The sequence below is a fragment of the Lagenorhynchus albirostris genome, chromosome 11 (assembly GCF_949774975.1).
Source record: "Lagenorhynchus albirostris chromosome 11, mLagAlb1.1, whole genome shotgun sequence".
Taxonomy (NCBI): Eukaryota; Metazoa; Chordata; class Mammalia; order Artiodactyla; family Delphinidae; genus Lagenorhynchus; species Lagenorhynchus albirostris.
In genome coordinates this window covers 94,940,859-95,186,489 of record NC_083105.1, presented here as the reverse complement: position 1 = coordinate 95,186,489, position 245,631 = coordinate 94,940,859, and the positions used below count along the sequence as shown (strand labels likewise).

General features: G+C 39.0%; 2 protein-coding genes across 6 annotated transcripts in view; both read right to left on the bottom strand.

Annotated features, from left to right (window-relative positions):
• Positions 1-14,715: 14,715 nt before the first annotated feature.
• Positions 14,716-193,114, bottom strand: LRP6 (LDL receptor related protein 6). Of its 5 annotated transcripts, XR_009543591.1 has the most exons (25): positions 192,606-192,919; positions 172,504-172,897; positions 122,307-122,504; positions 90,862-91,058; positions 88,987-89,118; positions 85,195-85,591; positions 83,958-84,129; positions 66,553-66,769; positions 65,171-65,460; positions 63,648-63,874; positions 61,284-61,468; positions 60,332-60,658; positions 53,281-53,483; positions 51,128-51,339; positions 50,066-50,256; positions 38,791-39,000; positions 36,499-36,624; positions 31,768-32,004; positions 30,770-30,880; positions 26,631-26,861; positions 24,849-24,985; positions 24,098-24,195; positions 19,324-20,543; positions 18,428-18,491; positions 14,716-18,258 (listed from the first exon to the last, which is right to left on the bottom strand). XR_009543591.1 is itself a non-coding variant. In XM_060166871.1 (24 exons), the coding sequence occupies exons 2-24, from the start codon at positions 192,658-192,660 to the stop codon at positions 20,246-20,248; spliced, it is 4,845 nt and encodes a 1,614-aa protein (XP_060022854.1). In that variant the 5' UTR covers positions 192,661-192,771; positions 192,983-193,114; the 3' UTR covers positions 14,716-20,245. The 5 variants fall into 5 exon arrangements, 2 of the variants coding, with proteins under 2 accessions (XP_060022854.1, XP_060022856.1); XR_009543590.1 differs by having other exon boundaries at positions 18,428-20,543; XR_009543589.1 differs by having other exon boundaries at positions 14,716-18,491.
• Positions 193,115-231,852: 38,738 nt separating this feature from the next.
• Positions 231,853-245,631, bottom strand: part of MANSC1 (MANSC domain containing 1) — a 16,824-nt gene continuing 3,045 nt past the window's right edge. The window contains exons 2-4 of the mRNA XM_060166862.1: positions 243,852-244,172; positions 240,756-240,896; positions 231,853-233,094 (exon numbers count right to left, since the gene is read on the bottom strand). Coding sequence (XP_060022845.1) covers positions 232,223-233,094; positions 240,756-240,896; positions 243,852-244,074 — 1,236 coding nt within the window. The 5' untranslated portion in view covers positions 244,075-244,172 and the 3' untranslated portion in view covers positions 231,853-232,222. The remainder of the gene's footprint in view (positions 233,095-240,755; positions 240,897-243,851; positions 244,173-245,631) is intronic.

Genomic DNA, 245,631 nt, shown 5'->3' with positions numbered 1-245,631 from the left:
ATGTCTAAATCACCCATGGGTCAAAGAAGAAATGTAAACTTAAGAAAATAAAAGCACAACATACCAGAATTTATGAGAGCCACTAATGTACTACTTAGGGGGAAATTTATAGCACTAAACACCTACATTCAAAGGAATGGTCGTTAACTGATGACTTCAGCCTGTACCTTAAATTACAAAAAGCAAATGCAGAGTAGGCATAAGTGGGGAGGGGAATCAAATAGAAAACAGAAAAATAGTGGAAAATCTATGAAACCAAAAAGTGGTTTGTTGAGCAGTACAATAAAACCTCTAATCTGACTGATCAGGAGAAGAGGCACAAATTACCAATATCAGGAACAAGAGAGGCGACATCAATATAGGTTCTACAAATATTAAAAGGAAAATAAGAATATGATACAAAACTTTATGCCAAGAATCTGACAACTTACATGAAATGGACAACTTTCTTGAAAGACAGAAACTACCGAAGTTCACTCAAGAAAAACAGAATGTAAAATTTTACATTGCCAAAATGGAAAACACGTTGGCAGTTCCTTAAAAAGCTAAACAAACATCTATGAGATGACCCAACCATTTCAGTCTTAGGAATTTACTCAAAGCAAATGAATTTGGTCCAAAACTTGTACCAAATGAAGTAACTATTTGTGAAAGCTCTAAAGAGAAAACAACCCAAATGTTCATCAACAGATGAATGGATAAACAAATTGTGGTGTATCCATACAATGGAATACTATTCAATTAAAAACATAATGAACTATTGGTATATCCTGTAACATGGATGAATCTCTAAGTGAAAGACGTTAGACCAAAGCCAGGGGGTGGGGAGCCCACCACATAGTGTATATAGGCTTATTCATAAAAAATTCTACAAAATGCAAACTAATCTATTGTGACAGAAAGCAGATCACTGGTTGCTTGGAAACAGGGAGGGATGGAAAAAGGAATTACAAAGAGACGTGAGTGTTTGGGGGTGATGGAACTATTCATTACCTTGTCACTGTATACTTTAAATACATGCAGTTTATTGTATGCCAATTATACCTCAATAAAGCTGTTATAATTTTTTTAAATGAAGGCAAAATGAAAACATTTTCAATCAAAAGTAGGATTTGTTATGAGCAGACAAACAGTATAAGATATACCAAAGGAAATTCTTCAGCTTGCAGGAAAATTACACCAAACAGAAACTCAGACATATACAAAGGAATAAAGAGCACCAGAAAACAATAAGTATGTGGGTAAGTTAAAATATTTTCTCATCTTTAAATTTTTTAAAAAGGTAACTGTTTAAAGCAAACAAACAAAGAAACAAGACAAAAAAACCTCAATGTATCATGACATAACATTCAGAAGCAAAATACGTGATAATAAAAACACAAAGGACTGGAAGGGGAGAAGGAAATAGACTGTTGTAAGGTTCTTATATGCAAAGTGGTGTATAATTTCAAGCTAGACTTAAGGTAAAGAGGCATACTGTAAATCATACAGCAATGACCATATATGAGCAAAGCTAACAAGTCGATAGTGGAAATAAAATGGAATACTAAAAGGTACTCAAGAGAAGAGAATAAAGAACAGTTGCAACAAAAAGAAAATAGGAAGATGGTAGATGAACCGAATCACAGCAATGATTACATTTATGGAAATAGCTAAACTCTCCAAATCAAAGGCAAAAATAGAATCAATAAAAATGAAGACCCAACTGTACTGTTTTATGTCTAAACATGAAAGAGAAGTTAAAAGTAAAAGAACAGAAAAATATATGCAAAACTAATACGAAAGCTGGAATGGGTATATTAATATCAGTCAATGTAGACTTCAGATCAAGGAATATAAGGACAAAGAGGGACATTATGTAATAATAAAATTATTTTTCATTTTTTAATTAAGATTAAGAAGATATAATAATCCTAAATTATACAGAACTCATAATAAAGTAAAAACTGACAAAACAATTATAGTTGTAGATTTCAACACTCTTTTCTTGGTAACTGAAATAGATAGAAAATCAGTAAAGACATAGAAGACTTGAACAACAATATAAACCAAACTGACCTAATTGACCTTTATAGAAAACTGCATCCAACAACTGAAGACTACTACTTAAGCAACCATAAAACATTCAATATTATAGATAATCTGGCCTACTGACTATGTCTCAATAAATTTAGAAGGATTAAAATCATACAGAGTATCTATGACCACTATGGAATTAAATCTAAAAAAAAAAAATCTGGAAAATCCCCAAATATTTATAAATTAAACACACTTTGATGTAATCCGTGGTTCAAAGAAGAAATCACAAGCAAAACTGGAAAATGTTTTGAAGTGAATGATAATGAATGTATCAAAATTTGTGGGGTGCAGTTAATGCATGCTTAGAGGGAAATATATAGCTTTAAATACTTGTATCAGAAAAGAAAGGTCTAAAATCAGTGATTTAGGTTTCCATCTTAAGCAGCTAGCAAGCTTCACCCAAGTAAGTAAAAGGAAGGAAATAATGAGTAAAAAAACAGTAAAATAGAAAATGGACATACAATAGAGAAAAATAAATTAGAACAAGAGCTGATTTTTTGAAATCTTCACTTTGACCAAGATAGGATACAAATATCAATGTCAAAAGTGAAAACAGACATTAAAAGGATAAGGGATGCACTTTATGCCTATAAATTGAAAACGATTAAAAAAGACAAATTCCTTTGAAAGACATAGTTTTCTCACTGAACTATTGTTTACGCTATCATTACTTTCCTGTTTGACTGCTTTTCCTTTGTTTCTGCATTCCTTCACTTCCTTAATTAGTTAACTAGTTGAGTCTGCTCTTTGGAACTCAGAGAAGCCCTTGGTGACCACAGCCTTTTTCTACAAACAAGAAAAAGGGAACACAGAGGGGTTTTTGTAAATACCTGGGAAGGCCCCGCAGGGTCCTGCTTGGTTTCAACCCTGCCTTTTCTTTGATACTCCTTAATCCTGAGGAGAACAGGGGCAGGACAAGAATGGGGATGAAGTTTTGGATAAAGAGGTTAATCATAAACTCAGCAGGGGAACTCAGTTTTAGGGGAACTTGGTTTTAATCCCCACTCTTGTTCTAACTTTCCCCAAAGCTTTGAGGGAATGGTGTGACGACTCCTCTGGCTACTTCCTGATGAAACAGGGTTTGGTCCTGCCTCAATGTGGGGAATGGACAGCAAATTGGAAATATTCCCAAGTCCCAGGTTTTGGATTTAAATCTTGCATGATTAACGTCTTAGTCCCTTGGTCCACCATTTTGGTGCAACAGACACAATTAGAAGTAGGAGGAGGAGTAACAATTCAAATTTTAATAAACCTTGGAAAATAGACTGCATTCCCTGAAGAATTCAGAATAACTCCAAAAACCAGTCAGGACCTGGCACTTCTGGGGAGACTTACAGCCAGGTAGCTAGTTGCCTAGTTTTATCTAAGTAAGTTTTAACTTCTGATTGGCATTTATACATCTACTTTTTCTGCTAAAATCCAATCTAAAGCAATTTTATTGTCCAGTACTATTCTGGCTAAAGAATCTAGTGCTTTCTGCTGGGAGGCTACAGCTTGAGCTGTCTCATTTGTTACTATTCCCAAAGTAAGAAAAATTTTATTATAAGAGGGGAACTTTTGAGACCATAAAGTTGCAAGTGGAAGCTTCCAGCAGACACTGTTTTGAGAATGGTTAGTGGCATCCCCAAGTCCGACACAGTTCAGAAAATTCAAGTTCTCATCAATACAGGAACCTGTCTGCAACCACAACCAAAAGGGCCACCCAGCTCTACCTTGGATGCCTGAACCACAACCACACCATTTTGACTTTCAAATGAATTCCCCTTCTCAATGGCCAAAGCAGATGTACAATGCATGCTTGACAGGCCATAAAACAGGCCACTCTGGTCAGCATAAAGTTCAAGTTGAATCATGCCAGAATGACTTTCCCATACCTCAATATGTGAAGATTTCTTCCATTGTTTCCCCTTTTGTTTGCAAGTCTTTTGATAGATCAAAACATTTGTCCCTCAGTGCCAGGGTGGTTGCTGCCTGCCCTGGGTTCATAATGTCCCTCAGGGCTAGGCCTCCTCTATAAATATATATACATACACACATACATACATACACACACACACACCTAGTTATTCATGTTGGGGGAAAATTAACCCCACATAGTGAAACAGCAAAACATGGAAAAACACTCTATAGGCTATACTTTTTTTCAATTATAATGAATTATAACACAAACACTGTACATGTGCTTTTAGCAGACTTGCAGTGAAACAAGTCTTGAGTAGTTATACTCTGTGACAACTTCACTAGATAATTTTTTTACCATTCTAAACACTGAGGGCAACAGTATGGTTAGAAGTAAAACAGTAACTTTCAATGTTGATAGAGAGACACACACCTGGTAAACAGTTCAATTAAATTAGTGGAATTGGTCTCACAGGCCTGGTCCAGATTGTTGGGTCAGCTGCCTACCATTGCCATTGTCTTCTTCTCATCCTGGTGTGGGTCTGGGTTTTGGGGTCAGCAGTCCTTTCTACAGACGAGTCCAATGCAGAGGCCCTTCTTAAATGGGAAAAACATGAATTCAAGAGACATTCTCTTTAGTTTTGCTGTGCATGAGCTAGTTAAGAGTAGCTGGTAATGAATGGTAGAAGGTACTTTTATCTAGGAGACAGTCCTTTAAATGATGCCTTTTTCAGTATTTATAATCTCCTTGTTGCAGGTCATGGGGCATCTGATCTTCATTCAAAGATAGAATGTTGTGATAAGCTTCAGAAACAAAGTGTCCTTTAAATAATTCAGTCAAACTTTACAATTATGTAACATAACAACAAGAAACTATCTGGGAGGTGAGTCTTAGACAGTGAATACAGACCTCAATGAACAAAACCAGAATTTAATATCTACAGAAACATAATCTTTTTCTCACTAAAAAAAAAAATGTGTCTGCAAAATAAGTCTGGTTTCTATAAACTTGGTCTGATTATTTATATAGCTATAATTGACCACACTGGTTTTTTTTAATTGGCTGTGCTGGAACTATAAAAGGTCTCTCAAGGCCAGAAAACCTGTGCCAAGGGCTTGCCAGATTCCACCTATGATATCTAGAGATTTGGGTGAATCCCTCTCTTCTTGAAGTTCCCAAAATATCTTGAGATTCCTGCATCAGTCAGGAGGTGGCCTTCCTTATTCATCTGATAAGGCTGCTTGGTAACTACAAGTTGCCAATTTCTGAAGGATTCAGGTAGAGAGAAAAGATAAAATCAGGTAGAAAAGAAAAGAAAAATGATAAATGTTTCCATCCTACTTACAAAGGTATAATTTACCAAGTTATTACAAGCCATAATTAGTTTGAGGGGAAAGGTTTCCTTATATCTGGAAAACACAGATTAAAAGCCAGTAATAGTTCAGACAAAACCCATAAAAATTATAACCACGTTCACCAGATCATTCAGTCCTATGTAACTAATCCTTGTGTTAACAGTTTTATGAAGCCATCACATTTTCCATTGGAATTCTTTAATTTCTTACCCAGTTCAGCAGTATGACCTGAACATTATCAAAAACGTGTACTTGTCAAAAAGTCCTCTCTATGAATCTTCTTGAAGATGAAGCATTTTTTTTGGTAAAAGCATCAGAGTACAAGGATAATTGTCTATAAATGACAAAAGACTTGAAAAGGCACAGTTAAACACATGATTACATTGCAATGGACAAAGAAATTCGGTTACTGCTGTGACAGACAACATTTTAAGATAACAACTAGAATTATGACTGACATTATACCAGAGCATACCAGATTTTTAAAAATTTCGTATAACTTCTAAAACCTTTATATTAAGGGCATTTACCCATACACTATAAACTAAGAAAATTTATTACCAATCACTTGACAATGTTTCCCAAGTAATTTAATATACCAAATAATCCTAATTATTTTAATATTGCTCTCTGAGATGCCTTAGGGTTTCTCTGAAGCATTCCAAAATTACCTGGAGATCAAAAGTACTTTAATTAGAATTTGATATTAGAAAAGTTTGTCAAAAATATAAAAAAGTTTTAAAACACCTGGTCAAATACGATCATAGGTCACTGTGAAACAATACTTATTTACTTAACCAAAGTGACAATAAGAGATTTTAAGAGCAAATACAGAAAGTATAAATTACTTAAAAAGTTAAGAAACTTTACAATCTATTATCAAAAGCTGATCAATATTCCAATAAAACTTTGTTCTCTTAACAGAAAGAGAAAACCCAATTCAAGTTTTACACCGCTTTACCTTCAATCTTAAACTTTACTCAGTTAAATTCATTCTCATCTTAGTCCTGACCACACAAAGAATTCCTTTTAAAGATTCTTTTTTGTTTTCATAAATCTACAACTTTCTATATCAATATCAGTTTATCCCTTATTTTCTTTCCCATTGGGAAATAATCAGCTTTAGGACAAAATTACTTTCTTTTCCCTTAAAAAAATGCATTTCCATTTCTCATACATTCTTTTACTGAAAACACACCTCCTACTTTCCTTGCATACTGAAATGTTTCCCTTATTATTTTAGTACCTTTATATACATATATATTACAAATTTTAACCATCAAAAACCTTAATCTCTAGTGAAAACCAAGAAGTAAGCAATTGTGAACATACCAGAATTTCCTGACTGGCCAACTTATGAATATATTCTATAACCTCTAGAAATATACATCTCCTCATATTATAATTTCTTTCCTCGTTGTGGTACAAGACATGTGTCTAATAAACCCAAACATCTTTAGTTTTTCTCTCACAAGAAGACAAAAGTAGGTAAACTTAGACTTGTTTAACAATTAACATTCCAGTATTTTATCTTATTTGAAATGACCTAGATATTCCATAAATTTCCATCATTTAACTTAATTTAATAGCAAACTTAAGTTAATAGCAAAACTCTATAAAGAGTTTTAAGTTACCAACACCTGGAGAGATGATTTTTAAGTAGACATTCGCAAAACATAATTATTCCCAAAGAGTTGATCCAAAAAAACTACTACCTCATTTACATTTAGTTTACTTAAAAAGTTTCATCATATCAAGTTATTTTCTTTCCTGACAAATTTTGTAACAGGAATAACAAAATCTTATTGACTCTCAGTAAACCTAGGTATAATAAAAGTATTCTACTTAATGCTGATGACTCAAAAGACTTGCCTATATTAAACCAATAAACTTTAACTTTAATACCAAAAATTAATTTAATACTAAATATTTCCCAGATCATGTGAACCTAAAATTCATCAGGTTAGTTTCTAAGTCTGAAAATTTATGTAAGTGCTTACTTTCCTTTAAGCCAATTAAATAGAGATCATTTACAAATTAATTTTGGTAATATCATCCAGAGGTAAAAACATATCATCTCTATAATGTACACAGACATCCATCCATCCATCCATATAAACACAGACCTCACTGTTTCCTCCTTGAGTTAAAAATCCCTCTTTTTCCTTTTTTTTTTCTTTAGTCTCAGGAATTGGAGACGGTCAGATAAAAGTTTGAGAGCCCAATTAGAACATTTATATCTCAAAGGCACAGGGAGAGAAATGCAAGTTCCTCCTAGAAAGACTGCTTCCTCTCACAGGATATGGAAAAAAAAAAAAAAATTAGAATGTCAAAAGAGCTCCATCCTCATCATTTTTCTCTGGAGTCTCAAGAACACCATGGCCACCGGAACCGAGGGTGGTCTAATTTTGTAGGATGCATCCTAAAGGGCTATTTTTAGGAAATGAACTTTTGTTTCTCATGTCCACCAGTCAAAACACTGCACCTTCTTTAACACAAATATACACTCACACACACCCCCTCAAAATATAAGCCAAACGAGTTCCAAAAGGCTCAAAGCCAAACCAATTCCAGAAGGCTTACTTTGATACAACCGTATAAAAAGGCTTTGCATAAGGAATTTCATACCATTTTCCTTTCCTTTTACAAAACAGTTCTACTTGAAAGATCATGTTATAAATTAGAGAGCCATTAGGGCCCATTGTTCTCCAGATCCTAAGAAGCAATGAGGCCAAGCAGTATTAAAATGAAACACTTTTTTCTTTCATGGATGCATAACTGAAGATCTCCCAGTTTTGCAAAACAGACCCTAAGGATCTACAAGGTATGACAGAGTTCTGGTCACCCATCATAAATTAGGCATGGCTGGTACTGTCAGACATCCCCAGGCTGTGTGCCAGAAGAAACAAACAATGCAGTGGGGCCCCTTAAGGTCACTTCCCTAACCTGAGAATGAGAAGCCTCCTCTTACTGTCCCAGATGGTGGTGTATGAGTCCTGGTCTGAACGGGAGATTCCCAGGTACAGCCCCAGGTGGTGCTAAATGGCCAGAGAGACTCCTCAGTCCACAAGGGAAAATCCAATTAAAGCAGTGCTCTGCTCAGACACTGGAGTCCAATGACCAAGCCCCAAACCCAAATGGAAACTTCCAGTCAAGGTAACACAATAATGAAGAATACCCTGGTATCATCACACACAAGACTCCTCTACTTACCAGGTACCTCAACCTTCAAATGCCTTGTTTCCTTTACCACAAATATCAAAAGCGCTGTGCGTCAATGACACAGAGTCAGTGGCAAGCCTCAGGGCTGTCCTTGAGACACATGTGCTTAGGCAGCTGCTGGACAGAATGAGAGCTGCCACAAGCCAGGGTTTGATGTGCCACAGGTGAGACACCCACATGGGATGATGAGTCCCTCTGTGGTCACCAAATCCAACTAGGATCTGCTGGTAAAGCCAATCTACTGACACGGGGTTGTGGTGAAGGAAAGTACAGCATTTATTTGAAGGGTATCGAGCAAGGAGAACAGGCAGTTCATGCTCAAAAGATCTAAACTCCCTGATGGCTTTCAGGGAAGGGTTACTAAAGGCAACATTTGGGATGAAAGATGCAAGGTGCATGATTTCTTCTAATTAGTTGATGGTGAGGTAAGAGTGGTGTTTCAGAAGTCTTAATCATCAACCTTCTGATTCCAGTCTTCTCAGGTGTACATACTTGTGGTCTGCATGTTGTCACCATCCTCCAGGCAGGGAAGGGTATCTTAGTTTTGCTGAACAACTCAAAGATATGTATCAGTTATGTGTATCCTTTGAGGAGGAAATAGGACTGTCTTTTATCACTGAACTGTTTAAACTATCATTACTTTTCTTGTTTGCTTTACCTTTGTTTCTGTATGCCCTCACTTCCCTAGTTAACTACTTGTGCCCACTTTTTGGAACTCAGGGAAGACCTAGGAGACTAAAGCTTTTTGCTACAAACAAGAAACAGAGAACACGGAGGGGCTTTGGTACCTGGGAGGGCCCTGCAGGGCTCTGCTCAGTTTCAATCCCGCCTTTTCTCTGACACTCCTCAATCCTGAGGAGAACAGGGGCAAGACAAGAAAGGGAATAACGTTTTAGATAGAGAGGTTAATCGAACTCGGCAGGGGAACTTGGTTTCATAATTACTGGACAAAACGCAAGCATCTCGAGGACCATACAATTAGGTAATCGTAGAGCGGAAGCTTTTGGTAGAATAATCAAATCAAAAAGCTTCCTTTGATTATCAAAAGATAATCACTTTTGTCTGCCATACAGCTTTTACGGTATGATAGGCCTCGTGTTGTCTCTCTTTTGAGAGCTATAAATTCCTTTGGAATGCAAAGCAAGACCAGAGAAGGGGCCAGGAGGAAGGAGGCATTAAACAGGGATCTACACAGAACAGGATGCTGCATAGCTGTTTGGCCTCCCTATAATACTATTCATTGCCTAGAATGCTTGATGTACAAGTAGCTCTCTGGAACAGGTGGTAGAACTGGCTGATTCAAGAGTCAAGGTTCAGAAAACCATTAGAGACGAATACCAACAAATACAGAGAATTAATGACTTCAAACATGTCTTGGCAATTAATTAAAATGGAACAGAGATTACAGTCTAAATCTCAATTCAGTGTCCTTTTCCCTGCACCCACTGCCAACCGCCTCTGATCAAAATTTTACACTAGAATTTTCATACTTCAATTGGGCACTTCCTGTCAAGGTTGGTCATTAATCAGTGATTATTTTGTGTAAAAAAATGGGATACTTCCCACAGCACCTGGTGCACAGTAAATGCCGGTTAAATGTTAACAAGTGTTATCCTTTATTTTTAGCCTCTTTATTGGGGAAGACTGGCTTTACATGGTAATTAAATCTGAATTTACAAATGCAAATCTCAGGCAGAAAATTTTCTGGGGTGGAAGATGGATTGTGTAGACTGCACGATGGTACAATAGATCCAGAGGTCTGAAACCAGTACAGGGGAGGAAAGATATCTTCTAAGTTCTCTACTGGGACCGCTGTAATAAAAGAGATTAAGAATAGAAAAGCATACAAATGTGTTTGTTTTACGTGACATGGGAGCCCTCATAAGGAAATGAAGATCCAAAAGATGGTTAAACCTGTTCTTTCACTGGGTTTGATGAAGAGTGGAAAGTCATGGAAAGATATGATAGGGCAGAGTATGAGCTAAGCGTAGTAAACTGGGAGAACTCAGCAACGCCTGTTCAGATTCCTCAGTGTGTCTTTCTTCCGGGTAAAGGGAGGGCACCTTTCACATGATGGTTTATACCTGCTTCACAGGAAGGTCAGAGACTCCTTCCTGAACATCCCATTTCTCAAATTCCTTCAGCTTAAAATATTCAACATGCCAAGGTGCCATACTTTGGGGTAGTGTGTCCTGAACACTGAGAATACTAATTCATCCTTTGATTTAAATTTACAGAAATAATGCAATCACATACAAGGCAAAGAATTAAAATTAAAAAGATTGTGGGCTTCCCTGGTGGCGCAGTTGATGAGAGTCTGCCTGCCGATGCAGGGGACACGGGTTCGTGTCCCGGTCCGGGAGGATCCCATGTGCTGCAGACCGGCTGGGCCCGTGAGCCGTGGCCGCTGGGCCGGCGCGTCTGGAGCCTGTGCTCCGCGGTGGGAGGGGCCGTAAGAGTGAGAGGCCCACGTACCGCAAAAAAAAAAAAAAAAAAGATTGCAAAACCTTAGCTGAAAACCTATCTGGGGAAAGAAGAACCCAAAACAACTCACTGTATTCCCTATTCATTTTTTAATGGAAGTATAGTTGATTTACAATATTATATTAGTTTCAGGTGTACAACATAGTGATGAAATATTTTTAAAATTATAACCCATTTAAAGTTATTATAGAATATTGGCTATATTCCCTGTGCTATACAATATATCTTTGCAGCTTATTTATTTTATACATAGTGATTTGTATCCCTTAATCCCCTCTCCCTACCTTGCCCCTCCCCCTTTCCCTCTCCCTACTGGTAACCACTAGTTTGTTCTCTATATCTGTTAAGTCTGTTTCTTTTTTTTGTTATATTCATTTGTTTCATATTTTAGATTCCCACATATAAGTTATAGGATACATTATTTGTCACTATCTAAGCATAATACCGTCCCTCCAGGTCCATCCATATTGTTGCAAATTTCACTGTTTTTTATGGCTGAGTAATATTCCCTTGTGTGTCTGTCTGTGTGTGTATACACACACTACATCTTCTTTATCCATTCACTTGTTGGAAACTTATGCTGCTTCCGTATCTTGGCTACTGTAAATAATGCTGCTATGAACACTGCGCTGTGTCTTTTTGAATTAGTCTTTTCACTGTTTTCCTTATTCTACAGCACACCTTTAAAATCAGGCAAACCAACCATAGTTCTGCCTTTCCTTTCTTTGACTCAACTGGCAACAGCACAACTTAAATGATTTTTGTTTCCCCTCCAGAGAAAGAATGCAAGGGGTCAGCAAAGAAGCCAAGGTAAGCTCATTTTTTCAAAAGCATCTACTAAGGAAAGACTTTTACATTAAAACTAGGTTTCCACTAAAAGCAGAATTACCATATGATCCAGCAATCCCACTCCTGGGCATATATCCAGACAAAACTATAATTCAAAAAGATACATGCACCTCTATGTTCATAGTAGCACTATTCACAATAGCCAAGACATGGAAACAACCTAAATGTCCATCGACAGATGAATGGATAAAGAAGATGTGGTACATATATACAGTGGAATACTACTCAGCAATAAAAAAGAACAAAATAATGCCATTTGCAGCAACATGGATGCAACTAAAGATTGTCATACTAAGTAATGTAAGTCAGAGAGAGAAAGACGAATGCCATATGATATCACTTATATATGGAATCTAAAATATGACACAAATGAACCTATCTGTGAAACAGAAACAGAATCATGGACATAGAGAACAGACTGGTGGTTACTGGGGGGAGGGGGTTGGGGGAAGGATTGAGTGGGAGGTTGGGGTGAGCAGATGTAGGCTTTTATATACAGAATGGATAAACAACAAGGTCCTGGGCTTCCCTGGTGGCACAGTGGTTAAGAATCCGCCTGCCAATGCGGGGGACATGGGTTTGATCCCTGGTCTGGGAAGATCCCATGTGCCGCGGAGCAACTAAGCCCATGCACCACAACTACTGAGCCTGCACTCTAGAGCCAGCGAGCCACAACTACTGAGCCTGTGATCCACAACTACTGAGCCTGCGCTCTAGAGCCAGTGACCCAAAACTACTGAAGTCCACGTGCCTACAGCCCATGCTCCTCAGCAACAGAAGCCACCATAATGAGAAGCCCGCGCACTGCCAACGAAGAGTAGCCCCCGCTCGCTGAAACTAGAGAAAGCCTGTGCAAAGTAACAAAGAACCAACACAGCCAAAAATAAAAAATAAATAAAATAAATGAAAACAAACAAACAGAAAAAACAACAAGGTCCTACTGTATAGCACACAGAACTATATTCAATATCCTATGATAAACCATAATGGAAAAGAATACTAAAAAAAAAGAATATAATCACTTTGCTGTACAGCAGAAATTAACACAACACTGTAAATCAACCATACTTCAATTTTAAAATATACTGATTAAAAAAAAAAAACCACTTGGTTTCCATTTAACCACCTGATGTTTGAACTCAACTACTGCCTAATAAAAAAGCAGCTTCCTCTCTTCCTATCAAACAGTAAACTCAGACTAAAGCAGGGATCCGGTAGTTTTGAGCTCTCAATGGTTTTTCCATCCACCCTTCTGAGTTCTTAGATGAGACTCTTACAATAAAAGACAGATTTATAAGGGGGGAAAAAAAAAGACCAGAAGTTTATTAACATGTATACTTTAGGTATACACAGGAGATACCCAGAGAAAAATGAGTAACTCCTTAAGGTGGTTAGAATTCAGGCTTAAATACCATTTTAACAGGGAAAGGGGAGAGAGGACGTAGGCCTCTTAAGGGATTATTAGGAAAGATGAATAGGCCTTTAAGAAATACATAGGAGATATGATAGTTTGTGACAAAGTTTGTTTGGCCAACGTGTCCACTTCTAGTCTCCTATCCCATGACGTCAAGCTTCCCTGGTTGATAAAACTCTCGGGGAAGGGATTTATGATTCATGACAATTGTGTTGCTTTCAGATGATCTGTCTTTAGGCAGATAAGGGGAATTCAGGGACAGCTTTTCTCTGCATATGCTGGTTTTTAAGTGCCTACAGATCAAAATAATCAAGATGCCAAAGCAGCATATTTTGCAGTGGTATATTCTGCTACCCTTCAATATCATCATATCATATTGGGCTCTGCACCAGGAAAAGCAAGTTCATTTTTAAAGATAATTTGGAGGAGGAGAAGGGGGTGGCTCAGAGGCCACATCAGGACTCCTTCTAGGAGTTTATAAAAACAAGAGCAGGGCTTCCTTGGTGGTGCAGTGGTTGAGAGTCCACCTGCCGATGCAGGGGACACGGGTTTGTGCCCCGGTCCGGGAAGATCCCACATGCTGCGGATTGGCTGGGCCCGTGAGCCATGGCCACTGAGCCTGCGCGTCCGGAGCCTGTGCTCCGCAACGGGAGAGGCCACAACGGTGAGAGGCCCGCGTACCGCAAAAACAACAACAACAAAAAAAGAGCAATCAGAAGCACAAATTGTGAAACCGAGCAGGACCCTGTGGGGCCCTCCTGAGCACAAAAGCCCTCCTATCTCCTGTTTCTTGTTTGTAGAAAAAGGCTTTAGTCTCCTAAGCCTTCCCAGAGTTCCTACTAATTAGGGAAGAGAGGGAATTCAGAAACAAAGGAAAAGCAGTTAAGCAAGAAAAGCAATGATAATAGTTCAGTGGTAAAACAGAATCCTAGTTCCTTCTCAAGGGATATACCTAACAACCTGATGCATACCTTTGAGCTGTTCCGTAGAAACTAAGATTCCCAGCCCCCCAACCCAAGTAGAGAATGGTGACTGCATGCTACCCACAAGCATGTAGAACCCAGACTGGCTAGAACCACAAGGTTAATGATAAAGACTCCTGAAACACCACTCTGTTACCTTACCACCAACCAATCAGAAGAAAGTCAAGCACCTTGCAGCTCTTACCCCAAATGCTGCCTTTAAAAAAACTCTCTCCTGAAAGCTATCAGGGAGTTTGGGTCTTTTGAGCACAACTGCCCATTCTTCTTGCTTGGCACCCTGCAAATAAATGCTGTACTTTCCTTCACCACAACCCGGTATCAGTAGATTGGCTTTGCTGTGCAGTGGGTAAGCAGACCCAACTTTTCCTTATTCTGTTCCCAATCACAGGTATTGTCAGCATTGCACTAAGCAACAGCCGTTCTCAAACCTCTCTTCCAAAGTTGTATTTTATTTGAAATGCAAACAATAAAGGTGGGTTTCGTTGTGTCTGAAACACGACATTCATATATCATAGCAAAGCACAATCAACTGTTTTAATTTCTTGCTGAAGAAATGACACTTGTATTTTCCACTGTTTTATTATAAAAATCAACATTTCATTTGTTACAACTCAACTTATTGTAATAATCAAAAAGGGGATTTATACAAGGTATTTTTATACAGTTTAAAATTAAAGCACTTATTTTACAAAAAGGGGGAAGTGAATAGTGGACAAGGGCTGACCAAATGTTGGTCATTAAAATATAAATACATCCTTGCAAAGCACCATCGTACCAAAGTCCATGAACAAGAAACACCAGCTGACTTTAAGACAATGACGAAGATTAAAGCTTAAGAAAAAATTTAAAAACACAGAGGATAAAACATCTGAAAGCAGCACCAGATCCTTCACTTGCAAATAAGGCTAGTTCAGCTTAAGCATCTCAGTATCCTCTTTACTCTTATTATAATAAAATGTCCTCAACGAAGCCCAGATACTCAATTTCATGTAATGTTAGGTTTAATCAGACTTTCTTTGCTTTATTTTCTTTTTAATATTCAATATTTAGGCATTGATATTTAGAGAGACATATACATAGAGATCTATCTATCTATATATATTTATCTATATCCCTGCCCTTATATTTGATTTAAAATTTTTTTTTAATAATTAAAAAAACTTCTTTCTTTTAAAAAAAGAATGGACAGTTAAGCAAAAGCACATTGTATAATTCTTTGGTGTTAACTACTGGGCAAACCCTAAGTAATGGGAAATCTAAAAGTTAGTTAGGGCTATATTCCACTTCTGAGTACAAGATATCATTTAGTTTATAATTCTACCTGTAAAGTCATGATGATTTTTTTCAGCAATAACTTAAGAATGGTTTAAGAATGCCTTATGAAAAAAAACACCAAAACCAAAAAACCAGTAAAGTTTACCTTGACTGAAGAAGGGTGAAGTCAGTAATTTCATTCTAAATCATCTAGATTAACCGAAGAATCTACCTCCCTCTCCACTCAGGTATAGGCTTAGTTTAACAAAAGGCAGAATCCAATCAAACAAATATCCTGAGTATATGGTTCACAATTTAAAAAATCTTTTAAAATTATAACAGTAAAATGCTATGCTTTAGGGTCCAAAGTCCTTTAAAAGTTTGAGAATTTGAAAAGCTAAATTTTGAGCCTATTGTGAAATGATGCAATCCCAGAAGTTAGAAACCAACCATATGCTACTAGTACTTTGTAAAATCATCTGTTATTTCTCTTGGTTCATTTTAGGTTTGGGATAAGGAAAGGGGTACCAAATAAAATTAAATTTCTTGAGTTTAAGAATTCTGAGCACATGTTTTAAACAATGCTTGATTATGAACTTCTTTAAGACTCAGTCCATGTCTACACTCAGTGTACAGTCTCATTTACTGATGCTCAAACATTTGTCAGCCATCTGATAATCACATACTCATACCCACACTCCAGACATACTATTCATGTCATTATTCAGAATGAAGTACTGCGCTTATTACAAGTTTGACGTACTTGGGGGGCGTGAAAAGGCCAAGATTTTTGTTCCTGAATCTTGTTAGATGTGTAATGGCAATAACCAACATGCTGCTTTTATGGCACGCAAATCAATGAAGTGGCAAGCTTCCCCCTGCAAGAGATAAAGCAATTTTAAAAACTGCACTTTTGGGCTTCCCTGGTGGCGCAGGAGTTGAGAGTCCGCCCGCCGAAGTCGTGCCCCGGTCCGGGAGGATCCCACATGCCGCGGAGCGGCTGGGCCCGTGAGCCATGGCCGCTGAGCCTGCGCATCTGGAGCCTGTGCTCCGCAACGGGAGAGTCCACAACAGTGAGAGGCCCGCGTACCGCAAAAACAAAAACTACACTTTTAAGAATCTAGTCGAGGCACAGGACTTGACAGAGAATCAATAGCAGCAGACCTCTCACAGAGCCAGGCTTGCTTAAGGCAAGCCTTTCTTTTGTACCAAAAGTAAAGTCTCTGTACTATGATTACTGCTATCAGGTCATATAAATATACAGTTCATTAAGGGATTAAGTCACAGTTACTAACCCTACATGAAGTATTCTTCATTAATGAGCTTTTACAGCAAAACAAAAAAATTTTCCCTCCAAACTAACTGCTACCTAATAAGGATGGTGGCGATTTTTATACCTTAACAATGTCTTAATATCAAATGAGTTGGTTGTATACAAATGATTGACTTTGGAGTATTTTTAAATGATGAAAACATATAATCCTCAATCATCTTAAAATTTTACTGCTCAAAAGCCCCCACCCCCAATTACTGGCCGATATTAGATGAAAATGTACTGTAAAGACTGCATTTCTAAATACATATCAACCCTTTAGAATAGTTGTTCTCAAACTTATTGAAGGGTCAGATAAGCTCTTGGTGGTATATCACAAAGTATTTTTATACTAAAATTAAAATAATGATAATTTTCTGTTAAACATATAATATCTCATGATATGCTAGTTAGAAGAGTTATAACAAGTGTCAGAGGCATAACACAATTTCCTGAAAGAAAAATTAATATTGAGAAAATTCTATGCCTTAACTGTTTCTTACATTGTGAATATGCCATTATCTGATATAAGCAACAAAATCCTTTGGGCCACTGTTCAGAAAACCAGGGCTCTGCAGAAGCCAAGTTCAAGATTATAAAAGCTCAGAATTATAAAAGACCACTTCAGTGAAGAATAGCTTACTACAGGGCACAGAAAGCATGCTATGCTGAAGTTCAATTCTCAGATAATTTTAATGACATCAGTAAGTGGGCGTACTTCACGTCATACAATCACAATGAATACTTTTGCATTTAAGGAATATAATGAAATTTTATTCATTGCCCCCCAGCATGGATGATTCTAGCAATACTCCAAATTCAAAACACTTTTTCCCTTTTTCCCCTGATTTGTGCTCTCATATATTTTTTATTTTCCAATTAAAGACCTTGTGTTTAATAATCAAGATAGTCTACTTTTAAGCTTAACTGTCCATATAATCTGAGGGTCAATAAATCTTTCCTGAATTTTGACAATCCTCTCGTTTGAAAGGTACTCCCCAAAATGTTAAGCATCCATCTCAAATACCAAGAAAGAGGATTCTGAGATTAAGCTGAACTGCCTTCAAATAATTTCAAACAAATTGGCACACAAATTAGTATTTTGCAAGAAGAGGCCATTGCCATCGCAGTACAAGCACTTGAACTGAGATATAACAAGGCAATATTCTTCTTAGTTCATTATAGTGCAAGTTTCCACATGGGAAGCCCACCAGATAAAGATGCACATTAAAAAATGTAAACATATAGAATTCTCAAATTCTAAGTGATACCCAGTTATTGCTAACCTTTCCATCTTCATTTGAGCATCAAGCGCCCTTGTGTGTCACAGAACGCAACTTCAATGTCCATTTTGTTAGAACTTGAGCACTCTGTTCCATCAACAGGAAGAGTTAACACTCGTCTGACTGAAATGCAAGATACTAATGGATTACCATTTATTTATACGTAAAATCAAGTGCACCTGATTCATATAAGGTACTCCCAATAATCTAAGCATTACTCTGAAACTGTGTTTTTTTCTCTTTAAAAAGATTACTTAGGTATATTTTTAAATTGCTTAAACAGTTAGTTCACCTCTATCAAAATTCTGAATCCCTTCTTCCACTGTTTTCTCTTCAGTCCTGAAATCCAGAGAGGCCTCAACAAAACAGAATTAAAAAAAAAAATCATTCAATAACAACTGACCAACATCTGTTAAGGTAAAAATACATTAGTTTAAAAACACATTCAACTTTAGCAGAGAAATTCTGGAAACATGTAAAAAGCAGGAAACCAACTTCTGGCAAGGTGGCAGAGCAGTGCTAGAATCATTCCACAGGTCAGCCCTGATAGCTGAAGATGAAGCAGCCCCAGTACCACACAGGTCAGGCAGATTACATAAGAGCCTTCCAATATTCCCCTCCACCCAAGTTCTGACAGCTGAGAAGTTAATAGTTTGCCTTCTCATGTAATCCATATTGTTAAATTTGTTAAATCGTCTTAATCCATCATGGAATAAGAGAGAAGACACATAAAAAATATATGAGGTGATTATAAGAATAATTCATGGATAATTTGAAAACAATCTAACATTCACATTAGGTAACAGAAAGATATTAAACTCATGTCACACGTTAGAAGAGGTATGTATGTAGAGATCATTCTGAGAAAAATTGGCCTAAAGAACATGAAAATGTCACCAACAGTTAATAAAGGGAAAACCCAACGATAACAAAAAAATTCTCTTTTTAAATAGATTGTCTCTAACCGGAACATATTTAAATGGTTTACTAGGAAAGATACATATAAAAATGATTTCATATTGTGATATTATATGCTGAAAGTACTGCAAGGATATATGATTAATTTACAACAAAAACTTAATGGTTAAATTTGTAACTCTTAAACATTTTCTATATGTGTTGTACAAAGACATTTTAATGAGCATTAAAACAATCTTGGAAGTAAAGAGGAGCAATAACATGTCTAACCTTTGATCATTATGCGAACACAGCAGTCCAAATGAAGAGCTAAGCTGACTGGGGTATGGAGCTAGTAGAAATATTAAAATGAAACCTTAATTAGAAAATTCCATTTTATCAATCCTCAGATAAAAAACTGTGAATAAATTATGGTATTTTGGCAAAATACCCTACAATACTGCTAGGGGAGGAAGCAAGGTGAAAAACACCCAGGGAAAAAAATTAATATATGACAGAGGGGTGAGTTTTAAGGTAGGGATAGAAGACTTGCACAACAAACGGCCCCATAGCATCTTACCAGACAGCTGATCTCTCCCACAACAGCAGCACCCCAAATGGATTTTTATAAATATCTATTTTCCTCGATAAAACTGTTGGATTCCTAGAGAAAACAAAGCCCTTTATCCAAAGTTAGTATTAATTCTTTTTTTTCCTTTCATTTCTTAAATCTGCTGGCCTTCAAATGTTAGTTAACATGAAGGCCATTTGGCTACTTCCAAGTATCTATAGTTTGCTGCTCTGAGATGGACTTTAATTTTTTTTCTTTTTTTTTTTTTTTTGGTATCAATAAAGCCCAGACATTCCTGGTCAGTGATGCCTTTATTATTCCTGTTTCCTTTGTACTCAGTCACTTCACTGGGTTTAAGGCATGCTTTGTGTATTTAGTTTGCAAAAATAAAACTTTTAGTACAAATTTATTTTTTATACAAATTTTTATGGCACAAGCAGCAAATGTGCTGTTTTAAGAAAATATATAAATATCTTTTCCTTCTGTACAAATATCTCCAGTATGCCCTAACCCATTTATAATTTTTATCTGTACATGGTCTGCCTCACCCTTCTCGAAGAGCTCCCTCCCCCCCTCCAGATCTCAACCGATTTCATGTTTACACTTTCGTGTGGGAGGCAGTCAGAGGAGGAGGGCCCCTCCTCAGGAGGAGTCTGTACAGGGAGAGGGCGGCGGTGGGTAGAGGTGATGAGAGTAGCTCCTCTCTGTGTATGGAGAAGGTGGGCAGCTTTCATAGTTCTCTTCTGCCGACAAGTACTGGCTTCGGGGCGTGGGAGGCGGAGGCACAGGCTCTGAGTCATAGTTCAAGTCACTAGTGTAGCCCTTGGCTGTGGCCACTGAGGTCATTATTCTCCGGCTGGGAGCGTAGTCACTGTCACAAACATCTGTGCTGCAGGGTGTGGTGGGCGGTGCAAAGTGCCGGTAACTGTGCGGCCTGTAGCTGGCATAGGGAGAAAATCAGGAGAGGCTGAGTCAGGCTTCTGGAGACGTGGTTTTCTCTATCAGAATACAGAGGTATTAAACGCAAACCTCACCTGCAAGACGATAAGCTACTACAATTTAAGGCTGAACCAACCAAGAGGCAGTTTTCCATGGCAGATTGGAGGAGGAAGATAGCATGTGTTTCATATTTGTAGATAAAATGTGATTAGAGGCAATTAAAAGTGGATAGAATGGGAATGCAGAGGTGAACCCATTCTAGCCTCTGGGTGTGCGCTTGTATCTTTAAGTTACCCTGTATCATAGAATAAAAAAGAACTATTCAAAGTTGTATTTAATGGTCATCTTTGGAAAATCAGTTATACATTTTGGATTTAGTCTATAGAGTGGACCTCACCAATTTCTGCCTCTCCATGACCTGTGAGAAGAATGGGTCTTTATTATCTTACATTACTCAAACACGTTAGCATTCTCTCAATACTCCTTAAACGATCTATGATTTACCTGATGAATAATTTAATGATATCTGAAGACTTCACTCTCTCTTTACAACTCAAATACTGTACAAGCCAGGCTGAATTTTGGTAGACAGCTTAAGGAGCTTATCTATCCCATTATTATTACTATCAGCAAAGGAAAATTGCTGTGGTTTGGGGGAAGGAGTGTTGATTCCCTGTATGTAGACAAGCATATTGTCATAAGAGTGGCTCTAACTGAACATCAAAATGATCAATTCTAGGTATCCATACAGGACCAGTGAATTTTCTAATACGTATTTCAGAGTCCTAATTTATTTTTTACAGCTTTTAAGCTACCTTTTCAAGTAATCTATAGCTGTTAAGTCAAGTCTGTAGCGTGGCTAACTAAAGAAAAAGGCACTGGAAAGAGAGAAATGTACTAGTGAAAATAAGAGCTGACAAATTGCTGGCTTTTCTATCATTTCTACTTCTATCTATGACTTCTTATACCATTCATAGTCTAAGTATAGTAAAGCTGATCTTATTTCATATTTATCTCAATCAAGATTTATTTATATGCTTTCCCATCAGACAAAATGACTGCAAGAGTGGGGCAAGAGCAAGTGTAAAACTGAAGGAACGACTTATAAAGTACCTAGCGATACAGAGTGCCAGGTAACACCTCAGGATAAAGGCCATGGGAGGCAAGCCCTCAGTGGTATGAAAAGAAATGGCTGCAAAAGACCACAAGTTACATGACCTGCCAGGCAGGTTCTCAAGCATTTTTACTACCAGTACTGACATGATGTCATAGTATTTTTTAGGTCTTATCTTTCTGTCCAATCAGGTGGCGAGCCTTGGAGAAATTTCTTGGCTCTACATTTAAAGGGCCCAAATTCCATTTTCATGGGAGGAAAAAAAAAAAAAGAGGAGAGAATGAAAGGAAATAGAATTAACAAAATTCTTTTAAGTTCCACAAACTTTAAGTTAGACAAAAATTTCAACAAATGATAAAAAGTTTCACTCTGAAGAAATAAATTGGGCTTGAGATGTGGGAAATGGTTAAATAAGAATTGTTTTTGATGCAATTACGTTTACTTGAACCAAACAGTGTTTTATTCAACTTAAGGAAATTAATTTTTTTAAAGTAAAATTTTAGGTCTTTCCTTTTGTTTTTTCAATTTTCAGGTTTCTGCCTTTCTATTTGGCTTTTTAGAACAAACCTGTGGTAGGGAAAGCAACATTTACAATAAAACATAAAAAAATCAGTTCAGAGCCAAGCCTATCTTATCCATAAACTGAATGAGAATTGTGAATGAGATACTATAAACAATTTCCACTTGCTTTCTACACATCTATAAAGTTATATATCAGGGCAATCTGACTGGAATGCTAGAAAACACCTGATCTCGAAGATAACAGGCACTTGAGGGATGCCAATAAACACTGGGCACTAAGTGAAGAGAGTATAAGTTTTTGACTCTCTGCTGGCCTCTCGAATAAGACGAAAGATGACACACGAGGACTTAACTTGCTCATCCCTATGCTTTACGGCCTCAAGAATCAGCACAAAGGCATAATCCTCCCATTTCTGGCTTACAAATACATTTCAGTTATTTTAGTGAGTCATGATTTATTCCATGCAACTATATGAGAAGCTTTTCATTCCAGATTGTAATAACATATGTAAGCAAGAGGTGAACTTAAGCTTCTCTCAACTCTTCTCAAATTCTGTTCCCTTAATACTCCTGCTGTTTTAGAGTTCTCGTAACGCTCCCAACCTTAGTTTTATCCCAATATTCCACTGAAGGCTATCAATCAAACCTAACCTCAGCAGTAACCTTTTTGCAATCAAGTCACTTTGGGGGGTAACTTCCTTAGAATACTGCCAAAGCCTGGGGGCTCTACCTTAATACTTGAAAAGACAGCATTTTTGACTCTCTTTAAAAAATGTATAGTGCCCTGAAGACCCGAACAGACATTCTTCCAAAGAGGAAATGCAGATGGCCAACAGGCACATGAAAAGATGCTTGACACTGCTATCATCAGCAAAATGCAAATCAAAACCACAATGAGGTATCACTTCACACCTGTCAGAAGGGCTATCATCAGAAAGAACACTAATAACAAATGTTGGCAGGATGTAGAGAAAAGGGAACCCTTGTATACTGTTAGTGGGAATGCAAATTGATGCAGCCACTGCGGAAAACAGTATGGAGGTTTCTCAAAAAACTAAAATAGAACTATCATATGACCCAGCAATTCCACTCCTGGGTATGTATCTGAAAAAATGGAAACACTAATTTGAAAAGATATGTGCACCCCAATGTTCCCAGCAGCATTATTACAATTGCCAAGATATGGAAGCAACCTAAGTGTCCATCAACACATGAATGGATAAAGATGTGGTACACACACACACACACACACACACACACACACACACACACACACACACACACACACACACACACAATGGAATACTATTCAGCCATAAAAAAGAAAGACATTTTGCCATTTGCAGTAACATGGATGGACTTGGAGGGTATTGAGTTAAGTGAAATAAGTCAGACAGAGAAAGACAAATACTGTACGATATCAATTATATGTGGAATTTAAAAAATACAACAAACTAGTGAATATAACAAAAAAGAAGGCGGCCCACAGATACAGAGAACAAACTAGTGGTTACTACTGGGGAGACAGAAGTGGGGAGGGGCAATTTAGGGGCAGGGGAATAAGAGGTATAATATTTTAGGTATAAAATAAGCTACAAGAATATATTGTACAATACAGGGAACAGCCAATATTTTATAATAACTATAAATGGAGTATAACCCCTAAAAATTGTGAATCACTATACTGTACACCTGTAACTTATATAGTATTGTACATCAACTATACTTCGATTTTAAAAACGTATAATGCCCGGAAAGAAAAGGATTTGTGGTAGGGGCAATATCAGCATGGCCAAGATAAGATGCCTGTTCTCTCTTGGTGACCATCATCTATTCATTCAGGGCTACAGCAAACTCACAACTAGAATACTTGCTTCTAATAAATACTTCGATTTATGCTGGAGGAGGATGTATATTACCTGTAGGACCTATGAGTGGAAGGACTGTTTGAAGAATAACCAAATTCCATAGTGTAATGTGATCGCTCTGTGGCCGGGGATGGCGGAGGGTTCAAAATCTAAAAGGAAAAATAATCAAATTATTGAAATAAGAATAGTCTATTCCAGACAAGAGACTATTAGCCTTTTTTCAACTTCTTTTTCTTCATCTCTGTTCATATTACTTTCCATTACACTAGCAGCACAATCCTGTTTCAAAGAACTGACCTAAAATAGTACTTCAGGACTGTGGCTCTCCACCCCCCAAGACACAATTTCATTATGGCTGAATAGCACAAGGTGATGAGAAGGAAATCTGTAATCTACAAGTCACTGGTTTAAGTGTAGCACAACTGGGTTCTGAGTTTTTGAAATTATAAATGTTTAGAGAAAAATTACTGACTTAGGAGAAATACCAGGTGCGCTTCTTCTCTTGGGAGGTCATGGAATGAAGGTCCTTAGCCTCTCAGGAGGTACTATTCAATAGTTCTACTTTTACCCAGTATATGAAATTAACGTCAGTGTTTTCAAATATGCTGGTTGCTACACAGTAAACTTAAAGATTTCTAAGTGCTCACGTAGTGGTAAATCCTTTGAGCCTTATATACCTAAATTCTATACTAAAAAACTTTTTATATTACCATCACTGAGTACCCACATTTAAATAAGTTAAAAGTCTAAGATCCTGTTTATCTTAGTATTCAAACTGAACAAAGGAAAACAGACTGCTTACTGCAGGGAAGTAAGTGCCTTTGGTGCTTGAAGAACTACTTGACGATGCTCCTGTGACATGAGCTCGGTCATAAGGGGGTCCACTGCTTCCCCCCATGATACTGAGGGAGCTTATCATTGATTTACCTCGAGACATTCCTAAAATGAAGGAGGATAATACTGAAGTTGAATAAGATCTATAAAAATGCATGAAATAATTTTATTCAGTACTAAAATTACAGATACCAATAGTCAAATAGTTTGGCTTTAAAACAATTTATGCCCTCTTTTCCCAATAACAATTGAAAACACTTAATGGAAAAGAGAAACAAATGTTCCCTAGAAGTGGACACTTCCACTGAGAGCTGGCCTAGAACAAGGCCAAGAATAGCTCCCAGCCCTTCCTCTTCCCCAGAATGGAAGCAGAGCTCTTCAAACTGAGAGGTTTTCAACCTCTTAGAGGATCTGAGAAAGAAAGAACTGTGGAGAGTGGAGGCTGCAAAGCAGGGCAGACTAAGTAACAGATCTGCTCAAAAGAAAACTAAACCCATTTTTAAGGGCATAAATTCACTGTATGGAAGATTACTGCTTTATCTACTGGATGCAAATGTTGTTGGAATCACAACTACAATGCTAAAGAAAAAATTCCATTTTTTCAAAGTGACTTCCCAAATTCCACTAACAAAGTTGGGTATGGTAACAAGGAATCATTAACAGTTTTTAAAATCACATGTTTCCTTAGAGTTAACATCCAGAATAAGTTCTTATTTTCACAGGGCTCTTGGCCTGGTATCTCTTTCTCCATATTCATCACAAGAAAGGCTTCCTTTCACTGAGGGTACCAAAGTGCATTGAAAAGAAAGCTGGGGCTTCCCTGGTGGTGCAGTGGTTGAGAATCCGCCTGCCAATGCAGAGGACACGGGTTCGAGCCCTGGTCCGGGAGGATCCCACATGCCGCGGAGCAGATAGGCCTGTGCGTCACAGCTACTGAGCCTGTGCTCTGGAGTCCGCAAGCCACAACTACTGAAGCCCGCGCGCCGAAAGCCCGTGCTCCACAGCGGGAGAGGCCACCGCAATGAGAAGTCCGTGCACAGGAACGAAGAGTGGCCCCCGCTCACCACAACTAGAGAAAGCCCACTCGCAGCAACAAAGACCCAACGAAGCCAAAAATAAATAAATAAATTTATTTAAAAAAAAGAAAAGAAAAGAAAGCTGTACGTCCCTAGAGCAATATGCTCTCTCTCAAGTACAGAACATCTGGCAACTTGGCTATGTTTGAACAAAACCTACTCCCACTGTCATCACCTAAGTTAGGAGAAAACATAAGATGATATATACCTCCCTGCTATCACTCAGGTATTTCTAAATCTCTGTTTGCTGAAAAGGCATCTTCATCCATTTTTTGGCCTCCTTTAATTCCTGGGCTCAGTAGTACTGAGGTCTCTTGGTAGTGAACCTACAGAATTGTGGTTTATGACTCTTTTCACCAAATGACCAGCTGATTCATTTTCAGTAGAGCACATCCAGAAACGCAGTATATGCAGTAAATGTATTACATATAAATGCTTGTATGTACATATATTTGCTTTACATCCTTTGGCAATTTCTACCAAACCATACCTAAGGACTTCTGTGTAAAGAGAAGGTGCTAAAAGTAAAAGAGAACATTTGTTCTTATAATTGTTTAAACCCAAAGCGGTCTACGTTGACACAGACTGTAGGCAGTATTCTGTTTCCATAATGGAAACGTGGCAATCTTGCCAGGACCCAAGACTTGATTCTCAATGGATCAGTCTCAGCTCACCTGGAAGGGATCCTGACAAAGAGCTTGGGTGTGGCACATAACCAAGGGGCACAGAAGCTGGTCCATGAACTACATAGTCATTAGTCATGGTTTCCCCATCGCCCTTCATACGTGGACACAACATCCTCTGGCAAATAAAGTATATGGTTCCAGACACAAAAATGGTAACAATTACTCCAATAACTGAACCAACTGTATTGGTGGCCTGTGGTGCTGGCTCCTCAGTTGGATCTAAAATGGGAATGCAGTACAATTATATAATGGAAAAACAACTGTAGGTTCAAAATAGTAATTAAAAAGAGGCTTGCAAGCAGAATGTGAGGCTAATGAAGACAACTCATAAACACTTTTCTCTTTTATGAATACATATACATCATGCCCCATGGATATATACATAAATGTCATTGTTAGGAATCAAAACAAATTATCCTTAAGTGAAAACAGACATAGAATACATTGGGAAGTATAATTGTAAATCAGTAACAAAAATGTTAATTATAGATTTAAACACCATTAAGAAGCTTAAAACCACATATATAGATAAAATCTATCCTAGTTCATTCTGTATATCATAAAAATCAATAAGGTTACTTTGGAATTTCAGAGAAAATTTTAGGGTCAGAAGGGATGGACCTGGAAAAGTCATCAAATGTTTTACCTGGAATGGTGAAGAAGCCAAAATCAGCTCTGAGCTTGATTTTAGGTCTGAAAAGTGACATTTAGGCCTGGTGAAGAGAAAGTAGAAGCTACAGATGAGCATTAGCTCTCAGGCCCAATATACTGCTGCCTTAAGGGGGAGTCTAGTTGCCTGAGGGCAAGGAATATAAGGTCTCTGATACGTGAGTACCCGAGGACTCAGAAAGGAAAGCCAGAGCATGAGATGCCCATGGCATCTATATGCATGGAATCCCTGATCTATCTGATCTGAGAAGCAGAGGGCATCAATATTAGAGGTAGAGGGAAATAGCAAAAGGGCTCATCAGATTCAGAGCATTACTCTTCTATTCAGAAGGAAAATCCTTCCATTCTGAAGTCAGACTATATTTCACAATTGCAGATCCTTTAAACACCTTCCTTCTGCTTCATCTTGCCTCAAAAGCACCCATCCACATAGCTAACTCACCCTATGATTAAATCCAAGAAATGAGAGAAAACAACATCACTACGTCACATAATATGTAGGGGCTGCCAGTCCCATATTATCACCTATGGACTCTGAGGCAGACTCCTTAGTCCTTGTGAGCAACAGCCCATCTTTCTCATTCTTTTTCAGTGCACTGGCATTCCTTTCTAACGCCAACCTTCAAGAAAGAACAGTTTACACTTACCATCTCCAATTCTTAGTCTCTGGGTCACATCTTAACTCACTGAAATTAGACTTCTGTCCTCACTACCACAATGAAACTCGTCTGAGAAGGTCAAAGTTCTCCTATTTGCCATAGTCAATAAACTCTTCTTCTCACTGACATTTCTACACATTTGATATTGCTGACTCCTGTTTTCTTCTCAAAAATGCCTGATCCTTCCAGGATACCGCTCTCTCAGTTTTACCATCTGATTATTTGTTCTGTTTCCTCTTGCTGGCTTCATTCTCTTCTGTCTGCCTCAAGTGCAGGTGCTTCCCCAGAGTTCTGTCTACCACCTGCTATTTTCCTCCGCTGCTTACTCTCCCTAGGAGATTTCGTCTACTGCCTCAGCTGTAATTAACGTTAATAAACTAAAAAGCCCATCTCTCTCTCTTGAGCTACAGACCCATATAGTTAACTTTCTGAATAGCTACAATAGGATACCCAACGGGCAACTTCAATGCAACATAATCCAAACTGAACTCATAGTCACCATCATTTGTCAATGTTTCCTAGACTCCAGGGTAAGGTAGATCATAAATAAATGATGGCACCTGTAGCAAATTAAAGGAATTTAAATTAAATTTAAAACAAAAATAAACTAATTAAAAATCTACATCAGCTAAACATGACATCCACAGTCAAGATACAAAATGATACTTGGGTTCTTAGTCTCTGACATATATTCTGGTTTATGACTCCAGTCACTCAATGAGGTAACCTGTGAGTCAACCTAGACTTATCAACTCTAAGTGGTTACCAAACCCTTTTTATTCTATTTCTGGAATAACTTTGAAATCTATCCTCTCCCTCTTTTCCACCACCACTGCTCCCCTTGATTTAGACCTCTACCGTCTTCTGCTGGAACTACAATAGCCTTCAAAGCATTTTAAAATTATAGGCTGCAAGTCATTAGATGGTAAAAACTTAGTGGGTTGAAAGCAGCATTTTGAAACAGAAAACTTCAGAATGCATTCCACACAATATAGGTAAATACTGTTGTATGACACTTTCATTTGTGTGTACTCACATCTTTGTATTCCTCTTGATGTGGTCAAAAAATTTTCAAATCTAAAACCAATCTAAAAAATTTCCCTGCCATAATCTTATCACCTCCAATGCATCTGCTTTACAGCTTTCACAATTATGTAGCCATGCCAGTCCTTCACTTAAGTTTTTCAATGGCGTTCCGTTATTCTGGAATACTGTCTAGACTCTTTATAGGAAAAGCAAAATCCTTTGTGATCTCAACTTTACATATGCTACCTCCAGCTGACACCCCTCAAGACAGGAGACTGTATTTTGGCAGTCCAATTTACATGTAACTTCTCAAAGGTGCTTGTTTCACTCTGGTTTTGAGCAGGACAGGACAGTCCCTCTGCCTGGAATGCAATCTCTCCACTTATCCGCATAAGTAACGCTATTCACTGACCAACACCCACCAACCTTATGCACCATTTTTCTAAGACGTTTTCCCTGAAACCCATCTTCATTCCTAAAGATCTGACTACTCTCTTCTTTGTGCTAATCCTTGTATAGATCTCTATTACAGCACATTTAATATCATTTATCACACTCCTTTATCAAGTACCTACTATGATCCAAGCTGTATGTTTTATATACATTAAATCATTTAATTTTATCACAACAGCCATGCTAAATATTATCTTCATTTTAAAGATGGAGGGCTTCCCTGGTGGCACAGTGGTTGAGAGTCCGCCTGCCGATGCAGGGGACACGGGTTCATGCCCTGGTCTGGGAGGATCCCACGTGCCGCGAAGCGGCTGGGCCCATGAGCCATGGCCGCTGAGCCTGCGCGTCCGGAGCCTGTGCTCCACAACGGGAGAGGCCACAACAGTGAGAGGCCCGTGTACCGCAAAAAATAAATAAATAAATAAAATAAAGATGGAAAAACTGAGGCCTAACAAGAGCAAATAATTGCTGGTGAGCGGTGAAGTTAGAATTCAAACCCATCTCTGCCTGGCTTTAAAATCCCTCTTCTTACTACTACCTCCAACCACAGAGGACTTTGAGAACCCTGGTACAGGTACCATGCATCCCCAGCACACAGTAGGTATTCAGCACATGTTTGCTGAATAAATGGATAGTTTCCAAAAATTTTAGTGAGTCTCCCATTTGAATTTTGTAAAAATACCAGCTTAAAGTCTTTGTTAAGATTAAAGAGCTTTAAAATGAGTTCTGTCTAAACTCCACAAACAGGGTAGGTAGACCTGGCTTGTGTTGAATTCCATTCAGAACTGTTTGTCAATTTGGGATATATTTTATGTTAGGACATTAGTCAATAGTTATGAACCCTGAAGAAACACAGGTTATTTAGCCTAAGGTCTCTAGACCTAGGGGTATAAGGTGGCTCAAGTATCCTCAGGCTGCATTTTAAGGAAGCTCTTAAAGTCACTGGTAGAAAATTACCCAGAAAAAAAATGGGAGATTTTAAACATGGACCAATGTTCAGAAACTCTTAAGTTTAGACCAGTGATTGATTTCTACATATCTAAACTGAGAATTTCCTAACTTTAGTTTTGGCAAAACAATATTCTTTTCTGATGCTTTACTAAATGTTTCTGTGAAGATTTTTGTACATAAGAAAACTACTGTCTTTAAGAAATTATTAAATATAAAATGTAAGAAATCCCTGGTACAAACAACTAACTTAATAACTTGTTTCTTAATAAGGAAATGCTGGTTGTAAGTGAACCTCACACATAAAGAAAAGGCAAAGTACTATAAAACTTCTCCCTTAAGAGTAATAAACAAGGTTTTAGTCATACTTACAACAATCCAGTTCATCTGATTTGTCGCTGCAATCTAAATTATGATCACATTTCTTGTGTTTTCCAATGCACTGACCGTTGGCGCAGCGGAATTGATCAATTAAACAAAGCACTGAGAAAAAAATGCAAATAGTTTTCTTATTTTTGCTACCATGTAAAGGTAAACTCTGGCAAAAGTCAAAAAGTGCTTTCTGGGGCTTCCCTGGTGGCGCAGTGGTTGAGAGCCCACCTGCCGATGCAGGGGACACGGGTTCGTGCCCCGGTCCGGGAAGATCCCACATGCCGCGGAGCGGCTGGGCCCGTGAGCCACGGCCGCTGGGCCTGCGCGTCCGGAGCCTGTGCTCCGCAACGGGAGAGGCCGCAACAGTGAGAGGCCGCGTACCGCAAAAAAAAAAAAAAAAAAAGTGCTTTCTGGGCGCAAATGAAAAACAAATTAGACTTTTAGAGAAAACTTACAAATTATTCTCTAGGGATTTCAACTGGTTGAAAGAAAAGAGAAGACAAAGGAATCCAGCACAAAATTTCCTATTTTGTCCTTTCTGCTAAATTTCATCTTTCACTAATAATTCTGTCAAGAATTAAAGAATTCTACATGCATTTCTGTACACTAAAAATTTACAGAGAATTTGTTTTTGTTGTGGTTGTTTTTTACTGTGTTAAAGGTTAGCAGATAAAAGAAGAAAATACGAAATTATTTTACGTTGTAATAAATAAATCCACTAACTGAGAGCTCATTGGAAATAAGGACTAGTTTTACATACTGAAGGTCTCATGTTTCGGCCTCATTTCTCAACTTGCAAAGCTTATTAACGTGTATAAACCTTATCATGTTAAGTGAATTAAAACAATTTAGAACATGCTACTATGTTTAGAAATAATAAAGTCAAATACACTTGAAAAACCCCAAATCTACCACTGAATGAGCCAAAGCAATACTCTGAATTTCAAACAACTTAATTGAAAAAGGACTCCATAACCAGGCCTAGGAATTTCGGATACCTTCACAGTTCTTCTCATCTGACTTATCCTGGCAGTTGGCATCTCCATTGCATCTCAGGGCACCATCGATACACTGCCCACTGGCACACTGGAACTGGGACTCTGAGCACACAGGACAATTGAGCTCATCACTGTGATCTTCACATTCAGTAAACCCATCGCACCGCCAAGCCACAGGGATACAGTCAATTTCTCCCGTGAAACAAGTAAACTGCTGAGGAGAACATGTCGGGGGTTCTTCAAATGAACAAGGGGGAGGGGAGTGACAAAAACATAATCACAGTCACACAGAGGTACAAACATTTACACCTGAGTGAAGCCCATTTAATAATTAGCATGTACAAAACACTTTATAATAGATAAAATTTGTAAAGTGTCTCACTGAATCAGAGAAATATAATCTTTACAGTACTTCATTTCGATTCACTAACTTGCAAAACTATAAGGCAGAAGTTTTCTCATATACTATAATTCAAGTAGGATTACTGTATTTGCAATCCGTTATAATCTCACACATAACCTGAGAATCAGCACTACAATCATCGACCTCCAAATATTTAAAAGTTACCTTAGAATTCATAACTTTTCTAGCCCTGAGGTTCTCAAATAATGGTCCACAAACCCCTGGGGGTTCCTAACCTGCGACCTCTTTCAGGGAATTGACAGAAACTATTTTATAATAATATTAACATGTCACTTGCATTGGTGCCACAAAAGGAATGGTGGGTAAAACTCTTGGCACTGTAGCAGATTCGAGGCAATGGCACCAAACTGTACTAGTAGTCACTGCATTCTACACAGTCACATACACACGGGGTGGGGGGCAATGGGGAAGCCAGCTTCATTTAAGAATGTTCTTGATGAATCAGTAAAAATATTAATTACATTAAAATCAATTCTTTGAGTACATGTCTCCTCAATACTGTCTGACAAAATAGGAAGCATGTACAAAGCTCGTGTTGCATACCTCAGCATGATGGTTTCTTAAGGGAAAGCATTCTGAGCTATAAACGCAACCTAAAATGGGACACCCTTCTGATGTGAAAGAACAACTGACAGATAAACTATCAATGTTTGCACTTGGGTATTTGGCAGGAAGTTTTAAAAAAAATGAACCAGTGAGTCAATTATTTCAAGAGCAAATCATTATAACACTGTATTTCTGTGGCAAATTATAACACTGGAACTTTCAATCAGAAATTATAATTTTGGAAGACCTATATCCAAAACTAAACTTGACAGACTCCTAGTACTTAAATATTTTTATGATGAGATTGGTGGTAATGTTATTTTTTTCGATACTGTATAATGAAACGCATCAAAATCTGAAGATCTGGGAATTTCTGAGTGCAATTCTAATATTTCCAAATGACCAAGGTGTAAGGTTACAAAACAGTGCATGGGTAAAATATCCATTCTGAGCACAAGATAAACTAACAGATTTCAACATGAGACTAGGAAAAGTGAGCTGATATGGTTTCAAATTCCACATCACAACTCAACCTATAGAAAATGACCCCTTGTCAAGATTTGGTGTAGAATTCAACATAAATATACATAATTATTTGAAAAGGCTATATTATAGTCCTCCATTTTCCTCATATCTGTATGAGGCCAAATTTCTTCATGTACTTCAACAAAACTACGTACTACAACAGACTGAATGCAGAAGTAGACATCAGAATCTAGCCCAACATTAGAGATTTACAAAAAAGTAAAAATAATGCCATATTTCTCACTAAAATTATTTTGCTTTAGAAAATAGTTAATTTTCTTAACAGTTTTAATTTGAGAACATGTAAAGGTTTATTATTGTTATTTTTTAAAGTCCTTGGTTTCAAATCCTACTACGGTAAATAGATAAATATAACCTATGCAAACAAAAGCTCTCCTCAGCAGTTCTTTAAAATGTAAAAATATGCTGACACCAGTTTGAGAACTGTCATTCAATCCGAATTTCTTTGTTTTGCAAATGAAGAAACTGAGGTTCAGAGAGGCTAAGTGATCACCAAGGTCAAACAAAGAGCTTCCTATGAACAAGAGTGATTAAAAAAAAAGAGGACTAGAAGGGCAGTCTCCTTACTTTTAGCCCATTACCTTTACTACGGTATCACAGGCCCACTGACTCCTTTTAAAAACTTGTCTGTTAGTGAATTCTCTAGAGAACAGAACTTTATTATATGACTATGGATCAGAAAACCTTTTATCCTTAAAATAGAGAATATTAGATAGAGAATAGAGATTACAAGTGAACATTTTACATGGAGAATTTGAGGGACTTTTTAGAGGAAATCTGATCCTATTATGTATAGAGCACTGTAACAGATCATATGGAGAATAAAAACAGATAAAATATGGTCCATGTCCTTAAAGAGCTTTTAATTTGGTTGGGGCTAGGAACACACTAATGAATATAAAACAAATGATTATGTAACTCTGAGCTGCATGCTGCTAACAAGTGCTACAATTCAGAAAAAGGGACAACAGTAACAGCTAGTGAAGGTTTCAAAGATCATGAGGAAGACTCATCAGCTGCACCTTGAAAACGAGAGATTGAGGATGTGCAGGCAAGAAGAAAAATACATCCCTGAAATACCACAAGAAAACCCGCAGAAGCAAAACAAAACAGAACATGCCACAGTGATGTCGAACTCCAAACAGCCACACAAAAATAAAGTGAGCAGATTGGGCAGAAATACAAATGAGATGGGTTGGTAAAATAGGCTGAAATGAAAACACATCTTGAAGGTCAAGCAGAGGAATTAAGATTCGGTATTTCATTTACCTCCATTGTAAAATCAATGTTAAGTCACAAGAAAGATCTTGTATAAAAACATTCACTGCAGTTTCACTCTTAATAACAAAAACTGAAAACAATTAAAATGTCCCTCAACACAAGAATAATAAAACTGTGGCTTACTTATACAATGAAACATACTAGCAACATACTAGCAACAAACATACTAGCAACAAAAAGATAAAAATGACTGATGCACTCCACTATAAGGATGAATCTCAAAAATATTATATTAAGCAAGAGAATGCAGACATACAGTACATACGTCATGATTCCTTATATAAAGTTCAAGAACAGGCAAAGCTAAACTATGAGGATGAGAATTTAAAAAATCGTTACTTCTGGAAGAGAACTGGCTGCTAGGACACAGGGAACTTTTCTTAATGAAAACACCGTATGTCTAGATTTGGGTGTTGGTAACACCATTGTACACATTTGTTAAAAACAATGCATTTTTAATAAAAATATGCATTTAATATATACATTAAAAACAATCACTAAATGTGAAGGAAAAAAACACTGGTCTTTTACAGGACATTTTCCAAATGAAAGGTGGTAACTTTGATTCAGTTTTACCTCCGTTATCATTACATAAAGGCGTATTTTTCTAGGATTTGCCTTATTAGAGCAATAATCTGGCACCCTGACATGGAAACAGTGGTTTTTTTTTTTTAATTGTGGTAAAATATATGTAACAAGTTTACCACTTTAGCCATTTTAAAATATACAGTTCAGTGGCATTAAATATATTCACATTGTTGTATAATGCCTGCTATTTTGGGGAGAGATACTTCAAGTACCAGAGCTTAACTTTTACTATGCACATATCTGATCTCCCCGACTAAACTGTTTGCTCTGTGTCAAAGATCTGCAAATCTTCTGCAGTCCAAACAGAGTGCCTCATAGCTGCTGCTCAATACATGTTATTTATTTTTTTTAAAAAACTTAAAGGAAAGTTAGAAGAATAAAATAGTCTTATAATACCATCTTATCAATAATTTTTATATTTTGAGTGTACCATCTTATCAATAATTTTTATATTTTGAGTGTAAGCTCTTTCAATCTTTGTTCACAGAAATACGTTTTTTACGTAATTCTCATCACAGTAGAAAACGCAATTTTAATATTTTTTTTCCACTTGCACCAAATTTTGGCTACATTTTTACGTCAGCTTATGCTCATAATGTTTAATAGCTATATAAACTCAGTTATTTTACTAACTTTCCTATAATTAGAAATTGTTTTTAAATTTCTGTCACTGCAGAGAATAGACTTTTTCCTTCAGTTGAATTAACTTAGCATTATCCCCGAGAGGAGAATTTCTGAATTAAGGGAAAAAATATTATAATGGCATTTGAAGCTACCATACTTTGCTTTAACAAAGGAATATACCAATCTGTTATGGTCCCATGAGTGACTGAACCAATTTCACTACAACATTATTACTACTCAGTGATATCTTGAAAAAAAAAAATTTTTTTTTTTTTTTTTTGGCTCCGTAAGTAAGAGAAACAACAGGGAACTGCTGATAGAACTGAACAAAAGAGTATTCTTTCCACTGGATACACTCCCAGCAATGACATATAAACTGATAGAATCTAGGATTCAGTGGATGGAGACTATAGGAGGTAGAATTAATTCACCTTGTTACCCTTTGGGGTGGGAAAAGCTACTTTTTTATTAGGAAGTAGATTCATTCACAGTTATGAGTTTCCCCTTTTGCCTTAGTCCCAGGGTTAGGTTACACCTATCACTTGTCATGATGAATTCACTCTTAGAAGAATCCAAAAGCCTAGTATAGTGCAGAAAATGAAATATAAGTGAGCAATCAAGTTAGGAGAAAGCAATTTCACTGTCAAATCAAAGAATGCTAGACTAAGTTTTGGAACATGACTGGCATTTAGACTTTCAGAAAAAAATAATAACATATTTACCTCCACATAGTAGCTCATCTTGAAGCAGAACCAAGTGCATGGGGCAGGAGCACCTTGTAGTACCATCTCCCTTTACAAGACAAATATGTGAACAGCCACCATTATCCTGAGTACAAGGGTGCTGTCCTGCAAAGAGAAGAGAGAAGAGAAGAGAAGAAGAGCACAGAAGAGGAGAGAAGAGAAAAAAGAAAGGAAAGAAAAAGAAAGAACAGAAAAAGAAAAGGAAGGGAGGGAGGAAGAAGGAAGAGCCCAGACAAAATCAATTATTTTTGAGTTACCAACAAAACCAAATGTAAAATCCCTTTGAATTTTATTTCCACACAGTATAATTTCTCACCCCATCCCTACACAATCTACAAGAAAAGGAGGACAACAATTTAAAACACAAAATACTTATATCTAACCACTGTCTTTACATACTTATACATAAAATATTTTACAGTATTTAAAGTAAGGTAATGGTACAGCTCATGTTAGTTTTTGTGAATAAGAAAAAGTGATTATTCGAACTAAAAAAAATGCTAGGGAGAACGCTGAAACTTGGATATTATTCTCTTTAAAATATAAAAACTCTTCTAAAGATTTTTAACTCCGAAATTCTACCTTTCTGAGAGGTAAGATGATTTCACTCAAAAAGTATACTCCAATGAGGAACCTGCTGAAAATTAGAGTTGTTAGAAGAAAAAACAAGTTCACATGAATCTAACCACCCAGAGACAATCAAAATTATTTGCTTGGTCAACTGCAAAAGAACTTGCAATGTTACAAATGTTTAATTTCCTCATATTTGGGTTAAATTAAATAAATACACTATCAGGCACATTTCAAAGTCTGTCTCATAAGTTGTATTTAATGAAATCATTGTTTTGACTTTTCTACTTAGCTCGTGTCAAAAGCAACTTGACAGCTGTCATCCCAGTAGCCACCCATTTATTATGACTCTTTTCTCAGTAACACATCAGTCCTGCTTCAGTGTGTGTTGATGAGATTGAGGGAGTCAACTCTGTACAAATGAGCAGATGTGTGATACTACACATATGTGTAGTATCACACAAAGCAGACATCCCAGTCCTTGTATTAGGATGTACAACCTATAGAGCACTTTCTCAACCTTTTAATTAATGACACTTTTCATAAACAGCAATCCAATTTTCTTTAATGTTATTAGAAATTTGAAAAAAAAGTTTTTCTAAATATAAAACCATATTTAAGTGTTGAATTTTAAAGATATTCCCCCTGAAATTCTGAAAACCTTCGTTGAGATTCTTCTGCAATAAAATGTTCATATCAACTGAATAAATAACTTAGCCATTACATCATCTCTACCTTATTTCTGTTAAATATTCAGCATGAATTATATGTTATAACATAGAATGACAACAATTCTAACTTTCTAAATCTCAGATACCTCCTAACTTAACTTCTAAGTTCATGAACAGTGACAACACAATGAAGACTTGAACAAGCTACGGTGCTCTCACTCCTCTTCCCTCCTTTCATACTCCAATTCATTTCTGAAGCATTGTGCCAACAAGTTAAGGAGTTTCAATACTTCTCTCAGTCCTCCATTTAACATGTGCATTCCTGATATACTGTATAAGACCTATAGTAGTGATTGCTAGGAAGGCACATTTGATGACAGACACATATTAACAAGAGTTAACAGTATTACATAAACACACGTTAACTAGGCCAAGATGACTAGTCATTTTCAAAAGTTTTCAGTAAGATAAAAAAATAATTTATGGCCACTTTTCTAAGCTAGAATTGAAAAACTTATCCAAGTGGGGAAAAAACAAGCTCTTATTAAACAGTCTTCTCTAAGTTTACACACTAATCTTTAGTTTGTTTTGCTTTTGCTTAAGAATAGGTTTATTTCCATGATAACTATAGTCATCATTATATAAATGTAACTTTTGCTTTTGTTGAAACCATGGGGATGTACATGGAACAAAAGAAATATATGCTGTATACCAATATTCTTAAAAGGGCTGAAGGAGAGACAAAAAACATGACAAGCAGAGTCCTTGCTATACCTGGGGAAATTTTTGAAAATGAGCAATACCATTCCTTTCCCCCACTCCTGTTTCATGAGGAAAAAGTATTTCATATGAAAAAGCTCCCAGGTGAATATAGGCTTTGAAAACATGAAGAGTTTTTTTTTAAAAAAAAAAAGGCAAAACTAAAAGTGTATGAAAATCTTAAAGAAATAAGACACAAAACAACATCTTAGTTTTATATCATTTCTTACAACATGAATCTTGCGATTAGCAGTACACCACCAACACTTACTATATTCCTGAAGATTCAGCTCCTTTACTGCATGAATGTCACTAAGCTGGGCAATTCGAGCCTGGACTTTGGTTCTACCCTCTCGACCTGTCATGTCAATTTTTTCAATCATCTGCTGCTGCTTATCAATCCAATACAGCCAGTTTTCAAACACAGTTAGTCCCACAGGCTGCAGAATGTTGGAGTCTTCTAATACTATCCGGTTGGCACCTTGGAAAGGAGAACATTCAACAGAAATGATGCATGTGGGTCAAGTCATACATTCAACAGCTATTTACTGAAAACCAGTTAGATTTTTAAAGTACTGAAAAGGAAAATATGATAAGCTCTCTACCAGAAAACTTAAAAATCATTCTGAGAAGAAAAGATATATACATCCCAGAAAACAGGTAACAGACTAGACATCCAAGTACAATCAAGAGCACATAAGTGTCCAGTACGTAGTAGATACTAAGTTCAGAGAAATGTAGAAAAGCACTTGAGTCGCTTTCAAAAATTTTTTAAAGCACAGTCCAGGGCTTCCCTGGTGGCGCAGTGGTTGAGAGTCCGCCTGCCGGTGCAGGGGACACGGGTTTGTGACCCGTTCCGGGAGGATCCCGCGTGCCGCAGAGCAGCTGGGCCCGTGAGCCATTGCCGCTGAGCCTGCGCGTCCGGAGCCTCTGCTCCGCCACGGGAGAGGCCACAGCGGTGAGAGGCCCGCATACCGCAAAAAAAAAAAAAAAAAAGCACAGTCTACCTTTCAAATTAAGTCTTATGAAACTCTCTAACATGTATAACACACAAAAACAGTACTTCTCTGGATGAAGCAGTGGTGGTGGGCCGAGAGCTCTGTGTTCTCGGCTTCCCCCACCTGCCGAGCACACCCAAGGCGTCTGTGAAGACCACCACCCTCACCCACCGGGCCACTCAGAACACAGGAAAAAGGACTCAAAGGTTACCTGGTTCAAGCTTCACCTCAAAATAAGATTTCTACAACACCCCAGACACAGAGCCATCCAGACTCTGAAGAGGCAGCCTATTCTACTGCTGAACTAGGAGAAAGGTCTTTCACATAGTGTGCTGAAATCTGTGCCCCCTGCCCACCCCCATGGCTTCTCCTTCATTCAAAAAGAATAAAATACATCAATTCCTTCTCTCTTCCTCCTAATCATCCTTCAAATATCTATAGAACTTTTCCCTGGTCCTTAAGTGTTTGATCAAAGAAAGACATTAGCTTAATACTTTGGAAATATCAGGGAAAGTTCCAGGAAAGAGGCAAACATAAAGCTAAGCTTTAATAAATGGAGAAAAGTGGGGAGGTATTACGGATGAGAAGGCACCGCCTAAGTGAACGTTCAGATTCATGGTGGGTTAAACACAAGTCTACTTAAGCTCCCTCCTAAACATCTACTAAAACGATGGTAAAAAATGAAGGCATAAACCCATAAGGACAAATGGGACAGAAGAGTAGAAAAGCGATATAAAATTTACAAGTTGGAGAACAGACAGACAACAGATCAAGAATTTTAGCCTCCTATGAACCTCCTTTCAATAAGCTAATAGAGGATGTGATCTATCACGTAAAAGGAATTAACGAAAGAAACGGAATCTGGGAAACAGCAGGTTCAGAACCAAGGAGACTGGCAAGTACATTCCCAGGATAACGGTGAAAAAAAGTTGCCCTAGAAAGCAAGCAAATCCAGACTGGAGCAAGATGACAAAGAAATGCAGGAGGTACGTCTTCAGTTAAAAAGAAAAAAAAGATGGAGTGCTTGATGCATCTGCACATACTGAAACAATATTTACATTAGATAAGATTCATTTCAGAGAGAAATAAAGCTACAGAAGGAAATGCAGCTCACAGTAATATTTTCATAGCCATAAATAACAAACAACTATGAACTTAAAAATTATGATATAACTAAGCTAGGAGGATGGGAGGAGAGTTCATATAGGTATGTTAGGGATATATGGTTTAAGACAGCAAAATCATTATCTTCCATTAAAAGAAGTCCAATTGTGGTATCTAAAAATTAAAAATCATGAAGCAGCAGTTTTAAACAAGTTATTTTAAACTATCAGAGATGCCTCTGAGAGTAGGAACTGAGAGGAGGAAGTAGAGCAGTAGACTTGGTTTTTGTCTACTTGGCCAATTAGAACCATTTGATTTCTATATCTACATGTATTACTTTGATGAAAATTAAAATTAAATTTAAACTGTAACACTAAGAGTGATTAAAAAAAGATTAGTTGGTGGTAGTGGAAGGATGGCCTCAACTGGACAACTGGGGAAAATAAGAGGTCAACAGTGTTGCTGGAGGATCCCAGATCTACTGATTGACTCTGATGGCAGTTATAAAACTCTGGAATCAGCAATGAAAAGACATATTTATTCAACAATCTAAGCATATACTAAACACAGTGCAGTATAAAAGCTCTGTAGGAGGCTAAAAATACTAAGTAGAAAGATATCCCATGAAAAAAGTATATGATTATCTGTGAACATATAAGGAAGGGGGGAAAAAACCTACCAACATTATACTAATCTTATTCAGAAAACGTAAAAAAAGGAAACATTTCTTTTTATGAGGCCAATGTAACCTTGATGGCAAGACGCCAACAAGTACATTATAAGAAAGGAAAATTATGGGGTAATCTTTCTAATGAACACAGATGTAAACATCTTAAACAAAACATTAGCAAATCAAATTCAGCAATATATAAAAGGGATAATGTATCATATCAAGTTTGATTTATTCTAGCAAACTAAGAACAGAAGAGAATTTCCTTAATCTGCTTTTTAAAAGTTATCTACGGAAAAACCTTGGCAAACATAAAACCTAATCAAGAAGTATTGAATGCTTCCCCCAAATCATGAAAAACAAAAACAAAATGAAACAAAAAAAATCTAAGGATTCTATTATTTTATTCAATATTGTACTGGGGGGTCCCAGTCAGTGTAATAAGGCAACAAAGAAAAAGGACTGGAAAAGAAAAAATAAAACTCTCCCCATCTGTAGACAAATGATTCTGTAACACAGAAAATTCTAATTTAGCAAGGTCCCTGGGAACAAGCACAATGTACCAGACTGGGGAAGAAGGGAAAAACTGTATTTCTATATTCCAGCCACAACCAGAAAATGAAATATTAAATATTCAGACTACTCTTTATTACCAGCATTCAAAAGCATTAAATACCAAGGAATAATTCCAATGAAACACAGGCAAGACCTCTACACAGAAAACTACAAAACACTGAGGGAAATTAAAGTTCTAAATAAATAAGGGATATACCATGTTCATGGTTTAGAATCTAGACTAATATTATAAAGATAACAATTCTCCCTAAATTGATCTATAAATTCAAAGCAAACCAGAAAGAATTCTAGTAGGTTTTTGCTTTTTGGTGGAAGAGGCTGATCCTAAAATGTATATGGAAATGCAAAGTGTCAACACTAGCCACGGTAATCTTAAGGAAATACTAAGAAGAAATACTAAAGATGTACACTGCGAGATAAATTTGTTATAAAGTTTTATTAATTAAAACAATACTATGTAAGACAAAGTGACCAAGGGACGATTAGAGTCCAGACACAAAGTTACACTAATATAATCACTTCATTTATAACGAAGGTGACAGGAGAGAACAGCAGGGAAAGATGGTCTTCTCAAAAGAAACAGTGTTGAATCAAATAGTAACGTGGAAAATAAAATATAACTTAACCCCTGTCTCACACCATACACAAAAATAAATTCCAAATGGATTAGAGATCTAAAATAAGAAAAGTTAAACAAAAACATTTTAGGAAAAAACACAAGAAAGTATCTCTGTGACTATGCAGAAGTCAAAGATTTCTTAAATATAACATAAAAGGCACTAATCATAAAGGGAAAAATTAATAAACTTTACTACAATAAAAATAACTTCTTTTTCATCTAAAGACACCACTGGGAGAGTGAAAAGGTAAATCACAAACTGAAAGATTTATGTAATACATATCTTTCTCTATAGAGAAAGTATGAAGGCATACCAAAAATTATTAAAGAAGACTTATAAATGGAAGGATACCCCACAGTCATGAATGAAAAGACTGAATTCCTTAAACATAACAATTCTCCACCAATATGTATGTAATTTGATAATGGATTAACATCCTGAATAAAGAATTTCTAGAAATCAGCAATAGGAAAATGGGCAGAAACTACGAATTGCAATTCACATATGAAATATGAATGACCAATAAATTAACCTCAAATTCAAATAGAGAAATGCATACTTTATTAACAATGAGATATACCTCTACAACTATTGGATTGGTAAAAACTCAGAAGTCTAAAAGTACCAAGTACTGGAGGAGAAGCTCATATACTTCTATATATGCTAAACTGTGGGTATTCTAAACTGATATAATCACTTTGGAGAGCAATCTGAATAGATATATTCAAGTTGAATATATACATACCACATTAGACAGCAATCCCACTACTAAGTTTAGGCCACAGAGAAATATTCAAATATGTACATAAGAATAAACACTGCGGCACTGCTTTTAATGGCAAAAAATTGGAAATAGCAGTTTAGATAGCAGAATAGAGAAACTGTAGAATGATCATACGATGAAATACTATTTAGCATTGAAAATAACTGACATAGATTTGTGGATCAACAGGGGTCATCTCAAAACCATGATATATCTGAAAAAAGCAAGTGACAAAAGAATACATGAGACTACTTATACTAATTTTAAAAAGTGAAAAGAAGTTTAAATGTGTGCGTGTACATGGTAAAAAATACACAGAGAGAGCGAGAGAGAGCGAGCAAGAGAGAGAAAGCAAAACATGCATGGCAAAGAAACACATCAAGTTACCTCTGAGGAAAGAGGGAGGAAAACAGAACAGGGGAGGGATACACAAGGGCTTCAAATTCTCCCTAATGTGTTTTTTTTATTCACGAGAGAGAAGGAAGAAGGAAGGTTCAAAAGAAAATATGGCCGAACACTAAGATTTTTTTTTTAACATCTTTATTGGAGTATAATTGCTTTACAATGGTGTCTTACTTTCTGCTTTATAACAATCAGTTATACATATACATATGTCCCCATATCTCCTCCCTATTGCGTCTCCCTCCCTCCCACCCTCCCTATCCCAGCCCTCTAGGTGGTCACAAAGCACTGAGCTGATCTCCCTGAGCTATGCAGCTGCTTCCCACTAGCTATCTATTTTACGTTTGGTAGTGCATATATGTCCATGCCATTCTCTCACTTTGTCCCAGCTTACCCTTCCCCCTCCCCATGTCCTCAAGTCCATTCTCTAGAAGGTCAGCATCTTTATTCCTGTCCTGCCCCTAGGTTCTTCTGACCATTTTTTTTTTTTAGATTCCATATATATGTGTTAGCATACGGTATTTGTTTTTCTCTTTCTGACTTACTTCACTCTGTATGACAGTCTCTAGGTCCATCCACCTCACTACAAATAACTCAGTTTTGTTTCTTTTTATGGCTGAGTAATATTCCATTGTATATATGTGCCACATCTTCTTTATCCATTCCTCTGTCGATGCACACTTAGGTTGCTTCCATGGCCTGGCTATTGTAAACAGACCTGCAATGAACGCTGCGGTACATGACTCTTTTTGAATTATGGTTTTCTCAGGGTATATGCCCAGTAGTGGGATTGCAGGGTCATATGGTAGTTCTATTTTTAGTTTCTTAAGGAACCTCCATACTGTTCTCCATAGTGGCTGTATCAATTTACATTCCCATCAACAGTGCAAGAGGGTTCCCTTTTCTCCACACCCTCTCCAGCATTTATTGTTTCTAGATTTTTTGATGATGGCCATTCTGACTGGTGTGAGATGATATCTCATTTTGATTTTCATTTCTCTAATGATTAATGATGTTGAGCATTCTTTCATGTGTTTGTTGGCCATCTGTGTATCTTCTTTGGAGAAATGTCTATTTAGGTCTTTTGCCCATTTTTGGATTGGGCTGTTTGTTCTTTTGTGATATTGAGCTGCATGAGGTGCTTGTATGTTTTGGAGATTAATCCTTTGTCAGCTGCTTGGCTTGCACATATTTTCTCCCATGCTGAGGGTTGTCTTTTTGTCTTGTTTATGGTTTCCTTTGCTGTGCAAAAGCTGTTAAGTTTCATTAGGTTCCATTTGTTTATTTTTGTTTTTATTTCCATTTCTCTACGAAGTGGGTCAAAACGGATCTTGCTGTGATTTATGTCATAGAGTGTTCTGCCTGTGTTTTCCTCTAACAGTTTGATGGTGTCTCGTATTCATATAGGTCTTTAATCCAGTTTGAGTTTATTTTTGTGTATGGTGTTAGGGAGTGTTCTAATTTCATTCTTTTACATGTAGCTGGTCCAGTTTTCCCAGCAGCACTTACTGAAGAGACTGTCTTTTTTCCACTGTATATTCTTGCCTCCTTTAGCAAACATAAGGTGACGATATGTGTGTGGGTTTATCAGTGAAACTGGCCTGTAGATTTCTTTGTGACATCTTTGTCTGGTTTTGGTATCAGGGTGATGGTGGCCTCGTAGAATGAGTTTCTGAGTGTTCCTCCCTCTGCTATATTTTAGAAGAGTTTGAGAAGGACAGGTGTTAGCTCTTCTCTAATGTTTGATAGAATTCGCCTGTGAAGCCATCTGGTCCTGGGCTTTTGTTTGTTGGAAGATTTTTTAATCACAGTTTCAATTTCAGTGCTTGTGATTGGTCTGTTCATATTTTCTATTTCTTCCAGGTGCAGGCTCAGAAGGTTGTGCATTTCTAAGAATTTATCCATTTCTTCCAGGTTGTCCATTTTATTGGCATAGAGTTGCTTTGTAGTAATCTCTCATGATCCTTTGTATTTCTGCAGTGTCAGTTGTTACTTCTCCTTTTTCATTTCTAATTCTATTGATTTGAGTCTTCTCCCATTTTTTCCTGATGAGTCTGGCTAATGGTTTATCAATTTGGTTTATCTTCTCAAAGAACCAGCTTTTAGTTTTATTGATCTTTGCTATCGTTTTCTTCATTTCTTTTCCATTTATTTCTGATCTGATCTTTATGATTTCTTTCCTTCTGCTAACTTTGGGGTTTTCTGTTCTTTCTCTAATTGCTTTAGGTGTAAGGTTAGGTTGTTTATTTGAGATGTTTCTTGTTTCTTAAGGTAGGATTGTATTGCCATAAACTTCCCTCTTAGGACTGCTTCTGCTGCATCCCATAGGTTTTGGGTCATTGTATTTTCATTGTCATTTGTTTCTAGGTATATTTTGATTTCCTCTTTGATTTCTTCAGTGATCTCTTGGTTATTAAGTAGTGTGTTGTTTAGCCTCCAGGTGTTTGTATTTTTTACAGATTTTTTCCTGTAACTGATATCTAGCCTCATAGCATTGTGGTCGGAAAAGATACTTGATACAATTTCAATTTTCTTAAATTTACCAAGGCTTGATCTGTGACCCAAGATATGATCTATCCTGGAGAATGTTCCATGAGCACTTGAGAAGAATGTGTATTCTGTTGTTTTTGTATGGAATGTCCTATAAATATCAATAAAGTCTATCTTGTTTAATGTATCATTTAAAGCTTGTGTTTCCTTATTTATTTTCATTTTGGATGATCTGTCCATTGGTGAAAGTGGGGTGTTAAAGTCCCCTACTATGATTGTGTTATTGTCGAGTTCCCCTTTTACGGCTGTTAGTATTTGTTCTTATGTATTGAGGTGCTCCTATGTTGGGTACATAAATATTTACAATTGTTGTATCTTCTTTTTGGATTGATCCCTTGATCATTATGTAGTGTCCTTCTTTGTCTCTTGTAATAGTCTTTGTTTTAAAGTCCATTTTGTCTGATATGAGAATTGCTACTCCAGCTTTCTTTTGATTTCCATTTGCATGGAATATCTTTTTCCATCCCCTCACTTTCAGTCTGTATTTGCCCCTCAGTCTCAAGTGGGTCTCTTGTAGACAGCATATATATGGGTCTTGTTTTTGTATCCATTCCGCCAGTCTGTGTCTTCTGGTTGGAGCATTTAATCCATTTACATTTAAGGTAATTATCTATATGTATGTTCCTCTTACCATTTTCTTAATTGTTTTGGGTTTATTATTGTAGGTCTTTTCCTTCTCTTGTGTTTCCTGCCTAGAGAAGTTCCTTTAGCATTTGTTGTAAAGCTCGTATGGTGGTGCTGAACTCTCTCAGCTTTTGCTTGTCTGTAAAGGTTTTAGTTTCTCCGTCAAATCTGAATGAGATCCTTGCTGGGTAGAGTAATCTTGGTTTTAGGTTTTTCCCTTTCATCACTTTAAATATGTCCTGCCACTCCCTTCTGGCTTCCAGAGTTTCTATTGAAAGATCAGCTGTTAACTTTATGGGGATTCCCTTATGTGTTATTTGTTGAAACACTAAGATTTGACAAAGATGGATGGCAGAAATTCTACACTTTCTGTATGCTGGAACCATTTCATAATTAAGGGTGGAAAAACAAACAATAAAACATGAATAGACAAAAAAAGAAGCATTTATAACGATAGTCTTTTGTTTACAAGCAGCTCATGCAGCTCAGTATCAAAACAACAAACAACCCAATCCAAAACTGGGCAGAAGACCTAAATAGACATTTCTCTAAAGAAGATATACAGATTGCCAACAAACACATGAAAGAATGCTCAACATCACTAATCATTAGGGAAATGCAAATCAAAACTACAATGAGGTATCACCTCACACCAGTCAGAATGGCCATTATCAAAAACTCTACAAACAATAAATGCTGGAGAGGGTGTGGAGAAAAGGGAACCCTCCTGCACTGCTGGTGGGAATGTAAATTGATACAGCCACTATGGAGAACAGTATGGAGGTTCCTTAAGAAACTAAAAATAGAACTACCATATGACCCAGCAATCCCACTACTGGGCATATACCCTGAAAAAACTATAAATCAAAAAGAGACATGTACCACAATGTTCACTGCAGCTCTATTTACTATAACCAGGACATGGAATCAACCTAAGTGTCCATAGACAGATGAATGGATAAAGAAGATGTGGCACATATATACAATGGAATATTACTCAGCCATAAGAAGAAACGAAATTGAGTTATTTGTAGTGAGGTGGATGGACCTAAAGTCTGTCATACAGAGTGAACTAAGTTAGAAAGAGAAAAACAAATATTGTATGGTAACACACATATATGGAATCTAAAAAAAAAAAAAAAGGTTATGAAGACCATAGGGGCAGGACAGGAATAATGACACATATGTAGAGAATGGACCTGAGGACATGGGGAGGGGGAAGGGTAAACTGGGACGAAGTGAGAGAGTGGCATGGACTAATACATACTACCAAACGTAAAATAGATAGCTAGTGGGAAGCAGCTGCATAGCACAGGGAGATCAGTTCGGTGCTTTGTGACCACCTAGAGGGGTGGGATAGGGAGGGTGGGAATGAGACACAAGAGGGAGGAGATATGGGGATATATGTATATGTATAGCTGATTCACTTTGTTATAAAGCAGAAACTAAGACACCATTGTAAAGCAATTATACTCCAATAAAGATGTTTTAAAAATAAATAATGATAGTGTTTTGGATTTTCTTTTTTTATTTGCTAAACTGTCTTTAATAAACGTGCCGCTTTTATAACAAAAAATAAACATCATAAACGAAGAGAAAAAGAGAAAAGGAAAGAAGGGGGAAAACCCACATTAAATACTAGAAAAAGTTATAACACTGATATAATAAATAACTGTCATACACACGAGAGGGGATATAAGAGATACAGGTGATCAGGTAAGGGAAAGAACATACTATGCAAGGTGGGTGCATACACACGCAAAGTGAGTGCATGACTGTTTGGAATCAAAGAAGGCATAATGGAAGGGAGGCATTTGAACCTGAAAAGACAGAATTTCTTAAAATTTTAAACAAGTTACACATATATGCAAAAATATAAAACTTAAATGATACAGAAATAAATACTCTTAACATATTAGTATGCTAACCTTACATACCTTTCTCAAGGTTTATGTGTTTGCATATTTCTCAAGGAATATACAAAAATACATACCTATATTTTTGTTAATAGTATACATATTGTCTGTGTGTGTGTGTGTGTGTGTGTGTGTGTGTGTGGTACACACATTTTTGGAGGCAATTTGCCAGTATATATAGTATATAGTTTGTGTGTGTATGTGTATTTATATGTGTGTGGGTGTAAAATATAGTTTTAAATTTGAAATAAAACTAAATCTTAATAAACATTACTATACAACTTAATTTTTAAAATCATCCTTCTATGTCAGTACACACAGATCTTCTGAATGACTGTAATAATTACTGAATGATTGTAATATTTCATACCCTTGATATACTAGAATGTATTTCTCTGTGATAGACTATTACAAATAATGCTCAGCAAACACCGTTGTACAACAGGGTCAGTGTTTCTGTAAGACAGCTATACGGAAGAGAAATTTACCAGCAAATGGCCCTCCAAAAAGGTTCTACCAATTTCCACTTCTACAAAAGTGTATGAGAGCATGCCATTTTCTACCATTCTGGCCAATGTTGGGAATAATCAACACCATATTTTATGACTCTGATAGATATAAATAGTGTATTATTTTAATTTCATTTTCCTGATCGCTAGTGAGACCACACAGAGTATTTGGACTTCAGAAATTGGGGGTAGGGGAATAAACATGATTGTAAAGAGAGGACCACAGAGAAATGAGAAAGTAAAAAGTATATTTGAAGACAAATTATTTCATTAAAACACACCAGGAATCTTAAGATCATTTGAGCTTGAGGATGAGTTTGTGAAAGGAAAATACCAACTTAAGCATGCAACCAGACTTTTTTTCTTCAGGTTCTAAGAGTACCCTGAAGGGTTTTTTTTACTATAGTTAGTGACATGATTAGAAACCATGCTTCAGAAATTAATTTAGAAACAGTGTGTAAACTTTCAGGGGGGAAAAATCAGCAGGCAGGAGACTAATCATAGGCTAGAATTCAGGCCAGAGATAAGACAAAGTAGAGCAGAAGAATTAGAAAAGGAGAAGAGATGCATTAGAAACATATTATTTACGGAGCCCAAATCAAGAAAATTCGCAAGTTATTACATAAAAATGGAGTAATCATGTTGATGGTTAAAGAAAAAGTGCTTCCCAACCAACTTGATGCTGACTATTCTTAGTAAATAAAACTGTAAAGAAATGTGTACAAAAATAATACAATAGAAGGAAAATACAAATGCTATTGGTGAATCATCTCAATAACTCAAATCAAAATAAGGAAACACATTTCTTGGGTACCTGAGAGATCACTGCTTTCAATTCGCCGGAGATCTGAATCAGCCCAAAAGAGTTTGCCCAATCTGCTATCAAGAGCTAAAGCAATTGGTTTACTTAAGCCACTGAAAAAGAGGACCTCCCGTTCTGTTCCATCTAAAGCAGCTCGTTCAATTTTGGGAGACCTTTCCTGAAGATTGGTAAAATACATATACCTGAAGAGAAAGGAGGAAACTATAAGTTTACCAAAGTAAGAAATCACACAAAATGAGAATACTGCTGTTGATTAAGACAAAAGGAAGTAAAATAATATTTTTAAATCTTATTTTAAATGTTTTAAAACATATGTTTTGAAGGTCATGGGATATATTAATTTCAATAATAGTAACAAAGGGTGCACAGAAGTTCTTAGGGAGTTAACTTTAAGGAATTAATAAAACAAAGTGTTAGATACAGGCAGCCTTATGCTTTTGGAACAATACAATATAATAAATAAAATAGCAGTAATCAGAGAGATCTGGACACAAAATTTTAACTTTCTTCTCTATTAGTCTATTTCATAACTGAAAATAAGTCATATATGAATCATTTCTTATATTTAACTTCTATAGTTCATCTCTTTCCTATAACTCCTTTGAAGTAAGCTACTTTCCCTGCTGAATTCCTTATCATTCATTCAGATTCAAGTAAGTATAATTTATTAAATGCAAAGCTCTATATTAAATGAAAGAAGGCATATTAGTTCTTATCATTAAAGAACCTAAAATCTAGTAGAAAACATAAGACTGAAAAACAAGTATAAGGTAAAGTGGAAAGGACTAAGTATAACTAGAGAGGTACAGACATAGAGCGGTGGGTATTTGAGAGAGGAGAATGTCACATCTGGCTGGGGGTGGGGCAGATCAAGGGAAACTTCACGGAGGATGTTACAGTTCAAACAGTCCTGGAGGTATGGGTAGAAATTAGAATTAAAGCAGTAGTGACTAAGGAAGGAAATTCTAGACAGTAAAATCAGAGAAAGCAAGAATATACATGGGCTGAAAAGGAAGGCTGATGAGGGTTTCAGATGCCACCTTAGTAACATACCCTTTTTCTGGGTTTACCACAATGGCTCGAGGTCTGTCTTGCTCGCCTTTTAACACCACTCCAATCGATCTCCCATCTAATCTTGTTACATTAATGACATTGGTGGCCTCGCAAGTCCAATAGATGTAGCGGCTATAAATATCAATGCTGAGGTCATAGGGCTGTATTTCTAGGTTCTGATTCGGAACTGAGCTCACAACCACTGTAAAGCCCTAAGGGAAGAAAAAGAAACACACACAGAAAATTGGATTCCAAGCCAGACAGCTCCGAGGAGACCACTCACAATACTTATACTTACGTGGTCACACACCTGAGAAGGAACTCTCAAGTCTCAAGCGACATTTCTTAGTGAACATTTCAAATGTTCCCTTTGGTTATTACAACATAGAGCAGTAGAGCGAGCTGAGGCCACACTGGTTGCTCTAAGAAGCTGATAGTGCACTGATCAGAAATGAGAGTGAGAAGGTGGCAGCTGTCCCTGTAAACCAGAGACAACTGCGGCTAGGACCACACTCCAGAAATACCTCTAAAGCAGTGGTGCTCAACCAGTGGCGATTCTGCATTTGCAAACGCCTCCACCAGGGGCACTGGCCAATGTCTGGAGACTTTTCTTTTTTTTTTTTTTTTGCGGTACGCAGGCCTCCCACTGCTGTGGCCTCTCCCGCTGCAGAGCACAGGCTCAGCGGCCATGGCTCACGGGCCCAGCCGCTCCATGCGGGATCCTCCCCGGACCGGGGCAGGAACCGCGCCCCCTGCATCGTCAGGCGGACCCTCAACCACTGCGCCACCAGGGAAGCCCTGGAGCCATTTTTGATTGTCACGCCTATGAGACTGTAACTGGCTTCTAGTGGGGAGAGGCCAGGGATGCTGCTAAATATCCTATGACGTACACGTCAGACCTCCACACAGAGAATTATCCAGCCGAAAATGTCAACAGTGCGGAAGCTGAGAAACTGCTCTAGAGACAATAGCAATTAGGGCTACAAACCACATCTATCAGTCATGTCCTTCTCTAATCCTCAAATCTACCCCCCCACAAATTTTCTTTTAAACAAAGCCAAGCAAAAAGAGAGGCTTTGTTCATCTGTTTTATCTGAATAAATTATATTTTATTTACTCGGCATCTCTGAGGTAACACTCCTTAATAAGGCTATCTCATTTATTTGCTATGTCCTCAGCTGTATAACAACAGCTATAATTTCTATCAACTAGTTATCAGCCTATTGGTCCTGGCCTACACTGTGTGAAGTGCATCTGTAGTATACCGCTACAACTATACCCCTAAATGATCCTCGGCGGCCCTAAATACACTATCTCCTTGCTCTTGTCAGACAAGACACGAAAAATAAGTAATCTAATCTCCCTAAATTTTAATGCATTAAAAATGCAACTTAACATTACTGTTAAAAGGAAAATGACGAATAATTATTTATAGTAATCCCGGTCTAATACTGCTTGGACACAGAAAGAAAGCAAAGAATTATGGACAGTGGTATGTAAATCATGACTAGAATGTAAGCACAGATAAGACATGTTGATAATATTTTCATTCCTATACCATAGTCACCAAATAATAGTTACCAAAACAAAAACAAAAAAGATTAGACTAATGATAACATATCCTAGATGTAATTTTACTGAGACTGTGTTTTATGTTTCCCATCCTCTGAACCTTTCAAATAATAGTTAACTAGTAATAGAACTATTATTTATTGAGTGCCCACTGTGTGGTAATGGGCTATGTGCTGTTACATTCCTTTCAGCTAAAAAGTTCATAAGAATCCTAGTGAGTGACAAAGCTGAGATCAGAACCAAGTGTGTATTTGATTTCAAAGTTTCCAACACTCCATGTAAATGGAATTAAAAAAAAAACTATATAAATGATACAGGTGGCACTGACAGTCATACTAATATATGAGCATAAGTTATTTTAATACAACACAATCTTCATTCTAACAGAATTATCAAACAATTGTTTACTCAAATATCATTAGGAGGGAAAAAAGCTGCTAGGTTCAGAATTTCAGTTTTACACACACACACACACACACACACACACACACAAGCGGAGTCAAGACTTCAGTAAAATAGGATGGTTGGCTGGTCCAATTACTAGGCAGAAGAACTGGATTTTGAATGCAGCCCTGAATTACCTGGCTGCCATCTTCTTGTGCTTTTCGGATCATGTTTTGTCGTGAGTCAATCCAATAGAGTTGCTTGTCCAGTGGGTCATAGTCAATGGCCCGGACATTCCGAAGGCTGTGGATAGGAAGGATGATGTCAGGGCTCTGCTGTTCATCAATCACCATGCGGTTGATGGCGCTCTTTTGACTGAAGAGCAGGAAAGTAGTTGGAGCTTAAAGAAAGAGAAAAGTAAATAGGAAACATAGTTACCCTAAGTCTTGTATCACTCAAAGATTTGATCAGCCTGTTGTCTGTATCTCATACGAAACAGACATGTATGTTGAAAAGGTAAGGTTGAGATAAAACCCTTTGGAATGCCTCCAGAAACTCTCTTAGAGGTAACACTGATCGGCACTCTGGTTACCAAACCAGTTATGAATTTACCCCATGATAACAGCCAACTAGCCACTTTTTCTCTGTCTTGTCCACAGCGGTATCATAGGACACTTGATTTTAATGAAGCATTTAACAGAGATAGACAAAATTCTCCTGTCTGCCAAGTAAATAATCCTAACTCCTCCATAACCAATTCTTGTAGGTGGAAGGAAGCCTGGGTCTCCACAGGTCAAAGAAGAAACTTCAAGATTGGTTTTAGTCTCACTTCTCACACTATTTAGTCACTTGATCTTAACTAAGGCCCTAAACCTCTCTGAGTCAAAATCTACTCAACTCTAAAATAAGGTCATAGCTATGTTGTCCTGCTCATTGAGTTGCTATAAAAATTTTACAACATATGTGTAAATACTTTAAAAACTGTAAGGCATTATGGCAATTATACCTCAACAAAAAATTGTAAGGCATTATGTAAATGTCAAGTAAAAATAACTACTGTTTATTATTATCAGTAGTAGCAGTAATAAACTTGGTATTAGTAGGATTCAAACCAACCCTCAGTGGTTGCAGATATAGGCTTAATATTTTGCATAGTGGGTTGCAAGGAGAGGGAGCCAGTAAAAAAAAAAAAAAAACACACTTAAGTTGATGTCCTAAATTTATGAAATGGGAAAATGCAACAGAGACAACATTTCCCTTTCCCAGGGACTAGGCCTCTGCATCTCTAATCTAGAAAAGGATAGCATCCGGCAGTGCTACCAAAAACTTCAAAGTCTAATAGCATTTTTAAAATCTTCATTTAAAATATATGTAAAAATTCTGTAATTACACGTTGCTTAGTCACCACCTAAATCCAGGAGAATTTTGTCCTTCTCAGGGGTATAAACATAAATGGCCAAGACAGAACTCCCTGCTTTATTTCCCCTTAAACCCATTCTTCACAGCTCCATTATTTGTGGTTCCCTGGCTGACTTTACATTTACACCCAAATGTATACTGGCTTAAATCCCAAAGAAATTCACTGGTTCTCACAAAGAAACTTGGTATTCACAACACTGAAATTCGGCTTTGAGTTCCTCACTGGCTAAAAGTCCATACCTAGCTTGGAAGATTTAGAAAGTATTCCAATGATCCCACTGGAACTCTCCATTACCTGGAGTCCATAACATATTGATTTAACAACTTTCAGTAATTTTAGTAGAACCCATGCCTTAAGCAGTAAGAATACAGGTCACAACAGAGTAGTTAACAAGTTTCCCATCTTTTTTTTTTTTAAAGAATTATTTTTTTGGCAGTACTACATTCTTGTAAATCAAGACAATAGAAAAAAAAAGTTCTGAATTCTAAATTTCCAACAAAATAAGCACCGCTTATACTAAGACATACAATGAAACTTAGAAGACAGACCCCACAGTTTTAGGTGTCAACTTCTCCTGCCTGGGAAATAATCAAATATATATTTGGCTCCAAGTATGTTTCACTGGGTACTTTTTTTTTTTGAGTCAAGTTTTAACCTTTAATAAGATTCCACAATTAGGTGTTCTAGAAATGTAGATTAAGACAAAGCCAAATATGGCTCCAAATAAATGCTTGTTTCAAAGTCTGTGGATGACATTAATAATTACAGCTGGCTAAATATTTCTAAGAGGAAGCTAATGTTTTGACCTATTTACAAAAGTGACAAAGAATATGCACGTTTGTAAACCTCAATCCATCCTAATTTATGTAACCTCTAGCCACCACTCCCTCATCTCCTGCAGAATGCTTTCAAAACTGTCCTATGAGGCTGTCTCTGTTTTGCATTCCCACAACGAAGACAGCCAGCCACACGCAGAAGCTGGAGGAGGATGTAGGAGGAAGCTCTTCAGCTCTCCTTTGAAGACACAAGTGTTCACCCAAAGCTGAAAGAAAGGCATTACTCTGGTGTAAGAACAGCATAAATGACAAGGCCAAGCCCACCATGTCTGACTGTGCCATTTGTGCATTGCGCCAAAGGCGCCAAGTAGGGACTGAAGTCCAGTCCACACTTCATTAGCCAAGTCAAGCACCTATGCAGCTGCATCTGCCCAGAGGAAACATCTTCTCCCAATTTGCACAAAGGTTCCATAGAGGCCAACCACTTCAGTACTGAACAAGGGATTACACAATTTGGCCTCCTCTCTGACTTAATTTCTATTCACTGTGTTCCAGAGACACTGGCCTCCTAGGTGTTCCTCTAATATGCCAAACATGCTTCCCCCTAGGGCCCCTGCATTTGCTATTCCCTTTTGCTTGACAGGTCTTCTCCCAGATATCCAGCATAGCTCATTTTCTCACCTCCTTCAGTTCCGGACATAGTGTCACTTTTATAGTCAGGACTTCTCTCATGACCCTATTTAACACTGTGATCCTCTTACCCACCCTTTCTTGCTCTTAATTTTCTCCATAACACTCATCTCCATCTAACTCCTGACAGAGTTTACTCATTTAGTTCATTATCTGTCCCACTGAAATGTAAGCTCCATGAGGGCAGGGATTAATGTCTATTTTATTCAGTGCTACATTCTTCACTGGCTCAAATGATGCCCAGTGTGGATTAGGTGTTCAGTAAATATTCACTGAAAGAATAAATGAGTAAACAAATGAAGAAACAAGCATGAGATGATGATAACTAAGGACAGCCCTGTAGCCATGATTTTGAAAGTAAGGAAATAAAATTATTTCAGAAAACTGGGAAAGAAAAGAAACAAGCATTTATTTAGGAACTCCAAGATGTCACACATCATACCAGATGTCATCCAATTCCCCAGATTACTCCATTTTATAGGTGAGCAAACTCAGAACGGTTAAGTAATTTCTAAAGAAAGGCTCAGAAAGGTTAAGTAATTTTCCCCAGGTCACAAAGCTGCTGCTGAATGGAAGAGCACATGTTTTTCCAAATCCTGTCCTGCTTCTTCATTCTTCTATTTAACGATGATTTCTTGAATGACTACTATTTACCGAACACTTTTTTAGGCACCTAAGATACATCAGTGGAAAAACAGGAAAAAAATGCTGCTTCATGGAGTTTATATCCCAGTAAACAGATAACAAGTAATAAGCATAATAAAGAGGCTATAGTATATAAATAACAGAGTGTATAAATTATACAGTATATCAGAGAGTGATTAAGTGTCACAGGAAAAAGAAAAATGGCAGGTAAGGGGCACTGGCAATGTTAGATAGGGTGGAAGGATGACTTGCAATTTTAAATCGGGCAGATCAGGTCTCACTGTGGAGGTCACAATTAAGCAATGACTTGGAGGTGAAGTATATCCATGCAAATATCTGCAGGAAGAACATTCCAAGTAGAGGAAATAAGCAGTATAACAGTCCTGAAGTAGGAGTAACTGGCATATTTGAAAACAGCAATGAGGCTGGTGTGGCTGCCATGGAGAGAGCAAGAGAGAGAATGGTAAAAGCTGAGGTTAGAGAAGCAAAGCGGGGGGGGGTGTGTGTGTGTGTGCGAAATGTGGGGTACAGATCATGCAGGAACTTGTAGGCCATTATAAGAACTAGGTTTTCACTCTGTGTGAAATGGGAGGTTTTGAGCAGAGTAACAACATGATCTGATTTAGCTTTTGAAACACAGGTCTAGGAGTAAATTACACAATGTTAGAAAACTTTTTGAGGGCAAGTACTTTGTGTTAAACTTCTCTTGTAATCTGCTTTGGAATCTAATACATCTGTGCACAAATATTAAATAGTACTCATTATAAAAAGAACACGCAACAGGAAGCCTCTTGAAACACTGCCAATCATCTCAGAAAGAGCCAAAGACAGACATTAGGGACACTCAGCACTGATTTCTCAAGACCTTCACTCACCAACTAGCACACACTGGTAAAATCAGCCCAAACAATAATGACCTCAAAAGGTCTTTCCCTATTCTTCTGTCTCCAACACTTATTACCCCCATTTTCTCCTTCCAAAGTTAAACTTCTTAAAAAAGATGTCTACATAACACATACACTACCAGCCCTTTTCTCCATTCACTTGTTGATCTATTCCCATCTTTCACCATTACCTCCCTGAAATTACTTTTCTCAGGGTTACTAATAACCACCTCATCCAAATATCCAATGGATACTATTTTAGGCCTCACCTTACTCAACCTGTCAACAGCATTAACACAGTTCTATTTTCAAACAATCTTCTCTCTTGTCTTCTGTGTCACTATCTTCTCCTGGTTCTCCTCTGGCCCTTCTCGCTGCTGCTTTTCTGCGTCCACTGCGAGCTTTCTCTCCTCAACCAGAGTTCCTGAGGTTACCAGACCCCTTCTTTTCGCCACACTAGAGTTTGCAAACTATGGCCCACAAGGTAAATCTGGCCTGCTGCCTGTTTTTATAATAAAGTTTATCAGAATTGAGCCACATTTTAAAAATGTAACATCTATGGCTGCTATCACACTGAAATGTTCAGAGCTGAATAGATGTGAGAGAGACTATAGGATTCACAAGCCTAAATATTTACTCTCTGGCTTCTTAAAGAAAAAGTTTGCTGACCCCAGGTCTATACCTTCTCCCTAAGTACCTATTTTAAATACATGCTGGCATTTCTAAAATTAATACCTCTAACATCTCCCTGAGCTATGGATTCTTCTATACAATTTCTTTCTTTCTTTCTTTTCCTTCCTTCCTTCCTTTCTTTTCTTTCCTTTCTTTCTTCCTTCTTCCCTCCCTCCCTCCCTCCTTCCTTCCTTCCTTTCTTTCTTTCTATCTTCCTATCTATCGATCTAACTATGGCTGCATTGGGTCTCTGTTGATCGACTGATCTATCTATCTATGGCTGCGTTGGGTCTCTGTTGATCGATCTATCTATCTATCTATCTATCTATCTATCTATCTATCTATCTAAGGCTGCGTTGGGTCTCCGTTGCTGCACACAGGCTTTCTCTAGTTGCAGTGAGTGAGGGCTACTGTTCATTGCGGTGCGCAGGCTTCTCACTGCGGTGGCCTATCTTGTTGCAGAGCACGGGCTTTAGGCACGCGGGCTCTAGAGCGCAGGCTCAGGAGTTGTGGCTCGCGGGCTCTAGAGCGCAGGCTCAGGAGTTGTGGCTCACGGGCTCTAGAGCGCAGGCTCAGGAGTTGTGGCTCACGGGCTTAGTTGCTCCGCGGCATGTGGGATCTTCCCGGACCAGGGCTCGAACCCATGTCCCCTGCATTGGCAGGCGGATTCTTAACCACTGCACCACCAGGGAAGTCCCTACAATTACCTATTTAATAGTTCTATTTCCCATAGGAAAATCAATACAAACCTAAAATTATTTTTTAATTCTTTTTGAAAACGAATCCTCCCCATTTACTATCTACTTAACTGCTCACACCAAAAATCTACGAGTCATCCTTGCTTCCTCCCTCTTATTCTTCCTCATATACAACTCATTAACAAGTTCTGTTCATTCTAGTTTCAAAATATACCTTGAACCCATCAACGTCTCTCCATCACGACGGCCACCAGCCCCGTCTAAGTCGACCTGCATTATAACAAGAGTCTGACTGCCCTGCAACCACTTGATTTTCCTCCTCAAATCCATTCTCCACAGCAATCGAATCATGTTATTATATCTTATTCAATTTTCATAGCAACCCTACAAGTTAATTACTATTATTATTCCCATTGTACAAATGAGAAAAAATAAGGCTTAAAAAATGTATGTGACTTGCTTTGGTAAAACACAAAACTTACATGTGACAGAGATGCCAAATCATTAAACTATAAACTGATGTTCTTTCCTTTTCAGAACTGAAGTCTTGTGTCAGAACAGACTAGATCCTTTCCTATGTGACCTCTTATACTTTCAGGCACAGAATAAGGTAATTTCAATAGTTCACTATATCCAATATCCTACAGCAATTTTGTTACCTTCTAACTTAGTGAACTACCCTACTTCTCTCCCACGAATCTACTTTTTCTGATCTATTTATCATATCTACCAATTTGTTCTTGTCTATCCACCAAGACATGGGCATTCACGCACACCTAAATCGTAAATCAGGACTCCCCAAGCCAACCATCTTTTGTGGCACACTGTGTTTTGGTGTTCTCAGCACTGTATGTGTGTGTGTGTCTGTGTGCATGTGAATCTGAGAAGAGCTGGTAACATCAGCTAGAAGTGGCGACCACTCACTATGTTCAGAGCATGTGCTCTTTAGTTTTCCTTCCCCATCTATTTACTGTTTCATACTGAGCTAAATTTACTCATAGCATTTTCTGCCTGGCCTCTTACACACTTAAATTCTTCATCTTTAGCCTATTCTATGAACTTCAAAGGACAAGGAGATCGTATTTTGTAGATTCTCTTTGTTGTACTGTTTGTACTGTTCTTCCCTTCCTTTATCATGAATAAATATGTATAGCACACATATGTGCTGTCTGCTGTCTCTCAAAGAAGCTATGCACATTTTTCAATACATATTTAATCCCCAAGGATAAAAGACTTACTTTTTCTATAGTATCAATTCTTCCATAACATCAACTAGTTAGCACCAAACAAAAGTAACAAAAACTTGCATTTTTCCACATTTAGTCCTTCCCTTTTATTAAACAAATGATCAACTCTGGACCTCTACAACTTTTTATTCTAGAAAGAACATGAACTACAGTGTTTTCAAAATCCTGCTTTCTCCTCTAATTCTAGATTGCTTTGCGGGGGGGAATGCAGCTTACCACTACAAGTCCTGTTGTCAGCATTAAGAGAGTAGTGGGCAGGGCATCCACAAACAAAACCTCCAACTGGCACTGCCAAGCAGAGGTGGGAGCAGTGCCCATTGCTGGAAGCACACTCATTCCACCCTGCCTGCCGAGAGGAGTGAAACACGAGGATGTCCATCACATAATCCAAATGGCCCTGGATGATGGTGCGGTTTTGGCCACTGGTTTTGTTGGCACGCTCGATGCTGCGTCGGCTCCAGTCCGTCCAGTAGATGTAATCTTGGTACTGAGTTAAGCCAAACGGATGAGGCAAGTCATCTGCTATAACCTCACGGTTGAGTCCTGTTTTCAGAAAGGCAGTAGAAAGGGGAGAAGCAGAGAGATGAAATATGTGAGAATGTAAGTCTTGTTGGCAAAAATAAAATAAAATGTTAACATATAAAACATTACTTTTGTAAGCAATTTAAAACAGAAGAATTCCTTTAAAAGCAATTCTTAAACCAGACTGGTCCTCTGAAATCAACCCACCTGCAGTCTGACCCCATGCCTCAAACTAATATTCTTGCTACAAATCACTGAGTTTTTTTAAACTCCTGTAAATGGTCTATTTTGATTGTGGTCTTATATTCCCTCCATAAAGGTCTATAGTTCAACTATTTTTCCTTCCAAAAAAGGATGAAAATGCACATATTGTATTTTACCAGTACAAAAGGTCACTTCAGGAATACCCAGGGTGTTATAAATTCCATTATAAGCCCAACAGTAATGAAATTTCCACATATTAAAGAGATATGAATCCAAGTACCTAGCCCACTGTTAATAAATAGGATACAGTGTGAGACAGAGGAAAAACCTAGACATTCATATGAAGTTTTATTAATAGTATCTAACCTATGGTAAACAGCAGCCACTGACTTTTGCACAGAAAGGATTATATACTGTCTGAACAAAAAGGAGTACAGCTTACCAAGCATATTTGAAGATTCTATTAAGTTGGTGTCCAGGTCTGTCCAATAAAGCCTCCTTTTAGCATAATCAATAGTTAGGCCATTTGCTCGCCCCACATTTGGAACTAACGTAGTACGTTCACTTCCATCCATGGCAGCTCTGTCTATCTTAGGCTTTCCACCCCATTCAGTCCAATACATAAATCTAAATTCAAAACAGTGGATACTTAACATTTCATTTTTGACTACTTGGGAGAAAGGATCATATTCATGCACAGTAACTAAATGAATTTAAAGAAAATATACATTAAGTCAAGGAAATTGGTAAAGCAAAATCATAGCTATAATTTTTTTCAAGAATACTGGCAGCCTCAGCTAAATATTTTTTCTCATATCCTAAAAAGGAAGTGAGTCAGCTTTCCTTAGTCTTTCCAATGAATTTGTTCCATCCAAAACCTAGGAACTGGAAACAAACCAATGATTTCCTTATTGCAGCACTGCATTTATAAAACTAATATTCAAGAAGTTAGCAAAGAATTAAAGCTCTGGTCTCAGAACCTGATTCACTTCAGAACAAAATATATGTATTTCTGAATACAAGTAATTCGAATTTTTAAACTTCTTTTCAATTTGTGTCATCAACTCTCCCCCAAACTAAGTTGCAGCAGTACATCAAGGGTAAAAATTAATAGCCTTTAACTGAAATTTAAAAGCAAAGTTTGAAAACGTATTTGGTCACATGGTCCAAGGTAACATACTGCGACGTGTAAGAGCAACGAACCACCCCTTAATGTGTCAGCTGGTCAGTGAACACTATTACTACAACCCCTGTGAAATTTTAGAACACTCTTTTGCTTTTGTTGTACTCTTTTGAGTTCTTCACCTTAACCTTAGAGCAGCTCAACAGTATAGGTTTTTTACACATGAGGAGGCCAAGGCACTAAAAGTGTGACTGATTTGTCTGATGTCTTCAAGCCAGTCATATGGCAGCGCTGGAACTAGAAGCTAATCCTTAGCCAAATGCCCTTTCAGCTGAACTAGTAGTGCTAGTTTCAAGACACTCTGAATACTGGGAGTAGGAATGTTCTCCACGTGCCAGGTCTCATCAAATACCCATGGCAGACATTCACTCATCAGTCTGTTAGCTGATGGTTGATTTGGTAGCAATGTATGAACATGGTTTTCTGAAAACTGAAGTTGTCTCGGTCTTTGTTTGCATTTGTACTTGTCAGCTGACAGGTACGTGCACACCCCAAGAGCCCAAGAGAAAACAACTGTGGGAGAAATTTCACAGTTGCCAGCAGCCACATAAACTAGAGTACTTCGTCCCAACTACTAAATATCTGTCTGGTAACTAATGTTTAGAATAAAAATCACCATAACCCAATCACAACATGTCAGCACAGAGGGGGTGCTTTCAGTATGACCTTCTTAACTACATGGCTAACAAGCTAACCATGGAACTGACTGATTCAGGGAAACTATTTTTCATTACGGCTATAGTAAATATGTTTGTATGTTCACACTGTTAACTTCTGCTTTTTAAAATGGAGTTATTCTTCACATTTCAGATTTCTTAGATGCTGGCTTTTTAAAATTTGCTAAATCATGTAAGAAGGATCATCTACCGTTGAAAAACATGTCACGTTGTAAAAAAAATAGTTTATCAGAAAGTTCACTGTTTAATATCAAAGTTTCCCCAAGTTTATAATAATAATCAAACTAATTGTCCATTTTTGAATTAACAAACATTCTAGAATGGAGCTTGTAAAATGCAGTTATTTCCTAGCACACATTATTTCAGTGGGTTTACTTTCATAGGTTTGGAATCTGGTGTAACTTGGGAGAGAGTGCAAGCAAATACAGACTTGATGACACCTTTAAAAAGGCTGTCTACTTAGTATATAAGTATGATCATTAATATTTAATTATTAATCCATTTCACTTTTTTTTTTTTTTTTTTTTTTTGTGGTACGCGGGCCTCTCACTGTTGTGGCCTCTCCCGTTGCGGAGCACAGGCTCCAGACGCACAGCCTCAGCAGCCATGGCTCACAGGCCCAGCCGCTCCACGGCATGTGGGATCTTCCCGGACCGGGGCACGAACCCGCGCCCCCTGCATCGGCAGGCGGACTCCCAACCACTGTGCCACCAGGGAAGCTCTCACTAATCTTTTTCACCCAATGTTAATGATGACAAAAGTCAAATTTAGCTAATAATTATTAATTCTAAATCAGTGAAATCTCAACTAATGGTTTTAAGATAAAGCCTGTCTATGGTTGACTTGTCAAGTTCCTAATAAGCATTATTTAAGACATCAAGAATATAATCCATAACTTGGCCATGAACAATGCAGTTGCAAAGAATGCATACAAAAAGCTGTTTACCCTTCAGCGGGGTCCAGTGCAAGAGCTCTGGGACTATCTAGGTCTTTCCACACCAAAACTTGTCGGTGCTGCCCGTCCAACTTTGATACCTCAATTCGATTTGTTCCTGTGTCTGCCCAGTACAAGTTCTTCCCAAGCCAGTCTACTGCCATGCCTTCTGGATAATCTAAGCCAAATTCTACCACATGTTCCAGTGCACTGCCATTCATAAAGGCTCTGCTGATGGTCTGCAAAAATAAGATTAACAAAAAAGTCACAGGGCTTAAGTACAAAACACCATCCAGAAGGAATGTATGGTTTGTTTTTCGATGGGTGGGAGGATCCAGAAGAGCCAGAGGCATAGTTTCTCAATACAATTCACATATTTTATGAGCAAAGAAAAAAAATGATGTCAACCTCTAATAAATGCAACTGTGACCTCAAGTTTTATTGCCAATTCAGGGAGAAAGTTTTGAAATTTTTAAGGACCAGAAATTTATTCTAGTAGAACAGTGGAATGACTATTCTTGTAAAATTTATTAGTAATCAAGTGAAAGAGACGTGACCAGAATGTTGTAGACTTTTAACTGGTAGTCAGTTTCCTGAGGGTATTTGAGAGTAGGCCATGTCACCGTGTCAACCGAAGATCTCAACAACCTTATATTGATACCATATAGAAGTGCATGTGACTATTATCATACCATTACCACTGTAGCTTTGAATCCCCTAAAAATTAAAACCGTCATAATTCAAGCTATTAATAATAGCTGCTACTTCATGGCAAGTACTATCCTAAGTACTTTGTGTACATATATTTTCTGAAGTAATCCTTACAACAGCCCTGCAAGATAGACATTATCGCTATTTTCAAGATGAGGAAACTTACAAGTCCACACAATAAAAGCCAAGATAAAGCATTTATTCACTCATTTAACAGATTTTACTGAACACCATTAGAATCCAACTCTGGCTCTAACATTCCATGATTTTTGCACATGAGACAAAATTTTACACAAGTTATCTAAAACAAGTCCAAAACAATCTGGAAGAAGGAAAGCTTATTCTCCAGATTTTCCGGTTAAGAGCTCCTCCTTATGGACTCAATGTGCTTTTCAATATTTATTCTAGGGGGGAAGAAAAAGGTATGCTATAACTCATAATTGCCATTTTCTACCTCAGTCAGGTGCCCCCAAATTTTTTTTAATACATTTAGAGTCAAGTCTCTATAAGCCATTTATATGAAGCATACAATTGCTTACTCTCTAACTGAAGAAAACGTCACTCATTAAATTCAAACAGAACAAAGCAGAGGAAGATTACGTCTTGCAGATTTAGAACACTCAAGCAGAGTATCTTGCACTAAAACATACTTCATAAAAAATACTGAATGGGCCTTTCCCTCGACTTCCTTTAGAAAGTTAAGTGTTTTTGTAGAACTCTGCCTATTAAGTAATGAGGAAAGTTGATAATAGCACGAAGAGTCAGAAATCCTAGACGCTCTCCCTTTTAGCCCCCAGTTTTAATATTCCAGTTCTTTTGCTAACCTTGAGTGATATGTCAGTCCAGTAAATTCGGTTGTCTGTCACATCAAAATCCAAAGCAGAAGCTTCTTTGACACCAGTGAGCGGGATGGCCACGTTATTATTGTTAGTTTCCAAAGAAATTCTCCTGATATCTGCTCTCCGTGAAAACAAAAGGAAAGCCTCTGGGACAATGCAGGTCTTCATGTCACTGATGAGTTCAAAGCCAATGGGGCAGGCACAGCGAAGGCCCTGAGGTCTATAGAGGCAGAGATGGCTACATCCCCCATTCTCCTCAGCGCAGGGGTTGGAACCTAAAATTATAAAAGGGCACAGAAGGACACACGCATTGACACAATCAACACATTTTCAATTTAAAATGACTAAGCATTTGTTTCACAAAGACCAAGGATGATATTTGCTCCCAAATCTAGAGTTTCAGTTGTAATCTCATAGACATGCACTGTGAGGGTTAATAGGGAATAAAAGGCCAGGCACAGTTGTGCAGGCCCATAGTCCCAGCTACTCGGAAGCAGGATGGCTTGAGCCCAGGAGTTTTGATCGGTAATGCTCTATGCTGATTGGGTATCCGATTAAGTTGGCATCAGTATGGTGACCTCCCAGGAGTGGGGACTACCAGGTTGCCTAAGGAGTGCTGAACTGGCCCAGGTTGAAAACGGAGCAGGTCAAAACTCTTGTGCTGATCAACTGGGAATAGAGGTATGACAAAAATACTTTCCTTTGTACCCACAGTAAACTTTAACTAAACTGCATTATTCATACAGTAGAAATTCTTTTCATGAAGGGGTGTGTGTGTTAAGTTTAGCCCTTCGATTCAAACTATGTAGGCAGAGTACTAAGCCAACATTTAAAAGGTTATTCCTGCCAATCAATCTGATAACTTAAAGTTCTCATTTGTTTCCGGATAAACAACTTTAAAGAAAGTTCTTGATTCCAAAATTATTCATGGACCATCTACACGGTGCCCAGCATTATTCATCCCCAAATATCACTGAACTTGGTGATATGATGAAAATATGTTTGGAGGTTTCAGGAACCAAAAGAAGAAAGTGATTTGGAGTATTTTCCCTGGGACATTTATTTAATTTCTCTGGTTCTTACATTTAGGGTTTGACAGTAGGGAGGTGGAAGGAAATGGAATGATAGTCCCTGAGAAAGAAGGTAATTGTCTACAAGCTGTTCACTGTCTTCCTTAGCCACTAGACACCATGGGATATGATGTAAAAGGTATCAGACTTTGAGAAAAACGTACTTGTACCACAAAGAATTTATGTATATCCCCTCAAAACATCAACAATTTACACTGCTGACTTTACAAGCTGCTGACTGTCTCTATCTTTTCTCATTCCTCGTTCAATCTCTAAGAGAACTGTGGAATTACTTACCAACGATTCGATGAACATTTGTGGCCTTCAGGCCCATGAGGTCAGGGAGCTGGTCTATGATGATTTCCCGCTCTGCACTTCGTTTGTGTACTCTTTCGATGCTACGCCTCTGCCAGTCGGTCCAGTAAACATAGTCACCCAACAAAGTAAACCCAAATATGTGGGGAATTTTGTCTTCCACCAGCACTCGTCTCCCAGTCCCATCGGTATTCATAACCTTCAAGTTTAAGTTTAAAGAGAAGGAAGAGGAAAAGATGTGTACTTATTCTTCAAACGTATGTAAAAATGACAAAACCAACTATGCCTACATCAAAATCCAAGCGTCATCTTAGTTACTCCTGTTACAATGCTTTCACAAAGTGACAACATGTTGGTTTAATGAGAAGGATTTCGAAGACTCAATGTGGGCTCGTATTTTACCTCTATTTCCCCAGTCTTTTATTACCCTTCCTTCTAAAAATCCCGGCAACATTAGATTTAGTAGGCACCTCCTCTACTAAATGACTGTGTAAAAATTAAAAGTACAATATTATCGCCTTAAGTTTGCTTGTACATCTGTTTTCAAATTATAGTGTACCTTTGCACATATTATTTTATTACGTATTGTGTTTTATAACATATTTTATTTTATCATGAGCGTTTTGCCTGTTTGACATCTAAGGAAACTAAGATTCAAATAAGGTTGCACAGCTTGTATACAGAGTTGATGTCTTTTTTAGAACTCCTTCTATTTAGTGTATTTTTTATTTCATTGTTTTTGTTTTAAAAAAAAAAAACACTCTAGATACTCTCTCTGCAACTAAGTTTCAAGTAGCTAGGACGTATCAGCTCTTTCCAACTACCCTACAGCACAGCGGTCCCCAACCTTTCTGGCACCAGGGACCAGTTTCGTGGAAGACAATTTTTCCACGGACTGGGTGGAGGAGGATGGTTTCAGCATGATTCAAGCACAGTACATTTATTGTGCTCTTTATTTCTATTACTATTATATTGTAATATAATATGAAATATATAATGAAATAATTATACAGCTCACCATAATGCAGAATCAGTGGGAGCCCTGAGCTTGTTTTCACTTGCCACTCACTGACAGGGTTTTGATATGAGTCTGCAAGCAACTGATTTATTATGGCCTCTGTGCAGTCAAACCTCCCTGCTAATGATAATCTGTATTTGCGACCTAGAGCCCTCACATGTGCAGTTCACAGTAGGGTTCGCGCTCCTATGAGAATCTAATGCCGCCGCTGATCTGACAGGAGGCGGAGCTCAGGCAGTAATGCGACCAATGGGGAGCAGCTGTAAATACAGATGGAGCTTCGCTCGGCTCACCTCCTACTGTGCAACCCGGTTCCTAACAGACCACGGACCACTCTTGGTCCGTGGCCCGGGGTTGGGGACCCCTGCTATAGCAACATTATTAAATTCATTCTGACATTTTCATTGTAAACATCAGCAATTTCCCTAGGCGTCTTATCTGTCTCTGACGTTGCAGAAACATGTACTAATCTTCTGTTCTAAAAGACAGAGGAAGTATTCTAAAGCATCAACTTCCAAGTCCTCATCTGAGAACATTTCTATCATTTAAAGTGGCCTGTGTACCAGGCAAATCAGCCTTCAGAAATGTTATTGTTACTAATAACATGTACATGCAAACACCCACCTAAAAAGAAGTATCAGGCATAATCTTATACAAGTATTAATTTTTTATTCATAAATTATATTCCATGTAAGTCAATACTGTGATGCCTAGATGGAATGACAAGCAAATATCTTTATCTCTCCTCTCTAAAAATTTTAAAACACTTGCTGACCTTCCCCAAACATCCAAACCTTGGAAACAAAATACTTAAAAATTGAGCAAAATTGTGCCATATTCTTGTATCTTCACTTGCAAATATCAATAAATATTTGATTTATATCTGATGGAAGAGAGATTATATTAGTTGGATGTTTATCTGTTCATATTAGATACAAGAGGACTTCTATTAAGCCAACTGAATAAATCTATATTTAAATATAATGTTTTTTAAAAGTCAAAAACATAGTTAAAAAGAATTAAATACTACTCCAACTCCTAACATTACACACTTTTTAAAGTTAATAATTTCTGCTTGAGACATGAGTTTAGATTTTTTACATTCACATTTTCTTGCAACAGACCATTCCTGGATATATTTTATGATGTCTACGGTTGATCTTAAAATTACTTTGGTGTTTAACAGTAAAATGACTAAGCAGAGAAAAAGAGTTGATAATCTGTTTTCATATATAACTAGAATATAATCTCTAGAATAGGAGGAACCTAATTCATCTATTTATGTCTTTCACAGCTACTATTAAAGAGCCTGGCAGAGAACTCAATAAATATTTGTTAAATAATTCTTAAAAGGAGGGACTTCCCTGGTGGCGCAGTGGCTAAGAATCCGCCTGCCAATGCAGGGGACATGGGTTCGAGCCCCGGTCCGGGAAGATCCCACATGCCGCGGAGCAACTAAGCCTGTGCGCCACAACTACTGAACCTGCGCTCTAGAGACCGCAAGCCACAACTACTGAGCCCGTGTGCCTAGAGCCCGTGCTCTGCAAGAAGAGAAGCCACCGCAATGAGAAGCTCATGCACCGCAACGCAGCGTAGCCCCCGCTCGCCACAACTAGAGAAAGCCCGCGCGCAGCAACGAAGACCCAATGCAGCCAAAAATAAATAAATAAATAAATTTATTTAAAAAAAAAAAAACTTTAAAAGGAGACAGGTTTCCTAAGACCTACGACAGTCAAGAAACCTTAGTAAAAATGGAAATTAAAATTTATATAACAGTTCTTATCCTCAGATCCTAGCTTAGCCATGTGAATGAATGAAAGGTATTCTTGCCCAAATTTTAAATCCATGTGAAAATGCATACTACTGCCTACTTTTAGAGAATGGATACTTTCCTGATCCCTCCTAAAAGCAGAGCTCCAAGAAAGAATTTCTGGCCCCATTTTATTACTGCCTGGAAAATCTGATCAGGGTGAAAATTTTTCCTTTATTAGACATAATTTAGAATAGTCATTATTTTTAGGTGGGAGAAGCTTATTTTAAAACTCTGTCCTTTTGCCTCCACCCTAATATGGAGATTCTCTCTTGACTCTGGTATCTTCCTCTACCCTCCCTGCAAGAATTTCCTCCCAATACTATGTCCTTCCTTCCCAGGATCTCCAATTTCTGCCTCTCCATAAGGTCCTTCTTTTCTGCCTTTAACACAGTCTCCACCATTTTAGAGAGACACTGTTTAAAAGCTGAATGATTCTGTTTTTGCTGCCATGTTCTCTGAATGATCTGTAGCTGCTGCCTCCACCTCTTACCATTCATTCCCTCACCTCCCTACAACTGGCTGACAATCCGAGACTCGGCTCAAATGACTACTGAAAACGATCAGTGACTACTTTTCTATTCTTCTCTGCTCTTCTGCACAATCTGCTTTCTATCTCTTCATCTCCCTGGTTCCTCTTTCCTTTTTCAAACCTGGCTGGATATGTTCCAAGATTTCCTGAGTTGTTCTGTCTATAAAACACCTTTCAACAGGCCCATCAAGTCTTAAGGCTTTAATATGACCTTATGCAGAAAAATTACAAATATGTAAAGTTCTAGTCTAAAGCCTCATCAGTTTCTACTGCAATATTTCCCACTGCATCTACCAGTAAATGTACTGCTACCTCATCTAAAATGTCATATACTTAACGGGAAACCTATCTTCTCCATTAGGGGGAGGAGTTCATCATCCTATCAGAGAGCATCTAACACAGAGTGCTAAACATTCTGTATTACAGACCTCTAAAATAATACTTTCTTACAAGTGTATGGTATAGTAAAACGTGTCTGCTTTTACCTTATTCCTTGTTTCAGTATTATCTTAAATCAATTATTATCTTACGTTTAATAAATACTAATTTTGCTGATTACTATGCTCCAATATTGGCCTTCCTATTAAAATTTATTTGCTGATCTAAAAGCATACACTAGTTACCTAATACTGAACTTTTTAAAAATAAAATCTAAATTTCTACTTCAAAAATATTACAGGATCAACCAACTCTCCTCTTTCAGTTGTGTCCTGCAACATTCTTGTTTGTTCATTTTGAGAAATTAACAACTTAAACGAAGACAGCTGATTAGCTATGAATTTAGATAAGGGCAAAGAATGAAACTGAAAACCACAGTGAGAAAAATAACAAAAAGATAATTCCAAAAGAGTCTTCTGGTTTACACAACTCAGCATTTTCTTATTTAGCATTTATCCTTCATTCTTCTGCTCTCTAAAAATCTCTTATGATTAGCAAACAATACTCTGGCAGAATCAGACAGATTTGGATTTTAAATATAAGATCTATCACTCACTAGATACACTTAAGGAAATTTCTCACATGTAAAATAGGGAGAGAGCACTTACATTACTGAATTATTTAAGAAAGAAAAGAATGTTTACTTATATAGCACAGTACCAGATTAATAGATGCTCAGTAAATGCTGGTTCTTGCCCTTTATTGTTTTAGTAAAATGCTTTAGTCCCTAAAAGTAAACAGCTATACTTAAATGGCTATATTTAATTAATTTAGTAAAATATAGTGCTTCAAAATAAAAATTAATACATAAATATAAAAGGATATGTGGAAGTAAAAGACCAAACAACCACACAGTTTTAAGCTGAATAAAAACAGCACAGACTTTTCTGTATCCTGGCAACTAGTGGAAAACTGCAGGGCTGCAGCCTTATTCCCATTTCCAACCCCCATTTTTATTGTTTGCTTATGCTACTTAGATGCACAGTAACTAAAACAGTAAACAAAATGGAGCAGTTTGACAATCTGATTGGAATATACTTTCTGCTGCTCTACCAGATCCTCAACTCCACTCCCCACCCCAAATCAAACAACATTAATAAACATATCTACTAAATGCAAATCACATGAAAAGCATGATGAATGCTAATAGAAGTTTACAACAGGGCCTCTTCTAGCTAAGGGATTACAATCTGCTTGAGGAAGTAAACTATATTTACATTAAAACCATAAACATACACCCTTCTCTGGCGTACAGCTAATCAGGAAAAACTTTAGGAAGGAGCAGGAGTTCAAATCCACCTTCAAGAATTAGGACAAAGAAAAAGAGAAAATGATTTTTCAAAATAAAAGAAGTAACACACGTTAAGACACAGTCATGGATGTCTTGCTTGACTGACTTTGAAAGAGACGCTTTGAGGTAGAAAGAATACAAAAGGGACTCAGAGAGACAGCACCCTATAGGAGGTATGAAATTCCAGGTAAGAAAAACTATAGAAAACAAGAAACTTCTGAAAGCACTTTAAGGAGAGTGACATAACAAAGCTGTATTTCAGGAAGACCTCATTTACCTCTATTACTGCATCCAGATTGTGCTTAAGATAAATATCTTAAATATAGAATTACGGTTAATAAAATATTTTCAATTTCTATGGGATGATAATAGAGATCCAAAAATCCCCTTTCTGAAAGTCTTTGGGGCTAGCTCTATTTTAGAATTTGGACTTCTCTGAAATACCGAAAGGCTAACACAATGCACATGGCGTATCACCTCTACCTGGGTCCAGGGCAGCACTTCATTGCCAAGCATGATAATATTTTTCCAGCAAGACATATACATAGTCCCACAAAGGGGGATAAATAGGGACTACAATTAGTCTTACACTGCTTCAAGTCAGACTCCTTTTTTTTTCTTTAAGTGTTTTTGATGTGGACCATTTCTAAAGTCTTTATTGAATTTGTTACAATACTGCTTCCATTTTGTGTTTTGGTTTTCTTGGGCTCCCCCACCAGGGATGGAACCCGCACCCACTGCCTGCATTGCCAGGGAAGTCCCTCAAGCCAGACTCTCTACCAACTGAATTAATAAAAATAACTTTTGGTTTCAAGAGCTTTTTGGATTTCAGAATTGCACATAAAGGACTGTAGGTTAGGAATGCTTTGGTGATCTTCACTGTGGTCCCCTGACAAAACTGGGGCTTGGATCAGTGTTAATGCTGCTCTGAGTGCAAGCAAGGGTCTCAGGAAGAAGAAAAACAAGCAAAGGACATGTTAAAAAGATAAGGTAATTTTTAGCAACATCTGGCAAATCAACAACAAATGATAATGAAGGTCTTAAGAAGATCTTTAGAATAGCACAGAGTCCAAGAACTCAAATATAGTTCCCTAAAAGCCACAGCTAAGGATTTTGTAGCTTTGCACACTAGAGTATTAGTCCCTTCCAGCTAGCTATTCCTTGTTCTCTCACTTTAAAGGCAAAAACTAAGTGTTTTTTTTTTTGGGGGGGGGTAGTAAATAAAGTGCACACTAAAGCTAGATATATCACATCTATTTCAAATTAAACAATGTAATTAAGATATGCTAAGATACTTTAAATGTAAGTTTGTAACCACACTGCTTCCCTTTCCCTATCTTCCCATTCTTGACTGTTGTAGTAGCTTTTTACAACAGGGTTGGGTCTAGAACAGTGCTGTCCAAAAGAAATACAAGTTACAAATGTGAGTCATGTGTGTAATTTAAAATTTTCTAGGAGCCAGATTTTTTTAAAGCTTTTTAAAAAACAGGTAAAGGTAATTTTAATAATATATTTAATCTATTCATATATATCCAAAATATTTTATTTCAACATGTAACCACTCTTTAAAAATTTATTAGCGAGATTTTATGTTTTTTCTTACTAGGTCTTCTTAGCATGCATTTCACACTTCAAGCATCTCAGTTCCGAGTAGCCACATTACAGGTGCTCCATAGCCATATGTGGTTACTGGCTACCCTAGTGGACTGCGCAGTATTAGAATTTCATGGTGGTGACTATACAGCCCACAACAAAATTAATTTACTCCTGTTTTAGATTAGACCCCTGTCCCCCCTCAAACCTGCCACCTTCAGGGTTGCCCTAGACTCATCAGGCTCCGTAAAGCCACAAACAAACGCCTTCCATTTCGTCTTTCCTCCCTCCCCAGCTATGCTATACTTAATTCTAATATGGGTTAAAATTACTTCAAAAATGATTTCTCATGAAAAGAATAAAACTCTACTTTTTTCATCTTTTATCACATTTGTAAGTTTACATTTCAAAGTACTAGCTGAGATTTGCAAGAGTAAGGACAAAGGCCTGATTCTTTCATTTCTTTTAGGTTATATCAAAATAAAAGTATTAAAATCACATTTATATTAATAAGAGAATCCCTATCTGCCATCTCCTTGGCTCTCCCCTTAAGAGCATTCTAGATTGACAGATAATGGTTGAAGCCAGGTAGTTCCTGAGTATCTTTACTCTGCTTTACTACATGTCTGAAAATTTCCATAATTAAAAAAAAAAATGAAGAGAGGAAAGATAAGGGAAAAAGTCCAAGGGCACCCGAAGAATAGTAATAGTTGTTAGTAATAAATACTGTTATCATTTTTGTTGTTCACATGATGTAGGAGGCAATTTGTGAGAATCCTCTGAAGAAATTAAGGGATCAAAAACTTAAACAAAATCTGATTGTGAGACTTTACTTCTAAAGAACTACATATTTCCCTTTATACCGAGTCTGATTACTTTCTGAAATGTGTTTCCTTCCATTACTTTTGCAGAGTTGACACTTCTTAGAAAATTGGCTTCTGCCCTAAGTGCTTCTCTTTTATCAGCCACACAATCTCTCTCTACTACTGGGCAGAAGCAACATAGAGAAACAAGAACATGTTGCTTTGTCTCAAAGAAAATTACTGTTACATTTCTCATATCCAAGGAGTAACAGTTTTGGACAGGTTACTAGGTTTGTAAATACAGTTTTAAGCCCCTTTATGTTTAAAATAACCAACCAAATCCTGGTAAAAGCTTGCTTGTACATTCTGAACCCAGAACAAATGCACCATTTTAGGCCAATCCAGAAGATAACCCTTATGCTTTAAAAGCTGAGCCAACACTAATTAAATCTTCTTGAGGGTGTGTTTCACCATATTACCTCAGAGTGGTTTAATTAAACTGAAATTAGGCTTCTGTCACTTCTAAAATCTACCTCCAAATCTGAACCAGAGTCTCCAGTGGTTTCAGCTGCTTCAACCACATTGTGGTATGGATTTAACATTCTGAGGCATTTCCAAATATTGCAAACCACACTGAGCATACGGGCTACAACAGGAAACAGATGTGGGTTAACCAGAACATTATCTTCACAGAGAGGAGGTAATAGCAAACCTTCTGCAGACATCACATCCGGTTTTTTTGAGTAGTTTCATCAGCCCATTAAATGCCAAGACAGGATTACCCATGAAATCCTGGAATGCAGCCAGTCTACTACCAAAGTTGCTGCTATGCAAATTCACTTGACTGGACATGTTCAAGAAATAGATGACAACAGGACAACCAGGCACCCCTCATAAAATGAACTGGGAATGCTATCAAGTTCCAAAAAAGAAATGCAAATGAACCATTCCTCTTATACTGTTCCAGCCAATATCCAAAACAAGTAGTAAATTAAGTTTTTATATATATATATATATATGAGAGACAAATAGGTATTGCTGGGGGCTGATTCATATAATTCATAGGCTATAAAGTATAATTTCATAGAAATGGCATTTTTGAAAACTATATCGATGGAAATAACATTTCAGTCATGCAGAATCTCACTGGGGTGAGAAGGAAAGAGAAATGCTTTGCATCCAGTAGGGGAAGCAAAGGGACGCCATGCACCTGTTTAAGAGAGCAGTAACGGCAAATTCAGTGCTGCATTTAAAGCCTTTAACCTACTTCAAGACATATTATGTCTGAGTAAATACAAGTGATTTTTAATATGGAAAGAAAAAGTATCAAACTTGCACTAGGTAGTTTCATAATATTTTTTCAAGGAGTCGTGCTTAGAATATTAAACATTTGCAGTTACTATGCTCTTTTACAGATAGAGCTACGAATTGCTATTGTGACCAAAGCATTCTAAAACATGAATTACTCAAAACTATAAAATTGAGAACAGATTTTCAGCTGAAGGTATCACTATGATGAAAACCAACACCACCTTAGTCAATACTCAAATGCTTCATGAGATACTTGTGAGAACCCCACTGTCCTGGAGCCTTTAATAAACCCTAAGGGAAACACATTACCATATTAACAAGGGAAAAATGCTACCTTTCCTCTCATTCTTTTCAAGCACAACTAACATATATTTGGAGTCTTAGTAGGAAAAAAAAAAAATCAACTCTAACATCTTAGTATTAAGACAAATTACTCAAGTACCAATGAGCATGCCTTATGCCCAGATACTGGTTTTTAAATACTATTCTTCATTAAAAAGAACCATGGCTCCTTGGCATGGGAAATAAGAGAAAGCTGGAATATGCTGTTGTTCCAAAAAGTATTTTAAAAATGACAGGGGCTCCTTACAAAATTAAAATTAAATTACCATTTGATTCAGCAATCCTACTTCTGGTACACACCCAAAAGAACTGAAAACAGGATCCCAAAGAGAGATCTGCACACTCATGTTCACTGCAGCAGTGTTCACAATAGCCAAGAGGCAGAACCAACTTAAATGTCCCTCAGCAGATGAATCGATAGAGAAAATACGGTATATACTACAATGGAATATTATTCAGCCTTAAAAAAGACGGGAATCCTGTCACAGACCACAACTCGGATGAACCCTGAGGACATATGCTAAATGAAATAAAGCCAGTCACAAGAACATAATACTGCATGGTTCCACTTATAAGAGGTATCTAAAGTAATCAAACTCTTAGAAACAGAAAGTGAAATGGCAGTTGCCAGGGGCTGGTGGGGAAGCAGTTGTTCAAAAGGAATGGAGATTCAATTTTGCAAGATGAAAAAGTTCTACAGATCTTGCAGAATAATGTGCATATAATTAGCACCACTGTACACTTAAAAATGGTTAAGATGGTAGGTTTTATGTTATGTGTTTTTCACCACAATTAAAAAAAAAAAGATGGAGGCATGTCAAAAGGACACAGAATCACCTTGAAGGTGATCCTAATGCCAATTGTGGAACAATTTTTGCAACGATATAATGATGATAATGAAATATACCCTGTAGAATAAACTGAACATCCACTGGCTCATATATACACAGATATATGTGCATACATATATATATGAATAATTGAATAAATAGGAAAGGGGACACCTCTTCCTTATGGGAGAATTCCAATTAATATAACAGGAATAATGGAAATGGTATCAGTGTTAATTTCCTGGTGTTGATCACTATTCTATGAGTACGTAAAATGAACCTGGGTGAAAGTTTTATTACTCTTGCAAATTTTTTGTTGAAGTCTGAAATTATCTCAAAATGAACAGTCTAAAAAAGAGGCAGCAGAACTCAACACAATAAGTACTGTATTAGGAATCAGGAAACTTGAATTCCATTGTTTTCTTCATAAACAGCAAGTTCCATGACCTTTGACAAATTAAAGAAGCTAACTAATCAAAAAGCAACAAACACTGCTGAATTCTGGGAAGAGAAACCTGGGATAGAAAGAACAAATGTTTGTGTAAGTATATGACACTATCTAGAAATCATCTGATAATGTCTAAACCGTCTGAACATGGCTTTTTTCCCAAAGACAACAACACTTTGAAAACCCATGAAACTCTGTTTGCTTACTATCTATAGACGAATGAAATCTATTGTGGCAGAGAAGGGTTTGGGATTTTTTCCCCATATTTTAAGAATAACACTGTAACTAAAACACAACAGTAGTGTTATAAATCTCAACCAGACATAAAGACCAAGTCATAAATCAATCTAAAATCAAAAATGAATGAACATTTAACGTTTTAAATGTCTAAAGCTAAGTGAAAGCAGCCATACTTACAAGGCAACATACCGTATGATTCCATTTATGCAAATCTAGGTGCAGAGGTTGCCGGAGAGTGGGTGTGGTGAGTTGAAAATAAAGGGGCAGCACAAGGCAGTTTTTGTGATTGATGGAAATGTTCTGTATCTTAATTGTGGTGGTGGCTACATGACTCTATGCACTTATTAAAACTTATGGAACTAAAAAAATCAATCAACAACAAAAACAAAAAACGGAACAGGGTCTATTTATTAATAGCATAAAGCCTCTAATTTCAGTCCTACTTACAAGCTCTACAAGCCTGGCAGATCTCAGAAGCTCAAAATTATAAATGAAATAACAAAATACTAATCTTGAAAATCTCAGCACTATAAAAGGGATTCTAACTCCTTCCCTCAGATTATTATTTCAGATCAAATCTACCAAAAAAACAAATCATAGTACAATGAAGAGTTTAGGAAATCTATTAAGAGTTCAACAAAAAAATTACAGGGCCTGCATTATAACATTCTCAACATTTTAAAATTGTAAGCTACACTTAAAGTGGAAAAAAAATTGAAGGAGAATCCTTTGCTCGTTATGGATAACTTCAGCAATGACTATTACACAGAATCCTTAAATAGCTGGTGATAAATTAAGTTGAAACAAGAAGTTAAAATACTTGTTATTGTTAACATTGCTCTATGTTTTGCAAATTCCCTCCCAAGAAGTCCAAAAACTGTGGTCCTTGCCATTATATTACTTTTTACCCTTTCCAAACCTTCTAAAAACAGTAAAAATAAAATCTCTATGACCCCTTTAAAAGTATAATAGTTTCCCAGCTACAGGGAAATAACCTCCTGAAAAATAATGTTTTACATGAACTCCATTAACATTTACATGTTTGGCAAGCTTCAAACAACAGTTTTAAACATTTATTTAAACCCACCATGCATATTAATAATGGAGTAGCCTGCATACAGGTCAACGCAAAATCTAAATGAATAGCTTACTGGAAGTCACTAAAACTGAGTTACTATAAGATACTGAACCCCCAACAGGCAAGTTTTCTTTAGGTGATAGGAATTAAAGGCACAGTAAATAAGGAAAAATTTAAAGAAAAAAAGAAAACAGTCATGTCATCTTCAATATAGATTCCCTTTTAGCAACTCTCCCAAGCAAAGTGTTTAATTTGTTCTTAACCTATGACATGCAGTTAATATAAAAAACATCAGAAAATGTTATAACTGGAAAGAACCTAAAGATCACCTGGTTCAAATGACCTCATTGGCCAAAATACAAAGACCGGAGATTATGTGAATTATCTAAAGTCACCAAGTTAAATGGCAAAATCAAACAAGAACTAGATCAGGGTCCAATATTATAAAATGTTTCAACAAAACATCTAGAGATTACCTCGATAAAAACTAAACATCAGGGCTTCCCTGGTGGCGCAGTGGTTGACAGTCCGCCTGCCGATGCAGGGGACACGGGTTCGTGCCCCGGTCCGGGAAGATCCCACATGCCGCGGAGCGGCTGGGCCCGTGAGCCACGGCCGCTAAGCCTGCGCGTCCGGAGCCTGTGCTCCGCAACGGGAGAGGCCACAACAGTGAGAGGCCCGCGTACCGCAAAAAAGAACAAAAACAAAAACAACAACAACCAAAAAACCACACTGTTATAAACTGTAAAGAGGATGACCTCTCTTCTCAAGAAAGTAGGACACTGAAATCAGGACTCTTACTTCAGGGGTACAAACACCAAAGGAATAAAGAAGGTACTTCTAAAATGATGACTGTAACTAAAAACAGCTCCCTACATATTAAATGGTTTTATACTAAAACATGAGGCGAAAAAGTATGATAGCAGAACATTTAAAAAATAATCCAAGTGCAAGTTCAAACTTGGTCACTAAAGTGCTTTCTAGGTACCAAATGAACAGATTATCCTAATTTACATAGATAAAATTATAGTAACTCCAGCGTGAGGCAACTGCATCTTGTTTGGTGAGGCTCCAGGGTTTGTTGTGCCAGTCAGGAAAACATGATTACACCTATCATCAAGCAAGCTTCTCACTACACATGCGTGCAATAACTTTTTTAGAGCCAGACAAAGTAGAGGAGGTAATGAGATGACAGAGCATACAACTGGACGATATACTACTCTGGCTGCTACAGATGATAACAAGTTAAACAATGTTGTTAGAATTGTACATCAACAGGTAACCTTCAAATATGAGTTCAAAGATAGATATAATCATAAGATACACCCCAATCAGAAACAAGATGATAGCCCATGCTTACAACTCAGTGAATACAGTCTCCAAATCCAGGTATTCCTGTTGAGCTGAGGAATCTAACAATGGAATTTATCAAAGTCATTCTTCCATTATTATATGTCAAGAAGATGTGGGGAAAAATATATATTCATATATATACATACATATAGTGTGGTAAAGTAGTAGGAATGGGCAAAGATTCAGGTATTCAAGTTATCCTGAACATTTCTCTAAAACTAAAAGTAAAACCAATTTTAAGAAACACATAAACTGGCAAAGATTCAAAAGAAAGAACTTGTTGGTACTTGTCATACACTCAGGAGAGCTTTATCTCAACAACAGATGATTATATTATTATAATTTCTTAAGGAGGAATTAATCTTAGAAAAAACAATAAGAAAAACCATCATAAATGGGTCCTTGTGTGTTTTAACAGACTTTCACAATACACAGGCTAAAGACGCCAAAGAAATTACTTTAAAAAAAATCTGAATACTTGGGAAACAAATTTCTTTATAAGAGTACTGATTAAACAGAGTAAGTTGTCATGAGAGGAAAATACAGCCCTGCATAATAATCTCTGTCTCTGTTTCCCAACAAAATTGTGCCAGGTATAATTAGATTTGGACAAAACTACCTATGGACACTGTTCTCTAAAATAGGGAAATTTACAATAAAAGAGATATGAAATAATTCTACATGTCCTTGAAGTAAACAAGAAAAATCTCTCTCTTCACCTACAACCACTAGGTGTTGCTGCATTTGTCAGCATAAGCTCAGAAATGAAAAGGGGAAAAAAATGAATAAAAAGTATATAATGAGAAAGTAAACTGTGAGAAAATTTCAGCTATGACAATATTATTATTTTCAATAAAACCAGCGACTGAAAACGCATTAACTGAAAATGTTTTAAACTTATAAATTATCTATGATATGTCTTCACTATTGGTAAGCAGTACTGCAGGCCCTCAGTACAACCAATGTTTCTGGCAGTTAAAATGGACCGAGAAAAATGAGAGTAGTGTTAAGACACAATGTGCTTCTGCCTACTGCAGGGTCTTATAAAGTTGAAATAAAGGCTTGTTTGATGTTCCCCAACCAGAAAAAAGAAAATGATCCTTTCTGCTAATGCTTTAGTATTTATTATCAGGAAGCCCCACTTGGGTGGGGAGTAGAGGGGACCCCAGTGCAGACAAGTAAACTAGAAGCTTGTATGTAAAAGGTGATGAAATGATTTCAGCACAATGAAGAAACGTAAACAAGTACCAGGAAGTACCTATTAAATAACACCTACAGTTAAGTGGTCACTATCAGTTGAAAAGCAGGGAAATCAGACATATCCTCACAAACACATTCTTATATTAAAGCACCAGCCAATACAATGACTGTCTTTTTTTTAAAAAATGTGACATCATCAGCAATTCCCTATGTACCATCCCTCTCTGCGGAATTGGTTACAGACCTCAGGTAAACCTATTTATTCTTTCTTGCAACTCTGTACAACAGAAGCCGAGTCTGAAACCCAGAGCTCCCCATTAATTTTCTCTGGTTTCCCCAATCCTCAGACCCAGCTCCCCAATATCCAGCATCTGGTTACATCACCACTTACCCAAAAAAGTGAGTGAGAACCTGATCTAAGGAATCTCCACTGAGGGAGCAGAGAGCATAAGCGAATGAACATTTTAAGCTCTTCCCATAAGATCCACTCAAAACACAAGAGTTTACTATGCCTTACACGGCTACATAATTTATCAAATGACCTATCTTTTCTTCCCAAATGTACTGGAAACATATATCCCAAGTAAACTCTAAGTCTTCCAGAACAGAATAAGGCCACTACAACCATAATTTAATATTTTCTTATAGTCCCAGGAAAAAGTACCTTTCATTCTTGGGCACGACAAAAGCAGGGAAGCTTTCTTAAGAGAAGGGGAGTAGCAAGGAGCATGTGACCTAGACTAGGGTCAGATCAGCACCTAGGATCAGCTGATACATAACAAGAGGCTAGCAAGTAATCCTAGAAAAAGAAGCATTTTTAAAATTCTGTGTCTTCCCAAAACTTTTAGTCGACCTACTACTGAGCAAAGCAAAATGAAAAAGCTGGTGGTTACAGTTGCTCCTATAATCACTACTAGTCTCAGAGAGGGAAACTAACTAACAGTTTTTCTCCCTCAGTTATGCAATATGAAGAGCTGTGCTCTTTCCTTAGTTTGCCATATACCAGCAATTTTACATATCATTGTAAATTTGAGGGTAACAGATAACAATATCTGCTCTCTTTATTTCCCAGATGTGTCTGTAAAAAGAATTTTTTTTTTTACATTGTAATTGTAATTAAAATTACAAAAGCACTGAATGTTCAATTAGGGAAACTTCATCAGAATCTCTGGGGAAAGAATGAGGGGAGGTCATTGTGTATATAATTTGGTGGAAGGAGATATATCACTAACCTCAAATAATCTGTCAAAAGGGGGACAAACAACAAATAGCAGCTGTGTTCCAGTAAACCTGGAAGAAGAGAAACAGATCTGAAAGGTAAGTATAAGGATGCTGGTACAAGTCAAGGAGGAAGGAAATAAGAGGTGAGAAAGCAAATGACACCACTTATATACACATACACAGCTCAAAAGGCCAGAACTAATACTAATTTTAAGACCTACTGCACTTCCTGCAAACTAAGAAAATAAATCCTGTAAAATGAATATTAGATATTGTTATATAATGTGTATTCGTTTTTGTTCTTAAACACTGTCATTCAGAACCTCCATAAATTCCCATTTCTTTACCTGAATCCCTCCTGAACTATTTGTGATTTTGAATGAATTTCTATATCTAAAGTGCTAAAAGTGATCTGCAGTAGGGAAAATAAGACTTGAAAAATTCCTAGAAAGAAACAAATGTTTTATTTACAATCTAGTCAGTCAGTCATAGTAAGCTAAGAAAGATCAAATACAGAATTTTTAAAATCCCTATAGAATAATAAATCACGTGTTCTTCCGTGATGTAAATTATGCGCTCTTCCCTTATGTGCAGACATTCCTCTGGGACACATGGACTTAAACTATTTTTCTAAGAGTAGTATACCTATACACTCATGTATAGTCCACAGCTGATCAACAATACACATTTGTGAACTGGATGGGAATGCTGTGAGATTTGTACTCAAGCCTACCCAAGTGAAGCTAATAGCCTGTCTGAAAAGTGAACTCGTAACCTTTGTCTCATTAGCACTGCACTCCAGCTGCTAGATTCAAACCTAACTTGGATTTAAAGGGGGTGGGGGCAGTGAAACACTAACAACAGGGAGAAAATTTATATAGTCAAGTCTATGCATAATTTTCTATTAATGGAAACCAGCTGCAAGAGTTGAAGATGGTTTTCAGTATTTAAGCCTGGTGGAATACTAATGGCTTTTTTCTATTCCAAGATTCCATTCTTAAAGGAAGGCCCTTTAACTCATTATTCCCTCAGAGTCCCTGACATTCCTAAGAATCACCTTTCTAAAGTAACTGCTCCAGAGCCCAAATTATCTATCTATTGCGAGATGTGTGCTGTGCCTTTGAAGAGCCATTCAAAGCTATTCCTTATATGAGAAGTCATGTGTTTTCCAAAGAAATATTGTGATCAAAACTCCGCTTTAAGTATGTGATTCACAAGACCTCTAGCAATTCAAAGTTGTAAAGTTAGACTTCACAATCAATTATCAAGGATATATGCTCTTCACAAAACAATGTGATAAAATAGTCACATATTCACATATGGTGGTTGTTTCCACCGTAATTCTATTCTGATTGCCCTTAGTTCTATCATTTGGAAAATATTTCCCCCAAGCTTTGGCTAATTAATTTTTCTCCCACACAGCTCATAAATCAATTTAAAAACCATTTGCATGTAACCATCTTAATAGTTAATATATGCCACCACCTGCCCCAACACCATCACCAACAGAAAGTATATATGCATGTATGGGCTTTGTTTTCCTGACAACGACTATCAGCTCTTTCAGTCTAAAGCTTATGTAATATTTGGTTTGTGCAAACTGCCCCTAGGAAATTCAGGCAGTGGCTTTACCCATAATGAGAAAAATCATTCACATAAGCTTTTAAGACTAGAGATACATGAATACCCATTTCTCATGCCAGTGTAACTCAGAAATTTTATGGTTAGATGGAAGAAAATACACAATCCCCAGAATCCTAAAGGTTGAATAAAATACCTCTGGCACCCCAGTGAAGATGCAAGAATATCTGCATCAAATTACCATTAATTCAAAAACGATTACAAAACTGGTTTCAAAATGAAAAAGCAAGAAACAAACCTCAATTTTGTCTGTTTTGGCATCTCCCCAGTATATTTTGCCTTCATCATAATCCAAGGCTAAACCATTTGGCCAACCAAGAGAAGTGTTAACCAACACTACTCGATCAGAACCATCCAGAGCTGCTCGCTCAATTTTCGGGATTTCTCCCCAGTCAGTCCAATACATGTACCTATAGAAGTACACAGAATATGAGCTAAAAACAGATAATAAACTGTAACTTTCAGATATCCTAAAGGTGAGATCCACCCCTCCTTTACACTGATCATCTGTTAACACCACAGAAGGAAAAAAACATAAGACAAACATACGAAGAGTAAGTTTAAGACATTTATAACAGCAGTGTGTAAGCTTGTAGAAAATTTTCAGAATGAAACAGTGTTTTCTAGAACTGATAATGCCTCCCAATAATGATACTCTATTTTCAGCTGTGTTTTTCAAAATATTTTGTGCTCCTTCCCAGGAACAGTCCTCTCTTTCTTGCTGGCTTGTCATTTCTGACACAAAAAGGTTAAACCACTAGTAATATTCAGATGGCAAACTGATTTCCCCAAATAACTAACTCCTCCTGTAGCACTACGTGATTCTTGAGGCTCCTGAGAATTTAAGGGGCTCGAAGGCATTGGTATGCACTGAGGTGTAATAATTTGTCATTATGTTCACCCTCAGGATGAATCTCATAGTAACAAACAACACTGGTGAGTATGTAGAAAGCTGTGTTTCCCTGGACCATCGTCAGGGTATTATAGCCAAAAAAAAAAAAAAAAGACTAGGCATAAAGCTACATGGCCTGACCAAGTTTTGGAAATCAAATCATTTATACGCTTGGGGACATACAAAAAGTAAGATATATTCTTTACCAAGTCGTTCTGGAAGTACTGAAAATGAGATGAAATTAAATTTTCTAGGGGGGAAGAGAAAGAGCTCTGAAAACAACTTCTTTCCACAATTTTCATGGTCATGATGCAACCTCGGCAAAATCTACAGCCAACACCCAAAGTCAGCAAGCATGGACTTAATTTAGAAAGAAAAAATATTCAAAACATTCAAGGAAATAAACTAGCAATCCTTTAACTTGAGATTTTATTCCAATCACTATATTCTAAAAATGGACAGTTGTTAAAGAGCTATTTATTGGAAACCAGCATATACTTCACATTGTTTTTCTCAATGTTTCTAGGAACCTGTAAAAAACCAGAAACACCTGGCAAAATTTTCTATCAGCAGAGCCTCTTACCCAACCATGGGATCTAAAACAATAGCCCGGGGTTCCTCTAAGTCCTCTGAAATCAAGATCTTCCTCATGGTCCCGTTGAGCCTTGTCACTTCTATCCGATCAGTGCCAGTGTCTGTCCAATAGAGATTTCGGGCAACCCAATCAACAGCAATACCATCAGGATGGGCGATCTGAGCAGTGACCACAAACTGACTGCCAGATCCGTCTATGAATGAGCGGCGTATGGCCCTCACTTCATCATCAGTCCAGTAGATATAGCCTTCCACAGGATCATAATCTATGGCAATGGCATGACGGATGTCTTCCAACTGTAGAACAATGTCTGTGAAATCTGGTGTATCCAAAGAAATTCGTCTCAAATCTGTCCTTCGGGCTAAAAGCAGTAATTCAGTGGCACCTAGAACAACAAAGTGAAAAAAATGAAGAAAAGACTTGAAACCCACAGGCAAAATTTAGTTACTCTAAATAAAGAATGCAGAACTTCTTCAGTAATTGAAAAGTAATGAGTATAAAACGATACTAAGGGGCTTCCCTGGTGGCGCAGTGGTTGAGAGTACGCCTGCCGATGCAGGGGACACGGGTTCGTGCCCCGGTCCAGGAAGATCCCATATGCCGCGGAGCGGCTGGGCCCGTGAGCCATGGCCGCTGAGCCGGCGCGTCCGGAGCCTGTGCTCCGCAACGGGAGAGGCCACAACAGTGAGAGGCCCGCGTACCGCAAAAAAAAAAAAAAAAAAAAAAAAAGGATACTAGGGGCTATTTAGGGTGGAAATGGAAAGTAATGCAGTAAAACAGGAGTGGCTTGACTATGAGGTCAAGCTCTATAATGGCTGAATTCTCCAAATCAAGTTTTGATTCTCTCTCTGGCTTCACCCATTATATAGCCCCTGGAATCAATAACATTTATTTAAAGGTATAATGAATAGCAACTAAGTAATGACTAAGAAGCTAAGTAGCTGAATATTAGAGGAAGGAAGTATAGGTCCTTTGTTCAAGAAGGATGTTTAAAAAGGTCTTTACCTTTTTAATCTAGGACAAGGATCTTTTGTGATTAACGAGAATGTTCTAAAATTGGATGTACTGTGATGGTTGTAACTGTAAATTTACTAAAAATCACCGAATTGTACATTTGAAATGGTTGAATTTTATAGGTAAACTACGACTCGGTAAAGCTGTTGTAACAAAAAGAACTACAGGGCAATGCCTGACACAATTAAGGACAAAGGAACCTATGGAGGAGGAAACAGCAGCAGAAGAGAGAGGGAATCAGATAAATACGACACACTGGGTAAGGGTTAGAGTTGTTCATCTGACGGAACTGGATTCAGGCAGTTACACAAACTCGGGCAAAACACCTAATCTCTCTAAGCCTGGTTTCTATAGGGTTGCTGTGAGACTTTAAGGAGATAAATGTAAAACTCAGAAATGTACCAAACATGTAAGTATTCAATAAATACTAGCTAATATATTATTATTATTACCATTAGAAAGTAAACTTTCAAATTTTTATTTCATTGAGTTTTAAATCAGATTTATTTATGAAATGCTTTTAACCCAAAACAGTATTCAATAAAAACACTGTTGTGAATGAGAATATTAATCTTTTTGTTTGCTTTGATTTTAAATATTCAAGTCAACCACTAGCAAAAAAACATTTAACTTTATATAAAAGCTAATAAAAGATAGTAAACAGGGCTTCCCTGGTGGCGCAGTGGTTGAGGGTCCGCCTGCCGATGCAGGGAACACGGGTTCGTGCCCCGGTTCGGGAAGATGCCACATGCCGCGGAGTGGCTGTGCCCGTGAGCCATGGCCGCTGAGCCTGCACGTCCGGAGCCTGTGCTCCGCAACGGGAGAGGCCACAACAGTGAGAGGCCCATGTACCGCAAAAAAACACAAAAAAACAAAAAACCATAGTAAGCAGGTTGACATCTCAAAGAGCGAAAAAAGATTCCCAACCGAAGAAATGAGTCCGAAAGAAAATACTGATATTAAACTTCAAGCATTAATCTGGAATCATAGTAGAAAACACTGAGAAGAGGAGTGAAGAAGCTCTCAGCATCAGCTTTTTGACTCATGGATTAATTATAAATGAACTCTGTCTTGGAGAGAATACAGCCCTAAATGCCACAGCAGGCACCAACTAGGGGTAACTTTATCCAATTCACTGCCTCTGCTAACTACCAAAAGAAGCCAGCCCTAAACTCTGCAAACAAAGAAGTCATAGAGAGTGAAGCTGTCAATTTGGCAAGGTGATCAAAACAGAAGAGTTAACTTAAGGCTACTACATGCCAAATGTATATCTGAAATTCAAAACAGGAGTTAAACTCGTGCATCTGCACTGCTATAGGGTGTAAACAGACCACTACCGCTAAAATAAATCCTCTGTTTTAAAGTCAGGCTACATTTTTAAACAAAAAGGCAACATTACAAAAACCTTTTGTTTTAAACTGAAACCAAATTATTGTCTGCCATGAAAACCGTCTGACAAGAGTCAGCCAGCTTCACCTTTGACTAGGAGGATAATTTATCAATGCCAAGTCATGACAAATATCCTGTACACCAACTCAATTCCATCTCTCTGACTCCCTGACCCCCTTGCCAGGAACTCTAACCCACTCCTAAATAAAGGCTTCTACTTCTCAGAGTTAGATAAAGAAGCCACTGCTAAATATAACAATTTTCTTACCAGGTCTTGCTGGTGGCTAGAGAACCAGATGGTGATCCATAGGGGTAAGAATGAAGAATAACATTCTCATTAAGAAGAAAAAGAGAAGAACTGGTGTTATCCCAAACCAGAAGTCCCTTGAAATGTCCTAAATCAGAATACTTCTCCAATATGCCCTCTCTCTATAGGGAATTGAGAGTAAGGAGAAGAGGCAGTGTGGTGGTTAAGTATAGAAAAAGTTGCTTTAAACAGTACAATAAGGAATTCTTTTCTTCTTCGAAGGCAATTCTCTGTTGTTAAAAGGCAATTAAAAACATCATTCAATCATTTTTTAGAAAATGTTTATCCCATGATAGTCTTTATGGTTAAAAGTTTAATAAACATCTTTTCCTTGCACTGAAGTTCTTTATTTACAAATGCTACCTACTGTTAAAAATGTATTCTTTATGAGAATACTCATTTCCACAGGAATCAATTGTGATCAATGACTATGAGATTTTTTAAATTTCATTTTATTTTTTTATTTATTTATGGCTGTGTTGGGTCTTCGTTGCTGTGCACGGGCTTTCTCTAGTTGCAGTGAGCAGGGGCTACTCTTCGTTGCAGTGCGCGGGCTTCTCATTGCAGTGGCTTCTCTTGTTTCAGAGCACGGGTTCTAGGCGCATGGGCTTCAGTAGTTGTGGCTCGTGGGCTTCCGTAGTTGTGGCTCATGGGCTCTAGAGCACAGGCTCAGTAGTGGTTGCGCACGGCCTTAGTTGCTCCGCATCATGTGGGATCTTCCCGGGCCAGGGCTCAAACCTGTGTCCCCTGCACTGGCAGGCAGATTCTTAACCACTGCACCACCAGGGAAGCCCTGACTATGAGATTTGACAGAGAAAAGAAATGGCACCTAATTTTTTTTTTCCAAAATAGCATGTTAAAAATTCAGTTAAATACTGAAGTAATTTATAATATTCGAGAGTTGCCATAAAACACAAAACACTCCTAGTATATAACCAATTGTGAAGACTGAGAGATTAAGTGACTAGTCTCCCAAAGCACTGTAGAGCTTATTACAGAGAAATAAAATAAATCATAAAGAATCCCAATTGCTATCTAAAATTCTTCCTTCTTGGAGACCAACTTCTTACCATCTTTGCAGGTTTTTCCATTCTCCAGGAGTTTAACCCCAGTTGGGCAAGCACACTGATAAAAAGGCTTGACTGGAGACATCAAACACAAGTGGGAACAACCACCATTATCAATTCCACATGGATTTGTAGCTGTCAAATATAAATCACAGTAATTAATACCAATGATTATGGATGACCTCCCCCACTCTAGATACACAAAGGTTAACAACCATAACATGAGCAACTCTGATAAACCAAATTATTACCAAATGTCATCCAGGTGCTTGACTACCAGACCATCTGCAAGGAAGGGAATTAATCAGTGAGAATTTACTTAGCATTTTGTATCCAAACAGGAATATACAAGAAATAAAGCAGGATGTCCCTGCCCTAAAGAGCTTGCAATCTGGCCAGTATGACAAAATTAATGAACAATAATACTGGAAAACAATACAAAACAATGAAACTGCTATCTTGCACATTTAGACTGTAAAGTCAGTATAGAGTCAAATGGGAAGTAAATCACTAAGGAAAGATACAGGACATGACTGAAGTCTTGAAAGGTAGGAAGAACACACAGGGGGACATTCAAGTGTGGTAAAACCACATGAATGAAGGCTTGGAGGCTGTACACTGGGTGAGATAATAAAGTGAACAGTGTAACGGAAGATTAAGGTTTGACTAATAGGAACTAAAGCTGAATGAGCACAGGGAGGGGAAAGTCTGTGGTGGAGGCACTGAGAGACAAGAAAAGCCACACTTTGGAAAGATTTACATGGAAAAGATAAACAAAATGGACTTAAAAGGGAAAACTGAGAAGCAGAGATTAATTAGAAAATGTGAAGAAACTATATATAGAAAGGGATGGATTTAAATAATACAGAAAAAAATCAACAAAAGATGGAGATCAACAAAATATGAAAGATAAAAGAAAGCAATATCACACATAACTGCAAATTCGCAAACTAGTAAAACATAAAGGATCAACAGTGTCATTAAAAAAACAAGAACAAAGAAATTCTTTCCTGAGGGCCAACACTGAAATAAAAAATTCACGCAAGTGACTAAACATTTTCTTTTCTACAAAAGAGTAACACAAACATTTTAAAACATTTTTATGGACTCATGATCACCAGATTCCAATATGACACATTCAGTATTTGACTATCTCCCCCTAAATGGAAGGAACTAATACAAAGCAATGCATAATCCAAACCCCCTGCATTTTTGGCTACGGAATACAATCTGAAATACACTCAGACACATGCCAGACATTTATTTACACACCAGTGCCAAACACTTAACATTCTCATATTCTTTAAACCTAATTCTAGTCCTCTCTTAACAAGAAATTGTTGTCAGCAGTCACAGCCCAAGTCATTATAAAGGATGGCCAGAAACAGAAGCAAAACTAAGAAAAAAAGGCGGGGGGATGTGCACAGAAAAGGTATAAGCAAGTATTTTATTTAAGTAACCTGAGGTACTTAAATTAACCAGTTAGATTAATAGAGGTTTCCATTCAAGAAAAGTGCTCATTTTTAAACATACAATGAACAAAATCACTCATTAGAGAGAAATAATATGAATAAGAAATGCATTTGTGCACAATCTTAACATATGAGCTATCTCAATTTCTTATTTTATTTCTCTCTTCTTTACCTTCATACCCCCAGACTCAAACAAAGGGCTGAGGTGGTCTGTAGTGACAGATATCAAGTTACAAATGGTTTACGCTGTTGTCTACCCTGAATTATATTTTGACATTTTCCCTGTTTTTTATTTCTTCCCACTACCTTTGGATATATCCTCCCTCCTCTTGCCCCTCACTAAAGCCAGGCATCAGAGTGCTACAAAGCTATTCCAACCTGCAATTTAAAAATCAAGATCACTTACCATTTGGCTGCCTCTGCTGGCTGAAGGCATGTATATCCATGGGAGAAAAGATGTTAGAATGGATTTCACGCAGACCCTCGCCAGTGTACTTGTTGCAAGCCAAAATGGAGTGTGTATTCCAGTCAGTCCAGTACAATGTGTCCTCAAATAACGTCAAGGCAAAAGGATGTGGAAGGGAACCTTTAACCACCGCCTGCCTATTAAACACAAAGAGAAAAACTCAAACGTTTCTAAATTTTCTTCTTTAATCAAAACGTCACCTCTCCCATTAAAATGGTCTTGCCGTCCACACTAACACATACAAATTCTGGATAACACATATGTTAAGGTCAAATACACCTATGAAAAATAAGACAAGGAGTAAATTCAAACGTATTTGAAATCATGGTGCCCGAAATCCTCAACCAAGCACGTCAGAATGGTTCCTAACTTGGCGGCAGGCTCCGGGTGCACTACAAGCTAGCAGACAAAGTGAAGGCCCAAGTATCAGCACTGCTGTCAGCTCCCATCTCCGCACTCACACCTTCCATCCTTCCACATAATTCATGCCACTGGAAAGAGAAAGGCTGGCAAAAAGAAAAATCCCAGGGTTTAGAGTTGGCCGTGGGAAGTAGTTTTAAATCAGCAATAGGTTTTTCCCTTCTTGATGTGGAAGAACAAAGAATCTGAGCCTATTTCTTCCATCACTTCTTATGGCTTTGCTAACTGAAAAGTAAAAACATACACATGAGGCTAAAAAGTCATTCTGGTAGAGCTCTCTCTCTGCAGACTCCAGTCTCGCTCCAGCAAATGATCACCTCAGTTGGCTTTCTGCTATATGGTTACTTAATCTCCACAAGCCAGGTAGCAAAAAGGAAGCCCAACCACCGCAGAATGTGTTCAAGAGACAAAGCAGATCCCCAAATTTCACAAGCAATCCTAACTATATGGAAGGAGAGGTAGAGAGCCTGATTAGTACTGAAGGCACAGAACTTTGCAGAATGTCATGGAGAGTTATGTAATTAGTAAATAATATAATTCTTGAATAATGAACAAACTGTGTTTGAGCCACAATAGCAGTCAAGAAAATAAATGCTTTGATATTTTCATAATATCAAATCTAATATTTTCATAAATCGCTCAGCTAGGAGAGAAAGAGGAAAATGTAAGCAACTAAAAAGAAATAAAGGATAACACATTGACAGAAAATCCAATTTTTAGGTCCCTGAGGTTATCTGATATCTAACACCTAACAGATCACAGGTATACTAAATTAAATTTAAGAGCAGTAAGATAATTTTCATCTAAGCAGAATTAGCATCTGTTATTGTACATGGAATGGTCTTAAGCTAAGATGTTTTAAATCTGAGCCAGATTTTTAAATAACTGTATACAAGATGAGCAGGACTAGTTTATCAAACTTTCTATTTTAAAACCTCACGCCTAGGCCAGCCTACATCACCACAACTTTCTCCTCTCTTTTTTAATTCTCGCTTCCCTAGCAGATTACTTTCCCTCTCATTTCCCAATTAGAACGGTCACAATGACTACTTCTGAAGTGGTTTCTTCCACTTTTTGAATGAACAGCTTTATTAAGTTTACTAAAATGATTATGCTATTACAGGAGTGATACCATAGTTTAAGTTCAAATTTAAATAGGCCTGCATATTTCACACTGACGTTTTCCAAAATTCATTATGATAAGACATAGAGTTCTGAGAAGCTGTCAAGAAAGTCAAGTAACATGACTGAGAAATAATAGTAAAGATGAAATTACTTAGGTTTTCATTAACCATCTTAAAGAATCACAAATTATATTACCAGATCTTTGAAAAACTCTAGGGAGAAAAAAGTCTTCTAAGTCCTTTGTATATTATTAAATAAAAAGTTAAAATTCACTCTAATGAATTTAACACAGCAGAATAAACAGATAGGAAAAACAGACCCCTCCCTAAAAGATTTACTCATTTTACATATTGACTGAAAGCATTTATATACTGAAAAGAAATGAGACAGAGCCGAGTTCAAATGTCCCCCTGTACTTACACTACTTATTTCCATAAGCTTTGTTTTCCTCATCTGTTATTGGAAGATAATAACCTAACCACACTGAGTTACTGTGAAGACTAAATGATAACATATGCAAAAGCATTTAAGCGTTATGATTGGTACTTAATAAACATTTCATAAATGACTCCTCAATTTTAGGATGTATGTTTTCAATATTTTAATATTTCTGACATAGGGATAATATTTTACAGCTGAAGTGAACATTTCATGTGCTGGTTTGTAAGTCAAAATAAAAAGCTCTTAAAATCAATAGCTTATCAGAATCAAGTAAATACTAGACTCTGGCTTATTTATATTAACAGGATCTCACACAACACAATATGACAATATGTACAAAATTAGGTGGACTTATTAGACACTCAGTGAACCCCTGATAAAATTAAATATCTTAAATGAAATATGTAATTAACAGAACTGTACAAAAAGCAGAGCTAAGAAGGCTATCACCCACTCTTGTCATATTCTTTGGTGACTTACCGATTTGTCCAGCCAATGGTGACTTGCTCTGAAACTGCAGACAAGTGAACACAGTCTTCACCTTTCTTCCCTCTGGTCCGGGATTACCCCCCCGGAAACTCGAGTTACTTCAAGGAGGAGTTGATCACGGATACTGAGAACAAATGTGGCTGGCAAGGTCAAAGCCCAGTCCTTCAGTAGTATGCCACAACCAAAACAGGACTTGAAAAATTGATCTCTTCTACAGAGACCAAAGGAGAGAAACCGAGACCCCTACTGATGCTTTGCTTTAGTGCTGGCAACCTCTGAGCATCATCTCCTCCCTCTGTCTGTCATTTCCTGAGGGCTCACTCTCACCAGTACCGCCAAGTACAGGAGTGCACTCACCACCTCTCTCAGATTCCACGCCTGGCAGGTGCCTCTTTCAAATTCTGCACCAACCAGACTTATCCTTTATAAAACACCTGTACACTTGTATTCACTTTCTGTTTCTGAACCTCTTCCCAGAAAGTCGTCCTCTGCCCCCAACTGAGAACTCCCCACCTGTGTGGGTAATAAATCTACTTAGTCACACCAAAGCACTACTGTCATGAATTCTGACATCTGAACCTAACCTTGGAAGAGAGCTTCTCCACATCACAGTGAGGTTTTAATAACACCTAAAAAGATGACAACAGTGGTAGTGGTACAGTGTTTGAAAAATCTCTACAAGTCTTCCACATGAAAACAGAACAACTAGGTAGCAAAACCAAAAAACCATTGGACAGCATTTACAACAAATCTAGATGAAACAAAGCTAGATGAGAAGGTACTACCACAAAACCCAAGACACAAAAAGGAAAACTACCAACAGCCATAAGATCTCATTGGCATCAGCACTTCTGCAGGAGGAATAGGAAGGAAAAAATAGGGCATTCAGCAGATCCAGGAACAGGAGAACACACAAAATAGACAGCAATGGAAAGACAGGGAAACCAAACTGCCGAGGACTGGTTCTGTCCACTCAGAGAATGCAAAGAGTGGATGGTTGGTACTGAAGGGACTGGTGCACTTTAACCTCCAGTGAACTCTCCAACTGACCCAACAGAGCTCCCTTACAGACAAAGGCCCATACTGACCATACATTACTGGGAGTACAATGAAAGTGAGGATTATAGTACAAGAGAGGTAATGGAAAACTAAGGTACAGAAAAAAGTGGAAGAAGGAAACAGAGCCAGGAAATCTCAGAAAGCAAGCTGCCAATTTTTTAAACACACACACGCTCGAGTAACTTCTGTGAAGTTACAAAAGTTATGATAAAAAACTCTGCCTTCTTCAACAAGTTCCAGAAAAACAATTTCAGGTGAAAATTTAAAAGTAAATTAAGATCAAGTCCATTAAAAAAGTTAATATTAAAAACAAAAAAAAGAATAAAGAAAATAACATCCCTAAAGATAATAAAATATGCGAGAAAAGTATGGCCCTAGAACAAATAGTTTACAGCCTATTGCAAAATAACCTGAAATGCTTTAAAATCATATATTAGCTGTAAAAGAATAACACAAATTACAATTTAAAACCTCAAAACTGAGGCGACAGAACTAACGAAAGAATTAGAAGTGTAAGAATAAGTCACTTAAGAAATGAATTATCAACTAGAAATAATACAAACACAGGAGTGAATAAACATAACAGATAAGGAAACAGAAACAGCCAGTGAAAAGAAGGAATTTTTTTTCTTTTTTCATGATTTTTTCCCGTTTTATTAAGAAATAATTGACATATATCACAGTACAATGTACAGAATGATGGTGTGAGTTAGACATATTGTGAAAAGATAACCACATAAATTCAGCTAACATCCATCATCTCATACAGATATAACAGAAAGAAAAGAAAAAAAAATTTCTCCATGGGATGAGAACTCTTAGGATTAACTCTCCTATAACTTTTCTATGTATCATCCAGCAGCGTTAACTACAGTCATCATGTTGTACATTACATCCCTAAGGAGGAATTTCTGAAGATCAAAAAGAAACAGAAAAATAGATTTTTTAAAAATAAAGATTTGAAGCACGAAGGACAGGGAAGAGAACAGAACTAATCTGGAGCAAAGAAATGACATCAAATAGTAACTCAAACCCTCAGGAAGAATTACAGGGTACCTGAAATGGCATATATGTAGGTTAATACAAAAGACCCTATGAATAATGTTTTCTCTTTTTCTCCTTTAACCTTTTAAAAACACCTAAGATTGTATAACATGATAATTATAACATTCCATTGGTTATAATAGAAATGTAATATAAATGACACTAATAGTACAAAGGAGGGGAGAGGGAATGGAGATACACTAAACTAAGATTTCTATAATTTACAGGAATTAACTTAGTATTTTACCATAATACAGATTTTGACAAAAGGAATATTGCAATCCCTAGAATAATCACTAAGAATATTTTATTCTCCAAAACACTGTTTAAAAACATAAAAGGAATTAAAACGATACACTAAAAAATATCTACTTAATACAAAAGAAGGCAGAAGAACCAAAGGAACAAAAAAAGACAGACATGAAAAATAAAATAAAAATGTCAGATGTAAACTCAACCATATTATTAACAACATTAAATGTAAATAGATTAAGCACCCCAATTAAAAGACAAAAGGTTGAACACCTTAAATATATAGTTTTTCTTTGTAAAAAGAAACCATATACATATGGCAAAGGTTGTTAGACCGGGTAAAACAAAACAAGACTCAACTGTAGGCTGTCTACAAGAGACACCTTTTATATCCAAAGATCCAAATTCGTTGAAACTGAAAGGTTACAGCAAACAGTAACCATAAGAGAGATGCAGTGGTTCTATCAGACAAAATATATTTTAACACAAAAAAGTATTACTGAAGATAAAGCAGCACATTTTATAATGACAAAAAGTCAAATCATGAGGAAGATGTAACAGTTATAAACATACACAAATAAAAACAGAGCCCCAAACAAATGAAGCAAAACCTGACAGAACTGAAGGAAGAAACAGACAATTCAACAATAACAGTCTGAGATCTCAAAATCCTATTCTCATTAAAAGGTAGGACAACTAAACAGGAAATCATAAAGGATATGGAAATTCGAACATTAGGACAAGTATCAATTAATTTTAAAGACTGAAGTCATACAAGGTGTATTCTCTGAGCACACTGAATATCAAGAACAGAAAAATTCGGGAAATCCACAGTGAGAATTTTCTCATAGTTAAATTTTTCTAAATCCTCCCTCAATGTCTTCTAAGTAAGCAATGGGTCAAAGAAGAAATCCCACTAAATTAAAAAAATATATTTTGAGCTAAAAGAAAATGAAAATACAACATATAAAAATGTGTGGGATGTCACCAGCCAGAGCAGTGCTTAGGGTAAATTCTATAAATTTATCCCTAAATGCCTGCATTAGAAAAGAAGATAGGGACTTCCCTGGTGGTCCAGTGGTTAAGAATCTGTCTTGCAATGCAGGGACGCCGGTTCTATCCCTGGTCAGGGAAACTAAGATCCCACATGCAGCGGGGAAACTAAGCCCGTGTACCACAACTAGAGTGAAGCCCACCGCAACGAAGTGAAGAGTCCACACACCACAATGAAAGACCTGCGTGCCGCAACTAAGACCTGACGCAGCAAATAAATAAATAAATATTAAAGAAAAACAGAAGAAAAAGACAGACTTCAAATCTATAATCTAAGCTTCAACCTTAAGAAACGGGGGGGGGGGGGATGCAAACTAAATCCAAAGCAAGAAAATTTTAAAATATTAGGGTGGAAATCAAATGAAATATAAAACAGAAAAAAACAATACAGAAAAAAATAAATAAAACCAAATGTGGGTTCTATTAAAAGATCGACAAAGTTGACAAGCCTTGCACTAGACTGAAAAAAAAAAGAAATTGGGAAATTTGTGAATAAAATTATGAATAAAAGAGGGACATCACTACTGACCTTAGAAATTAAAAGGATTATAAAGATACCATGATTATGCCAACAAAATGGAAAACTTAGATGAAATGGAAACATTCCTAGAAACAAATTACCAAAACTCACTCAAGGAGAAATTAAATGTAAAGACCTAGAACAATTAAAGAAATTGACTCAGGGCTTCCCTGGTGGCGCAGTGATTGAGAGTCCACCTGCCAATGCAGGGGACACGGGTTCGTGCCCCGGTCCGGGAAGATCCCACATGCCGCGGAGCGGCTGGGCCCGTGAGCCATGGCCACTGAGCCTGCGCGTCCGGAGCCTGTGCTCCGCAATGGGAGAGGCCACAACAGTTAGAGGCCCACATACCGCAAGAAAAAAAAAAAAAAGAAATTGACTTAATAATTTAAAATCTTTCCATAAAGAAATCCCCAGGCCCAGAGAGCTTCATTAATGACTCCTATTAAATATTTGCAGAAGAGGGCTTCCCTGGTGGCACAGTGGTTGAGAGTCCACCTGCCAATGCAGGGGACACGGGTTCGTGCCCCAGGCCGGGAAGATCCCACATGCCGCAGAGCAGCTAGGCCCGTGAGCCATGGCCTCTGAGCCTGTGCATCCAGAGCCTGTGCTCCGCAACGGGAGAGGCCACAACAGTGAGAGGCCCGCGTACCACAAAAAAAAAAAAAAAAAAAAAAAAAATTTGCAGAAGAAATAATATCAATCCATCACATACTCTTCCAGAAAACAGAGGAAGAGGGAACACTTCCCAACTCATTCTATGAGGCTCGTATTACACTGATACGAACCAGCCAGACAGCACAAGGAAAATAAACTACAGACCAATTTCTCATGAATAAACACATAAAAATCCTCAACAGAATATTAGCAAACTGAATCTAGAGACATCTAAAAAGGATTCTACGGCTTCCCTGGTGGCACAGTGGTTAAGAATCCACCTGCCAATGCAGGGGACACAGGTTCAAGCCCCAGTCCAGGAAGATCCCACATGCTGTGGAGCAACTAAGCCTGTGAGCCACAACTACTGAGCCTGCGCTCTAGAGCCCGCAAGCCACAACTACTGAGCCCACATGCCACAACTACTGAAGCCCGCAGGCCTAGAGCCCATGCTCCGCAACAAGAGAAGCCACCGCAATGAGAAGCCTGCGCACGGCAGTGAAGAGTAGCCTCCGCTCGCCACAACTGGAGAAAGCCCACGTGCAGCAACAAAGACCCAATGCAGCCAAAAATAAATTTTTTAAATATTATTTTTAAAAAAAGAAATAAATAAAAAGGATTCTAAAACATGACCAAGTGAGATTTATTCCAAGAATGCAAGATTGGTTAAACAACTGAAAACCAATTAATGAAATTCACCATGTGTATAAAAAACAAAACCCCATGATCATCTCAACAGATGCAGAAAAAGTACTGGACAAAACCCAATACGCAATCATGGTAAAAACTGAAGATACTAGGAATAGATGAGAACTTCCTAAACCTGATTAAAAGGTCTCTACAGAAAACCTATAGCTAAGATCCTGCTCAATGGCAAAAAAAGAAAAAAAAAATTTTAATGATTTCCCCCCATAGATCACAAACAAGGCAAGGATGTCTTCTATTCAGCCTAAGACCTAGTGAGTACTACCAAATAAGAATAAAAGGCATCCAGATGGGAAAGGAAGAAGTAAAACTGTCATTATTCACAGATGACACAATTCTGTATGCAGAGAATACAAAAGAATTTAAAAGAAAAAGCCTCACAGATGTAATTAATTCAACAAGATTGCAGGATACAAGATCAATATACAGAAATAAATTGATTTCTATAGACTACCAATGAAAAATACAAAAAGTGATACAGTTAACTAATATTTAACAAGGGAACCAAGAATATCCAATGGATAAAAGACAATTTCTTTAATAAATGGTGCTGAGAAAACAGAAAAATTGAAATTAAATAATTCATTCACAACACCATAAAAAACCCCAAATACTTGGAAATAAATTAATAAAAAAGTGTAAGACATCATACACAAAATGGATCATAGATCTCAATCTTAGGAATTAAAACAATAAAACTCTTAGAAGAAAACACAAGTGTCAATCTTTGTGACTTTGGGTTAGGCAAAGATTTCTTACTACATCAAAAACACCTTACAAAAGAAAAAACTAATAGTTTGAACTTTATTTCTAAATAATATATCCAATGAAGAACTTGTATCTAGAATACATAAAATTCTTACAATTCAATAATAAAATAACCCAATTTAAAAATGGGCAATTAACTTGAATAGTGTCTTAAACATCTGAGCCTCATGTGAAGGAAGACTGAGCTACACTGTATTCAAGAGGATTACAGGCAGGACAGACTGAAGTGAAGTTAATAATGTATCTGGAGTAGAGGCAAAGGAGAAGCATGAAGGGACCTAAACCATGTCGGCAAAATCTGGTATTTACTTTTTCCAAAGTAATTATTTTCTCCTGATAATATAAAGAATACATATGTTGACTATAAAAAATGTGGAAATAGAAAGTATATCTTTCTAGTCCTTTATTATGTGCATATGTACAATATGTACATGTATATACACAAATACAAGCAATTTCCAATGATCAAGGAATGGAAAACCTGGTTTCTTTTATAAATAGTTAAGGTACAGCATGAAACCAACTAAGACATAACAGGAAACCAACTAACCAATGGAATTTAGAATTAAGAATTTGGTAAAAATTCATTAGTTCTAAATAGTAGCCCCCAACAGGACGAAGGAAAACAGCTGAGCCAAACCAAGAAACAATTGAGGCGCCTGCACCAAACCAGGAATAAAGAGCATTTACCACCAATAATTACTGAGCTTCTTCACTGGGTATATATGCAGCAGGTCCCAAGGTCCTTGTTGCATCTTAATAACTGTTAATAGGCCCTGAGAAAAAATGGTTAATTTATATATTTTGAAAGACTCCAACTCATCCTCTCATCTTGTTTAAACAATATCTGACTGTTTTTGTTTTTTTTTTTTTTTTTGCGGTACGTGGGCCTCTCACTGTTGTGGCCTCTCCCGTTGCGGAGCACAGGCTCCGGGCGTGCAGGCTCAGCGGCCATGGCTCACGGGCCCAGCCGCTCCACTGCATGTGAGATCTTCCCGGACCGGGGCAGGAACCCGTGTCCCCTGCATCGGCAGGCGGACTCTCAACCACTGCACCACCAGGGAAGCCCCTGATTCTATTTTTTTTACAAAAGTGAATTTTTGTAAATGCACAGCATTTACTGCATCATAATGACCCATCTTCATTTCACAATGTAAAGATTTTCAACATATTATTAAATATTGCTTTCACGTTAATTTTAAAGGCTATATAACATTGCACTGAATGGCTGTGCTATAATTTAAAAACCCATATTGCCAACATTCAACATTATATATTAAATAAGGTGTCTTTAAACATAAACATATATTTTAGAAATTATGTAATGATCAGTTGACGAAAATTTTTTGACAACAGTCTAGCAGGAAACTAATTCTGTATTTCTCCTTAGAGCAACGGTTCAGGGCTCACTATATTTCCATGTTCACAACAACTTTATAAAATTAACTACCATGAATCATGAGACTCCACTATAATTAATACTATGGAAAATATTCACTCTCACTAGTAAAGAAAAAACGCAAATACAAATAAAATATATTTTTAAATTTCAAAAAGGATGAAATTATCTTTTCTTAGCTAAACTTAACGTAAAAAAAATGGTAGATTAGATATGCAGAAATATACTCTGTGTGACAGTGGAAATTAGTAAAATCATTCCATTATAAAAAAAAAAAAAGACGGCCTTAAAACTCTGCACCTTGACATACAAATCCTACTTCTTGTAATGAATTCTAAAGATGTAATAAAAGATGCAGATTCATTTAGGTTCCTCTTTATTCCATCAGTATTTATACAAGTAAAAAAATTACAACTTAAATATTTCACAATAAGGAAGTGTATAAAAAATATTGTTTAACATTCAGATTATTTCTTCCATTTATATTTAATAGCATAACTGTTTGACCTTACTCTTTTCTTATAACTTCCATTTTTTACTTTTCCTTATACTCCACCTCTCCATTTTTTCATGGACTTTTCCTACTACACTGGATTTATATGCTTTTTAAAATGCCTCTAGGGATCTGGAGGCTATACAAACTGTTTTATTCAATTTTATTATCTTTATGTTTTAAAATCATATGTGATCCTACTTTAGACAATAAACTTCAAGAGTAAGACAGTATCTACTGACACTCCCATGTGTAAGGTAAGAAGTTAACATGCTCTTCTTCCTCATCAAACCATCCCACTACCATCTCTCTCTCTTTTTTTTAATACATTTATTTACTTATTTTTGGCACATTCGGTCTTCGTTGCTGCGCGCAGGCTTTCTCTAGTTGCAGCGAGCAGGGCTACTCTTCATTGCAGTGCGCGGGCTTCTCACTGCAGTGGCTTCCCTTGTTGCAGAGCATGGGCTCTAGGCACACGGGCTTCAGTAGTTGTGGCTCTTGGGCTCTAGAGCGCAGGCTCAGTAGTTGTGGCGCACAGGTTTAGTTGCTCCGTGGCATGTGTGATCTTCCCAGATCAGGGTTTGAACCCATGCCCCCTGCATTGGCAGGCGGATTCTTAACCACTGCGCCACCAGGGAAGTCCCTACCATGTCTCATTTTTTAATTGATGAAACCTGGAATTTTAGATCTCTATTACATGCTTTCATTTTATCATTTTTATTTGAGAGAACAAAATATCTCACGGTTACATTAAGTTTTAAAAGTACATTAACAGTAATTACTAGATTTAACTCCATGTTTAACTGGTTTCATTCTTCACAAATATTTAATTATCCGATATCCTCACTCTTGAGCTCTACATTGTACTTCATCTCTATCAGTCTTCTGAAGTGTAGCAAGTAACTTTTTCAGAAAGAGTGATATAAATGGCATATTTTGACTCCTCGCATATCTAATAATAATGTCTTCCTGTTGCAGTAACAGAACTCCTAGATCAACCTCCATGTCTCAGATCTTTTTATTCCATTGTTTTCATCCCTGCTTCTACAATTTGTGGGAGAATTTCTCAAGGTTACCTTCCATTTCACTTATTTTTTTTCAGTCATTTATTTGGTTGATGCTGCTCAAACTTTTTTTTTTTTGGCTTAAACTTTTAAATTGAACAATCATGCTCTTTATTATCATTCTGTCTTCACCAGTCTTGAATGCATTCTTTCATACTATTTACTCTGTTTTCATACACGCTGTGTCTTCTTGAACTTCTATAATTTTTTCTCCTACATTTTACAGGAAATTACAGGAAGACATTGTTCTGATTCTTTAACATGGATCGTTCATTTGAACTGTAGTATCTTCTCATGTGCCCTGTTGTTTTTTTCTAATAGGGAGGGAGGGCTTTCAGAGGGAAGACTGTACATTATTGGAAGTTGATATTAATTCTGTTGCAGCCTGAAAATTCTTGGTCCAAGCTTTCAGATCAAGAAGGGAGAAGGCAAATAAATTTCTGATTTATCACAACTTCATTTTAATTTGGAAATCTGTGCAGAGGACAGGGCGGTGGGATCTGAAGCTAGCAATAACAGCAGCATATTCCTGTTTCTTTTGCATGTTTCTGGTAGCACCAAGAAGTCTGCTGATATCATGACCCTGCTTATTCTCTGGCACCACTGTATTCATTCAGAGCCAGCTTTAACTACACCTCTGATGTTTGCGTAAGATGCTCAATCGTGTCAAGTATGGTTGTCATAAGGTACGTGTCCTTTAGTGCCTGGTATATTTCCCAGAGGTGCTAACAGAATCCAGATGAGGCCTACCTTCCACCTTACCCTACCTCCCTCTCATCACCCTCACCTTCAGCCCTCCTTCTCTAGAGTTGTGGTTATTATTGTTTATGTGGGTAAATCTCTTCAATTTGCTTCTTTGGGAAGCAGATTCTTCACAAACTCTGTAGGTGGCCAACCATGCTGATTTGCCTGGGTCTGAGGGGGTTCCTGGAACCAGGCAAACAAGGATGGCTAATCATGCAACAGCTCAGTCAGACTGGGACATCCTTCAGTCTTGAAGAAATTCTTCAAGGTTTCTGGTATGTGGTTATTATCTTTGCCTAAGTCTCTAGCACTGATGTAAAATTCCCCTACGTTTATAGCCCATGGCTTTAATAACCATTAACTTGATAATGGCTATAAATCTAAATCTCCCTCTGAGACCGCTCTGCTGAGCTGCAGGCTCATATATCCAAAGCTCCCCAGACTTTATCACCATAGTTTTCCGTAAGCAACTCAAATGCAAACGCAAACATGTCCAAAGCTGAATTCAATCTCATTCTCTTTCTACATCAAAAAAAGAAAGAAAGGGCTTCCCTGGTGGCACAGTGGTTGAGAGTCCGCCTGCCGATGCAGGGGACACGGGTTCATACCCTGGTCCGGGAAGATCCCACATGCCGCAGAGCGGCTGGGCCCATGAGCCATGGCCGCTGAGCCTGCGTGTCTGGAGCCTGTGCTCCGCAACAGGAGAGGCCACAACAGTGAGAGGCCCGCGTACCACAAAAAAAAAAAAAAAAAAAAGAAGAAGAAGAAAGAAAGAAGTAAAGAAAGGAAAAAGAATATATCCTCCTTTCCTGAATTTTCTATCTCACCATCAAACCAGCCATTAAAAGCAGAAACCTAGGAGTCATCATAGACACCATCAGGGAGTCGCAAGTGGTTTGTTAGGATTGGGGCATAGTAGGCAAGGGAGGAAGCGGTGAGAATACTTGTCTAAAACAAGGTAAATGAATTAGATCATGTAAGTTATAGTGAAGAGTCTGTACTTTACTGGAGAACAATGACGATTAATTGGAAGACTTATGGGCGAAATAATTAGTCTTCAAACCATTTTCTACACAACTACCAAAGGTATTTCAAAGACAAATTCATCCGCGGCAATTTGCTACTTGAAAATTTCCAATGACTCTCAATAACTTCAGGCTAAAATTCAAATGCTGCATCTTAGACCCAGCGGGATCTGGCTCCTAGCCATCTCTGTACACTTGCCTCCAACCATTCTTCACATTTCCAGTTGCTGCTGAACAGGAACACTGACAAACCAAAGCTTTCTTTAATAACCTTAATAATAACTTTAATAAGCTTAACTTGAAAACCTGACTCTACTAATTAGGAATTAAAATGTTTTCACAGAAAGGGCTTTTATATTCCTCCCAGTTTTTAAAGTTTATTATTTTACTTCAGTGTCTGTCAAGGCAGTTAAAAGAGCATATTTACATCCTTGATACTTAAGTTAAAGTCAACTAACCATATATACACTAGTACACTAGTTTCTGAACCCTATTTTGTTCCACTGATACCTATCTATGCTCAGATTTAGTACCTCATTGTTTTAACTACTCTGGCTTTATGGGAAGCCTTGAAATCAAGTGCAAAGTCATCATACCCAAAGTCCACAGTTTACCCTTAAAGATCACTCTTGGTGGTGTACATTCAGATTATGTACGTATCATTATAATGTACGTATCATTATAGTTTCATACAAAGTATTTTCACCGTTTTAAATGTAAATCCTCTGTGCCTATTCATCCCTCCACTCACACTGTCTTTTCAGTCTCTTTTTAAAATGAAATATAAAAACAGTTGATTTACAGTGCTGTGTTAGTTTCAGGTGTACAGCAAAGTGATTCAGTTTTATATATATCTTAAGATTCTTTCCTATCATAGGTTATTACAAAATATTGAGTATAGTTCCCTGTGCTATACAGTAGGTCGTTGTTGGTTATCTATTTTATATACATAATATGTATGTTTTAATCCCAAACTCCTAATTTATCCTTACTCCCGCCCTTTGCCTTTAGTAACCGTAAGTTTCTTTTCTAAGTCTGGTTTTTTCTTTGTTTTTTTTTTGTTTTTTTGCGGTACGCGGGCCTCTCACCACCGTGGCCTCTCCCGTTGCGGAGCACAGGCTCTGGACGCGCAGGCTCAGTGGCCATGGCTCACGGGCCCAGCCGCTCCGCGGCATGTGGGATCCTCCCGGACCAGGGGACGAACCTGTATCCCCTGCATCTGCAGGCAGACTCTCAACCACTGCGCCACCAGGGAAGCCCTCTAAGTCTGTTTTAATCTACAGGTTCCCTCATCATTCTTTGCAGTTTTATCTGCTCAAGGACCTGGGGTGTGTGACCTGTATGTCTGCATCTGCTGACGCATACTCATGGTGCAGTTCAATATGTTTCTCTGTCCTTTATTTCTCCCACAAATTTCCTGCAAATTCCAAGTTTCATCAGATTCCTGATGAACTGACCCTTTTGGCAAAATGAAAGAGGATGCTCTTTTCTTCCTTCAGATGGCAGCGTCTGTTGTTTTCCTTGTGATGTCAGCAGCCATTGATGTTCAATGCCTAGATCTAATACTTCACTGGAAGTTATAAAATGCTGATGTTCTAATTATATTATTTCTATCATTTATTAGCTGGAATAGCTTTCTCATATCTACTACTTTGTAGCTACTGGTAGATTCATATACAAAAGGGAAGATAAATTGCTTGATTCTCTTTATTACCAACATTCAAAGTTATGAACTGGGGACTAGGAACCAAGATGGCAGAGTAGAAGGCCGTGCTCTCACTCCCTCTTGCGAGAACACCAGAATCACAACTAGTTGCTGGACAATCATCGACAGGAAGACACTAGAACTCACCAAAAAAGATACCCCACATCCAAAGACAAAGGAGAAGCCACAATGAGACGGTAGGAGGGGCACAATCATAGTAAAATCAAATCCCATAACTGCTGGGTGGATGACTCAGACTGGAGAACACTTATACCACAGAAGTCCACCCACTGGAGTGAAGGTTCTGAGCCCCACGTCAGGCTTCCCAACCTGGGGGTCCGGCAACGGGAGGAGGAATTCCTAGAGAATCAGACTTTGAAGGCTAGCGGGATTTGAAAAGGACTGGGGGAAAGAGAGACTCCACTCTTGGAGGGCACACACAAAGTAGCGTGTGCTTCGGGACCCAGAGGAAGGAGAAGTGACCCCAGGGGAGACTGAACCAGACCTACCTGCTAGTGTTGGAGGGTCTCCTGAAGAGGCGGGGGGGGGGGGTGTGTGGTGGTGGTGGTTGTGTCTCACCGTGGGGACAAGGACACTGGCAGCAGAAGTTCTGGGAAGTACTCCTTGGCCTGAGCCCTCCCAGAGGCTGCCATTAGCCCCACCAAAAGCCCAGGTAGGCTCCAGTGTTGGGTTGCCTCGGGCTAAACAACCAACAGGGAGAGAACCCTGCCCCACCCTCAGCAGTCAAGCAGATTAAACTTTTACTGAGCTCTGCCCACCAGAGCAACAGTCAGCTCACCCACCACCAGTCCCTCCCATCAGAAAACTTGCACAAGCCTCTTAGATAGCCTTATACAACAGAGGGCAGACAGCAGAAGCAGGAAGAACTACAGTCCTGCAGCTGTGGAACAAAAACCACATTCACAGAAAGATAGACAAGATGAAAAGGCAGAGGGTTATGTACCAGATGAAGGAACAAGATAAAACCCCAGAAAAACAAGAGAATGAAGTGGAGATAGGTAACTTTCCAAAAAAAGAATTCAGAATAATGATAGTAAAGATGATCCAGGACCTCGGAAAAAGAATGGAGGCAAAGATTGAGAAGATGCAAGAAATGTTTAACAAAGGCCTAGAAGAATTAAAGAACAAACAAACAGAGATGAACAATACAATAACTGAAATGAAAACTACACTAGAAGGAATCAATAGTAGAATAACTGAGGCAGAAGAACAGAAAAGTGACCTGGAAGAAACAATGGTGGAATTCACAGCTGCGGAACAGAATAAAGAAAAAAAATGAAAAGAAATGAAGACAGCCTAAGAGACCTCTGGGACAACATTAAACACAACAACATTCGTATCACAGGGGTCCCAGAAGGAGAAGAGAGAGAGGAAGGACCCGAGAAAATATTTGAAGAGATTATAGTCGAAAACTTCCCTAGGATGGGAAAGGAAATAGCCACCCAAGTCCAGGAAGGGCAGAGAGTCCCATACAGGATAAACCCAAGGAGAAAGATGCCGAGACACACAGTAATCAAACTGGCAAAAATTAAAGACAAAGAAAAATTATTGAAAGCAGCAAGGGAAAAACGACAAATGACATACAAGGGAACTGCCATAAGGTTAACAGCTCATTTCTCGCAGAAACTCTACAAGCCAGAAGGGAGTGGCATGATATACTTAAAGTGATGAAATGGAAGAACCTACAACCTAGATTACTCTACCTGGCAAGGATCTCATTCAGATTCGATGGAGAAATCAAAAGCTTTACAAACAAGCAAAAGCTAAGAAAATTCAACACAATCGAACCAGCTCTACAACAAATGCTAAAGGAACTTCTCTAAGTGGGAAACACAAGAGACGAAAAGGACCTACAAAAACAAACCCAAAACAATTAAGAAAATGGCCGCATAAACATACATGTTGATAATTACCTTAAACGTGAATGGATTAAATGCTCCAACCAAAAGACACAGGCTCGCTGAATGGATACAAAAACAAGACCCATATATATGCTGTCTACAAGAGACCCACTTCAGACCTAGGGACACACACACACTGAAAGTGAGGGGATGGAAAAAGATATTCCATGCAAATGGAAATCAAAAGAAAGCTGGAGTAGCAATGCTCATATCAGATAAAATAGACTTTAAAATAAAGAATGTTACAAGAGATAAGGAAGGACACTACATAATGATCAAGGGATCAATCCAAGAAGAAGATATAACAATTGTAAATATGTATGCACCCAACATAGGAGCACCTCAATACAGAAAGCAAGTGCTAACAGCTCTAAAAGAGGAAATCGACAGTAACACAATAATAGTGGGGGGCTTTAACACCTCACTTACACCAATGGACAGATCATCCAAAATGAAAATAAACAAACAAAAGCTTTAAATGACACAATAGACCAGGTAGATTTAACTGATATTCATAGGACATTCCATCCCAAAACAGCAGATTACACTTTCTTCTCAAGTGTGCATGGAACATTCTCCAGGATAGATCACATCTTGGGTCACAAATCAAGCCTCAGTAAATTTAAAAAAACTGAAATCATATCAAGCATCTTTTCTGACCACAACGCTATGAGATTAGAAATGAATTACAGGGAAAATAACGTAAAAAACACAAACACATGGAGGCTAAACAGTAAGTTACTAAATAACCAAGAGATCACTGAAGAAATCAAAGCAGAAATCAAAAAATACCTGGAGACAAATTACAACAAAAACACGACAATCCAAAACCTATGGGATGCAGCAAAAGCAGTTCTAAGAGGGAAGTTTATAGCTATACAAGCCTACCTCAAGAAACAAGAAAAATCTCAAACAATCTAACCTTACACCTAAAGGAACTAGAGAAAGAACAAACAAAACCCAAAGTTAGCAGAAGGAAAGAAATCATAAAGATCAGAGCAGAAATAAATGAAATAGAAACAAAGAAAACAGTAGCAAAGATCAATAAAACTAAAATCTGCTTCTTTGAGAAGATAAACAAAATTGATTAACCATTAGCCAGACTCATCAAGAAAGAAAGGGAGAGGACTCAAATCAATAAAATTAGAAATGAAAAAGGAGAAGTTACAACAGACACCACAGAAATTCAAAACATCCTAAGAGACTACTACAAGCAACTCTATGGCAATAAAACGGACAACCTGGAAGAAATGAACAAATTCTTAGAAAGGTATAACCTTCCAAGGCTGAACCAGGAAGAAATGGAAAATATGAAAAGAACAATCACAACTAATGAAATTGAAACTGTGATTAAAAATCTTCCAACAAACCAAAGTCCAGGACCAGATGGCTTCACAGGTGAATTCTATCAAACATTTAGAGAAGAGCTAACACCCATTCTTCTCAAACTCTTCCACAAAATTGCAGAGAAAGGAACACTCCTGAACTCATTCTATGAGGCCACCATCACCCTGATACCAAAACCAGACAAAGATACTACAAAAAAAGAAAATTACAGACCAATATCACTGATGAATATAGATGCAAAAGTCCTCAACAAAATACTAGCAAACAGAATCCAACAACACATTAAAAGGATCATGCACCATGATCAAGTGGGATTTATCCCAGGGATGCAAGGATTCTTCAATATACGCAAATCAATCAATGTGATACACCATATTAAATTGAAGAATAAAAACCATATGATCATCTCAATAGATGCAGAAAAAGCTTTTGACAAAATTCAACACATATTTATGTTAAAAACTCTCCAGAAAGTGGGCATAGAGGGAACCTACCTCAACATAATAAAGGCCATATACGACAAACCCACAGCAAACATCATTCTCAATGGTGAAAAACTGAAAGCATTTCCTCTAAGATCAGGAACAAGACAAGGATGCCCATTCTCACCACTATTATTCAACATAGTTTTGGAAGTCCTAGCCACGGCAATCAGAGAAGAAAAAGAAATAAAAGGAATACAAATTGGAAAAGAAGAAGTAAAACTGTCACTGTTTGCAGATGACATGATACTATACACAGAGAATCCTAAAGATGCCACCAGAAAACTACTAGAGCTAATCAATCAATTTGGTAAAGTTGAAGGATACACAATTAATGCACAGAAATCTCCTGCATTCCTATACACTAATGATGAAAAATCTGAAAGAGAAATTAAGGAAACACTCCCATTTACCACTGCAACAAAAAGAATAAAATACCTAGGAATAAACCTACCTAGGGAGACAAAAGCCCTGTATGCAGAAAACTATAAAACAGTGATGAAAGAAATTAAAGATGATACCAACAGATGGAGAGATATACCATGTTCTTGGATTGGAAGAATCAATATTGTGAAAATGACTATACTACCCAAAGCAATCTACAGATTCAATACAATCCCTATCAAATTACCAATGGCATTTTTTATGGAACTAGAAAAAAAATCTTAAAATTTGTATGGAGACACAAAAGACCCCGAATAGCCAAAGCAGTCTTGAGGGAAAAAAACAGAGCTGGAGGAAATCAGACTCCCTGACTTCAGACTATACTACAAAGCTACAGTAATCAAGACAATATGGTACTGGCACAAAAACAGAAACATAGATCAATGGAACAAGATAGAAAGCCCAGAGATAAACCCACGCACCTATGGTCAACTGATCTATGACAAAGGAGGCAAGCATATACAATGGAGAAAAGACATCCTCTTCAGTAAGTGGTGCTGGGAAAACTGGACAGCTACATGTAAAAGAATGAAATTAGGATGCTCCCTTACACCATACACAAAAATAAACTCAAAATGGATTAGAGACCTAAATGTAAGACTGGACACTATAAAACTCTTAGAGGAAAACATAGGAAGAACACTCTGACATAAATCACAGTAAGATCTTTTTTGATCCATCTCCTAGAGTAATGGAAATAAAAGCAAAAATAAACAAATGGGACCTAACTAAACTTAAAAGCTTTTGCACAGCAAAGGAAAGCATAAACAAGACGAAAAGACAACCCTCAGAATGGGAGAAAATATTTGCAAACGAATCAACAAAGAATTAATCTCCAAAATATATAAACAGCTCATGCAGCTCAATATTAAAGAAACGAACAACCCAATCCAAAAATGGGCAGAAGACCTAAGCAGACCTTTCTCCAAAGAAGACATACAGATGGCCAAGAGGCACATGAAAAGCTGCTCAACATCACTATAATTATTAGAGAAATGCAAATCAAAACTACAATGAGGTATCATCTCACACCAGTTAGAATGGGCATCATCAGAAAATCTACAAACAACAAATGCTGGAGAGGGTGTGGAGAAAAGGGAACCCTCTTGCACTGTTGGTGGAAATGTAAATTGATACAGCCACTATGGAAAACAGTATGGAGGTTCCTTAAAAAACTAAAAACAGAATTACCATATGATCCAGCAATCCCACTACTGGGCATATATCCAGAGAAAACCATAATTCAAAAAGACACATGCACCCCAATGTTCACTGCAGCACTATTTACAATAGCCAGGTCATGGAAGCAACCTAAATGCCCATCAACAGACAAATGGATAAAGAAGATATGGTACATATATACAATGGCATATTACTCATCCATAAAAAGGAACGAAATTGGGTCATTTGTTGAGACGTGGATGGATCTAGAGACTGTCATACAGACTGAAGTCAGAAAGAGAAAAACAAATATGATATATTAACGCATGTATGTGGAACCTAGAAAAATGGTACAGATGAGCCGGTCTGCAGCGCAGAAGTTGAGACACAGATGTAGAGAACAAAGGTATGGATGCCAAGGGGGGAAAGCTGCAGGGGGGTGGGGATGGTGGTGTGATGAATTGAGCGATTGGGATTGACATGTGTACACTGATGTGTATAAAATTGATGACTAATAAGAACCTGCTGTACAAAAAAATAAATTAAATTTTAAAATTAAAAAAAAACTAATACTAAACTATCTTTGGGTTATTTGTATGGAAATATGTTAATATAAATGTTTCAGACATTACATGGAATTTCTAATAATCTTATATGTTCTGGTATAATGTTATAAGTCATAATTCTAGTTATTATTTTTTGCATGTAATACTGCTCTCACTCTATTTTTAAACTTTTATTTTATTTTATTATTTATTTATTCTTTTTTGGCCGCTCTGCAAGGCATGTGGAATCTTAGTTCCCCGACCAGGGATTGAATCCATGCCCTCTGCAGTGGAAGCACAGCATCTTAACCACTGGACCGCCAGGGAAGTCCCTTCACTCTATTTCTTAGAGTGGTGCTCTACCTACATTACCTAGACCTTATATACCATACTCTCAATCTTAATCCTCGTTTAGTCTTAATACAAGTTAATTATATGTTTGATGCTCTTCACCAAGCCTTATTTTGTTATATCGCTCATCATTTTGATTATCTAAAGCTCAGCCACTAGTCCATTTTCAGAATGACTCAGGGAAACAGTATTTCTTGATTTCTTGCATGTTAATAAAATTTGTCTATGGCTTTGTATAAGGAAAATCACTTTTGCTGGGGAAAAAAATCACTGGCTCACACCTTCTTACTTTCAATATCTTAAAAATACTATTCCATTTAATCCTGACAGGGAGTGTTGCTGTGAGAAAGCCTAATGTGAATCTAATTTTCTTTTCCTTTTAAAAAGTCATTTATTTTATTCTTAAAGGAATATTTTCCTTTTTCTATAGAGTGATTTTACTTACATCTTGTATAAGCTTTAGCTTATATTACCAGGTACATATGGTTCTCTATCTGTTATTTCAAATTTTCTTTTAAAAACCTTTTCCTTAATTATAGTTCCTCATATTTGTCCTATTCCTTTACAAAAGTTATCTTCCTAAGAGTCTTTTATCTATGTGTTTTTTCTTCTTTGCCTATCTTTAATATTTGTTACTTTCTCTCAAATCCTGTTCATTTTTTACATTTCTTTTTAGTCCTTAAACTTTTCCCCCTTTTCAACTTCTGTTTAAAGATCTTTTCTGTTTACTCACTCTTGTGTCCCTTCTAGTTTAGCTAGCTTTCCTGAAATCATTTTTTTCTTTTATTTATAATTCTTTCCTCAGTTCTGGCATCTCATCTCTGAACTTTTTAATTTTAATTTATGTTGGTCTTTGACATGTGATACTGGTGTCTCAATTAGTGATAGTGCATTTTAAAATGGAGGTTTAATGTGTTCTATGATCATATCTTTCTGGGGAGATTTTTATGTAAGACATTATTCTGTTCCTCACTTTTTTTGTTGTTCAGCTTTTTCCAGGTATAATTAACAAACAAATTTGAAAGATACATAAAGTGTACATAGTAATGATATGATACACATATAAATTGTGAAAGAATACCCCTCCCCTCATCTAGTTATTTATCACATCTCACACATTTGGGGGGGGTTGTTTTACTTTTTAGGGTTTCATGTTTTGGGGGGGTTTTTTGGTTAGAACATTTAAGTTCTACTCTCTTAACAAATTTCAATTACACAGTACAGTGTTATCAACGACTGTCACAATATTATACAGCTGACCCCTGAATAACACAGGGATTAAAGTAAACCCCTGCATCTGTGTATAACTTTACAGCTGGAACTCCCATATCTGAGGTTCCACCAAGCACAAATCATATAGTACTGTAGTACATATTTATTTTTAAAAACCTGCACATAAATGGACCCACATAGTTCAAACTCATGTGGTTCAAGAGTCAACTGTAGGGCTTCCCTGGTAGCACAGTGGTTGAGAGTCCGCCTGCTGATGCAGGGGACTCGGGTTTGTGCCCCAGTCCGGGAAGATCCCACATGCCGCGGAGCGGCTGGGCCCGTGAGCCATGGCCGCTGAGCCTGCGCGTCCATAGCCTGTGCTCTGCAACGGGAGAGGCCACAGCAGTGAGCGCCTGCATACCGCAATAAAAAAATTTAAAAAAAAGAGTCAACTGTATACTAAATCCTCAGACCTTATTCATCTTATAGCTGAAAGTTTACACCCTTCCACCAACCCCTTCCTATTTCCTCCAATCTCCTGACAGCCACTTTTCTTCTCTTTGTTTCTATGAGTTTAACTTTTTTTTTTCTTTAAAGATTCCACACATATGTGATACCATGCAATATTTGTCTTCCTCTATCTGGGTCATTTCAATGAGCATTATGGCCTCAAGGTCCGTGCATGTTACCACAAACAGCAGGATGTCCTTCCTTCTCACGGTTGAACAATATTCTACTAAATGTGTATATACCACATCTTCTTTATCCATTCATCCGCTAACACTTAGATTGTTTCATGTATTGGATACTGTGAATAATGCTACTATGAACATAGAAGTGCAGATATCTCCTCAGGATCCTGTTCTCATTTCCTCTGGATAAATACCCAGAAGTGGGATTACTGGATCATATGGAATTAATATTTTTTATTTTTTGAGGAGCCTCCATACTGTTTGCTTGTGGTGTCAAACACACACAAAAAATCATAACCAAGACCAATGTCAAGGAGCTTACACTCTGTTCTTTTCTAAAAGTTTTATAGTTTCAGGTCTTATACTGGAGTCTTTAAGCCACCTTGAGTTGATTTTGTGTGTGGTATAAGATAGGGATCTAGGGCTTCCCTGGTGGCGCAGTGGTTGAGAGTCCGCCTGCCGATGCAGGGGACACGGGTTTGTGCCCCAGTCCGGGAAGATCCCACATGCCGTGGAGCGGCTAGGCCCATGAGCCACAGCCGCTGAGCCTGCGCATCCAGAGCCTGTGCTCCGCAATGGGAGAGGCCACAACAGTGAGAGGTCCGTGTAATGCAAAAAAAAAAAAAAAGATAGGGATCTAGTTTCATCCTTTTGCATGTGGATATCCAGTTTTCCCAAACCATTTATTGAAAACACTATCCTTTCCCCACCGGATATTCTGGTTCCTCTCTCATAAATTGATTGACCAATTATGCATGGGTTTGTTTCTGGGCTCTCTATTCTGTTCCACTGATCTATGTGTCTGTTTTTATGCCAATACCATACCGTTTTGATTACTACATCTTTGTAATACAGTTTGAAGTTAGAAAGTGTGATGCCTCCAGCTTTATTCTTTCTCAAGATTCCGTTGGCTATTTGTGGTCTTTTGTAATTCCACAGAAAGTTTAGAATTGTTTGTTCTACTTCTGTGAAAAATGTCACTGGAACTTGGAAAGGGATTGCACTGCATCTGTAGATGGCTTTGGGTAGTACAGACGTTTTAACAAATTAATTTTTCTAATCTGTGAGCATATCTTTCAATTTATTTGTGTCTTCTTCAATTTCTTTCATCAGTGTCATAGTTTTCAGTGTACAGGTCTTTTACCTCCTTGGTTAAACTTAATATTAGGTATTTTATTCTTTTTGATGATATAGTAAATAAGGTATTCTTAATTTTGCTGACAGTTTATTATTAGCATACAGGAACATAGCTGATTTTTGTATACTGATTTTGTATCCTGCAATGTTACTGAATTTGTTTTTAGTTCTAACAGTTTTGTGGTGGTTTCTAGAATTTTCTATATATAACATCAGATCATCTGCAAATACAGCTTTATTTCTTCCTTTTTATTGAGATGCCTTTCTTCTTTTCCTTGCCTAACTGCTCTGGCTAGGACCTCCAGTACTATGCTGAATAAAAGTGGCAAGAGTGGACATCCTTGTCTTGTTTTGACCTTAGAGGAAAAACTTTCAGCTTTCCTCTTTTGAATATGATATTAGCTGTGGGTCTGTCATATATAGCTTTCACTGTGTTGAGGTATGTTCCCTCTATACCTACTTCGTTGAGAGTTAATCATGAACGGATGCTGAATTTTGTCACATGCTTTTTCTGCACCTATTGAGATGATCACATGATCATCACATCTCTTTTATCCTTCATTTTGTTAATGTGCTGAATCACATTGACTAATTTACATATATTGAACCATCCTTGTATCCCTGGAATAAACTCCACTTGATCATGGTATATGATCCTTTTAATGTGCTGCTGAATTCAGTTTGCTGGTATTTTGTTGAGGATCTTTGCATCTATACTCATTAGGAATATTGCCTGTAATTTTCTTTTCTTGTAGGCTTCTTGTTTGGTTTTGATATCAAGGTAATGCTAGCCACTTAAAATGAGTCTGTAAGAGTTCCCTCCTCTTCTATTTTTCGGGAGACTTTGAGAAGGACTGGTACTAATTCTTTTTCAAATGTCTGGTAGAATTCACCAGTGAAGGCTTCTGGTTCTCAACTTTTATTTTTTGGCAAGTTGTTTGTTTTTTTTCTTGCGGTACGTAGGCCTCTCACTGTGTGGCCTCTCCCTTTGTGGAGCACAGGCTCCAGACGCGCAGGCTCAACGGCCATGGCTCACGGGCCCAGCTGCTCTGCAGCATGTGGGATCTTCCCGGACCGGGGCACGAACCCATGTCCCCTGCATCCGCAGGCGGACTCCCAACCACTGCGCCACCAGGGAAGCCCGATATTTACTCTTTTAGTAACTTTCAAATATGTAAAACAGTATTATTAACTATAGTCACAATGCTGTGCATTACATCCCCAGGACTTACTTATTTTATAACTGGAAGTTTGTATTTTTTGACTCCCTTCAACCATTTCACTAACCCCCATACCCCCTGTCTATGGCAACCACCAATCTGTTCTCTGTATCTATGAGCTTGGTTTTTTGTTCGTTTGTTGTTTAGATTCAACATGTAAGTGAGATCATATGGTATTTCTTTCTCTGTCTGACTTATTTCACTTAGCATGATGCCCTCAAGATACATTCATGTTGTCACAAATAGCAATACTTCATTCTTTTTTATGGCTGAATAATATTCCATTGTACATATATACTACATCTTCTTTATCCATCCAACACATCAATGGACAATGGGTTGTTTCCTTATCTTGGTGACTGTAAAAAACATTGCAATGAACATAGGGGTGTATGTATCTTTTCAAGTTAAGTGTTTTTTTCTTCATATACCCAGAAGTGGAATGGCTGGATCATATGGTAGTTCTATTTTTCTTTCTTTGAGGAACTTCTACACTGTTTTCCCCAGTGGCTGCACTAATTTACATTCCCATCAACAGTGCACAAGGGTTCCCTTTTCTCCGCATCCTCACCAACACTTGTTATTTCTTGTCTTTTTGAAAAAAGCCACTCTAACAGGTATGAGGTGATAATTTTCCAGTTTTCTTCTTGTAACTGATTTCTAGTTTCATACCACTGTGGTCAGAAAAGATACCTGTTATGATTTCAACCTTCTTAAATTTATTAAGACTTGTTTTGTGGCCTAACATATAATCTATTCTCCAGAGTGTTCCACGTGTGCTCTAGAAGAATGTGTATTCTGGTGCTGTTAGATGGAATGTTTCTAAACATCTCTTAAGTCCACCTAGTCTAATATGTACTTTAAGTCCAATATTTGCTTATTGATTTTTGCCTGGGTGATCTATCCACTACTGAAAGTGAGGTACTGAAGTCCCTACTATTGTTGTATTACTGTCTATTACTCTCTCCAGGCCTGTTAATATTTGCATCATATATGGAGGTGCTCCTATGCTGGGTGTATTAACAAAATTATATCTTCTTGGACTGACTCCATTATCATTAAATAATGACCTTTTTTGTCTCTTGTTACAGTCTGCAGCTTAGAATCTATTTTATTTCATATAAGTATAGCTTCCTTACTTTCTTTCAGTTTCCATTCATATGGAATACATTTTTCCATCCCTTTACTTTCAAAGTGTGTGTTTCCTTATGGCTGAAGTGAGTCTCTTGCAGGCAACGTACAGTGAGTCTTGTGTTTTATCCATTCAGCTACTCTACATGTTTTCATTGCAGAATATAGTCCATTTCCATATAAAGTAATTATTGATAGGTATAGGCTTCCTATTGCCATTCTGTTGCTGTCTGGCTGTTGTGTATTTCAATTGTTCCCTTCTTCTCTTCCTCTCTTTGTGATTTGATGATTTTTCTATTAATCTTTTGTATATCTATGACAGGTTTTTGTTTTCGATTCCCATTAGGCTTACATAAGATGTCGAGCCCAGCAGAGCTCAGCACAGAGGGAGCAGTCAGAATTGCTCATCTCCCAGTCTTTCCCTAAAAGAGGTCTATTTTCATACTTTAAAAGCTGCTGTCTAATGCTCAGGCTCCTAACTTGGCAGACATCCAGGGGCTAACTGCAATCCTCCTAGGAGACCAGGGAAGCCAGCAGATACCGCCTCTGCCTTCTCCCACTAGCCCACTCCAAATCTCCAGTATTTCCACACAGAATCAGCTTGTACACACATCTGGTACCCCAGATTTCATGGATGCCACTCAAAGAATGGGCCCCTGGCTTACCTGGCTTTGAAAGTCAACAGGGCTTGCCCTGACAAATCCCACAGGACTATGGCAAACAACGAAGCAGTTTTTAATGGGTACAGGAGGAATCTCTTTCACAGCTATAAGCTGGGTCCAGAGCAGAAGGAGCAGGCAAAAAAAGCCTGTCTCCGAGATTCTCCATAGAAGGGCTCAAACTACATGTATATTCCCTGCTGCCTGGGGGTCTGACTTCCAAACAGCCTTCACCTAGGTACCAACTGCAATCCTCCTCTATGGAACACTTGACAAATCCTGGCACACACTCAACTACTGGGAGCAAGAAGAACAAAGAAGCCAGCTTGGACAATCACAAACGTTTGAGAGACAACCAAGAGCTCAGGCCAAGCTGAATGCTAAGGTTCATATCCTACACAAGACTCCTCCTCTGTCAGGACTGGAAGAGGTGGCTGTTTTATCTAATGCACAGAAACCAACACAGAGAGTCAAGGAAAATGAAGAATCAAGGGAATATGTTTCAAACAAACAAACCAAAAAAACCCCTACAGAAACAGACTTCATAATGAAACAAAGATACATAATTTCCGTGATTAAGAGTTCAAAACAACCATCATAAATATGCTCACTGACGTCAGGAGAACAATGCATGAACAAAGTGAGAATTTCAACAACAACAACAAAAATTAAAAGAGAACGAAGTGCCAAACAGAAATCAGAGAGCCGAAGAATGCAGTAACTGAAATAAAGAATTCAATAGAGGGGTACAAGAGTACACTAGATCAAGCGGAAGAAAGGGTCAGCAGACTCAAAGACAGGGCAGTAGAATTCATCCAGCCAGAGAAGCAAAAAGAAAAAACAATAAAAGAAAGTGAAAATAGCTTAAGGGACTTATGGGACACCATCACGTGGACTACTATTTGCATGACAGTGGTCCCCTAAGGAGAGGATAGAGAGAAAGGGGAAGAAAGCTTATCCCAAAATAATGGCTGAAAACTTCCCCAACCTGGGGAAATAAACAGACATCCAGATCCAGGAAGCCCAGAAACTTCCAAAAAAGATGAATCCAAAAGGACCCACACCAAGACACTTTATAAATAAAATGTCAGAAGTTAAAGACAAAGAGAGAATCTTGAAAGTAGCAAGAGAAAAAAACAAGCTGTCTCACACAAGGGAACCCCCATAAGACTATCAGTAGGTTTTTCAGCAGAAACCTTGCAGGCCGGAAGGGAGTGACATGATACAGTCAAAGTGCTGAAAGAAAAAACTGCCAACCAAGAATACTGTACCCAGCAAAGCTGTCCTTCAGAATGAAAAGAGAGATAAAGAGTTTTCCATACAAGCAAAAGCTGAAGGAGTTCATCACCACTGTATCGGCCTTAAAAGAAATGTTAAAGGTACTTCTTCAAGATGAAACAAGAGTACTAATTAGTAACAGGAAAACATATGAAAGTATAAATCTCACTGGTAAAGATAAATATAGGGTTAATTCAGAATATTCTAATGCTGTAATGGTGGTGAGCAAATCACTGAAAACCGAAAGTAGTAAAAACTAACTATAATAATGTGTTAATGGATACACAAGGTATAAAGATATGCATTGTGACATCACAAACACTGAATGTGGGAGAAAAAATGTAGAGTTTAAGTACATGGTTTGTTTTTGTTTGTTTGTTTTCTGGTTTTTCTTTTTAGCCGCACCACGCAGCATGAAGGATCTTAGTTCCCCAACCAGGGATTGAACCCGAGCCCCCTGCAGTGGAAGCATGGAGTCTTAACCACTGGACGGCAAGGGAAGTCCCTAAGTACGCATTTAAAGTTTAGCTGTTATTAGCTTAAAATACTGTTATAAATATAAGATATTCTTCATAGTAACCTTAAATGGGATTTTATACCTTGATATTTTTATGTTTCTATTTATGTGAAATTAGTTTTCCTGAACTTTTAGAACATAGTGGTGTTCAGCGTAGTTTTTCTAACTTTACAGAATTCACTCTTCTGTTTTCACATGTTAAAAAATATGGTAGCTCCCTTTCTGAGATATCCCAGCTCTTCCTCTGCCCATCCTTATCTGAACCTTCTCTTTCCTTCTCCTTTCATTCCTTAATTTTCCCTACTGTGCTGAATTTTGATGCTATTCTATTCAACTTTGTCTCTACTCTGTAGTACCCTGTCCTGGTAGAGAGAACTCTAGCAGGTCTGTTTTGAGAATTCTCTGGAGCCAGACTGCTCTGTCCTCTTCTGTCTTTACCACGGACACACTGCACTTGCCTCATATTGGAGTGGGCAACCCCCCACTCTCATTTCAGCTACTGCTCTTAATATAGCCCACTACCTTGTCTAGTAAATAGCTGGGGCTATTTTGGAGGTCCCCTGCTTTTAAGTTCAGTGAAATACTTTATTCACTCCCTCAGCTTACTCTTGCACAGACAGTAATACTATGGAGGTCTTGTGGCTATTAGTGGTCTGCCCTTACCTGCTTTCATTTCTGGATGCCTGAGGTTAACTTTACGGTAAGTATTCAGATTTGCTATCTTGTTCCATTGGTTTTTTGGGGGGTATTCTGAGAGAGTCAAAAACCTACAGAGTGGCCATATTCACTTCCTAGTATCCCTCTCAAAGACAAATTTGAAGTTCAAACACAGCAATTATGTTGTTATATTCATCATATACTTATCACTTTTTTTGACACTTATTTCTAATTATTTTTTAAACCATCCTGTTGTGAGTCATTTCATTCTTTTTTGCAACAAGGCAAAAAATTCTCTCACTCCATGATTTTAAAAAGTTCACTTTAATATATTCTTTAAATCTTTCCTGGTTTTCAACACTTATAAATGATTCCTGACTCACAATTCAGATAAGTTACAAATGTGTACACTTTTAAAAATTCCTTCAACTACCTAAGGCTCCCTGCTTCTACTAAGGTTTTAGAATGAGACCACTAGAAACCTAAATAATCTTCCAAACACAAGAATATATAAAGTATTTTTAAAAATCTGAACAGGACTTCCCTGGTGGCACAGTGGTTAAGAATCCGCCTGCCAATGCTAGGGACACGGGTTTGAGCCCTGGTCCAGGAAGATCCCACATGCCATGGAGCAACTAAGCCTGTGTGCCACAACTACTGAGCCCACATGCCATGACTACTGAAGCCCACATGCCTAGACCCCATGCTCTGCAACAAGAGAAGCCACCACAATGATAAGCCTGCTCACCACAACTAGAGAAAGACCACACACAGCAACAAAGAGCCAACGCAACCTAAATAAATAAATATTTTTAAGAAATCTGAACATACACAACATTGTAAATCAACTATACTTCAATAAAAAAAATTTTTTTTAATCTGAACATGATCTGAATAGAAATTCCATGTTTATGTATTATAACTTTGTCTTCTGTGAATACTGAGGTATAGCATACATGCAGTAGGTTTTCTCCTAGTCTAGGGGTCAGCAAACTAGAGTCCAATGGCTCAAAAAAAGTTTTACTGGAACACAATCATGCCCATTCCCTTAGCTATTATATATAGCTTCTTTCACACCACAACAGCAGAGGTAAATAGCTGCAACAGAGACATGGCCCACAAAGCCTAAAATATTTACGATCTGGCCCTTCGCAGAAAAAGTTGGCCAACCCTGTCCTGGTCTACAGACTTATCAAATGAGCTTCCACAAACAGCACCTGGGAGGTGGGTAAGTCTGAACAGGATGACTCTTTGTCACATTAGGTGCCCAGCACATTACAGAATGTTTAGCATCTCTGGCCCCCCAGGAACTAAAATGCTAGTAGTACTCCCAATCCCAGTGTTAACCAAAATTCTCCACACATTTCCAAACACTCTGGAAGAGAATGGAAGCACTATCCCTGGTTGAGAACCACTGCAGAACTAAATTAGCTCAGAGTAAAGAAGGAGAAAATACAACCCATAAATTCTAAGTGCCACCAAGATAGATGAGAAATGTCATTACCTTTTTAAAAAGCAAACTAAAAATCTATTCTTCTTCCCCTTTGACAGTTAAGCCAAAAATATGCTAACTTCTTAATAAAATTAAGCTTTATAATTTGATTACTACATCAAGATATCACAGGGTTGACTTAAAGTTTAAAAATAAATTTATAAGGTAATCTTACCGATTTGTTCCATCCAGATTTGATCTGTGGATGAAATTAAGTTTTGCATCTGCCCAATAAAGCTTCCGTTCCTTATAATCCAAAGTCAGTCCATTTGGCCAGTAAATTTCAGTGTTTATTATAATGAAGCGACTTGAACCATCCATTCCAGCACGTTCTATCTTTGGTACTTCTCCCCAGTCTGTCCAGTACATGAACCTAAAAATCATGAAAAATAAACCCATGACATAAGCAGGTTAACCACCAAGTATCTTATAATTATCACTATTGGATAAAGAAAGCTCTCTCAGGAACACTAAAACTGAAACTCCTAGAAACAGTTATCGAAATTTTAAGCATCTATCTTTTTGCCACCATGATGGTAATAACTGATTCAAGACAAGCATCATCAGGACGCAAAAACCATCTGATCAGTTTCTTTGGCAAAAAGGATACCTTACACTGTCTCAATGTATCTCCCCACAAATTATCTATTAATGACAAAGGGGAAAATGGTAACTTTAGAGAAAATAAACTTGGTGGACACCACCTTATCCACATCATCTAAATTAACATCATCAACACTGGCATCATATATGTGATATGCTGGGAAGAACATTCCATCTTCTTTTATATATAAATTTATTTATTTTATTTTATTTTTGGCTGTGTTGGGTCTTCATTGCTGCACGCGGGCTCTTCTCTGGTTGTGGTGAGCAGGGGCTACTCTGTTGTGGTGCGTGGCCTTCTCATTGTGGTGGGTTCTCTTGTTGGGAGCGCAGGCTCTAGGTGCGCGGGCTTCAGTAGTTGTGGCACACGGGCTCAGTAGTTGTGGCTCGCGGGCTCTAGAGTGCAGGCTCAGTAGTTGTGGCGCACGGGCTTAGATGCTGTGCAGAATGTGGGATCTTCCCGGACCAGGGCTCGAACCCATGTCTCTCGCATTGGCAGGCGGATTCTTAACCACTGCGCCACCAGGGAAGCCCCCATACCATCTCTTTTATGTATATTCTCTTACATATTATTTCTGTCCCAAAATGCATAACCTGAATAAAATTATTAAGGAAAGAGAGAGTACCAAATTAAAAAACATTCTACAAAACAACTGCCTTTGAAAATATCAATGTCATAAAAGTCAAAGAAAGGCAGATGAACTAAGCTAGGTAGGAGGAAAATAAAGAGACACAGTAAGGGACTTCCCTGGTGGTCCAGTGGTAAAGAATTCACCTTCCATGCAGGTGACACGGGTTCGATCCCTGGTTGGGGAACTAAGATCCCACATGCCGCGGGGCAACTAAGCCCACGTGCCACAAACTACAAAGCCCACGTACCACTAGAGAAGAGAAAACCCCCAAGCCGCAACTAGAGAGAAGCTCCAACAGACCACGCAGTAACGAAAAAGATCCCGCATGCCTCCACAAAAAAATCCCGCGTGCTGCAACTAAGACCCAAAGCAGCCAAAAGAAAGAAAAATAAATAAACAAAGAGAGACACAGTAACTATATAAAGTGTATGATCCTGTACTGATCAGTTGGGGAATATGCTACAAAGACATTATTGGGAAACCTGGCAAAATCTGACAGCATGTCAAATTCTGTAATAGAAATGTACTAATGTTAATTTCCTAAATATGATCATTGTACTTTGGTTCCAATATTTCAAATAAATCATGACCAAAAACTTCCCTAATTTGATTTTTAAAATACTAGCCCATACATCCATGAGGTTTAATAAACTCCAAGTATGATAAACACAGAGATATACAACTATACACATCAGTTAAACTGCTGAAAGACAAAGGAATCGAGAGCACTAAGAAAATCAACTCATCACTTGCAAAGAAACCACAATATAACTAAGAGCTGATTTCTTATCAGAACAATGGAGGGCAAAAAGCAGTAGGATGACACACTAAAAGAAATTAAAATGTCAACCAAGAATCCTACATACAGCAAAACTATCTTTCCAAAATGAAGGTGAAATAAAGACATTCCCAGATAAACAAAGTGAGAGAATTTGTGGCATGCAGATCTGCCTTACAAGAGATACCAAAGATATTCTTCAGGCAAAAAAGAAGTGACCTAGATGTTAACTCAAATCCACATGAAGAAGCAAACAGTACTCATACAGATAATTATGTAGGTAATTATAAAAGACAATACAAATATATTTTCCCTTTTCTTCTCTTAATGGATTAAAAAGACAACTGCACAAAAAAGTAATTATAAACTTGTTTTATTGGGCTTGTAACATATAAACGTGTTATATATATATGGAAATAGTAGCATTAGGAAGGGAAAAGGGAAGCAAAATTGAGGCAAGTTACAGCCATTCTTTAGGCCTAGCCTAAATTCCTAGTTTCATCACCTCGTGTTCCCTACCTTGAATCCTACAGTTAGAGCCCCAAGTTGACAGATTGTTTCCTTCCCCTAACAGCCAACCATGAGTGACTTGGTATGGTACTCTGTTCATAAAGGCTGTAAAGCCTAGTCAAAGCTGTGGGGGGAAACTCAGTGATTTTTAGTCAATGACTTCTACTAAGAACCCAGGGGAATGAGCTAATGCAGGCCTGCCTTTGTTGACCCTACTCTAAACACAGCGACTACATGCTCTTCCCAAAAGACACCCTGAGTTTTTTGTCCCTATGTTTTCGCACATACTATTTTACTCCACCCTAATTTAAAAAGCTAATAACCATCATCAATAATTAACTCACAAAACTGCAGCTATTACACATTAACTTCTACTGAGATAGCTATAAATAATCATAAAATTAAACAAAATATATGAGGCAGCTGTTCTAGGAACTGAAAATAAGGTGGCACGAGACCACAAACCATGAGACAAAGGAAACTCACCAGGTGAGCTCCAAAAATCACCCTGACTCAACCTAGTGACAACTCCCCAACCAAAGTGTGGAAAGCTGAAACTGAAATTAGGAACAGTGGTCTCAACAAGCTTAAAGAGGCAGAGAGAATTTGGGGAAAAGAAAAGACTGGAATCTGCAGGGCCCCAAAGAGGAGAAAGTTACATTGGTGTGGGTGGGGGGGACTCATGGGGGATCCCCATGAGTCCTTGGACCAAGAACCAGGCTGTGCACACTCAGGATCCTCAAGGATTATCAGGTTGAGAACAGAACTAAAATGCCAGAAGTCAAGCAATGCGGGTGGTCTTACATGTTCTGCCAAGACAGAGTAAAGAGCATCAACACCACACTGGACATTCAGCTGAGACACCTCAAAGGGTTGAATCCAGACCACACCCTAGGGCAGTGGTTCTCAAAGTGTGATCCAAAGATCCCTGGACAGACTTCCCTGGTGGCTCAGTGGTTAAGAATCTGCCTGCCAATGCAGGGGACACGGGTTCGAGCCCTGGTCCAGGAAGATCCCACATGCCGTGGAGCAACTAAGCCCACGCACCACAACTACTGAGCCTGCATGCCACAACTACTGAAGCCCATGCGTCTAGAGCCCATGCTCCGCAACAAGAAAAGCCACTGCAATGAGAAGCCCGCACACCGCAACGAAGAGTAGCCCCCGCTCGCCACAACTAGAGAAAGCCCGCGCGCAGCAACGAAGACCCAACGCAACCATAAATAAATAAATAAAGTTATTTAAAAAAAAAAAAAAAGATCCCTGGAGATCTTCGGAATCCTTTCAGGAGGTCTACAGGGTCAAAACTGTTTTCATAATATTGCTAAGTTTTATGTATTTATTTAGCCTTGTTCACTTTCATCCTGGAGGTTTTTCATGGATACATATAAGGTGTGGTGATGACTTCACCCTGATGGCTCATGGAATGTATACCTTATATTTTCCATAAGCTTCTAAGGTAGGTTTTGGAAATAACTATATACATGTTCCGAGATTAACTCAGTTTCCAGCACTTTTGCACTCTTACTAGCTACCTTTGATTATACCTGCTATAATCTCTGTACCTCATTATCATCTAAAAACTTGTTACTTTTGAAGTCTTGAAATTTTACTGTGCCCAGAGCAAAAACACATCAAGGAGCAAATACACTGCTTTGTTTTACAATATTTCTTAACTTTAAGTTTTTATTTTAAACTGTTTTTATTTTGAAATTTACTAGTATTCTATTTTAAAATAAAAGAAAATTTACTTATATTTGTCTAGTATTTAAGAATGGACCACTGGCTTATAAAGGAGAGATGAGAAAACTCAATTCTTCAACCCACAGCTATACTGCCTACATTTAAAGATGTTAAAAAAGATGATACTGATCTATCAGAGAGAGTTCTCTGACTCTAAGAAGGGATGAAATCTACTCCAAGACCCTGAGCAAAACTGTAAATGAAAAAGTATTACAAAAGCAATCTTTCCATTGGCTTATACACGCTATCTTTTTGTGAATAGTATTATGGTTCCAGTTAAGCTGAGGCATTGAGACAATCATTCAGAGTTTAAAGAAAAATGAATTGCAGAGTTTAAATGTAAATATGACCTCATTAAAAGCCAAACAATGTTTATTACAGCTTTCCAGCTGGAGAAACTCACAAAAACAGAGACTCATAAAGCTTTCTCCAGTCAACATTACTGAATTCCTCCCAGAGGAAAAACCAATAAAAGAAATCATAGTGCCGCCAATTTCCAAAGCTACAGTAACAGAAAATTAAAATTTAGCTGCAAACATGAAGATGGAAGTTAATGTCATCTAAGAAACTGTGCTTTTGCCTTATATATGACTAAATTTAAGGATATGGCCGGACTTACTGTTTTGTTTGTTCATCACGTGTCAGTACCAACTAATCATCAAAGATCTTCTATGTGAATGTTTACAACAATAAATGTAAGTGGTGCTGAAATATTCAAAGTGTTGAATAACTTTTTTGAATTGCACAGATTACCCTGAACTACCTACCTGTGCTGATATTTGCACTGATAGTCCAAAAGCAATGGTGGGTAAGACTGCAGGGAGTGGCAACCAACTGTACTAACAGTCACTATATTTATTCTTCACCACATACAAAAGAAAAGTCAGTCTCAATGAACAATGACATTGGTAAGGCAGAAAATTATTAATTTCATTAGAGCTTGACCTCTGATTACACATTTAATATTCTGTGTGACAAAATAGGATCTACAGAGAAAGTACTTTTGCTGCATATGAATGTAGAATGGTTGTCTTGAGAAAAAGCACTTGGCCAACTGAGCTAGCTGCTTTTTTCATGGAACACCATGTTTACTTAAAAAAAAAAAAAAAGAATGACAAACTATGGTTAATAAAACTTAGGTATCAGGCAGATACTTTCTTGGAAATACGTGAAATGACCTTGTCACTTCAATTTGTTGCCAATAACAAAATCTGAGCTTTCCGTGTTCAATCTGTTGTAGTACATTATATATATCTGACAAAGGACTTATATCTGTAATGTATGAAGAACTCCTAAAACTCAATAAGACAACCCAATTAAAAACTGGGCAAAAGATCTGAACAGACACATCAACAAAAGACATACAAAGGCAAATAAGCATACAAAAAGACAGTCAACATAATTATTCATCACGGAAATGAAAATTAAAACTATAGTGAGATATCACTACAGATCTAGTAAGATGGCTAAACTTTAAAAAATGGACAGTACAAAGTACTAGCAAAGATGCAGCGCAACTGAAACTCTTGTACACTGCTAGTGTTAATGCAAAATGGCACATCTACTTTGGAGAACCGTTTGGCAGTTTCTTACGTTAAACATTCCCATAAGATCGAGTAACCCCACTCTCGGGTATTTACTCAAGAGAAATTAAATACGTATTCACACAAAAACCTGTATGAAAATGTCTATAGCAGATGTATTCATAGTCACCAAAAACTACTGAATATTCTTCAAATGGGGAATGGATAAACTATGGTACATTCGAACAACAGAATACTCTCAGGATTAATAAAAAGAACCACTGTAATAAAAATAAAAGTGCAAAAAAAAAAAAGGAAAACTATTTTAGCTGTTAGAAGTCAGAATAATGGTTACTTCTGGGGGAAGGAGTAGAGAATGAGGGGACTTCTAGAATGCTGGTATTGTACTCTTTTCTTATCTATATGCTGTTCACATCGGTGTGTTCACATTTATAAACTTAATTTGCTTTATATATATGATTTGCACATTTTCTCTATCTGTGTTATAATTTAATAAATGTTTATATTTTTAGGAAAAAAAGAACCACTGAAATACACAATAAACACATATAAACTTCACATGCTTTATGGCAAGAGAAAGAAGCTGGATTCAAACACTACACGACATGATTCCATTTATGTTACATTCTGGAAAAAACAAAACTGTACAGAGTCCGAAAACACATCAGTGGTTACCTAGAGCTGCAGGTGGAGGGAAAGGTTGATAACAAAAAGCCAAGAATATATTTTGGGGGGTCGTGGAATTGTTCTATATTTTAATTATGGTAGTGATTACCCAAATGTAAGCATTTGTCTAAATTCAGAACTGCCACCCAAAAAAGTGTAAATTTACTGTGTGCAAATTTTACTTTAACTTTTTTAATGGGTAGAAGGCATCATTTAATACTTCACAAAAGATACATAAATGGCCAATTGGCACATAAAAAGATGCTCAATCTCATCAATCATCAGGGAAATGAAAATTAAATCAGTAATAAGATATCACTTCACACCCACTAGAGTGGCTAACATTAAAAAGGCCAACAATACCACGTGTTGGTTAAGCATACAGCAACTGGAACTCTCATACACTGCTCGTATAATCACTTCGGAAAATAGTTTGGCAGCTTCTTACAAAATTAAATGTACACTTAACCCTATGAACCAGTAATTCTAGTTCTAGGTATTTACTCAAGAGAAATAAAAACATACCCACACAATGATCTATACATGTAAGTTCACAGAAGTTTTATTCATAATAACCAAAAACTGGAAATAAATCAAATGCCCGTCAATAGGATGATTAACAAACTCTGGTATATTCATAAAATGGACTACTACTCAACAATGTAAAATAACTACTCACATATTCAACAAGGATGTATTTTTTTAAATAATGGTAAACAAAATAACCCAGACTCAAAAGAGTACCTACAGAATGACTCCATTATATGAAGTTTTAGATTCAGCAAAACTAATCTATAGTGACAGACATCAGATCAGTAGTTATCGTGGTGAAAGTAGGAGCTGACTTGAAAGGGACTAAGGCAGCTTTCTGGAGTGATGTGATAAAATGGGGTTTTTCTGGAGATAATGGTTGATACACACATTTATCAAAACTCATCAAGCTATAAATGCTAAAATATACATTTTTTGCATATAAATTATATCTCAAGAAAGTTGCTTATAACACAAATAAGAATCAAGAGACTTTTTTTTTTTTTTTTTCCATTACGCGGGCCTCTCACCACTGCGGCCTCTCCCGTTGCGGAGCACAGGCTCCGGACGCACAGGCTCAGCAGCCATGGCTCACAGGACCAGCTGCTCCGCAGCATGCGGGATCCTCCCCAACCGGGGCACGAACCTGTGTCCCCTGCATCAGCAGGCGTACTCTCAACCACTGCGCCACCAGGGAAACCCCAAAGAGACTATTTTTAAAGTTAATGCAAAGGTAGCTTCTTTTCTGTAGAAGCCTTTCCTAGCTTGCCTAGACAAAGTAGAGTTACTCCCTCCTATGTGCTCCTATAGCTTGTTTCACTGTGCTCTAATACTTATCACAGTTTGTAGACAAATTATGAAGAACTCATATGGGCTGACCATAAGCAATTTGCACACTATCAAATGGATATAACAAATAAGTGCCGTTGTCCTTCCTGTATAATATAATTTACATAGGTCTCACAATTGCCACTAAGCTTGTCTAAAGAAGCACTAAACTTACAAGAACTCAGTGTCTAGTTTACGGTGTAATAAAAAGTTGTCACAAATGAATTAGTCAGCTCAACAAGAATTTTAGTAATAAATAAAATTATATGCATGCCACTGCTCAAAGCTAATAAATAACTCTTCCAGTACTCAACCCTAAGAAATATATCATGTCATGTTACTTCACGGGTCACATTCAGGTAAAGGCTTCAACTACAACAAATGAAACAGAAATCTGTCAGGTGAGAATCTGATAAAAATTTAGAATTTTTAATTGAAGCTTGCTGGTATTTTCATTTGTTCAAATATTTAAAATTTAAAGTAATAAATTTCATCTATAAATACTGAACATTTGCATTTGTTATTTAATTAAACTTTAAGCTAAAAACTCACTACATACTTAATACAGAAAGGGAAAGAGGAACAGGCAGCAGAAAAACACAAATATTTTATAAGTTACCAAGATACTATTTAATTTTTTTAATGTTCTGACCACCTATTAGGAGCTTAGCATCATGCTTGACATGGTAATACAAAAATAAGCAAGGCAAAACTACTGTCCTTAGGAAACTTGCAATCCAGGCAAGGAATGATTAACTATTATCAAGAGAGGTATGAACAGGCTGCTGTAAGAGGACTGGGAATTGATACCCAATCGAGCCAGTGAATGTAAGAGTTCTCAACAAAAGCTCACCAGAGGAAGTAATACTTTTATTTAGGCAGTTGCCAAAATGGGAAACAGTGTTCCAGGAAGAAGACACAGCTTATGCAAAGGACACAAAAAGTCATGACATATTTGAGAAATAGCAAGATCAGCAGAGCTGCAGGATACTGTGTATTGTGGAGGACACAAGGCAACAAAGGTCCCACAGATGGGATCTATTTTGCTGTGCTAAGAAGCTTGGACTGCATAGCCTATAAGGGATGAGAAGTTACTTAAGACTAGTAAGCAGAAAAGTAAAGTGCTTATTATCCTTTTACAAATTACAAAAGATTATCCTTTTACAAATCACTGTTGATAATACTGAGGGACTGACTAGAGGGGGAAGAAATTAGAGAAAGAGAAGTAAGGAACAAAACTCAGATATTCCAAATGAGAACTGATGAAGATAAAAGTTGAGGAATGGATCAACAAGGGAGAAGAAAGATAAAGGACAGACTAGGATGGCTCCCAAGATTTGGCAAATGTGAGTAAGTCCATATTGGTGTCATTCAACAAAATACGGAATAGAGACAGAGTTTAGGGGGCAACATGCTGAGTTCAGAAAAGATGAAACGAGCACACTGACATCATTGTTCTTCCTTCTATATCCAAAGAACCAGCCAAAAGAGTAACAAAAAAAAATAGTGTAAAAATTAAGGAAGAGTTGGACAGAAAATAAAATAAAAAGGATGTTACCAGTCAATGCACTTGGACCATAGTAACAAGGCAAAAGAAACTACAATTAAGAGTTGCATATAAAACCAAGCCAACCCCAAAGTGTAAGCAAGAGTCATGCCACATTCTAAGAACATGATGTGACAGATGTTAAGGTAAAATCTAACTATAAAGAGCCATGGATCCTCAAAAACATTTTCTTGCCATAAAATTTGTTTTGAGAAAGTTTCTAAAATCACTGGGACTAAAGCCAGTGAAAAAAATTCTGACTTAATGAAAGTGAAAAGAAAAGGGTCATGCAGAATTCATACACCCTTCACCTTCCTCATCCCTGAACCAGTTCTGTTTTACTTTGATTATAGTAGGTTAGGCTTTTCAGTGAAGAAAAGGTTGGAGAATTCAATAATATCTTTCCTGACAGAACTATCATAATGTCCTACGGAAAAACCGGAATGAACTTTTTGGCCAACCCAATACAAAGAGGAAAAAAAAAATGTGAAGAAATCTGCTATACTTCCCGTGTTTTCCCTCTCCTTGATTATTTGTGTTAGTATCATATTTTAACTATATGTGGTGATTACTGGAAGATAATGAAAGCATTTGTTTTGGATGATTTGTTTTTACAGAGAATATACAGTAACCAAATCAAAAGAAAAGATTCTATTATTGAGGAACAGGAAAGACCATGGGTTCTATTAAATACAACCTTGCTCTGACAATATGCATCATAATGGAATTCTGCATGTGCATGTATAAACTGATTATCCTGGAGAAAAATGATCCTTAGGCACCCAGTCTAGCTGACAAATTTAAGAGTTAGTGGACACAATACTAAGAATATATTTCATTCAGAAACAACATTGATATAACACTACTGGAAGGTATAGCTTATAAGCCTGAAATAAACAGCACGCTAAATCAATTTAATTCCCTACTCTTACCGAAGAAAATGTTAACTATAGCAATTTTGACAAATTGCTGTTATCCACATTCCTCTTTCTGAAGAAAACAAGGTGATGCATTTTGAGCTCCTTTAAGTATAATAAAAATGATATATTAACTGTCTGGAATGCCACCCTCCTCCTTCTAGACACTCATACACACCCTGATTCTTCAGGACAGTTCAAATGTCACCACACCTTGGTGAAAGGGTTTCATGACTCCCTCAAGCACACTCTCCTCTGTGCTCCTCCAGTGCTTTGTACATCTCAAACACATATGATAACCAGGACTGTTTACACGTTTCCCACGCCTCTAGATTCCAGGCCCTTGTTTTATTCATAGTTGTATCCCCTATCCTAAAACCATCTAATATAATGGCAAGCATATTTATAGTCAGTACTCCAAAGTTTAATAATGGTCTGCATTCACCTGCTCCTGGACCAGAATCTTGTATGTGGGTCTTATTACAGAGACCACATCCTTGAAAAATACAGGTAGAATTTTATTTTAATGTGTATACCCTTATTCCTATACTATGCTCCAGTTACAAGCTATTTGTTATTCCTTGAATGTGCAATGAATGGCAGGACAGAGTTTGGCATACAGTGTCCCTACTGACTAAGAACTATTACCTATTTCCATACCTTGTTCCTCTGGCCAACAACTGCTCAGCTAGAAAGCACCAACCTGAAATAGCCGCCCAAGTAAAACTGATAACTCTCTCCACTGTACAGATTCCCATAGCAATACCTATAAAGCTTTATTATACAACATTATTTCCCTAAATTTAAAACTGGCTTATACCTAATAAATATATAATTAGTCTCTCTTCTATGCACATTTTGCTATTAGGTCACCTCAGATACTAGAATATCCCATTGCTCAAACCTAAAAACTACACATAGAGCTTCACTGACTTTTTTTTTTAATGGCCTGGTGAAGAGAATAAAGGTAAAATTATTTCAGTCGTGCCCTATGAGGACTTCAATTACATGTCTGATGTATTACAGGAATCCCAAAATTAGTTTTTGAGGAGAATCTTGCCCTTGCCCTTGAGTACTCAGTTCACATCTCTAGCTCACCTCACCTGCTTCTACTGAACTGCACTGTGCCCTGACACTGCAGCACAAAGACCAAATAAACGTGTCACTGATGATACTACAAGGGTGTTGTTCTCTACTTTATACAGCAGCTTCTTTATGAGGACTAATGGGGGTAGAAACTGGTTTCACTAACAGGAGTAAAGATGATTTCTCAGCGAATGGCATTACTCTTATAATTAGTATTTTCTTCTTTAGATTGGCTTAGATAATTCCTAAGGCCCATTCCAGTTATAAAATTTATATTTCTATTAACTATCTTCTTTTATATCTATCATCACACTCCATTCATTCTTTCAACATGAGAAAGGAAAAAAAATACAGTATTCAAAGTACAGCAAAAATATGGACTAATCCTATGACCATTCACTTACAAAATGTTCTGTCATGGATAGCTGGCATTTTAGGGGGCTATCCAGCATCTAGACTACCTTACTATGGTTGAAGAATCCTCTACCTTATGAGACAGAACCACTACCTGAAACTAAAGAAACTGAAAACACCAGCTACTTTCTTTCCAAACCTTCCTTGCAATTGCGACAAGAGCATAAGATCTGGGTTTTACCAGTCAGACACACCAAGGAAAGGAGGAGGTAGAGGCAGGAGAGGAGGAAGCAACAGCTGCAGCAGCAAGGACCACAGCAATCCATTCTGGTGAGGCTGGGGGTAACAGCAAAGGCTAATTAAACCCAGTTTAAGTTCATTCATCCTTCTTTAATCCAGTTTTACAAGGGAGCACTGGCAGCAGTTTACGGACTACCTGTTGCCTCACGTCAGTGAGAGAGTACAAACAGTGGTAAGCATGCCACCTAACAGTGGTGCCTTCACCGGACCAGGTCTGTGCTATGATTTGCAGCAGAGTCCCTGGATGTAGATTCCAAGCTTGGTAATTCTACCATTTATGAAGTTCTATGAGTAAGCCAACATCCTCTTTAAAAATATTTTTTCTGTTTAAAGTAGAAGGGTTTCTATTCCTTAAAACTATGAACACTAACACACATTTTTAGATCCAAATGCCATCACTTAAAAGTTTAGACAAAGTCACTTCAACTCTTGTCCCAACAAAGCCTCATATCTTAGACCTCCCCCCACCTCCGCTATCTTAGAAATGGCATGTTTCAAAAATCTCACAACTCTTCCCTCAATCTACTGTGACTCCTCTCATTAAGGGCCAATGTCAACATTCATGAGAATGACTGGCAGAAAACTCAGGCAAATCACATCCTGAACCTTCCACCTGTACACTTACCTAAAACAGTATCTTGATGAAAACTGATATAAAGGGAACAATTTGTGACAGATGGAAAAGCCAACTTAACATCAAAATATGACACTTACGTCACCATAAACAATGAAACAATGAGGCATAAAAGAAAATTCAACTGAACTGTCTGCTTTATCTACACATTTACAACTTCAAAATCCAATAATCACCAATACATAATGACCATGAGATAACCAGTACTTGAATATTCAGAAACCAGAACTGTATGCATAATTTACAGTTATGGTATGGCCTGAATGTTCCCCTGCCCCCCAAGATCATATGTTGAAATCCTAACTCCCAAGGTGATGGTATTAGGAGGTATGGCCTCTGGGGTGATTAGGTCATGAGGTTGGAGCCCTCGTGAATGGAATTAATGCCCTTATTTAAAAGGCCCAAGAAAGCTCCCTTGCCCCCTCTACCATGTGCAGTTACAGTGAAAAAACAGCCGACTAGGAAGGAGGCCCGCCCCTGACACCAAACCTGCCAGTGCCTTGATCCTGGACATCATAACCTTCAGAACTGTGAGAAATAAATTTCTGTTGTTTATAAGCCACCAGTTATGGTATACTGTTACAGAAGCCCAAACGGACTAATACAAGTTACCTTAAGTGCAATGTTTCTTAGATTATGTACACGCTTCCCCACACAAACACACTAATAAAAACAACAACAACATTAATACCACCACCATCAACAACAGCAGCAGCATCAACAGCATGAAACACCTAAAGTATACATTTTTTTAACCCTGGCAGCATTTGAGAATGACCTGAAAAACTCATTAAAAATATCAGTAACTTGGGTTCCTCCATCAGAGATTCTGATTAAATTGGTCTGGATTGGGGCCCAGGCATCAATATTGTCTAAAAGCTCCCAAAGGAATATTAGTGCACTCAGGGTTTAGAAAGAGTAAAGAGGAGTCTGACTTTCTCAAGCACCTGTTTATCCATAGCACGCTGTTCCTGTACAGGTGTTGTTAATGTGTTTAAATCATTAACCAGCTGACCCTAAATATTAGCTAATAATTAGCCTCAGTTGGCACTCAGGCCTTAAGCTGTGGCAGACCACAAAAGGAAACAAAGTGCCAAACGAATTCCTTCCCACACACAACACTTCCGTATTTCTTTCAAAAGTTTTATAATTTAAGAAATGGTATTTTGAAAGTTCACAATTACTGTTTAAAATTCTACTAAGAATAAATATACAAACATCTGTGAGGATAAAATGAATTTTCAAATTTCTTCTAAAACTTTTCAAGCTTTTGACAAACAATTCTTTATATACATATGGTGGCAACTCTTCATTGGAGGTTTTAATTTGTTAATTCATTCAATATATTACACACAACGGGGTTTCATTTTACTTATAAGATATAAACATACAGAATATTATAATAAATGTCCTTAAAAAACTTTTGTCTTCAGTTTAGAAGATGCTGCCAAAATGGTAAAAGATGGATTATGTTAGGCTAGCAAGAAATTTTCATCAAAATGTGTAATATAAATAGTATAGTCATCGTGACATTGTGTTATTTTGACACTGGTTGACTTGCATCTACCCTTAGCTATGCTAAATAAATCTGAAAAGATCACAAAACTAATGTTTTTTCTAAATAATTAAGGATTTTTTACTTTTTCCTTCATGCAGGTTCAGTCCAGTAAGAGATCAATATTTAAAAAGCTGTCATCCACTCTTGCCACTTTTATTCAACATATTTTGGAAGTCCTAGCCATGGCAATCCGAAAAAAAAAAAAAAGAAATAAAAGGAATTCAAATTGGAAAAGAAGTAAAACTGTCACTGTTTGCAGATGACATGATGAAACTGTCACTGTTTGCAGATGACATGATACTTACTATACATAGAAAATCCTGAAGATGCTACCAGAAAACTACCAGAGCTCATCAATGAATTTAGTAAAGTTGCAGGACACAAAATCAATACACAGAAATCTTATTCCTGTACACTAACAACGAAAGATCAGAAATTAAAGAAACGATCCCATCTACCATCATATCAAAAAGAATAAAATACCTAGGAATAAACCTACCTAAGGAGACAAAAACATGCGTACTCTGAAAATTGTTAAGACGTTAATGAAAGAAATTGAAGATAACACAGACAGATGGAAAGATATACCATGTTCTTGGACTGGAAAAATCAATATTGTGAAAATGAGTATACTACCCAAGGCAATCTACAGATCCAATGCAATCCCTATCAAATTACCAATGGCATTTTTCACAGAACTAAAACAAAAAAATCTTAAAATTTGTACGGAGACACAAAAGACTCCAAATAGCCAAAATAATCCTGAGAAACAAAAACAGACCTGGAGGAATCAGGCTTGCTGGCTTCATACTGTACTACACGCTACAGTCATCAAAACAGTACGGTACTGGCACAAAAACAGAAACAGATCAATGGAACAGGACAGAAAGCCCAGAGAGAAACCCTCGCACCTATGGTCACCTGATCTATGACAAAGGAGGCAAGATGATACAACCGAAGAAAGACAGTCTTTTCAACAAATGGTGCTGGGAAAACCAGACAGCTGCATGTAAAAAAAAAAAAAAGAAAGATTAGAACATCATTTAACACCATACACGAAAATAAACTCAAAATGGATTAAAGACCTAAATGTAAGACTGGACACTATAAAACTCTTAGAGGAAAACATAGGCAGAACACTCAGACATAAATCACAGCAATATCTTTTTTGGGCCGTCTCCTAGAGTAATGGAAATAAAAACAAAAATAACAAATGGACCTAATTAAATTCAAAAGCTTCTGCACAGCAAAGGAAACCACAGACAAAACAAAAAATACAACCCACAGAATAGGAGAAAATATTTGCAAACAGTGCAACTGACCATGGATTAGTCTCCCAAATTTATAGACAGCTCATGCAGCTCTATATCAAAAAAAAAGAAAAAAGAAAAAAACTCAATCAAAAAAAATGGGCAGAAGACCTAAACAAACACTTCTCTAAAGAAGACATACAGATGGCCAAGAGGCACATGAAAAGCTGCTCAACACTGGTAATTATCAGAGAAATGCAAATCAAAACTACAATGAGGGCTTCCCTGGTGGCACAGTGGTTGAGCGTCCGCGTGCTGATTCAGGGGACGTGGGTTCGTGCCCCGGTCCGGGAAGATCCCACATGCCATGGAGTGGCTAGGCCCATGAGCCATGGCCGCTGAGCCTGCACGTCCAGAGCCTGTGCTCCGCAACGGGAGAGGCCACAACAGTGAGAGGCCCGCGTACCGCAAAAAAAAAAAAAAAAAAAACTACAATGAGATATCACCTCACACCAGTCAGAATAGCCATCATCAAAAAATCTACAATCATTGCTAGAAAGGGTGTGAAGAAAAAGGAACTCTCCTACACTGTTGGTGGGATGTAAACTGGTACAGCCACTGTGGAGAACATTATGGAGGTTCCTTAAAAATCTAAAAATAGAGATACCGTATGATCCAGCAATCCCATTCCTGGGCATATATCCAGAGGAAAACATGGTTCAAAAGGATGCATGCATCCCAGTGTTCACTGTAGCACTGTTTACAATAGCCAAGACATGGAAGCAACCTAAATGTCTATCAACAGATAAATGGATAAAGATTTGGTACATATATACAATGGAATATTACTCAGCCATTAAAAAGAATGAAGTAATGTCATTTGCAGCAACATGGGTGGACCTGGAGATTATCATACGAAGTGAAGTAAGTCACATACAGAAAAACAAGTACCTTATGATACTGCTTATATGTGAAATCTAAAAATAAAAAATGATACAAATGAACTTATTTACAAAACAAACGGACTCACAGACTTAGAGAACAGTTACCAGCAGGGAGGGATAGATTGGGAGTTTGGGACTGACATGTACACACTGCTATGTTTAAAATAGATAACCAACAAGACTTACTGTATAGCACAGAGAACTCTGTTCAATATTCTGTAATAACCTAAATGGGAAAAGAATTTGAAAAAGAACAGATACATGTACACAAATAACTGAATCACTCTGCTGTATACCTGAAACTAACACAACATTGTTAATCAACTAGGCTCCAATATAAAATAAAGATTTTAAAAAATAAATAAGTAAGAAAAAGCTATCATGCCTTAAACAAAACTGCATTACTCAAAAAACAATTGGTAACTCTGAATTTTCCCCTGGGAAAACTGGTACACTTCTAAGAGTTTAAACACTCCTGAAAATAAAAGCCATCACTCATTACCGTCTTTTTCAAATCCATATAAATCAGCAGAAAAAAGCTGGTAATCTTACTCAGATACCCACAGTAGGCAGACATGCCCCAAAGTCAACCCTTTTTTTATGTATGTGTGGGGGCATCATTAAGATTCTTTGACAAAATTAGCAACTCAGTTTCTGCCCAAGACACCAAGAGTCAGAGTGAAATAGCATCTAAAGGATGAACAGTCTTCTGATACTGGTGCTAAATTTAGAGTTAACTGGGTACTACCTAGCACTAAAAGTTACCTCCAATTTCACCTTGAGGTCAAACAGGTCAAAAGAATAAACGTCAAGATAACCACCAAAAACAAAACAGAAATAGCTATTTAAAACTTAAAAATAAAAAGGCACCATAGGGCTTCCCACGTCTGCCTGCCGTTGCAGGGGACACGGGTTCGTGCCCCGGTCCGGGAGGATCCCACATGCCGCGGAGCGGCTGTGCCTGTGAGCCATGGCCGCTGTGCCTGTGCGTCCAGAGCCTGTGCTCCGCAACGGGAGAGGCCACGACAGTGAGAGGCCCACGAACCGCAAAAAAAAAAAAAAAGGGCACCATAAACATCTACTTTAAATGTATTCTCCAGTTAGAAAAGGAGCTAAGTAAAAGGATTATTATTTTAAGTAGGCCTGTTTCACAAGGATTTAGTTGCAAAAGAATTTAAAGTGACAGGTGAAAAATTAATTTGTTAATAAACTCTAAACAAATACTACTTAAAAAGGTGAACAGTATGTTTGAGTAGGCAATTCATTAATCTACCACAGGTGGAAAGCAGGTGAAAGAAAAAAGGACAAAATCACCTGAAAGCTACAGAATAAATTTTCTTAAATTGAAATAACTCAGAAAGGGAAAATGGCACTAGACTAGGAATTAATCTCTAACCCAACTCTCAAATTTCATCAAATTAAAACTCTAGTATATATTTTATTTTATTATTATTATTTTTTTTTGCAGTACGTGGGCCTCTCACTGTTGTGGCCTCTCCCATTGTGGAGCACAGGCTCCAGACACACAGGCCCAGTGGCCATGGCTCACAGGCCCAGCTGCTCTGCAGCATGTGGGATCTTCCCAGACCGGGGCACAAAGCCGTGTCCCCTGCATCGGCAGGTGGACTCTCAACCACTGTGCCACCAGAGAAGCCCTCTAGTATATATTTTAAAAACTCTTCATTAGGGGAGCTACTTAGAGTCTCATCCTACTTCACATCCCCCAAAACAATTGAAGAATTAAATATGAAGTATGGTACAAGAGAGGAGGCAACCAGTACAAGGAGCAAACCGCACTGGTAATGTTCTACTGCATAGCTTATATAGTAGGCACAGTGTTCATTATGTTATTCTTTTTATCTTCTTGTAGGTATGAAATATAAGTATGTGAGTGGTTTAAAATGCACAGCAAACTAAACCATAAAGAAAAAAAGAAGAGAGAAAAGCAAGCTGGACATACTTAACTCTTCTTAGTACTGGAAAGAGTGGAATATAAGAATCATACAAGAAAGAAATAGCAAATTAAATACTGGGGTGGGGTGGGCAGGAACACTTATAAAGTCTGTCTCTGGCAATACAGCAGACTGTAAGTCCAGAGAAGGCTTTCTATTATAAAACACCTAAAAATGATAAACTCCAAAAATAATTTTTTAAGTACATGTCTGCAACCATAGAAAATTAAGGAAACATTTTGAGCACAGCAAAAAGAAAGGAAAAATCCAGAGAAGTAATCTAGCAGTGAAAGAGAGACAGTCTCTGTAATCTACACAAGGTAGCACCCACAGAGGGATTATACACAGTACCAGAAACCCCAACTTGAACATTCTCAGTGGGTTAGCTAAAAGGAACACACGCACGCGCGCACACTCACACACACACACACACACACACACAGAGAAAGAGAGAAAGAAGGAAATGGTAGGAATACCTGACTGTATGAAGAGATAATTAATGAACATGAAAATAATTCTGGATAATCTCTTTAGTGCTAAATACAAAGGGAAAAAATGGATTCATGAAAGACAGGTTATCATAAAAAAACATGGAAGAGTGAGGAAAACAGATTTCTACTTAGAGTTCTAAAAAAAAACAATGGGGCAAATGCAATATTTGAAGAGAATTTTCTACAACTGATGAAAGACATCAGCCCACAGAATCCAGAAACCCAACAAATCCCAAGTAGCATAATAAGAAACAAAAATCTACACAAATTATACTGAAATTATACTGAGAAAAACAGATTTCTACTTAGAGTTCTAAAAGAAAACAGTGGGGCAAATGCAATATTTGAAGAGAATTTTCCACAACTGATGAAAGACATCAGCCCACAGAATCCAGAAACCCAACAAATCCCAAATGGCATAATAAAAAAACAAAAATCTACACATACTATACTGAAACTGTGGTCAGGAATGATAATAAGAATAATAGATTATTTCAACAAAGAATGCCAATGGACAGTAGAATGATACCATGAACATGATAAAATCTATTGACCTAGAATGAAGGCATATCAGACAAACAAAGCCTGAGAGAGTCAGCTACCAACACACCTTCACTAATGTAAATTCTAAAGATTCCAAAAAATTAACTCACCTGGAAGGTCTAATATGCAAGATAGCATGATAAATCTAAATTTTAAAAATTTCTAGTGAGTTACAAACAATGAAGTAGAACTTAAGTTCATGATAATGATATTTATATAAGCCAGGAAAGTAATAAACAGAGGTCAAGTGTACTAAGAATTTCATAAGTATACATGTTAAAAAATTCCTAGGGTATCTTCAAAAAGAACAGAATGTGTACAATTCACACACTAGTAGAGGGGAAAAACTCAAGGACAAAATATAATCAACATGAAAAAAGCCAAGAGAGAACAGAAAAAGAAACAGAAATGGGAAGGACAAACAGAAAGCCCAAAATAAGATGTCAGAAATGAATTGAAATATATGAGTAATTACAATAAGCACAAATGGACTAAAAGCTTCAGTAGAAGACAAACTGTAATGGTGGACTTAAAAATCAAACCACAAGCTACTTAAAAGAGAAATACCTAGAAAACAAACGTACAGAAAATTTAAAAACAGAAAACTATTTATCAGGCAAAAACTAACTGAAAGAAAGTGCACGTAGTTAGTAATAACAAACAAAACAGACTTTTAAGTCAAAGTGCATTAGTAATAAATTCAGTCCCTAAATAACAGTATGAGGTACATCAGGAAGATAATTCTCTACCTACGTACACTTCAAAAGTCTCAAAGCACATTTTTAAAAAGCAAAATGGGCATATCTATAGAAAGAAACTGTCAAGATTTTTAACACACTTCTCCCAGCAATAGATAAATCAAAGAGACTCAAAAATCAGCTAGGAATTAGAAGATTTCAACAGAACAAACATGCTTGATTTAATCCCAGCAAGATTTAATTAGAATCTGACAAGCTGACATTAATATTCATTTGAAAAATCAAAGACTAGAGCTGCCAAAACAATTTTGAAAATGGAAAACAACCTTGGAGAACTCATACTAATTGCTTTCAAGACTTACTATCTTTACTACAGTAATCAAGACAGCATGTTATTGACAAAACAATGGACACAAAGATCAAATGAACAGAGTCCAGAAATAGACCCACATATTTGGTTTTCAATAGATACAAACACAAGTCAATGGAGGGCAGTCTGTTCAACAAATGATGCTGGAACAATTGGATATTCACATGCCAAAAGATGTACTTCAATCACATCACATACAAAAATTAACTGAAGATTGAGGAGGAGCTTCAAGATGGCGGAAGAGTAAGACGTGGAGATCACCATCCTCTCCACAAATACATGAGACATACATCTACACGTGGAACAGCTCCTACAGAACACCTACTGAACACTGGCAGAAAACCTCAAAACTCCCAAAAGGCAAGAAACTCCCCACGTACCTGGGTAGGGCAAAAGAAAAAAGGAAAAACAGAGACAAAAGAATAGGGACGGGACCTGCACCAGTGGGAGGGAGCTGTAAAAGAGGAAAGGTTTCCACACACTAGGAAGCCCCTTCACGGGCGGAGACCTCAGGTGGCGGAGGGAGGAAGCTTCGGAGCCGCGGAGGAGAGCACAGCAACAGGGGTGCAGAGGGCAAAGCGGAGAGGTTCCCGCATGGAGGATCAGTGCTGACCAGCACTCACCAGCCGGAGAGGCTTGTCTGCTCACCCACTGGGGCGGGCGAGGGCTGAGAGCTGAGGCTCGGGCTTCCATCGGATTCCAGGAAGAGGACTGGGGTTGGGCTGCATAAACACAGCCTGAAGGGGGCTAGAGCGCCACAGCAAGCAGGGAGGGAGTCCAGGAAAAAGTCTGGAGCTGCCTAAGAGGCAAGAGACTTTTTCTTGCCTCTTTATTTCCTGGTGTGCAAGGAGAGGGGATTAAGAGCGCTGCTTAAAGGAGCTCCAGAGACCCGCGTGAGCCACGGCGATCAGCGCGGACCCCAGAGACGGGCATGAGATGCTAAGACTCTTGCTGCCGCCACCAAGAACCCTGTGTGCGAGCACAGGTCACTATCCACAGCCCCCTTCCGGGAGCCTGTGCAGCCCGCCACTGCCAGGGTCCCGTGATCCACGGACAACTTCCCCGGAAGAACACACAGCGCACCTCAGGCTGCTGCAACGTCATGCCGGCCTCTGCCGCCGCAGGCTCACCCCACATTCCGTACCCCTCCCTCCCCCCCGGCCTGAGTGAGCCAGAGCCCCCGAATCAGCGGCTCCTTTAACCCCATCCTGTCTCAGCGAAGAACAGACGCCCTCAGGCGACCACACACAGAGGCGGGGCCAAATCCAAACGTGAATCCCAGGAGCTGTGCAGAACAAAGAAGAGAAAGGGAAATCTCTCCCAGCAGCCTCAGGAGCAGAGGATTAAATCTCCACAGTCAACTTGATGTACCCTGCATCTGTGGAATACCTGAATAGACAACGAAACATCCCAAATTGAGGAGGTGGACTTTGGGAGCAACAATATATATTTTTTTCCCTTTTTCTCTTTTTGTGTGTATGTACGTGTATGCTTCTGTGTGTGATTTTTGTCTGTATAGCTTTGCTTTTACCATTTGTCCTAGGGTTCTGTCTGTCCGTTTTATTGTTTGTTTGTTTTTTAGTATAGTTTTCAGCGCTCATCATTGGTGGATTTCTTTTTTGGTTTGGTTGTTCTTTCTTTTTTATCAGTTAAAAAAATTTTTTTTAATATTTTTTGGTTTTTATTGTAATAACTATTTTTACTTTATCTTTTTCTTTCTTTTTTCCTCCCTTTTATTCTGAGCCATGTGGATGACAGGCTTTTGGTTCTCCAGCCAGGCATCAGGGCTGTGCCTCTGAGATGGGAGAGCAAAGTTCAGGACATTGGTCCACCAGAGACCTCCCAGCTCCACGTAATATCAAACAGCGAAAATCTCCGAGAGATCTCCATCCCAATGCCAAGACCCAGCTCCACTCACCGATCAGCAAGCTACAGTGCAGGAAACCCTATGCCAAACAACTAGCAAGACAGGAACACAACACCACCCATTAGCAGAGAGGCTATTAGCAAAGAGGCTGCCTAAAATCATGAAAAGGTCACACCCCAAAACACACCACCAGATGTGGACCTGCCCACCAGAAAGACAAATCCAGCCTCATCCACCAGAACACAGGCACTAGTCCCCTCTAGAAGGAAGCCTACACAACCCACTGATCCAACCTTAGCCACTGGGGGCAGACACCAAAAACAACGGAAACTACAAACCTGCAGCCTGCGAAAAGGAGACCCCAAACACAGTAAGTTAAGCAAAATGAGAAGACAGAGAAACACACAGCAGATGAAGGAGCAAGGTAAAAACCCACCAGACTAAACAAATAAAGAGGAAATAGGCAGTCTACTGGAAAAAGAATTCAGAGCACTGAGAGTAAAGACGATCCAAAATCTTGGAAACAGAATGGAGAAAATACAAGAAACGTTTAACAAGGACCTAGAAGAACTAAAAGGCAAACAAACAATCATGAACAACACAATAAATGAAATTAAAAATTCTCTAGAAGGGATCAACAGCAGAATAACTGAGGCAGAAGAATGGATAAGATGACCTGGAAGATAAAATACTGGAAATAACTACTGCAGAACAGAATAAAGAAAAAAGAATAAAAAGAATTGAGGACAGTCTCAAGAGACCTCTGGGACAATATTAAATGCACCAACATTTGAATTATAGGGGTGCCAGAAAGAGAGAAAAAGAAACTGAGAAAATATTTGAAGAGATTATAGTTGAAAACTTCCCTAATATGGGAAAGGAATTAGTTAATCAAGTCCAGGAAGCACAGAGTCCCATACAGGATAAGTCGAAGGAGAAACACGCCAAGACACATATTAATCAAACTATCAAAAATTAAATACAAAGAAAAAATATTAAAAGCAGCAAGGGAAAAACAACAAATAACACACAAGGGAATCCCCATAAGGTTAACAGGTGATCTTTCAGCAGAAACTCTGCAAGACAGAAGGGAGTGGCAGGACGTATTTAAAGTGATGAAAAGGAAAAACCTACAACCAAGATATTACTCTACACAGCAAGGATCTCATTCAGATTTGACGGAGAAATTAAAAGCTTTACAGACAAGCAAAATCTGAGAGAATTCACCACCACCAAACCAGCTTTACAACAAATGCTAAAGGAACTTCTCTAGGCATGAAACACAAGAGAAGGAAAAGACCTACAATAATGAACCCAAAACAATTAAGAAAATGGTAATAGGAACATACATATCGATAATTACCTTAAAAGTAAATGGATTAAATGCTCCAACCAAAAGACACAGACTGGCAGAATGGACACAGAAACAAGACCCGTATATATGCTGTCTACAAGAGACCCACTTCAGACCTAGGGACACATACAGACTGAAAGTGAGGGGATGGAAAAGGATATTCCACACAAATGGAAATCAAAAGAAAGCTGGAGTAGCAATTCTCATATCAGACAAAACAGACTTTAAAACAAAGACTATTACAAGAGACAAAGAAGGACACTACATAATGATCAAGGGATCAATCCAAGAAAATATAACAATTGTAAATATTTATGCAGCCAACATTAGAACACCTCAATATAGAAGGCAAACACTAACAGCCATAAAAGGGGAAACTGACACTAACACAATCACAGTAGGGGACTTCAACACCCCACTTTCACCAATGGACAGATCATCCAAAATGAAAATAAATAAGAAAACACAAGCTTTAAATGATACATTAAACAAGATGAAAATCGATATTTATAGGACATTCCATCCAAAAACAACAGAATTCACTTTCTTCTCAAGTGCTCATGGAACATTCTCCAGGACAGATCATATCTTCGGTCACAAATCAAGCCTTGGTAAATTTAAGAAAATTGAAATCATATCAAGTATCTTTTCTGACCACAACGCTATGAGACTAGATATCAATACAGGAAAAAATCTGTAAAAAATACAAACACACGTAGGATAAACAATGCACAACTCAATAATCAAGAGTTCACTGAAGAAATCAAAGAGAAAATCAAAATATACCCAGAAACAAATGACAGTGAAAACACGACGACCCAAAACCTATGGGATGCAGTGAAAGCAGTTCTAAGGGGGATGTTCAGAGCAATACAATCCTACCTTAAGAAACAAGGAACAACAACAAAAAAAAGAAACAAGGAACATCTCAAATAAACAACCTAACCTTACACCTAAAGCAATTAGAGAAAGAACAAAAAAAACCCCCAAAGTTAGCAGAAGGAAAGAAATCATAAAGATCAGATCAGAAATAAATGAAAAAGAAATGAAGGAAATGATAGCAAAGATCAATAAAACTAAAAGCTGCTTCTCTGAGAAGATAAACCAAATTGATAAACCATTAGCCAGACTCATCAGGAAAAAACGGGAGAAGACTCAAATCAATAGAATTAGAAATGAAAAAGGAGAAGTAACAACTGACACTGCAGAAATACAAAGGATCATGAGAGATTACTACAAGCAACTCTATGCCAATAAAAGGGACAGCCTAGAAGAAATGGACAAATTCTTAGAAACGCACAACCTTCCGAGACTGAACCAGGAAGAAACAGAAAATATGAACAGACCAATCACAAGCACTGAAATTGAAACTGTGATTAAAAATCTTCCAACAAACAAAAGCCCAGGACCAGATGGCTTCACAGGCGAATTCTATCTTAGAGAAGAGCTAACACCTATCCTTCTCAAACTCTTCCAAAATATAGCAGAGGGAGGAACACTCCCAAACTCATTCTACGAGGTCACCATCACCCTGATACCAAAACCAGACAAAAGATGTCACAAAGAAAGAAAACTACAGGCCAATAACACTGATGAGCATAGATGCAGAACTCCTCAACAAAATCCTAGCAAAGAGAATCCAAAGCTCACTGAAAGGCTCAAACACCATGATCAAAAGAGGTTTATCCCAGGAATACAAGAATTCTTCAGTATATGCAAATTGACCAATGTGATACACCATATTAACAAAATGAAGGAGAAAAACGATATGATCATCTCAATAGATGCAGAGAAAGCTTTTGACAAAATTCAACACCCATTTATGATAAAAACCCTCCAGAAAGTAGGCACAGAAGGAACTTACCTCAGCATAATAAAGGCCATATATGACGAACCCACAGCCAACATCTTCCTCAATGGGGAAAAACTGAAATCATTTCCACTAAGATCAGGAACAAGACAAGGTTGCCCACTCTCACCACTTATTCAACAGTTTTTGGAAGTTTTAGCCACAGCAATCAGAGAAGAAAAAGAAATAAAAGGAATCCAAATCAGAAAAGAAGAACTAAAGCTGTCAGTGTTTGCAGATGGCATGATACTACACACAGAGAATCCTATAGATGCTACCAGAAAACTACTAGTGCTAATCAATGAATTTGGTAAAGTAGCAGGATACAAAATTAATGCACAGAAATCTCTGGCATTCCTATATACTAATGATGAAAAATCTGAAAGTGAAATTAAGAAAACACTCCCATTTACCACTGCAACAAAAAGAATAAAATACCTAGGAATGAACCTACCTAAGGAGACAAGAGACGTGTATGCAGAAAATTATAAGACACTGATGAAAGAAATTAAAGATGATACAAATAGATGGAGAGATATACCATGTTCTTTGATTGGAAGAATCAACATTGTGAAGATGACTATACTACCTAAAGCAATCTACAGATTCAGTGCAATCCCCATCAAACTACCACTGGCATTTTTCACAGAACTAGAACAAAAAAGTTCACAATTTGTATGGAAACACAAAAGACCCCAAAGAGCCAAAGCAATCTTGAGAAAGAAAAACGGAGCTGGAGGAATTAGACTCCCTGACTTCAGGGAGTCCCAGTACTACAAAGCTACAGTAATCAAGACAATATGGTACTGGCATAAAAACAGAAAGATAGATCAATAGCACGGGATAGAAAGCCCAGAGATAAACCCACGCACATATGGTCACCTTATCTTGATAAAGGAGGCAAGAATATACAGTGGAGAGAAGACAGCCTCTTCAATAAGTGGTGCTGGGAAAACGGGACAGCTACACATAAAAGAATGGAATTAGAACACTCCCTAACACCATACACAAAATACACTCAAAATGGATTAAAGATCTAAATGTAAGTCCAGACACTATCAAACTCTTAGAGGAAAACATAGGCAGAACACTCTATGACAAAAATCACAGCAAGATCCTTTTTGACCCACCTCCTAGAAAAATGGAAATAAAAATAAACAAATGGGACCTAATGAAACTTCAAAGCTTTTGCACAGCAAAGGAAACCATAAACAAGACAACCCTCAGAATGGGAGAAAATATTTACAAATGAAGCAACTGACAAAGGATTAATCTCCAAAATTTACAAGCAGGTCTTGCAGCTCAATATCAAAAAACAAACAACCCAATCCAAAAATGGGCAGAAGACCTAAACAGACATTTCTCCAAAGAAGATATACAGACTGCCAACAAACACATGAAAGAATGCTCAACATCATTAATCATTAGAGAAATCAAAACTGCAATGCGATATCATATCACACCGGTCAGAATGGCCATCATCAAAAAATCTACAAACAATAAATGCTGGAGAGGGTGTGGAGAAAAGGAAGCCCTCAGACACTGTTGCTGGGAATGTAAATTGATACAGCCACTATGGAGAACAGTATGGAGGTTCCTTAAGAAACTAAAAATAGAACTACCATACGACCCTGCAATCCCACTACTGGGCATATACCCTGAGAAAACCATAATTCAAAAAGAGTCATATACCACAATGTTCATTGCCACTCTATTTACAACAGCCAGGACATGGAAGCAACCTAAGTGTCCATCGACAGATGAATGGATAAAGAAGATGTGGCACATATATACAATGGAATATTACTTAGCCATAAAAAGAAAGGAAATTTGAGTTATTTGTAGTGAGGTGGATGGACCTAGAGTCTGTCATACAGAGTGAACTAAGTCAGAAAGAGAAAAACAAATACCGTATGCTAACACAATATATATGGAACCTGGTGGGGGGGGGGCGCGGGGGGAAAGGTCCTGAAGAACCTAGGGGCAAGACGGGAATAAAGACGCAGACCTACTAGAGAATAGACTTGAGGACACAGGGAGGGGAAGGGTAAGCTGGGACAAAGTGAGAGAGTGGTAGTGTATATATGGACATATATATACTACCAAATGTAAAATAGCTAGCTAGTGGGAAGCAGTTGCAAAGCACAGGGAGATCAGCTCAGTGCTCTGTGATCAGCTAGAAGGGTGGGATGGGGGCGTGGGAGGGAAAGAGACGCAAGAGGGAAGAGGTATGGGGATATAGGTATATGTATAACTGATTCATTTTGTTATAAGCAGAAACTAACACACCATTGTAAAGCAGTTATAATTCAATAAAAATGTTTAAAAAAAATTAACTCAAAATGGGTCAAAGAGTTAAATGTAAAACCTAAAATTTCTAGAAGGAAACACAGGAGAAAAATCGTTGTGACCCTAGATTAGGCAAAGATTTCCAAGATTTGATACTAAAAGCCCAAAGTACAATCCCTAAAAGAAAAAAACTGATAATCAAAACATAAAATGTCTGCTCTTTGAAAGACGCTGTTAAGAGCGTAAAAAGACAAGCCACAGCCTAGGAGAAAAGAATTATCAAACACATACCTGATAAAGGACTTGTATCCAGACTGTATGTCAACAACTTTCAAAACTCAACAATAATTAAGAAAAACAATATAAAACTTGGCAAAACATCTAACAGATATTTCACCCAAGAAGATACACAAATACATCAGACATATATAAAGATGCTCACCATCATCAGCCATTAGAGAAATACAAATTAAAACCACAATGAGATCACAACATACGTATAAGAATGACCTGACGGAACCTGACATTATCAAATGCCAGTGACGATGCAGAACAACTGGAACTCTCATACACTGTTAGTGGGAATAAAATACTATATAACCACTTCAGGAAATTTTCAGTTTCATATAAAGTTAATTATAGTTACCACAGAACCCAACAAGCTATCTTCTGGGTATTGCCCAAGAGTAGGAGGAGAAATGAAAACTTATGTTCACAAAAAAACCTGTCCACGAATGTTTACAGTAGCTTTATTTGTAATGGCCAGAAGTGGAAACAACTGATTAATGGACAAACTGTAATACATCAATACAATGGGATACTACTCAGCTACAACAACAACAACAAAAACTACTGATACACACAACAACATAGATGAATCTCAAATGTATTACGCTGAGCCAAAGAAGCCAGTCTCAAAAAGCTATGTAATGTATGATTCCATTTATATGACATTCTGGAGAAAACGACAGGAACAGAGAACAAATCAGTAATTGTCAGGAGCCAAGGGTTAGGCAAGAAGGTAAGTACAACAGAGCACAAGGAAATTGGGGGTGAGGGGGAGGTGATGATAGAACAGTTCTATATCTTGATTGTGGTGGTGATGCTGACAGAGGCTCTCTAACTAAACTCCAGCCATGCCCCTGAGTCCCCTCCTCAACTATGCTTCAACCATGGCCTATAAAGACTTGAACAGAACACTAACATAGTTTCACAGCTGCATCCCTAGGATAACTCCAGCCCCTCTTAAAATACCTGCCAAAAAAACCTCAAAGCTGCCAAAAGAATTTACTGTGTGTTCCAGCCAACACCTGAACATAGGGCTTCTGTCTGGCAGGACGTGTGGGATGGTAAGAGCTTTGGATAAGCAGCAATTTACCAATCCAGATAGTTTCACGTGGACCAATAACAAAAAGCTCCCCTTCCAGCCTCCTGTTATTTATCACTTCCCTGAGTCCACTGAACCCCCTCTCACCCCTTCTCAATGCCTTCATTCTCCCTTTAAAACACCAGGTCACTGCTGTACAAAGGAAAGCCGAGCTCCATTCACGCTGGAGCCTTTCCATATTGCAGTAATATGTTACTAATTAAAATCTATCCTTACCATTTTAACTAGGGTCCAGCTTTGTTCACCTTCAACAGTACACAACTATATTCATTCGTCAAAATTCATAATACCATACAATAAAAAGGATGAATTTTACTGTATGTAAAATTATACCCCTATTAAAATAAGAAAAACAAACTTTTGTAAACCACAACAAAAAACTTCTGAACCATCAGCAATAATTCACCTCATTAACAGGGCAAAGAAAAATCACATGATCATCTGAAATGCTGAAAAGTCATGACAAACACCAATTCTAGAATTTTTGTTTCTATCAAACTAAACACATATGCCCTTTCTCTAAAACAGGAATAGGCAAACTATGGCCAGGGGTTCAAATCTGATCATGCCTTGTTTTTGTATGGGCCCATGAGCTAAGAATGGTTTTTACGTTTTTAAAGGGTTGTAAAAAAAAAAAAGAAAAAAAGAAAAGAAAAAAGAGAAAGATGCAACAGAGACCATATGTGGCCAACAAAGACTAAAATGTTTACTAACTGGGCCTTTGCAGAAAACATTTGCCCACTCATTGCTCTAACACCTTGCAAATGTGGTCCATGAACCAACAGCCTCAGAGAAATCTCAGGCTCCACACTACAACTACTAAATCAGAATCCACGTTGTAATAAGAGAATAAAACTCAAGTATTAACTTTCCTTATAAATGTCTTTGTAACATCAGAAAATACACACTCAATACAGAGTAATCGTAGCATACACAACTCTAGAAAACACCAAGCAGTATTTCTAGGATAAATCTATAAAGCATTTGGCAAAATGTTCCTAGGTCAATTTGGAAAAACCAGCAGTTAAATCTCAATCATATTGTGACTCTATTTTCTGAACCCGAAATTATAGCTGACACAGTCCAACACCAAGATAAAATACTTTAAATCATTCTCCCCAGAAAAGTAGTAAGTATTCATGCCATTAGCCAAGCATAAAAATTATAAAGACACTCCAAGGTTTTAAAGACATATTTCCCCAATTATTTCATTCAAATCCTTCCTTTCATCAAAAGAAAAAACAGAATCTGAATTTTCCCAAATCTTTATAGGCACGTTATAGCCATTTATCTCAGCCTCCCAGAACGACTTGGAAATGGCCATTCTACAAAGTCTTTTCACAAACTGCTTAAATGAAAATTAGGTACAAGTATTACCTCCAAACACCGTTGCTGCGTTTCCCCCTGGGAATAGAGAGAGAGAGAGAGAGAGAGAGAGAGAGAGAGAGAGAGAGAGAGAGAGAGAGAGAGAAGGAAGGAGCATACCACATATACTGAACAATAATTTAAATAAAATTACAAATACTGCAAAATACAATCATGATTCTATGATCAAGGGATTTGTATTTGAGTCAATACAAATCTCCCTCCTAACAGAAGGCATTCAACAATATGACTGGCAATACTTAGGTCTGGATTTAGGACTCTGTCCCATTCTGTAAGATCTGACAAATCCTGCAATACTTCTTAAGGCAAATGCTTATTAACTATAATATACTTTTCAACTACTACCACCTTCATTATAAAACATTATTAAGGGACTTCCCTGGTGGTGCAGTGGTTAAGAATCCGCCTGCCAATGCAGGGGGCACGGGTTCGAGCCCTGGTCCAGGAAGATTCCACATGCCACAGAGCAACTAAGCCCGTGCGCCGCAACTACTTAGCCTGCGTGCCTAGAGCCCACGAGCCACAACTACTAAAGCCTGTGCACCTAGAGCCCGTGCTCTGCAACAAGAGAAGCCACAGCACAGCAATGAAGAGTAGCCCCTGCTCGCTGCAACTAAAGAAAGCCCACGCACAGCAACGACGACCCAACGCAGCCCAAAATAAATAAATAAATAATAAAAATAAATTAATTATAAAAAATTTTTTTTATTTAAAAATACGATTAATTCCAAGGCTGAAATTTCTATTTTTGATTGCTTTGAGGTTAATGAACTAAACTCATTTAAGATGTAAACTTATATCGATAGTAAGTTAAATATGAGCTTATACTAATATCTCCAATTCTAATGCACTACCACATGGATCACTGTAGCCTCCTTCCCTTGTTTGTCTGTAACCTCCCACTCCAACAGTAAGAAACCTGGTTCCCACCACCTACCAACTATCTTACTTGTTGAATTCTAGTACAGAATCAGAATTGTTAACCATTCCTCTATGGGACGCAACATTATCAACTTGAGTACACTACTTATGTGCAGTTCCTTTTGCCTTTAGTCTTACAGGTTCCATGCATTTCCAAAGTTATTTAGGACAGTAAGTACCTTTTCTCCCCCATTATATTCAGTGAGATTTTTTTCATACATTTCTAATAGAGTTAGATTTGTTTGGCTCAGTCTGCATTTCATCCTGGGATCCTCTAACCAACTACATGTTTGTTTTTTTAATTTGCACACATTAAGGTTCACTTTCTGCTTGCAGAGTTCTATGGGTTTTGACAAATTTACAGTGTGCTCTTTTATGATGCTTCTCATCTTCTATATACATATAACAGCTTACAAACAATTTTACTACTCATTCTTCAGGCAAACATACACATTTCCAAAGTCCTCTTTAATTCTACTAAACAGAGTACACAGTCTACATGTTTGTAGGCTTATCTCCATGCACATAACACTATTTTCAATCTCTGAGGCGACATTTGAGAAAATTTACTTTCAGATTGCTAACAGTTGTTTGCTCATGGGTAGGCTTCAAAGGAAAATGTTACAGAGTTATAAGAAAACAGATTTCTTATCTTATTTTACAACCAAGTTCTGAGAGTTTCACTTAAACCTCTATCATTAATAAAATTAGTGAAAATTTAAAAAGACAGTTATGAATTCATTTTACTGCTTTCATTTCCACTTCAGTCTTCTTATATATAAACTGAGATGATGTGGATTCACTTACTTAGTTCAGTCTCACTGTAAGGATTCTTAAAGTCAGTCTAAACAGTATCTGTTTACTGTAGATAAACAGTTTATGGTAATAAATAAAAGTATTATTAGACCCAATACCAATGGCTTAGGGAACTAGACTAAGGACATAAATAAGATATAAGAGCATACAGGTTCTATTCCCTGGATGCCTGCCCCAATCCAAAGCAAAACCTGAATATGTCTAGAACTCATCTATCGAAATTAAGATTCCAGATTATATTATGTAAGATTCTTCTAATAAATATTGCATTACTTAAGCTTCATGTATTTAGATTTTTAATGCAAAAAAAGCAAAAGCCCTGATTTCCAGTTTCTAGTCCAGCATGTAAGAAGCTTAGAAACCATCACTCCATCCTAACAAGCAGAAACCTGAACTGAAAAATATCAACAACTCTTCTTAGATCCATCAGAGAGCTGGGTCACAGAGCAAATTGCTGATCCAAAAACTGGAGAGACAGACAGGCAGATACAGAGAATCATAATTTACCAGAGCAGTAAACTATGTGGGAACCAGTAGCAGGGTAGTAAAATCTAAACTGTAACTGATGAATTGCTAGAGACTTAGTGTAGATAAATCTGAAAGTTAAAAACTCCAGAGAGAACCAGTCATGAGGTGGCCCTCACACTTGCCTGAATTTTCCCTCCAGTAACTCTACCAGGTCCTCACTGTGAAGATCAAAGAAAAATCCCCTCATGCTTCCAGCAATGGGAAGGAAAAAGTAATAATTTTTTAACTATAGAATAGTTTGAACTAATAGAATACTCTGAATAAAATCAGAATATTCTATTCTTCTTAACAAGGCCTGCCCTGCCCTCAAGAGAAACTATTTTACCCTAACCTATTGGGCTTTTATCAGACCTGAGGGAGGGAAATACCCAACTCCAGTCCCCTCTAGCTATCCTGCCCCACCTAAGGGGATGAAAAAAACAGACACATTTGTGAAGCTCCCAGCCCAGGAACTAGAAGACTCACTAAAAGACTGAGACCTACTCATAGAACTACAGAACATATCCCCTCTTCCAGCACATTACTAAAGGCCTATTTACTGCAGTCCCTTTTGCCCACTACATAATGTTCAGCTTTCAACAAAAAAATTACTAAAGGAAAAAAAGTTAGGCTTTTACTAACAAGGCTTACTAAAAGGAAAAAAAGGAAAAAAAGTTTGAAGAGACAGAGCAAGCATCAGAACCAGACTCAGATATGGCCAGAATGTTGGAATTATGAGATCAGAAACTTAAAACAACCATGATTAATATGCTAAGGACTCAAATGGAAAAAACAGGCAACATGCAAGAATACACGGATAATATAACCAGAAAGATTCTAAGAAAGAAACAAAAAGAAGTGCTGGAAATCAAAAACACTATAACAGAAATGAATGCCTTTAATGGACTCATTAGGAGACTGGACACAGCTGAGGAAAGAATCTCTGCATTTATAAAATGTCCACAGAAATTTCCAAACTAAACAGCAAAGAGAAAAAAGATTGGGGGGGGGAAGAGCACAATATCAAAGAACTGTGGGACAACTACAAAAGGTATATCATATGCATAATGGGAATCCCAGAAGGCAAAGAAAAAGAGAAAGAACTATTTGAAGCATATTCGAATCTGAAGAATATTCTAATAACTTAGAATTTTCCCAAATTAGTTTCAGATACCAAACCACAAATCTAAGCAGCTCAGAGAACAGCAAGCAGGAAAGGTGAAATACTTAAAAGAGTTGAAAGGGAAAAACCTGCCAATCTAGAATTCTGTAACCTGCAAAATTATCCTTCAAAAGTGAAGGGGAAATAAAGACTTTCTCAGAAAAACAAAAATTGAGGGGATTTATTGCCTATAGACCTGCTCTGCAAGAAACGAAGTTTTTCAGAGAGAAGGAAAATGATACGGGTAAGAAACTCAGATCTACATTTAAAAAAAAAAAAGTATTAGAGAAGGAATGAACGAATGTCAAACAAAAAACTTTTCTCTTTTTCTTATTCTTTTTTAAAATTTTATTTATTTTTGGCTGCGCTGGGTCTTCATTGCTGCGTGCCGGCTTTCTCTAGCTGTGGTGAGCAGGGGCTACTCTTCGTTGCACTGCGGGGCTTCTCACTGCAGTGGCTTCTCTTGTTGAGGAGCACGGGCTCTAGGGCACGCAGGCTTCAGCAATTGTGGCACATGGGCTCCCCAAAGGCAGCTAAATTACATGCCCAAAGGAAGGAATAAGAAAGAGAGACTGAAAGAGATTACAGTAAATGTTATTCCTAAAATGTCTCCAGTCAATGCAATGACCGTTCAGCAGAATGAGGCTCTCTGCTTGGGTCTTCTCCACAACGGTCACACTATAGTCTTTCCTATGTTTCAGGCTCAGAACCTGCTTTATGAGACTTTGTCCTTTTCTAGAGAGTGCGGAAAAAAATGGCAATGGGCCCTAGAGAGCCAGGAGAGAAGCATTCATAGCACTCGGGGATGAAGCACTGAAGCTGATTCAAACGGAACGGAAGCTACTGAACCCCGCTCAGGACCCTTGTACAGATATGTGTGTGATGTTGGACAACTATGGCAGCTGATCTCATCACTGGGAATTCCACTTCTGCAAACCCAAAATCATCATTCAACATGAGGGGAGGAGAAAAACCATGGAGAGAGGAGAAAAAGAACATCCACTGGTATTTGTCCTCCAAAATCAAAGTATCCTTCATATCCAAAGTAGATACAGAGGATTTACTCTGTATTTTGAGTTTGATTACGTAAGAGCTTTATTTGGGTCAGGTGAGGGGACAAAATTGAATTACAACATTTTAACACTGTCAAATGAATATCAATTTACATCCCTTAGTAAAAGTGCAGTGCAAGACAAGACTAGCATGCTCTGCCCTCATATGTAATCCAGACATGGCACAAATACACAATATCTCTATAAATACAAGAGACTCTACTACTCTAGGTACTGGAAGAAAGTTAAGGTTCAGTCTATGCATCAGAAAGAGAAAAATTCTAAGTAAAGTTTACAAAAGAGATTTTAAAATTCCCAGTTAACTTTTTTAACTTTATAATTTTTCCCATTAATCTATTATAGTACATAATTTAAAGCAAAACTGAATCCTTTAGAAGTTTGTCATTTTTCAAGATGATTCTATGACTTCAAAATTTCCAGAAACTTTACACAGCTGGGGAAGAGCTGCCAACAAGAAGCATCATGGGGCAATGAATGTCAATAAGTCATCAAGAGTTATATCTGCATTGGGGAGGTGAGGGAAGGTCATTTCCAGCCCTAAAATATATAGCATACATACAGACTCTGGCTCTCACTGTTAAGTTGCATAAGAGAATATGAAAAAATCAGGATGATATGGTAAAGGGCACCTGCTAAAAGCCTGAATGACAAACTAAGGTGTTATATTTAACAAACAACAATATTTAGGGGCTACTCCTTTTAAGACAGTTACTCCTTAAAGGGGCGGGGGGATAGGCACCAGCCAATAAGAGAAAGATGTAAACGTTTTATTTAAAGATCAACTAGTAGGATGGAGAACATCAAGACTACCAACAGAATAGAGACTTCAGAATGCAGAGAAAAAAGAGGAAAAAAAAATTCTCCAGATTATCTGCTAGGATATCACATAAACATTTTCTATTATTAAAATGAAGAAAAGAGTATTTGACACTGAGGCCTGAAAACCTCCCCCCCTTAACCCAGCTGCCTAAAAATTAAGACTATGAGGTGAACTCCTTGACTACATCATTTTATTCTGGACTCTTTCCAAAAATAAAAAATAACTGGGGTACACATATTAAGGCGTCAGTTTGGTTTGGCTTGGTTGTTTTGTTTTTGTTTGGGCAGTTAACCTAGCTTAGTAACCTATGGTTACCTAAAAGCACTTAACAATAAAGTTGCTAAATTCAACTAGTTGTGTAATATATTTTACAAACACTTTTTATCAGCATATTTAAAAGCCAAAAGGATACCTAAAGTATCCTTTAGGAAATGCAAGAGTGTTTGATAAATACCTCCTATGGCTTCTCAAAAGCCAAGTTACAGGCTCACATAAGAGAAATCTCTCTTCAGCAACAATTATTGCTAACTCTCCAATTATGTAGTCTGTTTGGCCTCTAATTTATTTTGGCTCTGGGTTCTATCTGGGCTTTGAATTAAGAGAATATAAACATATCTACTTGATACTGAAGAATTAAATACATGTGGTTACAGCTCCGCTTTGCCAGAGTGTGCACATCTGCTATTCATCAAAAATTATGAAAACCATTGCCAGGCTGCTATATGCTGTTCACTAGTTTCCACACAAATGTAATTTTATTGCTGTATCTGGCATGATATCCATTTGCAACGCTTTCTGGAAAATAATTTTTAAATGGAGTAAAGGGTAGAAGATAGGCTTCATTTTAATTAGGAAGTAATTAAAGTAAGCAAAGAAAACAGTGAGTTTTCAAGACATCAAAATTTCTTATGCCAATAAAGTAAAAATATCTCAACTGTCAATCAGACTAGATATCAGCCATTTTATACAAATTTATTACAATCCCAAGCATATAATTTCTATGATTAGGTAAGGAAAAACTAATATATTTTCTAAAATATTTACAGACTCCTAATCTAGTATGTATACTTAATTTGAATCCAGCTTCCCCTAACAAAAATACTCAGAAATGGTCAGTTTCAATAAAGCTAAACAAAAGGGATACATTTTCACCCTTTACAAGATGTATTACATTCAAAGGTGACTAATTAAGACAACATTTAGAATTGAGTCATAAAATCCAACTGAACCAGATCTATACCAGGTCATAAACCACTTCATGATCCTTGAAGTTATTTATATAATCCTACCTATAATTAAAAGAAGTCATTAGTACACATATTAGTAAGTATGAATAATGCCCAACTATCATGCACATATATCCACAATAAGAAAAGGTAATATTTAAAAACATAAAAGTTAGAATTTCTATTTCTGGTAATTTGATAACAGCATAACCAGAAAACCCTCCTGTTACAAAACACCTAGAACACCTAGAACCACTGGTAAGTCTTTTTACTTGATTTATACATTGCTATGGTCCTCAAAATTCCTGTACTGAAATCCTCAAAAATGATAGTATTAGAATGTGAGGCCTCTGGGAGGTGCTTAGGCATAAGGGCAGAGCTGTCATGAATGGAATTAGTGCCTTATACAAGAGGCTCCAGAAAGACCCCTAGGCCCTTCCACCACATAAGGACACAGAAAGAGGGTGCATGAACCAGGAAGAGGGCCCCCACCAGAAGTGGACCAAGCTGGTGCCTTGATCCTGGACCTCCCAGCCTCCGGAACTGTACACCAGGGGTCCCCAACCCCTGGGCCACAGACCACTACCGGTCCACAGCCTGTTAGGAACCCGGCCACACAGCAGGAGGCGAGCGGCGGGGGAGTGAGCGAAGCTGCATCTGCTGCTCCCCATCACCCGCATTACCGCCTGAGCCATCCCCCCACCCCCTGTGGAAAAACTGTCTTCCAAGAAACCGGTCCCTGGTGCCAAAAAGGTTGGGGACCGCTGCTGACAAGCAATAAAATTTCTATCATTATAAACTACTCAGTCTGTGGCGTACTGTAATAGCAGCCCAAACAGACTGATACACATATATACACAAAATAAAAATACATAAACACTCCTTTAAATGTACAACTAAGGTATGAAAGTAGGGGAAATCTCTTAGAGAGCCAAAAATTAATAGGGAAATAAAAAGCAGCACACGCTTGATGCTACAGCCACCCTGCAGGTTATTCTCATCTCAGAAACTGAGGAACTTCTGTTTCAGTGGCAAAGTAGGGAAAAAGACAAGGCCCTGACACACAAGAAGCACTGGGTTAGAAGATTTTTGCACAAAGCACAGACCCTTGGGGAACAAGGAAGTAAAAAAAATCTGCCATTGGTAGAAGGAGGCAAAGAAATTTTCTGTCTTGGCCTAGGCTCTGAAAATGTGGGAAAAATCACCAAAGACTTTGTAATCACAAGATGCCCTCACATAGGTTTAGAGTTTGAATTTATTCTATCTACGTTGTACAGGAACTCCAAATTCCAAAAATTAAATAGAAAAAATGTTCTCTGCTTGAACACGGTGATAACATAGGTATATACACATGTCAAAACTGCACTGAACATCTGTTCATTTTAGTACATGTAAGCTATACTTCAGTTTAAAAATAAAGCGGTCCCTGGAAACACCTCTAGGGTGCTTGGCAAAAACAAACCTCTCTGGAGTAATATGCGCGCCCCCCGCCGCTCCGCCAAGAAGCCACTCAGAATTCTCATAGACAACCCCTATGAAGATCAGCTCACAATTCAGAACTCTAAAACACCTAAGGAAACAGTTCACCTTAAGAATCAGCAAATACAGCAAAGAACAGAAGTGGATTTCTAAGAACTTCAGACAAGTGAACAATCTGATAGACATTTATAAGTAATTTAAATGATTAAAACACATAAAAAATAAACTAAAATACATGGGACAAGACATCATAAAACAGTAACAGACATCCCTAACACAACAATACAAGAACTGATACTCAGTGGATGTTAAAACAATCAACAGATGAGGAACTGGATATTGGCATGGTACAAAAGGATCATCTCACAGATTGCACGAAGGATATAAGAGGAAAAGCTCAATATTATAATACGAATATTAACTTTCATCATCTGAATCTACTGAATATTAGCATCACTATAAGTAGGACAAAACATTTCTGATGTGATGAATACAAAGTACTCAATACTACCCATGAAGCATTTATGCCAAAACACTGAATTCGTTGCAAACAAAGCCTCCTATCATAAATTTTAATTTTACAAGAAATGTAAAGGAGGGCTTTCCTGGTGGTGCAGTGCTTAAGATTCTGCCTACCAACACAGGGGACACGGGTTCAAGCCCTGGTCCGGGAAGATTCCACATGCCGTGGAGCAACTAAGCCCGTGCGCCACAACTACTGAGCCTGCGCTCTAGAGCCCGTGAGCCACAACTACTGAGCCCGCACACCTAGAACCCATGCTCCGCAACATGAGAAGCCACTGCAATGAGAAGCCCGTGCACCACAACGAAAAGTAGCCCCTGCTCGCCGCAACTAGAGAAAGCCCACGCACAGCAACAAAGACCCAACTCAAACAAAAATAGATAGATAGATAGACAGAAAGAAATGTAAAGGAATAAAATAAGTCAAACATCCAAATAACTCTTAAAAAACCCAAAATCTATGGGCTTCCCTGGTGGCACAGTGGTTGAGAGTCTGCCTGCCGATGCAGGGGAGGCGGGTTCGTGCCCCGGTCCAGGAGGATCCCACGTGCCGTGGAGTGGCTGGGCCCGTGAGCCATGGCCACTGGGCCTGCGCGTCCAGAGCCTGTGCTCCACAACGGGAGAGGCCGCGACAGTGAGAGGCCTGCGTACCGCAAAAAAAAAAAAAAAATCTGGAACATTCTACAAGATGACTGTAGAATCATTTCAATAAGTCAAGAGACTGAGAGGAATAAAAAGATGGGGGGGACTGTTCTAGAGAAACTTAAAGAGACATAATCAAATGCAACTTATGAACCTTGTTTTAAATCCTAATTCAAACACGCCAACTATAAAACAGCATTTCTGAGGCTATGAAAGATATCAGAATATGGAATAAGTAAACTATAATATTAAAGACTTGTGCATTTGGGGTGTGGAAGACAATGGTACTGCGGTTATGGAGAAAAATGTCTATTTTTCAGAGATGCAACATAAAGTGAGATGTCACTGTGTGATTTGCTTTAGAACACCTCAGCTAACAAAACAGCCTAAATTTCTGAACACAGGAGAGTAGCTGAATAAGCTATGCTATATTCGCACAATGGAATACTAGGCAGTATCAAAAAAAAAGAATGAGGAAGAGCTCTATGAAATGATATGAAGTGATATTCAGGATTATTAAGTTAAAAAAGAAAGTGCAAAAAAAGTCTTTAGTATTTCTTTCATGTAAGAACAAAAGGGAATATAATAAGAAAATTTATATGTATCAGCTCATTTGTGCAAAAAAGAACTCCAAGAAGATAAAACCAGAAATAAATGATAATAAGATATCCTAGAGGACAAATGGGAACTAGTTGGAAAGAAAGTGAAAATGGGACCATGGTAGAAGGACAGGGAGGACGGACACTACTCTGAGTAAAGCTTTCCGTGTTATTTCTAATTCTTAGAGAAACATGGTAATTATTTCACATAACCCCAAAATAAATTGATAATTAAAATCAACCAGGATATTGGGGGGGGATTCAAAGTGGAACACAAACAGTAATAAATATATTACAAATGCCACACTGCACTGGGTGGGAAAGAAAAGAAAGTACCTAAATAAATTTGGAAAACAGTATTTTGACTCTACTGACAGTATTTTCATAGTAGTGTATTCTAGATAATAAATTTGTTTCTCACAAGAGTAGAGGTTAGCAATTCTGAAATTCTTGTATACTAGGATTGAGCAAATAAGAGAATACATTGTGGATAATGAGAACCAGGTTTCTCACTATCAAAGACTGGAAAAATAACCTACCAAACAAATGGTGCAGGGGAAGAAGACTGTAACACAATTCTGTAAGCAGTGGATTGGAATTGGAGATATCAACGCGAACCCTTTTTTTAAATATACAGATACAGATAGAAACACACAGAACTAGGTGTATGTATATACATACATGTATTTCTTAACTCTGTCCACTGAGAGGACTTAAAAGCAATGAAAATCCAGTATGAACACACCGAGCTTCCAGATCGTAATTTCTCAGTACCATTTTCCAATCAACGGAGAACAGAGCCCCTTGGAGAAACGGTTGATTCTAAGGGTGAAGCAGAAGAAGGACAAGTTGAATCTGGAACATCTTGTGCTATGCAGATAGTAAAAAAAAAAAGGGTTTAAAAAATAATGAGGGCCGGGGCTTCCCTGGTGGCGCAGTGGTTGAGAGTCCGCCTGCTGAGGCAGAGGACACGGGTTCGTGCCCCGGTACGGGAAGATCCCACATGCCGCGGAGCGGCTGGGCCCGTGAGCCATGGCCGCTGAGCCTGCGCGTCCGGAGCCTGTGCTCCGCAACGGGAGAGGCCACAACAGTGAGAGGCCCGCGTACCGCAAAAAAAAAATAAAATAAAATAATGAGGGCCTGTCAAAAAGACACAGGAGCAAACTTGAAGGAACTCCCAATGGCAAAATCTGGGACAACCCTAAGCAAGAAATAAATGACACTAATGGATTATAACCCATAGAATAAATAAATGCCCAAGTCCATACTAGTATAAATAACTGGATAAATGAATAAATAGTAAAGACAGGAAAGCTCTTCCTTAAGATGGAATTCTAACTGAGAATGCATGTAACAGGAACAATGGGACTAGAAATATCACCATTTGGCAAACACCACAGTAATAACTGTTGCAGGCAAAAACCATCAAAAAATGCTGAAAAGTATGATAAACAGGATAACTGCATAGCTTCAAATATTTATTACAAGGGGGGAAAAAGTAAATACAAAAATAAATAAATAAATAAACCTAACAGACAACACCATAAGCAAGTGATCAAATGTTACATCGCCAGTATCTACATCATGCACCTGCTGATATGAAGCCCAGAGAAGAGCACAACACGACCTCTGCCATGCCAAAAATGTATAACCAATCACAAGAAAACATCAAACAAATCCTAAATGAGGGACATTCTACAAAATGGCCAGTAATCTTCAAAAAGTCACGGTTACAAAGACAAAGACTGGCTAAATGTCCAGATTAGAAAAGGCTAAGGAAATAACAACTAAATGCGACATGGGATCCTAGTCCACAAAAAGGACTCTAGGGGGAAAACTGGAGAAATTCAAATATGGTCTACAGTACTGTATCAACATTAATTTCCTGATCTAAGGTATAACTATTCTATGATTACATAAAATATAATATTAGGGGAAACTAGGTAAAGGTTATACAAGAACTATACACTATTTTTGTAACTTTTTTATAAGTCTAATATTACTGATAACACTATTTTCTCTACTTTCATGTGGGCTGACATTTTCTCATAATAAGTCTTTTAAGTGAGGGGCACAAAGAACTTCTAGAAAAGCAAAATACAACTGCTGATATTAAAAAATCAACTGACTCAAACTGTAAAATTAGGCACAGCTGAAGAAAGAATTAATTATCTGGAAGGCATGTACAAAAACTAACCAGAAAGTGGCCTCAAGAGATAGATAGAAGATATGAAAGCAAGATTAAGAGGCAAGGAGCAGAAAATTACATGGTCCACATACATCAAACAGGAGATCCAGAGGCAACTAAAGAGAATGAAGGGTAAGTAAGAAAATAATGGATAATAAGTTTCTAGAATTAATAAATAATAATGATTACATTCTAGAAACAAGAGTTCTAAGCAGGATAAATAAAAACATAGCCACATCTAGACACAAAGTGAACAAAGCTGCAAAATATCAAAAATTAAGGGATGGGGCTTCCTTGGTGGCACAGTGGTTAAGAATCCGCCTGCCAATGCAGGGGACGGACACGGGTTTGAGACCTGGTCCGGGAAGATCCCACATGCCGCGGAGCAACTAAGCCCATGCACCACAACTACTGAGCTTGCACTCTAGAGCCCGTGAGCCACAACTACTGAGCGCACATGCTACAGCTACTGAAGCCTGTGCACCTAGAGCCTGTGCTCTGCAACAAGGGAAGCCACCGCAATGAGAAGCCCGCGCACCACAACAAAGAGTAGCCCCCACTCGCCGCAACTAGAGAAAGCCCACGCACAGCAACGAAGACCCAATACAGCCAAACATAAAATAAATTAAAAAATAATTAATTATTTTTTTAAAAATTGGGCTTTCCTGATGGTGCAGTGGTTGGGAATCCGCCTGCCAGTGCAGAGGACATGGGTTCGGGCCCTGGTCCGGGAGGATCCCGCATGCCGCGGAGCGGCTGGGCCCATGCGCCACAATTGCTGGGCCTGCACTCTAGAGCCCGCGAGCCACGAGTGCTGAGGCCCGCCCGCGAGCCACGAGTGCTGAGGCCCGCCCGCCTGGAGTCCGTGCTCCCCAACAGGAGGAGCCACCGCAATGAGCCCGCTCACCTCAATGAAAGAAGGCCCACGTGTAGCAGCGAAGACCCAAACGCAGCCAAAAATAAATTAATTAAAAAAAAAAAATTAAGGGATGTTTAGGGACTCCCCTGGTGGTCCAGCGGTAAAGAATCCACCTTCTAATAAAGGGGACATAGGTTCGATCCCTGGTCAGGGAACTAATATCCCACATGCTGTGGGGCAACTAAGCCTGTGTGCCACAACTACACAGCCCACACGCCCTGGAGCCCACGAGCCACAACTTGAGAGAGAAAACCCACAAGCCACAACTAGAGAGGAGCCTGGGCACCGCAACTAGAAAGAAGTCCAAGCAGACTGCGCGCCATAACGAAAAGGATCCGCCTTGCCTCAACAAAGATCCCATGCGCCACAGCTAAGACCCGACACAGCCAAAAAAAATAAATAAATAAGGCAAATAAATAAATATTTTTTTAAAATTAAGGGATGTTTAAGGGCTGCTTTTAAGCAACCAGAAAAAAGAATAATAAATTACTTGCCAAGCAACAATTATTAGAAACAGCAGACTTCTCACAGCAACAATTAAAGTCATAATACCCTCGAAGGACTGAGTGCAAATAACTATCACAAAGAATTCTATAATCAAATAATTATCATTCCAAGAATGAGGACAAAATAAATACATTTTCGACAAAGATCAAGAGTTTACCATCAACAGACCTCTGCTGAAAGGAATATTAAAGGACATACTGCAAGCAGAAGGAAGCTGAACACAAATGGATTAAGTGGGATGCAAAAAAATATAGTAAAATAAGAAATTAGTACAGTGAGTAAATCTAAAAACAGAGAATTTATAAAAATCCTCCTTTAAATAAAGCTACCATGTTGCATTTTTAACGTAATTAAATGTGCAAAAAAACATGGCTTCAGCAAGATACCTTTCATGATGAAAAAAGCACCGAACGTGGAACTGGAAAATCTCAAACAAGAATCTGACTTTCTCTTATTTTGGCCAAAGGCCTAAGTTTCTTCAGCCAAAAAGTGAAGGCATTTAGCTAGAAGATCCTTAAAATTCCCTACCAGTCCCAGGATTTAATGGGCAGGAAATAGGCTTCCCCAAGTGACCAGGACACTTTTAAAAATGTAAGTTACTGAGAGTTCAGAGAAAGATATTTCACACTCAGAACCAGTGCTTCAGGATATGGAGCTTCATGGATAACTGGCTATCTGCTTCTATGCAAAAACTATGGAAATGGACATGATCTTAGGAAAAGAATATAGAAAATGATGCATTTTAAACTTAAAAAGTTAATAAAGAAAGGAAAAGGGTGGTCCAAGTGGTAGGAAAACCAACAGTATAAAAATGAGAAAGTCTTAAGAGAAAATGTCTAAAAGGAATATGGTATCAATATCAAATGCTGCAAAAAAAAAAATACTCAAGACAATCATTTTATTCCTACTTCACAAATTAGCTATCACAGACTCCTCCTTCCAAAATCTTAAAGGTTCAATGACAGAAATACCAGGAGCAATCAAACTAATTTGCTATAATTTCTAAAGAGCCAATCATACTGGAATACAGCAAGGGTACGTAAGATCTCCAAAATGCAGAGAACTCAGTTAAAGGTATCCTATTCTTTACTCACATAAAATTTCATTGTTCATTGTTCTCCTTGTTAAGCATAAATTAAAAGGTCAACGCTGCAAGCAAGGATAGCTTTTAGCAAAGAAAGCTATTAAGAGACTGGGCTAGGTCATACTGCAAATACTCCCTTTCAACATTCCTTCAATAAAAGTGGGCCTTGGAGATACAGAACATAAAAATATCAGACCACATAATCAAAACTCAATTTGAGATGTGATGTATATCACTAGATATAAAGAATTAAAAACTGGATGAGGGTTAAGATGTTTGTAAGAGGAAAAGACCAACACTAACATTTAAGAATACATATAAATATACACACATTTATTTATTCTTTTTTTAATTGTTGAATTTTATTTTATTTATTTTTTTATACAGCAGGTTCTTATTGGTCATCAGTTTTATACACATCAGTGTATACATGTCAATCCCAATCACCCAATTCATCACATTTATTTATTCTTAAAAAAAAAATGTTTTCACTTCCAAGGGCCTTGACTCCTATCCCAGAGGCTAGTAAAGCTAAACCTATTAACCAGATTTCCTGGATTAGTGGCTTTTCTTACACACTCTCTCAATTTTTAGGTAATCTCAAAAACACCTATCTCCAAACGTATCTGAATACATATAGTCTGCCTAAAAGTAATGGGCCACATTTTCCATTCTTCATACAAAAAGAATCCTTCAACATTTTAAAATATTTTTCAGTTTACATCAAGTGGAACTAGAAAAGAGGTTTAAACTAGAGGTGAAACAACCCTAAAAAAGTGTGATGACATATGCAATAAGGGCAGTAGAAACAAAATTTTAAGAAGAATCTGTTCGGCAGAAACACAATTCTAAGTGTAACATGCCTAAATTAGACTTGAATATGTAATTGTAAAATACGATTTTTAAAATTAGAGTACTTTCTTAGGGCTTCCCTGGTGGCACAGTGGTTCAGAATCTGCCTGCCAATGCAGGGGACACAGGTTTGAACCCTGGTCTGGGAAGGTCCCACATGCCATGGAGCAACTAAGCCACTGCGCCACAACTACTGAGTCTGCGTGCCACAACTACTGAAGCCCGCGCGCCTAGAGCCCATGCTCCGCAACAAGAGAAGTCACCGCAATGAGAAGGCTGCGCACCAGAGCGAAGAGTAGTCCCCGCTCGCCGCAACTAGAAGAAAGCCTGCGCACAGCAACACAGCCAAAAATAAAAATAAATTAAAAATTAGAGTACTTTCTTTAAATGTCTGACTTTTAAAACTTAAATAATGTCAAAATTGAAAGGAACTCATCATTCTAGAGATGAGGAAATTGAGGTCCAAGAAAATGAAGTAACTTGCTTGGTAAATAACAGAGCAAGATGTGACATGAAACATGCTCCAGTGAGTGTATTTTTATAAAATATGATCTTGAAAACTTCAAATGAAAACACTAAAAATCTTAATTATGTTTTAAGTTAACAACTGCAATCAAAGCCATAGTGATTTAGAATTCACAGGACCATACTAAAATTTACATTTGCTTAGAAAACAAATGTCCCTAACAAGGATAATTAATAGAATTATATAAGAAAATATAAAGTCCAGCCACTCAAAAGTATTTACTGAATACTTACTATGTGGCAGGAACTATTTTAGTCACCTGGGATATACCAGTATATTAAATACTTTTAAACATACTCAAGTCATGACAATTATACATACATAATTGATAAGAAAATTATAAATCATTCTTTTTCCACTGAACTAGTTCGGCAAGCATTTTTAAAGCAGAACTTTTAGTGTTGTTAATATTATTCTTAACAATGATAAAAATGTACTTTTTAAAATACGTATCACTCAAAGCTATTCAGTATGAATTCACTTCAGACTGAATCACTAAAATTTAACTTTTTAAAATATCCAAAATGATGTGGAATAGGAACAGATCCTTAACAACCAAAAAACCCTTAGAACTGCTTTATTTGTACCTGAAACAGCAGGTCCTCAGCATCACTAAGATTAGTACAGTCACTGTGGATCAGATTAAGGAGCTCCCCCATTAGGAGCAGCCACATAGGAACCACCTCTCACTATAAAGGAAGGATACTGTTTTCTATAACTATGGTTGTTCATTTCTGGAACAATTTCCATACACACGTTTTCCTGCTCCTTATTCAGAATTCTACACTGCCAGTCACTCAAAAAAAAAAAAATCTCAGACTAACAGAGGCCAAATTTAGGGAGGGAAATAAAAATCTTCCTTCAGTCTAGGCTAAATGGACTGACTGCACAAAGAACTCCATACATCCAAAAGCACACAGATTTCTGCACCAGTTCCCAGGGTTCAAACAATACCAGTCATTCAATAGCTTTCCTTTTACATAAGCTGCTGTGAGAGAGCTCAGTCAGCTCTTCTGAACCTCATAACCCAGGATCCCGGAACTCTGATAAAGCCACCTTTTTCCTCAGCTCTGTTTTCATGTACTTTCTCTGGAAAGCAAACTTCATTTTTCCCCTAAAAAATAAATCTGAAAATCATCTCTTCTGTTTGATAAGTGATATACTCAATCCAAAATTACTACTCCATTAAAACTAAAAGCATTAACATAAAACCTAAGATCAATACCGAAAAACTGATAAAACATATTTTTAAATGCATGAGTTTAAAATATAATTTTAAATACGCTTCATCATGCTGATTACCAAATGATGCCATTTGTCTGCATTCTGTTTGCTTCCAGTTGCACAATTTAAAAATTAGCCATCTGCCACAAAATAACTTTCAAAAAAGTAAAAGAAATTTTAAAAGAACTGTTAAAGGGGGGGAAAGTGAATTTACACACACCAACACACTCAACACTAACTACAGACATCAAAAATAATAAAAGACATTTCTTTGAGTGTTTGACCACACCCCCATTTAGGCCTCAGGAAAAATATACATATTCTTCACTGAACATCCCTTAGAAGCTTAAATAACAGTACTTTCTACCTTCAAAGCACATTATTATTGATTCTTCCAGTATCCTTTACCAGCTGAGTCTTTGGCAAATTCAAACTTTAAATATTAGTAAATATTCAAGCCACGGAAACGCTAATGTAATTACTTCTTAATCACATGGCAAACTTACTTCCTAAGACACTTAGCAGACCTGCCACCCAGAAGTAAAACAGTTTTAGGGGACAAAATGAGAATGATTCATTTACTTATTAAATTATCAGCTCCTGAATAGTCAATAGTTGCCTATAAATTCATCTCCCTTGACTATGTACAATCACGTAATCATTATCCCTTATAGAAATAAGATGCTCCTCCAGAATGGTGATAATCTAGCTATTTTATCCACCCATCCTCCTTAAGAGTTCTGTGGCCCTTGTAATTCCTTTAACACTCTTTCCCTCTCCACATACATACTACATAATGCAAATAAACATGCTTTGAAAAAGGAAAAGTTCTCGCTCCTAAGTTTTCTCTCCTTAAATAAAATAGTAAATCCTTAAAGATATTCCCCCTCTCCCCAAGAAGAACACAAAAAGCAGAGCTCTGAACATACTAACCATTTAACAGATATTTGGGGAAATTTCCATCATCACCCTTAGAGTTATAAGATTGAATCTGTCAAAAATGGAAAAAAAAAAAAAAAAGAACTTTTCATCAACGTATTACTCCCTAATAACCACTGAAAGCACCAAAACCCCGTGTGTTCTGTGAAGCAGTAACCTCAGAAACATTTCAACACTCCCTGAGACTTAACGAACTTGGCTGGCAAAACAGATTCCATTTCTCAAAAATACCTTGCAAGTTCTCAAGAAGCAAATTCTTCAATCAATACAGTTTACCGCACATTCAACATCTGTGACCTCCTTGGGACACACAAACCTTTTTCCTACCACTAGAGTCAGTACAATATTTTCTGATGCTCTATTAAAAGACCATCTGACTTTAGCAGATACCTCTTAATGCCCCTCTAAAAAGACATGTTTTACATATTATATAAAGTATACATAATATGTGTTTTCTAGAACCTCTCACCCTAAAATTTCACTCACCATTGCCCATGTTATCTTTTATAGTCAGAAAAGGCTTTTCATTTTCCTATAACATTGTATCTTCTTTAACTTTTGTCACCAAAAAGGGTCTGATATCAAGAGAAAGGAGCATATATAAACCTTTCTTTCATTTTTCCCATATTTTAATTTATTACATAATATTAATCCACTGCCTTCTATAAATGAGTTTCAAAGCATTCCAATATACTTGAAAGTCAAAGAAAATGAAGTACTAAAAGAGTTATTCACAGGTTATTTATCTTTGGATTTTAAACAATTATTAGTAACTCATTTCAGGTTCATGTTTAGTTACCTATACCTAGCCATGACAGACTCTGGCATGACAATGTATTCAACAGATAAATAGCAAGGAACTGTATATGGCAGGACTGAAACACAGTAACAGAGAAGCACCTGAGGACACAGTTCACATTTTATAGTAAGATCTGCCCATAGCTTTAAGTTTCTCTTCTATTAGAAAATAAACTTGTGCACTTCCCTGGTGGTCCAGTGGTTAAGACTCCGCGCTTGCACCGCAGGGGGCGCGGGTTTGATCCCTGGTTGGGGAAGTTCCACATGCCACACCCGGTACAGCCAAAAAGAAAAAAAAAGTAATAGGATACCATGGTATCCCTATACACTGTGTTGCCCAAATTAGAGACAGCTTTCTGAAAAATCAGTGGTTCTGTAGAGAATATCTGCACTAAAAATATATATATAATAAAAACACAAATATTTAGGAAGAAAATAAACTCTTATGGCAAATACATGTCTAGCTAACTAAAAGTGAGTTATTTAATAACCTGATTTTTATTTTTCATTCAACACTGACATATTAAAAAATCAGTTTAATATAAAAAACACTAGGCATTACAAAACAATTGTGTATATAATAAAAGGTACAAGACTCAGAAGATTTTTTATATAACCTTGAGCTATCAAATACTACTCATTTATCATTCCTTCTTCTCCGCCTTCTGATTATCCTCCCATAATTATAAAAAATAAATGCAGAAGAAAAACCAAGAACTATAAACATGGCTATCCCATAAGTGATACTAGAAACGCAAAACTATTTACAGACACACCTTACTTTCAGAACATGACCTAACTTCCCACATTCAAATCTACTTGACAAAGAAGCCCAAAGAATCTAAAACTGGGGTCTGATGTTTCTTTTCTCTTGGAGGTAAGGGGTGTCTATGCTAATGGAGAGAAAACAGCCAGGAGAAGGAGATACAATAACCTTTGTACATGATGCAAAACTTACCCACTTGAAGGATCTAAGGCAATAGCTCTAGGTTGATCCAACTCTTGCCAAAATAAAACTTTTCGTAAAGATCCATCTAAATTAGAAACTTCAATACGATTAGTTTCAGAATCTGTCCAGTACAATTTTTCTCCAAGCCAATCACATGCCAGCCCATCAGGGGACAATAATCCAGAAACAACAACATTCTGTACACTCTCAGTTTTGTTGAACTCTGTTCGTTTAATGGCTTCTTCGCTGACATCACTCCAGTATATCAAGCCATGACCAAACACAAAGTCCACCGCAGCTGCATCCTCCAAGCCTCCAACTACAATCGTAGCATTCTCTTTGCCATTTGCAGCATCAACCAATCGCAAGTCCCGTCTGTTTGCATAAAGCAACAAAGGGGCCGCTAGAACAAAAAAAGAAAAATATGTAAGTCAAAACAAAGGAAATGTCTTGGTTCCTATAAATTGAGTTTCAAATCAGTGTTAGTGAGCAAATACTATCAAAAATAAAGAGTAAACCAATGTATAGAAAACTGGCAAAATCTTTTCACAAAGCATTATTTTTGCACCATTTTAAATACAAAAGAGTTGCAAGAGGGGAAATTAATTGTACCAGGACAGTCTTCTCCTGTTAAAATGTCTGTCAGATAGAATTTTTAAAAGCCTGGTCATTCCAAGAACTGGCAAGGATATGGAGCCAGTGGACCACTCATACTCTCCTGGGGGCCTGTGAAATGGTGCAGCATCGTTGGAAAGCAGTTTGGCAGTTTCTTAAAAGACTAGATATTTACTTCAGAGAAATAAAAGTATATGTCAATACAAAGACCTGTGCATGATGCTCACAGCAGCTTTTTTGTAATAACCCAAACTGGAACCAACCCAAATGTCATCAACAGACTAATGGATGAACAAACAGTGATCTACCCATACAATAAAAAGTAATGGGGACCAAGACTGAACCAGGAAGAAATAGAAAACATGAACAGACCAACACAAGTAATGAAATTGAAACCGTGATTAAAAATCTTCCAACAAACAAAGGTCCAGGACCAGATGGTTTCACAGGTGAATTCTATCAAACATTTAGAGAAGAGCTAACACCCATCCTTCTCAAACTCTTCCAAAAAACTGCAGAGAAAGGAACACTCCCGAACTCATTCTATGAGGCCACCATCACCCTGATACCAAAACCAGACAAAGATACTACAAAAAAAGAAAATTACAGACCAATATCACTGATGAATATAGATGCAAAAGTCCTCAACAAAATACTAGCAAACAGAATCCAACAACACATTAAAAGGATCATACACCATGATCAAGTGGGATTTATCCCAGGGATGCAAGGATTCTTCAATATACGCAAATCAATCAATGTGATACACCATATTAACAAACTGAAGAATAAAAACCATATGCTCATCTCAATAGATGCAGAAAAAGCTTTTGACAAAATTCAACACCCATTTATGATAAAAACTCTCCAGAAAGTGGGCATAGAGGGAACCTACCTCAACATAATAAAGGCCATATACGACAAACCCACAGCAAACATCATTCTCAATAGTGAAAAACTTAAAGCGTTTCCTCTAAGATCAGGAACAAGACAAGGATATCCACTTTCACCACTATTATTCAACATAGTTTTGGAAGTTCTAGACTTGGCAATCAGAGAAGAAAAAGAAATAAAAGGAATACAAATTGGAAAAGAAGAAGTAAAACTGTCACTGTTTGCAGATGACATGATACTATACACAGAGAATCCTAAAGATGCCACCAGAAAACTACTAGAGCTAATCAATCAATTTGGTAAAGTTGCAGGATACAAAATTAACGCACAGAAATCTCTTGCATTCCTATACACTGATGATGAAAAATCTGAAAGAGAAATTTAGGAAACACTCCCATTTACCACTGCAACAAAAAGAATAAAATACCTAGGAATAAACCTACCTAGGGAGACAAAAGACCTGTATGCAGAAAACTATAAGACACTGATGAAAGAAATTAAAGTTGATACCAACAGATGGAGAGATATACCATGTTCTTGGATTGGAAGAATCAATATTGTGAAAATGACTATACTACCCAAAGCAATCTACAGATTCAGTGCAATCCCTATCAAATTACCAATGGCATTTTTTATGGAACTAGAAAAAAAAATCTTAAAATCTGTATGGAGACACAAAAGCAGAATAGCCAAAGTGGTCTTGAGGGAAAAAAACAGAACTGGAGGAATCAGACTCCCTGACTTCAGACTATACTACAAAGCTACAGTAATCAAGACAATATGGTACTGGCACAAAAACAGAAACATAGATCAATGGAACAAAATAGAAAGCCCAGAGATAAACCCACGCACCTATGGTCAACTAATCTATGACAAAGGAGGCAAGCATATACAATGGAGCAAAGACAGCGTCCTCTTCAATAAGTGGTGCTGGGAAAACTGGACAGCTACATGTAAAAGAATGAAATTAGAACATTCCCTAACACCATACACAAAAATAAACTCAAAATGGATTAGAGACCTAAATGTACGTCCAGACACTATGAAACTCTTAGAGGAAAACACAGGAAGAACACTCTTTGACATAAGTCACAGCAAGATCTTTTTTGATCCACCTCCTAGAGTAATGGAAATAAAAACAAAAATAAACAAATGGGACCTAATGAAACTTAAAAGCTTTTGCACAGCAAAGGAAACCATAAACAAGACAAAAAAAAAACCCCTCAGAATGGGAGAAAACATTTGCAAACGAATCAGCGGACAAAGGATTAATCTCCAAAATATATAAACAGCTCATGCAGCTCAATATTAGGAAACAAACAACCCAATCCAAAAATGGGCAGAAGACCTAAATAGACATTTCTCCAAAGAAGACATACAGATGGCCAAGAGGCACATGAAAAGCTGCTCAACATCACTAATTATTAGAGAAATGCAAATCAAAACTACAATGAGGTATCACCTCACACCAGTTAGAATGGGCATCATCGGAAAATCTACAAACAACAAATGCTGGAGAGGGTGTGGAGAAAAGGGAACCCTCTTGCACTGTTGGTGGGAATGTGAATTGATACAGCCACTTTGGAGAACAGTATGGAGGTTCCTTAAAAAACTAAAAATAGAATTACCATATGACCCAGCAATCCCGCTACTGGGCATATATCCAGAGAAAACCATAATTCAAAAAGACACATGCTCCCCAATGTTCACTGCAGCACTATTTACAATAGTCATAGCCTGGAAACAACCTAAATGCCCATCGACAGACGAATGGAGAAAGAAGATGTGGTACATATATACAATGGAATATTACTCAGCCATAAAAAGGAACAAAATCGGATCATTTGTAGAGATGTGGATGGATCTAGAGACTGTCATACAGAGTGAAGTAAGTCAGAGAGAAAAACAAATATCATATATTAACGCATATATGTGGATCCTAGAAAAATGGTACAGATGAACCGGTTTGCAGGACAGAAACTGAAACACAGACGTAGAGAACAAACGTATGGACACTAAAGGGGGAAAGCGGCAGGAGGTGGTGGTGGTGGTGGTGTGATTAATTGGGAGACTGGGATTGACATGTATACACTGATGGGTGTAAAATGCATAACTAATAAAAATCTGTATAAAAAAATAATTTTTAGAAAAAAGTAATGGGGACTTCCCTGGTGGTGCAGTGGTTAAGAATCTGCCTGCCAATGCAGGGGACACAGCTTTGAGCCCTGATCCGGGGAAATCCCACATGCCGCAGAGCAACTAAGCCCGTGCACCACAACCACTGAGCCTGTGCTCTAGAGCCCACAAGCCACACCTACTGAGCCCGCATGCCACAACTACTGAAGCCCACGCGCTTAGCGCTTGTGCTCCACAACAAGAGAAGCCACCGCAATGAGAAGCCTGCGCACCACAACGAAGAGTAGCCCCTGCTCGCCGCAACTAGAGAAAGCCCGCACGCAGCAACGAAGACCCAACGCAGCCAAATTAAAGAAAAAAAAAAAAAGTAATGAACTATTGGGAATTCCCTGGCAGTGCAGTGGTTAAGACTCCGCGCTTCCACTACAGGGGGCACGGATTCAGTCTCCAGTCAGGAAACTAAAATCCTGCGTACCACACGGCACGCCAAAAAAAAAAGTAATGAACTATTTGTTTATGTAATTTGGGTGAATCTCAAAATAATTATGTAGAATAAAATAAGTCAGAAAAAGACTGTATATATTGCATACTCCATTTATATAAAATTTTAGAAAATTCAGATTAATCTATTGTAACAAAAAGCAGATCGGTGGTTGTCTGGAGGTGGGGAGAGAGGGTGGAAAAGAAGAGAAGGAGGGATGATAAAGGGGCATGAGGAAACTTTCGTAGGTGATGGCTATATCATACTGACTGTGATGATGGTTCCAGAAGTGCACAGATATGTCAAAACTTATTAAATTTTAAACTTTACATATGTGTAATTTCTTGAATTATCAATTATACCTTAATAAAACAGTCTGGCAGATATAGTTCTTAATACAACTATTTTTATCCTGTTTTATATTATTATTAGAATGATCTTTGAATAAGACCTAATACCTAAACTAAATATAAAGCCTATCCGAAAGAGAGATTTAACTCTGAGAAAGCTGAAGCTGTTAGGACTGAAGTAGTATAAATGCTTTTTTTTTTTTTTTTTACCCAAAATATGCGTTTTGGTTTTTTTAAAGCATTTATTGCAAGCTTCTCACATCTACTTTCCTGGTATCAACAGTAATTAAAGATCTAGAGCACCACTATCCAACAGAAATTTCTATGATGATAGAAGTGTTCTCTCCACTGTGCACTACAACAGCCACTGGCCACATGTGGCTATGGAGCACTTAAAAGATGGCTAGTATGCCTAAGAAAATAAATTTTTAATTTTATTTAATCTTAATTCATTTAAATTTAAGTAGACAAGTGGTCGTTAAGGACAGCACAGATCTAGAGGCTGAGATGAAGAACACAGACGAGGCAGCAAAAATAAGACCAGAGTTACAATGCAATAATCTACATGATCTTCTCTCACAATTACTTGCTAAAGGTCTAAGACAGTCATCCAAAGCCAAGACCAAGTGCCACTGAAAACTAACCACTCCCTCTTTAAGAAATTTAAAAAAAAATTAAGGTGCTCAAAAACAGTAAAGAAAAAAGTGATGTTTAAGCCAGTTTATGGGTTGTGTCTGCCAAATGGAGTTATGAAGTCCACTATTTTCATCAGTAAGCACAACATGAACTCTTCTAACTAACCTTAAGTCCAACTTTCTTAGTCAAAAACAGATGGGCAGACAGCTTTTTAAAAAAGTGACTAAGAGCCCTTTCTGCTTATTCTGCGTACCTACAGCTGCTATTGGCAAATTAGTAAATTTCCCTCACAGATTCACTTTTCGCTCATTTCAGGCCTTCATACACCACACTGATTTATCAGTCCACATAGTGTTCACTGCACTATCTTATACTGAGCCCCTCATAGTATGCGCCAATTATAAAAATCAGAAGAAAGGTCAGTATTAGTTAAGGGTACAATGTTAAGTGGCGCACAAGGCTAAGAAATAGCCCCAGAGCATTTACAATTTAAAATCCAAGAGTGATGATAATCTGATATTTATTGGGCACCCTTCTTTATGGCACTTTCCTTGAAAACTACACCAAATCTGTATATGGCATTAAGTACCAGCTAAATGTCTTTTATGGCTTTCAAGTCAAACACTAACATTTCTACTAAATATGTGGTCTACAAAATCCAAAGAACCTTTCTGGTCATTTAAGGCCTCACAAGCCTTAAGAGTACAAAAAAAAGGGGGGCGGGTGTGAACAAGTTAATTTAAGTTAGCAGTAGTGGTTATAATTGAGGATTTCTAAAGGACTATACATAAACCTATACACACTATTAAAAAAGAAATCCCAGATTTCATCCTGTCCAACCACCCTTCTGATACTTCAATACTTTCTACAATATTGTCACCAATATCTACTTAGCAATATATTAAATGGGACATCTGAAAGGTATAGTTTGATTTGTAACACTGTTTTAATCTACTAAAGAAATACACTGGATCCACACACACTTGCCCCTAGTTGTAGCGTATGTGCCATGCACTCAGTATCTTCCACTCCAAAGCACTTACCTTCAGACTTCCTAATACCCAGATAACCCAAATAACCACCATCATATCTCTTTAGTGAACCTTCACAGGTGCTTAGAAATCCTTATTTTCCTTTATTAACTTCCTACCAATCTTTCCCTAGTGCCTTTCTGAACTTTTTCTGCTTTCCTGAAGACAAATTCCATGCTTTGAATCCTTCATCCCAGATCATCTCACAAAGTAATCTCAGTGAAGCAGGAAGCAAGGTAAATGTCACACATCCCCAACATCTTACTTTAAACTTCTCAAAAATCTCTTTATATCCCACCCATCCTCCTCTATTTTGTCCTCGGTCTCAAATGACAAGTTGCCCTGCCTCCTTTCTTAGTCTATACCTATGTTTGCTAAGTGGGAGGGAAGATCTGAAACTAAAAGGCAGATGAAGCATGATCAGAGGAATAATAGTATAGTATGCAGAACATTCTACATAGGTGGGGATATGGTCAACATTTTTGAACGCTGCAGAGAAGAATAAGGACTGAGAAAAGGCCAGTTGGATTTGGTTATAAAGACTTGGAGAAAGCAGTTTCAGTTGTGTGATAGGTGGGAAGTTAGACTAAAGGAGTTAATAACTAATGGGTGGTTATATGAAGTGCATACCAATACTGTAAGGTTTTGTGATTAATATAATTATTCTCTTGGTGGCAGCAAGGTTAGCTTTATTAAAACAAAGCTTTTTGAGAGCAGAGACCTGGCAGGAGCCATTGGAGATTCAAGAAACAGGATAGTGAGATGGCCAATAAGAAGTTATATGTGTAGAACTGAAGCTCAGGCTGGAGATGATGACTTGAAAATTACCGGAACAGAGTTGCTGGTTAACCAGGTGAACTTGGATAATCTTCTCTTCTACACTCTCTTACTTAGGGAACAACACAGAGTGTAGATGAGAAAATTATCTAAGTTGGCCGTCTCTTCCTGCCATAAAATTAAATTCATCACCTTTCCCCCAAAGAAAACTCTCAAGAGTCAATGGTACCACAATTTTCCTAATCCTACTGGTGTGCCATGGAGCCATCCTTGACACCCACCTTTTTCCCGCCGTCTGCCAATCACTCACTGTCTTGTTGATTCTCCTTTAGCATGTCCTTAAATCTGCCTCTTCTTTTCCATTTTTTAGAACCACTATCCTACTCTCGACCTTCATAACCTCAGGCCTAAACTACCTCAATAGTAAATGATCTCAACACTCTCCCTTCCCTTTTCTACTTCTAATACTTCTACTTTATCCAACTCAAAAAGGTTTCTGATTTCCTGTGCCTAAAATTAAAAAGCCTCAATATCTCAGGCCTCCACCAGGTGCTTTCTACCTATGACTCTAACTTACCTTTTATAGTCTCTGCATCATACAAACTAGTTTTTAACACACCAACTGTGAGCACATCATACTCCATCACCACAGTGTATTCATTTTCCTGCACACTCCATATTTCTCTAACCTTATCCAGCAAGCAAATCCTTCAAGGCCAGATTCAAACCTTATCTATTCCAAGAATCTTTCCAACTGCCTCAGTTTTCCTTCTTTGCACCCTTACAGTCTTCACCACCTATTTGATATTAGCATTTTTTTAGGTATATTTCCTTCTTCAACTAGGACCTCTGCCACTTGGGAACAGGAGCCATACCTTTCAAATAATTTGGGGAAAATCCCTAACAGTTCACTGTAGACGGTCACATGGAAAACATTTACTAATATTTAAAAGCAATTTTTTAGAACCTGATCTAAAAGCATACTTGTCATAAACCCTAAAGGATTTTACATTAAGTACTGGCCAAATGCACACAAATGCCCAACTTACACACTGACTTGGCCTGACCAGATTAGTCAGGCTTCTCTGCCCTGAACTCTGGCTAGCTCTAACCTTAAGCAAGCCAATCCAGAACATCCTCTCTCAAGGACTCATCTGAAGTACCAGCTGACCATACCCACAAAAACCTCCTGTTAAAACTGCCCTGGTCACGTCATCTGCTAACCTCTACCCACTTGTCCCACTTTCCCACAAATATCCTGCTGGCACTATTCATTTCTACATGTAAGAGTAAAGTCTTTTTGGGTTTGATTCTGCGATACCTGCATACCTTGTGGTCATTCTCCTTACTGCAAAAGTCCTTGTGAATAAAGACTCGCCTTACCAAGCAGGAATTTATTTGTATTTGACATCTGTATAGTGAGTGACATGACTTGGATGGGTATTGACCTCACCTACGGACCCATGCCATCCCCACCTCAATAATGACACTTTGTGAGTCATTTAAACTCCTCTCCTGCTCAGAGACTCAGGGATCTTTCCTTGAGTTCAACTCTTTAACCAGTGCTGCAGACATCTTGTCTGTTGCAACATGGTAAGTAGTTACCTTGATATTTTCCAGCAAAGAATTTTTTTCTTTGACTCTCTGAGTAGACAATCACACCCTAACTCTTGAGGGGGAATATTCCCAGCTCTTCTGTGAGGCCTCTTCTAACTTCCCTAACTCCTATAATGGAGATTACACAAGGGAATTTCCTTGGCTCTTCCAAAGGGAATACCCCTTCCCAGCTCCTTTAAATTCTTATGTCTTCATCATCAAAAAACCTACAAACAATAAATGCTGGAGAGGGTGTGGAGAAAAGGGAAGCCTCTTGCACTGTTGGTGGGAACGTAAATTGATACAGCCACTATGGAGAACAGTATGGAGGGTCCTTAAAAAACTAAAAATAGAACTACCATACGACCCAGCAATCCCACTACTGGGCATATACCCTGAGAAAACCATAATTCAAAGAGAGTCATGTACCACAATGTTCATTGCAGCTCTATTTACAATAGCCAGGGCATGGAAGCAACCTAAGTGTCCATCGACAGATGAATGGATAAAGAAGATGTGGCACATATATACCATGGAATATTACTCAGTCATAAAAAGAAACAAAATTGAGTTATTTGTAGTGAGGTGGGTGGACCTAGAGTCTGTCATACAGAGTGAAGTAAGTCAGAAAGAGAAAAACAAATACCGTATGCTAACACATATATATGGAATCTAAGGAAAAAAAGGGTAATGAAGAACCTAGGGGCAAGATGGGAATAAAGACACTGACCTACTAGAGAATGGACTTGAGGACACGGGGAGGGGGAAGGGTAAGCTGGGACAAAGTGAGAGAGTGGCATGAACATATATACGCTACCAAACGTAAAATAGATAGCTAGTGGGAAGCAGCCGCATAGCACAGGGAGATCAGCTCGGTGCTTTTGACCACCTAGAGGGGTGGGATAGGGAGGGTGGGAGGCAGACGCAAGAGGGAGGGAATATGAGGATATATGTATAGCTGATATTACACTCTAATAAAGATGTAAAAAAAAAAGAAAAAAAAATTCTTATGTCTTGTTTAATTATCTACTCCAACTGGTAACTGTCACTCTATTGAGCGCCCTCCGTCTTCTCCCACTGACCACACGCTTCACCATTACAGCCCTAATTCAGTCCAGTATCTTAAAAAATGGCAAAATTTTACTAAAGACAATTTAGAACTTCAATATCCTCCTTGGGAAACGGGATCTCCCTAAAACCTCTCCTTTCCCATCACCATCTCTCTTCCTTCCTCCATTTTACCAAACTCAACCTTCCCTTAAATCCTTTATCTATCTTCCTTTAATACCCCAATCTCCTCCAACCCTGTATCCACCCTGTCAGACCTTTCCCTTCTTACTCCAACCCCTCAATTCCCTGTAGTCACTAGCACTTTTTCCCCCCTAGGGATTCACGAGGGGCTCAGGGACCTAAAGTTAAAAATACAAATTGGGGGCTTCCCTGGTGGCGCAGTGGTTGAGAGTCCGCCTGCCGATGCAGGGGACACGGGTTCGTGCCCCGGTCCGGGAAGATCCCACATGCCGCAGAGCGGCTGGGCCCGTGAGCCATGGCCGCTGAGCCTGTGCATCTGGAGCCTGTGCTCCACAAAGGGAGAGGCCACAGCAGTGAGAGGCCCGAGTACCGCAAAAACAAAACAAAACAAAACAAAAACAAAAACAAACAAAAAAACTGATTGTGGTGATGGTGGCACAACTCTGTGAATAGACTAAAAACTACTGAACTGTACACGTGACATGGGTGAATTGTATGGTGTGTGAATATCTCAATAAAGCTGTTAAAATAACAACAAAAAGTGCTCACATAAAAAGTATTTCTAAGATTTCCAGAAGTTAAGGAAATTAAAATTCTTAGAAACTAACCCAAATGTTTTAAAAATCCAAGTTAACATACATTTAGGCAAATCTTTGGTATATGAGACCAGTTTAATATTGTTGCTTTAATAAAAACACCTATGTCTTCTGAGTTATGGGCATTAAGTATAACACAAGAATAGGTTTTTATTCTACTTGAATATGTTCTTCCTAAATTTTTACAGGTTTATTGACAGAATAAACTAGCATTATATCTACATTTGTACTTAGTCAAGTTGAATCATTATTCTGACAAATTGTACTTCAAAAGTAATTATATCTTGTAATAAGCCAACTTGTAGTTTCCAAAATCTTTTAGTAACTTAAAACCTTAGACTTATGCTAAGTTAGTCCATGGATGTTCATTAAATACCTAGGTCATTTCTAAGTAAGACAGAACACTGAAGCATAAGCATTTCAAGTTTATACAAGTTTTTGCCTCTTATTTTCATGGTACCAAGAAGCCACACATATTTGAGTCTATCAATGAACATATTCATTTTTGTCACATTGAGAAGTTGTACTATCTGGAAGTGCATGGCTATAAGAAGTTGTAAGATATATATTCATAAACTCTGCCAGTCTACTACAAAACGCTGGTGTATGACAGTTCACAACTATCCACCTCATAGTTTTCTCTGTAAAATAGTAGTTACTGTAATTATAAGTTATAACCTTGTATGTAAATGAGACTCTAATAGAAATAATGACAGAAAGGAACAACTCTATATGCAGAATGTGTTTTTAAGGGAAAAAAAAAAAAGGTCCTAAAGTAAAATGACTAAGTGCTCCAGAATGAGAAAGAGGAACATGCAGAACAAAACCTGAATGGACAGAGAAAGTTATAACAAGTTGATGATAAAAATAATTTTATTTGTCACGGTCAAAGCCAGCTAAGACTTGACAGGTTTATTTGTAAGATTTTCAGAAAGTGCTTCAGTATCACACATTATACTTATAAAATTAAAATTTGGTTTTCTACTAAAATGACAAAATTTTCTTGGGTTCTGACCCGCTGTTAATAAAGAGGTTATAAAAGGTTTTTCTTTGCTTTCTGAGTAATCAATCTCCTCAGAAGCCAAAAATTCGGTGTCTTTTCGGAATTTCCTGCACTTGGTGTTAATTTTATCATGTGTTATCATTTTAAAAAGTCTTCTCACTTTTGAAAGAGCTGAAGTTCTTTCCTATGTTCACTTTTAAAAAAATATTTTTTCGACACTGGTTAAAATAGGTTGCCAGGTATTTTTTCTCACTGATCCATGATCCCATTTAATCGAATGTTCAAACCTCCTGACAACTTTTGACATTCTGCCTTTTCAAATTCAAATACTAAATGATGTCTTTTGCACCTACAACTGTCTTTAAAATTTCCCAAAGGGCCCCTGGAAGTTCACAAAGGATTAATTCTTTCACCCTGTAAGAAGAGAGATACTAAAAATAATTGGCTTATTTGATCAATGCTATGATTTGCATGGGAAGCACTGTCCAATCAGAAGAGAGGCTTATCCTCCCTAGATTAAATCAGTATGGGTAAAATGTTGATATGATTATTTCAAAAACTGGATGAAGTTCCTAGAAATTTATCACCAGCCTCAGTGTTCACAATGTGTTTCCATTTCCTGAGTCCCAGTGGTGCTTTGTCTGATATTAGACAACAGTACAGAGTCATCAATTACAATTTTGCTTTTTCTTTTTTATGATTTTTTTTAATGTTACCTTGGTCACAATTTCATTTCTCTAATTTGAATACAGTACATTATTGGTAGGCCAGTGAGTGGTTCTCCACCAGTGATTCACTTAACTTACTTATGGAATTTTATTTTACAGATGTTTAGGACTTATTCCAGACTTAACTAAAAATTTTTACTTGATAATCTTGATATATTCTTGATATGCTCTAACTATACGCTTCATGACACATTATATCTCAGGATTACACTATATCTTTAAGTCTTTTTCTGTACAACAGTTATATTCATTTATACTCATAAATCAGATGTAATAACTACTCTTTTTAAAAATAAGGTTAATCATTATGCTTATAGATATCTTGCCTAAAACTTTTCTGGACTGATTTTATTTTGGTTTGCATGCCATAAAAACAACCAAACTTATTCATCAACTGCATTATTATTTTTTTTTTTTAGATTTTTAAATTTTATTTATTTATTTATTTTTGGCTGCATTGGGTCTTCGCTGCTGTGCACGAGCTTTCTCTAGTTGCGGCAAGCGGGGGCTGCTCTTCGTTGTGGTTCGCGGGCTTCTCATCACGGTGGCTTCCCTTGTTGCAGAGCACGGGCTCTAGGCACACAGGCTTCAGTAGTTGTGGCTCACAGGCTCAGTGCTTGTGGCTCGCAGGCTCTAGAGCGCAGGCTCAGCAGTCGTGACACACGGGCTTTGTTGCCCCATGGCATGTGGGATCTTCCCAGTACAGGGCTCGAACCCGTGTCCCCTGCATTGGCAGGCAGATTCTTAACCACTGCGCCACCAGGGAAGCCCAACTGCATTATTTTTTATAACAAACTCTCATCAGATCTTTCACTTTTAAAACTACCCGTATAAGTCATCACCACCATTTTAAGTCTTTTGTCATCTACAGAGTGTTTTTTGTTTTACTTCGATGCCTCCCTGAAAGTGCCTGCAAGTGAGCTACAGGCCAAGTGCTTGTCTTCAACAAAAAAAGGATTGTTGAAAGAGGACTATACCGGTAACCCCTGGGCACAAGCTTCTGATGGCATCACTTAAATAACTTTGAGACTATACCAGTGGACTGAGTCAGGATTCCCAAAAAACTAGTGAAGTGGATGGATTCATGAGACTGTTAACCCAAGATCTAGCAGAACAAGAATTAATCACACAGGACTGAATAAACTGATGAAGGATGATTATGGGTTTTAAAATACTGCTGATGCTTTAATGTCCTATTTTCTGGATATAAGGAATTCGTTTCTCTTTTCTCTTAAGCTATCTATAATTCATTGACAATTTCAGTAGGCTATGCTTTTGTAAAGAGAAATAAAAACATTTGTCTTTTTCTTCCTAATTCATCCATAATTCAAAAACAAAACTCTTATTTAAATGAGTATTCTTATTTTCATGGCAACATAGTTATTTGTATAGGTTCAATAAAAGTCTGTCCTCCCGGTTGGAAACATTATAATGCAACTAAGGCTTTGACTGGATGTCATATTTGAAAGTCATGTTCACTTAATCTAATACCACCAGTTACTTTTAAGGAGCTGTGATTGATTTTATGGAACAATGCTTACAGTTCCCTTGGGAAAACTAGACTGGTGCCTGGCTTACAGTTCCCAGACTTACAGGTAAAGCAAGCAAGGTCAATTCCAGGCAGGCCCAGGAACCCTAGGATATTTTGGGGACCTTAGGAATTTATCCAAATCTATAGGTACTGCAAGTGAAACCCAATGGTGAGTACTTGACTTGGCTTCCTGGCCTCAAGAGGCTTCTAAAAGTTCAATCCAAGATTCCTTATAAAAAGTCCCATTGAAGCAGACCTAAAATGCCTACACCTACATAAATAATCAGACCAATCTAATGAGACCAACTTCACAATGACTTTAGCCTACTTTGTTGTGGACTGAATGTCTGTGTCCCCCATAATTCATACGTTGAAACCCTACACTCCCCCTCATGTGAATGTATTAGGAGGTGGGGTCTTTGGGAGGTAATTAGGATTAGATGAGGTCGTAAGGGTAGAGTCCTCATGAATAGGATCAGTACCCTTATAAAAGTCCAGAGAGAGCTTGCTTCCTCTCTCTTCTCTCTGCCCTGTGAGGATACAAAGAGAGGTCAGCAGTCTGCAAAGTGGAAGAGGGTCCTCAACAGAATCTGACCATAGTGGCACCCTGCTGTTGGGTTACCAGCCTCCAGAACTGTGAGAAATAAATTTCTGTTGTTTATAAGCCATCTAGTCTATAATATTTTTGTTGTAGCAGCCTGAGCTGACTAAAACATATCCCTAAGACTGACCAATTTTCTTTTAAACAACAGCAGGACTGACCAAGTGCTCACAACTACCCTTGCTTATCCACTGACTTGGCTTGACCAAACTTTAGTCGGGCTTTTCTCCTTTCCCACAAGCCCCTAAAGTATGGCTTGCCCTAAATTTAAGGAAGCAGATGCTCTTAGGCTCCCTTAACAGCTCATTCCAAGCCATCAACTGACTGCAGTAAATAAAAAAAACTCCAGTTAAACTATCTTGATCATGCAATCTGCTCACCCTCACCCACTCAGCCCTGCCAGCCCTGCTCACCCTTCTCCATAAAAGAAGAGTCTTTTTGTGTTTTATTTTGAGATGCCTGCAGATCCTACAGAAGAGCATTCTCCCTTTTGCAATAATCCTTTTGAATAAGGTCTCTCCTTACCTAAATCTGGACTAGTTTTTATTTTATAGTAATATGACAAACCACCTACGTGCAAACTCCAAAATTACAATGTTATTTATTTTCCCCTATCCAAAGTGATCGGTATCATTTTCAAAACCATATTAAGGTCCAGATGAAATCAGATGCATACAGAAAGCACCGCATGTAAAATTACTGTCCAGAGCACAGGCAATCTGGCCTTAGGTCAGTCATGCGTCTTTCTCGTGTCAATTAATAATTTAAATTTTCACTTTTTTTTTTTTTTGCCTAAAAATATGATTTCACTTCACATCCCCAAGTTCCTGGCCCTTCCAAGCAAGGCACCACAGAAACAAAAATTAGCAAGTTACATTATAGCTAATAGGATCACAGCATTGAAGTACCTGTAATGTTCACCAAATTGAGCCCAGGTACATTTTAGTATTTTCCAGTCTCACATCTGCATGACTTTTTTGTGAGGACAGTCACTGCCACAAATAACACAAACAGCTTGAGAAACAAAAGCATGTGCTAATAATATCAAATAACAGTTTTCCTTGTTTTTATGATGAATTATATTTTAAATGAATAATCTCAAAGGCAAATATCCTATGCTTTAGGTTGCCTAGACCATGTATCTGACTAAATTTCAAAGTTATGCACATGGAGCAGAGTTCTATTCATTAAGAGGAGGTCCTTTTACAGAAGATATGTAAAAGACTCTCATACAAAGACTGAAATACACAATGCAGGCACTTGGTATAGCATTTACCCATCCTACAGGGAGAAGTCCATCAACTGATTTTAATTATTATAAACAAATACAATAAAATTCTCAATTAGACAGTATTTTGATAAAATTATTTTGCCCGTAAGTATGGGCAACTTTTAAATAAGTAAATAAGTATTATAATCAATCGAACTATTTATTCTCTAGCTTATTTATAATAATCACCTACAAGTGTTCAAGTTGCAATCCTTTAGAAGGTAAAATAAATTTAGTAGATAGTGGCCATCTTGTTTATATAAAACAAAATAGAAAATATCAAAAGTAGAAGTATTTCATGGAGTTTGTTCCAGTTGCAAAAGAATCAAGTTCAAAAACCACTGGTTTAAAACTACTGTCTAAAACAGTGCCCAGAATATATATGTTTTACTCGTCTTTCCTGTGCATTAACATTTCTTTTAAATTAGCCATCTTGACAATAGTGACCATTTACTCAAAGTCCACATACTGTGCACTGTGCTATCCCTTTGCAAACACTTCATCAGTTCTCACAGAAATCTTGGAAGGTATAATACCCATCTAATAGTAGAAGAAATAGTAGAAGAAACTAAAGCTAAGTAACTTGTCCAAGGCTACATAAAGTGGTGGAAGACGAACCTGATTTGTCAACAAAGCCCATACCTTTCTGCTACAGTGCCCCTCTTTATCATCTTCTCTGAATATCAACTTGCAATAAAATGTCCATGATGAAAATGAATTTTCTCAGAGTATTTACCCATGGCCTAAGCAGAACTATAACCTGTATTACTTGTTTTTCCAATATATTCAATTTATAAATTCACATAAAATATTTTCCATTTATATACTCCTTCACAGAATCTTCTTTGATATTCAAAAAAGACAAACCTTTCTGATAGTCAAAGCGTATATAACTTATACAGAAAAGCATTTCAGTTCAGCAAATGGAAAAACCTCCAATTAAAGAAAAGAAAAATTCTCTGAAAAACTTAACCATGGGAAATCACTGTTAGGCCTGATGATAACAAGGAGCTGAAACCCTGAAGTTTCATAACCAGTCAAATTATTTCCTAGTCAGATGAGCAAATCTAAAGCCAAGTAAGTAAGAAGGGATTAAAGTATCAGATTCAACTATATGAAATTATCATCAAATATCAATTCACATGACTCAACCTAACGCTTAAAGGGTTACCTGGTCCAGGTTCTCTCTACATGTGTTGCTTGGAACAAAGGTTCAGCACAATGTTAAAAGGATTTACAGAAAAATTCATTGTCTACTTTGGGAAACAGTGGATTAAACAAAGTTAAAACTGGTCTCTACCTCAGAACCTCTCAAAGCCCTTAGTGTGTTAATATGAAGTGAGAACCTCCAAAACGAGGATTCATTATCCTAATGAAGGTGTACAGAGATTAGGTAACTTATCCAAGGTCACACAGCTAGCAAATGACAAACTTAGAAGAAGAATCGAATTCTCCTGATTCCCACACCACAATGCATTCTATCTTCCCAAGACTTCGTTACACCTGATACTAAACGATTTCCCAAGGACCACTCCTATAAAAATGTAAGATGGGAAACACTAGTGGCTTGTGCTGACAGTATTTACCAACACCCACCAAAACAAATAACAACGAAAGGTAAGTAACAAAGCATTCTTATAAAACAACGAAGCCTTCTCAAAATAAGCTAGACATAGTATTTACAGATTATACACACTTATAGTATTCCAAAACTTATATTCTTATAAAAAATATTTCCTCTAAGAAATCAGAGCTATAATCTTTTCTAACCAGCACCTGGATGGAAGTAAGGATGGCAACCTAGGTCGTGAGGTCCATGAGAGCAGGGCCCGTGACGATTTTGCTCACCAATATACCATCAGAGCCTGATATATAGTAGGTATACCATACTTAAATGCTGAAAGAATGGACAATAAATCCCTGCTCTAACATTAATTAGCTGTAGGATCTTGATCATGATATAATCTCTCTGAATCTGCGTTTCCCCACTTGCAAATGAAATGGTTAGACCAGAAGGATCAAGATCTCTTCTATCTTTAAGAATCTGTGAATTTCATACGAATTAAATCTCAAATCCCCAGCATTTGAGGATACGTCCACAATCAAAAATTATAACAAAAAATAACATTTGCAAATTACCTTGTATTCAGTACTTCATTTAATATACCCAACAAATTTGCAAATTAGCTTGGTATTACTACCCACATTTTACAAGTAAAGAAACTGGGGCCCAGAGAAGCTCACTGACTAGACTAGAATCATAAAGTTATTAAGTAGTGAAGCACGGACTTTAAACCCAAGATTTTGGTGTTGAAATTCCCAAATCTTTCCATTACACCTTGTCCTCTGATGATAGGGACAGGGATGCAGCCCAGATAATGACAGCATTATTCTCTGCCTTTCAGCTACTGATTTAACAGGGCCAGAGGACAAAAGGTCTCCCAAACTCTCCCATCATTCCATCTTCCCAAAGTTAAAAGTTCCAACTCTTCTGTGAAGAAAAATTATCTTAATGCAACAAATTAATCCCATTTCTCCCTGGAGTCCAAGGTTATCTAATATTGCCATTTTAACAGAAGATGACATTATCATGGAATGAAAAGAATCTAAATTATGAATAAAAATCTTTCACACTGAAAGACAGTTTTAGTTCAAATATATACTCACAGTTAAGTACACTGAATTCAAAGACCACCTCATACCATTATTAGACTACATTTAAAATTGAAGCTTCACTTTTGGAAACTTTGCTTGCTAGTGGAAATGAGGCAATTTAAACTATTAACTCTTTTAGGTCTTCTTACACAGTATCATACTTCACAATATTACTTCAAGTACAACTTCTCTTAATTCCAATAATGAATAGGCTCAAACGTGGTGTTAAACAAGTGGCATTTACATCATAACCTTCCCTTCCGAGAAACACAATTGGGCAACCAGAAACATCCCGGTTTATGGATTTCAACTTCTCAAAGACTTTAACCCATCAGCTGACTCTCCTATTTGTTAACTTGATTAATCTCCTGTCTTAAAATATATACATATTTTATGTCAAATATAATTGTTTTGCACAGCTACAGCAAAATCCCCTTTCGACAGGGAGTATACTATAACAAAGTAAACATATACTTATTAAACCTCTCAAGTACATAACACTGCATTAAATTCTCTGCCATGAAAATGAAATGGGCACTAGCTTTCTGGAGTTTACACGTGGAAATAGTTTAGGATATGCTTACAGTGGGTCGTAATTAAGTAAAAGATACAACAGGCAGACGTAATAATCCTGAAGCGTAACTAAAGAAAAAAAATCCCTCCTCCAAAACAATGCCAATCGCTCTCATCTAAAATAAATATATACTCAAAAATGGCATATCTGGCTCATTTATAGCACAAGACTATTAGTTTCTATCGTGTTCTGGAAACCTCAGTAAGTTTGCACACTTAACAAAAGTTTAGCCTGTTAAATTAATAGCTAAAAATCTCCTTAGACCCAAGAGGTGACGTACCTGAAAAAAAACTGACCGTGAACACAAGCGAGAGTTTTAACAAAACCAAAGCTACAAGTCATTGCATCAATCGGCACTTAAATTCCTCTGCTGGTAAATGCCCCATAGCATCAGAGTCATCACCACTTCCCCACTGGTAAGTTTGAGAAGAGCTGTTGAAATCTTGCGGGCCAGTGAAAAACCTCAGTGAACTGTCACAAAATAAAAGTCACAGCGTATGTGACAGCTTTGCAGGCCAATTCAAAAACAAAAACAAAAACCCACAGGACCATCGAATTTACGCGATTCTCGGGGCAAATTATCTAGAATACCCTATGTTATTTACCAAAGTGCCAAGCAGTCCCCAGGAGAGCGCAGCAAATAACTTAGGTCCCAGGACAGGCTCCTCTCCACCAAGGATGACGCTCCTACTTGGTGCCAACTGTGCACTTGCATGCTCCGAAAATAGGGGCAAGTCCTGAATGCCAGGAGTTGCAAGGGCAACGTTTCTATTTTATTATGGCCTGAAGCCCGGGCGATTCCCAAGGCTGAACCTCTCGACCTTTAACCTCGGAGTCACTTTCCAACTGTGCTCTCACCCACGATCATTATATCCCCAACGGAAACCAGTTATTAGTTGCAACAAGGCCTGGAAAAATAGTAAGGGAGCTCTCAAAGTTCCCAGGACCGACATGGAAAAGGCGGGGGCTTCGAGGGTGAAAGCCCAACGTGGAAGCATCTTGGGCTCCACCGTTCCGAGAGCCAAAATCCAGACAAAGCCCCTCGTCCCCGGTGACTCCAGGCAGAAAGAGACACACCGACCTTCAGTCACTCGGACAGAATGGGGCTCCGGGGGGTCGGGGTGTCACCCGGTCAGGGAGGCCGGACGGAGGCTCCGCTCGGCCCCGACGAGGTGGGCAAAGCGAGGCGGGGGCTGCAGCGTGGCCGGGCGGAGCACGCAGCCCCTTCTCCCGGGCCCCTCTCTCCCTCCTTCCCCACGACCAGGCCTCTCCCGGCTCCTCTTTCCCTGCTTCGCCTCCCTCCCTCCCCTCCCCCCCGACACCGCAGAACGAGGCCCCCTCCCCCCCAAAGCCCACCAACTTCCCCATTCCCCCGCTTCTCCCCACCTCTCAGGAGCACGCAGAAACTGCAGGCCAGGAGGCTCCTCAGGACGGCCCCCATCTTCCCTTCTCGCGTTCGCTTCTCTCACCGGCGAGGGGCGGCCCGAAGAGGGGGAGGCGAGGAGCCGGGGCGGCCGCCGCAGCGGCAGGTCTGCACGCTCATGCTTCCCAGCTTTCCCGAGAGAGAAGAAAGAAAGGGGCCCGTCAAGGCTCCGCGCGCGCCGCCGCCGCCGCTGCCGCCCTCTCTATCGCGCCGCTCCGCCCGGGGCTCGCGCGACGCCAGCGTCTGCTTCCATGCCGCCGCCTCCTCCCCCGGCGCCCCGCTTCCCCCGCGCAGCTCCTCATTCAGCCTCTTCCTCTCACGCAGCGGCGCAGGGATATACCACCCGCCGCCTGCACGAGTCGCCGCCGAGGTCTCCCTGCGCGCAGGCGAGCCCCCTCCCTCGGCGCCGCCTCCCGGGCACTCCAGAAAAGGAGAGGGGGCCGTGCGCACGGCCTCGGCTGGGAGACCCCAGGAGACCTGCGGGGCGAGCAGAGGCGGGCGGGAGGGGAAAGGCCGCCCGGCGGCGCATTCCAATGGGATTCTTTCCCGGGCCGGCCCCTTCGGCCCTCCCCGCGGAGGGCGTGAAGCGACGTCGAACAACATCGGAGACGGCGTGGTCGGGACTACTTTCTGCGGCTCGGCCCGGCCGCCGCCTGCGCGGGTCTTTGTGCGGCCGCTGCCGGCCGAGCCAGGTGGGGCTCCCGGGCCTTGCCGGCCGCCACCTGGGCCGGGGCGGCGGGGGGCGGCGGGGGACGGCGGGCCGGGGCCGGCGAAGCCGCAGGTCCACGCTCGGGGAGCCTCGCGGGTCCCAACGCGGCTGATGAGCTTAGTCCCAAGGTTGGAAATTGGTTTAAGCATCTATTTTTTTTAAGGCAAATAAAAATTAATGCTGCGTCCACCGACTTTCAACGTAGATATGGTTTGAACACCAGAAGGGTGTTCAAACGCCAGCACAAAACGGAGATTTTTAAATTTTTTCTCCTGGTTTCCCAGAACTACAGACTGCCCCCTCAGTTAAGTCCAACAAGGACTAAAGATTTCTAAACTGGCAGATAAAATTCCAAGATAAATGCGTCAGCACCTAAGACAGAGCAAAGGGACAATCGGTCAGAACTGTCTTCGGGATTTTACAAACGCGTTTAATGATGAACGTTGGGCATGTTTTGACTATCCGTCTTCAGCTTAAGGAAAGGATTCATCGGAATCTCAGACTCTGATTTTGTTCAGCCTCTGCTGGCTGCTCTCCGTGCTCTGGGCATTCAGGAGTAACAACGCACACGCCCCTGGAATCACATGGCAGCTTCAGTGCGGGGTGAAGCGGAAGGTGGGGAGGGAGGAGGGCAAGCCACCAAGAGTTAACGTAAAGGAGCCATTAGGTGCAATCTGCCCAGCTGTCACATGCCCTTACCTGGGGTCAGATGGGTGCGGAGCTGGAGCTACTCCCGCATTGGTACTGGTATCTTAGTAACATTGGCGTTCACCAAGTGCTGAGCACACATGATCAGATTTGACACTCACAGCTACCCTGGGGTAAGGCAGGTTGTGTCACTTAGTATCCTTAGTGCAGAGAGGAAAATGAGAAGCTGAGGAGTTCAATGACTTACCCAAGGCCACCCAGGTAGAGCATAGCAGGTCGGAACCCAACCCAGGTCTTCCGACTACAGACGCTCTGCTCCTTCCGAGAAATGCGCACGGAACCAAGGCGATAGGTGTCTGTAAGCAGAAGGGCAGAAAGAGCCAAATCACTTTCTCCTAAACTCACCTGTGAAAGTCTGACCATCATTGATTTAAATTACCTTCTTCCAAGAAACATGTCAGGACTCTGCAAGTTTTGTATTCTGTCCTCCTCAAAACAGGTAACTGAGAACCAGGTTTTCAGCAGTAGCCTAGAGAATATTACCTCGAAGCTGTGAGGCTGTGGAGACAACACGATGTAATGGGAAGGCATGAGCTTTGGAATAAGACCGGTAGGCTCCAAAACCCTGCCAGTTACTAGATGTGTAACTTTGGGCGTGATATTTAAGTGCACTGCACCTCAGTTTTCTCATCTGTAAAATGGGGATAATACCTCCTTCAGGTTTGTGGTAGGAATTAAATTTTAAAATATATACAAACTTCTCACTATATAATAGGTGCTCAATAAATAACCATTTCCTTTCCCAACTGCTGCAAGGTGAATGGTGTCATAGTAACTTGGAATCCTTCGAAGAGAATGGAAAAGAGGGGAAAAAATTCATGCTTAAAATGTTTATTCCAGGATTATTTCTAGTTGGAGGTAGATAACTGTGAAGCCAATAAAAATTAATCTTCAGGACTCCCCCCAACCCCGACTTTCACAGGCCCCTTCCAAAGCCTGGGGAGGGGCCCTAACAATGTGTTCACATGGTTCTATTTGCAAAAATAAGATAATTTTGTATCCTTTTTCTGAAAACATGACTCAAAATTGTGTAAATTTCAAGTTCCACAAAACCTGGATCTGTTTCTATTTATAATAGAAAACTGGGTATAACCTAAGCCGCTTTTAGGCTATCAACCGAAGCAGGGAAATGAGATATGCAATCCTGGAAAAATGATAATTTGGAGGACTATGAAACAGTGTTGGAAATGCTTACAGTTCATTAAGCTTAAAAACATATAAAAGTGCATGTACATTTTAATTACAGCTATGTAAAATATAAATATATATATACATGTATAAACAAAAACACACACACATATATATATATATATATATATATATATCACATATTTGAGAAAAGACCGAAAGTAAATACACTAAAACAGGGATTAGGATGGTGAAATAATATGAGATTTGCTTTAGTTTTCTGTCCTTAAATTTCCTTTAATGTATTATATATTTTTTGCGATTTCTTTAAAGGTACTTATGTGAAAATCTATAGCTTAAGCTTAAGCTCAAGCTCAGCCAGGAGGCTGCTCTTGCTACTTAATAATTTGTTTCACGTGCATTCAAGTGCCTGTTAAAAATACTCAGTGCCAGTCCGGGTGTAAAGTGCTGAGTACGCAAAGATGAGATTAATCATATGATCCCTCCCCTCTAGAAGCTTACAACCTGGTTTGGAAACTCTAATTAATAAAACAAATAAAATGTTAAAATTGCTGTAGTGCATGTTTGTGCCATATCAACAAGGAATTCAAGTACAGAAGCACTTAAGTCTGCCTGAACAATTTAAAGAAGGGAAAATAACCCTACAGCTGAGTCTTGAAATTTAAGTCGGAGTTTGTCAGGCCAACACGAGTGACAAGGAATTCCAGGCAGAAGGGGAGCAGGTGCAAAGGCACTGAATTATTAGAGAGAGAGCTTGGCATGTTGGGGATTTGAAAGTAGATCCATATATGTGAAGCATAGGGCGCTTTCAGAGAATATCGGGAAATGAGGCAAGACCGTTAAGTAGGTATTGGATAATAAAGAGCTTTTTAAGTCATGCTAAGAAGTTTAGATTTTCACCTCTTGACAATGGACGTTGAAGGATTTTTCTCATGGAGAGAACTGATTTGCATGTTAAATAATTTCTCTGGCAACAGTGTGAATAAGAGAATGGAGGCAAAGCAAAAAGTAGGAACACCAGTGAGGAAGTTATTTTTAGTCTATGAAAGAGATGGTCAGGACAGCAGCACTGGGGAATTGAAAAAAGATGGTGGATTTCAGGAATATGAGATAGAAACAGCAGGATGTGGTAACCTAACAGATGTGAATTTGGAGAGAGAGACAGAAGTAGTCTATGATGAATTTCCAGGTTTCTAAAATATGCACCCCAGTGAATGGGAGTCTCATTTACTAAGAAAAAAATGCATAAAGAGCATTCCAAGAGGGACAGATGATAAGTTCAACAATGGGTCTTTTGTATTGGCGGGGTCTGTAAAACACCAAGCTGCTGCTATCCAGGAGACCGTTTTGTTTGATTGTTTTTTGTTTTTTTAATTTCTATTGGAGTATAGTTGATTTACAATATTGTGTTAGTTTCTGCTGTACAGCAAAGTGAATCAGTTACACATATATCCACTCTTTTTTAGATTCTTTTCCCATATAGGCCATTACAGAGTATTGTAGAGTTCCCTGTGCTATACAGTAGGTCCTTATTAGTTATCTAGTTTATATATAGGAGTGTGTATATGTCAATCCCAATCTCCCAATTTATCCCTTTCCCCTTGGTAACCGTAAGTTTGTTTTCTATATCTGTGACTCTATTTCTGTTTCGTAGATAAGTTCATTTGTACCCTTTCTTTAGATTCCACATATAAGCAATGTCATATGATATGTCTTTCTCTGACTTACTTCACTCAGTATGACAATTACTAGGTCCATCCATGTTGCTGCAAATGGCATTATTTTGTTCTTTTTGACAGCTGAGTAATATTCCATTGTATATATGTGCCACATCTTCTTTATCCATTCATCTGTCAATGGACATTTAGGTTGCTTCCATGTCTTGGCTATTGTAAATAGTGCTGCAGTGAACATTGGGGTGCATGTATCTTTTCAAATTATGGTTTTCTCTGGATATATGCCCAGGAATGGGATTGCAGGATCATACAGTAGCTCTATTTTTAGTTTTATAAGGAACCTCCATACTGTTCTCCATAGTGGCTGCACCAATTTACATTCCCACCAACAGTGTAGGAGGGTTCCCTTTTCTCCACACCCTCCAGGAGACCATTTTGACATAGAAGTTTGGACTCAGGAGAGGAATGGAAAACACAGTCATCAGTGATGATTGTGGAGCTTCTACACCACACAATCCAGGGGACATACTGTAGAATATTAAATAGTGATTGAACAGTTATTAGCACAATTTTCTGGATGACGATAGTAAGGCATCTTCAGGAAGGGAAATCCTTTTTTCAATTCAGGTGAAGTCACCTTGGCGTCACCTCATTGGCAGACTGAGGGTAGAGATGATAGTTGAAACCATAAACCTGCCTAAGGAGAGAACAAAACATTTTGTGTGACTAGAAAAGTGAGCCATGGCAGAACCATGTGGTATACAAGAATCTAGGAACAAACAGAAGAAGAGAGGCTAGGGAAAGAGACAAAAAGAGGTGAGTGAAAACTGGCCGAGAGTGCTGCCAGGAGAGAAGGTGCGTCAATAATGGCAAATACAGGGACTTCCCTGGTGGTCCAGTGGTTACGACTTCACCTTCCAATGCAGGGGGTGTGGGTTCTATCCCCGATCTGAGAGCTAAGATCCCACATGCCTCTCGGCCAAAGAAACAAAACATAGAACTGAAGCAATATTGTAACAAGTTCAATAAAGACTTTTAAAATGGTCCACATCAAAAATAATAATAATAATAGCAAAATGCCGTCGGACTTCTGTATCTGCGGTTCCACATCCACAGATTCAACCAACCCCGGATCGGATGGAGGATGCAGAACCCGCGGTCACAAAGGGCTGACAGTACTACACCACTTTATATAAGGGACTTAAGCGTCCCCATATTTTGGTAACCGAGGGATCCTAGAATCCACCCTTGAGGGCCGACTATACAGTGTACTGTGATGTCTGCTAAGAGAAGCACCGAAAAGAGGCCATCGTGACATATAACTTCCCAAAAGGTCATTGATGGGAACATACATTATGCCAACATTTTAGGAAAGCAATCTGGGAGTAAAATACACACACCTTTTAAACTAGAGTCCCACTTCTTGGAATTTATCGGCACAAAGAAAAGTTTACAGAGATATGCATATATAGATATTTACTATAACATTGTATGTAATAGAAAACAAACAAAACAAAACAACAAGCCTATGAAAAATGGCGGTTTTATGTGATTCAACCTAGGCAAAAGAACCCAAATGCACTTCAGTAGGGAATAGTTGAATCAACAACAGTGTATCCTTATTGTGGAATACTATACATCTGTCAGAAAGAATTCTATAGGTTTATATCTATTGGTTTGAAAGTGCAGCTGTGATATATGGTTAACTGAAGAGTAGGTTAGAGAATAGAATGCTCAGTGTGATGGAATTTTTGTTTAGAAGAAAAGAAGGAATGAAGGGAGGGTGAAAGAGAAGAAGAGAGAGACAGAAATCGTATGTAGTTGCATATGTGTCTGTTTTAGATTTAGATGGACAAAGCAAAAAGTATGGATGGTAAACATGAAATTGTTAAGAGTGAACATTCAGGGACTTCCCTGGTGATCCAGTAGTTAAGACTGCGCTCCCAATGCAAGGGGCCCCAGGTTCGATCCCTGGTCAGGGAACTAGATCCCGCATGCCGGAGCTAAGACCCGGTGCAGCCAAATAAATAAATAAATGTTTTTTTTTTAAAAAAGAGTGGACATTCAGAGGTGTGTACTTAGCAGAGGTAATGGGAACTTAATTCTACTTTTGACACTTTACTATTTGAGATGCTTGAGGATCCTTACTTTTTTAATTCAAATGCCTGTTTTTTAAAAAATCACTAATAAACTTAAAGTGAACAAAATAGTCATTGATGACTTTAGCCAAGGCAATTTCAGTGAGTTATGAGAGCCAAAGCAAGAGTGAAGTGAATTGAGAAATGAATAGGAAACAGGGAGGGAGGCCAGTGGTTTTCCCAGAATTTTGTTGTTAAAGGCAAGAGAGCAATTGGGTGGCTAGAAAGGAATTTGGAGATGGAGGAATTTAGGGGTTGACATGGTTAGGGTTGATTGGTTACTTTGTTTTTCAGTTTGAGAGGAACACAGTCACATTTATAACCTGAAGTGGGTGATCCAATAAAGAAGGAGGAAAAAGGAGTGAATTGGAGGCTTCCCAGAAGATCTGGAACCTGGCAGGGTGCATGAGTCTTGGATGGGAGGGGAAGGGAGAGGGAGACGGGAAGGGAGAGGAGGGGGGGCTGCCATTTCTGGGCGAGAGGAGAATGAGTGTGCCTCTCTAGGGCTGCTGAAGTTCCAGCTCCCTTTCTCCCACTCCCATTTTCTACAGACTTCTTCCAGAGGCCCTAGGAGGGACCCTGGCAATGATTTAACGTGGTCATGTGTTTTTACAAAATTTGCAAAAGTAAGGTATTTTTTTGTATTCATTTTTTTTTAAAGTTCCCCTTCTCGAATTGAATCTGCTCAGGCACCACAAAACCAAATCTTCCCCTGGTAGCTGTTAATAGGTTTGGGGGAGAGGGGATAGGGGAGGCCAAAACAGAAAGAAATTTATGTTTGTTTGCCTTTATTTTATTAATAAACAAAAATCAAAGTTAGTCTGTTCAGAGTGAAGTAAGAAAGAATATAGTGGGGGCTTCAGGAAAGTGATGAAAATTTGGAAAAGCTGCTGAAGGAATGGACGAGGGAGCTGACAAAGAATTCCCCAAATCAGAGAGGGTCCTGCTGCAACTGGTTACCATAAATTTGGTGGGTACCATGAACCGTGGCCTTCTTGCCTCTATTTTCCCATCACAGAATGGAAATAATATTTGTTCCCAGCTACAGCATGAGAGTATTGCAGGGGATGCATAAGAAGAATTCATTATAATTTGAAAAGAATTATACTTTGTTTCTAGTAATAGTTTTTCTTATTTCAACATCAGCTATATAAACCCCCAGTAAAACTAATAAAATTAAAACAGGAACAATAAATACTTAGCCCCTGCAGGAGGAGAAGACATCTGCAGTAGAGGGTACCCTGCCATAGGGAACCAGAGCCAGAGCAGAGAGGAGGGTGTCCATGCCAGGGAGGGGATGATGGTGGAGTTAGAATATTGGTTACATACAGAGGAATCGATCAAGTAAGTAAACACATTAAGGATAGTGGACGCTGGGTTTCTAACTGTTGGAGGAGGAGTTACAAATACAAGGGAGCTGTACTGGTGCCCAAGTCAATGAAAATGGTGGACTAGTTCTGTTAGGGTCCTGTCTCTTCCCAGACACACTGAAAAAACCTGGCAGAAACTGTCAGAATCAACTTTATCAGAACTCTAGAAGATAGTCTAGGGTTTACAGCAACCAAGCAAATGCTTTATCAGGAGGAGGACCACTGAAACATGGTGGAGGAGGTTTGTCACGTTTGACCTTACCCTTGCCCAGCCTTGCCTCTCTGGGGCAGGAGCATTCTAGAAAACAGCAGCCAGTGATCCCAGAGTGGGTTCCTTGATCTGGAGACAGCAGAGGGGACCTTGTTCCCAGGGACTTGTGTTTGTATGTTTTGGCCTGTTTGGGGGCTCCCTGAAGGACTGAAGCAAGGGGTTTGCCTTTGTATCACCCAACTCAGGACCCTCTAAGAGTGCAGAAGTGGCTGTCTGGAGGAGATTCTTCAAAAACGTGGAAAGGCAGTTGGGACAAACCACAGACATGTAGAAACCTGGGAGGAAAAGCTGAGGATTGATACACGTAGGAAATAAGGTTTGGAAAAGCTCCTGTGCATTCAGGGGAATCGAGAAAGCTATGCACATGCTCAGGGCAGGACACATCCTCAGAAAAGACCTGAAAAGACCATACGCTTTCACCTCTGGCTGATCTCCAGCCTTAGCACAAGCAGGAGTGAAGGCTAAAGCCAAGTGATAAACGGCCTAAGCACTGAAGCATTGGCGGCAACACACAGAGAGACTACAGAGAGTTCAGAGACTACACAAGACAAAGAATATGATCTTGGGCTTCCCTGGTGGCACAGTAGTTGAGAGTCCGCCTGCCAATGCAGGGGACCAGGTTCGTGCCCCGGTCCGGGAAGATCCCACATGCCACGGAGCGGCTGCGCCCCTGAGCCACGGCCACTGAGCCTGCGCGTCCAGAGCCTGTGCTCCGCAATGGGAGAGGCCACAACAGTGAGAGGCCCGCGTACCGCAAAAAAAAAAAAAAAAAAAAAAGAATATGATCTTTAACAAAAGTAGTTTAGGAAAGTCACTAAACAAACAACTACAGCCCACAGCAACCAACAACAACAAATCCTGGGAAAGAGGAGAATTTGATTTCCAAAGTTACCTCATACCTCATTTTTTTTTATTTTTTATTTATTTAATTTATTATTTTTTTTATGTGGTACGTGGGCCTCTCACCATTGTGGCCTCTCCCGTTGTGGAGCACAAGCTCCGGGCGCGCAAGCTCAGCGGCCATGGCTCACGGGCCCAGCTGCTCCGCGGCATATGGGATCTTCCCGGACCGGGGCACGAACCCATGTCCCCAGCATCGGCAGGCAGACTCTCAACCACTGCGCCACCAGGGAAGCCCATTACCTCATATTTTAAATGTCCGTTTTTCAACAAAAAAATCATGAGGCATATAAAGAAACAAGAAAGCACGGCCTATTTACAGGGAAAATAAAGAAATTAGCAGAAACTATCTTTGAGGAAGCATAGGCATTGGACTTACTGGACAAAGACATATATTCAAGAGCTAAAGGAAACCATGGACAAAAGGTTAAAGGAAGCCAGGAGAACAATGCCTCAACCAATACAGCATGTCAATAAAGAGAGAAAAATTATTTAAAAAGGAACCAAATAAAAATTCTCGAGCTAAAACTACAACAACTGAAATGAAAATTTCACTAGGAGAATTCAGCAGCAGATATGAGCAGGCAGAAGAATCACTGAATTTGAAGATAGGTCAATCGAAATTATCAAGTCTGAGGAGCAGAAAGAAAACAACATGAAGAAAAATGAACAGAGACTATGAGACCTGTGGGACACCATTAAGTGTACCAACGTACACATAATGTGAGTCCCAGGGGGAGAGGAGAGAGTGAGGAAGAGGCAAAATATTTAAAGAAATAATAATCCAAAGCTTCTTGTGTTTGTTAAAATATATAAATCTACACATCCGAGAAGCTTAACAATTACAAAGAGTTACAAACACAGAAATAGAGAAAACTAGAATGGACCTTCTGATGCTGTATTAGTATTGAAGATATTGTTATGAACTCATGGTTCTCAATATATGTGGATAGATATAGAAATAAACATGGCTATAAGTGCATGTGTGCGTGTGTGTGTATTCCCTAGCTCTGTCCAACAAGCAGATGTATTAGTTCATGTCTACTGAGAAGCAGTCACCAAGACAGGATTAGATGTGTAAGAGATTTATAGGGGAGATGGGAGAGACACAACTCAATGTCATGTGTGTTTCTGAACCATATCTTGTTGCTAGAAAACATTTTATTGAGACAACTGGCAAAACTTGAGTGGAACCTGAGGATTAGACAGTCATGTATCAACGTTAATTTTCTGATTTTAATGGTTGCATCGTGATTAAGTAGGAAAGAAGTCTTAGTCATAGGAAATAACACTAAAAAGTATTTGGGGATGATGGGGCATCAGATCCATATTTTCTCTCAAACGGTTAAGGACAAAACGTTCTTTGCACTGTACTGAACTTTTTGTACAAAAAACTTTTTGAATGTTTCAAAATAAAAAAGAAAGAAAAGTACTTATGCTATTTGAAAGATAAATGTGTTATAAATATAAGGTTTTATTATTTAAATCCAAAGAGCTCTTTAACATTTTTTAACGTGGTGAGTAACTACCTTCTTACTTTTCTCCTCATCCAAGATTACTGCAATTCATTTACAAGACTGAATAGAATCTCAACATTTAAATACCTAATCGCTTTCTTTCATCTTTGGCACAGATGAACTGGATTTCCCCACATGTATGAGTCACCTGATAACAAATTTCCCAGCTTAAATAGGTTTAAAATTGCACAATTAGTAAAGCTGCATTATGAATTGTGTCTCAGATTCAAGGATTTATAGTAACAATATGTCTTTAGCATTCAAGTCCTTTCTCAACATACACATTTTTCTTTCACGCTGTAAAAAGTTCTTCTGTTGCTGAAAAGTCTTTTTCTCCACCTATTACAGAATGAAGCCCCTCTCCCTCTTCTGGCTCCCAGAAAATCAGACAGCTTGATGTGCTTTTCGCTTTAATCTGAATTGTAAAACACTGCATTCTTTCAGTTTTCCCACAAAATGTAGAGAAAGAAATATGCGCTTGCTATCTGGGGGGTATATGTCTAGGTAAATAAAACATGGTCCCAACCTCTTCCCAGCCTCCGTGCCACTTCTGAGAGTGAGAATGGGGAGGAATTCTGCCATCAGGGAAGAAGAAATCCTCCTTCACCATTGTTAGAATCTATTCAATTTGGAGGCATAGCAGCCAGATTTTTCCGTTGGAGATAAAGAGAAAAACAATCAGTCCTACCCAAATTTGCTGTATCTGAAACTGTTTAAGCAGATTCCTGAATTAGTGATCCTCAATAGTGGGGAAAGGGGGTAGATTCTGCCCCCTCCCCCAAAGTTTTAGCACTGCCTAGTGACATTGTAGGTTGTCAAAACTAGGGGTGGGAGGTGCTACTGGCATTTCGTGGGTGGAGGCCAGGGACGTTGCTAAACGTCCTACAATCACAGGACAGTCTCCACAACAAAGGATTTTTAGTGCCAGGATTGAGAAACCCTGCCCAAGATGAATACAGAAAAGACGAGGGAGGGAAAAAATACCAAGAAACACAAACACTGAACACAATTAAAAACTAATATTCAAACTATGAATTGCACACAGATTTATAATGACACAGATTTTTTAGGGATTAAGTTCCTATTTTGTGACCTTTCAGGATATTGCTGAGAGGCAGTTAAAGCCCTTTTGAGTTTCCCCACGACTATCTTTTTATCAATTCGTTTGCCAAGGATTTCTTGAGCACCTAGAGTGTGTCAGATGCTGAGAACACAAAGATGGATGACTCTCTCTCTTCCCTGGAGGAGCTAAGAGATTTTAGTGGTTGAAATACCTTTAAGTAAAAAAATTATAATACAAATGGCAAGAGCGAAAAGGGCAAGTAACAGATTTATCGAGTACCTTCTCTAAGCCAAGCACATCTGCTTATCTTGAGTAATTCTCGTACCAGCTCTCTCCAGTGAGTATTATTCCCATTTCACAAAGACGAAAGCATGAAATTAATAACAAGACCTAACAAGTATGTGTCAGGCGCTATTCTTGGTGTCTTTTACATATGAGCTCACGTTATCCCCATGACTGCCCTATGATATGGGTACTGATATCATCATCCCCATTTTACATATGTGGATACTGAGAGACTGAGAGTTTGGTCCGAGGTCCTGCCACCAGGTCATCTGGCTCCAGAATCTATGCTCTTTACAACCCACTCGAGTGCATCTCTTGTGCCGTAGCCCAAAGAAGCAGGTGGCTGGTCTGGATGTAAAAGCCAGAGTCCTGCAAACCCAATGCTCTCAGCTGCCACCCAGCATTACACACCCTCCCCTGTACCAGGAGATCACCCAAGGTCATACAGCCTCCCTGATTGACTTTGCCTGGGGAAACCAAGGTAGCATCTGAGCCCATATTGGAAGTCAAGGAGGAAAGTCAGGGGAAGGGATGGCACAAGCGAGAAGAGATCAGGACAGATGCCGCCATGGTTAGCAGGTGGCAGTGGTTGAAATGTAGTACACGGGGGAAGGACTAAAGAGAACCCGGAGAGGTGAGTGGGGTCAGGTCAAGAAGTGTGAGCTTCGTCCCATTGTCACAATTTTTAAAGGTTATACTCCATTTATAGTTATTTTAAAATACTGGCTACAGTCCCAATGTTGTACAATATATCCTTGTAGCTTATTTTATACCAAATAGTTTGTACGTCTTAATCCCCTACACCTATATTGCCCCTCCCACCTTCCCCCTCCCCACTGGTAACCAGTAGTTTGTTCTCTCTAACTGTGAGTCTGCTTCTTTTTTGTTATATTCACTAGTTTGTTGTATTTTTTAGATTTCACATGTAAGTGTATCCTACAGTATTTGTCCTTCTCTGTCTGACTTATTTCACTTAGCATAATAGTCTCCAAGTCCATCCATGTTGCTGCAAATGGCAAAATTTCATGCTTTTTTATGGCTGTGTAATATTTCATTGTGTATATATTTACCACATCTTCTTTATCCATTCATCTGTTGGTGGACACTTAGGATGCTTCCATGTCTTGGCTATTGTAAATAGTGCTGCTATGAACATTGGGGTCCATGTATCTTTTAGAATTCCACTCTTGCTTTTTTTTGGGGGGGGGTACGTGGGCCTCTCACTGCCATGGCCTCTCCCGTTGCAGAGCACAGGCTCCGGACGCCCAGGCCCAGCGGCCATGGCTCACGGGCCCAGCCGCTCCGCGGCATGTGGGATCCCCCCAGACCGGGCACGAACCCGTGTCCCATGTCCCCTGCATCGGCAGGCAGACTCCCAACTACTGTGCCACCAGGGAAGCCCCCACTCTTGCTTTTTTAATCTCACTGAACTGGGCTTGAATGTTTATGGTTGGAGGAAGAACAGGAAGAATCTAGACTGCCTCTCCCTTAGCAATTCTCCCCAGCAACTCTCAACCGCCCTCAAACCAGCCGACACACAGGAGCTGTTGATGGTGACTCAGTGCTGGTGAACAGCAGGAAGCAACATGATGCAATTACAACCAAAATCACACTCTCAGAGTTGATGTGGTTGGGTACATTTTGGGTGTGATAATAGTCCTATTAGTAATACTCATATAGTGCTTTATAGCTTACCAAGCTTTTCCACACACACTCTTGTTTGATCATCAAAAGAAACCAAGGAGGTAAGTACTATCCCATTTCACAGATGTGGAAGCTGAAGCTCACAGAACACATCTGAGTAAGTGGAAACAATGAACATGTTCACTCCAGAATTCAAGTCTTAGGCTCCCTCCTTGCCTTCCTGCCTTTCCTTCCTCCCTCTTTAACAATGTTTTTTGTATGTGTGTTGATTTTCCCACTTGTGTGGGACAGCAAAAGCGCGGATACTTGACATTGCCTTCCCTTCCCTGTGGAGGGTTAGCCCACTTGGGCCCCTCTCTTGCTCTTGCAGCCCTGTAAGATGTTCCCAAATATATCCTGTTGCCTTCAGTGCCTCTTCCATCCTGATGATCAGGTGTATACTCCTTTCCATGGCACATATGACCTTCTGTATTCTGGCTTCCATCCTGGTTTGCCTAGAAGTGAGGGACGGGGGACTTTCAGTGCTAAAACTGGGATGGTTCTGGGGAAAGCCAGATGGTTGGTCACCCTCTATCTTCCTCTCCAGCTCTCTGACCTGCTGCTCTCCACTCTGGCTTCAGGGAATCTCTGTGTCCGGCCTCTGCTCCCCTGTTTTTACACCCTATCTTTGACTATGCTATTCCTTTTGTCATAACACATACCTCTACCTTTTTTTCTTAGCTACTTCCTACTTTTCCTTCAAGACTATATTCTGAAGTGTAGGTACCGATTTCTCCAGGAGACCTTCCTTGACTTAAATGTCCTGTCTTTGTGCTTCCACATCACCCCACACAGACCTTTATCATAGCGTTTAAATTTACTGTATTTAAATCATCTGTTTCTTTGGTCATCTCTTCCAGAATCTTTTCTACTCCTTTGTAAAGCATCTTTTTATCCCTATCCCTGGTAGAGTTCCGAGCATATAGTAGGCAGGTGATAAATGTCTGTGAGCAGATCAGATGATACTAGAACTCTGTAAGAATTTTTCTCAATTCCCTTCTACATACTTCTTGCCAAAGAGAAGAGGCAGGGCAGCAAGGTAGACAGCTCAAGAAGTGGGCAGAGAGGTTAGGCTACAGAAGCCTTGGCCTTCCATGCTCAGGGGTACAGACTTTAATGGTTTAGCAATAGAGAGTCATTAACGGAACTGAAACAAACGTTAACATGATCAGTGGGCTTTTTCCCGTGAACTCAAGAAGAGCCTGAGCAGGAATAAAGGAAATGTGGGTCACCAGCCCAGCCAGAACAGAAACTACACGGAAGACCTCCTGGTCTACCCAGAGTTCTACACACCCTCCTCAGGGCCAGTAGCACCTCAGAGTGTGTCTGCTTGAACCCACAGATACACCTGGCTGGAGTGAGCAGGGAAGAACAAAGAAGGAAACATTTCCTGACCGGAAAATCTCAAATAGTTTTGCTGCACAGGCATGCATACAGGCAGGTACTGTATAAACAATTCCCTGGCATGGCGGTTCTCAAACTTGCATCAGAATCACCCGCGGAAGAGCTTGTTAACACACAGATGGCTGAGGCCCATCCCCAGAGATTCTGATTCAGTGGGTCTGAAGTGTGGCCAGAGAATTTGCACTTCTAAGTCCCCAGGAGGTGCTGTCAACCTGGGGACAACGCCATGAAGTCCACCATCCTAGCACCCACACCACATCTCTCTCCTCGACAGAAGATCTTGCCTGTCCTTTCACCGAGGTCAGCAAGGTCCCCTGTGACCCAAGACTTACCTCTGTCTTTGCTAACAACCTCTCTCATTCTTCTTTCACAGACTCATTCTCCTCTCGACCTTCTCAGATCTGTGCTATGGGGGTTGAGGGAGCAGGGAAAAGACAAGAACCCTTTCCCCTGATAGAGTTACTTCTTAACCATCACTCTATTCCTCTTTCTTTTCCTTGCAAACTTTTCTTTTTTTTTTTTTCTTTTTTTTTGGCCATGCTGTGCAAGTTGCAGGATCTCAGTTCCCTGAGCAGGGACTGAACCTGGGCCACAGCAGTGAAAGCCCGGAATCCTAACCACTTGGCCACCAGGGAACTCCCTCTTGCAAACTTTTTAAATTGTTTACATTGACTATTTTTATTCCCTCACCCTTCATTCTCTCTTTAATGTCCTGTAATCTTTCTCCTACCCCCATCCACCACTTTACTGTTCATCAAGATTGTTTGTAACTTTATGATCACCAGATTCAGTTGTTGTTTGTCAAACTTGTTATGTGACACAGACTTGATATTATTGACCACTTCTCAGTATTTATAAGAAAAAGTTCTATGTTTAGAACTTTTCCCATAGGCCTCCCATCCCTTCATTAACTCATGTGGCTTCTCCCTACGAATGCTTCTTGCTTCCATGTAATATGATTGGTTTGTACTTACCGGACAGAGATTACTGCGTCTTGATGATAGAACCTCAATTTGGTTCAAGTGTCCAGGTCAGATAGGCTGCTCCTACTTCTGGGGGGGATAAACCATGATTGATTTAAGCCAACTTATTAATCCCTATGCCCACTACCAGTGATTAGCTCTGTTCTGGCCAATGAAACAAAGGAGAAGTGTGGTGGGGGGCTCCTAAGAAATATTTTTCTTCTTTAGAAAAAAAGAAGCACAAGGAGAGATTACTTTTCCTGCTTTGAATATAGTTTGATGAGGATGTGATGGAGCTGCAGCAACCATTATATTACAACGAAAGGTTACATCCGAGGACAAAAGCCAACACATGGAAGATGTCAAAGCAGAAAGCTGGAAAGCACGTGGGTTAGCAACAACATCATTTTGCAAGTGAATTAACAAACTCCAGAATGGTCTATCTCCAGACGTCTGTTATGTGAAATAATAAACCCCTGTTTGGGGCTTCCCTGGTGGCGCAGTGGTTGGGAGTCCGCCTGCCGATGCAGGGGGCGTGGGTTCGTGCCCCGGTCCGGGAGGATCCCGCGTGCCGCGGAGTGGCTGGGTCCGTGAGCCATGGCCGCTGAGCCTGCGCGTCCGGAGCCTGTGCTCCGCAACGGGAGAGGCCACGGCGGTGAGAGCCCCGCGTACCGCCAAAAAATAATAATAATAAATAAATAAACGCCTGTTTGGTCTGAGCTAGTGCTTTTCAAACTTTAATGTGCACATGAGTCACCTGGGGGTCTTGTTAAAATGCAGGCTCCGATTTAGCAGGACGGGGCTGGAGCCTGGCTTCTGCAGTTCTATCAAATGCCCAAGTGATGCCCCAAGGACCACATTTTGAGTAGCAAGGATCTAAGCTGTTACTTGCAGCATAATGCATCCTGACCTCTAGGAAACCTAAGTATTTGCTTACAAATGCAATTGAAGTGTTCATCACAGATTCATTTAAGAAAAAAAAAAAAAAAGCTTAAAGCCCTAAGTCAAAGGAAAGGAAGAGAAAAAAGTATTTTGAAAGTCATAAGATCCAGCATATTTTGGGCCCTGGGTATATGTTAGGTAGAAATGGGTGGTTGTTATCATTGTATCTGGGGTGGCTGTGAATGAGGTTAAGGACTAATTTTTTTTTCTTTGCTTAGGTAGACTTCTGAGAAACATTTCTCTTCCTGTTTTCACATACAGAAACCTAATCTCTCCTAGCTTTTTTTTTCCCATTGGAGTTAAAAATAGCATGGATCTATTTATTTGTGCCTATTTCCCTTAGGATGTCTGCAGATGTTAAGAGATACTTCAAAGCTGATAAAGGAACCTCAGATTTTCACCCAGAAGTGGGTGGAGAATGCAGGCCCTTGATCCCTATTAATTTACTTGGGTATCACCGTCATTTTCACTGCTAAGAAATTTTTCTTTTATGAAAATATGAATATTTTAATTTTAATGGAAGTTTTATATCTACGGTAAACTTATAGGCATTAATTCATTCACTACCAAAATGTATATTTCCCAGAACCAAGACACACAGGCCATTTAACGGGATACATTTAACATAAGAATAAATTAGACAAGCAGGAAAAATGAAAATTATATCTATCTAGAACTTCAGAAAGGATTTCAAGTCACCAGATTGCATGTTATTACCAATTCTTGATTAGCGATATTAGTGCAGTTAATTCATTTATTGATTCATTAAAATCCTAACTGAGCACCTCTCTGTACACAGAACTTAGGTAATATGGGTGAATACAAAAAACAGAGCTCAAAGTCAGTTACATTTAAGAGAAATAGAGCATAGTTGAAAACATTTGACATATGCGTAGGAAAAGCTAATTAACAGTTCATAATGGAAAACAACCACACAAGAAATTTTGAGAAGCAGAGCGCCAACTGAGTGATAAGGACAGTAAGTGCTAGGAATTCGTAGGCACTAGCTCTCTCACGATTTCATGTAGGTAAGATTCCTTCATAGGAAATAGAAGCAAGAAGAGTATTCTATTCAAGGAAGACCCAAGAGCAAAAGCAGATTCAGGAACTAATGAATGGGCCAATCTGACTGGAGAGATTTTCAGATGGTGAAAAGTAAGGCAGTCACATTTTAGCAGAGTTAAAAAATATCTAAGGTTTCATCAACCAGTTCCCTGGAAGAAATTGAGATTGGAAGGTTAGTCTGATTGATCCGCATCTAGTAAAGGTGAAAATGCACATCTCATAGGTACTGGTCAGCATCTTGGCAAGAAAAATGTGCTCTCAGCCTGGGTCACTGAGGAAAGTTTAATAAAAGGACTATTTACAAAAACATGGGTAGGGTTAATTGAAACTTTAAAAAGCAACAAGGGTAGCAATAGTGGGGAGTTTGGGGAACTTCATTGCAACCCTTAGGCCTGAAGAGGTAAAGAGAGGAGTGCCACCAGATCCCAGAACCCAAGGGGCAGCAGCCTTAGGGAGCCTTAGGGAGAGAAATGCAGCCAATCCACAGAGACCCAGCAGGATGGGAGCCAGGAGGATAAATGCCCAGATCTCACTCTCCTCCTCAACCCCCTGCTTTCCTGATGGTACCTCCCACTGGCCAACTATCCAACAGGAAGCCAGTAGGGAAAGGGAATTCATTGATGTAGTCCACAGAGGTCAGCTTTCTGTGGAGGAGAGAGTGGATCTGAGGGGCAAATGGAAAACACCCCTCATACCACATGACCAGCATCGCTACTTCCAGGTTTACACCCTATAGAAACTCTTCCAACGTGTGTACAAAAGGACATGCGTGGATACTGTCGTGCAGAATTGTTCACAGTAGATTGGGGGGGAACTTGATAAAGGGCTAGATAAATTGAGGTATTTTCATTTGTTAGAATACAGAGCATCCGTTAAAATGAATGAACTGTGTATCTATATAAGCGTGTGTATCTATATAAGTGTGTGTGTGTATTGTAGAGAAATGCATAACAGTATAAAAACGTTTAAAAGAAACAGAAAAGACAATTGTTGTATGTTATCTATGCCTACATATATGTAATAGAAGTATAAAAACATGAGTAGAAGAATATGTGAAGTCAGAGAGAACAGAGTTATGATAGTGGTTTCCTTTGGTAAAGGAGGAAAAGGGAATGATTGGGGGAAGATGGAATAAAGGACCTTCAACTATATTCTTTATTTTAGAATGATCCGAAGCAAATATGGCAAATATGATAACTTCTAGGAAGGAGGGGGGGAAAGGCAAAGAAATGAGACAGAGAATGATGGCGGATAATACTTAAAATGTAGGTAGAATGATTACAAAATGCTCCTCTTGGGAGGTGACACTAGAGAGGAGACTGAAATGAAGGGAAGGTAAAGCAGATAAATACCCAGGGCACACATACCGCAGGCTGAGGGCACAGCAAGCGCTAACACTGAGGGGGCAGCAGGTGTGGCTTGCTCAAGCTCAAGGCCAGTGTCGACGCAGGACAGTAAGTAAAGGGGAGGGTGGTAGGAAAGAGCTCAGAGGGCTAGGCAGGGGCCAGGTCCCCCCGGAGCACTGTGGGCCATAGGAATGACAGTGTAAGAAGAAGGGGGAATGGGGAGAAGGAAAAAAAGGTCAGTATCTAAGAAAGGAGAGAGGAGGATCGGGTAAGTAGAGGGTCAGGTAAGGAATTTTATTCCTCAGGGGAATAAAATTAGGGTCATGCTCTACAGAGCAGCTACAGTGCTTGATGTCAAGGAGGAAGCAGGTATTAGTCATGATATCTGTATCTACATCTATAGATATATTTATATAATATAATAATATATAATATAGTTATACAGATACAGACATACATATATAAATATATATAGATTTTTTAATGTATTAAGATGAAATTCACATAACACATAATTAGTTATTTTAGGTGAACAATTCAGCGGCATTTAGGACACTCACACGTCGTGCAGTCACAACCTCTACCTAGTTCCAAAACATCTCCATGACTCCAGAATAAAACTCTGCATTCATTAAGCCGTTTCTCCCCATTTCCTCTTCTCCCTCAGACTCCGGCCGCCATCCATCTGCATGCTGTCTCTACGGATTTACCTGTTCTGGACTTCTCATAGAAGTGGAACCATAAAATACGACCTTTCGTGTCTGGCTTCTTTCACTTAGCAGAACGTTGCGCATGTATTTGCAATCATGATTTAACATGTTTTACATTGTAGGAAAATACACATGACATAAAATTTACCATCCTGACTATTTTTAGGTGTATGATTCAGTGGCATTGAGTACATTTACATTATCTCACAACACTCATCACCATCTGGGAACTTCTCCTCAAACTGAAACTTTGTTCCCATTAAACGGTGACTCCCAATTCCTCCTTCTTCCAGCCCCTCATAACCTCCATTCCACTTTCTGTTTCTGTGAATTTGACTACTGTGGATCTCACATAAATGGAAGCATACAGTTTGCCTCTTTGTCACTGGCTTATTTCACTCAGCATAACCTCCTCAAGGCTCATTCACGTTGTAGCGTGTGTCAGATTTTCCTTCTTTTTCTAAGGCTGAATAATATTCTATTTCAAATGGATATACCACATTTCGTTTATCCACTCATCTGTTAATGATGAGTTAATGTTATCCACTCATCTGTTGATGGGCCCTTGGGTTGTTTCTACCTTTTGGTTATCGTGAATAATGCTGCTATGAGCATCGGTGTACAAATATCTGTTCGAGCTCCTGCTTTCAATTATTTCTGTATTGTATTACAGTTCTCCAGAGAAACAATAGGAGACAGATAGATCCGTAGAGGGAGAGAGAGAGAGAGGGAGAGACTATTACAGGGAATTGGCTCATGCAATTATGGAAGATGAGAAGGCCCATGGTCTGCCGTCTGCCAGCTGAAGACCCAAGAAAGTTGGCAGCTCAGTTCTAGTCCAAGTCGGAAGGCTGAGAACGGAGTACCAGAGCGTAAGCCCCATCCTGAGAGCGAAAGACAGATACCCCCGCTCAGTAGTCGGACAGAGACAGAGAATTCTCTGTTCCTCCACCTTTTGTTCTGTTCAGGCCCTCAGCAGATTGGATGGTACCATCCACACTGGGAAGGATAATCTGCTTTATTCAATTCACCTGCTCAAATGCTACTCTCTTCCAGAAACACCCTCACTGAGGCACTCAGCAATAATGTTTAACCAGTCACCTGGGCATCCTGTGACCCAGTCAAGTTAACACGTAAAATTAACCATCACAGGTATATACTCAGAAGTAGAATTGTTGCATCTTATCGTAATTCTATTTTTAATTTTTTGAGGGACCATCACACTGTTTTCTACAAAGGTTATACCATATTACATCCCCACCATCAGTGTGAAGTCATGATATTTTTATGTTCCCCAACTCAGTATGTGTGGGGAGGACTGGAAGACTGGATTTGTCTGGAGTAGACAATCACCCGCATATTGCCCGATGGGTCTCTCATTGTCTCTACAGGACAAGACCAGGAAGACAGGCGTAAGCCAGTGCTCATTGTGACAGGAAAATACACAGGTTGGTAGTGCTAGAAGAGGTTTGGAATCGGGAACCAATGGGTCAGTTGAGGGCTTGGTGCCTCTATGGAAAAGAGATGAAAGCAAGAGACGTTATGTAACAGAGAAGAAGAAACGTGACTCCATATTGGATCTATTCTTTTAGCTCTAACCTTTTGCTCTGTTGCATGTGCTTAGTCATGCTGGCTCTGCACCTTTTATAAAAGAATGTTGGCTATAACCTGAAATATACATGATAGCCCAGTCTCAAGGCTCTGACCTTTAAAGGTGTAACACTTTCCCTTTCATATAGAGATAAAAAGTTGCAGAACAGAAAATAACAATTGTCTTGTTGCAGGTTTATAGAAACATTGTGTCCAGACCTAAGTGGACAGCTTCAAGAACAAAGGATTCCTGCACCAAGAACTCTGAAACAACCAGCCACAACCCCTCCCCTTTTAGTATAAAAGAAGCCTGAATTCTAACTCGGGTAAGATGGTTCTTTGGGACTGTAGTCCACCATCTTCTCGGTCTGCTGGCTTTCCAAATAAAGTTGCTATTCCTTGCCCCAATAACTCATCTCTTGACCTATTGGCCTGTCATGTGGCCAGCAGGTCACATGTCATGTTACAAATTGACTTGGTAACAATTAGAAGATGGCTAGAATAAAAAAGTCAGGTAATAACAAGTGTTGGCAAAGATATGGAGAAATCAGAGCCCTCATACCCTGCTGGTGGGAATGTAAGATGGTGCATCTTCTTTGGAAAACAGTCTGGCAGTCCTGAAATGTTTAAATGTAGAGTCACCATATGACCCAGCAATTCCACTCCCAAGTATAAACCCAAGGGAAATGAAGATATATGTCCAATTAAAAACTAGCACACAAATGTTTATAGTAACATTACTCATAATAGACAGAAAGTGGAAACAACCCAAATGTCTACCAACTGGCCAATGGATAAACAAAATGTGGTCTGTCCATAAGTGAAATATTATTCAACCATAAAAAGGAATGAATACTGATACATGTTACATCATGGATGAATCTTGAAACCATTATGCGAAGTGAAAGAAGCCAGTCACAAAAGACTGTATTTCACAGGATTCCATTCATATGAAACGTCCAGAAAAGGGAGATCTATAGAGATTGAAAGTAAATTAGTGGTTACTTAAGGCTGAAGGTGATGGGGGTATATGGAGGTGATAGCCAAAGGGTATGGGATTTCATCCGGAGATGATGAAAATGTTTTAAAACTGACTGTGGTAGGGACTTCCTTGGTGGTCCAGTGGTTAAGAATCCGCCTTCCAATGCAGGGGACGCGTGTTCGATCCCTGGTCGGGGAGCTAAGATCCCACGTGCTGTAACTAAGCCCACAGGCTCTAGAGCCTGCACACCGCAACAAAGATTCCATGTGCCGCAACTAAGACCTGATGCAGCCAAATAAATAAATAAATAAATAAATAAAACTGACTGTGGTGATGGTTGCACAGATCTGTGAATATATGAAAAACCATAGAATTACCCACTTTAAATGGGTGAATTGTATGGCTTGTGAAATATATGTCAAAGTTGTTTTAAAAAAAGAGGGATGTTAGGGAACAGGGCTTTGACTTCATGAGTGACAATTTTCAGGAGCTAGAGAGAAAAAGGAGGAAGGGAATGCCTAGTACCAATCCATCATGATAGGGAGAATGTGATAGAAATAGGGCAGTGTGGAAATGGAGAGAAATAAAAATGCAGTTTGGAGGAAGAGATCTAATAAGTTTAAGGAAAAATATCAGGACACTCTTAAGTTATTTTTAGGTTGATTTGAATTTTCCTAGCTTCTTTCCCAGAAGCTCCTAGAAAATGTCTTTTTCATATATTTTTATATCTCATGGGCCTATATCAAGTCATGGCCCTGGACCAAACACAAATCAATCTAGGTGTGACAGAGGGACTTCCCTGACAGTCCAGTGGTTAAGACTCTGCGCTGCCACTCGCATGCCAAGTGGCACGGCCCCCCCCCAAAAAAAAAAATCTGGATGTGACAGAGATGATAATTATCCCTCAGTGTCCACACTTCCCTTTTTCGTCTTAGCAGAACCACCACTTGCCCCCGTTTTAGCTAAGAACATGGCCACTTCCCAGTTTCTCTTTCCCCTTGACGTGACCGTATGATGGAGTTCAGGTCAATGGGGTGGGAGGGAAAGTGATGTGTACAAGTTTTAGATCACCTCCTTAAGGACAAAAAAAACTGCTGGCAGTGAACTCTCTCTTTGCTCTTCCTGCAGACTGGAATGTGGATGTCGGCTTCCCCTGCAGCACGTGGTTTTATAGAGAAAAGGGAACATGAAAAATCAAGTTCCTTTTCCAAAGAAGAACAGGGGATATACATTCAGCAACCAAAAGTAGAAACTGTCCGCTACACCCTAGGTCAGGGTTTCTCAGCTTTGGCACTGTTGTCATTTTGGGCTGGATGATTTTTTTTTCTTGGGGGTACCACACTGCTTGTAGGATCTTAGCTCTCTGACCAGGGATTGAACCCAGGCCCTTGGCAGTGAAAGCTCAGTGTCCTAACCACTGGACCATCAGGGAATTCTCGGGATAATTCTTTACTGGGGTTGCAGGGGGCTGTCCTCTACATTGTAAGATGTTAGCAGCACCCTTGACCTCTACCCACCACCATATACCCCTGGTCGTGAAATAAAACATGTCTCCAGACACTGACAACTGTCCCCTGCAGAGGGGGCAAAAATCTCCCCTGGCTGAGAATCACAGCTCTGGAGTCTTGAAGCTGACTTTTCTGCCTCTCACCCCTAGTCTTTTTCTTACACGCCTGGCAGATTTTCTTTTGTAACAAAAACGTGCCATGCTTGGAAATAATGACTTTATTTTGTGCATTCATAGGGTAAAATCTAAACTCTTAAGGCTTACAAAAACCCTTCCCAAAAACTACCTTGCTAATCTCATGTACAATTTTATTCCTACATACCCATTGCTCTAGTGATACTGAATTTCTCACTATTCTCAAAGTTGCCCTGCTTGTTTTTTTTTTTTACTCCTATGCCTTTGTACGTAGTATTCTTTCTGCCTGGAGTACCATACTCCACTTTTCTCTTAGGGAAACTCCCCTATGCTCTTCAAGACCCAACTTGAACATAACTTCCCGTGGTTTTTTTTTTTTAAGAAAGGCCTTAAACTTTCTGAGAAAACTGTCTCTCTGTACAGTTTTGTTCATCCCTGTAGGGTTACCTGTGGCACAATTTGTTGTAATTGCTTGCACATTAATTGTGTTTGAATCACCACAACCCCTGACACAGAGACGTTGCTCAATCACTGCTTGATAAATGGATGAATGAAGTGAGGAAAACTGCCACAGAAGTCCCTTCAGATTTCACCAATACAAACTGTAGCGTGGCCAGAGAACCCAGACTGGGTTTATGACAGGTGTCCCTGTCGCTGAAGTAGAAACCAGGTGGAAGGCGAGCCTCAGGACGTGGAATTAAATATTTTCTACCCTGTGTCACGGTAGCCCATGGATCAGTGAGCATGAAGTGTGTAAGCAGTAATTTCTAGCTGCTGCTGCCAGGGAGATATTGAAAGATGTACCACAGAAAGTATCATGTTATAGTTTGTTACACAGGAACCTCTGTGAGGGTAAACTGGGCATGGTCCCCTCTGGTGATTTTTTTAAAACTAAAAATATTAGGGCTTCCCTGGTGGTGCAGTGGTTGAGAATCTGCCTGCCGATATAGGGGACACGGGTTCGAGCCCCGGTCCGGGAAGATCCCGCATGCCGTGGAGCAACTAGGCCCGTGAGCCACAACTACTGAGCCTGCGCGTCTGGAGCCTGTGCTCTGCAACGGGAGAGGCCGCGATAGCGAGAGGCCCGCGCACCGCGATGAAGAGTGGCCCCCACTTGCCACAACTAGAGAAAGCCCTCGCACAGAAATGACCCAACACAGCCATAAATTAATTAATTAATTAAAACAACCTTAAACTAAAAATATTAATTCTGTATAACTTTAAAGCACAACTCTGTACTTTGTAATATGGATAAACCAGATGGAAATTCATGAGGGAGAAGATGGAAAAAGGGCAGGCAGAAGGAGAGTCCCTTGAGTTGGTGAGAGATAGGAGATCTCAGGGTCCCCACTGTCATGGCTTGCTTGCCCTGGTCTAGTGGATCTCCACCTGCCTTCTGCACACTATGACCGCCTGGGAAACTTAAAAAATAATGATGCCCCTGCCCCAGTCGAATCAGAATCTCAGGACATGTTCGGTACAGCCACCGCTTAAACATCCAGTCATACATCTGGAGTCTGAAAAGGCTTCTGTTTCATAAGCAGAGCACGCTGGAGTTCCACCACGGCTACGTGGAGCCCAGGAGGCATTGACCTCCCTTGCCCCCAACCCTCCGATCCCCCATGCCCACCAGAAAAAATAGGATAGTGTTACCAGAAGAAGCAGGAGGGATGCTGGGCAGGGGGGAAAAATGAAAAATAATTATTATAGTTTTTATAATTGTGCTAGGGCTTAAATTTCATACACTGGTCCCAAACAGCAATTACTAGCTGCCTAAGTCCTATTTTAGTTCTGGACTTGGATGGAGTTGAGCTTGAAGCTATAAGTAAACAAGGCTGGGAATGCAGGATCCAATATAGGTAACAGCAAAAGGTGTGGGCATATTTTCTTAACTTTGAGTGAAGGGCATAGAAGACGGGAGGGGAAGCTCCCTTTTTTTTCTTTGTTAAGGTTCTATCTTATAATGTTGGAAATTTGGAGGTAAACATCTATAACCCCCAAAAAAGTTTCAAATGGGTTACATAAGGTATAGTCAATTGGATTAAGGTATGATTCATAATCTATATGTGTAATTCTGTTTCTTAATCAAAAATTGCATAATGTTTGTCAACTTTACAACTTAAGGCTTAAGAGAAGAAAGTGAACACTGCTGTGGCTCCCTCCTATTCCAGAGACACGCTAATAAAGGCAGTAAAGCTTCATTTTACAGGCTGTATATACAGGTGTGGTGCAGATAAGGCATTGATGCTCCAGGTGAGAAGATCAACTAATCAGCGTGTCACTATGAATTCCCCTTGACTTAGGCTCCTGCAGGTCTGGAGATCACCCGGGTGGTCTTTAATGAAGAATGTCTAGGCTTGGTCCATTAGGCCAAGTGTCACCTGAGGATCCCTGATTCTTACCCACATATGCCCAAACCCCATTTTATGAGAGTCAAGAAAACAACAACAATAATAAATATAAATGGTAAAGTGACTTAGATTTAGTTGTACTATGTAGGTTCTGTGCTGAACATTTCACCTATCATATTTCATCTAAACCCCACCATAACTCTGTGAAGTAGAAATTAGCACCATGTCACCTGGCTGAACTGGGTATGTCTGAGCTAGGTCTTTCAGATGTATCTCTGAAACTGAGGTTTCCCCACTTTTATCCACAGCCCCTCGAACTGGGGAACGGCACCTCTGGCTCCTTAAAGCCTCAGATCACCCACAAGTTCCAGCCCCTGGGATTGATGCCTGAGGCCCTGCTGCCATATCTCCCTGTTGCCAATGTCCTCTTTGGCCTTCTTCCAATCACCTGCCATGGCCTGCCCCACCCCAGCTCGGGCTGACTCTCAGATTCTACAGGGACTTGGCTTATAAAAGTGAGAGTACATCTGTCTTTTCCCCTTAGGCTTATCTTTTCGTCTTGGCATTTTCTCCAAAGCCTATGACCTTAGCCGTGCACCTATACTGAGGTCAGTGGCCTCTGCCTGTTCCCACTGGTATGCCTGATTTCTGGCTTATCCCGTGGTAGATTACAAAAGAGGTGTTTTATGAAAGAGATGACTTTTTTAGACTCCAGGCACATGATTGGGTATTTAAGCAGTGGTTATACATGTTTTCATGCTTATAAGTGCTGTAGCAAATGCTTCTTCTCCAAAAAATGTAAATTGTGGAGCCCTGTCCTTTGAGAGGGTTAGAGGCTTCTGTATGAAAAATATAAATGTGGTGTTATAAGTGTTTTAAAAAATAAATTTTGTGTTTTTCTAATTACAAACATAATATTTTAGTTTTTTATAGAAAATTTTAAAATACCAATAAATATAATGAAACAAAATCACCCAAAGTCCAATGACCCAAAGATGGATAATCACTGTGAACAGTTTGGTGTATTTGGTAAATTTTCTTTAAGCTTTTCACACATATAAACCCACATATATACAAAATCAGGATTATACCTAATACAGTTTCATATTTCATTTAATATTATCCTGCTAGCATTTACACGTGTCATTAAAATGATTTTTCCTAGATTTATTGAGGGATGTAACAAATAAAATTATAATATATTTAAAATGTAGGACTTCCCTGGTGGTGCAGTGGTTAAGAATCTGCCTGCCAATGCAGGGGACATGAATTTGAGCCCTGGTCCGGGAAGATCCCACATGCCGTGGAGCAACTAAGCCCATGTGCCACAACAACTGAGCCTGCGCTCTAGAGCCCGAGAGCCACAACTACTGAGCCCGTGTGCCACAACTACTGAAGCCGATGCACCTAGAGCCTGTGCTCTGCAACAAAAGAAGCCACCACAGTGAGAAGCCTGAGCACCACAATGAAGAGTAGCCCCCACTCGCCATAACTAGAGAAAGCGCGCACGCAGCAATGAAGACCCAATGCAGCCAAAAAAATAATAAATTAATTAAAAAAATAAAATGTGCAATGTGGGCTTCCCTGGTGGCGCAGTGGTTGAGAGTCCGCCTGCCGATGCAGGGGACATGGGTTTGTGCCTCGGTCCGGGAAGACCCCACGTGCCACGGAGCGGCTGGGCCCGTGAGCCATGGCCGCTGAGCCTGCGCATCCGGAGCCTGTGTTCCGCAATGGGAGAGGCCACAACAGTGAGAGGTCCGCGTACCGCAAAAAAAAAAAAAAAAAAAAAAAAAGTGCAATGTGATGATTTCATATAGATATGCATTATGAAATTATTACTACAATCAAGTTCGTTTACACATCCATCACTTCACAGTTACCTTTTTGTATGTGTGTGAGAATGCTTAAGATCTACTGTCCTAGCAAATTTCAAGAGTACAAATATTATTAATTATAGTCACTGTGCTGTGCATTAGATCTTCAGAATGTATCCATCTTACCACTGAAATTTGTACCCCGCTCCTTCTTTTTTGGCCACACGACACGGCTTGAGGAATCTTAGTTCCTGGACCAGGGATTGAACCCATGCCCCCTGCAGTGGAAGCACAGAGTACTAACCACTGCATTGCCAGGGAATTCCCTCAAATTTGTACCCTTTGACCAACATCTCCCTGTTGTCCCAATTTCCCCAACTCCTGGCAACTAGCATTCTACCCTGTTTCTATGAGTTCAACCCTTTTTTTTAAGGTTCCATATATAAATGATACCGTACAGTATTTGTCTTTCTCTATCTGGCTTATTTCACAGCCTGATATCCTCCAGTTTCATCCATGTTGTTGCAAATAGCAGGATTTCCTTCTTTTCTACATCTATATAATACTTTATTATAGGTAGATAGATAGATAGATAGATAGAAAACACATCCTCTTTATCCACCCATCTGTTGATGGACATTTGTTTTCATATCTTGGCTATTGGAAATAATGCTGTAATGAACATGGGAGTACAGATATCTCTTCAAGACAGTGATTTCATTTCCTTTGGATAAACACAGAAGTGGAATTGCTAGATCATATGGTAGTTTTATTTTTAATTTTTTGAGGAACTTCCACACTGGTTTCCATAGGGGCTGTACCAGTTTACATTCCTACCAACAGTGTACAAGGGTTCCCTTTTCTCTACATCCCCACCAGCATCTATCTCTTGTCTTTTCGATAATAGACTTCCTAACCGGTGTGAGCAGATATCTCTTTGCAGTTTTGATTTGCATTTCCCTAATTAGTGATATTGAGCATCTTTTCAGGTGCCCACTGGTCATCTGTATATCTTCTTGGGAAAAATGTCTGTTCAGGTTCTCTGCCCAATTTTCAGTCTAATCACTTATTTTTTAAATTTTGAGTTGTATGAGTTCTTTGAATGTTTTGGATATTAACCCCGTATTGGATGTATCATTTGCAAATATTATTTTCCCATTCAGTAGGCTGCCTTTGCATTTTGTTGATGGTGTCCTTTGCTGTGCAAAAGCTTTTTAGTTTGATGTAGTCCCACTTGTTTATTTTTGCTTTTGTTGCCCTTGCCTGAGGAGACAGATCTAAAAGGATATTGCTAAAGAGTGACGTCAAAGAGTTTACTGCCTGTGTTTTCTTCTAGGAGTTTTATGGTTTCAGGTCTTAAGTTTAAGTCTTTAATCCATTTTGTGTTGATTTTCATGTACAGTGTAAGATGAGGATCCAATTTCATTCCTTTGCATGTGGATATCCAGTTTTTCCAACACCACTTATTGAAGAGACAGCCCTTTTCCCATTGTATCTTCTTGGCACCTTTGTTGAAAATTAGTTATTTGTATCATTAAAATTCTTTGAAAGTATGTTCACTAGCTATATAATATTCTACCTTATAAATTTACTATGAATTATTTAACTAATCATATTCAGAGACCTAGACTGATTCCACTGGTCAATGTGCTGCAATGAACATACTCTGCATTAATTTTTATGTGCAATTCTATGTCCTTAGAATGGAATCCTAGATGTAGAATCATTGGATGGGACAAATGGTAAGATTATCTAAAGCAGTGGTTAATCGGTTTTTAGTCTCAGGACACCTTTGTTCTCTGAACTATTGTTGAAGACCTAAAGAGATTTTGTTTATATTGGTTGTATCAATATTTACTATATTAGAAATGAGAAATTTTAAAAATATTTATTACTTCATTTAAAAATAACAATAAGAAACCCATTCTTTTCGGACAAATGGGTGAATCAGTGAGAGGTACAACTCAAGCATTCAACTTTCCTGCAGGGGACTAAAGAAATTCTCATTTCTAGTGACCCTGTTCACAAAGATGGAAGATGGAGGTGCAGAGGTGTGAGGATGAAGCAGCCTTCCTGGAGGCAGAGGTGGGAAAGTTGGGGAGTCTGAGGGAGAGTCAGCCTGTCTCCCCATGGGACACATGGACAATTTTCAAGACTCCAGCCCACTGGGTGAAACTTCAAAGGCTTAAGCCACAATCTTCCCTCTCAAACTTGTAAAATGCCTTATAAAATCCCTCCTTTATAGAGTTTTAAATACCTGCTTTATAGGGTTCTTTTTACAAACATGAAGACACTTTTCTCAAAACCCAACGATGAGACAGACTCCACAGAAAGGAATTCTCCGCCTTTTCACGAGGAAACTGAAGCCCTGGGAGGTTGCGTGACTCGTCTCAGGCCCCTGGGGCATTTTGCGGGGACGACTAGAGTCACCACTCGCCCAGCGGTAGTGCCCATCTGTTCGTCCGGATTGCTCGCCCAGCGGTAGTGCCCAATGATTCCGCAGAGTGAAATTGTTGGTTCATCTGCCGCTTCAAAAACTGATTAAAAGGTACAAAAAGTCCAAGTTATTCCCTAGGCTACCAGGCAGGTGCCAAGTTTTGTTCTGGGGTGGTCGGACCCCTCTCACCTTTTTATTTTCCACTGAGAGATTGAATGGACAAACAGACAACGCCAAACCATATATGACAGTAGAACTCTGACTCCCAGTCCTGCCGCAACCAGCTGGGGAAGTCAGACCACTCGGCTTCCAACTCAGGAGCCCCTTTCCAGCCAGGATCAACCTGAGAAAGCCAAATATGCCCCCCCAAACCACAGAGGACGCCCCGATTCTTGGTAGCCCGCCTCCACCTTCCCCATGCCAACGACCCCCGACCCGTGCACACCCCAAGCCTTCCCTTTTTTTCATTATGAAGCTTCCTCACTCCCCTCTCGGGGCTGAGTCTCTGCCCGACGCAAGTGACGGTGGCTGCCGCCCTCACTGCAGCGAGCTCCGAATAAACAGGCTCTGTGCTCATTTGACTCCTCCGCGTTTGTTTCCACACCACCGCATGAATAATGAAGGATGTTACAAAGCCCCGTTATGAAAAAAGCATCAGTTATTAAACATTTGTAAAGTGCTTGAAAATCATTTTAGTGTGCCTTGGAAACCCCTTGTGAAGTCCTGCTATCCCCATTTTAGAGCTAAGAAAATTGAGAAGGAACCAGGATATTAAGCCATTTGCCCGGTCTGCCCGGAGCTGGGATGAGAACAGAAACCCCCGTGTTGTCTGAGGTCTGTTGTTTATCCACGGAGCTCCGGCCTTCACTTTGGAATCATTACCATTTTAAAGCATTTTACTCTGGGTTGAGTGAATATTAAGAAGTAGATCACATTTCAGCCTGGCAGGCGCTAAAGTATTGTTTTTAGTTTGTTTTTCTAAGTTTTAGTAGACGCCATATGGGCTCCATTAACTTTACTATGTAGCACAATTTTGAAGATCGTTTCTTTTCCAAAATATTTTTCACCGTCATTTAGCATTTTAAAGTTCAGCACACACACATCAACCCTTGATACTTGTTTTTCTCCAAACTGTGGCCTTTTTCTCTCCCCGGCAAGGGGGGGAGAGAGGGAGGTCATAAATCCAGCCAGGGGTATGTTGTGTTACTGCGGCTGGGTGGGGTGACATGGTGGGGACGGTGTAACCTGCCCACGCTGGACAAAGTCCTCCCAAGGCAAGGGCTTTCCTTTTTTTTTAAAGAGAGCAGATTTTGGTCTCCACCCTGCTTCAAGTCTGAAGATTGCTGGTGATGCTGACTGAAGGGGATGAGAAGAAAGCCAAGATGCACAGAACCTGACTTGAGTTACAAGAAGCCCCGTCTGGAAGGCAGAGGCAGGAGGGACTGGACGATTCTCTGTAGCTCCTTGCTGGCTGCAAAAATGCGGCTGCCCCTGTTGCTCTCCATCCCAGGGCATTCAAAAAGCAGGCTGTATGGCAGCGGCGTTTGGCCTGTGTGCCACTGAACCTGGTCCACCCCGCGAGGAACACCCTAGTGATTCGTTAGGGACACTTGAGGGTGCACCTACGCACCCTCACTCCCTCTCCCTCACTTCTAACCTTATATGCTGCCTCCAAATTCTATTTCTTTTACGTTATCCTTTCAGAGTTCTTCAGTTTGGGTTTTTTTTCTCCCAGGGTATTATGTATAAACATGCATAAAGGGACTTCCCTGGTGGTCCAGTGGTTAAGACTCCATGCTTCCACTGCAGGGGGCAGGGGTTCGATCTCTGGTCGGGGAACTGAGATCCCACATGCTGCGAGGTGCGGCCAAAACTAATAAACAAACAAACAAACAAACATGCATAAAAGGTCTGCACATGTGTGTGATCAGGTATGTGTTGTGATGTCTGGTAAGGGTTTTCTTTTTCCTCTGAGGATGGGAGTGAGCTTTCAGTGATGTGAGAACAGGCCAAGTCTCTGAGGAGACAGGCAGCTTATCAGAGGCTGCCCATTCTGTGTTTCTCCCCATGTCTCACTGGAGCCAAGGCTCCGAAGGCAGAGGGGAGGCTGGAGGGGAACGCAGGTCTCAGGGCCTGAGGGGCTGAGGGTGGTGTTGGAAAGAGAGGGGAGAGGAAGAACCGGAGGGATGACACGCAGCACGTGCTGCACCCACACGAGGGCCCACCACTCCCAGCTTTTATAATTCTTGCCTGGCTCGTTCGGGCTTCCTTTCATCCCATGGAACAAAGGCCCCAAACCTTAGAGTTTAGAAGTCTAGAAAATGTTCCAACTAACATGTTTACTGATAACCTATTCAATGCAGGGCCAGCAGGAGTTGTCACAGACACAAAGCAAGGATGGAGAGGCAGAGTTCGAGGCTAGGCCAGACCTTCCGTGCTCTGAGCTGTATCTTTCATATCCTTCCTGCACTGTAATTAGGACTAGTTGAGAAAAAAATTAGGCATGAGTGCCAGCCACACGTGGCAAACAATAAATGATGCTAGGGCTTCCCTGGTGGCGCAGTGGTTGAGAGTCCGCCTGCCGATGCAGGGGACACAGGTTTGTGCCCCGGTCCGGGAAGATCCCACATGCCGCGGAGCGGCTGGGCCCGTGAGCCATGGCCGCTGAGCCTGCACGTCCGGAGCCTGTGCTCCGCAATGGGAGAGGCCACAACAGTGAGAGGCCCGCGTACCGTAAAAAAAAAATAATAATAATAAAATAAATGATGTTAGCAGATAAAAAGAAGTATAAGATGGAGTGAGGATCTTCCAGGCACTTTCAATATTTCTGGGAAGACAAATTGTCCATATGAAAAGGTGGACACAAATATAATGTTACAGAGTAATGCTGTTGGCCCTTGATAAAGACAGTATTTGCATATAGTCATTGAAACAGAATTTAGCCTTTAATCAGTCCTATGTGTCCTCATTTTCAAATATTTAAATGTAAATGTATGTCTCTCATGGAGAACAGATGAAAAACAAATGTTTACTAAAGATATTATAAATTACGTAATATACAATGAGACTGAAACTCAAAATTAAACACCTCCCACACCATGTCTGGGTGTGTATGTTATTAGATGCATTATTTCCATAGAGACACAGCCCTGCTCACAGTAGGATGGCTTGGTGGAAAGAATATTGAATCAGAAGATTTCAGTTTTGACTCTTTTGCTAACCAACATCATAATTTGGGGACAGATAACTTAGATTCTGGGCCTTATTTTGGCAATAAAAGTGCTCTAAAAGTTGCCTTAACGTTAACCAAAAATGCAGTCACTATGGAAAACAGTATGGAGGTTGCTTAAAAAGCTAAAAATAGAGCTGCCATACGATCCAACAATCCCACCCTTGGGCATATATCTGTAGAAGACTATAATTCAGAAATATACATGCACCCTTACGTTCAGAGCAGCATTAATCACAATAGCCACGACATGGAAGCATCCTAAATGTCCATCAACAGATGAATGGATAAAGAAGATGTGGTACATGTACATATACTACTCAGCCATAAAAAAGAATGAAATGATGCCATTTGCAGCAACATGGATGGACCTGGAGAGTACCATACTAAGTGAAGTAAGTCAGAGAGAGAAAGACAAATACCGTATGATATCGCTTATATGTGAAATCTAAAATAGGACACAAATGAACTTATCTATGAGACAGAAAGACTCATAGACACAGAACAGACTCGTGGTTTCCACAACATTGTAAATCAACTATACTTGAATAAAATAATTTTAAAAAATTAACCGAAAATGTAAGAGCACCAACAAAAACCCGTTCTGTCAGCCCATCTTCCCATAGGCTAAGTAAACTGTACTACTGTAACTCTGAGAAATAAAAAAAATCAAATTGCTTATCTACTGATTCCTCAGCACATGGTCTTCATTAAAATAAGAGTATACACTTCATCATTGTGCACCTGGATTATATTCCATTTTCCTAAAAAAATGTCTATAAGTGGGGTCTTGCCTGGATTTTCTCTTCATGATATAGAAGCTGTTACATATCCAGCTGATCACATTACTGCCTGTTGCTGAAAGGCATGAACTTCAACAAACAGGTTTTAAAATTCACTCATGATCATTTATCGAGTGTACTATGGCCAGGCACACACTGAGTATGGGAGAATCAGAGGAGCATTGCTCTCAGACACAGCGGTGTAATATATAAACTGACACATGCAAAGAGACCATGGAAATGTCCTGCTGATGGTATAAATCAAGAGCCATGCCAGAAGTCCAGGAGGAAGAATACCTCTCCTGGGAGACCCTGGGAAGACTGCAGTGGAGGTGATGTTTGAGCTGAGTCTTGAAAGATGAGTGGAAGTTTGCCAGGTGAAGGAGGGCAATTTACAAGCAGATGGAATAGGATGGCTCATGAAAGTGCCTGGCACGTTTGAGAAAGAGTGCAAAGGTGTGTTTAGCTGCAGCCCAGGTTTTGTGGGAGGGAAGGAAGCTGGGAGGACAGTTAGGTCAGGGCTAGAACACGGGAACCTTGTTAGCCTACACTCGGGGTGATCACCCCTGCAGGTAATGGGGGGCACAGAGGTGTACTGCATGAGGTATTGTGTGTGTTGTGCTTTTAAGGGGAGTGGAGGTCATACGGAGTGAATGTGTAACTTGGGAGTAGAGTAAGCAGAAACGGGTTAGGGAGACCAAAAGGGAGGTGGCGGTGGGAAGGGTTAACTTTGAGAAGCAGGGACTTCCCTGGTTGGTCCAGTGGTAAAGAATCCGCCTTCCAATACAGAGGATGCGGGTTTGATCCCTGGTCAGGGAACTAAGATCCCACATGCCACAGGCTAACTAAGCCTGCATGCCACAACTACTGAGCTCATGAGCCTCAACTAGAGAGCCCGCGTGCTGCAAACTACAGAGCCTACAGGCCCTGGAGCCCACGCATCACAACTAGAGAGAGAAAACCCACACGCCACAACTAGAGAGAAGCCCATGCACCACAATGAAGAGCCCGCATGCCTCAACAAAGAGCCTGCGCGCCACAAGACCCGACGTAGCCAAAAAAAATAAATAAAACTTTGAGAAGCATTATTGAAAGAGAATAGATAACACGTGGTGAACCCTGGCTGTGGAGGTGGAAGGAAAGGGTAAAGCAGAGTATGACTTTGAAGTTGCTCAGTACAGGGGAGACTGGGTGGCTGGTGACACTATTAATCCAGGTGCAAGAACATCATGGGCTCTCTACTCGGGTGCGCCCCAACTAAAGGATGACCATTCACTTTGGCACAGGTGGCCAGTGACCGAACAAGAAGGCTGGATGACAGCGGCTGAGGAGCCTGCCCCAGAATGAGACCTCTGGTCTCTTCATTTCCATGCCTCTGCCTCATGGTATCCATCGTTCGGTTCAATACCATTTGAAAGCTGTTATCTAGAAGATACTTGATCTATGGAAACCTCTTTTTTGGGTTACTTCTTATCTGTCCTGTTATAAGAGTGTAAGTGTGGGAAGTCTGGAGCCAGATCATTCAGGCAAGTGACCTCCAGCAAGTCAGTTAAACCTTTCTGTGCCTCAGTTTTCTCATCTGCGAAATAAGGATAAAAATTCTTCATGAGGTTGTTACAGGAATGAAATGAGTTAGTCTACGTAAAAGGGTGCCTGGCACACAGTGTAAGTACCTTGTGAGTGTTTGCTAGCATTATTAATAAGTAATGGAATACTTGACTAAAAGTGGTACAAATTATTAGAGATTTATTATCAAAGAACAAGCTTGGAAGTGGGCAGTTCCAGGTTGGTGCGAGGACCAGACCCTTCCCATATCCCGCTCTGCCATCTTCGGTGTGTTAGTGATTTCTCCCCTCATGGTGGCAGAAAGGCTTCAGTAGTCCCAAATATCAAGTCCTCACGTGACCGGCATTTCAAGCAGGAAATAAGTCTTTCTTCCTTGTGTAGCCCTCACTTATCAAGGAGGAGACTCTTTGCTAGAAGCCCCAGTTGGTTTCCTTTCAGCTAGAACCGGGTCACAGGCCCATCCCTCACTGCAAGAGGAGCTGGGAAAGAATCTCGCACTTCCAATCTAGAAACACATGAAGCAAAAGTGGAGCTGGGCTGGCTGTTGCATGGAGAATCCGCAGTGTCCATCACAGTCTGGGAGCCAAAGATTTCAAGACTGCCTCACTCAGGCCAGGGATAATTGAGAAACAAGGACATCGCACTATTCTTCCAGCGTGAATGAGCCACAGACGTCATCCTTCAGGGTCATTAGCTTCTTTAGGGATAGCTTTTAACTCAGGTGAGTAACTTGTTGGTGAAATACAGAGAGAGGATACTTTTGAGCCCAGGCACCTTCCTAGTCTTCTCACCTGTTCTAGGCTGTCACCTTCCCTTCCCACAAACCAAAGGAGGAAGTTCATAATTCAGTTCACCTTGTCTAGAAGGTTGGCTAGGCCAGTCACGCTTAAAGATACTTAAAAGGAGGTGGATGCAGGCTTCACCCCCTTTTACTGCCCCATGCAGCATCTCACCCATGGTGATGGGGTAATAAGCAGAGAGCTGTGTGAGAAGAGCTACTCTTTCCCCTTGAGAAGGACGCCGCAAATCAGCAGTTCCCCTACAATTTACATCCCCACAGTCATGGCCAGAGTTTGGGCCCATAGCATCTCTCATCTGGGCTCCCAGTCAAATTTGTCCGTCGCAAGAAAGACTGCAGACGGCAAGGTGGATGGAGAGCTCCAGAAGAACACCTTTATGAACATCCACAGAAAGCCCTATTTCCAATATCCAATTCTGTTAACAAAGGGAGGAGAAATTTTAAAATTCCAAGGTACTTAGTTACTAATCTGATTCTGGCCTACATGTGGATATTCAATAAATACTTGTTAAATTAAACTGAGTCAAGGTTTTATTTATTCAACCTACTTAAAGCTTATGTAAACCCCTTGGAGATTTGTGTCAAGCTGTTAAGTTGGAAAACATATGAAAAGTAGTATTTTCAATAGACCAGCTTTCCTCTTAATGAGCTTTATGAGCTTAGGGTAAACCAGGAGGGAGGGGGAGTGGTTCCAGGCGAGGGGACGGGAAGGAGGAGGAAAGGAGCAAAGCCTGTTTCTGTCTCCTCTACATTTGCCTTCGTTGCTCTACTTATTAACCAGTTACTGCCCTCTAGCGTTCCCTGTATAAATTCTCACCTGAATCCCATTTTTGTCTTTAAAAACCCTGATGACACCAGGGACCAAACCTCTTGATTTGCAAATAAGCAAACTGAAGTCCAGAGAGATGAGATGTCGAACTGACCCAGGCGGTCTCCTGGATTCCCAGTTACCCCACTGTAACTTGTAAAGCAAACCGCCGTTACTCAAAACATTTCTCGGACACTGTAATAACTAATCAATAAAAATTACAGTATGCTAATCACTTAATAATACAGGCAGACCTCGGAGATATTGCGGGTTTGGTTCCAGACCACTGCAGTAAAGTGAATACGACAAGAAAGCGAGTCTCACGAATATTTTTGTTTCCCAGTACATATAAAAGTCATGTTTACACTGTACTGTAGTATTAAGTGCAATAGCATTGCCTAAACAAAGTATATACCTTCATTTTAAAATATTGCTAAAAAAGGCTAACCATCATCTGCGCCTTCAGCAATTCCTAGTGGTAACATCAAAGACCACTGATTACAGATCCCCGGAACAAAGAGAATAATGAAAAAGTTTGAAATACTGCAAGAATTACCAAAATGTGACACAGAGACATGAAGTGAGAAAATGCTGTAGAAAAATGGCGCCGATAGACCTCCTTGAGGCAGGGCTGCCACAAACCTTCAGTCTGTGAAAAATGCAGTATCTGTGAAGCATGATAAGGTGAAGCACAATAAAATGAGGTGCGCCTGTAATTTTAAGTGCTATCTATTATTCCCATGTTATTCCAAACAAAGCCAAAATTGACTATTGGTCAAGTTTAGATAAGGACTTATAAATAATACTGTTACATTCTAAATTTACTTAAGTTTGGAAAATGCCTATATTACTTTTTTTTTTTTGAAAAAATAGTTAACTAGAGCAGACCCAAAGTAGATGTGGCCATTTATCAGAACTTATCATCATCTCCATGCAGGCTAATATTCTGCTAGAATTCTCCCAAAGGAACCTCTTTTGCTCATTGATGGGATAAGGGGGGTTTGTCATTTTAACTTAGAACACATATTTTCATCGTTTAATCATTTTGCTGGTGGGAATAAATTTAAAGTTATCCAGCTGGACGTGTCACTTGCAAAGAACATTAACTGAGTACCAAGAGATTTATTCAGATAGTTAATTGGAAGGAAATACATCTGGAATAAGTTTTATTGGAATTCATATAAAAAAGGAAAGTAAATCCATTAGAATTAATACCATAAACAGTCGACTTTATCTGGAACCAGAAATATTAATGAATTGGAGCCTAGGAGTCCTAACCCTTTTTCCTTGTAAAAAGCCAGCCGTTTTCCAATTGATGTAGCAATTATTCTTTATTGCTTTAGGTAGAGCTTTGTTTTCAGCTAATATTTTAGAGACAGATCCTTCGAATCACCCAGTTTGTTTCCTTCCCCCGCTTCTTTTCGCAGAAGAAGCAAAGAGAGCGGCAGGAGGCATCTCTGCCTGTCTTCAAAATACTTGAAAAATCCTGCGAAGGTGAGCAATTCAGCAGAACCTCGCTGCACAGGGGCTATTAGTAACTACATGAATAAAGAGACATCTAGGGACCTCCCTGGCATCCCAGTGGTTAAGGCTCCCCACTTCCACTGTAGGGGGCACGGGTTTGATCCCTGGTCCTGGTCGGGGAACTAAGATCCCACAGCCAAAAAAAAAAGATGTCCTCCTTAGATGTCAACATAGATGCCATTGATCAAATAATCAAGCCTCGAGTAACGTTTCCTGTGGAGGGATTCTAAGAGCGTTCTGCCCAAGAGACCCAGGCCTATGGCGAGGAACAGGACCCCAAAGAGCACGGTCCCGACCAGGAGCCACCGTTCAAATGCGAGGCCCGGCTGCCTTTCTGGAGCACCGCTCAGGGAGGGCCCACCAGAGCTGGCCTTCCCATCTTCCTGGGAAGCTGTTGTATTTGTAGTGGGAGAATTCACATTTGACAAAGGAAACGTAGCAGGGTCCCGGGCAGCCTCTGTGTTCCAAGTCAAGCTGGAAACGTCTCTAAAGGGCACCGTGTCTGGTGGGCCTTTCGAGTGTGTCGATGCCCTAAAGATGGAAGTCAGAACCTCAGTTGTGGTCGTGTTAGTGACCGCGGCTACAGGTGGGGCAGAGGTGGCCCCCTGAGGCTGAGGAGTCACAGAAGGTATCTCTGCAGCGTTGGCGGCAGGGAGAGATGCAGGCTTTGGAGTGGCCAGGACAGCGGGCAGAGCGGCAACTGCCACTGTACTGGGGAACACTGTCACATATTCAGGCAGCAGATGAGCTACTGTTTGTTCTGAGGAAGATGGTGACTTCTGAGACTGGTCATTTTCTTTATAAACAGTCCACTGTGGACTCGCCAGGTCAATCTTGAGTAGTTTCTCCGAGTGATCTGAGGATCCAAACTTCTGAGAAAATGAATCTCTCCATAAGACCGTGGGCTCTGAATCACCTGTGGGAGGAGGGGGCGTGGGAGTGATGGTGTGTGAAGACCTGCTGCGGAACAGAGACTCTTCCTGGGCTACCTCCTGGCTTGGCAAATCAGTTCCCGCCAAAGATGGAAAATCTGAAGACGGAAAGAAAATTTAAAAAAGACTTCCATATTTCCATGCGAAGGGAGGTTAACAAGTACAAACGTTATCAGCTTGTTCAATAAGACCTCAAACTGTTGATTCTTGACATTTCATGGTGCAAAATGGAAAAATACGAATTGCTAAATCAGATCCTGATGACCCTGCCTCTCCCCCAGATGCTGTGGTTTATTTCTAGAGTGTTGGCCCAGAGGAGAAGAGAAATGTGCGGAGGAGCATCGGGCAAATGAAGGAAGAGGTGGGAGGGGAACAGCAGAGATGCTAAGAGGAGCTCAGCATGTGCAGCAAGAGGTTTAGGAAGATACGGACCCTTCAGGGGCCAAGGCCAGGAAAGGCAGCTGGGCTGGGATGATGTGGCAGGAAGAGGACTGGCAGAGAAAATGCTGGTGTGAGGCACAAGCTGTGTCAGCTGGGACTGCAGTGACAACTGGGAAGCAAGCAATCCCTAGGGGAGATATCACGGTGGGGCGGGGTAGTCCACAGGACAATGAGGAGAGGAGACAAAATCCCAGTGACTTGCCTTCCACAAGGAGGAGGAGGAGGAAGCTGGAGGGTCCCTGAAGCCAAGGCGGCAGCACAAAGCTGATGACGTTTTTCAATGAAAAAAATGGGTTTCATGGACTTCCCTGGTGGTCCAGCAGTTAAGACTGCGTGCTCCCAATGCAGGGGGCCCAGGGAACTAGATCCTGCATGCCGCAACTAAGAGCCTGCATTTTTATATTTTTAATAGTTATTTATTTGGTTGCATCAGGCCTTCGTTGTGGCACGCGGGATCTTCCTTGCGGCATGTGGAATCTTTCGTTGTGGCACACAGGCTTCTTTCTAGCTGCGGCGCATGGGCTCGAGAGTGCATGGGCTCAGTAGCTGTGGCACGCGGGCTCGGTAGTTGTGGCACGTGGGCTCTAGAGCCCCCGCAGCACGTGGGATCTTAGTTCCCTGACCGAGGATCGAACCCGCATCCCCTGCATTGGAAGGTGGATTCTTTTTTATTTATTTATTTTATTGCGGTACGCGGACCTCTCACTGTCGTGGCCTCTCCCGTTGCGGAGCACAGGCTCTGGACGCGCAGGCTCAGCGGCCATGGCTCACGGGCCCAGCTGCTCCGCGGCATGTGGGATCCTCCCGGACCGGGGCATGAACTTGTGTCCCCCGCATCGGCAGGCGGACTCTCAACCACTGAGCCACCAGGGAAGCCCATGGAAGGTGGATTCTTAACCACTGGACCACCAGGGAAGTCCCAATAAATAAATATTAAACAAAAAAACAACCAGCTTTCAGCACTGTACTCAGGGGAGGAAGGCGATCTGAGAGATTTTCTTTTGACCCTTGAAGATTAAAATTTTAGAGCCAACATCTTGGGTTCTGAGGACCATGGACCAGTATTTGAAATCATTATGGCCACGTGGCTAGCATAAAGAGCAGAAAATCACAGAGTCCCAACTCCTGCTGAGGAGGAACCAGCCTCAGATCCTCCTCCTGTGTGAGAAAGTTTAGAGTTTTGCTCTTTGTCACACATGCCGTTTATCACAGCTCGAACTGAAAAGGCTGGTTACAGCAATCCGGGACAGAGAAAGACCACTTGAATTGCTCTGTATCACTCTGCTACTTGGCTAATCATTTCACTTAAATTAGAACGGCAGAAACACAAGGAAGGAAGCAACGGTGATTCTCCCCTCTTCTCTTTTCCGTCTTCTATTTCAACTCCCCTCAATACCAGTTTCTAAACCAGACCTCACTCTCCACTCTGCTAACAAATAGATCCAGAGGCAACTTCAGATTTGTGACATCTTTGACTGCTCTCTAAGCTTCACAGTACTCAGAGGTCCTTTAGAACTGTCACTTAGTAATCCGTCTAGGACAGGGGTCAGCAAAGGATGGCCACTTATCTTCATATGGCTTGCGAGCTAAGAATGGTTTCTACATTCTTAAATGATTGAAAAAAATCAAGAAGGATAATATTTTGTAACACGTGAAAATTATATGAAATTCACATTTCAGTGTCCATAAATAAAGTTTAATTGGCATACAAGCCTGCCCATTTGTTTACATACTGTCTGTGGCTGCTTCTACGACAAGGACAGAAGTGAGGAGGTCCGACAGATTGCATGTGGCCCACTAAGTCTAACAGACTTGCCTGAAAAGCCTAAAATACTTATTATTTGGCCCTCGACAGAAAAAGTTTGTGGATACCTGCTCTAGGACACTCTAAAATAGAATTTGAATGCCTGAAATTCCTCCAACAATGCTGAAGAAAAGATTTTCTGCTGCAGGTGATATCACATTCACAGGCATAGTGTCACCACGAGATAAACAGCACCTGTATTTTTAGGTCGTGTCAGATATTTTTAAAAAGAGCAGGACTCATCATATTTCACTTTAAAGTTTAAAAAGAAGGCTAAATAAATGCTCTGTGATATGTGTGAACTCGAAACTTAAAATAAGGCCATTGACAAGAATGACCAAAACAGCTGTTTTCTTTCTCAAGAATACAAGGTCATAAATAAAGCAAAGCTAGGGCTATTCCCATTTCTTGATAAGATTCATCCATTGGCAAAGATCCTACAACCACACAGGGATTCTCCACACCTGCTCCATTCACCTCACCCACTGATGTTTGCCTTTGGGGTGTGGTGTTTTCTCTCAGTCACGTAGCCATGAGCTACAGAAGGAGCTGGGAAATGTGTCCTCAACTGCTTTTTTGACTTTCATTGTCAAGTGACTTCACTAGATAAAAAAAGTTAGGGACTGACTATTAACTTGGCAACCAGCTGAGCAAATAGACTTTCAATTTATTCTGAATTCCCCTATTCTAGTCCTTGGAGGAATGACAGACCACCAAGCTCCAAAAACAAACAAACATTAAATAATGCCAAGCGGCAATGGTTTTACAGAATGAAGAGAGCACACTGTTATCTTTCAAACTTTCAGTCTGTAAATATTCGTCAGTTACAGGAAATAGAGTTCATCTGAAAACAAACCACCAATCTTATATCTACTGAATTTCACTCTGACCAGGAGGCAGATATTTATTTTATTTTTATGGGGCAATCTCAATCCATCAACACGGGCAGATTCATAAATAGAATTACAAGCACAATTTGTAAACATCTGTAGATACAGACAGTCTGCTGCACACCAAGTCCGGGGTTGGTGCCACTTTGCCCCTAGATAGCCACCGGCTCTGGGCTGATGGTGCCCCCTGGTGGCTGACACAGGAATTGTTCGATTCTAATTCCACTTCATTCACTACCTTCACACTTGCCCTTAAAAGGTTTAGGCTCAAGCCAAGTTCACTTTTCTCCCACTTCCACTGGAGAAAATGGAATCTTTACCACATACTCCCTCTTTATACATGCATTATAAAATCAGTAACATGACAGAAGTATTATGAAAGTTATAAAACAAATTCAACGATAATTTCTATCATGTCCCATCAACTATTAACATTTATGCATACCTTAAAATTAAATTTTTTTCATGTAATTTAAAAACTGGGTGTTTTTCACCTGAAATTTAGGTGACATTTTATTTCTACATCTCAAACTTATTTTTTAACATCTGCATTGTATTCCCTCAGGGGGATCCATTATACTTTATACCCAACCATTCCCTAGCATTTGGACATTTAAGCTGTAGAAACTTTTAAACTAATTTCCTTTAAACTAATTCAAAAAGTGCTGTTTTCACTTTTTAAGCTAATTACGTGATAAACAGTTTCACAACAACAGCTTTTTCTTTGGTATAGATTTTTATGGAAGTCGAATGACTAGATTCAATTACCTATAATTTCTTTAATATTCTGCTTTAATTGTGAAATAGCTGATAGACATAGGGAATACACACTGACAGTGGAAGAAAGGACACAATGAAGAAGAGGCAGTGAGAAGGGATCAGAAAGGCAGATGTGATGGTCCAACTTCCACCTGATGGGAGCTCTTGAAGGAGAAAAATAAACATTCCAATTAGTGTCTTGAGCCCTGACCTCACTGGAAACTCAGGCTGCTGGATACCATCCCTGGGTGTCCAACAGCCTCTGCCACGTTCCAGGTGATGAAATAAAAAGAGGACAGGCTTCCCTGGTGGCGCAGTGGTTGAGAGTCCGCCTGCCGATGCAGGGGACAGGGGTTCGTGCCCCGGTCCGGGAAGATCCCACATGCCGCGGAGCGGCTGGGCCCGTGAGCCACGGCCGCTGAGTCTGCGCGTCTGGAGCCTGTGCTCCGCAATGGGAGAGGACACAACAGTGAGAGGCCCGCGTACCGCAAAAAAAAAAAAAAAAAAAAAAGAGGACAAGCAAGAAGCCATATCCGCACAACACTGTAGGTCCCGGTGTTTTTAGCCAAGATTATATATAGACGTAAAGGAGGCGAACAGTCAGGGGCAACTGCCCTGGCCAGTGTGAAGCCCAGAAGGGGCAGGGAGACAAGATACTTTCCACCCAAGGTAAGATCCTGGCTGCTCTGAGGGGCCTAATTTGTTCTGTGCCGTAGTCTTTCTAAAAAAATTATTCTTTTTAACAACTGTGGTAAAATATACTACATACAATGTACCACTTTAACCCGTTTTTAAGAGTATAGTTCCGTGGCATTGAGTTTGTGCAACCCTCACCATCAACCACCTCCAGAATTTTTCATCAGGCAAAAGTGAAACTTTGTACCTTATCTGCCAATCTGTTTAGACTTGAGCTTCTACCACTATGTAGGAAGAATTTACACAAGCAATCTGTGCTTTACGCTGTTTAAGGGAATGTTTGACACATCAGGTTTTCCTGCTTCATGAACGAAACTCAGACACAGCCTCACTCAGGGGACAAAGCAGAGTCAGTGTCCGGATGCCCTGGGCAGCATCCTTCCCCAGAGAACCCTGACTGCACTCTCCCTCCCAACCGCAATTCCACTTCCCCGGCTCAGTAGACGGCACCGCCACCCATCCAGACGCTCGAGCCCAGGACTAGGACTCCGTTTCACTCTTCGCTCTTCCTCATTCCCCACATCCACACCACCAGCAAGCCCTGTCAATGCTATCGCTGAAATGGCTCGTGTGTTTACTTCCCTCCATCTCTTCCACCGTCTCCCTGGTCCCCAAGGCCACGGCCTTTCACTCGGATCTCGTCCCAGCCTCCTACCCAGTTTTCCCACATGCCCTCTTGCTGCTGCGCCATTGTCCATTCCCAATAGAGCGGTCACAGTGAGCTTTGAGAAATCACCTTTAAAACAGCTCGTTATACATGCCTGCTGAAAACCTTCCAATGGCTTTCCATCATGCACCGAAAATAAAAACTCCCTACCCTACAGAGCTTGACGGGATGGCCCCACCTTCCTTCCTTCTTGCATATCACTCCTTCCATGGTTCACTATGAGTCAGCTGCTGAGACTGGAGCGTTTGAACAAACACTCCCAAACCATTCTGCCTTAGGATATTAGAATAGGCTGTTTCCTCTGCCTGGAAGGTCTTTCTACAATCTTCTCACATCCGGCTCCTCCGTTTTCAGATCTCAGCTTAGGGGTTACATCTTCACGGACGCTTCCCCTGATCGCCTAATCCAGCCGGTCTACTCAGTGACTATCTTTTTTTTTTTTTTTTGGCTCTGCTGTATGGCATGCAGGATCTTAGCTCCCCGAACAGGGATCGAATCTGCATGCCCTGCAATGGAAGCGAGGAGTCTTAACCACTGGACCGCTAGGGAAGTCCTTCTGTGATTATCTATTATGTTGTCTTAGCTCAATTATCTGCATAGCTCTTATGACTATTTTTTAAATGGGAATTTTATGTTTTAATTTTCTCTGCTTTGAAAATATATTCTTATATAAAGGCCATGTTTCATTTTATTATGATCACTGTTATTTTTTTATTTAAATTTTTTTATTGAAGTATAGTTGATTTACAATGCTGTGTTAATTTCTGCTGTACGGCAAAGTGATTCAGTTTATATACATACTTTCTTTTGTTAAGGGTAACCAACCACCTTTTTTAAAAAATAAATTTATTTAATTAATTAATTTATTTTTGGCTATGTTGGGTCTTTGTTGCTGCCCGCGGGCTTTCTCTAATTGCGGCGAGGGGGGGCTACTCTTCACTGTGGTGCGCAGGCTTCTCGTTGGGGTGGCTTCTTGCTGCGGAGCACGGGCTCTAGGCACACAGGCTTCAGTAGCTGTGGCACGTGGGCTCCAGTAGTTGTGGCTCACGGGATCTAGAGCGCAGACTCAGTAGTTGTGGCACACGGGCTTAGTTGCTCCGCGGCATGTGGGATCTTCCCGGACCAGGGCTCGTATCTGTGTCCCCTGCATTGGCAGGCAGATTCTTAACCACTGTGCCACCAGGAAGCCCTTTCATAGGATACTGAATATAGTTCCCTGTGCTATACACTAGGACCTTGTTGTTTATCCATTCTATATATAAAAGCTTACATCTGCTAACCCCAGCTTCCCACATTCCATTCCTCCTCAACCCCCTACCCCTGGGCAACCACAAGTCTGTTCTCTATGTCTGTTCTCTATGTCCATGGTGACTATTTTTCTTGATTATTTATTTATTAAGGTTATTGTCTCTCTCTCCTAAAATATTAGTTCCATAAATGAGAACCTTGTTTTTCATGTTTAGTGTCGTATCTTTCTATCCTTAAGGCGTAAAAAGTGCTTGGCACATAGAAGATGCTAAATAAAATTTGTTTCTTATTGAATAAATGCAGGGAATATTATTAATACCTAAGGGTGTAAGGACAAAAACTTTATAAAACTGAAATAAAAGTAAACTTCATACTTGAAAGCATTTCATCCTGAAAAATTAACAAGCCAAAATCTCACCAAGGCATATCCAAATAATTATATTATTTTTACTTGTTTATTTTCCGTATTCTGAGCAAATATGTCATTTCCAAATGTGGAGACTCTGTTTCCAATGCCTTGCACAGAATTTGGCATGTAGCTTTTTTTCAAAAACTTCTTTTTTTTTGCGGTATGCGGGCCTCTCACCATTGTGGCCTCTCCCGTTGCGGAGCACAGGCTCCAGATGCACAGGCTCAGCGGCCATGGCTCACGGGCCCAGCCGCTCTGCAGCATGTGGGATCTTCCCGGACCGGGGCACGAACCCCTGTCCCCTGCATCGGCAGGCAGACTCCCAACCACTGCACCACCAGGGAAGCCCCTCAAAAACTTCTTAAATGAGCTTCCTTCCAGGTCTGGATAATAAAATCCAGTGAGTTTGATTTCAGAGAATGTGATTACAAAATAATTGGAACCTAATGTACCAGAATTTTATATACTGTATTTACATCGTCTTAACCCTTTCAAAATAGTCACCCCTGGAGACCTGTAGACTTATTCCAGTGTTGCTAACACGGTTCTAAAGACGTGTTTCAAAATGTTTACATGAAAGATCTGTGTGTCTTTTACCTTAAGAAGGTAAAAACAAAAACAAAACAAAATACTATCATTCATAGGTATTAAATACTTTAACTGGAAAAAGAAAGATGTTTGGTTGAATCAACTGAATTTTAAATCATGAGATTTTTTCTGATGTGCCTCTATATTTGTGATCCCTTTTGGCAGTTCTTCTTAAACGCTTGCAGAAAACCTTTCTACATGAATCATATCCTTAAATCATTCCAATCACAGAAGACAAAGAACAATGTTTTTATTACCTCTGATTATCCTGTAACTCATAAGTCCCTTTGCTGGTTTCAGGGGACAGGCTTCCTCACTGGGACAGAAGAACAGGTAGCAGTTGGGTAGTTTAGCTGTTTTTCGAGTGTCGAAGATCATCAAGTTACATGCTTTGTCCCCTGCAATGAAAGGTTTCATAAGCATTATTCTGAAATAGGATCTTCCAGAGAATACGGCAAGCAGGAACACATTTATTCTAGTGGCCAACACAAAAACCTTTGTTCATTGCCTGCTGGCCGCTGAGTCATTTCCTTTTCCTTAGTTTAGGCACTGCAAGCAATTTTTAAAGACCCTGGGTTTAAAAATCAGAATGAAGGTAATTTTGGCGAAATGTTTTTAATAGTACATGTCATTCTTTAGAGAGAAGCCTTCCGTTTGCTAAAATATTTATCAAAACATACATAGAAATACTGAGTCTACAACTCACTACTGAGTCCGACCTTAGGAAATGGATCTAACCCTAATGACTGGAGGTACGTCTCGCATCCTGAAGGCATCTTAGATGCCTACGAAGCCATCAGTCTGGTTTTCTTGGTGTGGGGCGAGGGGAGGGTGGTGGGCAGGGAGGGTCAGTAAATTCAGCCTTATACATACCATGCCTCCTTCCACAATGGAGCTGTACAGCATACGGAATGCAAAGTCTATTTTTTACTTTTATCAGTACCATTCTTCTTTGGGTTCTTCAAATTTCTGCTCTTATGATTTTTGTTTGTCTCCCAATCAGGCAGCGGTCAGGGATCACCCTTGACTCTCCCAGTGGGAAATAAGACTGAGTTCGTTTCTGCAGGGGTTTTATCCTATCATGTCTCCATTAGCCAGGTAACAAGAAAGGTACTCTGGTTACTTTGGCTTTTCCTATCACCCACGATGTGATAATTCTACAAACCATTTTGGGGGGCACTTAGGTAAAGGGGAGGGTCCATAGGGTCCAAGTTGTACACAAAATTCTGTGTCCTTTGTATTTGTGGGTATTTTTCTAGAGTCTGTGGCTGTAGGCAAATTATCAAAGTGCTTTTTTGGAACCCTAAACAGTCAAAAACCAACACTCAGTAAAAGAGGGAAAAGCCTGAGATCCATTAACTGAGACCCACAAGTATCTCTGCTTACAGTAAAGCAGTAACAGTACTTTTGCTTGTAGAATAAAGCCGCAAACCCTCATTTCTTACTAAACACCTATCACGGAACTAAAGAGAAATGCAAGGTTTCCTATGTTGCCAGGATATGCCCACATGGCACTCAGTCCTATTTGCAGGTGATGTTTCTATTCCACATGTATGTTGATATCAACATTTAAAGAAAAACTAGAAATTTAAATGAGATCTCTATGACTTCCATAAATTACTTCTCTAGGAAGAGTGTCCAGAAGCACACAGCTCAATTTGAGAAGATCATTGAAGTATTTGTTTCCTCATGACAGCAAATACCTGGTGTCATTTCTACCCAAATTCTCTAGTTCTCTGATTCTCTAACACCAACAGGGTGTCTTACAATTCAATTCGATTCTAATACTAACCGCCTGGAGTGAGTGTCAGACCCCACCGGTCTAGGGCTCAGTCCCAACAGACTGTCCCCACCCAGAGGCCAGTCACAGTATCAGGTCCCCAGGTCACTCACACATACGGCAAACTTGGCTATCACCCCCCCACCCCAGGTTCCATAACTTGCTAGAACGACTCGCAGAACTCAGGAAAATGCAATACTTACCGTTATAGTTTATTACAAAGGATACAAATGAACAGCCCGATGAAGAGGTACATAGGGCGAGGTCTGGAAGGGTCCCAAGTGCAAGAGCCTCTGTCCCTGTGGAGTTGGGGTGCCTCCTGGCACGTGGATGTGTTTACCAACTTGGAAGCTCCCTGAACCCATTGTTTAGGGGCTTTCATGGCAGTTTTATTACGTAGACATAATTGATTAAGTCATTGGCCACTGGCGACTGAATTCAATCTCCACCCCCTTTCCCCCTACCTGGAGGTGGGTGGAAGAGACTGAAAGTTCCAAGCTTCTAAGCAAAGCTTGGTCTTTCTGGCAACTAGCAGCCATCCTGGCGCGATTGAAGGTCCCACCAAGAGTCACCTCGTGAGCATAAGCTCAGGTATGATTGAATGGGGCTCATTATGAATAACAGAAGAAGCTCCTATGCTCAGAAAATTCCCAGGGTTTTAGGACCTCTGTGCCAGGGAATGTGTATTTATCTTATTATGCCACAATCGTTATAGAATGAAATGGAAATAAAGATCTAAGAGAAAACATGTGATTTAGTCAGCTGATAAATCAAGTAAGGATCACGAGCCCAGTGTTCACTAGTTCTTCTAGGGTCCTTGATGACAAGGTCTTTTCCATCTTATTCACTGTTTTATCTCCAGCACGTACCAAGGCATTAGGTGCTCAATAAACTTATGTGGGTTTTTTTTTGTTTGTTTATTAGATATATACTTCTGTTTTCAGGTCATAGGTTTGGAGCCTGAAATATGCAAGGGCATGGTTCAAACCTGCGGGGCTCAGTTTCCTTCTGTGTCATAGAATGGGTCATTCTAAACCCCTTCCCATGCCTCTTAGATTCCTAGAAGCTGCAATTAGTGGCCAGTGGCTTCCTGACTCACCTGTGCCACCAGCTCCAGGGAAGGGAGATAAAACAGAAATTTTGTGCTTCTACTTAAAACTCAAATGCTGATTCTCCTATGGGATGACTTTAGAATTTTATTTTTTGTCTCAACTCCCTTTCTGTTTAAACGTTCTTTCTAATATCACACTGTATTCCAATATTCCATGATGATGGAAGCCAAGCATTTAAATAGGACTTCTGTTTTCAATATCCCAGATGCCTGTTAGAACACACCACCAGTGGTTTTCAACCCTTTTTCTACCCACATATCTGAGTGATATATATACACTCATCAGTAACTTTGGCTCAGCTTAGGGGAGGGGAGAGCACACCATGGAACATTCCCTAGTGATGTTGCCACCCACTTTTCTACCCCATTGAGAATCACCAGTACAAACCATTCAGCCTCATCAACCAGCTACTTACATCACAAAACACATGGAATAAAGAGTTGCCAGGCATTATTACTTACCTGATATGTTTTTTGTTGAGCAGCAAGAATTAACGCAGTCTTCTTGAGTTAATGTGTGTATGGGCTCATTGCCTCTGATTCCCTTGGAAAGGGATGACTGGATGTCAATGACCATATCTTCTAGACTCTTGGTGGGGCAGTTCTGACTGGTGGACAGCCTTAGCGTCAGGAAACAAATTATTACACGAGTGTGAGTCAAGCTCCATCCCTCCCGGAAGAACATTTTAAATTTCAGGTTAGTCTTGGTCTCCAAAGGTTGGATAACTCTCCCTCTGGCCTGAGTTTGCTTCAAGAAGATTGGACAGATGACGGAATTTCTCTCTAGCACAAAAATAGACAATCATCAATGAGTTTTGTTTCTTTGAACAAACCTAGAGAAGATACATTTCATTTCCTTCAAGTCAATGTACACAACTCACAATTCATAGAAGGACAGGAATAAACAAGTATTTTTTATCTGTTTCACTTTGAATAGATTTGAGACAACCTTTCATTAAAAACTCGGCAGAAAGCTAGGAAGCACACACACATACACTCTCCCATCAATGCTTAAAACCTGACAAGTATCTATGAAAGAAGAGGTCGTCTGCTTTTCAGTTTTAGAATCTTTCCTCTTCTTGCCTCTCCTAAGCAGGAGGGGAAAGGACACAAAATCTGTGGTCATTGGTCATTGATGAAGCAGTGATCATCACTTCGGACGTATTTTCTTTCTCAGTAATAACAATTAGCATTTTTAAATGACCTACTGAGTGGTAGGCAATGCGCTAAGAAAATTACATACATTGTCCTTCTAGGAATTAGCCCATCAACAGGGGGAATATTCTGGCTCAGTTGAAGGAAACTGTAGGGGCAAGTGTTCTTTCTGACATCCCTAAAAACACAAAAGTCATAATACATATAATGCCAACTCCATTGGTGAGCTGGTTCTTCCAGAAAAAAAAAAGTGAAACTGGCAACGCTATACCAGAAAATATCCTCATTTCCAGAATACAAATTGTTCACTAAATGATAGCCTAGCTCAGAATTACCGCTTCTTTAATTTTTTTTTTTGGTTATGAACCCTTTGGTACTCTGGTGATGCTTAGGCTCTCTTCTGACATGTTTTAAAATATATAAAAGACATGTTGTTAAATGTATAAAATGAAATATATAGGATTACAAAGGAAGATAGTTATATTGAAATATAATTACTGAGAAGTTTTTTAAATGTGCCTATAAGACTCTGATGAAAGATATCAAAGAAGATCTAAATAAATGGAGAGATATTCCGTGTTCCTCAATAAGACTACTCAATATTGCTAAGATGTCAGTTCTTCCCAACTTGATCTACAGATTCAATGCAATTCCGATCAAAATCTCAGCAAGTTATTTTATAGACCTCAACAAACCAATTTTTTTTTTTTTTTTTTTTTTTGCGGTACGCGGGCCTCTCACTGCTGTGGCCTCTCCCGCCGCGGAGCACAGGCTCTGGACGCGCAGGCTCAGCGGCCATGGCTCACGGGCGCAGCCGCCCCGCGGCACGTGGGATCCTTCCGGACCGGAGCACGAACCCGCGTCCCATGCATCGTCAGGCGGACTCTCAACCACTGCACCACCAGGGAAGCCTTCAACAAACCAATTTTAAAGTTTACATGGAAATGCAAAAAGGCCCAGAATAGTCAACACAATACTGAAGAAGAACAAAGGTGGAGGACTGACACTACCTGACTTCAATACTTACCAGAAATCACTGCTAATCAAGACAATGTAGTACTGACAAAAGAACAAATAGATCAATGAA

Coding starts and splice junctions, on each gene's coding strand:
- LRP6 (XM_060166871.1), bottom strand. CDS start 192,660: ATGGGGGCCGTCCTGAGGAGCCTCCTGGCCTGCAGTTTCTGCGTGCTC. Junction 60,659..61,283: donor AGAATCTTCAAATATGCTTG/GTAAGCTGTACT, acceptor TTCTGAAAACAG/GACTCAACCGTGAGGTTATA. Junction 53,484..60,331: donor TGACAACAGGACTTGTAGTG/GTAAGCTGCATT, acceptor TCTTTCTTTAAG/CTCCAACTACTTTCCTGCTC.